The sequence below is a fragment of the Platalea leucorodia genome, assembly GCF_965183815.1.
Source record: "Platalea leucorodia genome assembly, chromosome: Z".
Classification (NCBI taxonomy): domain Eukaryota; kingdom Metazoa; phylum Chordata; class Aves; order Pelecaniformes; family Threskiornithidae; genus Platalea; species Platalea leucorodia.
In genome coordinates, this window is record NC_138858.1 from 63,726,753 (window position 1) to 64,015,110 (window position 288,358).

The following is a 288,358-nucleotide window of genomic DNA, read 5'->3' on the forward strand; positions in this document are numbered from 1 at the left end:
AGATAGTGAAAAAGATATGTAAGAATGTACCTGCTGCATTTTATCTATCAGGTTTCTGATGCTGGACAGCAAACTGGAGGCGAGCAGCTTTTGGTGAATGTGTATAGCACTAGTGCATTCATTGACCTGATCCTGAAAATAACTGACCCAGCCCACCTGCTCTGACTAAGGCAATTGGCTGTAACTCTGTAGGACAGGAGCACACACAGCTTTTAACTCTGCTGCTTCATGCAGAAAATTCATGAAAATTGCTTTTCATCCTCAGAGCGGAGAGTAACATTTATAGCCCAACTGCGTGAGTTTCTGCACCCACGGAGGTGCCTGATGCCCTGGACTGGGGTTGCCCCTGGCTGCCCCTATGACCTGCCCTGGTCCCTGTCTGCCCCAAGGGGAGCCCCGGGGAGCAGCCTGGTACTATCCGTGTGGCCTGTGGAGATGGAAGAATTTGCAGTAGTGACAGACATGAAGAGAAAGAAGAAATAACGGAGAGGCAAAATGGTAAATTCTTGCAGGGTTTTTCATCTGCCGTGTTCAAGATACATTTCAGTTTGATTAGCTTTACCATGCACATTGATATTTATTAGATGAACCCAGAAGACCAGAACACAGATTTGTTGTGGCAGGTGTTTAGAGTCATGTAAACCCAGGTGAAGTCTTCTTTTATAACTTAAGGCACAACTTCACTAAACCATCTGGACTTGTCACATGGTGACCTATCACAGGTTTTGGATATCTGGGAGTGGGCCTGATGAATTGTTTATGAAAATAAGACAAATAGGTAAATGTGTATAGAATGGATCTGCAAGTAGGTTCAGTGCAGAACGCATCGAAACATAACTGTTGGATGTTAATGCATTAGCAGCTTTATATTTTCAAGAAAATAGGGAGAACAATGCTGAGAAAGTACCCTTACAGGTTCATTAGAAACATTAAAAAAAGGGAGCAGATCAGAGACCAATTTTGAAATTCAAAGCGCTTTTAAAATAAAAAAAAATTACATACTTTTCCAAGGTATAGTGTAAGGTTTAGTAGAAAATTGGAAGAATTCAAATTGAATGTTTGGTGCCACTTTCCCACAAAATAATGACAAAATAACAGTAAATAAAAACAATTAGTAGATATCCTTCTCAAATTTGAAAAACAATAACTTATTTGGCTGGTGAAATAGAAAGTTTAATTCCAGTGGATGTTCATTTTGAGGTGACTCATTTTGCTCATTTTCAATTTTATACTTCCTTAAAAACTATTTTATCATAAGATTTAAATAAATATTTGACATTTTAATTTTATTTAATAAACAAATGTTAAAAAATACTAATTTAAACTGGAAAATAAAGGAAAATGGCATAAAAATAATATAAAAGTCAAATTAGAAGTGACAAAACTTCAATAGTGAAGAATGAGTTATTTGGACAGAATACTTGTAGCATGATTAGGCCAACCAGCTGCTGCACACTAAGCCTGGTCTTCTTACACTCGCAATACTTGGCCCAGTTGTATCACATCCCTCAGAAACATGCAGCAGCATGGACCCTAATAAGGTCAGTGTAGGATGGGATGGTCCAAGAAGATCTGAGTATTTCCCAGCACAGGAACTGTTCTAGGCCATGCTTTTTGATTGACATGTGTCTCTTGCATATAGACTCCTGCCAAGACTGTACAGGGATAAGCAGAGAGGCATGGGCAAAGGGATTAGAGAAAGGATGACTGGAGCCATGAGAGGCTCCCTGTGCTCATTTGCTGAGCCTGTTTTGTATGGTCAGTGACTCAAGCATCTAATTGGTGCTGCTAGAGGAAGGCTGCAAAGAGGAACATGGTTTTCAGAAAAACCTAGGTATGCTAGCTTATTAGCTGCATTTTACATCATTCAGCCCGCCTGAAGCTATCACACAGCACATGGTTATTAATCAGCATCACGCAGACTTGCAGAGGGTAGGCAGGACCTGCCATGCTGCTGCCCATCTGGATCCAGGAGTGACTGATATGGTGGGGTGTGCTAACCCAGCTGTGGCTGGGTTGCTCCAATCACTGTAGGCTGCTCCTGTTGCTGGCTTATCTGTTAGACTGCAAAAATATGCCAACACACCTCACCCAAGTTGTGGGGTGCCAGGGTGGCTACCATGAACATGTTCTATTAGAAGACTAGGACCCAGGGAAAGCCTTAATTGCAGTTACTGGAAGAAGTCCTTCCTGGGATGTGTATGTCTACTTCTCATGCATCCAGGTCTTGCCCTAGCTGAGGAGCTACATGGTGGCCACTTTGCTCTACAATACTGGGTCATGCAGGGACCCTCCCTTGCTGGCATGCTGGGCAGTCACAGGCATCAGCAGGCATGGATAGGGCTTTCTGGAAGATGGGGCAGATGTTGGGGATGTGGGAAGAAGCTTTGGGGTGAGGAGAGGAAGGCTGAGAAAGCTGCTGGGTTTGTATGTAGTAGCCTTGAGCCTGGGCTAAGAAAAATGGCATGAACAGTGAAAAGGGGTCACAGTGAGAGAAAACTGCTGCACTGGATACATCTCCACGTGCCATATAAATCAGATCAATTATCTTTTTGTTTTTTTACCTATCAGCTCTGTGTTGCTTTCAGAAATGCATGAAAGAGAAGGATCTTGTGCTATGGATGGAGTATCCAGTGTCACTTTCCAAGAGTCTACCACGTCCTCTGTTGGGAGGGGGCAGAGCAGAGTATGACTGGATCACTTAGTATGTGTGCACACACACAGCCATATAAAAATACTTGCCAGGGTCATTCTTGTTTGGTAGACAAGTATGCTTGGTTGTGTTTACTTTAACTGCACCAGGTGAGATGTGGTGGCAGGACCTTGCAGCGTGGTCTAGCTGGCAGCTAAGGAGGTATCTTTCAGCAGCCAGTGCTTCTGTCTGCTGCAGTTCCTGTGGGAGGCAATGAGCAGAAGAGCTCTCAGACTCTCAATTATGATGACCCAGCTTTCATTATTCAGAGGAGCCCCTGGACTGGAAGGCACCACTGGGTCTGATGGTACTAGCAATGATGGCAGCAACAGTTCCTCCATCCATTGCTGACGTGATCTTACAGGAAGATGGCACCTTGGAGTAGGAGAAGAGACTCCTGAAGTGCAGTCCTTTGATTTCCAGGCTTCGCTTATCATTTGGGAGACTCTGCAGTACCTGCCTCTGAAGATTCAGTTCAGCACAGCTCAGTGTAGATACTTATGCTGAGCTGTGATGGGTGTACAGTCCTGATCTGGACCTTGACACAGGCCATCTTGAGTTTCTTTAGTATGTCTATGAAACTCCACCACTTCCACTCGTCTGGAAACTGTGCAGTAAACAGGGGGAATTAGAGAGAGCTGAACAGCCTTGGTCCTGGCCTAGCTTCTCAGGAATACAACGGATCTGCCTTCCTGTGACCTTCCATGGTCTACAGCTCTTGACATATCTGGCTTTGTCAAAGTAACTGCTTTGCAGTGGACTATAAATACCAAGCTGCTAAAGCACTGCCTGCATGGTGTGAAATGATAGAAGGAATGTGGGGGACAGAAAACAGTGTAGATCAAAAATGCCAAAATGGTACGGTCTCATCTGGAATACTGAAAGGAGACATTCCCTGGAAGCTGTTCAATTATGCCAGTGAATTACTTAGAAAGTGTATTACTAGAAATATGCCAAATCTATGCCAGAAAAAATAATAAAGTTTATTACCATAGACAACAGCATCCAGGTTCTAGGAAATGTTCCTAAAAATACTGGGCATGTCCGGGGGAAAAGGCAAGATAAACCAAATTTGATACTGAATGGTATCAAGGGATACGAAACAGCTCTGTGAATAAACTGAAGGCTAGTAATACAAGAGCCTCAGACTAATACGTTATTTCAGCATACTTTAGGTTGCTATTACATTTATGAAAACAGAGTGGATTAAATAATGCTATGTTAAAATAATCTGAAATTTCACAGTTTTAGAATGAGATCTGCACATAAATGGTGAAAAAGTAAGCACAAAGCATAAATAAAACAAAGGCTAAATCTAAGCACAGGGTTCCGGATGGAGAGGCACCCAGCCTCCAGGGAAGACGAAGAAATAGGCATTCTGCCTCTCCAAGGAACCTTCCCTCCTGCAGACCCTTTTTTCCTCAACTGAATACGAAGCCTCATACTTGAGAGAGTCAGATAATAAGCTTAATCAATTTTTAATAACATATAGGTTATACTGATGTTTTGGTAAGGTTAGGGTGTAAGAAAGGTTTAAGTGTATTTTTTTGTCTTCTCCACATTTCATGGTATTGTAACATTTATGATAACTATAGGTGTAACAACTATTAGGTTTGCTATACCCTGCAGAAACCAGGTTAAGCCACTGATAGATAGAAGAAAGTGTTAAGCATCACCATTCATGCACTCCTAATTGGATCTATCCTAATTGTATGTATCTCTTATTGTTCAATAAGCACTGTTCCATCATTCTTTCACTAGCTTTAAACAGTACTTCTCTTTCCTATTAGGAAAGAATGTGCCTAACCAGAACGCAAACTCTCATTATATACAAGATAGATGTCTGACTTGGTCTATGTAACTCATAGCTTGTTTAGTGCTAAAGTAGGGCGTAGCTAAAGAGAGAAGAGAATTAGGCAACAAATGGAATAAAGGTCTGAAAAAATTTCCTCTGAAAAATTCCCGTGTTCTTGTTTGGATTTTGAATCAGACCCTGAAAAAAATACGTGGTGATGAAGATATGTTTGGCAGAACTGACTTCTAAGAGGGGGAAAAAAAAATCAGAACATTTTATTTTGTCCTTCGTTATGCTAATTTCTGTAGGAGATCTGCACGAGCAAGTTGCCGATCACATCCTCCTAGGACTGCTGTGGAAAAGGACCCTAGGAGTGGTCTGAGTAACTCAAGCTGGCCAAATTACTACAGCCAGTATTGCCAGTAGTGGTATCTATAAGAGACTTAGTCTGGTAAAATTAAAGAATTTCATTCCTTTAGTATCCAGTTTGATGTTCTTGATTATTTCTAAATTATGAGTGTTTAGATTTAATATGTCATGTCACACATTTCAAAAAATGAAATAGTTTATTCTATAAATGCATGAGGTATTAGACAAAATGATGATAATATCATTCATAAAAACAAGACAAAATTTGTACTCCTCTATTTAAACTCATATAATAGGTATTCATTTTTTATGTTACCCATAATAAATTCAGTGCGAAGAAAATATATTTATCATAAGCAATACTACAAGTATTGTTAGCAAGAATGTATTTTAAAGAGAACCATAGATACATCCTTTCTTGTTTTCATTTCATTATTCAGTGGACAAGATCAAAACAGGAGGCAAGTAGCAGTTTTCTCTGTTCGGTGGATCAACTACTCAAACACTAGTATTATTTAGTTCAGACCTATGAAATCTGATGGAAGGTTACCCCTCTCTTTCATGTCTCAGTCTGTGGAAGTCCAGTGTATTTAGAAAGTACTGAATGGGCCTGTCTTTATTATCTACTCTCTTGGTAAATGGTACTTGATAACTGAACAAAAAGGAAAACAGATGGGCAAGATAAAGGCAATTCATTAAGCACAAGCTAGAAAACATACGGAAGTAACACAGGTCAATGCAGTATGCTAAGATATTATTTATCATATTATAAAGTTAGTGCATCTGGATAACATCCAAAAGTCTGAATTGCAAGGCAGTGCCATTTCTGCTGACCTTTCGAAGCACAGCTTAGTTTTCAGAATTCAGAAGTACAAAAGTTTAATATCAATAGTGAATTATTCTGCTGCAGTGGAGGTACAGGCATACTAGATTGTGGTTAGTCTCTGAACGTAAATGTGATACAGTCTTCTATTTCTACAGCCTCTCCAAAACTTAAATACTAGTACATTCTTTCTTGCTATATCTATTTCCTCAAAGGACGTTTTCACTGATTCAAAACACCAACCTTTTAGAAGGATAGTTATGCTAATGCATACCTCCTTAGAAACTTCCTTAGGCCTTGAGTAAATAGATAAACAAGTTTGCTTTTAACAGAAGGATTTTTCTCAAGGTAAACTCACCACCTGTTTAGGTCCATCAGATAGTATGATTTAACTGTCATGCTCCCAGAATGAATGTTGCAAAACAAATGAAAAAATGAAGGAAATTTATCAATATCCTAACAGTCCCATCTTTTCCCTTCTGCCAACTGATTTTTAATGGTGGTGAAAAGTATATTGAAGAATCAAATTCTTTTTCCCTGAGAGGTTCATTTTCCAGTGCTGCTTGGATCATACACTTCAGTCTAAGAAATGCTTGTCTACTGTCTAGAATGTTTTACCAGCAGACACAGTGAAGCCAGTATAGTTCTTCTGATAGGGTGCAATCGGAGCTGGCTGCCTTTCCCAGATTCATCAAGCCCTGATAGAAAAAGACTATAGCAAAAGATATATGGCTTTGGGCAAGAGTCTCCTTGTGTCTCATAGGAGAGCATGTGATGCAGTATCCTGTGGGTTGTCTTTTCTCTGTATTTTACACTTGGTATAATGTATAGCACAGCTCCACAAAATCTGCCAGCGTACTTGGGCAAAATTCCAAGAAATCCGTCTGTTTCCATTCTTTTTAGTGCCATTTATCTTTCTTAACATGTCTTGCTGCTAGTAACATGAATGCTGTATTGATCAGTGGAACTATCTCAGATATATTGAGAGGGTGAGAGGTACTTTTCTATTTGCAGAATGACAGCATCAGGAAAGACAATCAGCATTTTCAGAGTAAGATTTAACTATCACCTGACTGGGCACAGGTTGTGGCGTGTATCTTTGGAAGACAGAAGGAAGCCTAAAAACCTAGGACAGTCATTATTACAGAAAACATCCCTGTTGCAGCACGATTGCTTTTCATAACATTTGTGAGGCCCAGAGGACATTCTAGCTCCAAGGCTGATGGTAAAATGTTCAATTTGCCTGCTGACTTCAAGAAATCTGAGATGTGCCAATATTTTGCCATGTGGCCGAGGTAAAATTTAAAAGGATGGTTTGACTTAACATGAAATTGTACAGTGTGAAAAGGAATAATTGCTTTGGAAAATTTTGACATCTGTGTGTGTCTCAGGACAAAGAAAATACATTCATTTTTTCTTGAACTATAATTGTCTAGAAAATATTACTTAAACAGCGGAAGTATGCAAGATTCTCAGTGTATGCAGTAGATGTTAAAAGATCATAACCAAGGCACGGGTTGTCACATCAATTGCTCTGACTAGGGTAATACAAGGACTGGAAGAAAGGACTGTAATCACAAAACACCAGGGTCAAGAAGTAAAAGCCAAACCAAAGCCAAGGCAGGAGCATGCCCAGCACCCAGTTTGTCTGCCAGTAATCCTACCAGTTTAATACTGCAAGGCAGATCCTGAGACAGCTTGTGGGGCAGACATGAAAAAAGTGAAGGCAGATCTGTTCATCAATGACTGGTCAGCTGGGAGCGCAAACACAGCCCCAGAAAAGGGGCTGCTGCATTTATGGTCCTGGTGCAAAGCAGCGCACTGAGTAACACAGCAGCTGTGGAACTAGCATGGATACCTATCAGTCCTTTAGGCTTAATGGCCAGCCTTTACTTCTTACACAGTTTGGTCAGGTTATCAAGATGTAGGAGACTGACTTCTGCCAGAATGCTGTCTGCCATTTAATAGTCCACACAGAGCATAATTGCAACTGACAGTAAGTTTATTCATAGCAGTTCTTGTTATTTTCTGCCAGAGTGAGATTATAGGCATGCTTCTAGGAAGACTGAAAACCCGGTGAAGGGTTTTACATTACCTGGACAGAAGTAATTTTTTTCTGTATTGTCAAGTGGCTGCTGTGCTGTAAGCCTGCTGATATTTTGATCAATAGTGCACTCTTGACACTTAAGTCTTTTGCGCTGAAAGATGCAAGATCTCTTTGAGTACTAAAGATCAGTCTTTCCTACTCAGTTTTACAGTGTAACATAACTACTTAGCAAACATCTCTGCAAAATATGTCTCATTTTTGACTGCTATCAAGCACCATGTTATAATGAAAATAGATGTCCAAGTTCAAACAAGAAAGTACATACAGCTATCATTTTGAGAAGAAGGAGGAAAAAGGATTTTGGAGAAAATAAGCTGTCTATATTCATGAAGCAGCCACTTCTGCATCACATCTACTCAAATTCCTTTTTTACTGTATCCAGAGACGTTTCCAAGCATTTAACTCTTGCTCTCAACATAATTTGCATTTACAGCTTTAACATTCTCTCCCACAGGCACCATTTTAAGGACGTCTCTCAGTTCAGATCAGATCGCTGTCCATTATTACTAATAGGAAGGTACCAGGGTTCCAATTTAACATGTCAGTGATGAATAACTAAAAAAGCATATCTCAATAGGAATATTCAAGCTTATATTTTTGCTCCTTAATCTTGATAAATCTGGTGCATTTCATTTCTCTTTAGTTGGCATAGACCCTGTCCTGCTGTACCTCTGGGCTTCTCTGCCTCCCATTCCAACAAAAAATCTACACTATTGCTGATAAAATATGTGTATATCAATGTTTTAAGGAAATAGAAGATTTTTCCTAAAGCACATAACAGCATAAAAGTGACGTGGAGCAGGCATCATTCCCAGAAACCTGTGCTGGGATTTGAAAGCCAGGCTTCCAACCACACTTGGCGCCATGAAGCAGAATTAAAACACTGGACCAGTGAAGTTTCTTCCGCAGGAATAGCCATATTGTCAGCTTGCTGGGGGAGAACTGTTTAAACTGCGATATTCTTTGTCTGCTTAGGCACTACATAAATGCAATTATACTAACAGAGCTCTTGGTTTTTTTGAGGAACAGGTGTATATTCACTGGTAAATGCATGAGAATTATTTTGGGAACGGTGTGCGTACAGACAGATTGTGCTAAAAGAAGCCAAGTGTCATTGATAAATCTGTAGTAATGACCAGGCCAATGGTAACACTAGGAAATATAATTTGGATTCCATAACCTTTAATGCTGCTGAGACTTTGAGCAAGTGTGCCAACTGTGATGGGTAAATTGTTTTGTTTTGTTTTGTTTTGTTTTGTTTTGTTTTGTTTTGTTCTGTTCTGTTTTGGTTTGTTTTGTTTTGTTTTGTTTTGTTTTGTTTTGTTTTGTTTTGTTTTAATCATAGACAAACTGTAAGATTACACATTTAAAATAATTCACTGTGGAAATGTAACATAACTGTGACATTTAGTCTAACTGAGCAAAGATGGGTCCAGACTAACTATGATGCAGAAAAAACTCACACAGTAATAATAAAATAATGATTAAAAAAAACCCTACTGATAGTCTTCTTATTTATTCAGACTTTGTTTTTCAATTTGATGTTCCCTAAAATATCTCTCTTCTGCTACAATTGCCATTATCAACATTACAAAAAATGTAATTGTAAAGCTATTCTAAACTGTATGTGAATGCATAGCTTTCTAATTGCTACATAGTTATTGTGGTAAACATTCTTTCACTGACTGTATCTTATATTTGCTAACACTTACAAATATGTATTTAAATATTTCTAGATGCATGAGCAATTCTTTCTGTAACTGAAGAATAATTTTATTTTACAAGACTAAAAATACATCTATTCTTGAACTGTTGTTAAATTAAAAATGTTTCAGTTAGAAAATAGTACAAGAGTAACATGACCTCTGCTTTATTTGTCTAGATTTTAAATCACATCAAAGCATTCCATTATAAAAAAAGAAATCAAGAAGATGATGGAATTTACTAACTTCTATTTATTTACAAGGAATGTAAAGTCATATTTCAGAACTTGGGAGTAATCAAACAATTGAAAATTGCTTTGGTCACAGCTCTATTCCATCTGTAGTCAAATCTGGTTCAGACGTTTTCTCTTTTAATTTTTTTTCTTCCTTTGAAGAAAGACTAATATTTTGGTGACTGTTTATTCATTTGGGTACTAAAGGGAGCCTAAGTAAGGCAGCATGAGGATATGCATAGACTTGTAGATCCTACTTAAGGCTGTGTTTTGACCTGTTATTATCGTACAGCTATTTTTTTTTAATAGAAAGAACTTAATAGGTTATTTCACTCCACAAATTAAAGGTGACTTCTCCATGCACCCAATTCTGTTAAGGTTTTATCTAGTCCCTGACAACAGGTAGCAGTAACACAATTTCAGGATTTTACTCTTTTCTTGACAGATCACTCTGAAAACAGTGACAAAAGAAAAGTTCTCCTAAGATTTGTCAGATTTGTCTCTTTTTATTGCAAGTTGGATAGTTTCAGAACAAATATTGTACATATCTTTTCAGACACCTGGTCCAGGGTCAAAGTTAGGAACTGCCCTTTCAACTGCTAGGTGAAAAGAGACATAATCTGTTTCTGTTTCTTCTACCAGAATTTTGTGTTTTCAAATGTGTTTTGATTAATTAATTCCATTCTAGAACTCAAGCTGTTTTAAGATAGATTATCTAGTTTCACTCAGTTTCACTAAGTCCTATACTTTTTGGATAGTTAGGCAGATGATTTTTAAGCTGCATAAATGCAAAAATCCTGTGTGATCAGAAAAATTCTGTTGTCCAATATGATACTCAGCTTCCTTCAACTTATTATGGATGCTTTCCAATACATTGTATTTCTTTCAAAGAAATAATACAACTCCAGAAATTTAATGCTATGTTCATCCATTATGACATTTTGTATTCAAAATTCACATTGTTTTCTTCTTTGGCCCTAGAAAAGTTGCCCCAAAAGACTTAAGCTGCCTAGAGAGTATCTTAGATCTTCAGAGGCAGGATACATCAGAACAGAATTATTGATACCTTTGCATTAGTCACTAGTAACCAAACAAACCCAGGACTGAAAATGAACTTCAGTCTTGCATTTTTGACTGTTACACACAATCCAGGCACACCCAAAATTCAGATCATTGCATCCCTGGGTTAAAACTGTAATTAAATTTATGCTTATTTGCAAGTTAAACTGCTTTACAATTAAAGGTGGTGTTTAACATTCAGCTTAAACCAATATAAACATATGTTCTCTTAGTTATGCCAGCACAAGTATTTCTGCAATCAAAGGGACAGCTGGATTCAGGAACCCAGCTGGCTCAAAACAAATTATTTTTTTTTCCTTAGGTATCAGCTTCATTGGTTGCCTGATTGCACTGACCAGGCACCATCATGATCCCTAATGCTGCAGCACAAGGCAAGTGATGTGAATTCAGAAATGGGGCAAACAGTAAGACTGACTCTGTTAGCATTAGTGACAACTTAGGTAAACTTAAACTGTACCATTAAAGGCCTGACTTCCCACCCTGTGTGAGCTGTGATTCAGTAAACTTTAATTATCACTCTTTTGAAATTATGTAAAGGTGGATAGGCTAGCCCTTAAATACCAGTTAACCTATTGGTTAGCATTAGCACTGGTAGAAATACACAAAAAGCAAGCAGGATGTCTTAAAAATCAGGGAAATAGAATTGTTCTGTCAAGAAACATATTATCTAGCCAAAGATTTGCTGCCTCATCTTAACTGTGAAATCAATTCTGGAATGAAACTATACTTTCTCATCTAAGAAACTTTTTTGAGACAGTATTCCTAACAGCTGTTTCATGATGACAATAAAAAGAGAGGTTCTTCCTGCTAGGTGGTAATAACTTCAAAACCACTAATTTATTATCATTCCAGATTAAACTTAAAAAAGATTCAGCAAATGCCACAACCCTCCCCCAGAAGACTACTGCTCTATTATTAAGTAAATCATAGTGGCAGATCGTTTATGGTTTCTAAAAACCAAAACTAATGTAACTTGATTTTCTAACTACAGAGCAGTTTTCAAATGTTTACCTTCCACTTTAGTGTTTATGTAACTGAAGTAACAGTTTAAGTACACTTTAAATCCTAATCAAAATCTTGATTTAAAACCAAAGTTAAATTCCAAGATTACCTCTAATTCTATGTCATACGAAATACTCACATTAATAAGTGAATAGTCTGCTGTGTAATTTATATGTAATAAAACATGCTAAGAGGATAAAAAAATATGATAATTATTTATATTGTCATTATGATTTAGAAAATTACATTATCATATACTTTCATTAAGTTATGTGTCCACTTTCTTGGCATCAAAGAATTTCATCAATCGCAAAGAGATGGGAGTTTTTAGTTTATAAAACATCTATAAGTTGCACATCAAATCCAAATCAACAGTCACAGTTCATAATACACACAGTTTTGGTATGACTGGAAGCGCAAAAATACTCCATGGAACTCCATAATTCAGCCTCAGTGTGTTTGCTGTACAGTTTAAATGCATAAGTGTGAATATTATCTTAACAGTTATCTGCAGTTCTATCACAAACGATCAATCCCTTCCAACGTATTCTCATTCAAGCTTGTAAGTGGTGTAAAATCTGTTGAAGGTACATTCTCTCACTATTGTCATAGAGTTAAATTATTTCTTATCCAGTTGACACACATCAAAATAAAGCTTCATCCAAAGGGCAGCAAGGGGTTTTTAGGCTTCCTGAAAGCACAGCAGGCATGAACCACTAGAACCATTGCACCAACTAGAACTTTCTAGCACCCGTCTAATCTAAAGTCTCGTTTGCCAGTATTCACTGAGCAGGGTCTTCAAGACCACTACCATACAAGACATACTCTTGTATGAGCATGCTGTCATTAAAGCACTGAGCAAGCTCCTCATAAAAATGTCTTAATTTATTTTTCTACATGGAAAAGTTCTGAGCCTATGCTTGATCATCTTAAATTTCTGTCATTAAATGGTCCCACCTATTGCTGAGGGCCCAGTTTTTGTAGAGATCTTGTACCTGATCCACATATGCATGCCCATATGCTCCTTTTCAGTTGTTACACTACTATAAAGGACAAGCTTTTGCATCTTCATTTTCTCTGTCCCTTAAGCAAGCTTTGCAATTTCTGCTGTTGCCTTCTAGCAATAAAATGAACAAAGTTATGAAACACAAAATCAACACAAACTCCTCAAAACTGATTTCCCTTCTGAAAAGCAGATCTTGGTCCCAATAATTACAAAGGCAAGGATTCATACCTGCAGCATGTGACTTCAATGAAGTGACATTTGTTGACTTGAACAGTTTCCTTCTATGATGATAAGCACGAGCAGGCAAATTAAATCCTGCTTTTACAAATGCAAGAATAAAATGATACAGCGTGAATTTCTGTATGCAGATCAGACACCTGTATTACTTGTCATCACCACAGAGAGTGCCAATTGAGTCTTGTGTCTTGCTGACATTGGCAATGTGGTCATGGAGCAGACATGGTCATGTTGACAAGCATGTGATTGCTTGTGATGCAGTTAGCATGCCGTGAAGAAAAAGCTATGGAAGTCAATCCTCTCCCTGTTGCTTCCAGCAGAGAGGAGATTGGGAGATAATTTCCTCACCATCATTCATACATTTTTCCTCAGAACAGAAAGAAAGAGATGAAAGAGCTAAGGAGCTAATTAATCATTGACTGAAGAAATGCAACATCGCCAACAGAAAAGCCAAGATTCAGTGTCAGGATGTTATCGTAACTACTTAGTGATTCCTGTTTAGTGCCATTTGATAATGAATGGAGTTGAGGATAGTTGCAGTACTTGATAGCATACATTTCTATTAGGACTTGTTTCCAGTCTTCTATGCTGTGGTGGTGGAGAGCACTACACTTATTATTAAATCTTCACATGACAGAGAACAATATTTTCTCAAAAATCTCAGCACTGTTCCTTATTTAATGAGGAAAAATAAAATTCTGTAATAAGAAGGCTCATTTGTCCTCTCTCTTCTATAATTTTAAAAGCACTAGCAAACATCAACCAAATATTACAGAAAAACAATGATAACAAAGATATTATGGTCTTACAGAATTAATAAAAATGGGCAACCAGGTAGAAGACAGACATCTGATTAATGCTCTTCTGATGGAGAAGTTTCACGGTTAGCTTAGCTCCTATTTAAACACATAAGGTTTCCTAAGGGAAAGATGGGCTAATAAATGGCACCACTGAGGAAAATGGTGCTCGCCCTTTATTAAATTACAGCAAATCAAAGAAGAAGGAGCAAAATTATAGGAAACTAAGTCTTATTTGTTCTGCTGCCAACAGAACAGCCTCTCTTTTGCCTCCTACCTTTCCCTTTTTTCTTTCAAACTAGAACTCTGAAATGCTGTAACTGTAGGATACCATGTTACAAAATTCTTCCTTCGTGCGTCTCCCACAGGAATTGTGGGGCCATCCTCGCCAGAACTGTATAAATAGTGCTAAAATCTTTGTTTTTCTTTCTAAATTGTGACATGAAGTAGTAGAATAATGCAACCAAGTATTGTGCCTCCCTACAATGTAGGTCACGTACCACAAGGGTCATATAAACTTGTTACAACCTGTTAGAGCATGTAAAAAACTCCCTTTTTTCTGTTTGTCTGGGTTTTTTTAAGTTAACATGTCAACATCCTACAGAGATCTTGCACAGGGGTATTGCTGCCCCGTAGCCCTTAGCAGGCCGTCTGTCTCCTTGCTGACAGAGTTGGATATGTGGCAAATCAATCTAAACACAAAAATGGTCTGGTGGGAGGAAGTTGCAAGGTACGTGACAGGGTAATGGGCATTCTTTCTGTTTTCCAATATATAACAATATTCTCATCCTGTTGATGTTCATTTTTTTCTACGTTATTGTTCTTTAAGTGTCCACTGCTTTATACTGCACCCACAAATGCACACACACATTTCCTGCAAAAGTTTCTGTTGAAATCTCAACCAGCTAAGCAACGTTATGGCTGCCACTACCTCCTTGAACCCCCAACAGCCCAGGAGCAGCAGCCAGGGACTGTGGACAGCACTCCCCTTCTGTAGGGGGTGCTGAGGCAGGTGGAGGCATGCTGTCCATCCCTTTGCTTAGTGTAATATTGTTACTTTGTTCAGTTAGAATTAATCTTCAGCACATTTGTGAGATACCTGTGTGGGCAGCATAAAAGGTAGCTATTTTAGGTTTTTTTAGGGAAATTTAGGAAAGCAAAAAGGATTAGTTTTGTCTGAAGAAATGTAACTAGTGAAATCTGTACTCCTGTGATGTTTGTTACTTTTTGTCCATTTTTGTTTGTCTTCTCCTTTTAATGATGTATATGCTTTTTAGAGTTGGGCAGCCTACACAATGTTTTTGGTTGCTTTGTACAGAGCCTCACACATTAAGGATAATTTTTCACAACCTTCTTGCCTATAGTCAACTGCATCAACCAAGACGAAAAGGTATTTCTCAAAAGGTGAAGTTGATTTGTAATATTCTGTTCACAATGTACTTTTCAGTTGAATTGAAAAGAGATCAAAGAAAAAAATAAGAACCAGAATATCATCTGAAAATACACCATACTTTGTTCTTGCAATTCTGAAGCTTTATTTTCAATAGGCAGTAAGCAACAATAGACATATGCAAATTTTGTTCTGTATTGTCAACGTCATTCCAAGAAAAGTAAACTTGTAAATATATGCTGTGATTTAATTAGTTTGTATACCGAATGTTAGAAGCATCTGACATATTGTTAGGGATGTTTGCATTTGAAGTTACAGTGAACTATCTCTTCAAATAAAGATCTAGAACTTCCACAGAAATGAACAGTTATTTTCTATCAAGGTGGGCCACGAAATAAGACACGCATATACTTGCATACACTCCAAGGCATCACTCCGAAGCATAGTAAAATATTCACCACCAGATGTACTTCTGGACCATCATGGCTACTTTGACCATTACTGCATAATGTGAGAGAGAATTGTGGATGTGCTCAGCTCCTTTCTTATAGCACATGGTTTAAAATTTGTGGATTCAAAACATGCTTAAGAGCATTAGTGAGTTTCCGTAATAATTAGCTTTTTTTGCCCCAGGTAAAAGTTCAAAAAGAATGAAACAGATCTCTAATACATTTAATCTTTACATTAATATAGATGACTGATATTTGACCCATTTTTTGTTCTTTAGAGGCTAAGTCAGATGGTCAAGATTATATTTTAAACAAATATATCACAGCAAAACATAAGTTAAGCTTGGTTTACATTTATTTCTGTTACTAAACCTACAATGATAAAACAGACTTTCTGAAGTAGATAGTACTAATTTTACACTTGTAACTGGCCTCTTTAACAAATATAACATTTGCTGCTCTGATGAACATTTTTGTTAGTTTGCTTTTTAATATTCATTAAATATTAGTTAATCAAAAATCTGAACATATTTCTATGTGACTTCTTACAATATATCTGAGACATTGCTCTTTACCTTGATGTTGCTAATGCAGAACTTTATCTCTCCCCATTAGCTGTTGCTTTAGTCCCTTTAAACTATATTTGTGCTTAAAGATTTGCAGTTCCCAGAATGGTTTCCCCGTTGTGGATAATTCTGAGAATAATCAGGATAATACTATATTCTTTATATTTAATTAAATACTGCCTTCCTGTTGTGCTTTCTAGAGATGGTGTTTAGTACATTCAGGATACTTGGAAATGCAGAAAATTGACTATACCTGTTTTGGAGATGTAACCCTAGTATTACATAATAGCTCTGATGACTATTTTTCTTGAGCACTGAATGACACTGGAATAGGCCCCCAAAAGTTCTGTTGTACAATGTTCAGATTTTCTTTCCTTAGCTCAGCCTGTGCTTTACTCTTAAAGCCAATGCTGCACTGTTTACAAGAAAGGCTTCTCTTTCTGTTCTCCATCTTTGCTTTGTGTTGAATACTGAAAGAATCAGCTTTTATTTTGAGAATAAAATATCTGTATAGCACATACATGTTTTGTTTTTTCCTGTGTTTTTATTCTATTTTTTAGAGAATATCCATATCATTAGAGATATGACCCAGTACACAAATAAAAACCAGATATCCAATAGCATTCACCAAAGAAAGAAGGCTTTCTTTCACTTTGTAAAAATACGTTGATACATTGTGTAATGCCTAGATTAATCATGAGTGAACAGGCTTGTCCAGCAACAATTTTTTTTTTGTTATTTAAAATTTTTATTTGAGTGTTCCTTGTTATAGAATGGCATATTATTATTCTGTAATAACTTCAGTAAGCTTTCACGTGGGTTTACACACATTCAGCCAGACTTAATGATATGTGGCTTGTCACGGTTTACTTTCAGATCTTTGAAGCTAACTTTTTGATTTTTGTCATGCCATGCCTGTTAAATTAACATTTGTTGTGAAGCTATCTGCCCCCTAGAATTCAGCTCTTTTGACTCAGCTCATCTAGGATTAAGGCAGGACTGTTCAGTTCAAGGTTCTCCAGCAGAAACAGGCTTTGTTGCAGTTCGTGGGCAAACTGGCCATCCATTAGGAAAAACGAATTCAGTCCTCAAGGCAAACATCCTTTATACAGGTTAAGACATATGGTTCATGAAAAAGCTTGCAAAAGGGTGTCAGACAGAACTTGGTGAGAGGGATCATATAGTTCTAATTTGACGTGTGAGAATAGTCAGCACTGTTGTTTGTAGACAAACATTTTCCTCTCTAAATAATATACTGTTAAATAAAGATGGAAACTGTAAACATATATTTAAAACCATGCGCTCTAAAAGCAGCTGGAGGCAAGTTCTGTAAGGGAATGAAAAAACCAGAGATATATAAGTACCTGATAAAAATCAAATTCCTGCAGCAATTCGCTTCGGAAAATACAAGAGGCTTTGTTAATTGCCTGATGCTCCACTCTGTTATATAGTGTTTCAAGATCTATACTAGGCCAATGCAGCCTAATTCTAAAGCCATCAGCATTTAAATCTATCTCTCTATATATGCACACACTACTGATTTACTTAAAATTTACATGATTCTGGTCCTTGATTCAATCAAGTGATCAAACACATTATTTAAAAGTTATATACCAAAGACAAGCAAAGAAATTCAATGGAGGTGAAAGCAATGCCTTATCTTCCTTCACTAGCTACTAATATTTTAGAGACGAATGACCTGACTGCTTGGAAAGTTGATTGATTTTTGCAGTCTGGAGCCTTACACCTTCAATAAATGCAAAGACTGGCAAGTACTGCTACATGATACTAATAGTGGGCAATGAGGCACTGCTAAACTGTTTCCTGGTTGATTTTTCATTTGTATTTAAATAAAAGTGATTGATCTGACATTGAGGAAAGATCAAATAAAAATATCCTGGCAGGAATGTGAGGCCTTGTTGGTTTAAAAAGGGGAAGGGGAAGAGGAAGTAGAGTGAACAGGAAAGGGGAAAGAAACAGAAAAGGGAGAAGGAAGCTTGCAATAATTCTAACTTGATCAAGTTACTCCATGAACAACTAATGGATTATAGTTTCCTGTAACTGTATCTAAAATACTAAACACCTCCGATCACTATAGTCTCGCTTCCCCTCCATGTTGCCTCTGTTTTTCCTGCATTTCTTCCTTACAATATTTCCAGTTGACTTTCTTCCTTTCTTCCTTCACACAACTTTTTAGCTACCTTTTCCTCCCATGGTGCCTTCATTTTCTCCCTATGCCTTCCAGGGACGTTATTGGCAAAGGCAGTATAAGCTGTGCATGTTCTGAGCAACATGTGTTCTTGGACAGTCAGTATCTGTGTAGCTTTGTCACCTACAGTACCCCAGCCACCATCTCTCATGTGTCTGTGACATTAAGTGTTTTTAAGATTCCAACTTTGTCAAATGCAGCTTACTTCATCCACAGGTTGAAAAGTTACTGAAGCAGGAAAAAAAAAAGGAATGTACGTTCAGGCAAGCTAAGTTTCTTAAGAAAATGAAACTAAGAATTGTCCCTCCTCATGTCAATGTGTACCAAATCTAAATCCTAAGAATACATATGCTAAACATTGGCGGAAAAAAGCGAAGAAGGGCAGGAAGGATCTCAAGTCTTGAGGGCAGATTATGACAAAGGTGAATTCTTCTCACATATGCACTTGTATCTGTACATCAAAATGTACTATCCATAATTATTACACCTTGCAGGTTTTCCCCATTATAGTATCATGTGCTGCTATTACCTCAGTTGGTTTTGTATTATTAAAAAACACTCACAAAAAGCTTAGTATACAAGGGAACCTCAGAAGAAATAAAGATTTCTGAACAACCTCTACTGTTTTCGAATGTATAACAACACTGAGTTCCATTTCCAATAAGAAATATCTTCGGCAAACTAAAAATGTTCTAGCCCTCTGTAACATACTCAGAAATATAACTACCCATCAAACACAGTATGTTATGGATTTAAGAAACTGTCTCCTTTTCTTATATTGAAATTATTGCTACAATGGATGGACGTTAATGTATAAGCATTTAACTCAAGAAGCAAATAAGAAAAATCAGTTTCTTGAAGATGACATGCAAAGTTTGCCAAATTCCTATGTTCCTACAAAATTTCTGAGGCTAGTTACAGTTTTCAAATAAGCAACTATTGATCACTTGTTGTCCAATCCAACAATAATGGTTTTATATCATGATGATACACTTACAATACCCTGACCAAAATAATTTGTCTCTAAGAATATATGGTATATATATATTAGTTATAGAAGTTATAAAAATTTTAAAATAGACATACTGTCTCTTAATCTCATGATTTAATAGTAATTGACTTGGTGCGGAAAAAAACTTTTGTCAGTAAATACTTTCACAGATTTTTTTTACAATACTATTAACAAAAATAATTATATCTTTATCCGCTCCTACGAGTTAGCATGCAGTCAAGAAAGCTGTAAAAGTTATACGTGTATAATGTTTTAATATTTTCTTCCTTGTTTGGATGGTAGATCCCTTCAGGTATGGAGTTTATTTGACTGTACAGTTTCTTAACAGCCAGAGATAAAGTTTCTATAGTCTGTAGTGGAAAATGTAATTGAGATACCATCAGCCTGGTCAGTAAGAAAATAACTATTGAAAAACTAGTTTCCCCCGTCTGCTATTAGAGGCTAGACCCAGAAAAAGAATTTGGCATCTAAGGAAGGGATTAGACAAACTTTAGGTGCTCAAATCCAAAACTGAGATCTAAAAAAAATCCACTCAGCAGCTGCCTATGGCTTAAGACATATCTGTATTTAAGATGAAACTTCTTCATATGACTACAGCTCTGGTCCTGCACTTCTGCATAAGTTTGTCCCAACCTCAGTATCCAGGTTCCCACCTAACCCTAAATGGGTAGAAAAAAACATAGGCATAACTCTGAGGATACAAGAAGAAGATTGTGTCCTTCACAAAATGCAATTCTTGACACATAACTAAAAAAAAAAAAAAGGATGTTGGAAACATTGCTGTGTCCACCTTCTATAGTGTAGCCTAGCACACAGGTCACTGGCATGACAAAAAGGAGACCAAGGTTCAAACAGTGTATTCTTGCCAGTACAGAAATGTTTTGACATGCAAAATGTGGGTGCATGGACATATGGAAAATATTAACATAATATGTGGACCACACACATGTATAAAAATATATATAATATGTATTTATTTATGGCTTCGTACACACAGAGATATGTATATAAAGCCTTAAGTAAACATGGCTAGTTTATAAAAGCGGTCAGCATCACCATTTTCTTCCTTCCACACTTCAAAAGTGGAAATAGTATATCTTTGAAAAATAAACGATTAACATCTATATTCAAGAGAAAATTCAAAATTCCAGAGCCCAAGGAGATGACAATATAAATTTCCAGTCTCTTACTAATATGCCTAAATCCTGGGAAAAGGCTGAGTTTTACACAAATGACTTTCTTTAGTGTTTCCTGTTGACTGCCCAGGAGAGTTCTTTGAACAGCTCTAGGTTTTTGAGCCTTATTTCTGAGGCTAACACTTCTTATCCCCTCTGTATCATAATTCAGGCATCTAACAAAGGAACATGAATTCTACTTGAGAAGAATTTTTTGGGCCTAGCACTACATCTCTAGGAGAATCAGAACTCTGCACAGGTTTTATTACTGCATAGTACTAATATCCATTTCATATTATGTGTGAAAGCAAAAAAAAAACAAAACCAAACCAGAACTGGAAACGTTGTAGTTCTTGTCTTTGATACCACGCATACCAGATTTATTGATGCTAGACTAACAGTTTCAGTCTGAGACCCTGAGTCCCTCATTCTACAGAAGATATATTCTTATTTATCAGCTGTCAAACATTAGAATACTACAGTGTGTCTAACACAACAGAACAGAGCATGTATCTAAACAGGTAATGATATCTAAACTTAAGGGGCACCTAAAAAAAATCTCTGACCACAAGAATAGGAAAAGTTGCAAAATCAAACACAGAGAAAACAACGTCACAATGTTGCCTAGAAAACTTGAATTCATCCATATATACATTATGACACAGTTTTAAAGTAACCTACATTTCCTCCCTCAAACAAATACACATTATGACACAGCTTTAAAGTATAAGACAAGATACTGCTTTCCACTTGACCCCTGGTTTATTCAGACTGCTCTCACTGCAACTATAATGATGCAAAATACGGTTTCACTGTAATCGTAAGTTGTTAGCTCTCGTATTACTCGCCATACACCATCGAAACAGTGAACAGACAGTAGAACAGTTAATTTCCTTACAGTTTGATGATGCTCTACGAAATCATAGTTTATTACAAACATTACAGTTTTACGTGTGGAAGATCCTTCTCAGGAAAGCTCTAAGCTCATTGCTTTCATTGTCCTCAGCTGCAAATGCGAGTTCTGCATATTTCTGCAATTTAGATCACATATGTCTTGAGAAGGAACCCAGAAAGCAAAGAGTCCTTACCAGATCTCTGTAGGTATTTCAGTTTGTTGACTTAATATCACCCAGAAACCCTCTAACAGAGAGGGGAACAGGGTCTGGTCGTCTGTGGCAACATTTGTTCTCTTAGCCACCTGACCACTACTGTCTCTCTGCAGTACTCGTCTCATTCATCAGTTTCTGACTTTTTTAACAAGCGAAACAGAAGGCCTACAGAGGACTGGTTTGTTAACAGTCCTGGTTTTTCCCTCTAGGCACCCCATTACCCTGTTCAATGAATCAACTAAATATTCCATGAGAAAAAGAGGAAAAATATCTATCTGATCATGCACAAGATGAATAAAGGCTTCAGAGTCAACCTTAATAATAGATATCCCAAATCCCGAGGCCATTTTTTAATCTTAGTGTTAGTTTACTGTAGATTTAAATATAATTTCCCTCTTCAGAAAAAGAAATTTGGAAATGACATCTTACATAGATTGTGGCAAAGTCGGGTTTTTGGATTCACAAAGGTATCTGAACTCCGCTAACAAAACAACAAATGGAATAAGAAGCATTGTCTTTTCTGTGGCGATCTGCCACTAGAGGGGGAATAGAGCAAATGTGAAATGGTAAGATCCTTGTGTTTACAGCTTTTTGCTGAACAGCACAGTAACGTCAGGTTTCAAAACTCCTGGGTTTTATTCCAGATTCTGCAGGAGACCCAGCTGCATCTTTCCTCTGTTTTGCCTGACACCAAGTGTTGTGCCCTTCCACGGTCATTCTTTCCCTAACCTGCTTCATCTCTTATTCCTAGCTTTCCTTGGTTGTCAGTCCCTTTCTGTTCTTACACTAGCCCCCATCTTTGTGTCCTTCCTCAGGTTATTCCCTGTATTGTCCCCACTGCCCAGCTGCTTTTCTCTTCAACCTCTCTTTCTCACTCCCCTGCATTAAAAAATCTTAAATGCAGTCAGTATGCACAATAGTGCACCATGTATGAGAGAGGCAGTTTCTCTGCTGTCAGCAATTCCCACCACAGTAGCTCATAATGTCCATACCCAGTAACTGCAGAAGTCCTGTACCACCTTTCAAAGCCAGAATCAAACATATTAACTTTTTGCCCAGTGGGAGGAAAGGGAGGGAGAAGTTATGAATAATTGAGCCCTCAAGTAGGTTCTTTAAGGTATCGGAACAAGTTCCAAACATGGAAAAACTTAGCAATGATTTAAGCTTCTCGGCTCCTGCAAAAGCCTACTGAACTTTACTGGCCAAATTTTTGTGTGTTATTACAGTTTCAACAACTTCAGAAGGATTTTCATGGAAAAAGAAAAGAAAGCAGTGACGCTAACGCATACATCCCGACTTCAAGTCGCAGGGGTATGTCTCAGTGACAGCCCTTAAAAAAGCAGCACACACACACAGTGGTAAAAGATGTTTTCAGCATGTGTCTAGTTCTCAATGGCAGGCAACGCATCCTAAGTAAGTACTTCCCCACAATATTGGTCACAAGCAGACACCGGGCATGAACATTTTCAAACCCGAGCAGATTAAATCTGTGAAAATTAGAAGGAGCTAAAGGCTGCAATGGAGGAGTGGGGCAATCTGAATGGCAGGCCTTCGACCACCCCGTTACAGCTGTGAGCCATTCCTATGGGTACACGCGGGGCTTTTCAAGCAGCTTGCCGCTTATTCGGACATAGAAAAGCCTGACCCATGCTGGCGCTTGACAGCAGCCCACAAACGTGCCTAACGCTGTAGGACTCGTACGGAAAGGTGCGACAGGTCTTTGCTAAACACGGCGGGGTGCTGGGGCTCGTTCGGTGCCGGAGGTCACCCCACACTCCTCCCTCCTCTCCCCGGCCGCCGTTCCCCGCTCCGCAGCGGGGCACGGCAAGGCCCGGGAAGGACGGCGGGGGCCCAAGGCAGCCCTCTCGCTTCCCCCTCCAGCCTCCTCGCTTCCCACGGCGGAGGCCGCCACACACACGCCGCCTGCCGACGGGGCGGCGGCGAACGCGGTGAGACCGACCGTTACGCGGCGCCCCCGGGCGGCCGCCCCCGCGGGGCAGCCGCCGCCGCGCCGCCCGGCGGGAGGCAGCTCGGGGCCGGGCCTGCCGCGCCGAACCGGGGGGGAGCGGCACTCCGCCGCCTCCTCCTCCTCACGGCGCCCCCGCGGGCGAGAGGCAGGGGCGGCGGCCGCGGCCCCCCCCGGCGCCCAAGGCCGGCGCCGTGCCCAGCCGCCGCCGCCCGCGCCCCACCCCCGCGGCGCTGGGGCGGTGCGGGCCGGTGGGGGCGGTGCCGCGCCCGTGACACGCGCGCGGCACCGCCCACCCGCCCGGGCGCGCGGGGGCGGAGCGCGGCGCTCCGGTGGCGGCGGCGGCGGGGGCTCCTTCGGCGCGGAGCGTGTGCGCGGCGGCCCGCGGTGCTCCGGCGGCGGCGGCGCTCCGGCCGCCGGGCGGGGGAGGAGGTGCCAGACTCCGGCGCCGCTTGCCGGCAGCGAGGAGGAGCGGAGCGGCTCGTGAGGCGGCCGGAGGAGGAGGAGGAAGGGAGGGGGAAGCAGCGGCGCTCGGTCGGCCCCGCGGCGCTGCCGCCGCCACTTCCCCGCTGGGCGCCAGCCTGCCCGGGAAGGCGATCCGCTCCCGGAAACTCTCGGCTCGCCTCTCGCCGCGGCGGCGGGGTCTCGGCCGGGCTCTCCGCCCCGGCGCAGCGGGCGTGGGGGGGAGGCAACTTCTCGCACTTCTCCGGAAAAGACTTGGGGCTGCCCCGCGCCGGGGGCGGCGGCGCCTGGCGTCCCCGCCGCCCGCCGCGGCGGGAGAACTTTCCCCTCCGAGCGCGGGGCGGCGAGCGGGGCCCGGGAGCGCCGGCCGCGGCGGGAGGAGCACGGCGGCGGCGGCGGCGGGGCCGGCCGGGCGGCCGCCGAGATGAAGCTGAGCCGGCAGTTCACGGTGTTCGGCAGCGCGGTCTTCTGCGTGGTGATCTTCTCCCTCTACCTGATGCTGGACCGCGGCCACTTCGACCACCCGAAGAGCCCGCGGCGGGAGGGCACCTTCCCCAAGGTGAGCGGGGCGGCGCCCGGGCCGCCGGGGCGGAGGCGGAGGGGAGGGGAGCGCGGCGGTGCCGCCACCGGGCACCCCCCGGCTCTCCCCGCCCGCGGGTGCCGGGGCGCCGAGGCGCTGCTCGCCCCCTCCGGGCCGGCCGGGGCGGCGGCGGGGTGCCGCGGCTGCCGGGGCGGGGGACGAGCGGTGCCGCCTCTGGGCGGCGCTGCTGCCGGCGCGGCGCGGCCCGGCCCGGCCCGGCCCGGAGCGCGGGGCTGCAGCGGGGAGGCGGGCGCTGCCCACCCGCCCGGCGAGGGGGCGGTGCGGAGGGGCGGCCGGCGGGGGGCTCGCCCCGGGCGGGACGGGTGGAGGCTGCGCTGCGGCCTCAGCGGCGGCCGCCCCGCTCGAGAGCGGGGCAGGCAGCAGAAGGGAGAGCGCGGGGCTTGCTCTGCACGGTGGAAGCCGGTGCTGAGGACGGATAGGAGCTGGCAGGGAAAGCTGAGAACGCGAGGGTAGACCTCAGCTGTAGCATCAACAGGTAGGTTTAGAGAAATGCTGACTTCTTGTTACTGCTTTCCTTTTCGCTAAGCCATGCTTTGGAGCCGTGGCTGGCTGATACCTGACTGCACCGCATGGTTATGCAAAGCAGTCCTTTAGCTCCTTATTGTCCCTTGTTGTCTGCGGGGGAGAGAAATTTAAAAGCTGTGTGTCGTGGTAGTGTTCTAATCAGGAGCGTTTAACCATGACAAGGAAAAAGTATTTCAGAGAGCACATGGTATGCTGTGCAGAGTGGCAGAATGCTGCTGTGTATAAATAGCTTTGTTTTCTTACAGTCACAGAAAAAAAAAAAATTACAGAGAGTAAAGTTGTACCTTGTTTATGCTTGCACCGAATCTGTTTTTTGGGAAATAAAACAGATGAAAGTGGTTTTTAGTACAGCAGTGTGGCTTCAAGTGAACAGAAGAGCTCAAAAGGCATATTTAAAAAGTAACAATGATGTCTCTGATAGAATCACTAATTTTTCTTTTAATGCAAAGATAATAGTTGATACCATTTTGTTAAAGATAAAAACCTTGACTTAAATGTAAAGAAGGAGTGCAGATCTGTTCTGCCTTTATTCCTTTGAGTTACAGTTCAGAGGTCAGCCGCTGTTTTTTGCAGGAACTAAGAGAACAGGAAAGAAGCTTAGGAGAAGAAACCAAGATGAGGCTGGTTACAGCAGCTGTGTCTGTTCAATATATAGCTCCAGCAGGAGAGTGATGCCATGTGTGACACTTGTAACAACTAAGTTTGGTGCTATGGTCAGTATCTTATCTTAGGAAATCACTTAATGTATCTTTATACCACCAGTTGAGTTTAATCCAGGTAAAGAATAGAACAGGAAAGCTTGTACATGGGTGGTCAGTTTGGGGTTTTTTTTATAATGTTAGATTTTGGTTTGAAATACTTGGGTGAACAGGGAAGATTTATTAGACATGTTTTTTCTTTCATCGTCATTGTCTTGCAGTTGAAATTGCTGTGTCCTACAGTGTAACGCTGGTCTGCAGTGTAACATGGTCTTGTCTCTTGTGACCAGGGTTTAGTACCTTAATCTGTTGTTAGACCTCTTCCTTCTACGTGATCTAGTCAGCTAGAGACAAACATTTCTCCTTCCGTCTTCCTCCCCCCCTCAGTCTTCTAGAACAGTCTGTCAGTGTTTACTCTTTTTGCCTTTTCCTTATCTAAATTTCTTTGAGGCTGCTGACTCTTACTGGAGCGTCCGCTGCCTGTTACTCTTTTGGCCCTTCCTTTGGGTGAACAGCTACCTTTTGCTTTCTTACTGCTTTATCCTTTGAGGAAGTTACAGATGAAATTGATGTGATTTTTGTCATTTCGTTTTGCTGGCCATCGGGTAGAAATTGTTCACATTGTTAGAACTGGGAAATCTCTTGAAACCTAGCAAATGCTTTCAGAGCCCTATAACACATCAGTTTAAACTAAATGCAAAAGATGAAGAGTGCAATAGAAGCCACCAAAAATATTTGAAAGGAACAGCTGTAATCCTACCTCAGCTGACAAAAAGTTGTTTGTGTCAGTGCAGTGTTGCTAGAACTCAATGTACTGTAAGTGAAACTAGCCACAGATGTAGAAACTTCAAGCTGTTTTTGTTTGTGAAAAGCTGTGACAGCAGTAGATCATCTGTTTGTAGATTTAAGAAGGCATTCTCTTTCATGATGACAAAGGTCACAACTTTTTTTGCTTAGAAAAAGGAATTGAGACTTTTTTCCCCCAAGTTATTGGATTGATTCACTTCATAACTCTTTCTGTTCTGACTGTGTGATTTCCTCCCCCCCCCCACCCCCCCAGCTTTGCTGTTCCTCTGTGCAGTTCTGGTAACAACATATGTCACCTTTTGTGTCCTGGAAGTTGCATATTGATTAATTTGTTCTTCCTGACCTACTGGCTTATGTTAAGCTCAGAGGAGAGCAGTGGGTACCTCTGGGAGCAGTCTCACGTTTACCTTATGAGTGTTTGTGTATCTAGGCTTTTTATTTAATTTCTGCCAGGATTAGAGTTGGAATTTTTCAGCTGGCAGTGCCTGTTCGTCTGCATTTACCTAAAGTGTCATGGTGCCTAATACCAGTAGTAAAATAAATGATTAGGATTGCTGCTCCACTTCCGTTTCCACTTTTTCTTCCAGATAATGCACCTTCTTTTTGCATGGTCTTGGCGTAGTTTACATCAGACTCAGTCTTGGGAACCTGTCTTGTTCCAGGCTTATCTGCCAGTGTAGCCAAGAGTTGTCCTTCCAGAGCTTGCTTTCCAGTTTGAGAGTTCAAGTAGCTGTTCAAGGATGTCAACAGAAATGTTTTGCAGAAATAATTCTTGGACAAGATCTCCCAAGATGGGTGAATATCCATAGTCAGATGCCTTTACATATTTGCTAACCAAATACTTGTAAATGCCTTTCACTGTTGTGCTAAACAGCACCTGTGGTCAGACTTGGGAGGCAGTGGTGAGACTGTGTCTTTTTAGGTTTTGCTTTTGCAAAAGCTGGCATCAGTAGTCGGTTTTACAATGAATATTATCCACAGCTATCCATGGTAAGGTGGCATCATGGCAACTATAATAGAACTTGAGCTAAAGTGATTTATAGCCTTCTCATCATTGGTGGTGCATTTAAATCATAATATTAGAAGATCTGTATGTTGCCATAGAACTGAAGTCCCTGTTAATTTTGGGAAGATTAGGTACCTGTAATACATGGAGATCAAGACTTATTGGCCTCTCCTCTGTAATTCCTGCATATATCTTTATGGATCCTGCCTGGTTGTCAGGTGTACCTTGTTGTTACGACGGCCATGCCACAAGCTCTGTCTTTCTGAGCCTGTTCCTAGCCATGGGATGCTCCTGTCTCAAGACATGTCTTGGGACATGATACATCCTAGTGTCCTGTCTCAGGCTAGGAGCAACATTGCGCAGAGAGGAGCTCAGGGTGGAGGAATAGCCTTATGTGCATTTTTAGATTATTATTGTACCAGTTGTCAGTACAGATCATTGTGGAAGAGTCTTCTAGTGGAATATAGTGGAAAAATGGTTGAGTATATTGTTTCTATCTGTAATAACACAGAAATCTCTGAGAAATCTTGTGTGACTGTACATCAGAGGGAGGTTCAGAGTGGCGATGAGTCTTGTGCTGTCTCTTGTGCAGCAGGTGTCAGGTGCAAGTGATTTGTGGGCTAAATTGGTAACTACTAAATGAAAACTACATTCAAATAAAGTCTAAAATGGAATAGGTCCATAAGCATCTTATCTTAAAGAACCTGTGTTACTGTATACAGCTGAAAACCAAATACTGATAAGCCCATATTAATCTATTCTGTAATTTGGACGCAAATAGAAAAAAGTCATTAGCCTAACACGGCTTATTTTCTCAACTAACTTTACCTTGACTTAGAACAGATCCATAAAAGCTGTTCATTTACAGAAGCTTGTGGAATATTTCTTTGAGTCTAAATTTTGCTAGTTTCACACCTAAGCACACATGGCACATGTTAAAAATCCAATTTAAAAAAAAAATACATACAGCAACTTCCATCCTTGCTGTTTTTTCTAAACAATTGTTATTTGAGTAAGATCTTTCTTCCCCCACTCTGTGTTTTCTTCCCCCTCCCACCTTTGACCACAGTTGTTTGAAGCTCACTCTGATCTTCTCATGCGTGTTAACTGCTTTTATGGGCTCAGTAGTTGCATTGCACTGAACAGAGGTGGTCAAATACAGTTCATCTAAAAGCAGCTGGCTTGTTCTTTTCTTTCCAGTGTCCTTACAGCAAAGCATTAAGTGGCCTGGCTGTTGGTGATACTGCTAAAGCTTCTTTACCTGATTCATGCTTTCAAGGCATCTACACAATGCATCAAATACTTCTGCACAAATGGCACAAGTGGTGATTGTTGCGGTATGGAGTGTTATTTCATCTGAGCTTGCCAGTAATTTGATAGTAGTACCACCTGGCCAAAATACAAATCACGGTAGGGTGGAGCAGTAATAGTAGGAAATTAGGACCAAATACCTGGCAGAAACACCAGCAGTTCTCTGCATCCGTGTGCTGAACAAAGGTGCCTTGTGAACTTTACTCTGGAGTACTGCTGAGGTAGTCCTTCCCTTACTGTAAGGAAGCACTACCTTCAGTTAGCCCCGAGTCTCCATTAGGTGGCTGTAACTACAGCATATCAGCCTCTGCTTGGTAGTTATCATGCCCCGACTCTGTGCAGTGTAAACCTCAGCTCCCACCAGTGCCGGCGAGTCAGTACACTTCCTGTTTTGAAATAGCTCCTGATACCCTATAAACACCTTTTCCAGCTAGAGTTTTGCTAGGTGCTTTGCCATAGTGAAGTGGCTGAAATCAGTGGCTTACATGGACTAGAAATACATGTTGCTGCGTGTTCATAGTAATTGGTGTATTTTTATGAGCTTGTCTGGGAGCTTTCAGATTTCTGTTGTATAACAAGGAACAGGAGTTCTGTATGCAGAATATTGGAAGTTGTGCGATCAGGTATTTAGAAAATGTTTGTTTTACTCTAAAATGTGAATAGTGGCAATTAAGGTTGTACATAATTTTGAAGTTGTCATTTTCTGACTTCTAAGTACTGAAAAATTGTGGGCACAGTGACTTTTAGTAGCATTCTTATGAGTTTCACATCAGAGAGGTTTGAATGTTGAGTGAGGAAATCCACAGAAAGAATCATGATTTTCCTGGATTTGAAACTTGTTGACTAACTTAAAAAACAAACAAACAAAGCCGTATTGACACCACTTAGTAAGTTCACAATCTAAAAACCTTTGAGTGTCATGGGAAGAATCTTGAGTGTAAGAGAATGAAAATTTAGAATTTCTTCTGCTGAGCTTCTAGTACATTGTAAAGGAGGAGGGGCTGTCTTTGTGAGCATAATTACAGGTCAGTAACAATTCTTGATACTTCCTCATGTTCACAGAGTGTATTTGTCTTTGTTGCTTGCACATTTTATGTAAAGTTTTGGCTAAGCAGCAGTCAAGCAGAAGATAATAGCCTCCTTCAATTGCAGTCGTCAAATCTGGTGCAAAATGTTGAGCGAAATGCATTTTTCAGAAAAGCAGTAACACCACCTATAAATGAGCACTTTCTTCTGCTACCTGCAGTCAATGCCTAACTTTATAAACTAAATGGAGAAATTTCACTAGTTTGCTCTTACTTGACTCTTTCTTTGTCTGACACATGGCTTTGTTATTTTAAGTTTTGACTTGTTCAAATAAAAAGAAACGTTATTAAAATGCTCATACTCTTAATGCCACGTAAGCTGTGTTTCAGTTTTGTACTGCTAGCCATTTAAATAAAGATTCAGTGTAGGGCAGGGAGGGGAATGAAAAAGGAAATGAACCTGAAACATTTCCACCAAAGTAGTGGTGAACATTTTTCAGATTAATTGACTTTAAACAGGGAATATTTCTAGATTTGTCTCCATCTCAGTTTTCTTTCTCCTTGCCTTCAGATCACTGATGATGGTTTCAAATTAGTCCCTAACAGCATGCCTTATTTTTATTTCTGTAAATTACATGAAACTTAAGTCTAGCATAATAGTACATTAAACACTCCTGTTATTGCTGCCTCTGGTAAAACAGAATGTGAAAGTCCATCAGCGTTTTGGAATCTATTTGTCAGGCTCCTGCATCTTTGAAATAGAACTTCGTCATTTTTTTAAGAGAACAGACTTTTGCTTTGTAGTTCAGTTAATTCAGAAGAATTCCAGTGCCTTAATAAAGTGAGCTTGTTTTGAATGGTACTTTAAAGGTAGGAAATTATTAACAAGGTTATTTATGTAATTTTCATCATCACAAATGCACATAAGCCTTCTGCCCAGATTAATAAAGGCTTTAAACCTTGACTTGTCCTTTTGACTGATGCGTTGTATGCTTGCTTTTTTATTCTGTCATACCTTGCAATGTGAATACATGCTGAAACAGTGTGTTCAAATATTAAGCTTTGATGCTACATCAGGTTGCATTTTTAAGTTTTACCTGCTTGCTTTTTCTGTACAGGAGGTGACCATTTAATTCTGCATTTAGCATGTTCTGTTCACTGTACAGTGCTCTAACAGTGAACAGAGGATACTTTCTGGCCTTACCATCTTGGTATGCTGGCATCTGATCAGAGGTGTATATCAAGATTTTAGTAAAGTTAGTACGTGCTTTGTGAAGATGTACCTGGAAATAGCTGTTGACAAGACTGGTGCAGGAAATTAGGATGACTGCCATTCAGTGCAGCCAGAAAATGAGACTTTTTGAGTCTGGTTTCCTCACTGCTTACCGCAGTAAATCTGTATACAGGCAACGATCTTGACTTGAATTCCACATCCCCTGGAGAGCTCTGTTCATTGTGGTACTCTGCTTTCTTCACCACAGCTCATCGGTGCACCAGAGCCTCTTATGCAGGACACTGCCAGCTCCTTTGTGGTCTCCTTCTTGTTCATGTGGGTGAGAAGGAGCATGGGCTCTGGCTGGTTTTGAACCAAGTGCTTGGTGGCTGCTGGCTGAGTCTGGATATAAACAATCAAGTTCCAGCTGACCTAACCTCAGAAGTCTCTAATGTGGATTTTTCTTCTGCCTGCCTGTTTCCATGAACTTTCCTAATCTGTGGGCCTGTCATACTCCCCCTTTAATTATTTGAGCTAGCTGTCTTTTTCCTGATGAAATGATTGTTAGTGGCCTGTTGAAAGCGACTGCGTTTAGAGAAGGAGTGAACATTCACTAAGCAAATGAAAGTTGCAACTAATATCCTTTCTCCAATGTACAATGTTTAAATGGGAGAAACTGACCATTCTCTGTTTCCCCAGAATAAAGCAGCTTGATCTTTCATTGTGTTACTGGACTTACCTCCTTGTGCTGAGTGGCAGTATGCTCCCTTCTGGAGTAAGTCCTTGCTACAGATCAAGCCAGCGTCAGATGCAAACAGAGAAGGACAAGCAGAGGGCAGTGGGAAAGCAGGCTGCTTTGGAGTATTTGGGGCGTGAAAACTGCTGAAGGGTTCAGACTGACTGAAGCATAAGGAACTGTTTATGTAGCTGGTTCATGTAGTGGAAGCGGCAGGTTGCTCAGTGCAGCTAGCAGGTATGGACAGTTTTTGTTCCAAATGGGAGGAGGGTGTGCTGACCTGTGCTGTCCTCACATGGGAAGATTTAATTGGTTCAGTCTGACCCCATGTAACCATGGGGATGGTGAACAGATGTGCTGCTCACGTGATGCCATTCTTCTACCAATGCAGCTGTACCTGCTTTTGGTACTGTTGGATTTGCTGGTACTTTGCACTTCTTGTAGAAATAGTTGCTTTGCTGTGGAGTAGCAGCAGGGTTGCCTTTCTTGCTTTTTAGTAAAACGTTTATATGCACAATCTTATCAACATATAAAGCCAGAGAAAAATGAAAGAATGAAGTTTATACCAAAGTTGTTATAAACTTGTTAACTGATTGTATAGGCCAGGTGATTCACATAACTTTACATTGCATTCCCTTATGTTAAAACAAATATGTAGATTAACAGAACATCCTTCAATGATGTTCACTTGGACTAAGACAAACTTATTCAGACAGCATACCTCCAGTTTTCTGTGCTCAAAGTCTTGGATCAGGATTGCTTCTTTTCTGAGAACACTTGATGCTGTAAACTCAGGGGGAAGTCTGCTGACATTGATGAGTTGTGCAGCTAGACAAATTTTGCTATCCAGTATCTACAAAGCCATGTAGATTACAAAATTTCAGGCAGAATTGGTTAAGGTAAAATTGGTACATCTCTGCTTAGATTAAAAAAACCCAAATTCGCCCCCAAATGTGTGGAAAATTTTCAAACTTAGTTTAAGACAAAATAGAGTACCTTTTTAGTAATGGAGAGGTCCTGTGTGTTTTATTTTTTAATTGGACCTTTTTAATGCCCCCTGTAACACGCTTCTAATCTGTTTTACTAGTATATTAACATCTATTACTAGCAATCAATAAGATGAAACAATTTTAGAGTAACTTCACTGTCTTGTACTGTTTGGCCTTGATACTTGAAGTTGGGCAGTGTAAGTCGGTTGCCTTCCTCTAAAAATGTTGAAACTGAATTTCATTTATTTCCACGTGTTAATTTCATTATCTTGTAGAGCTGCAATATTTTCCATGTTTAGCTCATATTTTAAAATAATTTTACTATTGAATACTATGTTTTAGGCATTGTCTACTCCTACCTATTTAAAATGAATAAGGAGAAAAGGTGAACATGCAATGAAAATAGACTTAGCTCTTGTGTAATTTGGATCCACATGAAATTTTCAACTTGAGAATGGATTCCTGACATTAAGTATTTTCATACTGAATGAAAATTGGGATCCATTTCTAGTTTGTGACGCTGTTTCTTAAAATTAACTCTCATGGCTGATGCATTTCACAACAGAAATTGAAAATAATTTTTAAATCTCAAAAGATTTGGTTGCCTGTCACTTTTAACTTGGGTACTGCATGACGTCATAGTTACATGTTTTTAACTGTAGATTTTTATTTCATGTTTTGCATTCAAATTGAGTTAGTGCATGACATGTTTAAATGCTTTAGAAGAGAGGCATGATGCATCTCAGACTCTTCAGAAGAGAAAGCAGGATTGTCTTTATTAATGTCCTCTCCTAAGTTCAACAATGGGAGGTCTTTGTAAGGATTTCTTTCTCCAAATGACAGAATATCTGCCTCCAAAGTTAAAGTAACATACTTTAACATACTTGTAAAAATCACTGCTCTTCAGAGTCCTAGCTAGGCTTGAGCTCTCCACCTTAAAAATAAATTATTGCTGGAAGTATATAGCAACATATAAAATCATTGTTGTTTGAAGATGATCAGGTAACAAATTACTATTTCTTGTGACACAGGAAGCAGGGAACTTAGTTTACAAAGAAAAGTGGTTTTTTCACATAATAAACAGTAAAATGCGAAAAATTGTTATTGTAGATATTTGAAGGTTTAAAGTATAATAAGTTAAATGAAAGGTCCATCTTAGAGATATGAAATATGACATGACCTCTGAATTGGAAGTTTGTATCTGACTACTAGAGTTTGGCGGTATATGCCAACAGAAGGATCAGTCTAAACATGTATTCGGTGGTTTTTTAATGTGTGGGTTTTTTTTCCCTGTGTCTGTTATTGGCCAGTGCTGGAGAGACTATACTTGACTGGATGACATAAGGCAGATTGGTGGTGTAATCTATGACCAGGTAGTTGACAGGCTATTGCTAAGCAATATAAAACTCTTTTCTTGTAGGAAGAGGTAAAATATTTCTAGAACATACGTGAATGAGAGTATAAATTTTAAACAGTTGTCTGATTTTACAGTTGTAGAGGCAACGTATATAGTGGTGAGATAGGTGTGAACAGTGTTTTAGCTGCTTACATGCTTGGTAACTTCGGTGAACTATAGTCATGTGCAGTGAGGCAGGTAATAATTTGTATAGATGGCAGCTATTCTTTAGCTTCTTAGGAATCTAAAAACCAGAAGCTCTGTTGGGCAGCCTGTAAAGCCCTAATCAGTATAATTTTATATATATTACTTTTAAAGTGAGTGGCATAATAGTCTATTACTGTTCCGAGTACAGAAACCTTTTTTTCTTTTAAAATGTCACAGACGTTGAAAGAGAAAATACTAATTTTACACAGAAATGGGTACACACTATCTTTAATGTAGCATTTGAAAGATTTCAGTCTGGTTGCTTCCTTTGTGCCACCAGGGGGCATGGGACTACAGGTTTTTTTTTTCTTTCCAGTATCCCACCATCTGCATAGTGATTTCCTGTGGTTTTCAGTTCATCTGTTTTATAAGTTTCTAGCATTTGTCTTTAAACTGTTGAGATTCTAGGATGTTGGCCCTACATCTCAATTGGCTTAATCCGGATCTGTTGTCAAAATATATTTGTCTTTTGGGAAGCAATAACTGTTTGCCTGTGTTGCATTTTAAAACCTGTTATTGTTTTCAGGATGTATCAATCTAAGAAAAAAACCAAACCAGTGGGTCAGCACTTTATACAGCCCAGAAAATAAGGGGACAAACTTACCAGCAGGTTAAAAAATAACAAAAAGTATCTTCTGCAGAAATACAAAGAACTTCCATAAAGATAGAATTTAGTAGAACCCAAAAGGCTGGTTGGTATCTTTCGGTAAGGGGTGTTTTTTTATTCCTGCAGACTTCTCAAAGTGAACAGAATTTAAAAGAAAGTGCACATCACAATTTAGAAAGAAGGCTTAATCCTTTGCAAACTACAGCCTAACTACAGAAGTTGGAATTAACTTGGCATTTGAGGAAAGCAATTTGTCCCTTAAAAGGAAAATGGAAAGACCTTGAATTATTGTCAAAGGGGAAAAAGTGTGTCATGTACAGATGTTGGTTCTAATATTATTCTATATTACTTAGAAAATAAGGCACTGGCTCTAGGAAAAAGTTTTACTTCTCATTAAAATCATAGGTCACAGACTAGCTGTCTACTGAATCAACGTTATTTGTGTTGAATGCAATGAGTAAAATGAAAATGCCTGAATCTGCAGAGGGTTTTGTTGTAATGACAGCTTCTTGAAAAAACCTTAATCATACATTGTGTATTTTGGGGTCTGACCACAACTTTAATAATAGGAAGTGACTAGCTTTTCATCCTCTATCTTTTCTTATTATTGTTAGAATCATAGAATCATAGAATCATTAAGGTTGGAAAGGACCCTTAAGATCATCAAGTCCAACCGTTAACCTATCACTGCCAAGTCCACCACTAAGCCATGTCCCTAAGCACCACATCTACCCATCTTTTAAATACCTCCAGGGATGGAGACTCAACAACTTCCCTGGGCAGCCTGGTCCAGTGCCTGACTACTCTTTCAGTGAAGAAGTTTTTCCTAATATGCAACCTAAACCTCCCCTGGCACAACTTGAGGCTGTTTCCTCTTGTCCTATCACTCGTTACTAGGGAGAAGAGACCGACCCCCACCTCACTACAACCTCCTTTCAGGTGGTTGTAGAGAGCAATAAGATCTCCCCTCAGCCTCCTCTTCTACACGCTAAACAAGCCCAGTTCCCTCAGCCGCTCCTCGTAAGACTTGTGCTCTAGACCCTTCACCAGCTTCGTTGCCCTCCTCTGGACACGGTCCAGCACCTCGATGTCCTTCTTGTAGTGAGGGGCCCAAAACTGAACACAGGACTTGAGGTGCGGCCTCACCAGTGCCGAGTACAGGGGGCACTATCACCTCCCTGGTCCTGCTGGCCACACTATTCCTGATACAAGCCAGGATGCCATTGGCCCTCTTGGCCACCTGAGCACACTGCTGGCTCATGTTCAGGCGGCTGTCAACCAACACCCCCAGGTCCTTTTCTGCCAGGCAGCTCTCCAGCCACTCCTCCCCCAGCCTGTAGCATTGCATGGGGTTGTTGTGACCCAAGTGCAGGACCCAGCACTGAGCCTGGTTGAATCTCATGCAGTTGGCCCCGGCCCAACGATCCAGCCTGTCCAGGTCCCTCTGTAGGGCCTTCCTACCTTCAAGCAGATTAGCACTTCCACCCAACTTGGTGTCGTCTGGCAAACTTACTGAGGGTGCACTCAATGCCCTCATCCAGATCGTCGGTAAAGATGTTAAACAGTACCGGCCCTGATACTGAGCCCTGGGGAACACCACTCGTGACCGGCCGCCAACTGGATTTGATTCCATTCACCACCACTCTCTGGGCTCGGCCGTCCAGCCAGTTTTTAACCCAGCGCAGAGTGCACTTATCCAAGCCATGAGCAGCCAGCTTCTCCAGGAGAATGTTGTGGGAGACAGTGTCAAAGGCCTTACTGAACTCCACGTAGACAACATCCACAGCCTTTCCCTCATCCACTAAGTGGGTCACCTTGTCATAGAAGAAGATCAGGTTGGTTGAGGTCAGTCTGAGGAAAGAAAAAAAAAGTTACTGTTCAGATGAAATATCCCTAAAAACATGTTAAATAATCTGGCTTCTTGTGATTCTGTAAAAGCTAACACATTCACACCTGAAAAAAAAATCATAACTGTAATTATTTGGAAGGAGTGGCTAGCACATGAGAGGGGAGTAGCATTTACAGGTATCTTGTTCTGCTATGGTCCCTCCTATATTCCAACAATACAGTGATTAGATACTATTAAATTACTTTGTGGTATCTGTCTCTACTTCCAGGTTGCTTTGGGAGATATGTTGACTTCTTTCAATTCACACTGATGTTATCCTATATCCTTCCTCTTGTGGTGCACGCTAGAATCATCTACAAAATTCTGTTGTCTGGCAACTGAATATGACCTTCTGAGTGAAAGTGCTATCAGTTTGAGCTGTCTTTCACAGGATTATCTTGATGCTTGTAATGGTCTAATTATACAGATTGCTACTATGACCAGGCTGTTAAGGGATCTTTTACCCCCATTAAATGCTTCTGTTAATTTGTCTCTAAATTTCCCTGAAAATAAAAAGCTCAATGTTTATTCAAATATTATTTTACATGTACAGGGAAAAACTAAAATATATACATCCTGTTAATCCCCTCATGATGTGACTGCCTTCTAAAAATGGCTTTCCCTTTGATGTTCTGATGTGATGATAAATGGAGAGATCAGATTTTTGCAAATCTATGATAGACATGAAAAAAGTAGAAGTTAGCATAATTGGTGCTTAAAACAGTGTGACCTTTTAAGAATATCTTTATATCACTGACTAAATCTTGTGCTGCGAATTCAAGTTCATAGTGGAAAATGTAACTTCTGTTCTTTTTCCTTATTCTGGAAGGAGAAGGTTTGATATGTTGGTTCAATTTCTTATTAGTTTGTCTTTACATAAAATACAGAATAAAGATTTATTTGATTTTTTTGTGTGATCATATGCTATTGTGAATTTGTTTTTTTAAATTCTGTCAAAAATTGGTCTGAGAAATGATTAAACTTTACTTTTCTTTTTTTACAGGGCCAGATTTCAATATTGCAAGAAAAAATAGATCATTTAGAACGCCTATTGGCAGAAAATAATGAGATTATTTCAAACATACGAGATTCTGTGATTAATCTGAGTGAATCAGTAAAGGATGGTCAAAAAAATCCAGAGGCTATAAACTTCAGTCAAGGATCTCTCTCTGAGCTTTTTCCTTCTGCTTCAGTTTTGCTTGCAGTTGATTCTGAGGATTGTTTGTTTGCTTCAAAAAGTGGAAGCCGTGATTCAGGTGTGCAGGTAAGCAGTATGTCTTTCTCTCTTATTCTGCTGGTGTCCTATCTGTCATTAACTTTTAATTCTGCAAATGTCTAATTACTGGTAAAAGCTTGGTACTAAGCTCCTAATCTAAGACATAATAGAATTATTCAAGTGACTATTGTGTTTAACAGATGTTATGAAACTGCTCCTTTTTACCTTTTTTAAACTGTCTAGAAATTAAATGGTGATTATGAAGAGCCAACATTTCAGAATGCTTAAAAGTTCTTAAAAAAGCCCTAACAAAAACCAGTGATTATACTCAGATTATTGTCCAGTACTATCAGAAGTTCTTTGGAAAGAATTTATTTGAGAGTCTCTTTCAGTTTCCCAAAATTGTTCTAAAATTGATGACAAATAAATTGGAAATAGTGGATAGCCTTGATTTAAACAGCTTTTACATTTTAGGGATATACATGTGTAGATGGGTCTTGAGGGGGAGGCAAAGAATGTTCAAGAACTAACAATTTAAAAAAAATCTTAGGTACTGTGTTGCCTTTTGAATGCCATTTCTGTATTTCAGCATTCCTGTGTGCCTCCAGTTTGTATAGGCACTTTGATCAGGAGTATAATGAGGAATATATACAATGTTGACTGGTTGGCATGAACTGGGGAGGTTGAAGTTTTAAAGTCAAACACTTCTAGTTTAATTTATTTTGCTTTCTGGTGATGCTTGTGAGTTCATGGAGTCTTATATATTCAGTTTTAATGGAGTGTTTCAGGAGTGCTGAGAATACTGTGTGAAGTTTGTGATCTGTACTGTTTTTGGGAGTCTTGTGGGAGTACTATAAATATTCATGGTACTCTAAAGCAAAGATTAAATTTTGAAGTCCAGCTTTCTCATTCTAGAAGTGAAAGCATTCCTATTGTAGGAGAAAGACAGTGGACTTAAGATGAATAAGTACACATATTAGAACAATTGTAACCTCTGATGTATCATTCATAATGCCTTTAAGCTCTTCAGGGATAGGCACCACCTTAATATGTCTTTTACAGAGAAAGTAGGTTTTTTAAAGGCAATATCTGACTGTTCATGTTTCTAATATACATTAAGACTTCTGTGCAGGAAAGTAAAGCATGTGGACCTATGATTACATGTTTTCAAATTACTGGATTGTTAACTTTCCCTCTACAGTCTGTTACCATATTAAGTGATGTGCTTTTTTACGTGCATTAGAAATAAGTAATAGCAAATATGAAGTGTGAATTTTGAGGTAAAATGTGTTGGCTTAAATTCCTGGACATGTTAACCTGTTACAAATGGAAAGTTAAACATGTTTTCTTAAACTGTTGTCATATTTTGCTTCACCTTTGCAGAACACCAGAACATGTACCTTCTATCAACTAATGCACCTACTAGTAGCTAACCTGCTTTTTGATAACTTTCCTTACTTTTAAGGTTATATGCCTGTACTTAAGTAACAAGTATAGCAGGGAATATTCTTAATACTATTCCCTTACTCACACTTTCTTTCCTTGCCTTGCACAGGGAGGGGGGGCTTTAATGTTCTTCGTGTCATTGCATTAGTACCTTATACTCAGCAGGTTATCCACCATCATCCTTAAATCGCTTTAACACTGCATCTGTATACAGTTTCTCATCCTGTGAGTCTGACCCGCATTTCAGTTAGGGAATCTAAGACCTCGACTTTAGCAGAATTCCTGTAACACCACATTAACAAGCTGATATAAATTACTGTATTTGAATATGGTTTTACTATTTAATACTTCGCCAAGCTTGATGCATTCTGCAAGCTCAGTTAGTTTATTTTCTTCTATTTTTTTATAAAGACTGAGAAATTCTGAGATTATTTTGAGCATTATTTTTTTTAATTTTATTTTAAATTCTAAAACAGCTTATAAGTGTTAATTACCTGCTGTTGATAAATGTTAACTTAAACCCACAGATTTGGACCTTACTTTTTCCATGTTTGTCTTTTAAGTGGATGCATGAGAATGAAATGAGAGACTAAAAGAAGTAAGAGCTAATATAGGTGAGACACAGTGTTTGGATAAAAATCACTTTAGAGCATGAAGGCAAAAGGGGCTTCACTGAATAAATTATGGGAGTTCATTGTAGTCTCCCATAATGGAGAAACCATTATAAGAATGGGTTCAAATATGGATTAAAAATCTTCGTGATATTTCGTTGATAAATATTACCAGGAGTTGCTACTCAGAGAGATGTATTTTCTTTCTTTGCATGAATTGGACAAAACAAGTTACTAATAACATGAGACCCAAACGATTCTTGCATAGGATAGCTAGAGGATTTTTTTCATGGAGGATTTGTAAATCAAGACATTGTATACTTTGTTACTTGTGATATTTGTAAGTAGGTAGGAAATTGTAATAGAGCTGGCCACTGAAAATAACACTGAATTGAGAATTCATGTAATTTAAATTAAATAGAAGACTAATGTGTACTTTTTTTTCAAAAGACAAAAATGGAGCTAAGTAATAAAACCAACAAAGTGAAGAACTCTGGATTAAATATGGTTATGACCTGACACTTTTTTAGGTCAGTAGTTCAAGAAGTATCTGGAATTTGTGCTCAAAGAAGATAGAATTCTCAACAGCCATCATGCTGAGCTGGAAGGTCTTTTAACTAATACGGTGAGGTGTCTCCTCTCTTGTCCCTTTCAACTACTGAAGCATCTAACATTGTGCTTAGTAATGTTGCTCCTTTTAAAAATGAGGCATGAATCACTTATTAAGGAGGCGACCTGAAGAGGCATGAACTATGCTTTTATTTCTTCTGTGCAGTGGTTTAGCGTTCACTGGGGTAAATGTTGTGATGTTTGCCCAAGACTTGCATTACTTCAAGAGTTTTAGTCCCTCAGTATAAAGAAAGAATAAGCCTATATAGAAAAGAAGACAACTGATAAATTTTCAAATGTTTTAATTGAAAAGCTTGTAGCAACATGACTGTCTCTTGGAGCATCCATAATAAAGACAGGCAGCATCTTTTCTGAATTTCTGTTTGTCTACTGTTTTTACAAAGCCCTTGCTTACTGTATCAGTGTTTTATACTTAGAAATGAAATTAAAATATGTCCAGGAAATACTTGTCTTTAACCTTTTTTACTTCTTACTGACTATTGGAACTTATTCTTCTCTCGCAGTCATGTAACCTGGTCAAGTGATGATGTAGTTTGTAATTAATCCTTTTCACAGTTCTTACTAAGGATGGTGTTATATGAAAGATAAAAATGGCTTAACATCTGTCTTCTGGATGTCTTGGCATAAGTGCAATGATTTCAGCCTGATCTGGCTTCAGTTTATTCCAGTGGAAGTTTTTGGATCCTGATTTTTTTTTTCTTGGCTTTTTTTTAACTGCTTCTGATTAACATTCAAATCAGAGAATGACTGAATGGTTGAGGTTGGTAAGGACCTCTGTTGGTCATCTGATCCAACCCCATGCTCAAGCAGGTCCACCTAGAGCCAGTTGCCCAGGAGCATGTCCAGATGGCTTTTGAATATCTTCAAGGATGGAGACAGCACAACCTCTCTGGGCAACCTGTGTCAGTGCTCGGTCACTCTCACAGGGAACAAGTGTTTCTTGGTGTTCAGAAGGAACCTCCTGTGTTTTAGTTTGTGCTCATTGCCTCTTGTCTTGTCACTGGGCAGCACTGAAAGGAACTTGGCCTCTCCGGTGCACTCTCCCTTCAGGTATTTATATGCATTGATAAGATCCCCCCAAACCATCTCTAGGCTAAACAGTCCCAGCTCTCTCAGCTTTTCTCATAGGAGAGCTGCTCCAGTCCCTTTATCATATTAGTGGCCATTTGCTGGACTCTCTCCAGTGTGTCCATGTTTCTCTTGTACTGGGGAGCTCAGAACTGGACCCAGCACTCCAGGTGTGGCCTCACCAGTGCTGAGTAGAGGGGAAGGATCACCTCCCTTGTCCTGCTGGCAATGCTCATCCTTAAAGCAGCCCAGAATGCCATTGGCCTTCTTTGCTGCAAGGGCACGTTGCTGTCTCATGTTCAACTTGGTGTCCAGTGGGACCGCCAGGGCCTTTCCTGCCAAGCTGCTTTCTAGCTGGGTGGCCCCCAGTGTGTACTTGTGCCTGGCATTGTTCATCCCCAGGGGCAGGATTTTGCAGTTCCTCTTGTTGAACTGCATCTGGTTCCTGTTGGCCCAGTTCTGCAGCCCATTGAGATCCCTCTGGATGGCAGCACAACCCTCTTGTATCAGCCCCTCCTCCCAGTTTGGTGCCATCTACAAATTTGCTGAGGGTGCACTCTGCCCCATCATCCAAATCATTAATGAAGATGTTAAACAGGATTGGACCTAGTATTGACCTCTGGGTGCACCCCTGGTTACTGGCCTCCAACTAGACTTCATGCCACTGATCACCACCCTCTGGGCATAGCTGTTCAGCTCATTTTTGATTCATCTCACTGTCTGCTCATCCAGCCCATACTTCAACAGCTTCTCTGTGAGGATCTTACAGGAGGCAGTGCTGAAAGCCTTATAGAAGTCAAGGTAGACAATATCCCCTGTTCTCCCCTTATCTACCAGGCCAGTCATTTCATCATAAAAGTTTCTCAGGTTGGTCAAGCATGACTTGCCCTTGGTGAATCCATGCTGACTACTCATGTTGACTTTCTTCTGGTTCCTGTGCCTGGAAATGGTTTCCAGGATTAGCTGCTCCATCACCTTCCCAGGGATCAAGGTGAGGCTGACCAGCCTGCAGTTCCCTGGGTCCTCCTTCTTGTCCTTCTTGAAGATAGGAGTGACATAGCTTTCATTCAGTCCTTGGGCACTTCTCCTAATCACCATGGTTGTTCAAAGGTTCTTGAGAGTGGCCTTGCAGTGACATCAGCCAGCTCCCTCAATACTTGTGGGTGCATCCTACCAGGGCCCATGGATGTAGGTATTTCCATTTTGTTCAAGTATTCCCTGACCTGGCCCTTTTCCACCAAGGGCACATGTTCCTTGCTCCAGACTTTTCCCTGGGTCTCTGGGGCCTGGGATTCCTGAAGGCCAGTCTTGCTAGTGAAGACAGAGGTGAAGAAGATACTCACTACGTCAGCCTTTTGCATGTCTTATGTCACCAGGCCCCCTGTGTCATTCAGTAACAGGCTCTAGCCTTCCTTTTGTCATCTGTGTGCCCTGACATTTTTGCCTGACTTCTGCTTGTTGGGATGGACTGCTTTTGAGCTTGGAGGAGGTGATCCTTGAATATTAACCAGTTTTCTTGAGCCCCTTTTCCCTCCAGGGTCTTATCCTGTGGGACTCTGCCAGGCAAAGAGGCCAAAGTGTGCTCTCCTGAAGTCCAGTGATGTGATCTTGCTTTTTGCCCTCCTCTCAGGATCCTGAACTCTGCTATCTCATGGTCACTGCAGCCAGTGCTGCCTTTGGCCTTCACAGCCCCAACGAGCCCCTACTTGTTGGCAAGTAAGAGGTCCAGCAGAGCACCTCTCCTCACTGGCTCCTCTGTCAATTGGGTTAGGAATTTGTCACTGATGCACTCCAGAAACCTAGATTGTTTATGCCCTGCTCTATTGTCCTTCCAGCACATAACAGGGTGGTAAGTTCTCCATGAGGACCAGGTCTTGCAAATGTGAGGCCGCTCCTATCTGTCTGTTGGAGGGCCTCATCCACTTGTTCCTGGGCAGGCGGTCTATAGCAGACATCCACTACAGTGTCACCCGTACTGGTCTGCTTTTTAATCCGTGCCCATAAACTCTCAGTTGACTTCTCATCCGTCCACAGGCAGAGCTCCATGCACACCAGCTGCCTTTTCACATAAAGGCCAACTCTCCCTCCTCGTCTTTCTGGCCTGTCTTTCCTCAAGAGCTTGTGTCCTTCCATTGCAACTTTACCGTCATTGGAGTCATCCCACCATGTCTCCATTATCCCAAAAAGATCGTAGGCTTGCAACTGCACACAGATCTGTAACTCGTCTTGTTTATTCCTCCTGGTGTGTGCATTAGTGTACTTCAGAGAGGCACTCTGGCATGCTAATTTCCCAGAAGGGTTTATGGGGATTTTTCTGTAATTGCCTGTAGGCACTTCCTTGGTTACATGCAAATGCTGGAGATGACCATGCTTGAGCCCTATTTTGTTGATTTTTTTTTTTAAGATTTTTTTTTTATCCTTTCATGTGACGTCACTCCCTCACAGGGCTGCTCTCCCTACCCCTTTGTTCCTAGCTAAAAGCTCTCCTTAACAGGTCAGCCATCCTCCTGGCAAAGATACCTTTGTCCCACTTAGTGAGTTGGATCTCATCTTTCCTAAGAAGACACTGATCTGCAAACAGGGTCCCAAAACCTGTTCCCAACACCAGCTCGGCAGCCAATTATTGACCTGTACTATCCATGTCCTCCTCTCACACCCCTACCCCTCAATGGTGGGATTGAAGAGGACACCCCCTGGGTCTCCATGACCTTGATCACTACCCCTAGAGCTCTCTAGTCACTTCTGATGCAGTCCAAGTTGCCCCTGGCAGTATCATTGGTGCCCACATGGAAGAACAAGGGGTAGTAGTGGGTTGGACAAGCTTCGACAGGTCCTCTGCCACATCCTAGATCTGGACCCCTGGCAGGCAGCAAACCTCTATAGATGATGGGTCAGGCCATGGTGCCAGTTATTTCAGAGAACTGCTGGTTATGATTCCAAGATCTGTTTCATGAATTGCAGTTTCTAGCTCTTGAGCTCATAATCGTGGGAGCATGATTTGAGATAACTGTAAGGTAATAGATGTTAGGGAAAAATTATGTATGTTATGGACTGTAAAAATTGGTATCTTGCAGATTGTAGAAGGTTACTTGTGAAATTCAGGCTCCATCTGTGAGAAAAACTCACAGGAATGTGGGCAATTCCATGAATTGTTGCTTTTTAAACAAATGTGTTTTCATAGTTGAAATGTCAAAAGAGTATCAGTCTTAAGGTCACTCATTGGTAACTGGCACATTTACAGAGTATGCACTTAACTTGCTTCAGAAGGTTGCATTTCACAGAAGAATTACAGTTCCGCAAAGTCAAATTTTAGAAAAGCAAGAAAATATGGTATTAGAGTAATTTCAATGTAACCGTTATTTGATCCCTTCCAGCTGGCCCTACAGAATGCATATATCGGCAAGTATTGCACCTGTATTTTCCATTAACCAATATTGTCTAAAGGTGGAAGCAATCCTGGTGGAGCTTGGACAAGAAGATTTCATAAAGGCCATGGATATTTAGTGTACAGACATTGTAGGCCCAACTGAGGCTCTACTAGTTCTAGGATTACAGTGGCTTGTATTCCCATTTAACATTACTTACTTCTCTTTGTATCTTAAGCTAAAGGCCTGTGGTGGTTTGACCTTGGCTGGCTGCCAGATGCCAACCCTCTGCAGTCCTTGACACCCAACCTGGGACTTGAGGAATGAGAGATCAGAACAGTAATCGGGAGTGGTACTGGCCAAAATTGGATTGGACATTGCCAGAGTGAAATAACTGGGGATTCTTTTGTTGTTATAATAAGGTGAAAGGACAAGGGGTGGAGTTTTATCATTTGTGTAAATTTTCCACTTTTTCAGTGCTGTTATGTCATTTTGATTTTTGTGTGGGAATTTTTTTCTTGTAGATGTAGATGAAGTTTGTGAAGAGTGTGTGATGAATGTATATTTTTATCAACTGTTCTTAAATATGTGTTTCACAGAGGTGAGGGTGGAATGTACTGGGTGCAGGTGCCCAGGTGTTGACCGCAGGGGGACTCCAGAGGGTGATGTTTGTGTGCAGAGGCCAGTGCTGCCCCATGCTGGACACAGCCATTCCAACCAGCTCTGAAACAGACCCACTGCAGGATACAGCTGAGCCCTCCATCAGCAAGGGTGCTGGCACCTCTGGGAGAAAGTGTTTTAAAAAGGAGGAAAATGTGAGGTATAAAAAAAAAAAAAGGTGGGAGAGACCACCCTGTGAACACCAAGGTCATTAAAGAAGGAAGGGGAGAAGGTGCTTCAGCTAGTGGAGCAGGTTGGGGAGAAGATCACTGTGGAGCAAGTATTTTCTTTCAGCCCATGGAGGACCCCATGCTGGAGCACGTGGATATTTCTAGAAGGGACTGTGGCCCATGGGGGATCCACACTGGAGGAGTTCCTGAAGGACTGTAGCATGGGGAGAGGATCCCATGCTGTAGCAGTTCATGAAGGAATGTAGCTTGTTGAAGGGATCCCATGCTGGAGCAGGCAAAAAATGTGAGGAGGAAGGAGGGACAGAGAGGAACAATTATGGACTGACTGCAACCCCTATACCCCTGCACCACTTGGGGCAGGGGGCCATAGAGGAGTTGGGAATGGAGTGAAGTTGAACTGGGCTAGAAGAGGGGTGGGGAGAAGGTGTTTTAGTTTTGTCTTTGTTTCTCACTATCCAACTCTATTTTAACTGGCAATAAATTAATTTAATGTTCCCCAAGTCAGGTCTGTTTTGTCTGTGATGGTAATTGGTATGTGATCTCCCTGTCTTTATCTTGACCCACGAGCTTTTAATCTTATTTCTACCCCTGTCCTGTTGAGGAGGGGAAGTGAGAGAGCAGCTGGGTGGGGGTTTGGCAGCCACACAGCCAAGGTCAACCCATCTCAAGGCCTTAACTTCTTTAGTCAGATGTTTGTTTCAGATGTCTGTATTTTTCTCAAGTTTCCTAGCAGGACAGAAAACAGCTTACTGCTGGAAAGTTTTAACTCCTGTGGTGGTCATGTAGTAAATGACTCCTGTAGGCTATTTTTGTGGAAGTGAAATGTTTGTTGAAGAAAGTTTGTCAGGTGTACAATTGTATTCTAACATGGGGTTAGAACTAAGCTAAAGTTTAGTTTAAGTTTTTTTGAACTATAGTGGCAGTAAAAGGCTTGTCCGGATGCTAATTCATGTTCATCAAATTTGCCTTCTTTCCTAAAAGCAGAGCAAGAACATTAAAGAAAAAAAAAAAAAGAGAAGTTGGATATGGTAACTTTGGTCTAAACTCACATTAGAAGATTCTCTTTGAAGCTATCTGGTAGTATCTAAATTTCATAGGAACTCGTTAAAGTAACTCTAGAGTTGCTTTAATAACCTGTAACCTTCTTATTTGGATTGACAAATGAAATATGTCCTTCTTTGTATAATTGCTGTACTGGGCAACAGTAAATATATAAAGAGCTTTTTAATAGCAATTGGTTATAGTTCTGAACATTTTTCCTTGATAGTTTCTTTCAGTTTCCTTTTGTGAGTTTGACTTTTAGAATCATAGGATCATTTAGGTTGGAAAAGACCTTTAAGATCATCAAGTCCAACCATTAACCTAGCACTGCCAAGTCCACCACTTTTGCCTCAATCTCTCTCATGTTGTCATCTCTTGTTACTGCTTGCTTAGTTTGTCCACTTCATCTTCTGCATTCCCCTATTTAGTATATTGTGTTATTGTATATAATTCTCTGCCAGCCCTCCTGTCCCAATGCCATTGTGAGCTGTCATAATTTTTGTGACTTAAGACTCTTCTTCCTACCCTTTATCTAATCAATTTCAGTTTCCTCAGAACTGGGCCTGCCAAATGCTCTGCTTCCTGCCAGCTGTGTCTTGGGTGTCCTAGTGTGACTTGAAACTTGTTCTCATTTGTCAGTTTTCTATTCATTTGACACTTCATCTCTCCCTGTGACATAAGCAAGCAGATCCATTTTTGATGAAAACAGCTTTGGTTTTTAATAGCAGAATTGTTTTTGTGAATTCATGTTTTATGTTCCTTTTACCCTTTTTTAGATGTTGGATGTCTATGACATTCTTCCTTTCGATAATCCAGATGGTGGCGTGTGGAAACAAGGATTTGATATCACATACAATGAAAATGAATGGGACAGTGAACCGCTTCAAGTTTTTGTCGTGCCTCACTCACATAATGACCCAGGTAATATTTTAACTGTATTGATTTTGGTATCTAGAGGCTTTTGAATTAAGAAATATATTGCCATTTCTGTTAAGGTTTGGGTTTTTTTGAAGCATCCTACTTAATATGTTAGATTAGGCAGTTGCACATGTATAATTCAAGTGCCATTGACTTCAAGTGACAACTATTATGGTAAAAGTTGTACATGTACTTATTTATTAACTGGAGTAGAACTTCAGTGTTGATATTGGAAGGTAATATGCATTTTCTGTGTTCATTCTGCTAATAACCCAGTCGGTGTATTCATTGCTGCATTAAATATGGCCTGTTCTTATTTTGACTTTTTGGACTGTTATAGATATTTAACCCTCAGCTTGTGCTAAAGAGATGTGGTTTTTGGAAGGTGTGACAATGGCAAATAATTTTTTTGAGGTGTGACAATGGCAAATCATTTTTTTGATGTTTTTGACTGTAACACTTTCTTTACTGTTTTGTACACATCCCCACCCCCAACCTACAGTGGGATAATATGAAGTCTGGATTTAAACTGAAACCTAGGTATGCTTGCATAATTTCACTTCTTCCTCCCAAGTGGATATTTACTGTGTAATAAATGAAATGGGGAAGTGTCACTTCATTTTGAAAGTACTGTAAAATACACCCAAAAGTAGTGAATTATACTGCTGCAGTATAGTCCTGGTACGTGTACACTGACTGGTGAAGTTGCTTGTTCTTGCGGAAAGCCACAGTTTCGGCGATTTTGAACTTTACTACTGTGTATCTCTTAACAGTATAATTTGTTGTTTGAAGTACTGTGGATCTGAGTGAAGTGAGATACAGTAGTTTGAACATAAGTGACTTTTATTTGCACGTCTCTAGCATTTTCAAAGAAAATGAACACTGGAATTTGGAGGGACTGTATTGTCCAGTTATGACAGCTAAAATAACAAAGTATGGATACAGTAAAAATATTCAGAGAAAATAATCACAGTATAAACTTTGATCTGCCTTTTTGTAGAACTGTCTTTAAACCGGTGTCCATTTGTTTCCTCTCTGGTGGTTGTTCTCCTGAAAACTTTCCCAGAGAGAAGCCATGCTCTGTACAGTCATTTAATGAATCTGAAACCATCCTAAAGGAATGTACAGAACTTCTAATTCTCTTGGTTCTTATTAGAATGGGGTATGGAGTTTACTGCTCTCCCTTCTTTCTGCTGAAGCTATAGCAGGATCATATCCTGATTGGGGGAGAACAGTTGTCATCCAGTTGCCTGGTGTCACATCTGTCCTCCTGAGATGAATTTAGCTGGATTGAACAAAGACCTCCTGCACCGTGCAGGCTGAGGTAGCTCTGCAGGAGCACGAGGCTTGGGAGCTGCAGGGGAAACTCCTGAGGGAAGCTGCAAAGAGTTTTGCATAAAACTTCACCGGTGTCCATTCAAGTCATGAGGTTAGGTAGTGGCTCAGTGCTCTGGCACTGATTTTTTTTTTTTTTTTTTTTTCTTTTTTTCCAGATGCAGTCTGTTAGTGGAGGCTAAGAGCCTGCACTTCTAAGCTTCACATTCCTTGCCCCTTTTTCAGTACATCAGTAGAGGAGACTTTTTTTACGTCCTTGATATTAACTTTCAGACCGTTTGTTTTGGTAGACTTTTCCAAATGTAAACAGTCAATCCATTCTAACTCTGTTGCTAAGCTTGCTGTTTCATGACTCTGTCTAGGTTGATAGATCAAAATGAGATCTTCTCTTCCTACTCCAGAATTTATAAAAAAATTCTGTGGTTCCATAACTGCACATCCAAGATGTTTCAGATCTTTTGGCATTGCTGTTAGAGATGGACCTCTGCCCCTTTCTCTAGAGGAGGCTAGTTTTGGCTATCCATATGGGTCCTGTAAAAGAGTTTTGGTTTGTTTTTTTTTTAACACAACCCCTCGTTGTTCTTCTACAGGTTCTAGTAATTTTGATTTGATTTTTTTTATTATTTTATTTGTATTTTATTTACAGTTCTCCTGTAACTGTCTTCCAAAACAGACTATATTGGGCTGACTTCCTCTGTGGTGCCTGGCCTGTCTTGTCAGTACTCCATGCAGAACTGACTAGTTGCTGTTGCCATTCTGGAAGGGCTCTTTGGAGCTAACCTTTAGGTTTCTGACTTCCAGCCTTCTACTTTCTTCTTCACATCTAGATTCCTGTCTTGCCCCCTATAATCAGGCAGAGAGCTGTGCTAGATTTTCACAGCCAACACCTTTTGTATCGGACAGACTTTGGTGTTAGGTGCCTTAATCTAGTGTTTGGTTCATCCTGTAGCACCAGTTCTGCTTACCAAAAGTGGCCCACTGGGCACTCATATGGTAAGGAATTTGAGCATTCAAGTTCATAGAATCATAGCGTGCTTTGGGATGGAAGGGAGCTTTAAAGGTTGTCTATTCCAAACCCCTTGCAATGGGCAGAGACATCTTCAACTAGATTGGGTTGCTCAGAGCCCCATCTATCCTGTCCTTGAATGTTTCCAAGGATAGGGCATCTACCACCTCTCTGGGCAACCCGTTCCAGTGTTTCACCACCCTCATTGTGAAAATTTTTTTTCCTTGTGTTCAATCTAAATCTGCCCTCCTTTAGTTTAAAACCATTACCACTTGTCCTGTCGCAGCAGGCCTTGCTAAAAAGACTATCCCCATCTTTCTTGTAGGCTCCCTTTAGGTATTGAAAGGCTGCAATAAGGTCTCCCCACAGCCTTCTCTTCTGCAGGCTGAACAACTCCAGGTCTTTCAGCCTTTCCTCATAGCAGAGATGTTCCATCCCTCTTATCATTTTTGTGGCCCTCCTCTGGACCCTCTCGAACAGGTCCATGTCTTTCCTGTGCTGAGGACTCCAGAGCTGGACACGGTACTCCAGGTGGGGTCTTACCAGCATGGAGTAGAGGGGCAGAATCACCTCCCTCACCCTGCTGGCCATGCTTCTTTTGATGCAGCCCAGGATACCGTTGGCTTTCTGGGCTGCAAGCGCACATTACTGGCTCATGTCCAGCTTTTCATCCCCCAGTACCCCCCAAGTCCTTCTCCTCAGGGCTGCTCTCAATCCCTTCATCCCCCAGCCTGTACTGATACAGGGGATTGCCCCAACCCAGCTGCAGGACCTTGCACTTGGCCTTGTTGAACCTCATGAGGTTCACACAGGCCCATTTCTCCAGCTTGTCCAGGTCCCTCTGGCTGGCATCCCATCCCTCAGGTGTGTCAACCGCAACACTCAGCTTGGTGTCATCTGCAAACTTGCTGAGGGTGCACTCAATCCCACTATCTGTGTCATTGATGAAAATATTAAACAGCACTGGCCCCAGTACGGACCCCTGAGGGGCACCACTCATTACTGTTCTCCATCTGGACATCAAGCCATTGACCACTACCCTCTGGATGCGACCATCCAGCCAGTTTGCTATCCACCGAACAGTTCGCCCATCAAATCCATATCCTTCCAATTTAGAGAGAAGGATATTGTGGGGCACCATGTCAAAGGCCTTACAGAAGTCCAGATAGATGACATCCCTAGCTCTTCCCTTGTCCACTGATGCAGTCACTCCATCATAGAAGGCCACTTGGTTGGTCAGGCAGGACGTGCCCTTGGTGAAGCCATGCTGGCTGTCTCGAATCACCTCCCTGTCCTCCATATGCCTTAGCGTAGCTTCTAGGAGGATCTATTCCATGATCTTCCCAGGCACAGAGGTGAGGCTGACAGGTCGATAGTTCCCAGAGTCTTCCTTTTTACCCTTCTTAAAAATGGGTGCTGTGTTTCCCCTTTTCCAGTCCCCAGTGACTTCACTTGACTGCCATGACTTTTTAAATACCATGGAGAGTGGCTTGGCAACATCATCAGCCAATTCCTTCAGGACTCTGGAAGGCATCTTGTCAGGACCCATAGACTTACGTACGTTTACGTTCGTCAGGCGGTCATGAACCTGATCTTCACTTACAGTGGGAGGAACTTTGCCCCCCGATCCCTGTCAAATGGTTCATTGACTTGGGAGGTGTGAGGAGAGAGGTTGCCAGCGAAGACTGAGGCAAAGAAGTTGTTGAGTACCTCCAGCCTTTTCCTCATCTGTTGTTACCAGCTTGCCAATTTTGCTCATCAGACGGGGTACGCTTTCTGTAACCTTCCTTTTCTGGTTGACATACCTGTAGAAGCCCTTCTTATTATTTGTGTCCCTCACCAGGTTCAGCTCCAGACGAGCCTTGGCCTTCCTGATCCCATCCTTACACAAGGAGGCAGTGTCCCTGTACTCTTCCCAGGATACCAGTCCCTGCTTCCACTGTCTGTGCATTCTCTCCTTTAGTTTGACCAACAGGTCATGACTCAGCCATGCCAGTCTCTTCCCTTCCTTGCCTCATTTCTTTCACCTGGGGATTGAGAGCTCTTACACTCTATGGAAAGCATCCTTAAAGATCTGCCATCTCTGTTCTGCTCCCTTGTCCCTGACGGCCATTTCACAGGGGGTCCTGTTGATTAACTCCTTGAAGAGCCGGAAGTTTGCTTTCCTAAAACTCAGGATCCTGACTATACTCTTCACCTGACCCTTATCTCTCAGGACTGTGAACTCTCCCAGTGTGTGATCACTGCAGCTGAGGCTGCCTCCAATCCCAACATCACTGATGAGCTCACTTGCATTGGTGACCACCAGATCTAGTATTACATCCCTTCTAGTAGGTCTGTCTGTTACCTGGCTTAAGAAGTTGTCCTTCATGCACTCCAGGAGAGTCTCCTAGATTGCCTACAGCCTGCAGTGTTACTTTCCCAGCAGATGTTGGGGTGGTTGAAATCCCCCAGCAGGACAAGAGCCTGTGAGCATGAAGCTTCCTGTAGTTGGAAGTTACTGGACCTCTTTTCACATCACGATTATTTTGGTAGATACTAATATCTGTCACTACAAATTACATTCTCCTTCACTGTATCCCAAGCAAGGCGTGCAGTCTTGAGGCTGCTGTTGACTTAGCTGGCCAATAGCAAAGGCTGTCAATATCAGGTTATGCTGGAGGAGGCTTTGTCAGAGCCTCCAGATTTTTAGATGTGTCTCTTTTGGGACTAGCAGACTAAATAGCTCTGTATTGCTCCTATGAGAAGGGTTCCAAAAATAGTAGAATTGGTGGGAAGGACACATCTCTTGCTAGCCTCCAAATTAGGATGGGAGGTTACTAAGCTCACTCAGTGAGGAATGCCTTGAGCTTCACTATATATTTGCCATGGCGCTTGAAGTATTACACCTTCTTTTGGAAGCAAGGGTTTTTCTCTACATCCAGAGAAATGGGCAATTCCACTCTATGTATGGCATTCTTCTCTGTCAGGTTTGGGTTCTTGGTCTGTGTTTAAAATACCCAACCAAACAACAAAAAAACCCAGCAAAAATACCAACCCCAAACCCCCAAACAAACACCTCAACAACAAGAAAACAAACAAAAAACCAGAAGCCCCAAATAAAAACCAACCACACCACCAAAAACCAAAAAAAAACCAACCAAAACCCCCCACCCTCCCACCCCCTCCAAAAAAAGTTTTTGAGTCACCAGAATTATTAAACTTCTAAGACAGGTAAGGCATAGTTACTTCTCTACAACCAGAGATAGCCTCACCAACATCTTTTCCTGTTTAACTTTTTGTGTTATCAATCATGGAATTTCCTGTACTTTCCCAGTAGGAATTTTCTACTTACCCAGGAATTATGTTTGTGATGTGTCTGTCTATTCCTTAATTTTACATCTGAATGATATCTCTTGGTACACTTGAGAGCTCCATTTAATGAAGTTTAATTTGATTCTGTTTTGCCCTCTCCACCACTGCTCTGGCCCTCTTCCAAATATGTGTGGGCCATAATGAACTTAGCTTCAGAGATGGATTTTTACTAGTATTCGGATAGTTATCTTGGAGTCACTCGTTAAATCTCTAGCAAGGTATGTGTTCTTCCAGCTCTCTGAAAGAAGTTGTCGCTGTGGCTGCACCTTCAATAATAAGGTTTGAAGAATTCTGTGAAGTTGAGAGCTGTCTGTCTTTCTATTGAAGGATTTTTCCTGCTAGGTTATTCCCAAGGACTTGGTTTAAGTCTTAATGGTGTTGTCATTCACCTTTGATAGCTGACCTTTTTACTGGTGTCCAGTCCTTATTCCTTAGTACCTAAGTTATTCATGCCTTTACTGTAAAATTATATCTGTCCTTTTACCAGCAGCAACTAAAATCAAGAAATCTGCATCTCCTCATGCACACAATCTAAATATCTACTAGCTTGTTCAGGCTCCTCAGTTGATATCAAGCAGAGTTAAACTGAGATATAATCCTGGTAAGTGTGTTGTGTTCCATCACCAAAGGTGATCGTGAAAGACTGGTTGTTGTTTGCTTTCACGAAGAGGGTTATCATAGAAATCTCCTGACTTGGTACTGCTTTTGGTAAGGAAATTTCTGTGGAATTTTCTGTAGTATGAAACTGCATATTAATAAGGACTTGAAAGAAGGAAAATTTATCAGTAACAGAGATCTGAAATCTCTTGTATAGCTAATGGTTGCATTATTCCTTTCCCACAGAAGATTAAAAGGCATGGTGCAAAGGAAATGCCTTCTGGTAAAAAAGTTTAAGGCATAATGAACCTATAGTATAACAATGTCCGTGAAAATATTTACCAAGAAATGGGGTCAGTAAAGATATAACTATATGAGCTGCAGAAGCTTTAAATTCTCATTACATTTTATGTTTTCTCATCTGAAGCTACTTGGTCTTTAACTTTTCATGTAACCAGTTATGCTAATGAGAATCTGTAGCTCAAAGGCAAAGAAACTGCCTTGAAACAGAATCCATAGGGAAAGGGGTAGTCTTAGGTTCCACGTTCTGTTTTGGGGCATGACTTGTGTGCTGATGCTCTGAAACACTTGGTGTTGCTAAGTTCTGCTAAATCTAGGCTAACTGCTTTCTGTGTAAATTCAACCAGGACCTACAGACTTGGCGTCTCTATGCTTCTCTCTTCAGTAGCTAATATAGTTACCCATTATTGGGAAATCAGGTGTGAGATTGAGTCCCCTTCACACTTTGATCAGTGGCAGGCATAATTGTCTTTTAGCTGATGGCAGTCGATGAACATTTGAGCACCTTAGTAGCATGTTTGATCTGGGGGGGAACTCACCCAGTGCAGATTAATCTCAAGCCGCAGAGAGATGTTCAGTTTATAAACAGCTGTGTTGTGTGAGGTTATACTCATCACAGATGGGTGGCATTTCTTTCTGGAGCAGATTAAGGAGTGATGGTATAACCTGCTGTGCTGGCAAAGCCCTTGTGTTAGCTCTCATGTGCTTCAGAAGCAGTTTCATGTGACTGCCTGAAGTGGATTAAGCAGCTGAACTCCAGAGGGGAGAATCCTGCTCAGGGACAGCAATATTGTCAACCAGCACAACTGGACTTAAAAGATGATGTTCAGATATGACCCAAGGGGTTGAAAGACACTACTAGCATTTATTGCTCTGTTGGCAGTGATGATTACGAATTGAGACTTGTGAGCTTTGTAATATACGTGTGTACCAGATCAGGGTATTTTATTGCTGAATGTGCTTGTTACAGACACTTAAGTGAAATTGAGAGAGACTAAAATACATTTTCCCCCCCACTCTGCCTGCCCCCCGTCGCCCCTTCCTACCTAAGTAAAAATGTATGTGAAAGTGTATGTGCACCTATGTCAGGTCTAAATACTACTTTTTTAACACTTCATTAATTATCTATAGTATTGGTAACTTTACCTTACCAGCACTCACATTAACCCCTTTTTATTATTTAAGACAGTCTCCATTTCTCAGGTGGTAATCTGTATAGCCTTATGAAGTTAATTGCAGTGTTAAGATAAAAGAAAACTTAAGAATGAAAGTTTGATGCTCTTAACAGACCATGGAGTTTCAGGTTTGTTTTCTGTTGACCAAATCTGGATATGGTTTTCAGGTGACTTCTTATTTTTCCTGACATGTTTGGAACACAGATTATTTAGACTGTTGACTGACCCACCAAAAGAAAACAACAGGTTAGTATAAAGGTGCAGCACAAAAGAAAAAAGGCTAGTTGAATGACATCTGAAAACTTTGCTTTTAGAAGTTTCAGACTGTAAATTGGAAGTTCACTGATTGATATATTCATGTTGTGTTTTGATAGGAAGACTAAAAAACATCAGTCATCGCTGTTTGTCTAGAACTTGTTTTCCTTTTTGTAAACAGCAACAATATACAGTGTTTTCTAAAAAAAAAAAAGAACTGTGAAGGCTATGTAAAGACTTTAAAATATACATTCAATGGTGAACACCTATTTTTTCTATTGTAGAGGAAGATGAGATCTAGGAATAGAATGGGAAACTGGGCAGCTCACAAGTTTTTCTTGACATGCTGAATTATGGATATCTGAGTTTTATTCCTGGCTCACTTCTCAATATTTCTGTGGTTGCATATGAGGTGGAAGAAGAGTTCTAGGGAGAGAGGGTTTTTTTTCCCTTTGTCTGGGAAAACAAAAAAAAATTCAGGGCAGTTCCACTGAAAATTGACAGGACTTTCACAGAGAGCACACTTTTAATTCCTGATCAGTATAAATTTTCTTTCCATCTTAGTTATGAGGGCAGCAGATTTGATATGTACAAAGCAGAAACAGACCTTGCATTGTGTAACACATAAGAAGCCTAATTACAATTTTTGAAGTACTGCATCGTTCATGACCAATTTGCTTCTGGTGAAATGTGCAATCATTTGAGTTTTTAGCTATGCTTATGGAATTAAATGTGATAAATATGGAATGATTCTTGAGATCCATTGAACAGAAATCTTTTACAAGTTCAAGTATGCCATTGGAAAAGTAAATACACTGTTGTACCTTTTTAATATTGGTGCCTCTGCTCCTACCTAAATTACTTTATTTCAGAGAACATTTTTGGGGAACAAGGGTCTCATCTTCTATTTATCTTCTTATGAATCAGAATGAATGCTTCAACACAGGGATGTTCCAGATGGCTTTTTGTCTTATTCTGGTTTATACTATGCCAAATAGAAAAATGAAGAACAATCTTGGACTGCTTTTAGTTTTAATTTTGAGATAGTAAAGTGCTTTTACTTAATTAGGTCACTTTTTGAACAATGCTAATTTGTCAACCTCTGTTCTGATTTTGTCCTGAAACTTTGCCTGTATCTCTACAACTGTGCCTTAACTGTGCTAAGACACAAGAATACCTTTCTGTGGTGCAAAGAGCTGATAGGGCTTCATGAAGGAAACTGGACTGGAAAGTGTAGATTCTTATGTGATATTAGGGACTGAGATGGGAAATAATAAATTTAATGTGGTAATCTTTAGTAGTAGAGTTATAGCTAGCAACTATAAATTAATTTATTTGTTGTTCTGTTCAGGTTTTGGTAATTTTTTTTTAATCTTTATGGCTCCATATAAAGTTGGACAGCCCCTGTAAGTCATGGGGTTAGGAGCTATCAATGGCATGAAATTTAACAAGCAAATGCCAGATTCTGCACCTAGGACAGAGTGTAAATTGGGAGAGGAGTGGCTGGAGAGCAGCCCTGCAGAAAGGGATCTGGGGGTGCTGGCTGACAGCAGGCTCAACAGGTCTCAGCAGCGTGCCCTGGCAGCCAAGAGGGCAAACAGCATCCTGGGGAGCATCACACACAGCACAGCCAGATGGTCAAAAGAGGTGATTGTCCCGCTGCATTCAGCGTTGGTGCAGCCGCACCTTGAGTACTGTGTGCGTTTCTGGGCCCCACAATTTAAGAAGGATGTGGAGGTTCTTTAATGTGTCCAGAGGAGGGTAACAAAGCTGGTGGAAGGACTGGCAGGCATGTCCTGTTGGGAGTGGCTGAGGACTTTGGGTTTGTCTAGTTTGGAGAAAAGGAGGCTGAGGGGTGACCTCATTGCTCTCTACAGCCTCCTGAGGAGGGGAGTAGAGAGGGAGGTGCTGATCTCTTCTATCTGGTACATCTGGGAAGGGCTCAAAGGTGCACCAGAGGAGGTTCAGACTTGACATTAAGAAGCCTTTCTTTACCAAGAGGGTGGTCAAATGCTGGAACAGGCTTCCTAGAGAGGTGGTCAACGTCCCAGGCCTGTCAGTGTTTAAGAGGTATTTGGACAATGCCCTTCATAACACGCTTTCACTTTTGGTCAACTCTGGTCAGGCAGTTGGATTAGATGATTATTGTAGGTCCCTTCCAACTGGAAATATTATGTTCTGTTCTATTCTGCTCTTTTTAGAAATAAATATATTTCAGTGCAAGATGCCAGGTGCATGGTAATTAAATTTCAGAGAACTTTGTTGGCTTGCAACTAACTTTGTGAATACTTGTAAATATTTCCTAGGACTTTCTGAAGATTCAGTGTGTTAACCATGGTATACCCTTCCTCTATAGCTCAGTAAAATGAATAGATCAAAATAAAACAACCTCTAATCATAACACTGCTCTTCCTAAATCATAATATATTCTTATGCCAGCTGCTTTGTCATTTAGCTCTGTGCTTCTTTATTTAGGTTGTTTTATTAAGTTTTTCAAGAATGTTTAAGAGGACTAATTGAGTGTAAATTTGCTTTTATTGCTACAATATAAGAATCTACTAAAACAGTTTATTATTATGATATATTTCTGTATAGGAAAAGCATAGTATAGTTTTAGTTCATCCACTGTTAGTTGTGTGCTGACATGATATTATCTCTTGCAGAAGAAATTCCTGGTAAGAAGCTATAAATTTGTAGTCTGCTACATGTGGATCTTTTAATGTAAATATTAGTAAAATATTTCTTTGGTTTGTTGAAAAGTAAATGAGCACTGAAAAATATTAATTGGTCATGTGATCACAATTATTTGAGTGAAAGCTTCCATAAAAAAAACTTACTGAAATAGGCAGAGATCACAACAAATTTTGATTAAAAACAGTACAAAAGGAAACTAAATTCAGCTTATTTATTGCTTGTGTTTTCAGTCTTCAAGAAACTAGTATATAATAGTAATTTACTGTCAACTTTTTTGTATTAAGCTGTTTGCATGCCACTAAAGAAAGTATGTTTCAAGTTTAGATTTTAAGCCCTCATATGAATTGTCTTGACAAAATGCATTTTTCCCCTTTAAGGTAGATTAGATTAGATCCTAGTGTTTTATCTGTACAGAAACTTATATGTGATGATTCTTCTAGATGCTAAACATCTGTTGAAAAAAAAAAAATGAGCTAGCACTTTTCCTATGGAATGTTATAGTTTTATTTCCTCATTTGCAAAGTAAAAAAGGGAGTTTTTTGGAAATTTGTGGTGGTTTTGTTTGTTTCTGAATACTTTATTAAAATTTAACCTTTAAAATGTGAGAGTGCAACCTGAAAGTAGTGCCACCAAAGAGTGCACTAGTGTCTAGTGGTTATTCCTAATTACAAGATTCTTCATTTGAAATATAATTAACAAATTGATGTGAACTGGAAAATAATGTGCATATTGTCAAATTACATTAGCTCTGCATTTCTATCTAAGATTAATGTAATTTATTTTTTATTGTTAAAATAATGTAGAACATATCCTTTCTGAATCAATATTCAGACTCTATTCAGTAATAAAGTGGTTTCCTTTTATTGGACTTAAAAATTATTTTTAATACTAAAATTTTGTGCATTTGTATAACTGCCTTGAAACAATATTATCTCATTCAAGAGGAGCCTAATGCTATATCTTCTTATAAGCAGATTGACATTATGCTAGAATGGCAGTGCCTCTGCAGAACAGAACTGGTAAATCAGAGTGGAATCACTAAGGTCATATTTGTCTAGAGTACAATCCTCACATTGTGTGGAAGCTTTCACAAAATCTTAAAGTGTGGATGCATGCTATAGGACCAATTTGTAACCTAGCTTGCATTCTTCAGTAGTTAATCTGCTGTATATGATACTTCCTTAAACCTCTCTGCTGAGTCTCTTTTGGAAGCACTTGAATGAAAATGCTCATGCATGACAAGAGCTGGTGTGAAGAGTAGGAATATGCCACTTGTGTATTAAGTATACAGGCTTATCTGCTTCTTTTTTCCGGTTATAGTTACAGAAAGAACACATCCCTTCCAGGTTCTGGGAAGGAAGATGCATGTACTTTCTCATGCAAGATTTTAGGGAGAGGTTAAAGAATTTCATGGAAGGCTCTGCACTCTGAGGTCTGAATATGTGTTAAAGTTGGTTTTTCCTTTACTCTGCATCTCATTGATATCTTTTCTAATGAGGGGGTGCAGCTACAATGTATTTCTTTTCTCAGTCATTGCTAACAAACCCCTCATTCATAAATGATGCTGAACATGTGCTGCAGGACTTACTGCTGGTTTGTTTGACCCTGTTTTATTTCTTTACCTTCAAAGTCTGTGGGATACCATTAGTGGCTCTTAATTTTCTCTTCAAGCTGTGGGTGTAAGATGCTGCTAGTAAGGATTTTCGTTCAATTGTTTTACATAAAGTAGGGTGATGGGGTGCTTTATGACTTGAAAGAAGACATAAGACATTGAGGGAAGGATTAGGAGATGTTGAAGGTTTGTGTGTAGGGAATAGGGCTTGCGCTGGGAAGGTGATCTGTTAGTAGACGCTACAGTCCTCCTGATGTGAGAGATGAGGAAACGTGTTGGAAGTTATCAAGGAAGATCAGTTTGCAGATACGTACATCTTTCTTTTCAACCACTTAATTTGTGCTTAAATTAAAAAATCCACGATGGTTTAAATCTGTGTATTCTGTTGATCAAAGTAGAAAGCCTAATATTCCATATATTTATACGTTTAGGAAATAAAATGTCTGAACATAGTAAAAAGAAACTCCTGGAGAGTTTAGCACTTTGAACTGTCCATAGTGTGTAAAGTTCAGCTTTTTAAGAAGATGCTTCACTTTTTGTAGGGAGTGGGAAGAAGGCAGGTCTCTAAGACTGTTGAAAGCAACTTACATTTCTTATTTTCTTAGGTTGGCTGAAGACTTTTGATGATTACTTCAGAGATCAAACACAGCATATCTTAAATAATATGGTTATAAAACTGCAAGAAGACAGCCGAAGGAAATTTATGTGGTCTGAGATTTCATACTTTTCAAAATGGTGGGATGGAATAGATAGCCAAAAAAAGGATGCCGTTAAAAGGTTTGAACACTGAACTATTTCTTTTCTTTCATGTGGCATGTTCTGAGACTTTGTGTATTTGACTAAACTGTAAACTTGAGATTTCACTTGTTGTGATGCAGAATTGCTAGAATAATCAGCTACTGAAGTTCTGATTTTTTTGGGCTTGGTTGATTTCCCCCCCCCAGTTAGAAAGTAAAACTCTGTTTAGAGAAGTGAAGCCAAATTACTAAGTTGCTAAAAAAACTGGCTAAAATTTTCCATGTACAACCATGAAGATGTCATTCAAATTGTAATGAAGTTGTGATTATAAACTTTATTTGAAGTCATCTTGAAGTATTGGCAATAGAATAAAAACAGTCTTTCATATTAGCTATTTATGGTAACGTTTTCTTCAGGTATAACACAATTATGAAATGAGTTGTTTTGTTTTTAAATACATGTATTTTTTAGAAACATGCAGCTGCTTAAATGGTAAAGTAGTACATACTCTACACCCTTGTTCTTCTTAATTCTTTTTAAAATTGCAAGTCAAAATGTAATACAGAAGTAAAAGGTTTGCCTGAATTTTGAGACAAGAAAGTGTGTTGCTTGGATAAACTTGAAGTAAGGATCTAGTTTGGAGTTTTCAAAAAGGGTTTGTTTTGTTTTGTTTTGTACTTTGCTTTAAGACAGCATCCAACACTTCTTACCTCATCTCTGTGATGCCCAGCTTCTCATGCTGTGCTTCAAAATGCATGAGTTTCAGTGTAAATTAAGGCTATGAGAGCCTTACAGCTGCAAAGGTTAGGTAATGCTGGAAATCTTAGGAATGACATAGAAAACTATCTATTTAAAAATTCATGTACAATGCATGAGTATTATAGCACAGCTGGGTTTTTTTGAGGTTAGAAAGATCCCTTGGAACACAATAAACAGTAAATGATAGTCACTAGGGAACCGTGCCCTTTCTTCAGGGAATCAGGTATTGGTTAAACTGCTGTAAGACTTACAGAAGCTGCACTGGAGATTATTTTGCTGTATGTTTTTCATTACGCTTAAGGGTATTATCAAAACTTAGAGAAATTATAGATGTTTGCTGTATTTATTTCTTGAATTCATTAAACATTTGTATGCTAGTGTACAATATAAGTGCTGAAATTACATTATTTAACTGTTGGGACCATCTGATGCTGGAAGCATGATCAACTAACAATAGAGAGACTCAGTCATCCTGTGATCTGTTTCAAGAAGGCATTTTGAGTTAGATGGTCTGAAGCTTTTATAGATACAATAAACTTTGAAGCTCTATCAGCTCTCTAAAACAAAAAGAATGGTAGATCAAAGATGGGGAGATACTGGTAGTACTTGAAATGTGCAATGTCTAAGTATCTCATTCAATTGGCTATAGGTACTGTGGCACATACACTTTTATTTTGTAATCTATGCAGGAAATAGCCTTCTTTCTCATTTTAAAAAAAATGAAATACTATGACACGTGCAGTAGAGCTGGTAGTTTTCGTTGCATAGAAGCATTAAAAATTTCACTGTTCATCTATTCATTCTTTCCCTGTTTGGTTAAATAAATGTAGTCCAGTGACAGAAGTAGCACAAGCATTTTAGATTTTGGCATCATGTCCCTGGTGAATACCTATTGGGTATTCAGAAATTGATTTTTAAGAGTGTATTTTCATATGCAAGATTCTGAACATAACTTACATATTTTTCAGGTTAATAAAAGATGGACAATTTGAAATAGTAACAGGAGGATGGGTCATGCCTGATGAAGCCTCTCCTCATTATTTTGCTTTAATTGACCAACTGATAGAAGGACATCAATGGCTAGAAAAGAACCTCGGTATGTAGCTTGATCTAAAATTTAACTGTGTTAATAAAGGAAGTCAATTAGAAAATGCTTTTTTTGTACTTCTGAGATGCTTAGAAGGCTCTCTTTACTCTGCTTTCCTGAAACATTAAAGCAGACCACTTACTGGAAGATATAAGATTGAGTCTAGTATTTGCAATTACTGTTTGCAGATAGAAGTTCCTGGATGAAGTGTATTTAAACAATTTTATGTCATACCATTTTTGTCTTGATCAATGAAAGATGTGCATAGTATATTAGCATAATAAAATATAACACTAGATCATGCTGAATTGTAGATCACGTATCTCTGATATCACAAGCAGTTTCCGATTTGTCATTTCTGTCTTTTGAAAATCATGACAAAGGCCTTAAATGACTTAAAAATTGATATTCCTTTTATGTGCTTGGATGTGTTCTGCAGGCTGTGTATTCATTAGGTTCTCTTATGCAAGGCTTTCATATAAGTAAATGTGAAATTTAGTAGCAGTTGTTGTAGCAGTTGTACTTATAAAACCTAAACCCATTGTAATGTTAGAATTGTTCATATTTAAAAAAAAAAAAGGCCAACTCATTTGCTTTTGAAACTTTGAGGAATTACTAACTGCAATAACATTGGCTGAACTGTTCTGCTGGCTTTGGGAGTTTTCTTTTGTTTGGTTCTACAAGTAGAGATAACCCTTTTTATATAGAATTTTTTTAATATAGAAAATTTGTACGGTGATTTTAATAATAAGTTAACATTACTTCATCCAATTAACTGAAATTATTTTGAAAAGCTGTTTCACTATGTTTTTCTTAGATTGCAATTTCCATAGACACAGCTTGACATAATTAAGAGATGGGGGGAGGGAAGGCCTAATAAAAGGGTAATGCATTCCCTACGTTTTTTTTTTTTGTAATACAGTAAAAGTGTGCCTAAGGAACCATATTGAAGAATCAGTTAAACGAGTTAGATATCATAGAATCATAGAATAGTTTGGGTTGGAAGGAAGCTTAGAGATCATCTGGTTCCAACCCCCCTGCCATGGACAGGCACCTTCCACTAGACCAAGTTGCTCAAAGCCCCATTCAACCTGGCCTTGAACACTTCCAGGGATGGGGCATCCACAGCTTCTCTGGGCAACCTATTTCAGTGCCTCACCACCCTCATAGTGAAGAATTTCTTCCTTATAGCTAATCTAAATCTACCCTCTTTCAGTTTAAAGCCATTACCTCTTGTCCTATCGCTATGTGCCGTTGTAAAAAGTGCCTCTCCAGCTTTCTTGTAGGCCCCCTTCAGGTACTGGAAGGCTGCTATAAGGTCTCCCTGGAGCCTTCTCTTCTCCAGTCTGAACAACCCCAACTCTCTCATCCTGGCCTCATAGGGGAGGTGCTCCAGCCCCCTGATCATCTTCATGGCCCTCCTCTGGACTCACTTCAGCAGGTCCATGCCCTTATGTTGGGGGCCCCAGAGCTGAACACAGTAGTCTAGGTGGAGTCTCACATGAGAGTGGAGTAGAAGGGGAGGACCACCTCTCTCGACCTGCTGGTCATGCTTCTTCTGATGCAGCCCAGGATACGGTTGGCTTTCTGGGCTGCAAGCGCACATTGTTGGGTCATGTTGAGTTTCTCATCAACCAACACCCCCAAGTCCTTCTTCTCAGGACTGCTCTCAATCCATTCTCCACCTAGCCTGTATTTATACTTGGGATTGCCCTGACCCATGTGCAGGACCTTGCACTTGGCCTTGAACTTCATGAGGTTTGCATAGGCCCACCTCTCAAGCTTGTCAAGGTCCCGCTGGATGGCATCCCTTCCCTCCAGCGTGTTGACCACACCACACAGCTTGGTGTCGTTGGTAAATTTGCTGAGGGTGCACTCAGTCCCACTGTCCATGTCGCCAACAAAAATGTTAAACAGTGCCGGTCCCAGTACTGACCCTGAAGGAACACCACTTGTCACTGATCTCTACTTGGACAAGCCACCGACCGCAGCTCTTTGAGCGCAACTATCCAGCCAATTCCTTATGCACTGAGTGGTCTATCCATTGAATCCATGTCTCTCCATTGTGGGACGGTGTCAAATGCTTTGCCTAAGTCCAGGTAGATGACACCTGTTGCTATTGCCTTATCCACCAACACTGTAACCCCGTTGCAGAAAGGCACCAAATTTGTCAGGCACGATTTGCCCTTAGTGAAGCCATGTTGGCTGCCACCAATCACCTCCTTATTTTCTGTGTGCCTTAGCATATTTTCCAGAAGAATCTGCTCCGTGATCTTGCCAGGCACAGAGGTGAGACTGACTAGCCTGTAGTTCCCTGGGTCTTCCTTTTCCCCTTTTTGAAAATGGGGGTTATGTTTCCCCTTTTCCAGTCGGTGAGAACTTCACCGGGCTGCCACGACTTCTCAAATATGATGGATAGTGGCTTAGCAACTTCATCTGCCAGTTCCCTTAGGACCTGTGGATGCATCTCATCAGGTCCCATGGACTTGTGCACCTTCAGGTTCTGTAGATGGTCTTGAACCTGATCTTCCGCTACAGTGGGCAGTTCTTCATTGTCCCATATAGCTTCTTTATTTGCTAGTATGAAGTTCAGTGAAAAGACAGTATTAATCAACATGATTCTAATGATTGCCAGCCAAATAAATCAAAATAAAAGTTAGTTCCAAAGCCAACAACGGTTAATATTATCTAAACTACAGTGAAAATTCAACAAGCTACATCAGTCTTCATTCGTTCATTTTCTTTCAGATTTCCTTTCCTATTGTAACATCTGTAAACTCCTTAAAGTGAAAAAGGAGATGAATTTCATTATGATTCCATGGAAAGATGTTTGAGACACGATTGAAATAGTGTAGCAACGTAGAGTACTAATCTCAGGTTTTTTATGTAGTTAGACAATGCCTCACCTCTAAGACATTTGATTTTTTTTTTTTTGTTAATTGTTTATCTGTTTAATTCTAGCTTGTTAATTCCAGGGTGTGTTCTGCAGGAGGCTTAATACTTAGCTGTGTATTTTAATTTATCTTCTTGGAAATTTTATCTTTACTGCTCTGATTTGAATTATATTGGTATAGCCTTCTTTGAGTAAAAAGTAAAACTTTCTTCCCATTTTACTTTTTTCTTTTGTCAACAGGAGTAAAACCAAAGTCTGGTTGGGCAATTGATCCTTTTGGGCATTCACCAACAATGGCCTACCTTCTGAAACGCGCAGGGTTTTCTAATATGCTTATACAGAGAGTTCATTACTCAGTTAAAAAACATTTTGCAACGCAGAAGACACTAGAATTTTTTTGGAGACAGAACTGGGGTATGTGTTTTTTCTTTATGTCAATTTATTTTGTTAATTTACTCAGGTAAACTATGGAGAGAACGTGAATAAATACTATGGAAATCCTTACAGAACAGGTTATTTACAGAAGTTAGTCTAGACTTTAAAATTTTAGACTTGCAGTTCTGTTAAAGACTTTCATCTAGGTTAATTTTCAAGGATTTTTTTTTTTTTTTTAAATAACAGAAAGGGAATGTGAGTACCTGTGTGGTAGGAAAAGGGGTTAAATATAACAACTGTACTATTGCCATTGTTCCTCTGATCTTCTGTTGCTTCACTTTCATTTGTGCTTTTACTTTCCAATAAGTAAAGTGAAAGTGAATATTTGAAGATGGAGAGATCTGTCTTGTTTATGTTCTTAATAAGGAAAAAACTTGCAAGCAACCAGTTTTCTTCAGCTGGTGTGACAAATTAGTGTCATTAGTTAGAGCAGCTTTCTGTAGACTTGAAATTTGTAGGTTATCTTTAGTCAGAAAAATAGATTAAAAACATTTCACCATTTTAGTTTGCAATGAAATTCTCATCTAAAACTTTATTCTTAGAATAAATATAATTGCTTTTTTAATATTATTTATACAATATAGAGTATGATAGTTTTCTTAGATAGTGTAGTGATTATACCTTAGCGAACTGATGGGTCTGTAAATGAATGTACTTTTCCATATGAATATTTTGGTTTGCTTTGTACTATACCAGCATTCCCATAAGCTGTATGGTGAATGTATGCAATTGAGGTTTTGGTCTTTCTGTTTTTTTAAAGTAAGCTAGTATGTCACTGTTTTATCAATACAGGATCAAACAAATGTATCTAATAATTACTATTGAAAGGTGGTGGTGATTTTGAAGCTTTTTAGTTCCTCTGTGTTGGAAACTGTAGGAAGGAGGGTATTCAGAGACAGCGGTCTGCTGTAAACTTAACTTGAAGAAAACATACCACTGTGAAAGAAGTTGTCAGATACTGACACTTCAGAGATTTTTCTTTGAATGTTGGTATATGCCACTCAGTGTACAGCGTACACTTAATTGACAGTCCTTTTTCCTAAATGGTTGCATCTGTAAATCACATGTATGATATGGTCTAGTGTTTGGGCTTCAAAAGAAGGCTTTTCAAGACAGGTCACATATCAAAGATCACTGCATATTCATCTGGCATAATACGTAGATGTGGTACCTGAGATAAAGAGAACTCCTGTAACTGAAAAGTAAATGCATATATTTATGGAATATTACCTTTTTAGTAATAAGTAAGTAGTAGTAAAGTAGGAGTTTTTAAACAAAGTGTCTGTATTGGAACTATGAAGACTTATGCTGTTAAGGTTTTGAAGAGTATTTTCGTATGTATTGTTGACATACTTAGGAGCCAGGTTTTGTGGCACATCTACAGCATTCATCCCTTTTTTTCAGCATAAAATTGCTTTAAGTAGTTAGTGCTGGAAATAAGTAATCGGCATTTAGGGGTTTTACCAGATGAGTTCTGTGAGAACTTCAGGTTCTCTTGAAAGTTAAATTTTGAAAGACCTTCTTTTGAGACTTGACAAAATGTATGTAGATCTCTGCTCCTGGTGGGTTAAACTTTAGGGAATGTACTGATTAGATGGAAAAGTTAGGATTGCAAAGATGATCTCAGAAGTGCATATAATTGTATGTAATTTTATGTACAAGCACACAGAATCTATTTACAAGTACGTAGAATCGTACTGTTAATGTGTTGAAGTTAGTGTTCAAGAAATTAAGATATTGCCAAAGCAAACCAATTCAAGTGTTGTGCTAATGAGGTAAAGACAGCAAGGTGGTTGGGTTTTGGTTTGTTTTTTGTTTTGTAGGGTTTTTTGTTTGTTTGGGGTTTTGTGGTTGGTTGGTTGGTTTTGATTTACTTAAAGTATACAAGATGTGTTTTGTTCACCTCTAAAACTCTGGAAATAATGAGATTTATCTGGGTAAAAAAAACCCCTAACACTTTGTTCCTGTCTTTCACAATCAGCTGGTGCTTGATTGGAGCATTCCAATCTTTGTGGTATCTCTGTTTTTAGGCTCTTCATATGTAACGTACATACAAAGGTAGACTCCAGGTATGGATATTCAAAGCAAGGAATTGTCTTGATCTGATATTTTTAATACAATTCTTGGATTAAGAACATGGAACTGGTTTAGTTTCAGCAAATCTGAGAAGGTTTATTTTAAAGGTGTGCTCTATGTATTTAATTCCAGATTTGGGATCCAGTACAGATATCCTTTGTCATATGATGCCTTTCTATAGCTATGATGTTCCTCATACTTGTGGCCCAGATCCGAAAATCTGCTGCCAGTTTGATTTCAAACGTCTTCCTGGAGGAAGAGTAAGCTGTCCATGGAGAGTTCCACCAGAAGCCATTCACGCTGGAAATGTTCAGCACAGGTACAGTTTTTACATACTCTGCAAGGGAATAACTTTAAAAAAAAATTATGCCGGTCAAACACGATATCTAGCATAGCTTGGTGACTTTGTATAGGTCTTAAACTTGTCATAGGAAAATAATACCTATTACTTAACCTAGTGTTTGCTCCTAACCTCAGAACATAATTGACAGTGAAATTTGATGATAGGTTATAATTAAGGGAGATGCATTAATTTTTTTTCTTTTCTATTCATGATACATGAATGTAACTATTACTAGCTCTGAATGTTAGGCAGAACTGTTTGGTTATAATCATGTTACTGGTTTACTGTAGTTTTTGTGAATCTTATGAATAGACAGTGATCTATCTCCTGCCAGTGGAAGACTTCAGGAACAGTATGGTGTAGGATGCTGTAACTGCAAATGGTGAAATGTTTTCCATGGTATATCCTTGCAAAACTTGGCAATCTGTGGCCTAGGTTTCTTGAAATGGACACTTTAAATGAATCCGAATCCTATGTCTTACATGTTGGGGTGGAGGGAATCATATTAACCCCAATTTTATTTTTCAAATAGAAACACTGAGTTGTTTTGCCATGGGTAAGAATCAAGTTTTACAGTTATACAAAACTACTTTTCAATTTGCGTGGGGGAGGGGGAGATTTAAAAAAAAAACCACACACAAAAAACAAAAAACAACCCCCCCCCCCCCCCAAAAAAAAAAAAAAAAAAAACCCAACACAACAAGAAAGGGAAGCTAGGACTGCTAAAAGTTTTTCCAGAAAAAGATTGTATTCTACAGTCCTGTTACTATCATCAGGCCTTCAATCCATCCTCACGTTCAAGAGCTAGAAATTTTAGAAATTTAGATAGGTGTTTACAATTGTTGCAAATTGCTGAGTGTAATAAATGTATTAAGGAAACCAGGGTGACTTTTTGGATCTAGTCTTGATGGTGAAGTTTTGAAGTGATGATGTGATGCATTGGTTTTCTATATGTCAAATCTACATGTCCTTTTTCTGAGTATAAGTTTTGCCAAGCATCTTGAAAACTTCACTTTGTCAGTAAAACTCAGTTACAAAATTTTATCGAAGATAAAACCAAAATAAAACAGAATACATCACAGTTGTCATATTTTAAGGTAGAAATTGAAATGATGATAGGAAAAAGTAATTTTCTTTAAAAGTAGAAAAATGAGAGCTGAAGGTAACAGGAGAACAGTAGAGCTAATAGGATAATCATTATGACACATCCAGTGCTTATCAAATGACTGAAAGCTCGTGTGTCTTTAAGTCAAAGTTGTAAAAAGAATAATCTTGAATATGTATCCCAATTAGCTGAGACCAATATTTGTAGAAGAGTAACAGCTTGTTTAAGAAATACTTGGAACATACAGGCTGTAAGTATAATATAGAAAGCCTGCTTGGAATGCTTTTTAACATTTTTCTTTTTTAATTGGATCTTAATTTATCCCTGCACTTCCAAGATGCAACCTTTGCATAACAATCTAAATTAGACCTTGTAAAAGAAATTGTTCTTTCATTACGTCATATGAAATCAAGGAAGAAAAGAAATGGGGCAGGTATATAGTGAATGTATGATCAAGTTGAAGAGATCATCGTTTCAATATGGTCTGTGAAACTTAATCTTTTGCATCAGCTTTTGGTAGATAAAAACAGTTTTGGTGTCCAACAGGGAGTTGAAACAGCAGTATGGTAGATTATACCTAAAGGGAAAAGTAAAACTAACACATGGTCTTTGAGTTGGGAGCCTGTATTATTTACATTTGCAACACTGAAGGAACACAGGAACCATACTTTGAGTGTAGTTTCAAATATATCCACTAAAATATAGAAAGTAGGGTTTTGCTGGACAATGCTAAAAACACTAGTCATATTTTATGAAACAGAAAAAGTTGGAATATTGTAGGCAACCAAAAACTTCCCTGATCTGACGTCTGTAACAACACAAGTTTTACAGTTGTTATGATGAGGAGATGTATGAGATCCAGAAGTAATTGGAAAATCTATATTTACATCATAAGCTTTCCAAGCTTTGTAGCACACTAATTAATCTGTCTCTCATCTGATTGCTTTGTTTTTGAAGATTGGAAAAATACAGGACATCTACACTACATGGATCTGAAAAAAGTATTTGATACACACTTGAGTAATTTAGAGGCAAGGTTTAGATCACTAACCTTTCTTCAATGCTAAAACTGCAACAAAACTGATAAAACACAGATCTTGAATGCTGAGCTGGGACTGTTGCTTTTGATTTCAGTACTATTATGTCCATACATATATACTGAAGAGATATTGAATTGCAAACTTAAGACTAGCAGCTGTTGGATTTATCATTGCCTTGCCACTTTAGTTGTGATTTGGTAGGAAGGAATGAAACAGAAGCCTAATTGAAAGCCTGTACTTGTTTAATTACACTTCATAACAACTCAGGTTATAAAGATTGCTGTTGCACTTGCCCTGTTTTGCAGCTGCATCTTTATCCATATGATTGAATGTTGAAGTTCTAGCTTTTCACACTAGCAAGAAAGAACAGCTGTTTTTTTTTTTTTTTTTTTTTTTTTCTCCTTGAATGGGAATGAGTTGTTTCATTAGAGGAAGCATAGCTTGTTTTGGTGTATGTCTCTCTCCCGTGCATGGCAATAGGAAAGAATCTGTACTTCAAGTTATGTGCTTCAGAGAAGGAGTAGAAAATGGACTCTCCCCTTCACCCCCCTGCTGTTCAAGAGCCCAATTTTACCGTTCAGCTTTTTTCTCTTTATGATTGGTCATGTTGCACTTCATGTAACTGGTGTTCAGAATTACATTGCTGATGTGGCGTTGCTATAGCTGCTGCAAAATTTCTTGTGATTCCCACGGACTCTGGGTGGCTACTGCTCCTCCTCTTTTGACACGGGAAGGGGCAAAGCCAGCCATGATAGTTGTTCTGATATGTTTTAGCTAAATACTTGGAATTTTTGTGTTAAAAGAACACACTTGTGTTTTCACACCTGCTGATTTTCTTCATTTGTGAAAGGTCTTAAGCATTCAATGATAATCTGAAAACTGCAAAGAAAGTTGAAAAATATTCTTGGTACTGTTACTGACAATGTTGATATACTTCAGTGTTGCCAACTAAGAGTGCAGTTAGGGTTGCTCTGAATATCGAAAACTATATAATGCATCTTGTGTACAATTCCAAGAACTTTTGATTGTATAAAAACAAAAACTTGGGCTTGTTTTTTTTTAAAGCCATTAAAATGGAGTTGCTGCTAATATGCTATATCCATAATTACGGTGCTACAAAAAGTTTATCATGACTGTTCCCTCTGGCTTTCAAATTTATTCAGGTAGGCGGGATGAACGTGTATCAGAATGTATCTAATACTGTCTTGCTAGGGAACCGGAAGGGGAAAGCATTGGTGACACTTACTGGAATCTTTTTTTTTTTTTTTTTTTTTCCTCCAGAAGTATTTTTCATCTTCAGCAAATTCTGTCTGTGGTTTTCTGCTGACTCTTTCTCATTCCTGTATGAAATAGTGATTTAGGAAGTTATTTGAGAGAAACTTAAGAGGGTATACCTGACTTGAGGCATTTAATTTTTCTTTGGTGTTTTTGCAATTGGAACTGGTTTGCAATGGAGGGAGACCCTGCTGCCCCCTTAAAAAACTCCTCATAATCCTACAGTTGTGAGTACTTTGAAGAAAGGGAGAACAGCAATACTGATGAATTTTGCAGTAGATGTGGAAAGAAACTAGAGGAGGACTTTGAAGAGAGATGTCAGTCAAATAACTGTTAACTGTAACCTTTCCTGAAGTCCTGTATTTTTCAAGAAACTCTAAAATAAAGCAGGTTCCCAACCATAGGCTGCATGTGAAAAATATGAATTAGGCTGGCTTCTTAGAAGGTAGAATTACAAAGTCCTGTGTGGTGCCAATTGCTCTGTTAGTTGATTGGAGAGGAAGTCTTTATGTTTAAATCAGCAACCTGTTGAAAGTCATGGAAAATATGGATTCAAGCCTAAATACTTGGTAATCTCAGCTGTAGATCAAACTATAGACAGAGAGAGGGGAAAGCCACTAGTTGGGTCTATTCTAGTCTCATCAGAACTATGTAGATCCTTAACTAAAGATGTTGTTGTGCCCCCTTTCTCCCTCCAGAATACAGTCAGACCTTGTGTTTACTCAATACTTTTATCATCTGATAAACAAATAAAACTTGACTTGCTGATCAAAGAAATACGGATTTCTGATATATTGGACTAGATTCAATTCTCACATAAATGTTTATATAACATCTTCAAGAGTGTGACTTGAAAGTAGATTTTGGTAGACCATTGTCCTGGTTTCAGCTGGAGGAGTGTTAATTCTCTTCCTAGTAGCTGGTATAGTGCTGTGCTTTGGATTTAGGATGAGAATAATGTTGGTAACACACTGATGTTTTAGTTGTTGCTAAGTAGCGCTTACAATAGTCAAGGACTTCTCAGCTTCTCGTGCTCTGCCAGGTGCGCAAGAAGCTGGGAGGGGGCACAGCCAGGACAGCTGACCCAGACTGGCCAAAGGGCTATGCCATACCATAGGACGTCATGCTCAGTATATAAACTGGGGGAGTTGGCCAAGAAGGGAGATCATTGCTTGGGGGTGGGTTGGGCATTGTTTGGCAGGTGGGGAGCAATCGTAGTGTGCATCACTTGCTTCGTATATTATTATTATTTGTTATTATTATTACTACTACTACTGTTTTACTTTATTTCAATTTTTAAACTGTTCCTATCTCAACCCATGTGTTTTCTCACTTTTACTCTTCTGATTCTCTCCCCCATCCCACCGGGGGGTGAGTGAGTGAGCGGCTGTGTGGTGCTTGGTTGCTTGCTAGGGTTGAACCACGACACCATCTATTAAAGACTTGTAGAAACAAAAAGCTCCCTGGTATCTGGATTTTGCTGCTATTTTCTCTTTAAAACTTTGTCATTTGTATTCCTGTTTTCTTAAATATGTTACTATGGTTTATACTCCTTACCAAAATTATTTCCATAACTTTAATTAGAGAAGATAGGCATCTGAAGATTTTGACAGTGATTGTGGTTTGGGGGGGCGGCAGGTACACTGGACCTTTTCGGAAACCCAGATGTCAGACTTGTAACTTCTAATACATTGCTGCTTAATGACAGAACATATTTTTGACATATTCTGTCCATCACAGAGTTAGTAGGTGCCAAAGGATAATTTTTGTGCCTTTTTTCTGTGTGTGCATGTGTAAGTTTTTTTTTGTTTTGTTTTGTTTTTGTTTGGGTTTGTTGTTTTTTTTTTTTTTTTTAAGAGGCCAAAAGCAGAAAAACAGTGGGTTTAATTTTTCAGGACATTGCTTAAAGCTTAAGAGGGTTGTCTTTAAGATGGGTAAGAAGCTGGCTGAAGGGGGAACAGTGAATGTTAGTAATGAACTTCCTCCAGATTTTTTTTTTTTTTTTTTTTTTTTCCCAAGGCTGGAGTTCCTCAAAGATTTAATTTATGGGCAGTTTTTCTGTCAAGGACATGAAGATATGAAGCAAAGTGTCCAAGGGAATTACCAGAGGGGATGAGAAGAACTTGCTTATTATTGTAAATAAGGGCTGGAGAGGATTAGGATTGTTATCTAAATATAAAGCAAGTAAACATAATTTGAACTGAAGGTTAGTTTTGGCACAGGAACAAATTGATGCAGACTGACCTACTGTTTGAGATGGAGCTTGATAAGCTTATTGGAGGATTTAATTAGCATAGTGTTTGCAACAGTAGTAGGTTGAATGGGGTGTCCCAGTGGGGGGAATTGTATCCAGCTTTTTGTTATAAAATGAAATACCGGAGTTTTGTGTCTTATTTAGGGTCACCCTAATGCACAACTTGATATCTAAGAATTGTTTTGTCAAATGCTGACCTTTATTCTTCTGTTTGCTAAATTGCTTTTTTTTTTTTCCCCTCAAGGGCTTGGATGATTTTAGATCAATACAGAAAGAAGTCAAAGCTTTTCCGTACTAAAGTTTTATTGGCTCCACTAGGGGATGATTTTCGCTATGCTGAGAGCTCAGAATGGGATCAGCAGTACCAGAATTATCAGAAGCTGTTTGATTATATGAATTCTCATCCTGAGTGGCATGTTAAGGTAAACACAACACTTTTTCTGGTTTGTGGAGAAAACAGTATTTTTCAGTATTTTGAGACTCCTCATGGAAAACAGTTGTGGTTTGCATTTTAAAGCTGTGGAGCTTTATATATAAGCTGTGGAGCTTTATATATTATTTAACAGCAGATTGGTTTGTTGTGGCAGATTACCTTTTTTTGCCTTTACCATCTCCTCTCCCTCCAAAACAAAAAAATTTGCTATTAATAATATCTGCTTGAAAACTATAAATAGCATCCAAACTAGATTATTTTAGAGAACAGCTATTAGGCTTCATTGTTTTCTTAGTACTCTTGTTTTCACAGGCTTCAGGCATTGTTATGTAAGGCTCACAGGCTTTGTTATTTGAAACTATTGTATTTTCCTATATAGAAGTTCAAGCAAATTTTGTTGCTTTACTAGGCTTGTCTTGGTTTTATGTCCCAAGACAAACAAAAAATCCTAAGAGGTGCCATTGCTGGCACATGTTGTTGAAGACAGTAAAATCTAAGAGATTGACTTGGCTACAAAACGAGGAGTGAATACTAACACAGTTATCAGATGAGATAGCACTTTAAATCATTAATTATGTTTGAGTGTTAATATACACATTCATACATTCTAATGTGTAAGCTGAGTACTTTAGAGACTTCTTGTACTATAGATGTTCTCTGTACTCAGATGCCTTTTCATCATCTTTCAGCATGGGAATAAGAAATAGGGGACGACAACCTTGTTTTTTCTTGAGTATCACATGAGTGAGCAGTGTTGCTGCTTTCACATTTAAGCTTTTTAAACCCAGTCTGGTCTCTTTCATATATTGTTTGTGTGTGCATCCTTTTTCCCCCACCTTTTCTGTGACCTCCCCCTATTCCTCTAACTGCAAATTTGAGTAGTGCCTGTAGTGTGTTAGTTCTTCCTGCTGACTTCTGGACTTGTGTTCTGCATAAGAAAGATAATGTCTTGGGATCACAGCTTGTCTGAGAGCTGTATTTTGCATCTATTTCCTGTGGGATGTGGGTGACATGATTTATATGAATACCTGCTACATCTTAGTGGAGGTAGATGGACCTGGAGACTAGTCTTTTAAATCTAAAGCCCAACTTTTAAATCTAAAGCTTGCTGCTATCACCAGCTTTACTCCCCTTAAAGTGGATATAGTGTGCAGGTAGTTACTCTTTGGATACTAACAGCAGTGTACTTTCTGTGGTCTCCATTCCTGCTAACCTGGGCTGGATGATTTCTTCTCCGGGGCAAAACCTGAAGGCTCTAGCTCTGATGTCATTCTTCAAGGACCACTCAAGTTCTGAGGCATCTGAAAGAACCTGCTCAGCCCATTGTCAAGGACTCTAGGAGTCTACTTTATTAGCCCTGGCTTGTCTACCTGGATTAATATCTTGGGAATCACACCAGCCCTTGGGGCCCTCGTAGAAGTATCCAACCCTTTTTCTGGTTCCTAATACCCAGACAAAAAAAATATACAATGCTCTGATTCAGCCACTTCATACCTAGGGTACTTTGCTTAGCTGGAGCACTGTTGGCACTGGAGCGTGCCTTCTCTTTATTTAATTTATTTAATTGGTTTTTTTCTTTCTCTCTCTCTTTTTTTGGGGTGTGAGGTGTTTTTTTTTTTCTTCATTTTAAACTGATGTCATTTATCCTTGGAAATATGAGCTTAGGTGGAGAACTTGCACACGCTGCTGCACTTTCCCCAGTGGACTGTAACTCCACAGGCAAGTTAAGAGGTCAAGCTCAGTTTCCGAAGAACCTAGATTATATAAACGAAGAGTTCACATTTCTTCCTTAAGTGCTGAGATGCCTAGGATATTACTACTTACACAAGGGACTGCCTACTCTGCCTTTCTGATCTTATGAAAGATTTACCCTTTCAGACAAATTTGAGATGTTTATCTCGTGGATATGTCTGTTAGCATTGAGATTCTCATGCCAGCAACTATTCTATAGTCCTAAACGTATGTGGTAGATTACTGTAAAAGATACCTGTTTTGCTGTCAGGGAGTTTAATTTCCCATTTGGAGATCTCCATCTATTATGCGTAATAAAGTTGGTCCCCATCTATCTTAATCTATTATGCATAAATTAAGCTGAGACATTTTATATGCCGATAGAAGAGTCTACCAGGTTATTTCACTGTTTCCACTCACCTGATATTAGAATGAGTTTTCTTCAGTTTGTCACCTATACCTGATTTCTCTTGGTTCATTGATTTTTTTTTTTTAAATTTTTTTTTTCTTTTCTCCTTCCCCCCTTCTGAATTATGTCTTGTAGGTATCTATGATAGTGAGGGAAAAGGCCAAGTGTCCTAGAAGTGACTGATAAGGCAAGGATCACTACTATTGGGATTTCTGTGGTAGTATGTGTCTTTCTCTGCTTTACTGCCATCAAAGTGGCAAGTTATCATACTGTATCCACCTAACAGATACTTGGATTTTCTGAATGATTTTGAAGAGTGAATACTGTTCGTTTTTTTGGATTTTTTTGAATGTTGAAATAGCACATCTTTCTTGTCACAGTAATAGTCCTTAAATTCCAAGTCACTTTTAAAAGATTTTTACTAAAAGCTTGTTTTCCGGTGTTGTAAATTGTAGCATGCTACTCTGTATGCTTGTTGTTAAAAAAAAATGGGAAAAAAACCTCAAACAACAAAAAAGTGACTTAAATTTGAAGAATTATCATTATAGTTTATTATGAGGATACTTGTAGTAATGTGATCTGTGCTGTTCCCGCTTCCATTAATTGTTTTTCCACCCTCGTTCAAAATCCAGATTGCCTTCTATACCTTCTTTAACAACCCCTCTCAATGCTGGCAACATTGACATCAGTCCCTCTCCCTTTTTTATTTTGCCACCTTTTTTGTGCCCCTCAAGCTTGAGAGTACCATCTTTTGACCTACCCTCTAAAGGGTTGTTATTGCCTTATTTGATTGAACATTTTTATAAATGACCACAAGATAATGAATTTTTTGTACTCCCCCATAATACATCTCCAAACACAATTTTTTTGTATTTAGTTTTAAAAAAACAGCTTCTGAAAGCAAATGCTAATTTTTTGATCAACAGTCGTCTTGGGTTAAACGTGTTGGAGATCTGGAGCACAGCAGAGTTAATTTTGAAAATGCAGGATTAAGACAAATATGCTCTTGTTGCATTACATTAAGTTTCTTATTTAGTCCAGATATCTACTTATTGAGATATTACTTATACAACATGAAAGAATGCTTTGTTTATTTGTTGAGGTGTAGCTTGTATTTTAGATACTGATTTATACTTTTAAAAAAATGTATTTCATATTTCATGAGTCATAGAATGGTTTGAGTGGGAAGGAACCTTTAAAGGTCATCTAGTCCAAGCCCCTGCAATGAGCAGGGACACCTTCCACTAGATCAGGTTGTTCAGAGCCCTGTCCAGCCTGACCTTGAATGTTTCCAGGGACTGGGCAACTACAGTCTCTCTGGGCAACCCATTCCAGTGTTTCACCACATCATCGTAAAAAATTTCTTCCTTATATCTAGTCTGAATCTACCCTCTTTTAGTCTAAAACCATTACCCCGTGTCCTGTCACTGCAGGTCCTGCTAAAAAGTTTGTCCCCATCTTTCTTACAAGCTCCCTCTAAGTGTTGAAGGGCCACAGTAAGGTCTTCCTGGTGCCTTCTTTTCTCCAGGCTGAACAACCCCAGCTCTCTCAGCCTTTTGGCACAGCAGAGGTGCTCCAGCCCTCTAATTGTTTTTGTGGCCCTCATCTGGCCGTGCTCCAACAGGTGCATGTCTGTCTTGTACTGAGTTCAAATGAAGTTGAAATGCTTTTGGAAGAGCTATTCACCTTGTTTGGTAAGCATGCAGGGAAACTTTAAAGCTCTTTAGGGTAGGATTTGTGCTATAATTCTGCTGGAAGACTAGCGTATTTATAAAATGTATATGAAACCAAGCATATTCATTCTCTTCATATGTCTAAATAAAGAAAATGGAACTGTGTTACAGTAACTTTAATTTTCATTCAGGCCCAGTTTGGAACTTTATCAGATTACTTTGAAGCTCTGCGCAAAGAAAGCAATTTGGGTGAAAAGAGCAGCAATTCATTTTTCCCTGTTTTAAGTGGAGACTTCTTCACCTATGCAGACAGAGATCATCATTACTGGAGTGGATACTTTACATCGCGACCCTTCTATAAACGACTGGATAGAGTCCTGGAATCCTACTTACGGTAAATACTGCCATCCAGTAAATTCATAACATATGTCTTGGCATGCAGGAGAGATGAATGTATAAGTAATCTAAATCTGTTGGACAGATGGAAGAGTGGTTTTCAAACACACAGTTTAAGTTTACTTACAATAAGGATAGCCTAAATGGCCCCCAAATGTAGTTCTAGCTACAAAGATTAGTCAGTGTATCTGTTTTTTTAGTAAATTCACAGAAATGCAACAATAATTTTTCCATCCAAACAAATTCTTCTAAAATATTGTGCAAGTGATCAGCAAATCCCGCTTCCATGAAAAATACCAGGTACTATGCTTTTTATTTCTGTATCGGATTTGGGTAGCTGTCAGCTCTATCATTATGGCTATACTGTGAACTCTCTTAGAGGGAAATACAAAGGTGCGAATTTTACAAGGGTTGTTAGAGGCAGTTGAGAAGTAGTTAGGAATATTGCGTGCCAAGTGATCTCAGATTATAAGGTACTGCTCTACTAAAAAGTGTTTGCATCTTCTTTAAAGGAAAAATTATTGCTGAATTTTGCTAAAGGGAATTTAAGTGGTTCTCCCTTGTAGCCGCTGTAGAGAAGATGCGTTGTAAAACAATTTAACTGTATTTTAAGGCTCCAGAAAGAAATCTGGGACAGATGCGTATGATGTAAACCGTGGACATTTCATCCATTTCCAAAACCTAGAAACTCAATTTCCAAAAGATTATCCTTCCAAGAATCTTTGGTCAAAGGACACTTCTTGTCTTCTGGAAGGACCCTTTAAAATATACCTATTGTAGTTCTTCTATATGCTGTTCAGACATTTTTGTGCTAGAGAATTCCTGTAATGCTGAGAAATCCTTCCTTAAGGATTTCTCATAATTTTTTTCTGTGTTGTAATGGCTGCTGCAGTAGTGGAGGGAGCAAGAGGGGTGTGGAAAGTAGTGTTTTGAGAGCATGGACAGTAGTGTTTTGGAGGCAGGTACAAGTACCTTTCAGAAGAGAAACCTCTGTATCTAGCAGAATTTGTTTTCCTTCTTCCAGGGAATCAAGTCTTGACTCTGGTTCGCAAACTTGGGACTCAGCTACTCTGTGATCTGTAGTATGTTTTTCTTGTAATGGAAGTGGCTTTTTCCAGATGCCTCTCTCCACTCGAAGAATACAGAGTAAGAGACCTGAGGAAATCAAGAAAATTAGTGAAGAAGAAATGAAAGCAATAGAAAGAATAAGAAATGTGTAAGGAGAAGTGAGATCAAGGGCCTGAGAACAGAAAAGTGTTAGGGAAGAGACAATGTAATGTAACTTTGAAGGCATTGCATTAATCAGGAAGGAGAAAAGTTTCAAATGGGAAACCAGGGAGGAAAGAAGGCAAAGACTGTCAGGAAGGAGAAGAAACATAAGACCAAAGCTGAGAGGAATGACATAAAGCAAGGCGAGGATCCCTTTGGCAGAATAATGTAAAAATAATATAGTAAGGAGAAGTTAGCAGAGGAGTGACTTCTGCAGTGTTTTTAATCAGAACTTTGGAATGTTACAAGTGTTATGCTTAACTTATGTACAAACCCAAGAATGTTAGGATATTACTAAGAGGGCATTTGTAAAGCTAACAGTAATCAGGAAGTTTGACAACTATTCAGAAATAGTTTGCAAATAGAGTATCAAGCATCGCCAGGAATGATTTTCTTGGAAGCATTTTTTTTTACTTACTGTATTGACATTATAAATACTAATTAGCTCTGTTCTCATTAGCTTGTTTATCATAAGAATCTTTGGTTTTCAGTGAAAACAGCCTTCTTAATACTGCTGTTGGAAAAGACAAGATATATAGAAAACAGGACAGATGATGTCCTTATAAATTGAATTCCCTACTTAATTGTATTTCATACTTTTGCCGAAACTCCTTTCTGTTTGTTAAAATGCACCAAGGATTTAATTTTCTTTTAGCTTAATCATAGCCTATTTTCTAAAAATTTTTAAGTGTGTTTACTTTATTGTCGTTCTTCTGCTTTTTATTACTTACGTGGCAGAAAACTTCATATGAATTGCTTTCAGCATTAGTTGTAGTATTTACAAGTTTTCACTGCTAAAAGATTCCTTCATGTAAGAATTTCAGTTCCCTTTAACTTCTGAAAAAGGTGCTAGACTTACAGGTAAAGAGTCTCTGGAAGAAGACTAAACGTTCAGTGTTATGAATTAAAACGAAGCACACTTCTAAAAATATACCTGGGCAGCTTTTCATCCTTTGTTATCCTCTGTGAATAACATGTAAGAACAAAATGTATAGATCTGTTCTTGTCAGTTTAATATCAGGTTTTTTTGGCAGTTGTGCTTTCAGAGACCTGGAGAATCTTCAGGGATGGCATATTAGTTGTGAGAACAGCAGAATTAGGAGTTTTGCCTTTTATTTTTTATTTTCTTTAAAGTCAGAAGAAACACATTATGATCATATTTAATTAATAATACCCTTGCTCCAACCATGTGATTAAGTTTTCCATAGTTCTTTTTGAGCTAACTTATATCTGTCTATCTGGCGTGTGTGTCTATCTGGCGCGCGCGCGCGTGTGTGTGTGTGTGTGTGTGTGTGTGTGTGTGTGTGTGAAAAATTGTGGTAAGTCTGCAAAAAAAATTGTTGAAGTAATTCAGAAGGAGGACAAGAGCTGCGGTGATACTTCTAACTGTACAGATAGATAGAAAAGACCACATCTTGAGAGTTCAGAAACTCTTGGAAAAATTATTTATTAATTTAGGTTACAGATAAAGTGGACCTAAAAGTAACCTAGCGTAGGCTTTGAGCAATCAGTGGAGCAAATTTTGGTCTATTTACACTGTCCCATCAGGTGAGATACAGTGACAAATTACAACAAAGTGGGTAATATGTGGTAACTAGGTAATCTGCAGTAATTTGAAATAGAGGTGAGAAACCAAGGCTTTAATATCTTTCCATAAAAGCTGTATAGAGAGAGGTAAATTCTTACTTATAAGTTGAAGTGTTCTCTAATATAATGTTTCTCGTGGTTTCACTTCTGAGTGTCTTTAATCTTTGACCATTGAACCATTCTAATGTTTAGAATAATACTGACACTTCAAAGGAAAATTCTGCGTCTATTAGGCTGATGTACTGAATGGATCTGTAAAGCAGAATCAGTTATTTTTCTGAAAGGCTAAAGAGTTCCAAGTGTTCCTTATAGATAAAATGGATTTGAAGTGAAGTTCTGGAAGCAGTATGAACTGAAAATGTATTTACTGTACAGCTTCATTTTAATGTTATTTCTTTTGTTTTTAAGGTTGTTACTTTGATTATAAATAATGGACTTCCCTATTTAAAAAAAAAACATGGAGGTGGATTGTGGGGAGAGAAATCTAACCTGTATTTTGAAGAGTAAATTTTTTTTTGTTCTCTTCTTCATAGCTACAGTTGCATCAGTGTTTAGTGACTAAGTCAAATTTGTGAAAAAAGGTAAAACGCTTTCAGACAGGGTTTATCCACTAGATGAATATGCATCTGGTGCCTTTTTAACTACAGTATACTTGTTTTCCTTTCAAATTAAGCTGTAATAAAACAAAGTAGGAGGAATGCGTAGATGTAGGAATTTGCACTAAGCAACACTAAAATCACAGCCATTAAGCTTAAGTGCACTAGTAATAAAAAAAAGGAATTACAACTTTTAACATCTTGATTTTGTGTGTAGCTTCTGAGCAATTATCTTACCTGTAAGAGCAAAATCTCATCCTATTCCTCAAATATTGGCAATATGAAAGTGAATTGAGCTGTTATATGTACAGCGTACCTTTCAGTTTAGTTTGACACATGCTACTTGCTGTTTTTACATAATTGTCACCTATGTGATGCATAAAGACCAAACTGAATCCAAAGGTATTTTTCATGTTAACAGTTAATATCAATGCACAGTCTGACAACCCAAGTTGAGAATGATTTTAAAATTTGTTGTTGCACCTAGTTTAAATTTCAACACATGCACTCGCTGACAACGTGGGTAAATGTAAAAGTTAACGTATTTTCCTTTTTTCTTTTTTTCTTATTTGCATGCTTAGAAGTTAGTTTTACATTTGTTTCAAGAACATATGTTGCTTTCTTTGCTTTTTATAACATTAACCTGTATCCTTGTGATTTCTTCAAACACTTGAGAAACCTTCATTAAGCTCAAATAAAGTTTGAAAAGGAATCTGACACTTCAGACTTACAGAAACAGAACTGTAACATTTTAGGAAAAGAAGATAGGAAAAAAGTCAACAGATGGTTTCCCAGAATTTGTACAGGCATCTTTGTTAGTCAGATATTGATAATGACTGGCAATTATAGCGAGTTTGGGTTTTTTTCTTTTTTGTAAAATAAATGTAGATTCTTATAAAGCAAGTGAGAACTTAACGGTTATATTTTAGTGCTAGGCTTTTGCATAAGAAATAGAAGGGCTCTGCATTCTGTTCACTCTAAGGGTTTTTGAATCCACTGTTCTCACTATTGAGGTGAATGAATAGTGAGCAGGTACATGAACTGCCTAAGTCTTTAGGAGAATTTAGTTTGCTTAAAGTACAAATGGCAGAATAGATATTATATAGAGTGTACAGATTAATTTATTTCTTTAAGATAATTTTATTTGTTTAATAAGTTGTTTTTTGAAACGGGAATTGTATGTCTCCTATAAGGCAGTCTATCCATACTGTATCATTTTAAGATCAGATCTGTATACCTCATACATTTGTGAAAATGGTATACTACTTTGTACTGGCATGTTTTTATTTTAAAGCTCTATTTTCCATCACTGAAGCCTTGCAGGAAGCTTACAAGGTGTAAAACTAGTTGATGAAGTGCAGCAGTGATTTTTAACTGTTTGAAGCTAGAAACGGGCTAAAAAGTAAAAGATTAAGGTTTAAAGAACTTGTGGAACTAGGCATGAGGAAAGATGTAAAAACAACAGTTTATTCTTCAGGTGAAATGTGTGTTGCTTTTTGCTTTTTAAACCTATATAAGTATTTGATTCTTCTCTGCAATTCCAGGGCAGCTGAAATCCTCTACTCCTTGGCTTTGGTACAGTCCAGTAAATCTGAGAAGATGAGTGTCTTTCCTTCAGTGGATAGCTATAAATTGCTGACAGAAGCTAGGAGGAACCTTGGACTCTTTCAGCATCATGATGCTATTACAGGAACATCTAAAGATTGGGTAGTTGTGGATTATGGCACTAGGTAATTTATTGTAAATATATAAACTTAAATCATAATTTCCTTTTGCTTTTTTAAAACAGAAGTATTTATTTCAGAGGTACAGATTTGCTATAGCTAGTGATGTACTCAGTACTGGAAGTGTAGTGGTGCTGTACAAGAGAAGTGGATTGATTACTTGATTATTTGATTTCTTCATTTATGAAATATTTTTTAATCCGCTGACACAAGAATTTGATGTCCAAACAAAATTTCTGGGATTTCAAAAGAAGCTAGGTAGACACAATACCGAGAGTTCTTTAACTAGGTAGGAATATAATGAAATTGAGAATATTTCTGCATTTTGCAGTCTGGTCACCCGTTGCTACTAGCTGGTTTTAATTTCATGTTATAGTGATATTAAAACTTACATTTGTTTTCTGTAAGTCATACTTTTGAGTTCTTTAATCTTTTTACATTTTGATGTTATTGCATTGAATAAAAAAAACCTGAAGACTAACTAAGACTTAATTTTTAACAGGCTTTTCCATTCAATAATGAACTTGAAGAAAGTGATAATTGACTCTGCTCATATTCTTATCCTAAAGGATAAAGGTGCTTATAGTTATGATGTATCGACTCCGTTCCTGAAGATGGTGAGCTGTGTTTCTTGATCTTCTCCAAAAATAAGATGTGAATTATGTCTTTTTGATACAAGTTTGAGTGGCCTGGGAAAAGTCAGAATGAAATTTCCTGCTAATACCTGCTCAAAAATCTGCTACTTATCACTGTTTATATTAATTGAAGATATTGGAAAGTAAAAAGTGAAAGCTTCAGCAGTTAATGCTGAAAAAACCCATATGCATCTAAAGTAAATGGGCTTATTTTGTTCCACTTTGTGAATTACATAGTAAAACCAGGTGTTCTAATTTTCTTGTGGGCATGAATTTGTTCGTGACTTCAGTGAAATACATATGATATGTGAATATATAACGGTATGCAGTCCTGTAATTTGACTTTGCTGATTCCTTAACAAATGGAAGAAGAGGAAAATTTCCATCCTGAACATAAGCCTAAGCTGAATTTGCAAGACCAGGTCTAGACAAGACCTTGTGCTTTTTTTCCTTAGCTGAAAATCAAAATAGGAATCTACCAATGATAAAGTCAGCAACAGATGCCTGCATATCATTTTAAGACCCATTTTGAAGTGAAGAGCACCTTGAAGAAACACACATGCTAATATTGTTTCCTTTCAAAATTCTTAGTTTCTTCACTTTCTGAACAAAAGCTCTCTGCTGTGATAGCTAGGTAGTCTTAGGAAGTCTACCTAAGTCCATATACCTGGAATAGAGAGGAAACAAGATGCTTTAGTTTCTTGTGCATAAACATAGCAGGATTAAAACAGTCTTTATTATATGATTACCTCACACTTCTAATATAACTAAGATGACATATATTCTGCTGACTTAGATGTGCCAGATGAGCCCTACCTTGAATTACTCTTTCAGTCGCATATGTTTAAAGAAACAAAAAATTTGTTAAAATAGTTCCTTATACATTTTATGGCTTTGATACTAACATATATGTGCATGCTGCATTTATGTCCCTGTGGGTGTGTGCTATGTGGATTGGATGTGTGCTGCAAATATGTCATTTTTCTCCTGATTGGAAAGGCTAACAAAATGAATGTGCATCTTCATAAAATAAGAATATTTTGAAGACATTCATGGAATGAAGTTTTCACTTCTATTCTGAATTGTATTGGAGGATTTTTTATTGGAGGATTTTGTGATGTTACCTTTTAGTAAACTTTCATTGTTCCTGTTCTTTGAGTCTGCATTAATACCACTGGATTGTAGAAGTACTAATTGGTCTTTAAACTGTATATTGCCTAGGAGCATACTAAGACAAACCCACTATTACCACTGTGAAAGCATAAATGAAAAAGGAGGTTCTTATTTCAATGAATTTATTGTGTATTTATATATAAAACAGAAAAAAAAAGTGATTACAGAAGTAGATTATGATTTATCTGTATGATACACGGCATAACTTTGGCATATCATACAGTGCTTTGGTTACCACGGCAAAAGGTCTTTAATGTGTGATTTGTAGAATGCTAACAGGAGAACTTCAGGATATTTACAAAAAACCTTTTGCAAATCTCGAGCAAGTAGAAGGTTCAAAGGCACTTGTTTTGAAATACCATCATGGTATTTTGGTGGTTAATGGAAGCTGACATCAAGAATTGCTCAGAGGTGGGCATTCAGAATGAATGTTGAGAGAGTTGAGAAAGTCAAATGATGAATATTTTAAGACTGAAAACGGCTGTTGTCTTTGAGGGGTGAGGAAGGAAAAAAACACACGGGCAATGGAACAGAGCAAGAGACTGTAGCAGCATTCAAATAGATAACAGGTACAATGAGGGGAAAATTGGCCTTCTTGAAGCCAGGAAAAAGGAAGTTGGAAATGAGTCATGATGGAAGGATTCCAGAATGATATTGCGTGCGCCGTGTTTCTGCTATTCTTAATTATTAGTTACACACAAAAGCATCATGGTTTTCTCAGCTGATAACTGAATGCTTTGTACATCACGTGTAAGTTTTATAGACCTTAGATTAGTAAACAAACAAAAACGAAATTGCTTGGAAGACAATACACTGAAAAATAGAAGAAACTTAGAGATCCTTGAATGTTCCAACCAATACGATGAGCTCCAACCTATAAAAGTAAAGCTATGCAAACATTGCACCATTCCTCTGTATTAATCTTATTTCTTTGAGTGCAGAAAGAAAACTTTCATCTAAGTGGCAATAGTTCGATTTGAAAAACATGATTTTGAGGATGTTTTGGAGTATTCTGAGGAACTGGGAGCTTTGCACTTCTGTTGCAAAGTGTATAGTTGTCACTATTATATGAACTAATAGGAATGTAACAGTACATCAACAGTTTGGTTCTCTTATTTGAAGACTAATGCGATAGTGACAGCAATGGGTTGTCACTACCTTTTCTCACTGGAAGTGAGCACTGGGTCATGTTGTATTTAAGAAAAGAGACAAGCTAGTGAAAAATAAGAACTCATCAATATTGTGAAACAATTCTTCAAGTAATTTATATCACATAAAAATCATAAATACAGCCCAAATTATGTTTTTTGAAAATTTTCTTTATGTACAATATAAGGTAACAACGAGATCTGACAGGTGACTAAACTCTAAATCCTTGTGATAAATATACAGGAGTGTAGGGTTTCAGAGAGTAAACTTCTAGCAAGAGAAAGTTAATAAAAATATATGATGAGTATTGCAAAATTTGAAGGAAGTTGGTGATTATGATGCCTTGTATGCAAAAATGAAAACATAGGAGTGACAATTTGATAATGGTATCTAATACGAGGCATTTAATTAAAGCAAAGGTTTCTCAATGAATTGGTCAAAGTGAGCCTTTTTCTTTTGTCAATCTGAAGTACTTAGTTTATAAACTTATGTGGTTCATCGTCCTGTGTAATATGCTAAAACAGGCTTCTGTTTATCATATGGCTAGCATGGTTTTGTACTTCGTAAAGTTCATAAAATAGACTAAGCTTATATATTATATGTTTAAGTGTATTCAAAAGCAAATTCAAAGATGTTCTCTTGCAGGATGATGTTCAGTCTTCCCAAGATTCTTTGCCACGCAAGACGGTGATAAAGCTGTCATTGCAACCAAGGTAAATAATTTACATATTACTTAGTGTCTAAGATTCTTTTAGCAATGTGTGTGTTTTCACTGCCAAGTAGGTTTCTATGTAATTTGATTTTTTTTTTAACTTTCACTCAAAGGTAAATTTTTTTAAAAAATTTAAAAAAAAAAATTAAAAAGATAATAAAGTAGTCTAGCCTATTAAGCTAATACTACTATGTCTAGTTGAAAGAGGACACAGCACTTTAAAACTGTAGATGTTTCTCATATACCACTACTACAGCTGCAGCAAGTAGTCTGTTTAGTATGTACTTTTACAGCATTGTAATCCTTGATAAATTATGATTGAGAGCAGTAGTAGAAAATTCTAATTAAGTATAATTACAGTTGGGTCAATTAACACTGCGAGCAAAACCTTAGTTTTTATAAGGCCTAAAAATCACAATATATAAATGCTGGATTGTCTAAGATTCAAGTAGAACATAAACTAGGACACTAACTTAACTCCAACTTTCCATTGTATTAAGAGGGTTTACTTCTTTATTTATATGTAGTTCTAGAGTATTCAGTTGAAACTGACATCCTGCTATCCCCATGAACATTCAGGATCCAACTTCAAATAACTTAAATGTTCATTAAAAGTCGACTAATCCAAATAAAGAGAATAAGATACGTGGATATGAGAGCTGCTGTGTGTGTAATCAAGTAATGCAAGGTTTTTGCTTACAGAACAGAAGATTTAAGATTCATTTGAAAAGTGGTGAATGCTATTTTTCCTGATGTTAGTATTTAATTTCTCTGCTTCTAACAAGTGGCAAGCTAAAAAAACTTACTTACCTAATTCATGAAGGTGTCAGACTGTTCAGCAGACTAACTGCTACTGTTAAAAAGTTCTAATCAGATTCTTTGAAAAAATGAACAAAGTTTGGTCCTTGTGAGCTTTTGGGGGAAGCTGTCTTCAGTCCTCTAAAGTTAAATGTATATAATGTGTGTGTGTGTGTATATGTAGTTTTAATATAAGCTTGTCTCTAGAGCAGTCATGTAGACATACATACTGTTGTTTTTTTTTAATAGCAGGTTTTTTTCTCTTGGTGGAGTGCGAGATAGGTGCTAATAGGTTATCTTAAATTTGTCAAAAATGATCAAAAACTCAGGTGCCTTTTTCAAAATATCCCCTCAGATATTTTCACTGGGAGAAGATTGTATATATTGTATATAAACCCTTGCCTGGAGGCAAGTTATAATGTAGACTTTCTTCGCCATTTGAGGATGGCTTTAATGCTTTTGCTTTCCTTGCCTGGGTTAGCTGTTGAAATTTACCCCATGCCCCTTCCATCCCCTGATATGCCTTTTGTTTGCATCCACTGTTCCACTTACGTCCCTGCATAGTATGCTAAGTGAGTTTTTCGCTTTTTGGTGTTTATGCATTTCAGGCATTTGCTTTTTTTTTTTTCCTCTTAGTTGTACATTAAGTAGATATACATGTCAAGCTTTTTTATTTTAAATTTAATATTATTGTGGCAGCCTTTTGCTGCTGTTCTCTAAACTTGTCTTAACTTACTAAGAAGATAACGTTGGTAAATAATTGCTAATTTTAACTTGTCTGGTATTGTGAAGATACCATGCAGTCATATAAGATGTGGTTCATGTTCCAAAGACTGTGTAATCAGAATTATGTGAGATAGAATAAAGAGCAAAAAAGTGTGAGGGGCAAGGGGAAGAGAAAGATTACAAGGGAATATTGATAATGCTGCCTGAAAACCTGTTTTTTGTAATGATTTCCTGTTTGGAAACACTTCCAAAGCAATGGTTAAGTGCACACTACTTCTTGTCTCCTTTGTTGTTAAAATTGCCATTTGAATATCTGTATGTTCAATTATTTACTCTTACAAAAATTAGCTTAGTCGTTCTAGGCTTCTAACTTTATCTCTGGTTGTAGTCGGAATCTCCACTAACATTATTACCATTGTGAAAAGTGGTACGTAAGCTGAGACAGTAACTTTTGCTTAAATCTAGTATGTGAATGTTATGACTGTGCATCTGAGTTTTCTAGGTAGCCAGTAAAGATGTGAAATGTTAATTTCAATAAAATATTAGATTCAACTTGATAAATTTATCATTAAGGATTACTGTGCTTAAACTTCACAGTTTGAAGCTTCTAAGACGGAAACTGTTTTTTTCATTGCAAATTTTGAGGCATCAGCAGATTGAAAATACTGATTCTCATTAAAACTTCATTATTTGGTTATCCTCTACTCATAATAGTCTTTATTGTTCATGACTGTAGCATGAAATCTCTAGATTTCTTTCTGTTAATGTGTTCCAATATACCATTATGCGGCGATAGAAATTAAGTCAATGTAACTGGCAAGGTGTTACTTTTCTTTAATTGGCTGAATATTAAGCTTTTTGTAGTTTTGCATTTTCATGTCAAGACTTTTAAAAATAGATGTATTTTAAATTGATTATTCTTAAAAAAGTTTTGTTCATATCACCTATAATTTAGAGGAACACTACTGATGGGAAGCTCATAAGATAATGGGTTTTTTGATCTGATTAGTTAATAGTTTTCCTATTTTTTCTTATTTAACTGAGTTGATACTGTTGATTTCAGATCTAACCTACTTTTCAACAGGAAAGTAGTTGGTAGTATGCTTTTGCCTCTCTCACTGAGCCTTCCTTTTTGATGTTTTTTAGTAAAGTGTTCTCTTCACTGCTTGGAAAGTCATACTCAGTAGTGAAAACTGATCAGACAGACTGTACAGGAGAGCTAGTACAACTTGATTACATGGAGAAAAAGAAAAGAGGAAAAAATCTATCTTTAAGTAGTCATTGTTCTAGTATTAAGTAGCTCCATATTGTTGTGCAGTTGAGAAGTATCTTTCAAACTGTTTCTAAGTAGGTACCACTTTTAATATATTTGGTATCATTTTCCTCCCTATCTATGCATCTCTTACCTGTAGTGCTCTGTTGCCATCTTTTTATGAATCCGTGGTTTTATAAAAAAAAAGAAATGTGTTAATCACAATGAAATAGGTATGTAGAGTATTTTAAATCTTACTGTGACTCTGCCACCTTAGAACAACTAAGTGGTCTTATGATCAGGATTTTGAGTACTGAATTTATGGTGTATTTGATTACGCTGAACCCCTTTTAACTGGTAAATGAAGTTGCATGCTTTTTTCAAAAATTGTTACTTCCAGCTGAAAAACAAAGCTTTCACAAGATAATATCCAACTAGATATGGAACTACTTTTGTCTTGTTCTGAAATGAACAATTATTACAGTGTGTCTTGGAGACAAAGCCCATGAGTGTGCTCATGAATTGGATACTGCATCATACTTCTGTGAGAGGCATGTCCTTTGATATAATCATTGCTTCTTGGGAATAATCTCTCAGAGGTTGTACTTCCCAAATGGCAAAAGACTTGCACTCACTGGACTTGGGGGCGGGGCTTGAACCTCTTGCCATCCAGTTTAAGCTGTTGGCTGTTGATGAAGGGTATGTCAGCAGCTTGAGTGGCAAGATTTCCTAGCTGTTTCTGTCTACAGTGTTTCCTGGAGACAGCGTTGCAGGGGAATGTGATACATTTCCCCATAACTGAATTGGCTGTCTGTACCAACTTGGATTTTGTAGTAGTATTGTTTGGCACAACATGGTGAAACTAGGAGTGAATGAGATCTAACATTATCAGTCATGTTTTTTTTCTGTGTGGTGGTTTTTTTTTTTTTTTTTTTTCCCCTCCACTTCAGAACCTTCATGTAGCTGGCTGGGGAGTTTCAGTACTGAGCTCCACTGCACACTACAAGCATGATGTAAGGCATCCCATCTGAACTGAAGATACTATTGATATTGAAAGATTTTTAAAAATCATTGATTTAGGATTATTTTTAGTGCTAAACCAACAATTCTTGTAATTTGCCCGCAAATTACTTTTGTCAGCTAATCGTAGAGGAATGGTATGACATCCTTCTTATCAGGCTTGTTTAATAGCTCAGCAGACACATTTTCCACCAGTTGAAATATTCAGGTTGCCTAGGGGATTAATTCTAAGTAGGATACACTGTAATCAATGATTTCTTCAAAGATCTATCAAAGCACCAAGCATCTTAGTGACATCCACGTTATAAAATAAAGATTCATTTTTTCACATAGAGGGTACAAAACAATCTGGGCTATTATCCTTGCTTCAATATCTATGAGCAGGTTTTCGCATAAGGTTATAATTAACAAGTTTTGGCATAAGTTGTGTTCGTCCCATTAGGTCAAAAATTGTGATCTTTTTTGACAAAGAAAATTCTGATTTACCCTTAAGATTTTGCAAACTGGTTACCTGCCAAATGAATTTTTGAAAAGGTATACCCACTGCTTTCTTAACACAGCACTATAATGTAGAAATTAAAGCTATGTTATTAAATTTAATGTGTGATAAAGAATAATGTACAAAGGTCAAAAATTCTTGGCAGAGCAGTGTGTCTGTTACTGTATTTGGTTGGAAGATGACAGCAAAGACAGCTCACCTGAGAAGGAAACTTTGTTGGTGTGATATGCCAAAAAGGAAAGCTGTCCTGATTATGTGAAGCAATTGATTAAAGCTTCAGACCAAAGGAACTGTATTTTTCTGAGCTTAGAAGGTGACTGGATTGGAGTAATGTCTTAATATTCTCATTTGGCACCTTTCAATTTTGGTAGTGAGTTTTTTGTTGGTTTTTTTTTTTTTTTTTGACCTGTGTTGCCCACATTGGTACAATCAATCTAAACAATTGTCCGATGTAGTTATAAGGAGAGGATGCTCCGACAGCATCTGACATTTTAATAATATAAATTTTAATTACTTTTCATGCTTGCATGAGTTCTGAGACATATGTATTTCTAGCTATATATGGAAACAGTTTTGAAAAAAAGACAGTTGAAACAAGGGTATTTTCAATTGTCAATGAGGGAAAAAAGTGTTTAAGGAAAACAAGAAAGAATACAGTAACATTTAAAATGAGGCCAAAAATATTTGTGGCAGTTCATACCTTGTTAATAAGCACACTTGTTCCCCAGGGAAAACAAACAAAACAAACCCAAACCCCAAAACAAACAAACAAACAAAACCCCAAAAAAACCACCAACAAAACAAAACCAACAGTTTTAGTTTTTTATTGGATGAAATAGTGACAGCAGTATGCACAACCTTGTTATGCTTTTGTTAAAGTGAAACCTCTGTATTAGTAACTTTAAGAGAGGTGGACAGGATGAATGGCCATTCAATCAAGCCTTAAGACTACTTTCTTTTGTTAAGAAACAACACTTAATTAAGCACTTGTATTCTCAGCACAGTAGGGCAAGTAGTTCAAAAATTAAAAATCCTTTGAAATTATCTGTGAAGAGCTGCACCTGCAGTTTCCAATACCCTGGCTGCTTAAGCCGAATACAGCCTAATGATTTTTTTAAAATTACTTTAAAGTGTTAATCTCAGTGTTCAGCTGCCTGATCAATTTACTATATTTCAGGTGACCTGTAACTGCCATGAACATGTTCTGTTTGTCGTAAACTCAAGGTCATTTTGACTAAATTGAATGGGTATTTAAAAAGCATTCTCCCTCTTGATTTTCATGATGGAAGAGTTGTTGCAAAGGCAATGAAATACTTGGCTGAGACAGGGTAGCTCAGGCATCTGAATCCTGAAACATCAGTTAAAAATCATTCTGGCAAAAGTGGTGACTTCAAAGTGAACAAAACCAAAAGCAGGGTACATTTGTTCTGCTTTATAGGTGGAAGTTAGGTGTGCAACTACCTTTATGACCAAAACCAGCAAATTCTGCATTGACAGTGTCTAATGGGAGAGGAAGTGAGGGGCGTGGAAGAGTTCACAGCACCTTGATCTCTTAATTCCCACCCTTTCTGTAAGGTCACAGCACTTTTTCCAGAGACTTCCATTTTTACTGTGTGAGTTTTCTACTTCTTCTACTCATTACACTGCATGCAGGCTTATCTCAGAACTGACTCCCTGAACTGGCAGTTGACATTTCACCAAAGTTTATCTGGGAACTCTGAAAACAAAACAAAAAATAAGCTAAGGGATGAATGTCTGTTTTGGTGTAAGGGATAGCTCTTTAAAATTGAACTGTGGCTCCTTTTTTTTGAGTAGTTGCTATAAATTTTCATTATAAAGAAGAAAAAAGCAGCTTTGATTTGCAATTAATTGCACTCCAAAGCTTTCTGTGGAATTATTCTTTATTTTTCAAAACTCAGTTTTGACTGTCATGCTTCTGAATTCAAGTTGTTGTAAAAGTTGTTAAATTTCAAACTTATTTAATCATTACTTTTTCAGTGCATAAGAATTCTTATAAATGAAATGTTTTTCAGTTTTTAGTCTGTCTTATTGTTGATAAACCAATGATGGTCTGTTCTAAATATTTTCACTTACTGACTGTCTTTGAAATTGCAGTTGCAAAATTAAACCAATAAATAAGCTGGTACACTTTCTAGTGTTTGTAGAATCTTTGCAGTTTCTCAAGACTGCACAAATTAGGATTTTCAGTTCGATGCACAGAATTTCAACAGTATTTGTTGGGGTTTGCAGTACCAGTGCAATCAGATTATGAAAGTGTTTGGTACTTCAGTTGCTATAAAAAATAATAACATTAAAATGAAAAATCCCACAATTAGGTGTTACAAGAAATTTCTGGGTTCCTCTGAAAACACTGTTTGTAATGGAGGTGTCATATGAAATGCAGAAAGAATGGATTAACTAAACGTGCGTTCGGGGAGGAAAAAAAACCCTGGGTTTGTTTTTCAAAAATCAAAAAGTGATCATTATGATGGATTATGCTAGTAAAGAACTGAATACAACTGGAAGATCTTCATTGTATGCATGTACTTGTTGAAGCAGTTTTGGAAGCAGAAGATACACATTTTCAGTATACTTGTGTATTATTTCTTTTTTTTCCAGGCACTGGCCCCTTCAGCCTTTTTACTGGAGTTGCTTTGAGGCAATACTGTAGTTAGTCCAAGGCTCTCAAGGCACAGACTGAAGTGATATGGCATACTTAAAGTCTTTCTTCTCTTCTGAACCAGATTTTTTTTCCCTTCTAAATGCAGATTTATAAAGCCTGCACTACAAGAGGAACAAGGAAAGGATTTTAGTGAAGGTACTTCCTGATCCTGAAAAAGTCAGGGGGCTTCAAGCCCATCTTGGACTTCAGAACACCTCACAACTTTGTGGTAAAAGAAAAATTTAAAATAGTGCCTTTGGACTTAATCCTTTTATCCTTAATTGGAGAGTAGTTACGTGCTCCAGATTAGGATATGTGTGCCACTAGAATCCATCCAAATCATAGGAAGTATGTGTATCTGGCATATGTAGTAGGTACATAACATTTTAAAAGTCTTGTCTTAGGTTGATGTTGGTTTTTTGTGTTCTCAAAATTTATAGTTCTTCCTGTGCTGTCGTCTGTGTTTATTGTGAATGCTGTTTTCTTGAGGGTGTTCCATGGTTTGTTCTTGAGAAAACCGCACAAAGGTCTTGTTTCCTCTGAGTGTAGAGGGATGGAATATGTGCCTATCATCTACCTAATTCTCTGCCTTTTGCATGAGCAATGGATATTATAAAGATATATCTGCAGAGTTACAAAAAGAGAATTGTTAGGAATGTGTGTGTGAGTTCTCTCACCTTTATTAATGAATCTAAAGTTTGACTTTGGGTTTGTCATTGAGTTTGTCATTAGGAAGGACATTCCTGGAGTGATTCAGAATTCTGAAATCTCAAGCTAAGATGATGGAATTTTTTTTTTAAGCACAGTATCATTGTTTTTAATTATTTTTATGTTAATCAGAACTGTCAGCCATTACTGCTTTTAGAAAGAATGTGTGATTTTAACATTGTAGCTCTATTTCTAAACTAAGCATTTAACTTCCTCTGCAAATGCTGTTACAGCATAATTCTATTTTGTGTTAGTTGAAATTCTGCTGAATTCTTGTGAATTTACTTATTTATTGATAATATCTCTTTTTTATTTCTTAATGTCACCAGTTTGATTTTATAGTGAAAAGCTGATCTGTGGGTAATAGATTCTGTTTCCACCTTTGTTTTTATACCTTATGAAAGCAACACAAATTGATGTTGTGTGCTTGTAGTTTCAAGTTGAGATTAGATTCCTACTAATTCTTCTGCAGGATTTTTTTCATAAACTGGAAAAGATGTCATATTTAGGAAGAGGCAAAAATCTTAATACTTGTTCATATATGGTAATATTTGATTATATATATTCAAGATCAAGATTCTACTCTATAATAAGCAGTTTAATTGGATTATAAGAGTTGCTGCTTAGATGTAAATTGATTTTTTTTTTTTTGTTGTTTTTGTTTTTGTTAGATCTGTGACAGGATTGATAGTCCCAAATTCGGGTTCTTAAATTTACAAGAAGCTTATCTGGATGTGATGTAGAGGATCATATTAGCATTATTTATCTTATCCAGTTAAGTAGGCTGAAAAATCTCCTTAGACTTTATCCAGTCAATGAAAAGCCCATTGGGAAGGTATCGGAATCTCCTTTTGGAGAGAACTTCCTTTTTCCTGACTATATAAAGGAGAACTGTTTGCTTAACTTGAATTTTTATTAAACCACCTATATTTCCACTGCCCCAAATCTCATGTTCACATCTGACAGTATACCTAAGACTGCAGCTCTTTAATCATAAGGTTTTCCTCACAAAGGACTTTCCTATTTAATCAAATGTCTAGGATTGTATAGTTACAAACACTAATGCTTTCAGCATCTACTGTGTGTTGGAGGAGGTGTACATTAAAGCTGTAGCAATTATTGAAACCAAGTGTTGTAATGTAATTAGGTGTGTTGATGCTGTTTAAAGCACACTTTCATTGTAGTTTCATTTGGTGCTTTGAGCTTAACTTGATATAGCTTTTTATGAAAGTTCATTCTTATAATGAGCAGATTAAATTTAAAAAAACAAACAAACAAAAAAACCAAACCAAAACAAAAAACACTAACCCAGACAGGAATATTAAACTAGATCTGATCCCCTTTCTTTAAAACTGGAAAGCAAAAAAGTAGACTTGGCACCATGTTTTCATTTCACACTTTAATTTAATTTCTATTCAGTTTGTTGTAAATGCATTTTCGCCAGTGCTACCTTCACTCCGTTAATAGACAGACTTGCTGGTTGCCTAGCTGTTACTTAAGTGTTCATTGATAAATACTGGATATCACTTATTATTCAACTTATATCCTTGGGTATCTGACTGAGCAAGATGGCACTTTTTGTGCAAAGTGATGCCAAAAACAAGCAAGAAATTCTTTAGTTCAGATCATAAAATCACCAATTATTTTCTATTTGTATCAATCATACTAATAGAGTAGAATGTAAATAGATCATAAAATTTGAAGTCATACTGGGAACAAACATTCTATATGGGGTAAGAATTTAAAACTATACTATCTTAGTAAACTGAAGCCAATATTTCGTAGTCAAAGAATGAAATGAAGCAGGCAAGTGGAAGTATTACACACCACATGGAAAAATAATGTGGGGCCTAACCAAATAGACATTAGTGAAGCAGAAAAAGACTAAGCATTACAGAATATCAGTGAGAGAGTTACTTGTATGTGTCAGAAGCAATTTTGCTTTTGGTTGATTTAAATGGAAATGTTCTGTGTAAAATACAGCTGAAATAATGTGCTACATTCAGAGTGATGAAGGCTTCATCAAAAACATGGTATCTAGTTTTAGAAAAGATACTTTGAGAAGTGAGACTTTGAGAAGGCTTAACAGGAAAACAAGAGTACTGAGTTGAAGAAAGCAACCAAAGAGATGTTGAGAGAGTATCATATTTAGTCTGAAAAAGCTGATAATCTATAAATAAGTACAGGTTTATTACAAAGAGAATCAGTTGTATTATACTTGCAGTGGAAAAAAAGAAGATATAATTGGAAGAAATGTTGTTTAATGTAAAGTAATTAAAAATCTAATTTTATATTAGCTAAATGGGTGCTTAAGTTGCAGAACAGTATAAACAGTTTTGGACATTTTCAAGAATAGTGATTGCAGCATTTGTCAAAAGTTATCCTACTGAATTCTCATTCTGGTTAAGAGGTCAAACTATAGCAACCTTCTAGCCCACTGTTTGTGTTTTTTTTTTTTTTAATCAATATCTAGATTTGCTTTTTTTCTTTTGAATTTAGTCTTTGGACTAAATTTGTTGGATGCAAAAGCAGCATATTTTGCAGTTCCCAGCATGGCCTAAGATTATAGGGTAGTCTGTTTTGTACATACTTTTATTTGACCAACTGGAATAAATGAGAAAAGTAGACTGGTTTAAGGCACACAAGACCTTTCAGTGACCTGAAATGTTACCTGATGCTTGTATAAGAACTAGTTGCTCTAATAAGAGAACAGGTCTGCTAACAGCTGCTGTCCCTAATGCACAAGTGCAGCAATTTATGCTCAGTTTGTCATACAGGCAAAAGGAATTTCCTGTTTAGGATAAATAGCTTTTTTTTCCTCTGACAAATGTTATTTTGGCACTTGGCAGATCTGTTATAAAAGGAAGAGTGTTTCTGTATTGCTTTTGACAAGAGCTGAGTGCTGCGTATTTTAACAGTTTTACATATTAAATGTTTGCAGAGTAATACATTTATTTTAATTTTTTTTTACTATGGGTAGGTAGGTTTCTGATGAGGTGAGAAGTGTTGAGTAGAGTAATAACTGCTTACGTTAGTAGCAACAGATCAGTTCTCTGTAGGAATGCAAAGGTCAAGGTATTTCCTAATACTGGAAAATTCTGGATTTTCCCTCTGCTCACCCCTCCCCCCCCCCCATATGTAGCCTATATAGTATATATATGTGTATGTATCCAGTTATATTTATAAAAGGAATATCCTAAATCCCTAAAACTAGATTTCTGTTGGTATGGTTTGACATGGAAGTCTATTTTTCCCTTCTGGGGGAAAAAAAAAAAATCCGATGCAGAATAATTCCATCTTATGGTTATTACTGTTTTTGCTTCCTTTCTGAATATGAACTAGGAAGAAGATTATTTTTGGATTATTGGACAAGTATCCATGCATATATCTTCAAAAATACATTAATTCCTCAGGGGCTTATGGGCTTTTTAACTCAAAATTATCTGACAAATTGATTTTGATATTCTTTGTTCCCTTATTTTTTGGTAAGGTTTGCCACTATTAAAAGAAAGTTGTGAGCCAAATGTTATTGATAATAGTTCAAGATACACAGAGGCTTAGAGTTCAGTGTTATGAATAACATGTATTAGAAGAAGTATAATTTGGATGAAATCAGGAGAACTTTTTACATTTCAGAAATAAATATTCATGTGGCAGAGGGGGAAATGAGGATGGTTTTTAAAAATACCTGCAGAGTCAAATTTTCTTTAAAACAAGCATGAATCAAACTTGAATACCTTCACAACCTGGATTGGTCACATGATTTTCATGCATGAGATTTTGAATGACTTTGTCCAAAACTTTCTCTGTTACCTGACTTTCTTGCTAAATAAATTCTGAATAGGACTGAAAGGTGTCTTGAAATGCTGTGAAACATATAGTTTCTAAAGCTCAGTTTAGTAACTGATAGAAGAGTTGTAGATAAAAGCATGAATCTTCTGTCAAGGAGAGTGTTATGATCATGAGCCTGCATAGTTGGCTTTTGATTGGTCTTGTTCCTAAAGGAATATTAAGAACATGGCTTGAGATACTAGAAAATGTCTAATTTTTGAAGAACTGGAGGAGCAGCATGACCAGACGATTTCAGATGATATCCTAAATCCCTTTTTTTAAAAAAAAATGAAGTTGATTAAAGGACACTTAAAGTTGCGTATATGGCATTTATATGGCTTTTTTTTTTTTTAAAGCTTCCAACCTATGGCAGAAGTCACATAATTTAGATATTTTTTAATGGTATTTTTGGCAGCTACCATGGCAAGCCGTGCTTTACACAGTTTAAATACTAATCTCCAGTTTGTTTCCACCTCATACACAAAAGTGTTTACTAATTAAACAATGTTACTATCTACTGACTCTTCACACATCTTTCAAAGTAATGTTTTCTTGCATATTTTCAGATATGGAACAGTTTTGATTCTCTCTTGGTCCCCCATTTCATGTCTGGAGAGTTTTTATTGTTTCATCGTCCCAGTGAGATGACTTTGTTCAGGGAATTTCAGTTTTGTTTAGAATTCCAAAATCGTGGTCCATCAAAGTCCGTCCACTGCCAAGATCTCAGAATACCTTTGTAGTTGAATTCTGGTTTCTAACCCGCCAGTCCTTCTGGTGATTTTTAACATGTGTAGAGTTACTTCAATTCCTTTTCCCTAGTGCTTAAAGCATTTTAGTGTGTATTCATGATTTTTCCCTGCCTTTCACTGCCTCCCCACCCCTTTGACATTTCAGGACAACTTAACGTGCTTCTGTGTGTTCTTTTTCGTTATTCAGTGGAAGACCATTGATATAGTATATCATTTGACTTCGTGGCTTGTATCTTTTCTCAATTTCGGATGTTGTTGTGGCAGTTTTACTTTTTTCACCACTTAGCTGTTTTTTAGCTTAGCCTCTATAATAGAAGAGGGAGAGAAATTAACCAGCTTCAAAGGTGCTGTTCATGTAACCTTGCATTGAAATTGTGCATGTATGTGCCCAGAGAACTGGTTCCGATGAGTAACAGCGGGAAATGCTCTAATCTGTCTGTGAAGGTTTGTCAGAGAGATTCTAGTAAAATTGATCAGTCTGAGCTAGAGCGCCTCAAGGAATTGGTTCTCAAAGCAGACTTGAATAAAGGTCCTCCACTGAGCAATGAAGGCTATTCTAAGCTGTCATGAGTCCAAGTGTCTTGAAGAAGTGGTCTTTTGAATAATCCCTTGTCACTGATGATCCTCTGACATTTGCTAGTAATGAGTTCTGATTTCTCACATCAGTTGAATGCTTCCCTCGTGAAAGCAGCATTCAATGAACTTTAAAACAAAAGGGTAATTGTGTTGCAGGTGTTCCCAGTAAATGTGTGTATGTATCAATATATACATATACCCCTATGTTTATGCATATCAGTGAAACAAAAAGAACAGTGGTCTGAAACACTGTAACTTTTCAGTTAAAGAAACAAAATTTGCAATAGCATTTTGCTAGGAGACCAAGATTAAAGTTGCTAGAGATCTGAACTGCTTTTGTTCACATTTTGCCTGTGAATATAGCTACACCGGTTTACATGTGTTCTTGATAATTGAATAAAGAAAGTATTTGAAATAAGAATAGAGGGTGGCTTTTTTCAGTTCTGGCTGAAAATGTTTCACAGGAAGTTAAATCTTTACTGCAGGAAAGACTAGTCAAAATAATCTTTGATGCTTGAATGTATGTGTTTAATAGAAGGGTTTATTAATGGCATATGGTAGGTTATATAGCAAAAATGATCATGCGTGTATGAACACAAGACACTCATTCTGGGTTTCAGAGACCCAGAAGAGTATGGGGTGGAAAAATTCAAGGTATATCTTTCCAAAAGTGTCTGAAAAGGAGGTGGCAGGATTTGTTTTTCTGAAATTGCAAATATTTGCACATCAGACATGCATCCAATTTAGGATTGAGAGCTCAAATCTGCACCTGTTTCTCATTTTTTGAGGGGCAGAGAGCAGTTTATTCCTGCTCCCAGTGTACAGATGGAGTAAGTGGTCTCTGTGTGAGTAAATTGGCCATGGGTTTATCTGTAGAAAGTTATATGATTTCCTTTTGTTTCAGTACAGTTTGTATTAAAATAGTTTCAAAATTCTTTGATTTCTTGAATAAATGAAAGAAATTATGGCTGACACTGGGCCATAATGGTGTTTCTAAAGTAAACTATTTCGGGTAAAACTTTTCATCTGGACTTTACCAGTAGGCATTAAAACCCCTCCCCTTTTATTTGGACAAAAGATGTGAGGTTTTGTAGTTTTCTTGGTGCTGTTGCCAAAGACCAGAGATCTGAATAATAAAAGGAAAAGAATTGCTTGCTGCTTCTGAAGGACAGTAATATTCATGGTCTTGCCTTAAAATCTGGAATAGAAAACCTCTAAATATTGTCAAGTTGCGTCTCTGTGTAATGTAACCACGATACATTAAGCAGTTGTACTCTACATTTGTGGATGACGTTCTTTGTAATGATAAAGCTCAAGTGAAGTGTAGCCCTTTTGTTTCATACAGAATTTAAAATAGTTATAGTGGGATGTTATTTAAAGGTGGGAGTTGAATGGTACTTCGGAAGTAATGTGATTTAATTACATTAGTCAGTGCTTTTGTATATGCATAACAATTATATCTTACTCAGTATAAATACTTCAGTCCTGCTGAAATAAGATTTGAAAACAAAATGCTAGCATCTAGGCAAAATTCCTGCATTTCAGCTGCTGAAAACCTGCCCTGTCATTACTAGCTTCATCTGACTGACTTATTACTTTATATACACATAATGCCCTTAAAATACGTTGATTCAAGAAGGTATAAAACATATGTACCTCAGTGCAACAAGAGCTTTGTTTTATCTGAATATATTAAAAAAAAAACACAATTTGGTGAAATATAATGGTAATATGGCAGTTCCTAAGGTCTTTTGTCATGGGTAAATTTGTCATGTGGCTAATTAAAGTTGTGAAGTGTATTTATGTCAATGGGAAAGTGAACAAAGTTTCTGGAAATATTTTTACATGAATATGTTCTTTGTTTGGCAGATAATTTAAATTTAATAAGGATGTATAGCATTACTAGAAATGAATTGTATGCGTAAGCTAGCATTTTAACTTGGAGGCATAAGAATTGAGGGATTCCACTGCATAGAAAGAATAAATAAAAAATTTTTTGTAATGTTCTGTTGATGGATGAGAATGATGATTTATTCTGAGCTTTGGTGTTGGATCATCTCTTAGATCTGTATTGTTTCTGACACAGTTCTTCCATTCTTCTTCCACAGTGTATGAGGATTTCTTAAATAAGTATTTAACTGATACTATTTTTTGTCTTCCTACTTTTTAAGGGGTCTAGACTGAGAGCAGTGTTGGTTTACTTTGGTTTTGATTCTACAACTGTTATAAAAAAAAAAATGTTAACATTTAAATTAAAATCTTATACAAAAGAAGACATCTTCAGTTAAGCAAAAGTGTCAAATGACCTACCCAAGTCTAGGGGCGGCTCTCACAAAGTCTTGCACAAGTTTCTAAAGACTCTGAAAACTGACCAAGAGTATGGTTAACTATTGTGTTCTCTAGTAATCTAGAAGTCTTCAACACAAAACAGGGCAAAAAAGAGCATCCCAAAGCACTTTTAGTTGTGCTAGAAGGCAACTGACCACAGTTAGATGCACAAATATGGAAGGAAAATAGTTGTTATGCACAGAAGTTGTGATTTAACAGTACTTCAGCACAGGAATCTTCATCTAAGGAGTTAAAAGGAAAACAATTTTTATGGGAAGCTCATTCTATGTATGGCAGGTAATCCAAAGGTTCTGGATAGAAAAAGCTATTAGCTTCTGATTTTAGTTTATTCAACTAATGAGAAGTTGGAGTTGACGTTTCCTACTGAGTGTGAGGCAATAGGGCAGCAATGAAGGGCTATGAAGTTGAACAGCCTAAGTTTGCAGGAAAAAAAAGAGGGAGCCAATGAAAAGATAAGGGGAAAATGGTAGCCTGGTTAGTGTACATAAGGATCCTAAGCATCTGTAGAGCAAAACTGCATTTGTTAAAATTAGTGTTGCAAAAAATTTAAAGGCCAGGATGGAAAGAGAGTAGGTGAGATTTTTCAGCAGTATGGAGAAGGAAGAATTTTCCTTGTGTGTCTGTATTGCATGCGTAGTTTAGTGGTGGATTAACTTAGTCTCCTTGACTTTACGTCAAAATCGTGTAGAAGTCCTTTCTCTCAGAATAAGGAGGAGTTAAATTTGTACTTCCTTATTAACTCTAAGCAGTTTGCTGCTGCTTCTCAGCCCTGAAATTTGGCTGTTTCATTATCTCTAAAGTATCATTTCAGTGGCTTTGTCCACTGCCTGCCAGACTTTATGGTGCCAGGGAGACCTCACTCTCTTCTGGCACATGTGTAGAGGAGGGTTGCCTTCAGTCCATTTAGAGCTAGTGCTGGAAAAGAGAAGAGAGAAGATTAAGGAGTTTAGCTATGTAAGTAACTTGCTAGTAGGACCTTAGTTGTACTGTGGTGCCAGGCTAGTGAATAATGGAGCACAGAGCATCTAAATGTATGGGTGATGAACCTGGAAGACTTACAGTCAGAATGTGAGACTATGGAAAGAGGTTCAAGCTACAGGTGATGTTTAAGTTAAAGACATGAGTGACAGAATGAGATTTCTAGTTTGGGTTGAAGGAGGCAATTCTGATGAAGTGGTTTGAACTGTGAAGGTGGTAATTGAATTGGAAGGTTAAGATGTGAAAGGAAAAGAAAGAAAACCACTGACAAAACCCGGAGGAATCTATATGGAAAACAGAGTAGAGAATGAGGAGAATCTACTTAAAAGAAATCCTGAAGGAGTGATTTGATAAATAAGAAGTGGATATCATGGAAACTGATGAAAGATAAGATTTCATGAAGAAGTAAACTGTGTTTTACAGTGGGAAGGGTCAAGGAGGTTGAAGACAGAATATTGGTTCTGCTGTATATCTAAGAAGTTATTAGAAATTTTGTCAAGAACATTTTTCATTGTTAAAGACAATTTTTTTAAAGGATGAAATGAACAGAGGGAAACTTCAGGGAACAGTTGTAAGTAGTGCATTCTTTGAGCTTGGCAATCTAAAAACAAGAAGTACGATGATAGTCCTACAGATGCACGAGGCACACATGTTCTAGTATAATTTTATTTTTCTATACCATACAATATATAAATGTATAATAAAAAATATATATATAGGCTAATAAAGTTGCTCTGTTCAGTTTCAGGGCTGATTCTTTTGGTTAATGACATAATCTGTGCTCAAATGGAAGAATAGGCATAAGATTATATAAAAATTAGTTATTCCATATGTACCTAATAATAAAAAGATTTCAGTGTATATGCACACAGTTGCCATAGGGAATTTTGGTAGATTATAATTTAAATAATTTTGAACTTTCCCTTATAGCAGAGAGAAACTAGTTGCTTTAAAGAATATATATCAGATACATGTTTGTACAGCAGGTTTTGTTCATTACTTCATTGTTTCTACATTATGTTAAATGGGAGACAATTGTGGATAAGAATTTAATAGTTCAGCCTGAAAAAACATTTAAAATACCCTCAAATATCTCAATTGTGCTTGCAACTGTTAATAGCAATTCTTTCATAGTTAAGATGGGAAATTGATGTATTTTTATTGTAAGGTATTTCCAAAATTGCTTGGAAAAATAATAGCATTAAGAATTTAATGTTAAATATCCATTGTTTCCTGGTTATGTTTTACATATTTATTCGTTGTGGTATGTACCTGTTGTTCTAACATTGTTTTGATGCTCTCTATGTAAAATTTATGTGCAATAATATTAAACCTGAAGGAGGAAACTTGTTTGCCAAAAGATAATTTGGCAAATATGTTTTTGCAGGTACCTTTTGATATATAATCCTACAGAACAAGAGCGAATTTCAGTGGTTTCAGTCAATGTGAATTCACCCAGAGTTAAATTGTTGTCTCCTTTGGGAAAACCCGTTACTGTCCAGATTAGTGCTGTTTGGGATGGAGCAACTACAGTATCACATGAAGCATATCAGGTATGCTACCTTAAGTAAAAAGCATTGAAGTATTTTTTTGACAGTTGTTGTAGCTTCACAGTTGAAGAAAACGGAAAGCAAACTTCAAATATTGGCAATTCTGTCTTCTGCAGGTAATGCCATTAATTCAGACATTTTAAAGAAAAAAGGAATATATTTAGCATTAATGTTTCTTAAACTGATAAGTTTTTAAACTTTTGTGATATGGTGTATTACATTTAAAGGGTCAGTTTCAGCTGCAGGAACAGAAAGTACTGGATGTGTCTTTTTCCCCGACTTTCTGAAGCTGCCTTTTCCTTCAAGTGATAGTCCATACACGCAGTCACACAGCCTGTTTGTGCTCAAGCACTCCAGCTGCAAGGTCTTGTAAGTGCAATGGCTTAAGCAGTTAGAATCTGATTTTTTTTTTTTTTTTTTTTATTGAGATATAGGGGCTGGATAGTAATCTCCATTAGTGTTCTAGTCAAGCTAGATGAATGACTTTTAGTCCACCTCTTGTTTTTGGTTTTAAATGAAGTTTCTGAGAATTTTTGAATCATACATCATCATAGAAGATTGTCCACAATGATCACACATCAGAAACTGTATTTTGTTAAATTCTTAGTGATATAATAGTACTATATAAGCTCTATTTTTTTACTTTCAGGCTTACATTCTTAGTCTGATTCCTTTTGACTTGGGAGCCATGTTGAACTTGTTTCAGGATAACATTCCTGCAAAGATAATTCAATAAGTGTCTCTCAGTTGTCCTCCAAAGGGATAATTACTGATAATTGTTGTGGGTTAACCCCAGTAAGCAGCTCAGCCCCACACAGCTGCTCGCTCACAGGCCCCAGTGGGATGGGGGAGGGAATTGGAAGAGTAGCAGTGAGAAAACTTGAGGACTGAGATGAAGACAGTTTAATAGGTAAAGCAAAAGCTGTGCATGTAAGCAAAGCAAAATAAGGCATTAACTCACTACTTCCCATCGGCAGGCAGGTGTTCAGCCACCCTCAGGAAAGCAGAGCTCTATCATGTGTAACAGTTACTTGGGAAGACAAACGCCATCATTCCCTATGTCCTCCCTGTCCTCCTTCTTCTTCTCCCAGTTTTTATTGCTGAGCACAACGCTGTATGGTCTGGGGTACCCCTTTGGTCAGTTGGGGTCAGCTGTCCCAGCTGTGTTGCCTCCCAGCTTTGTGTGCACCCCCAGCCTACTTGCTGGTGGGGTGGTGTAGGAGGTAGAAAAGGCCTTAGCTCTGTGTAAGCACTGCTGAGCAATAACAATCCCTGTGCTACCAACACTGTTTTCATCACTAATCCAAAATATAACCCCCTACAAGCTACTATGAAGAAATTTAACTCTATCCCAGCAAAAAACAGTACAATAATTAACACTGTTAATTGCCTGAAGAAGAACTAAAATTATGTATCTGTACTTCAAATTCCAAGCAAATTGCTTTGGAGATCTACCTTGTATATTACTCTTCTGTGCAGATTACTTTATAGCTCTTAAATAACCAGAGACTAAAAATGAGGCAGGTGCCTTTTATTTTCCTGTTTAAATTTGTGGATTTTTAAATGCAACTTAAGTGATAAGTAGGGTCTGTGTGCACTTGATACGCTACACACGTATCTTTACTGCATAGCAAATATGCTCAGAACTGCACATCACAGCTAACGTTCTTTTTTTAACAAGATTCAGAATCATTGTTGCATTTATATAACAGTAATCTTGATGCTAAGCAAATCAGTGATTCAGACATTTTTGTTTGCTAATTCTTCTTAACATGCTTCAGCTATTAATTTTGGAATGTCATTTGTAATTTTGTATTCATTTATGGAATATGGGAAAAATTCAGCCATCCTAAAATTATTGAAGCAAAAGGAGTTACTCTGAGCATAAATTTAGTATAAAAAGTTGATACTTTGCTGTTTTTAATAATGGCTTCTTTGCTCCCAACAGATGTCTTTCGTGGCGCATCTACCACCACTGGGGATTGGAGTTTACCAGCTTTTGGAGGTTCAGAGTTCAGAAGCAGTTTTAGCAGACTATAATATATACACGAGGAACAGTAGGCAGGAGAAGCCAGACAGATTTTTCAAGATAAAAGAGATGCAGAATTCTATGGATAATATAATCTTAGAAAATTCTTACATGAAGCTGTGGTTTTCTGGAATGTCTGGATTACTGGAGGTGTGTTGCATTATGTTTCGAAACACTATGTTTTACTTTTTTAAGAACTTCTGTTCTTATTCGTGGAAACCTAAATGTGTCAACTACTTCAAATGGTTCTCTGTCCTTAGAAAATAAATACCAAAGAAGATGGTAAAAATCATCAAATGAAGGTGGAGTTCGCTTGGTATGGAACTACCAGTAACCGGGATAAAAGTGGAGCTTATCTCTTCTTACCAGATGGAGATGCCAAGGTAAATCTTCCATGTGCAGAGAGATGCTAATCTTGAAGTAACTTAAAGCATTCTGCAAATACAGACTGGAAGAGCTAGTTTTCACCAACACTGAAATACAGCTGTGTGGCTAGAAATAATGACATCAGTTATTGAAATGATTGGTAGAACTTCATACTCCATGACCCTCAATTTGGGTAAAAACACAGCATTAATTTGAAAGTGTAAAAAATACACAGAATATTTATGATGCACCAAAAAACTTAAATAAGATGCTGCCCTTGCAGGAAATCCAGTGAGATGTGACCATTCACTATCAATAACATAAGTTCACTTTCACTTCCTATGGTGAAAATGTATAGGACATACTGATTTGTTTCTGCATTTCTTCACTTTTCTGATTCTTAATGTTTCTTTATTGTGAATGAGGACCTTCCAGTTCGGTGTAGTACTATTTTAGCTGATAGTAGCATATGTAGTTTAGTATAGTAATTAAAATACTGAGTCCCGATTGATGAATGTAAAGATGGAGTAGCAAGCAACTGTTCTGATGTAGTTTTCTGGGGTTATCAGTATTTTTAGCTGCGCAATTATTGGAGGACAGTGGTATATTCCTATAAGTTTTCAAACTGGAAATTCAGAAATGACAGTGTTCTTACACTGACTTAATTACCATATGGAATCTACTGTACCACTTTCAGAACTGGAAAGGTGGTATTTCAGAAGGGAAATGATGAGATAATGAACACTTTTAAGAAGCTAGCTAGTTTGCATCATATTTCTTCTGCTAGTTTCTCCTGGGGAAACTTAAGTTGCATGCACAAGGCAAACTGGGAGTTCTAGGTTTACCACTTCAGGAAATAAGCAAGGGTAATCATTCTTCTTGCACACACCCTCCCCCCCCCCCCCCCCCCTTTTCTCCCCCCCCCCCCCCCCCTTTTTTTTTTGTTATATGTGTAAATCAGTCTGGAAATGGACAGAACAGTTTCTTTTCCTTTTAGCACTCTTTCCTAGAAGCACTCATTTTGAGGTCTGTGAGTTGGCAGGTTTAAACCATGTGGTATATTTAGTTCCATAATTGTTTGCATCAGTTATGTTCAACAGAGTTCACTTATTCTTAATTTTTAAACGTCAGTGTTTTTGATCTGTGAATACCTAAACAGTATCACTTACGTTTTTTAATTTTTACCTTTCATCAGCTGCATGATCACACTTTAGTTTTATTTGATGCTACTTCATCTTTTGCTTATAAAACCAATAATCAGTAGATCTAAGAATTACATCATTTTAACTATACTTCTGAATTAATTGCTTTATAAAAATAATTTGGACAAATCTAGATAGCAAAATGCTATGGTTTGAACAGAAAAAGTCTGTCTCATGCCTGCAAGCACCATTAGAAAATAAGGTACATATTGAACTTTCATGAAATACGAAATTAAAGTACATTTTTAGTTAACATTAAGGAGGGTGGTGTGTTCAGCTTTTGTAACCTTTTATACAATAAAAATGAAATCATGATACTTCTAAAAATTCTGCTTCATTAATATACCATAAGGCTCATTTGGCTTGCATTTTAATAACATTAATTAGGTTGTCCCACTGGGAATAATAATGTAATTCTATAGTAGTTTCTAAAACAGTTTGAACTAATGATTTCTGTCTTAAAAGAAATGCCATCTGTTCGGGGTTCTCAGTATGAGGTGGATTGACTAACGTTTTCAAAGTCCTTGTGTGGAGTGGTGATACGATAGATTACAGGCAATTTGATTTTTGGCTAGGTATGTTTTTCCTATCCCCTTCACCCTATGTATTACTGCAAAATTTGAAAAGAATAATTGCATTTGATGTTGGGTCATTTTCCTTTGATATGACTACAGTTATATGTTTTCTTTGCCTTTGTTAACTGGTTGTTTTGTCACTTGATAAGTCTTTTGGTTCCTTTCTTTTCAGTTCTGCAATACTCAGAAATTATTTTTCTTCATCTAGTTTAATTGTCTGTGTTACTATAGTACTTACATAGCCTTTTTGATCGTGAGTTCTTCTGCCAGTTTAATTTGGAAACTTGGCACTGTAACATGATAGGCTTGCAGGTCATGACTTAAAGCCGTGCCAGTTTAGAACACTTAACACATACAGTGCAGCTCTGGTCATCAGTAGACTGTTATGAGTGGATGTCATGTTTTCTGCAGATGATGGTCTGTGTGCTGTAATGTACACAGATCTGAATCTTTCAAGAGGTTCCTTGGATTAATCATCTTTATGGCTGGAGTACTGCAAAGAGTGCATTCTCACTAAGAAGTGGTAAGCCTCTAGTACCAGCACTAAGTTGGACATCAGCAGAGACCTGGGTTAATGACAATGATTTACACAGTATTAAATAGAAGGTACACAGAACACTGATAACTCTTGGTCACTGCTCTGAAAAGAATAGCTGGACTTAAGGCTCTATGATAGCATGGCAAACATTGCCATGGGGCAGCTAGACAGCCCCCATTAAGAACAGTCTCTGGGGTTGTGGCACAGGGTCTTGACCCTGCTGTCTCAGAAGTATGAAAGTAGTTCAGTGGCAGCCTCAGGTCAGGACAACAATGCAAATCCAGGACAATGACACAGAGCAGAGGCTCCATGCTGCAGCTCTAGAGATAAGGCAGTGCTCCTATCATGTCTTTGTATTTTCTGCAAAACAGAAAAAAAGCAAGGTACCAGGGAAAAAGACAAGCAGTATCTTAATTTTTGTCTTAATTTTTTAAAACATCAGTGCTGCTTAACTGGTTGACAGTGTTATCAAGGTTTGGAAGGAAGGGACTTCCTTGGACCTTACAACAAAAATAAACAGCAGCATCCTGCCTGTGAAGGGAAAACACATTTGTATCTCTTGTGATTTTGGAACTATGGTGAACTATGTAAATCTGTTAGATGGCGGGGGGGGGGGGGGGGGGAGGGAATCAGTATTCAATAAACGTAGAAACAGTTAAATGTCTATATTTTCTTCTATGTATTCAAGACAAGTCAATATGTGATGACCTAGTTATTAGCCATGTTCAGTGTCAATAGGGAATAGAACAAAGCATTTTTTTCCAAAGAGTCAGATGCTAAGTGTTTGTGGGATCAATGTGAGTGGTTAATTTTCTTGTTTTACAAATCAATTTTTCAGAATGAAAGTGGACTTTTTGATAGACCCAGACTGGGAAATTGTGATTCTCCTTCAGGCAGCTGTGTCTATGCACCCATGTATGTACTACTTGCTCTAGGTACTTAACGTACCAACAGAATATATAGGAAAAGAGATTTATTTTTTTCCTATCCTGCAGGATCTCTAGTGCTAGAGCTTTTCTCCCCTTTTTACTCTACACATTTTGTCTCCATGGCTGACTTCCTTTACTGATGATGACATCTGACTTCTATAGCTGCAGCTACTGCTACTAGCTTCACGAAACTTTTTTCATGACAGGTCCTTTTTTAATCTGTCAGGATTACCTGTTGCCTCTACTTCTCAGAGAAGAACACATACCTGAGTTATCTAAATGCTTGGCCTTCAAACCTAAGGAAAAGATAATGGTATCTTTCTGTGTTTAAGTGAGAAAGGGATGTTCCACTGACCAAAAGGAGAGAGACTCTTCATTTAGAGTATCCTGCTGTATCCATCTTCAGATCTTCCCTCTCAAAAAGACAGAGGATTCTCATTCAAGCATAGTCTCCTTACTTTTAATACTTCCCCTGTTTTTGCATGCCCGATAACAGGAAAAGACAAGTACCCGAGTGTCATTAAGTGGAGGGTACTCAAAATACTCAAGAATCGGCTGTCTTTGAAGTGTCTGTTCTTTCCTTGGTGCTATGTATTTTCCTCAAGCATCATATCTATCACCTAACAATCTGCCCCACATATTGGTAGGGTTGTTTTTGGAGGCAAAACTATTAAAATGACAACTGTCTCTCTTCTGCCATGTAATTCTTAAAACACAGTTCTCAAGAGTTCATGGTATTTGATTTTTCTCCACCTGCCCCGGCTCTGCCCCAAGCATGGTCTAATCTCAAACCCTGATAAATGAAGGGTAATCTACTGAGAAGCAACTTTTCTTGAAGGCTTTGTCTTGAGTTCTTTTTTAAAATCTCAGGCATATCAAGAGCAATTCAGTCTGTGCTGAAAAACTTTCTTGTGGGCGTAGTTTATTTGACTTCCACACCATTAGTGTACTGCACTGCCAGAAATTTCTAGGCCATGCTAAGGTGGTTAGTAGTGCTTCACTTGACTACAAGGGGAAAGGCTTATTGCCCATGCTTCATGCCTTCAGGCTGCAATATATCATGCCAGCTTCTATGCAAGCCAGTAAACATTTAAATGAAGGCACCTCTCCAGTTATCTCTGCCCCTTGGGCATTTGGGCACCCGATTTGATGCCAAGTATTTTAAGGTATCCTAAGGAGCTGTGGGATATTATTTTGCTCTGAGTATACTCCCTTAAAATTTCTAGCTCACACCACCCACCCACCCACCCCAAGGGGAGGTTGTCATATTTCTCTTGAATATGAGTACTGAAAAATGGTTTCTGGACCCTTTGACCCATAGTTCTGTTATCCTGTTTCTGAAAATACTGCTTTCCAGGCTCAACAAAACCTGCCGCAGCAGGCTGCTGAATCTTATACAACAGAACTCATTCCATATGAGACCCAGATATTTTTATTCCTAATTTAAGGTCTCAGTAATCATAGAATCCTTCACACTGGAAGGTCATTTAGTCCAAGCTCCCACTCAAAGCAGAGTGAATACTGAATTCAGACCAGGCTTTGCCCAATCAATTTGCAAATAGCTTTATCATTGTTTGTTCCTTCCACTTAGAAAGGAAAGTGGTTCATGTCTGAGTAGTAAGAGGCCTATTTCTGCATCTTAGTCAGACTTCCACATCAAAAGTATCTTTATATTTCAGAGTCAGGACCAGGATCATTTCACAGGCCTCTCTGCATCTCACCAAGGATCTTTACAATAATACTAGAATAATTGCACATTCAATGCATAAAGATGTTTTCCTGCTTAAAAGCTTGATTCATTGAAATGTTTTCAGTGTGGCAAACCTGGTCAATTATCTCTTTATGACTATCAAGAAATCACTTTCTAGGATTAGTGCTTTTCTAGGCACTAAATATGAATTAGGATGCTTCCCTCTTCTCTCAATACCATATTTTTTATTTCATTTTTGCTGAAGCCCAACAATCAGGAAGCAATAGGCATCCTTGAGAACTTGAGTATACATCATATCTCCACTCTTTGTATCAGAAAGAACTTGTCTAACCCCCAAAACCACATCATAGCATGTGCTTTTGTAACTCTCCTTCCTCATTTGTGCCTTTTCCCTGCACTGTGTCTGAATTAGAGGCTTGCAAACTCATTTTGATACGTTCCCCTCAATGCATGTGCTAGTGGAATCACAAATTTAAAAAATTCATTAGTTTCAGACAATATCTGCAAAATGATACTTAATTACGTTTCTTCCGTATCACCTCATCTCTCCATGTTGTTCAGAATGGTAAGTATGGTTGCCTTTATCTTCATCTGGGGAACTAATCTGGCTACATGCGCAGCTTAGAGACTCTAGTGTGTGAACTTAGTGTTTGTGGCAATATCCCAGAACCTGAGAGCTGTTAAATGCATCTTGTTTCAGCTTTCTACTTGTATGGGAACAATGTATTTTGGTTGTTGTTTTCAATGTCACAGTCATGTTTTATACTAACAAGCTAGATGGAACAGAGTTCCTGCAAGTATTTCTTTGCTTTTTGTTTTAAAAAAATTACTTCAGGTAATTTTTTTTTTTTTTTAATAAGTGCACGGCCTTTTGCATTCCTTTGTCACTCATCCAGCATCTCTCCATTTTGCTTGTTTGGTCCTTTATAGCTCCAGTGAGAGCCCTAGTGAGAAATGTTCTTACAAACAACAGAAATAAGTCCATAAGATAGGTGTTACTTTGCTAAGAGAATGCATTTGGCAGGCTGCTGTTCACGTAAGTAGTATTCTTGTAGGTAGTAATTGGCAAGGGTATTTGCTTGGCCTGAAGACCTAAGGTTTCTCAGTTCATTTTCTGAGAGTTCCTTTAGCTGCTGTTTGAGTCCTTCATTGCTAACCTGAGGATCTTCATGTTGCCCTACCCTGAAGGTAGGTTTTTGAAGGGTTTGATTATTACGCCTTCCTGACAGTAATCCAGTTCCTCTGTGGGATTTTAATCTAAACATATACTTCTAGGAGCGTGTAGTCACAGGTTAAATGAGTTTTTCTTCTTTACCTGTGTATGATAGATAAGCAGAGAGGTAGTGGTCTCTTCTGCCAGAAGAAAGGGGAAGATTCAGCCTACATTTACTGATCTTGGCAGTTTTTCATGGAAATAAGAGAATCCAAAAGCCAGCTCAAATTCTAACCCAAGATCTGGTCTTCAAATTTCCTTTATCCCAGCATATTAATTCACTTGCTTCCATGCCCTGCTAATACTGTACTCCTCCTGTATTTCTTGGCTGGCAAATGGATTTTGCATTATAGGTAACACCTGTCTGTCTTATGGACAAGATGAGACCCCTTGGAAAATATTCCCTCATTTTTTAATGTCAGCTGGAAAGAGTCTTTTGGACTCCTTAACTCATTTTGGTTTTTGTACTGATTAACTGGATAAAACATTGTTGTAAGATCATCAGTAGAAAAATCCTTCTCTCCCTAAAACAACGAATCTTACTGAAATGTAAGCAACTATGATTCCTCTACAAAACTGTAGAGTACAAAACTGTACAAAGTATTCCTGCAGTTGATAGCTGCAGAGTTGCCTCTTGGAGCTCTGGCAAAACTTTTATTAACAGTGTTCTGTCTGAAGCTTTAAGAATAAATATATGAATAGAAAGGCAGGCTTTTAGTCTTTGAAAGTCTTTCAGTTTCTTCTTTTACACAATACTTCTTGAAATCTTCTCTGTGAATATACCTATAGTTATGTACTCAAAGAAGAAGACTGGATGATATGTACCTGTACTGATTCTTCTCTGACATGTTTTGTCTGTATGTATGTAAACTTGATTTCCTCTCTTCCTCAAGACACATTTGATCTTTGGTTTCCTTGCTTGACAAGAAAGATCACACTCTGTGCTTCTTATGACATTGGTACATACAGGGGGTGGACAGCCACCCTCTAAGAGCTTTCTGCTTAGATCCCTCTGAATAACATGTTTTTCAAGTACTTTGTTGGAGTTTTTTTGAGTGAGGTCTTTATTTGTTGCTATTGCCCTATAGTGGGTAGTTGCATGTGTGGTATTTTAATTTTTGGCTTTGTGCATGCTTAATATTTAACCTATTTTTAGCTTTGTAACCATCCATGTATTTCTATATAGTGTATAGAGTTCAGTTTGGGATCAGCTGTTTTAAAAAAAAGTCATTGTTTGCTTAGCTGAGACTGAAAATACTGTGACTACATGGAAAAATAATTTTCTTCATCTCTTTGGTTTGACTATGGATAGGTGAAATGTCTGCTAGTCTTTGAGAGACATTAGTAAGAGAGACATTAGTAAGAAGCCACTGTCCCTCTTGAGGTTCCTTAATGGTTCCCAGCTCTGCCCTGCATTCCAGGGGGCTTCCCTGGCAACTGTAGCTGCTTTTGATGAAGAAAAAGCTTCCCCTTTCAAAAGGATGTGCAAACTGATCCACAAGACAGTGTAGAGGCAGCTTCCGTCATGCAGTGTGTACCACTGATATAGTAAGCTGTGAGCAAACCAAAGAGACAGTTAAACCTTCTGCCACTGATTATGAAACTACAGTATTTGATTACTGGTTAGCAAGTACAATTTTGCTAGCAAAAAAGCTCAATCCAGATCTTTGCAATATTAATACATTACTGTGTTTGTAGGCCTTGTATCCATTATTCCTCATAAAATACCTGTGAGATATGTAATGAGGGTTATCCTAGTTTTAGCTAAAAGAAAAGTGAGGCTCTGAAGAGAAGTTGCTGAATTGCAGATTAGGAGTCATTTTTTAATTCCCAGTTTTTAGACTAGACTTAGATATAGAATGGTTTAAAAAAAAAATAGACTGTTTAATATTTATTAAATGCTTTGATTTATTGACACTACTTTTATGCAAAATTTTCAAAATAATTATTATAACTATCTGTTTTCTTTTTGTAGCCTTATATTTTTACAGATCCACCTACCATAAGAGTTGCTCATGGAAGGATTTTCTCAGAAGTTGTATGTTTTTTCCACCATGTGACACATACCATGCGACTGTATAAAGTCCAGGGTAAGAGCTGTGAAATTCTGTCTCTGTCAGCAGTTACTTTTCATCACTACAGTCTTGGATCCTACCTGTCTTTTTATTGTTTAAACACACTTCTGAACTAGTGCAGAATTCATCAGAGTGAAGTCTTACTAGGTCCAGTGCACCATGATCCCTTTCTGAGCATCATGCTAGTCATTAGGCGGGCATGCTTAAACTCAACAGATTTGTTGGAGATACCTGTCACTATTAGGAAGTTTCACAGTGTAAATTACCTAGAAGGGGGTCCTGAACTTTACTGGGTCATCTGAATCTGTAGGTGCCTGTAAATTACAAAAATGCGAAAAAAAAATTTTAGAAATATCTTGGAGATGATGTAAAAATGTAGTTTCTTTCCTAGCTTCAAACGTATTGGTGGAGGTACAACAATATCTTTTCTGAAGTCGCGAAGAATGTAAAGTTATCTGTTAGTGGCATTAATGGTGAAGTCTGGTTTATGCCACAACTGTAGGCATGCTTTAGTTACCTGTAAGCTTCCTCTTTATGTCCTTTATCTGCTTGGAAGAGCTTTTGACAGCATCTGCTGTGTCTGAGAGGCACCAGCACTGAACATCAGCTTATTGACTCTTAGCACATAACTTCATATCAGTTTTGCTTGCTTTTCCTTCAATAAGGCTTTAATTTTCTTTTTCTCCACCGTTCAACTACTGATTTCCAAGAAAATTCTAGGAAAACAGTAACTTTGGAAACTCTGTACCCTTCCAAACTTAATGGTTAAATTGGCCAGTGAAAAATGTGAAAGAGGGAGGAAATCATGGTGCAATTGTATAAACTTATTTTCCTGTAGAAACTTGACTTGAAATTCTCACGTGTATCTTTTTGTAATTGAAGTAGGAAACATACATTTTCAGTTGTTCATCTATTTGTATTTAATCTACTGGAATTTTTCTGAATACAGAAGCTTTGGCTAATATTTTCAAAACTTGGAGGAACTTAAACATGTTTTGTATTGGCATTACTTTTACTGGAGGTGTCAAAATTGTCTGCATGGTTTTTAAAATCTTATTTATCATATTTATCATATTTAATTTCTAAACACCTTCTAAACACCTTCAAAAATAAATGATGAAGCTGTAAGTACTTTGAAAGTCTCCCTTGCTCTTTTCCTTATTCCTTTTAGGTTTCAAAAATAGTATTGCCAGCAATACCTAATTTACAGTTGCACAGAACTGATCTGTTTGATTTTTTTTTTTCCAAGTTGTAATATATTTCTCTTTACAACTAAAATTGATTCAGATGCCTCATTTTTATCATGTAAGTATATACTTTGAAGTTGCTATAGTATACCCATATGCCATATACAGATCAGAGTTCAGTTGCCAGCTCGTCTGATACAGTAATTCTAGGTCAAACTCTAGATCACGTTCCTTGTGAATACAAACCAACATCTTGTGTAGTAATTTGTTGTTGAAGATCCTGAAGAAACATGTTTATATTCAAGATTATATTTTTTGGTTTTATATGACCAATATGTAAAATCGGCTTAGATGGAAAAAAAGGTACCTTGAGGTCAAGATGTACTACATTGCCAAAAATGTGAAAAGTTACTTTGCTGTGTGGGTTTCAGTAAATTAAACTACTTAGCAAGGAAGGAACTTATATAAGGGGGATGTTTATTGTAGTGAAGGGGAGGGGAAAAGCCTGGAAAAAACCTTGAAAAGTCTCTTTTGGTTAGAGTGAGGCTGTTTGTTTGGTTTTTTTTTTTTAAATGGATTTCTTTGTAATACTCCCTTTTCTTTAATTCGCTAGTAAGTGCCTATCAGAAGTATTATACTTCCATTTCACAGTTCACAGAAAATGAGTCATCATTGAAAATAACTTGCTTGCCAATTCCTTACACATAAGTTTATCTTTCATTTTGAGTGCACTATTTAGTTCTTTTTCTCTTTTTTAACAATTTTTCATTCATTACACTGTTTCAATACTTATACCGTTACGAATCCAGTCATCATGGTGAAGTCCTGTACCATGTTCCCAGCTTTTACAAGGAAAAATGATGCAATTATTTTATATATTTTCTCTGTTTACTTTTATGGTGTGTTTTTATTTTAATTTCTTCATCTGAAGTGGCCTTTTTCAAAGTTTGAAAATTGATGACTTTGTATCATTGTTTTGCTGAAGTCTGTTTCCTGGGCTTTGTAAGGGAAGTTATTTATATAGCATTACTTCAATTAAAAGAAGGTATCTTGAAGTCTTACTAGATAGGTACAGTAACAAAGCATGTGGAGAGAAATAAATATATGTATGTGTATACATACATTTCACTTTTAAATAAAGACCTTATACTCCTCTGTTGTAACCTACTTGCTTGCCAGTGGGTGGAAAGCCTGATCGTGTGGCTAATTCAACTGTTGGACAGTACTTCTGAGTCCTACAGCTTCTTCAGCAATTTTGATAAAACACTGCTTTTTCCACTTTTGGCTTCAGAATTCTGTTGATTTTGAGCAGAAAATACTCTGGCTTGACAGCTCTGTTCAGTAATTGACCAAGGAGTGATTTTTAACTTTTTCTGCTTACATCTGTATCTGGTTTTGATATCAGCATGATTTTGTTAATCTTTTTATCAGAAGCTTCTTATGTTTCATTATCTTGGTAATTGTATTTTTGTGTTAACTCAAATTATGCAGTAGGAAAGAGGTGAGAGTAGTTCATGCTCTGGTCGTTTTAACATTGTAAACTAAAATATTGTATCCTTGTTCAATATACTTGCGCTGTAGTAGTCTTACTTTAAAATTGTTAGAAAATCTATGACTAAGAGCGTCAAAAGTGAAGCGTATAGATCCAGTTTTTCCAGACTAGGTCTGGGAAAATGGAAGTAATTACCTGAACCAAATGTTTTTCATTTAGCACTGTAGTATAATAGCCATTGGTAAATGTTAACTTTTTAAACAGTTGCTGGTACTGCTGCAGGTGGCATTCAGATTTTAAAAAAGATGAGGAAACAAATACAGAGCTTGACAGTCTCCTCATTCAGGTGACAAAATCACAACCCTGACTGCATTATACATACTAAATTAAATAATAGCATAAAAATTGAAGCAGGTGGACTCTTTCAGCATTCCATTGTGTAAAGGTTCAGAGTGGGTTTTTTTAGAATTTGACAAAGTAGAGACCTTAAGGAAACTATTCCAACATGCTTTTAAACACAACTGCTAAAAAAATTTGAAAACTGCATGTGTAGAAGGAAAAGGAGGTTGTGCTAACCTCTGTTTATGTGCTTAGGAATCTAGGAATTTTATTCAAAGATATTTTGTCCTTCTGCAAAAGATTCCACAGTTCAGGAGCCCAAACGGATAAGCATGCCTCTGGGTCTTGTGAGTTGACATACAGTGAATTGTTGAAGGAAAAAAAAAAAAAAAAATGTATTATCTAAGATTTTTAAATACTGTCTTCAAGTTTTAAGGGACTAAGTTGGTTAATCAGTCCCTCACTTTCTACTGACTTCTATTTACAATCCATCAGACAAGCACAATGTAAATTCATCTCACTACATAGAGAAATTTCATATCTCTGTTCTGCTTGGCAGAATTCTTTTCACAATCGTTAGTCCAATTAGACTACATAAAGGGTAGAAGTGGTCATGCTGAATGATGGTATGATTCCAGTCCAGTTGAAAAGGTCAGGTTACTATTAAAGGTATTTAATTTTCAGTGTGAGGCACTGTAGAAAAAAAATCTCAATGAACATCTGTCTGCATTTTCAAATACTTAATCCTTCTTTTAGTAAATAGACATCTTTCCCCTGTCAACAAAGTCTTGTGTCCTGGTTGTCATCATATTAGTGTGCAGTTTCTTAATTCACTGTCCTTAACCAAAATGGGTAGAATCTTCCTTAAAACAGCTGACCAGTTTCCTGCTTAGTGGAACAGTTGCTGTCAAGAAGCTGGTAACTTCACTCTTGTCTGTGAATGGCTACAGCTGCCTAAGAGTCAAGGGAAGAAGTGAATGGCTAGGTCTTGCTAAAGGCAGCACTTAACAGTTGTGTGTTGTTTCCTACTGATTTACCAGAACGCACATTGGTTCTTATCATTAATTGCTTCTGTTCTACTTCAGTGAAGGTTTCAGACTGTTCAATGAGTACTGAATTAGAAGTACTGCTATATCATATGGTACATAACTGAACTGGCTTCAAATATCTGGGTAGATATAACAGAAAAGGAAAACTAGTAGGGGAAAACTTTATCACTGTGTTCTGGGAGCATACTCATTCTTATATATGTGGCAATCGCTTTTAAAAATTGAGAGATTTTAAATGCATCTTTTTCATGTAGGTTTGGAAGGCCAATCTCTTGAAGTTTCCAATATTGTGGATATTAGAGGAGAATATAATCGTGAGCTTGCAATGAGAATTTCATCTGACATAAACAGTCAAAATAGATTCTATACTGATCTTAATGGATATCAGGTAATTACTGTCTGTTAATTATAAAAGCCTTAGAGTCTCAGTTTTTAACTGTCTTAATACTTCTGATTGTAAAGAGTTTGAGTCATATTAATCAAACTCTCATGTTAAACTCCACTAATCATTTAAAAGGAGAAAAGCTTTAAAAATGTATCCATTATAAAGTTTGATTTAGATCAGATGAAGTAGCAACTGTTTTCTTTCAAGGGGTTTGTTAAATATTTCTTTATATCCTTTTTAACATAAGAATTGTAATACAGCAAGGTATGAAAAGCTACCATGTAGCTGCTTGTATATCCACATGCCTTCTTTCCCCTCTGCTTTGTCTATTTAATTAGAGCCCTTTGGGTAGCACAATGTGAGATGTGCATACGGTCCAGCAACTCAGACCTAGAGAACAACCACTTGCTGCTGTGGTGGAAATAAGTGACGTATTTTTGGAGTGTAAAAACTTGCTCTATTGATAATGCATCTGATGAAATATAATGTGACTATTTTCTTAACTTTGACTCTGCAGCACACAGAAAAGAAAGAAAATTTTCTGTTCCTTACCTTCCTTCCTTGCTAAAAATAGTTTTGCAAATGCATTGAAAACCATACCTGCTGAGTAAGAGACTATTGTTTTTCCAGTTAGTGTGCAGTACTGCATTTTGCTGGAGACAGTAAAGTGAATATTTAAACATGAAAATAATTTTAATACTACTACTACTCATTTTTCATGTACCATTCAAGAATTCCACTAGCACTTTAATAAGTTCTCATTATAAATCAACAATTCCTTTTCTGCTACCTTGAATCTATTCACTGCTTGCTCTCTAGAGGAGAAAAAATTTTCTCTCATTCTATAACTGTGATTATTCCTTTTTTTGCAGGTTCCCTTGATGAATCTTTCAGGTTTTTTTTAAATATTCTTTGATCTAAAAGTACATTGAAGTTATCATTTCCAAAGTGGTAATTTTAGCCATAAATCTCCAAAAAGCTAAATAATACAGTCGAGTGAATGCTTTGGTGCCGGTTGTCAATCAGTGCTTCTAAAGCATATGGGATAAATGTCTGAAAAGGTCTTTGAAATTTAAATGCATAAAAAGAATGTATTTTATTGAAGTTGTGTTCATACTGCAGATCCAGCCCAGACTGACGATGAGCAAATTGCCTCTTCAAGCAAATATCTATCCTATGACTACAATGGCTTATATTCAAGATGTTGGCGTTCGTTTGACACTTCATTCAGCTCAGTCTCTAGGTGTTGCAAGCTTGAAAAATGGTAAGTATGAGATGATAGATATTATAAAGGCCTATCCTTCATGATTGTCTGAAATAGTTCATTCAGAGATTACCATACCTACTAGCGTCTGAAGAAAGGAAATAGGTTTCTCCAACTCTGACAAGTTTTAGAATATGTCCATAAGGGAGGAGGCAGAGGTTGTTCCCGCATGAGATTCTGTCATCTACAACGGAGGATCTGTCTCAAACTAGAGACAGAGGAAAGAGATTACGAAACAGACAAAATGAGCAATAACTTGTCAGAACCAGGTATTTTTCACCCGACAACCCTGATGGAACTCAAGGATGAAACAGCAAAACTAAGTGGTTTGTTCTCTTTTGTACTGCTCTGGTAGCAGAGGGCTTAAGATGGATAATGAGATGCTGATCATGTTTTTTGATTTGTTTGTTTGCTTTAGGGTAGAAAGCACTAGTCTTAAGTATACACAGTATAGGCTAACATCCCTGTCAAGGAAAACAATAGCAGCTTTTTTGAAGACTAGAATTAGTGAATTAAAGGATGAAAATTATCTTGGATAAGAACCAACATACTTTTTTCTGAAGCAAGATCATACCTAATAAATTTAATGAAGTACTTTGAAAGAGCTGATGAATATGTTGACAAGAAAAATCAATTCATATTAAGAATTCCAAAAGGGATGCAGTCTTGTCCGTCACAGCAGAGGAGGCTATGAGGAATGGCCTGGAGGGATGGAAACAGAGGTCAGTTGTTCAGTCTATACTGCTACCAGAATGAGGAGGCATTCAAATAAAGCTAGGAAGTAGTGGGCAACATAAGATGTATAATTCATAACTTACAACGTGTAATTCCTTGCTGTAATATATTGTGAGTTTAAATTTACACCGTTTTGAAAAACAATGGAATGAATATTGAGAAGACGAAAAGCCCATCAGAAAAATGCCAAAACCTACTTCCCAGTTTCTTTTCAGAAAAAAGTCATATTAATTTATATTCTGACAAAAGATGGATATCGTACTAGACTGATGGCAGTATTAGCAAACCTAATTCATTTTAGGGCAAAGAGTTAACACTGGCCTATAGACTGATGCTTTAATAAAGCCACAGCGGAAAATACCATCCTTTTGTTCCAAGGCCACCTGATACAAGACCCAAACCACTTTTTTTTTATGCCTTCCATTGCTAGAAACCAAATTCCCTTTGGCCTGATCTTGTGAGTGAACTTGACACCACCAAATGTTTGTAGGGACTCGTTACATAGGTATTGGAGACTAAATTTGTGTGCAGAGGCTCCAATGCCTTGTAGTAGTGTCTGTATTTGTTCTTTAACAATCCTAGTCTCTGTATCACAGAATAACGCAATATCTAAGTCCACAGGGACCCCCACTCTCTGTCTTCAAGTTAAGGAAGTTAAGGCTAGTGGTGTTTGACAAATTGCAGTTAAGTATCAGAGAGAAATTAGCTTTCTGTGAACATTGGTTTCAACCCAGTTAGAAGACATTAGAGGCTTTTCCCCTACTCCAGTTAAAAGAACAAAAGATGTATCCCATACCTGGTTATGGCATTAATTTCTTAACTATATCACTCTTCGGCAACTCTATGTCACTCAAGGTTAAGAGGTAGTTAGCAACAGCACCTACTGCTCCCACTAAAAGAAAGGAGGAGAACATATTCAGCTGACTTTATCATTTATCATCACTTCTTTTGAAGGCCCTTCAGGATCTCAAAGGGATCCTGGAAGAAAATTCAAAAACATTAGTTTAGGCAAGTACCTTCAGTAGCTGTGTATCTGTTTGTCTGAGACTGTTTGTCTCAAGGGATAACCCACCATCTGAGATTTATATGAACAACTGATTATTTCTGGCTTCTCATTCTAGGATTAGAGACAGGTTCCTTACTATGCAGCAGTTAGTTAACTCTCATGCTGTCAGATGATCTCAGCAGTATGGAGTAGGATTTCTTACTGTATTGTCATCAGTATTCAACATCAACTTCTAAGAGACTTGATCAAAAACTGTGAAGTGCATATGCTACAACTTTATTCCTACTTTCCATCTCTCTTCCCATTTGTGGGATTGGATGCATAATCATTTTTTAATGTTAGATGCTGAACATCCTCCACCTTGTAAATTCCATCCAGTTTGCTCTAATTTACTAGTTAGTGGATTATCTTCCATGCCCCAGGGAAGACCTCCAGATAGATGGGATGGATGCACCACTGTCATTTAGACATGGACTTCCCTGCAGTCTGATGGATATTTAATGGGCTAGCAGGGATCACTTATGTCCTGAAGCCTCATGCAATACACTTACACCATTTTTAAGCCAGAAATTTCCCTAAAACAATCTTTTTTAGTATTTGACCCACTTTTGAAATTGTTTTTATCTCTGACTTTAGCAGCACTGATCATTTTGTTTTTATTTGCTGGTCACAATTGCCTTAAGAATAATAAAGCTTTATTTTGTCAGCCTTCATTATTCTAGCTTCTTAAAGAATATCAGAAATGCGGTTAGGTAGTTTTGGATCTAGATCTACGTTTTGTTTGTAAACTTTGACAAAAGTTTATTATAGGTTTGTCCTTCTTACTGTGGTTCTAGCTTTTTTCACAGACTTACAAATAATAGTTAATAGTAATAACTTTTCATGCTAAACTTCTATTTAGACTCTTATGTTAAAAATTTTCAGGACCTTCTTCTGAAAGGCTTGTGAAATTTTTTTGGAAGGCTATAAAGAGCCAAAGCCCAAAGGTATTAACTGTTTTCATAATCAGTCCTAACAATATTGATTTGCTATTACTTTTCCATATGCAAGAGAAAAATTGTGATTCTTTAAGTTATATTTCATGGTATTTTTCTTTTAATAGAAGCTTTACATATTCTGATTACCAGTATAATTCTTGTATTGCTCTTTCAGGTCAGTTGGAAGTGATCATGGATCGTCGACTTATGCAGGATGACAACCGTGGCCTTGGACAAGGTGTCCAAGATAACAAGATTACAGCTAATATCTTCCGACTTCTGCTGGAAAGAAGACATGGAACAGATGTGGTAGGATTCACTGTCTGGATTTTTCTGGTTAATTAAGATACAAATATTTATTTTTGTTGCAGCAGCAGTGAATTCAGTAAAGAAATCATTCTATGAGCAGCAGAACTAAGGAAACAGCTTCCAAGGGAGTTTTGTCAGCTTGCTTGCATATTCTCATCATAAAGATTTCATGTTTCACTATTCCTCACGCAAATACCTGCAGTGTCTGCTTTCCTCACTCACGCTTCAACATATGACTGGGGTACTGTTGTGGAATTCTCGTCTTTTTTTTTTTTTTTTCTTTTTTTTAATTGAGGAAGCTGTTAAAAAATTGCTAATTAGCAAGGCTTCTGCTTCTTAACAAAGTTAACTGAATTTGGACAAAGGTTGACAAATTATTTCAGATGAATGGGTGGAAGGAGAAAACATCCTATAAATTTAATTTGCTTAGGAAATAAGATTTAAGGGAAATATTTAAATGCCAGACATAGAAGCTTTCTCACTTCATTATGATTCTGGGAAAGTTGAGACTATTTTTCTGTAAGGGTTTTTTTATTTACTTGCACAGATCATCTCAGTTCACCTTTTTCTGTATTAGTTTTTTGAATAATTCTTCAATTTTCTTTCAGTTCTTTGCATTTTCTCTCTTTGCTTTTTTTCCTATCACTTTTGAGAAGGACAAAATAAGAAGTACATCTTCATACTGAGGCAGTAGAATCATGATGACAGCACTGAGTATATTTTAAAATCATCACATAGCTAAAGATGAGAGGTTGTATACTGAGCTGCTAATGAATATGCAGATAAATTGGAATTAATTCTGGTTTATAATGGATATCATTAACCACTGTGAGAGGATGATAATATCAAGCTTAAAGCTAATTTCCACCACTTAATGATTGACAGTGTTTTTTTTCAGGTTGTACATGTCATTATGATTTTCTAGTTCCTCATCCTGTACAACACAGGCAGCATATTAACTGCATTTATCAGTGTGGTGTGCAAATATCTGAGCTAACTTGAAAGAAGCTAACTTGAGTTCTGCAGCAGTCTAGCTTTGACAACAATGAGCATTGCACATATTAATGTACCTTTGCAAGAAGAAACCTGCAGAGAGGTCTATACTGCCACAGAAAATTTCTTTAGTACCCAGCGTAATTTGTGTTGTACTAAATTAGAATGTGAAGCTGCTAAGTAAGAATTATTGGACATGGAAATCTATGTCTACATTAGCAAATAATTTGAAACAACAGGAGTGGATCAAATCAGTTAGTGCCATGGTGCTTGCATTGACATTGTGTGCAGTTTTTGTATTTTCCATAGAACCATAAAATAACTCACTAAAAGGTATCTCTGGAAGTCTTCTAGTCCAGTCGCTGCTCAAAGCAGATCTATTTTTATGTCAGAACAGACTTAAAAAACTGTCCAAAGGATTAGTCATCTGTTCAGACCATAATGGAGATGTGAAGCGTTAGAGCACGTTTGGTGCATACCTCGAGGGGAGCTTCTTGGTTACTTCCTTCTAAAAGAAAACTAGTCCATGCACACTGATACTCCTCTGCAAACTAGCGCAGTGCCTGGTTAAGTGGGGCTGGCCATAAATTTAATTTCAGAACGGCACTGCTGCTTCAAACCAAAACACTCCTTTGGAAAATGGTTTGAGGTTACCTCAATTAGAACAAAGGCAGCCTGAACAACTCTGGGATTATCTGTTTAGTGAAACATTTATATGTGTATTTGCATACATTTACCAGTTTGTTTGGGATACCAGTCAGACATCAGCACAGTAGAATAACAATATATTTCCCTTTTCTTAATAAAATCCTCTTCCTTTTCTCCATTTTTTAAAGACTCTGTGCAAGTTGCTGAAAATCTTTCAAAGGAGAAGGGGCAGTTACCTACTATGATCAAAAATCTTTGAGGTGTTTTGGGTACCTGTGTTCTAGCATCTACCTTCCTTCTCCCGACCCTTCTTGATGAGCTTATAATGGTTTTAAATAGCTGCAGAGTAAGCCTTTAAGGGCAGTTGGTTCTTATACACTCTTGCAGGGACTTGAAAAGAAGGGAGATCAAAGCTATGGGGGAGTGGGCACAGTCAAAGAGGGGCTGTTGGCCCAACTAATAGAGTGTGCACAACCTGCAGGAGCCAAGCAAGATGTTATAAGGAAACATCATCTATCTGGTGTTGTATCTGGAATTCCCCTTTGCTATATTAAGAATGTTCTAGCATTTTGTTTTTCAAAATTTATCTGAACATCAGTAACATTTTCTGATTCATGTAACTGTTTCAGATGTGTTAAAGTAAGGAAGGGTAGTAGTCCCCTTTCTGTTTCATTAAATGTACAAACATATTTTTTAGTGCATTGTTACTCAAAGGTAGTTATTATAATAGTTTAAAAATAGCCCTGACAGAAAAATTATGAAGAAATTATATGCGGCTTATATATGTAATTGGCTGCAGTGTGACTCATACACTGCCCCTAATTTTGTTGTCAAGCCCTATTTTGTTACTGACTTGAGGAACCATAGAAGCTACAGGGGAAGAGAGTTTTGATCACTTGGCATCTTTGCCAGTACAAGCTTCTCCTAAAGTGTATTCCAAAATATTTCATTCTGTCTTTTCTCAAAAACATTCTCTGAAGAACAGGATTTTTTCTGCTCTTTGGGAAACTTCCGCACGAGAGGAGAGTGTGTGAAGTGTAGGATGTGCAATTCTTTAAAATTAAAGTAAACGCGCACCACTTTGGTCTAATTACTGTGGAGTTTTTTAGTTATAACAATATCAACCAAAAGTTTCCTTTAATTTACATCTCCAAAATACTTTTTTCCTTCCCCAACCCCACCCTGAACAGCATATTTTAATGGCAGAATCAAACCACATGAATGTCCTGAAGTGTAAGATTGACCTGTCCAGTGGGTAGGTAGAATTCTTAAGAATTGCTAGCATAAGCATACTCAGCCTATATTCTGCGTCCCTAATCGTAATGTTACCTGGTTTTTGGCTCTTGAATTCCACCTCATCTAGCTCATAGTAAATACTCATGCTGATATTGCCTCTGTGCAAAAGACTTCAGGTTGATTTGTTTTGCTCAAGGATTTTTGTTCTTTTTTTGTTTCCTCTAAGCTGGATACTACAAAAGGTGTATTCAGAATGGCCGTATGGTTCATTAACTAAGCTGTGTATGCGGAAAGAGCTGGGCAAATCTCATTTCTCTTTACTGATTTATTGACTCACTTGCTTTATTGACAACTGTGTCCCTCAGACCTCTGTTGATGATGTTGCTGTGTTTTGATATAACTTCTATATACATCTTCTTTTCCTCCTGCTAGATGTAACTAATTCTGCTTATATGTTCATTTTGTCCTTGCAAGCATTTTTTTGGCTCTGCATATCTTTTTGACTTCTCTCCTAATATTCATTCTTCTTTTTCCTCAGATTGTTAAACAAGAACTGAATGCATTTGATTTTTAAATTGAAAGGATTATTATTTAGCTGAGAATGAAACGGAGTACAGTTATCAATACTTGCTTGTCAGAAGAGTAAATGTTTCTTTATTTTTGAAAATATAGATTCTTTATTTTACATTTATTATAAGTTTTGTTAAAAATAAGCATCGATACCTTTTTACTTTCCAGGCTTTAGTGTGTTATATTAGTATAAGAATATGAATGAAACAGGATTTTTAGGAAATGGTATTATCTTTATTTCATCAACGACATAGCTGGAGAAAAGATGGCATTCCAGGCACACACTTTATTTTTCAGATTCCTACTTCATGCCTTGCCTTGACTTGCTCAATTTATATAACTGGATTTATAACCTGGTCTCAAGCAGAGGGCCAGGATTCAATGGCTTAAATAGCTGCTGTGGTTTGGGGGAGGTTGTTCAGAGAACCAATGATACAGGCAGTTAATAAAATCAAAATATGTGGCAGTCAGATAATCAAACTCCTTTTCTTCCACCACATACAACTACTCTTTTTTTTCTTATTAAATATCTGTCAGTATTCACTTCCTCTGAAAATTCATGCTTGGTGATATATAGCCATTGCTGTCTGATTATTGAGTTGCATTTGCCACTTACTTGGTGTGCATATTTATAATGCATATATACGTTTCACATAATAGCTATATACTATACTGTGCATTGCTATGCTATATGTAGCCACACATTAACAAGCATAATTAACTTGATGTTTCAAAAAAGCAAAAACTCAACATTGGCTTAACTACTACCATTTAGAAGCATTTTCAAGCCTATGTGTGACAACTTCAGATATTCTAATACCAGTTTTACTTACGACTACCATAGTGAACTCGTCAAATATATACAAAATCTTGAACTTTAATGTTTTGGGATTTTATGGTGGCCACAACAGGGGAAAAAAAAAAGACATTTCCCTCTTTTCTCTCACACAGAACACAATGCATTTTCTTGAGAGCCTTGCCACATAGTTTAGTAAGGGAGGTACACCTATTTTTTGTTTCATTTGAAGAGAGACTCAGGTACGTGTTAGTTCTATACAGCTTTGCTTAAAACTCTACATTTAAATTATTATTACTTCTACTAGTACATAGATGATACTGTATTTCTTATGCTGGAAGTTTGCATTTGCTGGTTAAGAACAGTGTTCCTTATTTATCTACATATACTATCTGCTTTCAGGGCAGCACTGTCCTCGTTTTTATACCAGGACACTTTACAGCTTAATTTCTTTCAAATACTCTTTTTTTTTCTTGACACTGTGACAAAGGTGTGTTGCAGAAAGGTTCTAAATAAAGACAGATTTGTCTCCAAGCTCCATTTATGTGATGCTGTCCAAAGCGGTAGGGAGTGAATGTTCTCACCCTACAACAGGGCAGCAGCCACTTGTAGCTGGCTCATGGTGAAGTAAGCAGTACAAAGGACTGCCTTCCTCTGATTTCTGGACTTAGAGCTAGGTCTTCTTTGTGATTTTTTTTTTTTTTTTTGTGTATGTATGTACATCTCTACAGAGAATTACTTTCCTTTGGCTTTTTTTATTTGTCTTCATTTGTGTGCACCTGTCTGCCAGCTCTGCTTAGAAAGAAAGTATTTTACTTCAGTAGCATGCATAGTATTCAAGCTTGGTCTCTCCATTTTTAGCCCATATAATTCACCAAAGTGGGAGAGTAGACCTCTTTAAGGTCTTTTCTGAGTTTATCTGCACTGGTGCAGTTTGAGATCTTAAATTTAAACCTTTCAGTATCACCACTTCTAGGAAGGCCTACTCATTCCTGTTGCAAGCACTGGTGGTAGGGCAGAATCCTTCTTAAAGGAGGGAGAAAGGCTGCAAGTCGAGCTGCTGCTTCTTATATTCTCAAGTGAAATAACTCTCCAGGGATAATCTCCTTGCACATGGAACAAGCAGTTTCCATAAGCAGCAAGAACTTCACATGAGCAGCAGACTTCCAATGCAGATAGCCTCTCAGGAGGACAAAAATTAGCAGATATCTTTGTGTAGTTTCTGTCTTCATCATCAGTTTGGTGACCTACTTCCTCATCAAAGCAGAACTCCAGAAAATTTCTGATTACTGTCTTCTGCCATCATCGGGGACAGGATAAGCCCTTCCCAGTCATCAGGAAACAAAATCTAGCACCATGTCGCTTCCACAACTCTAGCGTGCGTTATTTATGTAGGCATTAAGTCCCTCCTTCTTCCTCCTGCACCATTATTGCACAATATAAACATTGTAAGAAGAATTAGAAAAGAACAAATAAAATTGGTGGGAGAAGCTATAACTAAAGTACAAAATACTTCTATTGTTGAGAAAAGCATGTCATGCTGTCTGTCTGCTTTTGTGATCCCTTTCATCCAGCTATATTGATGGCTGCATATTTGTCAGTCTCACTAATTATGGTGGTGTGCTAATGGTCATGGTGACTGGTTGCTTTCTTTGCTATCTGCACTCTTCTGTAGACCAGCAAGCAGCTGTTCTCCAAATGATCTGCTTATACAACATGATTGCTATTGTGGCATCTGATTAAAGACTGAGTAAATTAAATACAAGGACCTGACAGTCATTGAAGGAACAGTGATAGGTGGAGGAAGCAGAGGAACCTAACCAGGGATGAATGGAGCATGCTGAAATGGCTGCTCCTGACACCATGAAAGGAAGAAGATTAGATTGTTCCTGGTGTGAAACCCAACAAGGCGACTCACCAGAAATCACTTTATGCAGACTAAGGGCATTATTGCCTAAAGGGGTCCAGGACTTACAGGATTTGGAGGAGGGAGAGAATTTTGGATTTGTCTTAAGCCTCTTTTTTTTTTTTTTTTGTTTTTGTTATGGGATGTTCAGCGGAAGGGGCATAGGAAGGGGGAGAGAAGGATCAAGGAGAAGAAAGTGGGGAAAATAGGGGTAAAATAGGCAAAAAGGGTCTGATCAAGTCCAATGTGTGACCACCACAACCTATCCTGTATTCTTAGTAAATCTGGTTTCTGTACGAGTGCACAACCTTTTCTGAATCTGTGTGAACAAACCATTAGCCAACTTCAAGTAAGACGAGGAAGGAAGTAGCATGAGAGGTCTCTGTGTCAGCTATTGGAGAGAGAGATATCGTGGAACTGAGGGACCAGTGTAACTGGCTGCCAGGTGCTAGCAAGACCTATATTTTCTGTGTGTGCATGTAAGCTGCTAGCAAACTTCAAGCTGACATGTATGCGGTCAGCACCTGGAAGTATGTGAAGTCTGAGCTGGTGAATGGTTAAGAGGCCTAAGGTTCAGGCCTGGATATCAGATGCATTTAAAGTGCACAATGATTTTTGAGGAATCGGTGGTTGTTGAGTGCACCTGTGAATCAAGAAAGTGACGTCTTGGACTAGTGAACTTCAGACGTGATCAGCTAGAGGGCACAATCAGGTTTGGACTGTCTGTTCTGCTCGTGTTACCCAAGTGCTGTGTGTTTATGTGGGTGCTGGTAAAGGTGATGCTCTCTGCTCACTCGTATGGCTGGCCGTATGCGTGTGTATGTGCATGCCTGTTGGGAATACATGCTCTGCCTTTCTCCTGCCTGGTCTTGGAGGAGCAGAACCACAGCAGGCTCCCGTCTATTGACCTGGGATGAGAGGAGTCCGCTGGTCTTAGAGGCTACCAAATTTGGCTCTTGCAGATGGGGAAGAATTCCTCCTGTGGGTTCAAATTTCCCTGGATTTGGTTACCTGTAGCAATCCCAGGTTTCCTTACTTCCAGTCTCAGTGCTGGCTAAAAATTCACAGGGAGTACAGAAGCTCTGTGGTGGTTTTAGAGTTGCTTTGAACCAGCTCACAGCCTCATGGATATTTTACAGTGCCTCAGAATTTTCATTTCCTCTGTAATCAGCCTCCAGGGACCCCTTCCACCTAGTGTGGCAGAAATGCATTTCCAGTATAACAGCCTCCAAGTGAATTTGATAGAAAATCTTCCATTCCCAGAGGTAAAGAGGTAATATCAGTTTTTGTCTGCTCAGTTGAGTCCTCCTTTGCTGGTCACTTCAATAGCTATCAAAAAACCCTAAGCATTCCAGATCATGGTTCTCAATAAAGGACTTGCAACATATTGCCAAAAGAATTTACACTTTGATGTGCAAAACTCTAACGTAACTGATGAATATTTCAGTGTTGACAAAAATGTTTATATGAACAATTCAGGCAGATCTAATCCTTATATTTTTCAGGATTTTTGCCCCTCATATTTTTGCAGGATTTCAGGAGAGATTGATGCTCTAGTATAGCAGAAAATAATCTGGCATCAGTATTCTTGTTAATAGTCTTTGTAAGACTTCAGGATCGCTACCTGTTCAGTACTCCCATTTGTGGCTGTTATTTCTGGTTGCAATTTATCCAGGCCTCCCTAAAAGTCTAATTCATTGTAGAGGACCTGCTTTTTTACAGAAATAACATGAAAATTGTTCTGCTGAAGATTCTTGTGCAGCTTTGAGGTCTTAGGTGTTCTTATCCCACTGCTCAGGGAAGATCTTCCTATCACCTTATTTGATTTCTGTATAAAATTTCCTCTGCAACCACTAGTCAGTTTGAAAACTGCTTGAAGTGATGGTCAGTGTTTTCTTTGATATGTGGTTACATCAGCATTGCACTCTTGGACACTGAAAAGGAATTGCTCACCTCAGAAGAATTCATCCAGTTTTCATCAGTGACTAATTGCTATTTGTTGCATTGTGGGTGTGAGCCCTATTATCTAACATCCTTCTCCTTTCCTTCTTAAAAGCACTAGGAGTTTTTAAAGCACACGAAAATCTAGCTCCAGGCATTGACCTCAGAAGAAAAGGAATGATACATCCATATCTGGAGGACTTTCAGAACTTGTTAGACTTCGATTATTCTTTTTGTATTACAGTGTGCAACTTTGGATAAATTTAAAGCAAGTGCATCTGATTTTCACTTGGTGAGGTAACAAACAGGCAGTCTTGCATGTAAAGCCTACATCTAAGTTGAAACCATTTACTGCCTGATGTCAATTTCATTAATTTGAATAGTATGAGTCCCAAATAAAATATGAATTTCTCTTTCAAGTTGGGAGCTTTAGGGCCATGTGTGTGCAAGAATGTTGTGCAATTTTCTCACTCTCTTCCTGTTTACAGACACCTCCTTCCTCAAGTGAGGAGCACTCCACATATATAAGGATTCAAGATGTTTGCATTTGGGGAAGAAAGTATGTAATTTTAAAGCTAAGGCCTCTGTCTTTACCCATCTCTTATTTTTGTCTTGTGTTGTAAAACTGCATATTCACATAGTCAATGATGATGTGTGCTGTTACGTTTCTCACCTATAAGAAGGCTAGCACAGTATTACGCAACCAGTTTCCCATGTAGAAGCAGTATCTCATCAAACATGCAGATGGATTGTCAGTCTTTGGGTTGTACAGAAAGAAACAAATTTTTCTTTCCAAGTTTGTCTTGGGAAGCTTTAGATTCTTTGGCTGACCATCTCAGTTGCTGTCAGTTGCTAGATTACAATTGAGAGGTATTTAATAATATTGTCTCCCTATGTTTTGGGACTAGAGATGCTCTGAAGAGTCTTTTTACTCCACAGATTAGAGTTTCTGGACCAGAAAATCTGCTTCTTCAAAGAGTGCTGCTAGTTGGTTTTCTGAACCTGTGACAGAGAAAGTTGATAAAAATTGTTTCCTCACACATGAGAGAGAGAGAGAGAGACTTTTTCCTTCTAGGAATAGACCAGGTGGTTTGGTATCGGACTATTTTGATCTGCATCCCTTGATTTAGCAGGCCTCGAATTCTGTCTATTTCCAGATTTTGTCTGAACACACTGGCATCCAAAGTCAGCATCCACATTTCAGTATGTTTGATCAGATAGTTTGGATGCTGGTGGGGTTTTGGAGTTATAATTAAATTTCCTTCCTGACTGGAGTTGCTCCAGTCTAGAGGAGGAGTAAACAGTCAAGATTTGTGATTCAATATTCTGTGTGCCTCAGTTTCCTTTCCTTATTTTGGGAAATTTTAGACTACTTGTCTGTGTTGAAAAGTTAATTGTTTCTCTGTTAGCTCAGCAAGTCCAATTATCAACTGTTTGAGCTTTACTTTATTCTCTACAGTATTTTCCATTTCTTTCTTCCATTCAATTACTAAATGATTTCTGAAGAGTCTAATTAGCATTTTTCCCCTCTAATTAAGGACCTCAGTTTCTCTATTTAAACTCTTGCCAGAAAACACTTTGAGTCTTTTCTTAATCTGTTCCGTTCTCCATTTATTGATAAAATAGCTCATTTCTGATATAAGGGCACCTTTTATAGATGAGGCTGTTCTTGTTGCAAATTGTAACCTAAGGTTATACTGGAGTGTGGTTTGTTTGTTTATTTTTCCTCAAACCTAAAGGTTTAGAATTATTCACCTTACTTTTGATGACAAGCAAAGAGCCTGTCGGGGGATTTGTTTACATCTGTTGCACAGTCATTCAAAGGGTTGTATTTCAACACAGACAGTTTCCAATTGGATAACTGTATATGAATGTGCTGTAAGGTAGTTAAAAAAGGCAGTATTTGCTTTGATTAGAGATTGTTAAGCCAGCACTCAGCTGTATCAGTAGCATTCGTCAGAATCTTGCTGGTACATAATGTTTGTAAGGCTGCCAGTGGAGCTCCATTCACACTTTGAGTGCTAAATACTGTCATTGAAGTTGAGGAAATAATGCCACTTTTGAGAGAGCAGTACTTTAATTAGATGGAGATTGTGGGACTACGTCTTCTGACTTAGCATCAGCAGGGTATTGCTGAAAGCCGCCCACATAGTGAATGTGCATATAGAGTAACTATTCTTCCAAATGCGTTCTCTGTATATGCAAACGGTTCCCATCTCTCACTTTCCCCAGAGTCCTGTTTAAATTTTGGATCACTAGATTGAGAGGGGAAAGACGTACTCCAGTCCTTTCGTGATTGTGGTGTACCTAGGGGGCAGTGGGATTTTAAGTGTCTCTTCTGGATCTTCTGTAACAGCGTTGTCTTCACAGTGTTTGTAAAACCCTTTTTCCCTTGGTCTTCTGGCAGCTTTTGACTCCTGCTGTACTCTTCATTCCCATTGCTATTACATAGATTCACTGAATAACTACACGTCTTTTGTTGGTGCAGTCATCCAAAATTGACTGTTGTTCCACATGTGGGAATGCAAGATTCAAGATAAAATCTCCACCTAAGTCTTTGTGCAGCTTTTCAAAGTTTGAATTTTGGATAACGCTTAAGTACAATGGTTATGGCTGTGATAAAACATTTAAACACAGAAGGAGCAAAAATGAGCCAAGTTGAATCAGCTCTGCTTCTAGCATTTGGCAGAGTCCTTCAAGACTCTGTTTCTCTGCAATCCTCAGTTATTTCCACAATCTAGGAATTGAGGAGCCACTCTTTATGGTTCTGCTACGGGTTATCTGAGAATTTTGTCCTGTTGCCCATTAATAGCACATGATTCTCTCCCACACACGTTCTTCTTCAAAGTTTCCAGTGTCTTTCGTTCCATCTTTCCTGGTCTCTCAACTGCAATATACGTTACTGCAGCTTTAACAACTTTTTATTCATATTACTTCTGTTAGCCTTAGAGAAGGCTTTGAAGGATTCAGTCCTAGACAATTGACCTGCCTTATGCTATCTTTTCCTAGACAAGGCCGAGTATTCATCTGATATTTTTACCATGGGTGATTTTTTACTTTCATGTCAGCCAATATACAAACTTGCCTCCCATTTTTCCCCATATTTCTGATCTCTGGGATTTGGGAGAGGTTTTGACCCATGGATGTCATGCTTGTGTTTATGTACACAGTATTTTTCTGTACATGGAACAGAAGGTTTCAGAAAGATCTCATGTCTCTTCATCTCAGATTACCTTGGTGGCATTTTCTGAGGAACATCTGTTTCTGAAATTATAAGGACATCTAAATGAGTTCTGTTTGTTTTCAGCAAGCACTGTACTTCCAGGCATAAAGTTGCACTTAGAATGTTTTTTCAGTGACTCTTCCCTTACCAAACTGTGGCCCCTCTTCAAGTATTTGGGTTGTCTTAGAGTGAGAATTTGCATGTAGATAAAAAATCTAAAAAAAAAAAAAATTGTTTCTGTGAAGGCTCACCCTTCTTTCTCTTTCCAGTTCCTTGGAGTCCCTGAAATCTGAGAAGTCTCGAGCTGAGGGGAGTGGTGTGGGATATGGGGCATGTACTTCTTACTTCAACATGTTTGCAGTGTATGTTAGGCAATGGTTGAAAGTAGAGGAGGGAATGGATGAATGTGAATTCTGTTTAGGCAAAATCTCTGATCTCAAATGCTTTGAGTATGAATGCCCATTGTTTAAAAGCGCATATAAAAAACTGATCTCAAATAACTGTTGTTGCTGGACTGTAGTTTTGTCTTCTGCTCGTTCTCAGGTAACATGCCTAGAACTAGGAACCAGTTGCAAGGGCTTTTGATACATCTTTTGTTTTAAATATTATAGTAGGATAAACACATTATTTGACTGATTCATGTGTAATTTGTAAGATATTCTAGGAGACCTTTTTTAAGTTCTCACATGCAAGCAATCAACTTATTTTACAGAAAAAAATAATTGAATAATAGTAAGAAAACTGACAATAAAATGTTTTGACTGACTTTAGCACATCTATGACAACAGAGTAAATGGTGTTCCATTTGGGGTGAAACAGTGAATTCTTCTTTGAAAGAACATGTATATGCACATTTTCCCTGTGGGCAGAGCGTGCATGCAGTCACTTGAACTGAAGCTTTATCTGTACTTAGAGCAAGCTTGCTCATACGTTAATTGAAAAAGAAGAAAATCATGACAAGGAAGTTTGCCAGTGATGCTGAACTATTCAAAGTAATAAAAAATCAAGGCTAACTGAGGAACTGGAGGACTCAACACTGATTAAGCATGCAGTAAAGTGGCAGATGGACTTAAATGTAAATAAATATAGTGAGGCACATGGAGGAGTAACTATCAACTCTTACCGTTTTTGGAAAGTAATTTGGGGGTCATAATAGATCTATAAAAATACTAGCCTCAATGCTTAGTAGATACCAAAGAGGCAAGCAGTGTTAGTCATTACTGAGAAAAGCACTAAGAATAACACAGAAATTATCATTTTGCATCAGTTCAACTTTGGCATATTTTCAATTGCTACACTGTCAGATGTATTTAATGCTACTGAAGAGATATAAATAAATATGTATACATGCATGCACACCCCAAAACAGGAATGACTGTCATCATTGTCCATTATAAGCTGATAAGTAATCCTCTGCTTTGCTTTAAGTATCTCCCATTTATTTTTTATTTCCATGTCTTCAGCCTATCATAAAATGCAAATTTAAGATATCAATACTTAAGATACTATGTTTTCAGTAAACTTTCTGCCAAGTTCTCACTAAAAATCACCTATTTAATTATAAATAAGCAGGGATTTATCTAATTAATTATGCAAGGAAAAATAAGAGCAAAATAAATTTTCACCCATTTCTACCTTATCTTCACTGACATTCTAAAACAGAAATTGCTTTTTTAAAGTTCCTTTGTTTTGTGGCTTCTATGGAGCTTTAACTAGCTGTTGTGAATAGGTAGGACGTAGTCACCTCGGGTTTGTAACACAGCCTCTGGAGCCATGTAAAAGCACTGCAAAGACAAAACTTGGGAAAGTACAAAACTTGTAAAATCTTGGGAAGGAGTCCCTTCAGTTCCTGCTGGCGTGGCATTGAAATAAAACTGCTTTCTAGAAAGAAACCTTTTGCATTGTGGACCAAGACAAAGATGCTAGTTGCAATTTCTTCCAGAAAACAGTTTTAAGAAGTCAGATGTAAAAAGGAGGAGGGGTATAGGATACAAGTTAGATGAATCTGAAGAAAGTAGAGGAGAAATTTATGCAGTCAAGGAAGCCTGCAAAAGACTAGCTGGCTGTCAATATTCAAGTATATACTGAATAAATAGGAGCAGCTTGCTACAGTAGTACCTAGTCTCTTTCTCTAAACTGCATTGTTTACACATCAAAGGCTAACACAGAAAACTGAGGAATGGTGTAAAATGAGGTATTGTCTAATGATCATTGAAAGATGTACTAATGGTTTGTAAAAATAGGAAGTATACTAGAAAAGAGATGTAGTGGATGATCAGAAATTTCCAAAAGTAATTAAATGGACAGTCTATAAATTAAATTTTTCTGTTAAATTAATGGAATCATATAAGTGGGTTTCAAAATTTAGACATGAAGGTGTATTAACTCAATTTTACAAATGTTTTCCCTTGTATTTTGCAGAATGAAGAGAAGGCATCAGTCAGTTTTCCCTCACTTCTTAGCCATATGACTTCTTCTTTCTTAAATCATCCTGTCATTCTGATGACACCATACACAGATTCAGCTGTCCCAGAGATGCTAAATACTTTTTCTCCACTCATGTCATCCATGCCTTGTGACATGCATATAGTCAATCTGAGGACAATACAATCAAAGGTAAGATCAAACCACTATTTTTATGAGAAAACACGTGATATAGCTTATTGATATAGTCTAATCAAATATTTTATTCTAGGAAAGTAATTTGTAATTTTTTTTTTTAATATGATACGATAAACTGCAGAGTGATGACTAGTTTTTGTTAATTCCGCAAGACCTAGAAACTTGTGTCGGTTTGAGTAATGTGAAATACAGGAATTGTTTTTTCACAACATAATAATATGCATAGTGCATTATTCTGTCTCTGAAGGGGGCACATTTCAATGCGTTCCTAAAGTTTAAGAGCAGAAAGGTTCATATACTTTGGCCTCTTCTGTGTTAAGAATTAAATTTAAGGTCATTAGACTTTGTTCTGAGTACAATAATTTGTGTTTTTAATAAAATGTATAGTTTTAAACCCATCTGATTCCATTTGGAAGACTTAAAGAAAATCTATCACATCTTAACATCCATAAAATAAATTGTTAAAATATTGTTAAGCTGAAATACAAGACCTATTTTAATTATTCTAACATCAGCTTAGAGTCCTTGTTTCCTGTGAAACTGTTCTCTGTTAGGTATAAAAAAAAGCAAAACAAAACAAACAAAAAAAAACCCACAAAAAACCAAAAAAAACCCAAAAAACGGTTCTGTATTCAATATTTTTTTCTTTGCAAAGGAACTAACATAATTGTAACCACTGTATTTCAGTTTTCTGTTTGATAAACTATAGAAGTGAAGCGTTTGTGCATCCTTATTCTGCCAGCTCTTGTGTAAATTCTTCTCAGTTTTTCAACACCTTTTAAAATGTGGTTATATTAACTTTATGCTGTATTGCAGTATCACTCACCAGTGCTGTTACCATAGATTAAATCCCTTTTTAATTCTGCCATGCTTAGATACTTAGAAACTACAGTTGTCCCTTCTCCCTTAGAGTCTCTGTGGTGGCTGAGGTCGAACTGATCTCTATAATCTATAGATTATATATATTATAATCTATATTTCAGATTATATTCAGAATATCTGCAAAACTTGCCATTAGCTGCTGTTTTATAATAGTTCTTCATTTTCAGTCTTAATCCTTATTGTAAAACTCAAAGAATCAGTTTACTTTCTCACACTTTCTCTCTTAGTAGTTCAATCTCATGTACACTCCTTCAGCTGTGACTGTTTCTTATTTTGAATTTCAAAGTGGAATAACTCTTGATTCTGTGGGTCTTATGCCTTTGAAGAGTTAGGGGGAAGCTTTGTATTGAACTAAATCTTCTTGTGAAGTGTATGATGTTCCACAGTTCACTGTAAAATATTTTCATTTACCTCAGCCAGCTCAGCTGCCACCTGTTTGCGTCAGCATGTCAAGTTCAGGGGCAGACCTTCATGAACCTTAACGCCTCTCCCTTTTTGAGGCCTAAACTTCCTCCCCTCGTTTCTATCATGAGGCCATGAAACCTGTGAAATGGAAGGCTGGGTCTGCATCTGCTGTTTTGATAGGTGAATTCTACGATTTTATCTGTGCTATACTGGCCTCACTATCCCAGTTGGTATAAGATTGATTGAGGCTATGATCTCTTCCTTGTCCACAACTATATATTTTGATGATTACTTGATTGACAGCTCTTGAGCTTGCAGCATTACCTTGTGCACTTCAAAGTGAAAGTTATCAGTAGTCATCAGATAGGAGCACTATCGTTATAGGTACAGAATGGTTCTTCCCCACAGCAGAAATGGTGGTATGCCTTGCAAAGAATTTCTTGCATGCCAAAATGACCTTTTAAAATCTCTCCTCACTTTCTGCTTCCTTTCTGCATCTCCCAAGAATTTGAATGACAAGTGTCATAATTCTGGCTAATTGATGCAATGCAAATTTTTTTCCAGAAATGCAGACTACTTCTCCATTGCTTTAGCTGTTGAAGTTGATTTTCAAGAAATTATATCATTACAATTTCACATAAAAGGGTACCAAATTAAAATAAAGTATTATTAAGATTTAAGGTAAAAATCAGAATGCATGAAAATGCATTAAAGCATAAATGAGAAAAAACGTAAGGGAATTCCGAATTTCCCTTTAAACTCTGCTCCTCTCAGTGGGAAGAATATTGCTATTGTTCTAGGATATGTGATCCTGTCATGGAAGAGTCCAGTACCTTAGGAATATGAAATTTAAATTTTTTTTCAATAAAGCTCCAGTTTTTAAGTTGTTTGACACAGATTTTACCTACTGGCTGGGCCTCAGGATTGAAAAACTGAGTACAGTTGTCCCTTTGTACTAAATATAAATACATATTTTTGTCATGTTGCTTGAACTTTCCAGTGCATGTCTGTTAGCTTACAGTAATCAGATTAAAAAAGTGCATAAATCATTTTTCTTTCTCATCAAAATTTTAGCAGCATTGGCCTGGCGTATTGTTTATGAGAAAGCCTAGGAAAATTTTTTTTCTATCTAGAAGCCTGATGTAAGAACCACATTTTACTTCTCAGAGATCAAAATCAAATCAAACTTTGGCAGCTTTTACAAGAAAGGCAGTCAGAAATTTGATAGTACAGTAGTTAGGGAATTTTTGTCATATAACAGTGCTGTGAAGTTTTACAAGATGAAGGATATTTTGTTGCAAAATGAGAAATTTGTTACAGGTTTTCATGCAGTAGCATGCTCATGTTTAGAAAGTGTATTTGTTGTGAATTAGGTTCATCCTTGCTCAGACATTCCTTAGGCTTGCATACGCTTAATCTAATTTACCTGGAGATGATATAAGAAAAGGTAAGTTAAAGTAGATGCAGAGGCTGTGGCAACTTGCTCAGTCTTACATCTGCTTTGATAATAGGTTAGAACAGCTTAATTTATTATACATGGATGCTATGCGCATGATAAAGTCCTGGGAATTCTAAAAAGTTGACTACTATATCACGGATGTTTATACTTATCAAAACTCTTTTTTTGAAGGTGTCATTAATTCTTTATTACCTTTCTGTTTTAAATCTTTTGAATCTTAACTAAGATAATATTTAATTTTAAAAACTTAAGAGGTAAAATGTTCATGCCATCATTTGAAATGCATAAACACATTTGTCATGCAGATGACTACAAGATAATTCCAGTTAACAGAGAAAGGGTTGATACCCATTACTGGCTTGTCATTTTTAACATCAATTTACCCCATAGGAAGTCAGGTTTTTGCAGTATGAATTTTAATATTTCACTAATCTGATGTTTAGGCAGGTGGTATTATTTTGTGTGCATGAAAGTGTCTGCTTTTAAGTGCAAAACTGTCACATCCATGAGAGTGAAAACCAAGTCAGGTATTAGTTGGAGACAGAAAATAATTTTGTTACATCATCATTATTACCTTAGTTAATGTAGAAAGTGGTACTACTGTTCCAATAACAGGATAAGAACTTTTTCAGCCATCAATGATATTAAGTACTGCAAACTTGTTTGAATATGATGACTGTAGACACCATTTATTAATTAAAAACCTGATTTTAGGTGGTTATAAGCTAATGTTGTTCATGAAAATCTTCTCAAATTGAGTTTTACTCGTGATTTGTAAACCATGCAGTTTTCACCAGTCAACGTTTTACTGCCAAGTATCTCATTTCAACTCCAAATACTGTTCAGTGAATTTTTACTATTTTAAATGAGGAACTTACTTAGAAAACACTAACATTAAGTTTATCAGTTTACCACTTTTTATTATCTGAATGAGTACTTAATACTATGAATTTGTTGTACTATCAAGATCTCCTTTATTAGGAGACATTTGATTTGGATCTGAAGCCTGTTAGATTAAGACCTCTCTCATTTATTATACCTTCAAGACCTAAAGCATCACAAAATGCCTAATGCTTGTTGGCATAGGTTTCTCCAAGGCGATAGATACTTACTGAAGTACCAGAAATGAACCTAACTCATGGCAGAGACTTTTGGGAAAAAGCACCAGGACAAAAACAAGTAACCCAGAAATAAATTAGAGAAAAAGACCCCTAAGAGCTGGAATGACTGTGGATAGAACCATCTTTTTTATGCCCTTATTATATATGTAATAAGATGAACAACTGAGCATTGTAAAACAACAACAAAAAAGAAATAAAGTAATCCATCATATAAAATAAATGACTAAGGTGAGTGTAGCGATACAGCAAACAGCTTGCAGCATGAAGGGCATCTTGTCATGTGCCACTCGTGGTGTAAAGATAGCTTGCATGCACATTCATCTATAATGTGAAGAAGAATTTCTTTTCTGTTAGTCTTGCTGTACGATTTCATGGGGTTTTATGTCTTAGCGTACAAAAAAGAAAATGAAGTTTTTGTATAAATTGAAGTTTGCCACCCAGTTCTAGGATATGACTTTGTTTTCTGAAGTACGTATCAAAATAAGATTCTGATTTGAGGCATTTATACACTATTCTTGTGACCATTTGTCCTAAGTGATTTTTAGTGATTTCATCCTGAGTAGGAAGTTGAGATTGTGGGCTCCTCTTGGGTTACTCTTTGATGCCTGTTGAGGCTCAAGAGTACTGTATGTCTTATCTATAAACATAAAATTTAATATTTGTATTTTAGTGTATGGTTTCGTGTGCACCTTAAGCTGAGTTAGATTTTAGAGGGTAGCTTTGCAAGATGAAAACTTGATGGAACATAGTCACAACAAATATTTAAAATGAGCTATTGTAATTAGCATATGATTTCTAGTTTGGTTTTGGTTTTGTCATGAAATTTTTCTGGGAAGCCAATTAATACAGCTGTGATAGCTACACTTAAATTCTGAGTCTGTATGTGTGCATCTGTTGAGCTTTGAACTCCTTGGTTAACAGCTTACATCTATATTCTGTAGTACTTTGTATATCTAAACTCTCTTTGCTGTTTAGTTCTTTCTATGTTTAGTCTTATTAAAAGAAACATGACTGTTCAATCTAGGCTGATTATTTAAGGCATAAGTGGCTCTATCAGTGTAAGGTAATGATAGTTTTATGAGGTCCTAAAATGTCTTCCTAGCTCTGATACTTTCTGAGTAATTTTTTATTTTGTTTATTTGTAGGTAGATATTGAGCCGTCTGATGAAGCTGCTCTGATTCTTCACAGAAAGGGATTTGATTGTAGATTTTCAAACAGAGACATGGGTCTTCTCTGTTCCACTACTCAGGGAAAGGTATACTGACATTTTATGGGTAGTTTATGTTACAAGTATTGCAGAAACACAGATATTTAAATCAATTTGTAGGTGAAGTCTAGGTAGTTATTTCTCAAGAGTTATACTTTCAGGATAAGGGTTAAGTTTATCTTGAAAGCTGCTTTCCATTTGATAAAGATACGGATCTGCTGGTGTGTGGGAATGACCATGTAAGCATCAACAAGTAAAATTCTAGGTCGGTTTTAATCTAAGTAACTTCCTGTAAATGTTGTTTTCTATAACATGGATCAGTATTTCTCAAATAATTTTTCATAGTGTTTTCAAAGTAAAAAGAGTCAAATTCCATCTTCTGAAGTGTATCTTTTGAATAGTATTAACATATCCACAAATTATGTGACTGTTACTTTGAAAACTGTTGCTTATTATAGCATGTCTGTTGTCTACCCATGCTCAGTTACATGACCTACACCGTTGCAAATATCTGAATGTTTTGCAATTGCTATAGAATTGATGCAATACACAAAATTATGAAATATAAATTATACAACTTTGTTCTGAGGATTAAAAATGGACGGGATGGTTATGAATCTGTAGAAATTTTGTAATCAAATTTTGAAATAGGTTTGGGATTTTCTTTGAGCAGAAGAGTAAGTGTTATTTTGTTCAGCAATGAGAAGAGTTTTAAATCCAAATATTTCTGATCAGTTTTTTAATATATTGATTTAACTTACTTGCTTTGAAATATGGCAAGTGAACACTGCCTAAAAAGATCTAATTTAGTCTATAGCATTTGGGACACAGTACTTAAAAATATTCATAATCTTTGGCGTAAGAATTGCTGTGCTAATACCTGTAAGGAGATGTATCATTTGGATCATTGTTAGAGATTAGGTTAAAGTAAATTTTAAGGTATATACTGTATTTTCTAAATATATTTCTTTTTTTTTTTCCAGATAAAGGTGCATAAACTCTTTAACAAATTCAGAGTGGAAAGTCTTACACCTGTGTCTTTATCTTTGATGCATTCACCTCCGGATGCCAGAAATATAAGTGAAATAAATATGAGTTCTATGGAGATAAATACGTTCCGGATTCGGCTAAGATGAAACCTGGCTTTAATACTCAGATAGAGAAGAGGAATCTGCAATTATATCTCCTCTATGTTTCACGTGCAATAAGAAGCACATTATTATTATTCCAGCTTCTGGATACTGTGAGAAAAACATGCATTCTATAATTTTTTTGACCAACACAGTGAAAAGCCATGTTGCAAGCAACGTTTTTGTTTGGCTTTTTTTTTTTTCCCCCCATAAAATAGGAACATCAGTATAAGTTAATGCAACAAGTGAAGAAATTTCTAAGGATGTTAACTTCTCAACAGATTAAATCTCAGGTTAAATGCTAACTAATGATGTTTCTGGTGTTTTAATTTTCATAAAGAGGGGATTGGATTTTAAACAGCCTTCTTTGCTGATCCTTGATGAATTTATGTACAAATAATTCAGTGTAGAAAGTCCTGATGCAGCTTGGAAATAAAATAGAATAAAATGTTCTTGTGTAGTAGCTAATGTCCAAATATTTACAATCATTTATATAAATGACAATAATCTCAATTTATTCCACAATTAATTTCAATGTATTCAACACAAAGGGGATTATTAATTGTGGTAAAATGAAAGCCTGCAGTACTTGTGATAAGCGATGGTAGAAGTTAATACTTCTATCATTCACCTGAATTATGTAAATAGGAAAACATGAACCTACAAAATAATTTTGCAATGGAAATGTTTAATAAAACTCCCATTTTGTTACTTGACACACTGGGATATGTGCAATTATTCCGTTATCATGTATGATGAGAAATGTCCATAATTATCATGAATACAAGATTTTTTATAAAATTCATTTAGATACCGATGTTCTCTGAAATGAGTTTTCTATTTCAAGATTACCATATCAAGATAAATGTGCCTTATTTTTTGATACGTCTTGTTACAATTTTGGTGTCTATGTTAATGTTTTTGGGGGAAAGGTAGTTTATATAATACTTAAGCTGTGTATCTCCAAGTTGACAATGCTGGCCACACTCTGATCTATGTCCTCCTGCACCAAGTTTGTGCTATCTTATTCTGAACGTTTTGACTATTTGAATGTAGTAAAATGATGTCATAACATGAAACACAGACAAAAAAAAAAGAATTACTGTAAAATCTAAATTCAGCTGCTTTCAAGGAAATTGCAACTTGATGCAGAGTTGATAGTAAGCAAGACATAGTTTGCAACACATCAAAACATGTGCTTGCATGTCACAGACTGTGGTGACCTATTAATTCAGAATCATGTGCCTATATTTTAAACAACATTTTTCAAACTTGCAACCTCACTTACATTGCCAGTGTTCACATTACTGAAGAATGGAGTCTTATGTTTTGCTTTGTTTTCACGTATTAAGTAATTCATATTTAGTGCTGAAGCCATTCAAGTGTGACAAATATTTCCCTAAGTAGAGCTGCTGTTTACAGTTAATATATATAAACATGACCTTGAGTATGATCCCACTTCCTAGTCTTCATTTATCTTTGTAACTCTTTTTTCTGTCTCTTGCTTATGCTATACTTTTCCATACATCATTGCTTATCTTTAATACTAATGCATGAAAAGTCATCATAACTGGTAAAAAGATGTGCTATTTTCTAACTCTAATATTGTCTACTGTACTTAATTTCATCATTGTTGTTCCACAGTATATCAAATTATATCATGTAGCTACAGGCAATTTTAAAAGAAAATGAAAGTTGAAACTTTGATTTAATGCATTGTCATAGGTTGGATCTCTGTCGGGATTGTGTAGATTTCCCTACTTAATTCAATCTACCGTGTGTTTTGTAATTAATGGAATACTTAGTAGGATCTGGTACAAGTTATATCAAGACTATAAGAACCACTAACCACAAATGGAAGAATCAGATGGATCCAATAAATGGATATTTTCATGCAATAAACATGTACTGTAAGTCTCCTTAGCTGTAGTATTTGAAAATACTATTTTTGTTGGAACTCAAAGCTTGGTAGACTTCCCAGCAGAAAGTTCTCATAACATTTATTTTGTTGCATCTTCAGAACTAAAATGCTTCAGAGACTTTTATGTGTTCTGTGCAAGAGAGCTTTCAAAATACTATTTCAGTTTTGTTAGGCAGAAAAGTAAAATTTTGATGCAATAAAGTTTTAAAGTATTTTACCTGTTGTAATTGCTTCCAAAAGATATTTCATATAGCATTGGATCTTTTCTTTTATCATCACCTGTACAATCAAGATGCCTGAATCTTAACCAGCAGATTTAATCTTTGTTCCTTTATTTTGCGTTTTCGTGTAACAACAGAACAACCTTCAATTCGTGATCCTTTCCTGAAATCCTTAACTAAGTCAAAACTCTAGTCAAAGTCTGATAATAAATTTTACTTTAATTGGTTCAGAAGGTGACTGTTGATGGGTGTGTTTGTTTTTTTTTTCCCCCCAAATCTTAATGAAGTCTTATGCTGTATTTTTGTTATATTGGATATTTCGATTAAGTTCTTGGTTTTTCTGTGCATTGGCCATCTAATTTAATCATATTATTTTCTTTTTTTCAATTTTTATAGCTGCTGGATTTATAACTACTGGTTAAGAGAACCAAGCATCCTTACCTTCCAGTATGTTTTTAAAGACAATGCTGTGTAAGAAATAGTTTTAAAACGTTGTAATTACTTTCCATACCAGAGTTGTACCTGTACCGAATTTTTTTTTACATTCCTTTATCTTAAATGCCTTTGGTTTACTTGCTCACATTGTCTGAAAAAAAACTGATTTCAACTGAAGGTTTTTGATATTTTCTCTTGAAAGGTTTTATATCTTATGGGGATATGTAATATAAGATCTCTAATAAAAGATAATGTTATTGTGAGATATGGTCAGTGTCATTAATGCCTTAGCCATAGCTAATTTACATTTAAAAAAAAAAAAGAGAAACAAGAAGTGTGCCTTCTTTGAGAAGGTTGGTGTATCGGTAGCTTTTGGGAACGGCAATTATCTGTAGTGAGATGAACACCTGACAAAAGATGCAATGTATTTCACAGGTGCCAAACAGAATAAGATAGATGCTAACTTCAGAGATGTAAACATGTGATTGCACAGTGTGGGAAGAGAATGGGTACCTCTTCTTTCACAAAAGAAACCTTGCACTGACTTAGCAGAAAATAGTAGAAGGTGTAAAATTCTAGAATTTTTTTTTACTTGAATTAATCTCATTTCTCATTTAAGCATTTGAAAGTAATGGAATGGAAGGTGTTCTTGTAAATTAAATTAACAAACACACCATTAGAAAATAAAGTCAAAATAACAGTTCAACTCACTTTTAAGAAAATAATATAATGCTAATATAATATGCTGTAATTACGTATGACAAGTTGAACAGGCATAGGTGTTTTACAGGTTTGCTTCCCAAAGCGCTGATGGAGCTTGAGCATAATGCGTTGCAAAGACAATTAGTATCAATTTCCATCAGTGCCTGAAACTATTTGATGTTGGAGTGGATAGTCTTAGCTATAAATATAAAAGTATACATATACACATACTATGTAATTCCCCATAATTTTAAAGCTGATGTTTCAAGGCAGAAGTATGTAACATCTAACTGCAGCAGGCAGCAACTGGTATGGGTCCAATTTAAAGCACCCCTTCACCTTTTTAAGGTCATCCTACTCTGGAATCTGTGACAATCAGCATGACCATCTGTACAGAACATATTCCACTAATTTCAGTTACCAATAAAGTCTTCTTTTATGTTTTGAGATTAAATTAACTATATTTGATATATACCTGTCAATCATGTTTTAAAATAACAGGTGCTAGATCTCTCTATGCATCTTTACTGATACTGACACTAAAATACATTGCTCAGATTTAACAGGTGATCTGACTTGAGATGAGTTGTCATATATATGACAAAATACAAAATAGAGGTTGAATTTGTTGTCCTCTTTATCTTAGGATAACTACTCTGTCATTAAGAATTTGCAACAACAATCAGCCAAAGGCATTAATTTTGTCTTCTAAACAAGGGAACACACAAAAAAATTTAATACATGATCTAGAATAAGCTCAATGGAGAACTATTGGGATTTTCAGTGTTCTTACTGATAGCAAGTTTCTCTGTCTCTGAACATTTCTGTAAATTATAATATTAAATTGTGGATCTGTCAGTCTTTTAATACACAGATTCTATGAACTAATCAATGTTTGAAGTCTGTATTGCATCACTAGCTTTTGTCTGCTGGAATTTCTATGTAGTAACAATAATGCATTATTTACATTACTCTCCTTCCTTTAGGTAAATTATTCAGTAACACTGAGGGTAATGAGAAAATAATTAAATAAAAAATTTCCATCATGTATGTAAACTTGTGCTATCTGAATTGTAAAGACAGGGATATTTTTAATCATACATTTCAGAGCTTCAGATTCTCAATATAATATATTCTTCCTGCTCTACGGTGCCTGTTAAAGGGATGGGCTTTGACAGTATATAAAGTCATTCATATTATGGGTATGAACAAACCGGAGAGTTTAATCCCAGCAGTGTCTGTCCTGTTTTACCACCACCACTCCCTATGCATCACGCACATCCACCATGCAGGAAGGCGTGTGCCTCTGTTCCTCTCAAATCATGACCTGCAAACTTACTTGTGGTCTCCTCAGATAACTATTTTTACTTCTATCTCTGACTTAGTTATTCCTTTTGTACTACTTTCTCCTTTCTTAGCATGCCAGCTAAATGTGTGGGTATTTGTAGACTCCAGCATGTACACAGCCTTTCAGCTCTGCCCAGTGCATACTACAGACCTTTCTGGAGTCAGACTGCCTGCAGTGTCAGCCAAAGCATGAGACGTGCTGGATGTGAGCACTCAGCCAGCTCTTCAAGAATTACATGGTTTTAATCTACATCAATGAGCATGCGAATGGGGCACATGACCTACTTGCTTGCCACAATTGCCTCACATTGCTAGCCTGCTGTTCAGGAACACACATTTTTCTCTCTCTGAAAATTCACTTGAACAAACTTTGGTGCCATTCTCCTTTTTTCTCCTCCTCCATTGCTTTCCCTAGTTTCCCAAAAGAAATTTATACATTAGTGAGCTGGAATTGTGTGTGACCAAGAATCCAGGAATTCCTGATGCTCATCAAGAGAGACAGGGGAGTGCTGACAAACTCTGTTCTGTCAGTGCTCTGCATAGGTAGTATGATATAACACAATCTCCATTTGAGGACCTGTCAGTCATCCTCAAACTTGCCTGTAACCTACCTTCCAGAAGTCCTAAATATGCTCAGAATTAATTGATCTGTCTTGATCAGGCAATAATAAATCAGAGACTTTTTGGTAATGCCCGCTGTTACGCCTTTGGCTACCGGGGACCATCTAAGACCAACCTATTCACATCAGTGACCAACAAAATCTGTAACTTCTGTGGTTTGGGCTGCTGTCTCTTATGTCAGATGTTTCCTAACTTTCTGTTTTCCAGAAGAAGGTAGGCACAACCCTATAGATATAACTAGGTTGAAAAAAGAAATTTCTAGGTCAAGTAACTTGTGTGTACAAATCTCAGTAAGAATGGGATGCAGCCCAATTCATTCTGAAGAAATTAGGCTTTTTACAGCTTTCTCTTTAGAACTCAAATCTCTTTAAACCTTTGTACTGGAAGAACTTAATGAAAATAGTTTAATCAAAATCATTTGCAAGTTCTCAATTTTTCAGTAAATATTAGCTTCAAGTCAATTCCAAAGACTATCTTGTACTACTGTAAAAAGTGAGAAATAATGTATTGTGAGCAAACCTCTATGATATATATTATACACATATTGTTGTAGGCAAAATATCTGAAACTGCTAGGTTCTGCCATCTTTTAAGACAGTGCAAGTAGTTAAGGTCTTTCTGAAACAAGGACAACTAGAGAATTTCCAGGAAAGATAGTAAAATGACCTGTAAGCACAGATGAAGTCTTTGTTAGAACAAAGGATTTAGGCATATTGAGAAACCCAGCCATAAAACAACTGGACAGTCAAGTCACATTAAAGAGAGAATCAGCAACTGATCAGAAAGTTGTCTAGAAAATAGAGGATATTAAAGTTTTGGCCAACTTTAATTTAATAATGGAAAAGATCTTCAAAGACTCCAGCAGTAAAATGTGCTGATGAAAGAAAGTGAGCAGTTCCAGATGACAGTGAAGGTCAGTTTTTTGATGATACCAGTTAAATGCTATCAGCAATACTGTATATTTACAGCAGTTCTTCTCAAGGTCCACAAAGACTTGAGGAGGAGAAAGCAAATTGTCCCAATCCAATTAATGCAAAAGTCTTATATCTTTGAGAACATTCCTTAGTGACTTACTTGGCTTGATTCAGCATGGTGGCCAAAGGAACAGATGTAAAAAGGAGCAAGAAAATAAAAAAGGGCCTGGCAATGACATTGTGTAGTTCTGTTCTGCTAGGGACTGGAGCTTCTCTCATATGAGGGGGATCTGAAAGAGCTGGGACTGTTCAGCCTGGAGAAGAGAAAGCTTGGGGAAATCTTATCAATATATATAGATATCTGAAGGGAGGGTGTAAAAAAGACAGAGCCAGATTCTTTTCAATGGTGCCCAATGACAGCCCAAGAGGCAATGGGCACAAACTAAAATACAGGAGGCTCTTCCTGTACATCAGGAAACACATCATCTTGTTCCATATGTTTTTGAATTATTTAAAATAGTAACTGATTCCAAGCTAAAATAAATTAAACAATAGGAGTTTAATGGAAGCAATTCAGATATATAGGCAGCGATTGTGTCAAAAGATTGAATACAGCTTACAAATGTGTCAGTTCTGAATGGGACAGGCTAGTAAAAGTCCTTGACCCAGATAAAGAATTAAGGTTTGCACAACAAAAGGAAATAGTCTATTTTGACAGTGCCAGAATCAGTCCCATTGCTTTTGCTTCTATCTTGGTAAATGAACTCTACTGGCTTGGCTATTAGACATGAAAAAGAAATTGTGAAACCTCAAATATAACTGTAAGGCAAACTTATTCAAATGGTTTTAGCACAGAGATCCACAACCTCTTTACCTAATTGGTGTCCAAACAGACAAAATGAGTTGTGAATTTTCATTCATCAAAAACTGGGCCTTTGGAATATGAGCCAAGATGCTAATAATTGGGTTGAGTTGGTTTTTAATATAGCTAATAAATGTGTAATTGCTGCTAGGAAAAGTGTCTTACAAAATTGACTTTGTGAAGGTTCATCTTTAAAGATATGGTCTATGTGGAACTTGTGAATTGTGGGCTGTTAATAGCTTTCCAGTACAGAATACAGGAGGAGTAGCTGAAAAGTGAAACCTATAGTTTGGGAGATTTTAGCAGTTAAAGCTCCTGCAGATATGGATCAGAAATGGATCTCTGTTCATTTTCTGAATGTTTTTGACAACTAGCAACCAGGTAGTAGTTTTTTTTTTTATTTTTAATATATAAAATATGAAACAGTGAATCATATAAGTGCTAGCCAAGAGGAAAAAGCAAATACAGATTCCTTCCTTGATGATGACATACATTTAAGTGGGGAGAACCAAAAACTCTTCCAAGCTAGAATGCAAGAGAAATCTTCTAAATCCAAGAAAAAAAAAATACCTGTGGTTCACTGACCTAACAAGAGTCTGGTATGGGGTAAGTGTGGAACAGACACTACCTATTTAAACATCAGTAGCCCCCAAAAAAGAAGCATTGAGATTTCATTCCTCAGAGCTTTATCAAAATCTATAAGGAGTCTTCCAGCAGCCCTTGTCATCTTCCCCACATTTCAATTAAAAACACAAAGCAAAAAACACCCCCACCCCCAACACATATATTTCATCCAGTTTCTGGGAATGTCATAGCATCTCTGTCATGATTTCTAGAACTCCACAATATAAGGTCTATAAAAGTCCTGTTCACTTTTATATTGCAAAGTGTGGTCAAAATATGGGTTTTACTGAGCTTTCTAGGCACGCTGCTTTCACTTTGGCACTGCCTGAGTCATTAAGCACCCAAAGCCTTGTGACTATGGTGACAGGTAGCATTTCAGATATGCAGGTCACAGAGTAACTGCGTTGGAAAGGTGCTGGCTGTGTTGTGATGGGTGGGGCGGAACTGTGGGTGGTCAGGGTGGGAGTTTACAGTTCCTCTAAAAGTGAGGACAATCACCATTTCAACACCACCTTACATTTTGACCAAGTTGGAAAATGAGTTTAAAAGGATTTTTATCAATTGGTACTGATGCACGGTAACCTGGCACCAGTGTTAGGTTTAATTTTGTATTCTACACTTGGCTTTAGTAGTAGGTGCCAGCAAACGGAAACTAATCCAAAGGGCAAAGGAAAAACATTTTTGTGGTAATGCCAGATCTGTGATAACACAAAGTGATTTCTCTTGTCTTGCATAATGCCTCAAACCATGTTTGGAGGCTATTGCTTGTTTGCTGAAAGATGGTATCTTCGTATGTATTACAGTCTTTGAACAAGAATCAATATAGTTTCAATGGCCTTGTGAAAACACAAGATTGTCGATATGAACAAATGTGAAGAAATGTGAATCAGTTCAAAAGAGATTAATTTATTTTAGCCACACAATCAACAAAGAGAAATTTCCATGAACAAAACCAGAGAATGCTCAAAAGTGGATAATTTCCCAGACAGCCATAGAGGGAAGGGGTTTTGTTGGACTTTGCTCCTATTATATGTCATCTGCTTGTGGATTTGCCAGTTTTTCACAACTCTTTTATGGATTAGATAAGAACCACCAATTTATACTCTAGTGGTCAAAGTTGGGAAGGTTATGGTGACTGTTCATACACTCATCTACCTATATTGTCTTTTACACTGGACACAGGTTTGGCAACATAGAAGTTTTGCAAAGCTGATGTCCATATTACAAAAAAACCCTAAAATCTACTCTAAGAACTTGTTGAGAAAACCAAGTATATAGATATTTTTCTTACTGTTTTTATCACTGTTATTATGGGAGAAAGTCTGCAGTTACTGCAGAGATCTTTGGTCTAATCTAATGGACAAGCAATCACTTGCTAATCAGCAAATCTGAAATTCTGTTATATTAATTTTTAATTCAATCCTTGTTGAATCACTGCTGTTCAGGAAAATAACAATCAATTTGTTGTGGAAAAGCTTTGGTTTTCTCTGGAAGATGAGATTTATGTCTATGCTGTAATGATAAGAAGAAATATAAACATTCCTGTTTCCACTGCTGGGAAATGGGTATAGGATAGCAGGCTTGCACTGAAAGACAGCAGATTTTTTTAAGGTAAAGAGAAAATTAAGTAAATTTATGGAACTGGAAAAACAACAGGCAAGGATCCATCCTAGAAATACAGTTCACCTTCAAGTCCATGACAAATTGTTCCTGATTACAGAAAGCTTAGATTTTAAAGGTTAAGTATTCCAGTGGATGATCAGAGCATGGCTCCACTTGCTTATGCCAGGAAGAGGAAGGTTTTAAGATTATATCATTATTTTAAGCTGTTGAACATTCTGCAGTTCTAAAAACTTCAGTCAAGGTAAGAGAGAATTTATCTGCACAAAAAGGAAATTTGGCAGTGGAAAATGTGCAGAAAATGGGACCGAGCAAGCATCTAGCCCAGACTAGCTCACTGGGAGAACACAGTACATTGCTGTTAACATATCTGGGACTTTGAATTGTATAAGAGGTCTGAAACTTAACAAATAGAAAGAAAAGTTGATAGTGAATGCACATTTTTCATCTATTACAGACCAAGGGAGAAACATCAACCTATAGTTATTTGGCAAGCTGAGATATTTGGAATCTAAAAATTCTTATTATCTTAGGAAACAGACAATCTTCTGTAGGATTTGGAGGGGACAATGGGGATTGGCATGGGGACTTGTGTAAGCTAATGCTATAAAGATGAGATCAGTATACAGCATCTGGTTGCTCAAAAACAGTAACAATCTGGTTGGCACACAGCAGCATATCTCATAGCTGGGCATCAACAGACAATCCTACAAAACTCTTGTCTGGACATCTTGGAAAGCGTAAATGGATTTCTGTCATTTGGACAGTGTATGGATCCTGCCAACTCAAACTGATAATTGTTTCAGTTTGAGTAGAGAAAACGCGATGATAACTTCTGACAAGACAAATGGAGAAGCCCTTTTAAAAAAAATGAATATTTTATTTGTTTCACTTTGAGAATAAACAATACAAGCCCCTATCTGAAAAAGGAAGAGATCCTATTACTATTCTGACCTGTCTAGCAAAACAATGTGCAAGTTGAATGTAGGTCTCAAGGGTTTACCTAAATTTCTCCATTAAAGTCTGCTTAAAGAGTTTCTGTAATAAGGGCAATGCTACTAAAATCCTCAATTTTAAGCTTTTACATGTGGAAATGCTGTAAAAACTTTATGCCTGTGAATTAAAACAGAAAAGACAGAAAAAGCAGATTTTGGAAAAACACAGCATTCCTCAGGTTTACTTTGGAAGATGGCTTACACTAGTGGCTGAAGGCAGAAAGAGCTTGGTCTAGCCTCCATCAGGTGTTTGAACGTTTCATCTTGATTGAAATTCTAAGTTTCTTACAACCATCCTATTTCCATGGAAATAATTTCTTTAGATATTCTGTTTGAACTCATAGGAATCTTGAAAATCAGAACTGAGACCTCGGACATCTCTCTCTATGATATAAGGCACCAGTGCATACAGCAGAGGATGTGTTTTGACATGTTTGTGGTAGACTTTGTCACAAAGCAGAAGTATTAAAAGCATTCAGTAGTTTCACATAGGAGGATACTCTGTGGCAGCAACCATACAGACTAGTGTGGAGAGGTAAACTTAGCCACAGCAAGCTAGTTTCTCTCTTGGTTCTCTGCTTTCAGGAAGAGCAAATAGGTCTTCTGCAGAGTGACTCAGAGATGGAGTCTGCTCTTAGGTGCACTGAAGCATTCCCTGCACAGCCCTCTCTCATGCTTATATACAGGTGCTGATAGGGATAATAATCTTCCAGGGCTCACCTTTATCTTTTGGAATATTTTCTCACATCAAGAGATCAAGCAGCTTGGACACAGCAGTTTTTGAGCCAAAAGGATATCTAAAAAAAAAGGGTAATGAAAAAATGATATAACAGGATATAAAGCCAAAAGGCAAAAAGAGATATTTCTGGAGGTTGTGACATATCAATTTAGTGTCAGTGAAGACTGTAAGATCAATGCTAGAATATAGGCTATATTGACTAATTGTATGTATGTACCTTCTATCACAGAAGGATGGGCTGTGGCTGAAAGTTGCTGCAATGACTTTTTCTTTGCCTGTGAACTCAGTGTCCCTCTTGCAGCTGAACAGAATCACAGTTTTTCATTCAGTGCTTGATTTGATTAAAGCACAGGAGCATTTCACTGATCATGACCCAGGGATAGTAAGTAAAGTGACTGTCAGTTGCGTAACGCTAGAGCTTTGATTTACACCAAAACACCAAGTTTCCTGTAGGGAGCATGTTGGCTAGTACTGCAAGCAAAATGCCCCTGTGAGATTTGGTGGCTGAAAAGCCAGTAGCTCCTGATGCGGGTTTACATCGCTGTGGGGTTTCTTTCTCCAGGAAAGAATTCCAACACAATTGCCTACACACAGTATTTTCCCAGGTGACACAGAAGCGTAGAGGTAGGCATGTCCAACGGTGACCAATGCTACAGAGGAGGTGAAAAGGAAGCCAGCACTCCCATCATTGGCATGCAGTGGAGTGCAAAGCAGTGGTACCAGGCAGGCAGGTGCCGCTCAGGTTCTGGAAAGTAGGCTGCTGGGTTGGGGAGCTCAGTTTGCAGCTACTTCCCACTGACAGGCTGAGGAACCAAAGATTTGGTGTTAGGCAGCAGTTAGAATTAGTACAGTCAGGACGGAAGGCTGATAAGAATGTGTCATGTTGAAAATGGGAGAAAAGATACTTTCCTTTAAACCTAATGTCATACTGTATATAAGTCTTATGAGCAAAGAAACAAATGACTCAAGAGTCCTGGCTTTTAAATTAAAACGTTTTCAGACTTTCTAATATTTCCTGAATATTTATTGTGTTAAATATGCAGTGCATAATGCTTGAAAGTGATTAATGTATTCTGCAAATATTGGTGGATTATAGGACAGGATCATTGGACCTGTGCTCTTCCAAAAGCCTTTTCAAACCTATGTAATCCTCTTTTAAAATAAAAAAGGAAAAGAACACAGTTAAAAAATCATGTACCCATTAGATTATTTAGTGAAGTGATTACAGTGATCTTTTCTTCAATGTATGGTATTAGGTACTATAGTGTGCAGATACATACATTTTTTTGTATTTTGAATTTCAGGAAATAATTTTATTTAGGATATTATTTGGAAAACAAAATATTTTCTGAACATAAAATGCTGAGAAATAACTGTTCAGAATGGATGATGTTTTTAAAAAGGAAATATTTGAAAGATTTGATTTTTATATAGTACCTGTACACTGTTCTACATTCTTGAAAATTACAATATCTTTAGACTAATTAATACACAAATCTCTTTCTCTGAATATTTTTTCTTTGCTATTTATATGAATTAATCTATAATTTAGAGATGCAATCATTAACAAGGAATACTGCACCTCCAGTTTAGACATACATAATTTTCACCTATCTACTAGAATATAGGCAACAGGAGCATTCACATCTGATTCTTGTTGCCATGACAATGGCTTTGGTCCTTTTTTTGTGCTTGGAAGAGCTTTCTTTCTTGCTTTCTCCAAGCCTGATGCTCAGCTTGCTCTTCCTGCTCCAAATTCCTTACATGAAGAAAGATAAGACAAGGTTAATAGAAGACTAACAACAAACAAGATAAGGAAACATGTTTGATTGTAAGTATGCCTTCAAATACAATTGAGGAAAAGTTATGAATGCAGAACTTCTTAAAATGTAGGCCTACGCATGGCCAAGCTTGTCTGACTGTACTTCTCTGCTTTTATAAGAAGGGTAATACAGTTCAGTGGAGGATAGGAGAATTTTGATACAATTTTCACTGTAATTTAGGATGTGATGAGGTTTGTGTCTGAAGCCAACAGGCAAAAATGAAGTGTCATTTACATTCCTGAAGCTCTACTAAATTCGGTGTCCTAGTGTTGACACTTCAGACAACACAGAGCTTTGCTATTCCAGCTCACTTTCTCCATCGTTCACTGTTGAAGCATTCATGTTCAACCACACAAGCAATCAGATAGTGCAGTGGCATCATCACTTCATCTGAAAAAACACATCTCAAATCATTCTCTTACTAGTTATGCCAAGGCTGTAAGTGCAATTGTGAGTTTAGGACAGAAACTGTCAGCATTTCTTCCTCACTGGCTTAAGAGTTTTTACTTCAGTGTCCCCTACCTCTTAGCAGGTAGTGTAATATTTCACTGGCAAAAATCTCTGAGTTTTCTACATAGTACCATTCAGTACATGTGACACCGTTACAGTCCTTTCAGTAGTAAATAACAGTAATTCTCACAGACATGGACCATATGCACATCTTGCTCTTCACCAGTTATTCTACTAGCAGTTGTACTCCTGGTTTTCCAGCTTTTATTATCACTTGGCAAAACTTTCATGAGAAAATTGCACAAAGTAAACAACCTATGTAAAAAATTCTCACCTAATTTAGGTATGAAATGTCCTAGAAAGTGTTTGAGAGTCTAAGAATAATAATCTGTGCTTGGAGCTATCACAACGGGATGTCAGTTGCTGGATTCACTGAGAGGATACATAGTATAAAGGCAACACCATTAACCTTCTGTTCACATTCAACAAAAACAGAAGAATCTAGCTTCCAAATCACTTTAATATTCCTGTATCTGACTTCCTAGCTGTAGAGATACAGCTAAAACCCATAGTTTGCAATAAAAAAGCTGGAAAGGCCTTACGCATTATGATCATAGCCACTTCCATTATAACAAGTCAGTTCTGGTTTGAAGAAAGTTGGAAGCATTTTGCACATCCATTCAGTGTGCTGCAAATATCTCTGTCATTTGGTGTGTTGGAAAAATGGTATGTTAGGACAGCTAGTTGTATTTTTCTTTCCAAAATTAAGTCGAATGTAAGCTCTTATGAACTGTGGAATGCTGCCCCTTAAAGAAGTGAGATGCTGACAGTATTGCCCTTCAGCATGAAGGTGTTCTTGGCTTCTTCTGAGTTTAGACCATATTTGTCATCTCTCACAGATCCCATTCTTTCAAGATGACGTAGCCCTCCATTGCTAGCTTTGCTTCATGCAGCTTAAAACTGCTTGTGTGCTGACTTTGGCAGCTGTGCTGGAGATTTAACTGTGGGTTAGGTCATTATGCCAGTGGCCAGGGGAGAACATGTGTGTCTTATCTTGCCCTAAAGGGCGTGTACTGTGTGTTTTCTGTGAGAAGCCTCAAGTCACTTTCCAGAGGGCTCTACCAATTTGCTATTCAAATCAGGCAGTACTGAGTATAAATTGTAAATATTCAGTTATTTCAACCAGTCCTTTGTGATTCTAGGATTTTCTAGATGCAGATTGACACGACTGTCTGAACTGGTCTTGAAATACATATGGGGTCTTGAATTTCCTCTCTAGATGCCTGCTGGAATTTCTAGGAATTCAGACATGGATGTGCCACTCTTAAGTTTAAGGGCTGTAGCTGTAAGAAAATCATAATTCCCCACAATTCAGTTTAGCTGTCTCATAAAATTAATTCTCTTTATTCATTCTGCTTTTCTAATGTGTGCTTTTCAGTGAGTTGAATTCTGCTAATCTCCTTTATGAATACTACAGAAAATCACATTATAAAAGTGACATAGGGCTCTCTCAAGGAATACGTTCTAGCAAAAAGAAGAGTATATTTCCAGCAAATCATTCTGTTATACATTAGATCCAGAATATTTCTTAGCATTTACAAAGAAGCCATTTTAGATAAAATCAGCAATAGTTGTCTAATAAACATTCTTATGTAGATGTTAATTTGTAGTAAGATAAACGAGGTAACAGGAATGCCACACTTAGAGGTAACTCTCAGGAAGTTTGGTTCCAGTCAGCCACTGGTGTTAGGATGTTAAACTGTGAATTTTAAGAAAGGTTCCTCCTCTACACATGTAAAAAAAATACTGCCCCTTTTCCAGTCTACAAAGCTCTTGCAGCTCTGTCAGCCTGTCTGGTACCAGAAGGCCAACTATATAGAACTTGGAAAGCACTGATGTTTTTGGAGACCAATTCACTCTTTAATTGAATATCTTTTTAAAAGCAGAATAGCTTATGACTCTCCAGAACTAGAAGTATATTGGCACCTATTGGGAACCTTGGTATTTTTACTAATTGCCTTAGTAAATAATATCTATTAATATTAAGCTGTTAGGCAATGGAGCTTTAATTTTTATCAGTGCAAGTTGGAATATTGCTTGTTGTAGACAACAAACCACATCTGTTCCTTAGCTGGGAATACACAGGGTTGGTCTAGAGTTGCAGGGGAAGGAGGATAATATTGTGAAAAAATGTGCATATGCAGCACAACTGTGGGAGGCATTTTGGCTCAAATGGCTAAGTTAGAGATCCAAATCTGCAAATTTTCCTACATCTAGATGAATATTCAAAGGAGATACTTGTTTCATTAATATTTCCCTGGATCAAAGCTTCAAAATATATAAAATTCAAAAATGTATACAAATACCTGGATGCCCTCTTTTCACTTTGTTTTGTGGCTGTTGAATACAACAAAATATGAAAAATGATGTGAGCTGGTTTGGAAATAGCAGCCTGCTGTATGACGCTCAGGAAGGTTTTTATTCAATATTGAGATATTATTAAAAACTGTGTTGTATGATAATTTGTGCTGGCCAGCAGGATTGTGATGGAAGAGCACAGTAAGTAGTATATACATTAGAAAATGAATGTAAGCTAAAATGAAAATGTATGCATGTATTATATTTGTCATTTATCACGAGACCTTGCTCTTCAGCAGCCCAAGCACCCCTTGACTATCACTTAGAATTACTGTAATTTTAGCTGGTGTGTCATGGAATGGTGTAATTCGTGCTTGTTTACCAACTATCCAACTGAGGAAGGTACCCAGTTCCAAAAGGCTGTAGATTAGCCAACTAATGGAGCAAAAATGTTTGTTATAGGTTCCTGAATGTCTGCATCTGGGATGATGACAGAAACCGATAATAGGATATTAAGATATATAATGGATAATTCTCAGTTACCTAAGAATTACCTTCTATTAGGCTGGTGATTTGGGTTTTCCCCAGAGGTAAAAGTGACAGAATATGGCTAATCTCCTGTGCTGAAGGGGTTTCACCCAGAAATACCTAGGGCTCATCCCTTATCTTGCTGTCCGATTTGATAGTCTTCTTGAGATGTGGTGAAAAAGTTAATTCTCTAGTTCGCTAAAAGGTGGATGACCCCTTCAAGTGGCATTCTCTAATGTTGCTACTGAACACATTTGATTCCGACTTGTTGGGACATGACTAACACCCAAAAGTGGGCTGATATGTATCAGCCTGGTATCAGCTCCCCAGATGGCTGATCTGCTTTATTCTACAGAGTATGCATAATTTAAAGTGACATCCTTCAGTTCTCCTTAACTGATTGTTTGAAACTCTCTCTGTCATCAGTTTTAAAACTGATGCCACACTTCCTTTGCTTTCTTCAGGTTTTCCTAATTCTTAATTGCCATTTCTTGACTTTTTTTTTTTTTCACAATTTTATATTTGGCACCAGCCTTTTATAACAGACAAGCCCAACAATAAGACCAAACTTTTGAAGAGATGCTAGAGAGCATGAACAAGTGCTTATTTTTTGCCACAAAAGCTCCCCACATAACAATTTTTTGGGAGACTGAGAGCAAGCCATAACTCCTAACAAATGCATTTTTAAAACAGTAAGTCATGGTTGTTCTACCCAGGAGATTTTGGGAATCTTCCCCAATGTGAATACATCCAGAGATGATCACTCAAAGTAAAAAAAAAAAAAAAAAAAGTAATTTAAGAATAACTGCTGTTTCTTTAGAGATGTTTCCAATATGTACATCCATAACCTACCTTTCTGTCTTTCTCCCTCACAGTCCTGAGTCCAAATTCTTGGACTGAGAGGAAGTGACTAGGAGAGATCTACCCATTTATATTTCTCTATAAATTGAAAATAAGAACAGGAGGCTTGGACTGCTCCAGGATGGATAAGAGTGTAAAAATCTCTGCTTAACAATGTCAGTACACTTGTACCCATAGCACGAATGTATATAAATGGATACAAATACAATGCATGGTTTATTTTAGCACTAAGAACTAAGTATAAAGACTTTAAAAGAGACACCATTATACACACATCTATCCTCCTATTCCCTGGAAGGCTTATCATCTTCAGATGTACCAATAGGTGTCTGTGCATTTGTCTAGTCCGCTATAAAAGCTACCACAGCAGCTAGCCTCCTCTCCTTTAAAAAACAAAAAAGAATTGCAGTAGTCTTTCTGATCTATTATATCATCAGCCTTGTCCTTTCTCTTAGCTCTTTATTGCTAATAAGATGTGAATAAGTTATTTTGATTTCTTTTTCCTTTTTTCCTGCTTCTTCCAACCTCTGTGTCTCTGTCCTATTTGCCATTAGATTAAACCTGTATGTTCAAAAAGAAAATACCCCAGTACCAGATTAATCATAGCCATAAATTATTAGAGGGCAGTTCTATCTCTGTTAGATTCATGACTAGTTTTTTCTGAGTTCATCTTTTTAAACTCATAAATAAGCAATAGTACTTGTCTATGATTGATCTGTAACCTAGCAAATTATAACTGCTAATGTTTTTGTAGGCATCTAGACAGTAATGAGTCTTAGGAAAAGACTTGAAAGGAAAGAGAGGGCAATACCTTATTTACCGTATGAAACATTAATTAGTTTTCCCAAAGGCTTACTACATAATTCATGTCAATATTTGCATCACATGACCGACAGAGAGAATACTCGTTGCTATGATGACACCTTTAGTTCTGTATATGCAAATTTGAAGTTTGATTTCATTGATCTCTTCTGATTCTAATCTGTTTGAAAGATTTTAATTTTCATTTCAACTAGCTTTTGTGATACAAGGAGTTCTCTAAATTGTCTTAAATTTCTATCCATAAAGAAAGGGATTTTTTGTCAATTATAAATTTTACTTCAGGCCTGCCATATCTCTTCACCTATCCATAGTGAGATGAATGTGATGTAATGGGCATGTGCTATCTATTAGAGAGAGAAAAATGTCTTACAGTACTTTTGATTCTAGATACTGTGTTTCTTGGACTGAAAAAAGTTATCAGAAGAAACACATGTTGTGAAGGCTAGTGGAAAACATCCTTTCCTCATTTTTCTGATTTGGTGATATTTCTTTGGTATCAAATCTTTCTGACTTGAATGTTCTCTGCTACTGAAGTAGCTTCAGGCCTGCATGAAGATTAAATTCCTGTTAATATTTTCATAGTCTTTGGATGTCTTTGAGCCTAGAGCCTTTTCTGTGAAATAATTCTGGCATTTGCTATAACACTGTGTGTGTGTAACTAACCTTGCAACAAAGTTAGTAGACTTGATACTTCAGCATCTTCCCTTAAACATATCTTCTCTATTGGCACATAAATACCTTTAATCAGAAACATGTCTTTCATTTTAGACATATATATATCTATTAGAAGTTTTTTTCTATAATTCTTATGCTTTTATGTTCTTTTGGCACCACACTTACTTACTTACTATTCAGGATTAGGCATTGCAATATATATACCAGAGACAGGACAACTGGACTGGGAGATGAATTTCAGAATAGGTAAGTGCATATGGGAAGCTATATATACACAAAATGACAGGCTCTAAATTAGCTGTTACTGAGGAACAAGATCCAGGAGGCACTGTGTACAGTTCTCTGAAAATGTCAGTTCCAGCGCTCAGTGGCAGGCAAGAAGAAAAACAGAACATTGGGCTTTATTGTTAGAAGGAGAGTCAAGGGGGAAAAAAAAGCCACAGAAAATACTGTTGTGAATTTTCACAAATCAACAGTATGTCCCTGTCTTGAATGTTGCCTGCAATTCTAATTATTTTATCTTTAAAAGGATATAGTAGAACCAGAAAAAGTAATGGACGCCTAATAGGGATGATTAGAGTGGCTCCCATGTGAGGAGAGTGTAAAAAGCTGGGACTCCTCAACACCGAATAAAAAAAGGATGAAATGGTAAAACTGAAAGATATTTATAAAATTATGAAACTATAGATGTGTGTGGATACAGTAGATAGATAGGAAATTACTTACTATCTTTTTACCTCATAAGAGCTAGTTAAGACAGAATTAAATTATCGAGTAACAAATTTAAACCAAAAAAGGAAGTAGCATAACTTGTAGAAACCCAATGGGTAAATAGATTCAAAAAGAGGTTCACATCACTACTAAAAATATTTAAATCACTCAGTAGGCGAATCACGAACAAAACTTTGCTGTTTCTTAGAAAGAGAGGCTTATAGACTTTTCTGCTTACATGGTATAGCATGATATTATAGTCTAATACTGTTGGCAAAAGCTTAAGAGAAGTTGTGTAAAGTAACCCACTTCTGTATTTGGAGTATATCATGTCCGTCAAGCTCACCCAACCACCCACTGTTATTTGCCATAAGTACACAGAACAGAGGTATGACTCCAGATACCTCAGAATCTTCAGTGCAAAGAAAATAAAATGCCTGCAAAATGCAGAGAAACAAGATTTGTTGTCATTCTTTAGAGCTTGAAAGGCAAGTTTTATCTACTTATAGAACTGTGTTGGGAAAGAAAAAGCGGTGATTCTTTTTCCCCCCTCCTGTTTTTGACTATTCATAATTTTAAACTTGTTCTCAGCCTGAAAACAAATAATCTGAAAACCTAGCAAATATGTTTTTCTTGGGTCCTCAGAGATCATCCAGGTTTGAACTCCTATGAGTTTAGAAACAGAAATAAGAAAGTTACATTTTCTGTGAGGCTGGAATACTTGAAAAGCACATGAGAGGTATGTAGCCTTAGAACACATTATTGAAGACAGACCCACATATTGTTCTTGTTCTTTGTCAGACTCTTATAGCAAAAGGAAAACCTTATTAAACTATGTACATAGAAAGCTGGCTGACTCAAAAGAAAAGCTGTTCCAATAGAAACTTCAGCTGTATCCTATGCATTTACTTTGTGCTTAAATAAAAGTCAGCAGTAAGACAGTCTAAAAGTTATATTGGTCTAAGGGCATTATTCATACATCAAGAACATTCCTAAGTAGGATATCTGGGTAATTCACATTTTACTTCCCCAAAAGCCTTATTAGGTAGCTTAGCTTAAGTAACTTTTGGCAACAGAAGCAGTTAAGACTGTAACACAGGATTTCTTCCCAATTCTTTGCCTTAGCATGAATGTCTTCCCCTAACCTGTCTATGGGTCATAGGATAGGACACCCATGCTCTTTCTTCCCATGTGGCCTGAAATGCACGCATGCTCCCATTCCCTAACTCGATGTGTGTCTGGTATGTAAACAACGATAACTAAGTAACTGAACTTATTCACATGATACACATATCTGATCATGTCAAGATGGGGACACCAAAATGCCCTTGGAAAAGCAAATGAAAGGGAAGAGGCTGCAGCCTTCCCAGAATATTCACCAGCCTCCCCAAAACAGTCATCAGGTTTGTGTCCTGCCCTCTTTCGACACATGAGGAGACTTGGGAAGAACAGTGCCATAGCGTGGGCCAAAAGCCAAACTGCTTTGGCAGCAGCAGCTTATCATGTAATGAAAAGAAATCCATATGGCCTTTTTTATATTGTAGCTGGAAAGTAGCCATGACCTGATAAAACAAGAATACATGGCACTGGCACATTGCATTAGCTTACTCCTACTCTGTTTGCCAAGGTCATTGACGAAAATATTTAAATACCATCAGTTCTAAAACCAATACTTGAAAAACTCCCTAATTGCCTTTCTCCAGCCCAGTAGTTCTTCTTTTGTCAGAGCTCCATGCCATCTCCCTTTCAGGCAGTTCCTCAACCATTTTTTGAGTTCATATATTAATTCCCAGTCCTCACTAATGTGTACTTTCAGGCTGTTTAATTTCATCAATTATATATGTTTAGATACCTATATTTATTTTTCTGTCTCCAAGTGATGATAAAAGCTTCTTTGTGGTATGCTAAGTCATAAGATTCCTATGATGTTTGAGCATGTATGTCAAGTGTTTTAACTAAACTTAATATGGCCCACTAGTAATTGCTAAGAAAAAACTACCTAGTAAAGTAAAACAGAAAAGTAAAAATGTCACGGCCCTATTATTTAAACAAGAGGAAATTAACTTAACATAGTTCATTATAGTTAATGAAATTATCTGCTTGCCACAATGTAGTCAAGATTAGGGACTGGCAATTCAAAAGCTCAATGCTCAGACCATTTGAATAATTTTGTGGGTGAACTTGAGTGAATGGAATTGAATGCCTTCCATCCTCCTGCTGGCACATGATGCTCTGCTGTGTCTTGGGGCACAAAACAAGGCTGGCACAGGAGAGAGAGGCAGACTCCGTCTTTACTTCATCCAGTGAAACAAACCCATGGCATCTGTGCATGCAAAAAATATGGTACGAATGACTGAAGGGACTCTAGCAGGCTTGAAGGGATTTGGATACTGCACAGCTGGGGAAAAAAAATCCTTGCAAAATTAGTGCAAAAGGTTTGAATTTATGTGATTTCTTAGTCACTGTCTTAGCAGCTATGTTATAGCTCTACAGAAGGTCAGCACTCTACATCTGTGCTGTAGATGAGGATTCACAGCCTCTGTGTAGTTGATTTTGTAGTGAGGATTTGGTGCTATACATCTCATTACTATCACCTTTATCAATTTATTTTGCTTTACAACTCCAGGAGACTTAATAGGAGTTTGGTGTTGGATAACCCTTTTACAAAATGTTTGTTGAAAATCAGTGGAAGGTAAACGCAAAAGCTGCAACTATATTCTGAATGAGAATATAGTTCTCACTAGTGCTTTATAGAGCAAAATTCTGTTGGAGAAATATAAAGCTTGAAATAAGGGACTAACTAAGGGTGAATTTGGTCACGTACTCCCAAAAGGCCTTGAGGTGAGGTTCAGATTCATTTCAAGTAGTTGTATGGCACAGGTATTGTTTTACTTGATTAAAATATAACTGCTGAAGCAAATAAACCTACCACAGACTGTTACGTCTATTCTTTTTGTGTGCCTTATATAGAGAAATAATCCTTTGTTGTTGACTTTCTATATCTCTTTTTGCCAGCAGCTTAGACCTTCCAACCTAAGCAATATTATGTTTTAATCCATGGTAATCATTGAATCATAGAACCATAGAATCATTAAGGTTGGAAAGGACCTCTGAGATCATCGAGTCCAATCTGTTAACCTAACTGCCTGTCCACCTCTAAACCACGTCCCTAAGCACCACATCCACATGTTTTTTGAGTACTTCCAGGGACTGTGATTGCACCACTTCCCTGGGCAGTCTGTTCCAATGCCTAACTGCTCTCTCCATGAAGAAATTTTTCCTAATATCTAATCTAAATCTCCCCTGGCACAACTTGAGGCCATTTCCTCTTGTCCTATCACTTGTTACTTGGGAGAAGACACCAATCCCCACTTCATCATGACCTCCTTTCGGGTAGTTGTAGAGAGCGATAAGGTCTCCCCTCAGCCTCCTCTTCTCCAAACTAAACAACCCCAGTTCCCTCAGCCACTCCTCACAAGACTTTTGCTCCAGACCCTTCACCAGCTTTGTTGCCCTTCTTGGGACATGCTCCAACACCTCAGTGTCCTTGTAGTGAGGGGCCCAAAACTGAACACAGTATTCGAGGTACGGCCTCACCAGTGCTGAGTACAGGGGCACTATCATCTCCCTAGTCCTGCTGGCCACACTATTTCTGCTACAAGCCAGGATGCCATTGGCCTTCTTGGCCACCTGGGTACACTGCTGGCTCATGTTCAGGCAGCTGTCAACCAACACCCCCAGGTCCTTTTCTGCCAAGCCGCTCTCCAGCCACTCCTCCCCCAGCCTGTAGCGTTGCATGGGGTTGTTGTGACCAAAGTGCAGGACCTGGCACTGAGCTTTGTTGAACCTCATACAATTGGCCTCGGCCCATCGATCCAGCCTGTCCAGATCCCTCTGTAGGGCCTTCCCACCCTCCAGCAGATCAACACTGCCAACCAACTCGGTGTCGTCTGCAAAGTTACTGAGGGTGCACTTGATCCCTTCATCCAGATCATTGATAAAGATACTAAACAGAACTGGCCCCAATACTGAGCCCTGGGGAACACCACTCATGACCAGTCACCAACTGGATTTGACTCCATTCACCACCAGCACACAGGAACATAATTCCTGCCACTGCGAGGGAAAAATTCTGTATTGATGGAGAAAATGTTTGTTTGTTTGTTTATTTTCAGGAAACAGGGTAGAGGTCTGCATGTTTATAAATAAAATTGCCTCCTGTGTACCGCTGTGGAGAAACAGAACAGCTGCCATATGGATTTTGAAAATATCACCATTTGATAAATGTGCAACATAAGCATCATGGCTTTAACAAAATTAACTTTAATTTTCCCATCAGCAAGAGAAGAACAAGTTCAAGATTAGTTATGCATTAAACAGTCAATTCATGGAGACTAACTGAAGAAGGGAAGACCTTGAAATGGAAGTAATACAAAAAAGGAAACTGATTAGTCTTTATATTAACGTTTCTGTTCAGTATCATTCACATTTTTGTCATTTATTTAACAAAGAACTGCAAGTCCCAGCCTGAAATTCATGGAATAATGAATGGCTTTCTGCTAGAAACTAACAAAAATTTTCTCTTTGTGTGCACATACATATAAGTACATAGAGATGTAGTTATAAGCAATGCCATGACAGAACCTTCTCAGCTTTGGCTGGTAGTTGTGCTGTTTGTGCTGAAAATAGTGCCTTGAAAGCTGGAGGATTCTTCTGTGCATACATGGCAGTCTTCCGACAGTGCAAGTCATAGGCAAAATCTAAACTGAACATTTTGTAGGAGGCATGTGTAGGAGGATTTCAGGCTATATGGATTGAATCTTAGTTTACAGAAAGAATGATCAGTTTTGATTAAGAGTTAGCCAAACTGTATTACATATAGAGGTCAGTAAAATGTTATACCAGATGCTCTGACTATTATAGCACTCATTCATCTAAAAACATTTTTTTTTTTAAGATTTATAACCCATGTGTTCACATATTCAAAAATTTCTTCTAAGGTTTCAACAGAAAAGCAATTCAGGTTCTGCTCCAGTTCATAGAATGTAATTTTAAAATTAGAATCCTAACTCTTAAAAATTTACCAATATTTTGTGCAAGGAGGTAGAAAATTCTTTTTTAAAGTGGAGATATTTTACATGAAATAGTGTGTTTGCACAAAGAATGTTTTATTAGATACTTGCAGAGAGGAATTTGCTGACAAATCTAAGTACTTCTCACAGACTAAACTATTTTATAAGATCAGATATATTGCCCACTAAGGACATCTGAACCTAATTTTAGCCCTTTTGTGTAAAGTAATTCCTCTAGAAGAGAAATTTCAGTGGCTTTCTAACTCCAAAAATAAGTGTGATTTAAAAAGATATTGTGGTATACTCAATCAAATATCACTGATTTTAGCTTGACATTTAAACAATGATTTGGAAGTTACAGATGAACTTGTCTCATAGCTTTTAAAGGAGAGAATCTTCCCTGGATCTCTGTTAGTATGTGAATGCAATGACTCATTCTAGAGAAGAAATATTAGCTATCTTCTTATTTCCACAAGCGTTTGAAATGATGAGACAGAAATATAGTTAACGAGACTTCTTGAGGAAGAATATTTCTTTACCCGGATTCAGCAATCTAGATAAAATATAATTGTTTTCCTATCTACCAGCTTCCAGTCTGGAATGAAGCAGATAATTTGTTTTTATTTTTATATGATCACATGGTTGTTTTTTAGAAGTGATTTGTTTTTATTAGGTATCCAAAACCAAAGAACAAGAGATCATGACCTGCAGAGAAATGTGTTGGAAGACATGAAGAGATACAAGACATTTTACTGATAAAGATGATAAAGCACGAGCTTGATGCAATCCAGAATCCTGAATTGAACAAATATTCTTTCTGTGAACTCTTTCTGACGAAGGAGAAGGAGACTAACTCTTCCAGTCTCACATTTGCATTGCTCTGAGGAAGGGAATTAGCCAGCTGAAAAGACTGCATCTACTGAGCACAGTGATGCCATACAAGCATTCACTACTTCACCTGAGGGAAATCTTAGAAATGTAGTTGCTCATTAGTGTACTTGCAGGCCACATGTGGCTTGCAAAGCAGTGCTGGTGGCTGATGGAGGTTAATGTAATAACTGGTAATGCTGAAAAATATAGAAAGAGGAGACAGAGATGAAGGTATACCAATTCAGGGAGTCATCAAGCAATGAAACAGATATTGTGGGTTTGGTCTGAAGCTGTGGTTCTGTTATGACTCTTCCACTCTTATGAGCAGTTCACCCCTCCCTCCTAAGCTTGCACTCACTCAGCTGCAAGGATGAAAGTTGGCATTGCTGTAGTTACTTTGCTACTCTGAGGGTCCTGCATGAGGAATTGGGATTCCTCTGGGTCCTCCTTGGGATCCTAGTGACAACGAGTACAAATCATTTTGGGACAGCATCAGACACAGTGAAGGAGCTGTGGGGTTAACAGCCATCAAAGTCAAGTTTGGAGTGCTGCCGGGGTCCTTCTGCTGATGTATTTTCTCCATGTGAATGGGCTTATGTGGGTCGCTGATGTCCCAAGTGAGAAATTTCTATGCTGCACCCAGCAGGGGAGAAGCCTGGGAAATTTCTGAAACTTTTAGGGCACAGCACTAAGGTAGGTGTAGCACTGGTGGCAATCACAGCCTAGAGATGGTAGCTTGTCCTTCACTAACCATTTCAAAGTTACAGAGCTTCTACCACAGCAAGGGAACTGTGTGTATCCATAATTGGGTGCAGTTTGAGTGCAGAATTTTTCATCCTGGCTTCAGACATGAAGCTTAGTCAACAGAGGACAAAGCACTAGAAGCCCTGGGCAGCTGCTGAATCCCACAGGGTAATGAATTAAAAAGGAGCTAAGAAAACTGCCTGAATGGAAGGCTGAAGTGGTCAATGAATGACCAAAAAAATACACGTATGGAGGGAGGGTAGAGAAATTTTACCAGTATTGCACTCTGTATCTGCAAGAATCAAGACAGAAAAAACCTTGCCATATTTCTACCAAATGGCTAATTCTGACACACTCGGTGGGCACAGCAGTTAAATCAAACAGGAAGATAGCTGAAACCACTGAAAAAGTTTGAGGGGTATTTTTGCATTTCACATATAAGTAAAATCTTTGAGGGTATTGTATTTAAGTAGAATGAAACTACAAAAAGCCAGTGACTTTATTTAAGAATGAAAAGATGAACAGTACCCTAGAAAGAGGACTAGACCTTGATTAGGTCTGGAACAAAGGAATTGGGGAAGGAGAAAGGGAGTGAAAGAACAACCAAAAACCTCAGTCTGACTTTTGACAAAGCTATCAGGCAGGTATCAGAAATAGTCTAGACCAGAATGAAGTTTATAAAATGTAGGCACGACTCCAAAGCAACGAGAATGGTTAAAAAAAAAGAGAAAGAAATCTGAAATATCTCATGCAAATAGACCTAATTTAGAATGACAGACCTTAGAACTGAAGAGATCTTACAACAGCTGAGGATGATATTGGAACCAAGACAATGCTCAGCACCCATATAAATGTTGTAAGAAACATAATTCTATCATTTTACAAGAGTTTGTAAGAGCTTGCATAATATGCAAAAATTTGGCAAAGGTGCCAATAACACCACAGTCAAATTCTCCATAAAAGTCTGGCACAAAATGGGTTATTAAATGATTTTAAGCTGGACGCTGATGTACAAAAAGGTGTGTTGCCGGAAGTGGTACTTATGAGTGTTAACAATGAAAACAGGCATGGGTATTACACAGGTAATTCTATAAAAAAGCACACCTGAGACAAAAACCACCCCCAAAAGAAGAAAGCCTATGAGTAGCACAGAGTACAGTTGTTGCCATCAGCAATACTTTTGCTCCAGCAAAGATCCTTTGGAACAATACGCTTCATAAGAAGTGTGCCTAATCTAGCTGCTCAAGACAGTAATCTGCAAATGGTACTCTGGGCTGAAATCCTGTGGATATTAAATGAAAACCTTAACACAAAATAAAAGAAGCTGAAGGAGTTAATTGAGGAAGCAGCAGTGGTCAGGAGCAACACCAGGAAGAACAATTTCAGTTGTCTACAGATGACTCCAAAGGGGGTATTAGCATAATCCTCATTTCAGCAGTGTGAAAACTGCTGCTCAAAACTGAAGACCATTGGTCTGTGTGTGAGGTAAGCAAACAGAAATGAAGTACCATAAATGCAGAGGAACTCCCTGAATACAAAAGGCTTTAAGTCCTTATGGGAGGCAAGCATTACCTGAAATGGAACAAAACTCTCAAATTATTATTGCCAGCAGGGGACTTGGAGACTGGCACTCTTACCCTTCCCTGTTCCTTCCCCCTAAGAGAAAATGGAGAGGATTTTTTTTCCATCTATACAAGCTGACAAGGGTTCTTAAAATCAACAAGAACAAAAACATTCTTTACGTAAGTGGTTCCCACCTACTCCATTTGGAGTCCATTTTCACCTGTGAAAACTATTCCTAGTCCATGGTATGTCATTTTTGTAAATATTTTAATTGAAAACATCAGAAAGGGTGCAAGGCACTTGGGAGCAGCTGCAGCCCTTCTGGCATTTAAGAGTAATATAGTGGAGAAAAGTCCAAATACAATACTGGTTAACTTGCTTAGTAAAAATAAAACAAAATCATAAGCTTGAATTATCACAGACTAAGGTACGGCTTTGTGAGAGACCCTGAAGAAAGCATTATACCTTTTAGCATAGGCACTTGCGAAAGTATATTCCTGGGCTATGTTGCAAGCTGGAGAGGAGAAGAAAGCATGTTTTCATTTTTTAGTATTATTTGGTTCAATACAAGCACAAAGATTCATAAAGTGTTATGGAATAATTCATGTAAAAGGATAAATGAAGGTCTTTAGGGATGGAAAGTCCTGAGAAAGTCTAAGAATGTTTTATTCTAGCCTTAGATGAACAGTGTTGAAGTTTTGAACTTTGCTACAACTAAACAGGCCAGGTCAAGTGAAAGCCCACACTAGTGTCACGGGAAAAAAAATGGTCCTCTGTAGTAAAGCAAATATTACTTTATTTAGATTGTGTTAAAAAATATACGTCATCTAGGGTATTATTTTCATTGCTGTGTGAAAACATTCCCATGCCCAAGACCATACTAGTAACTGGGAGAAGCTGAAGCACAACTCGCTGTCTATAGAGCTCATCACAGCAAAGAGCCAGTTGGTCAGCCCAGCAGTGATTAAGTTCCTACCTATGTCGTGCTCTTGCTTCGAGAAACTGAGAAACATAGGTCATCAGTGAATAGTGTGTAGTATCTGATTTCTTCTGAGAATAGAAAAAAAGCTTCTTTTATCAGCAAATGACATAAGGCTCTTTCAGAAGTATCTGTAGGAACTGGAAGAAACCTTAGCCAATGAAACCATAATCTGGAATCACATTGAAGCAGGGCACAGAGACGAATCCTTCTCTGGGTGAGGAACACAACCATTCTAATGAAATAAGCCACACGTTGTTCTGGGTTAAAAATACACTATATATGAATCTATGCAGCCAGAATTAAGGTGACTGGCATGCTTTGGGATATATATCCATGCTAGATCTAAACCAGGCAATTTTGGAAGCAATGTATGGAAGTAGAGTCACAGATTTCAGGGCAAAGAGTCACATCTTGAGTAGGTCACTCAAATTTCTGGCAGATTTGCACTGAAGGCAATAATCTCATAATACAACCAGGTAGATTAAGGCTAGCATGGGCATGCCTCCATGTGCTTCAATCACATCTTCAAATTTAGTGTAGGCATAGGATAAATGGATGGTGATATAAAGGTGTTAAATGAAAGCACCTAGTTCGAGACAAAGGAAATGGTAAGAAAAGCCTGAACAAACAAAAGCAGTAGGGTGATTGCAAAAAGGGATTAGGGTCTGGATGTAGGCAGGATCACAAAGTGTAGTGATTTAAAAGGAAGGGGAAGGCAGAACAAAATGTTTTGAAGGAAAAAAGCTAGTGCAAGCTTCAAAAAGACATGGTCAAATCAGGTTTTTGCTGTACAAGAGGTGTTTTTTTTTTTTTTTTAATGTGGAATTGAAGGAAAAAAGTGTAGATAACCACATGAGCTCTTAGTAACGGGGCTGTGACCAAGCTGTGTGGTGTGAAAAACTGGCTGTGAACTTTCTTCGGACACAATCTCTACATTTAAAATCCTTCGTCTGAAAGCCTGTGGGTTTCCTCAAAATGAGAAGATTTCTAGGATAAAAATTTTTTACTTTTTACTTTACAAGAATTTCTTCCTTTATCCTAACCCAAAAGACAAGATAGAGTCCAGAGCTTTATTGATCTGTAATAATGAGTAAAAAAGAATAAAGTGCCCATCTCGGGCTTTTACAATACTGTGAAGATGAAGAATTCATAGAGGAATACTATCAAAAGGAGCAAGGTCAGAGGTATAAAGCTTTCAGTAATCTCAAAAGAGATAAAAAAATTTTATCCACGCCTTTTCCTAGTTGCTTGACATTTTGATAGTAAAAAAGCTATATGTAGTTTCCAGGTGCATATTCTAGGGGGAAAAAACTGGCATACTTGTTTGATCACAGTAATAGTAAAGCTTCTGAAGAGCACAGCTTCTTCGTGAATGTACACAATGTTGTACAGAAAAGCCCGGGGAAATAAGAAGAGGCAATTGTATGAATCAAAAGGAAAAGTGGGCCAGGGTATTTCGGTAATAATTACAGTTATCAATACAGGACACAACAATTTGAGGTGAAACCTTCTGGAGGGATCAAAATCTTATTTTAAGCTTTCTTTCAAAAGCTTATGTAGATATAAATGCAACGTGTTTCTTTCCCCATTTGAATGGATGTTAATCAGAAAAGCTTTGAAAAACAAAATTTCTATGAGTAGCTTAAATTCATCCATACTCATTAGATGCTCAATTAGGTGAAACAAACTTTTCATCATATGCCAGAGGCTTAATTTAATTTGCCCAGGATAAGCAGTTAACCATATCTGTAAAGCTCTGAATTTTTTGGAAATTACTTCAGGGTAGTGAAGCAAAAACTATTAAATGCTGGAAAGCTATAGGCAGACTAAAATTCAACATTGTTTAACCTAGATCTGAGGGTATTTACTTGAGGTATTTGTGTAAAAAAACCATTACATTCTGTGCTACACAGTGGCTCATTGAAGTAAACTGTCATCAATATTAGAGTGAAATAAGCTTCCATTTCCATTGCAGGAGTATACTTTGGTTGTTTTATGATGCTTCAGGAAGAATGTTGTCGTAAAGGTGCTGAGTCAGAGGACTTTCCCCAGTAATTTAGAATTAAAGACTAGCCAATAATTTCTTTTCAAAGGGGTAGATAGCCACTCCCCCTCCCTGGAGGCAAGGGGAGATTTTTTTTTTTTAGAAATGTAATGTTTTTAGTGACATCAGTTAGGTTTGCATGCAGTATCAAGACTGACAAATTAAACTAAACTTTGGTGAAGAGGAGAAGCCTTGCTAGACTAAAGCAGGCAACTTTCCTACTCTATGTTTTTTTTCTTTCTTTGAAAACTAAAATCGAGTTAGGAACCAAGTAGCTGCATCTACAGTCAGCATACTGTGCCTACTTGAAAGAAACCTTCAAAATTCAACCATTTCTCATATGACTATAGAGCAATCCTAATTGGATCTTATTTTTATAAAGACTTGGAAAGTTTGGCTACTTTACTTTATGTCCTTTTATGAAAATACTGTATGAAACTGTTATCACTAATAAATGTATATCAGCCAAAAATTTTAGAACAAGAAGCAACAAATCAGTTTCACATACCAGGTCACGGGATAACTACTCTTCTGATGCCAAATAACCAAGCTTACCATCCAGGTTAAAATGGCTGTACACTAGTTTATCTCTCTACCATAAGACCTAGTTAGGGCAATGTCACACATTTTCAGCAACCAATGAAAGCCGCCTGCAGCTGATCAATATCCAGGGTTAGATAATTTAAAACAGTTTTGACAAACTCTTTTTGACAATATAACATACATGACCTCAGAAACAACATGATATTTACAGGTCTAAAGTTACTTCTATTAAAAATGACTTGTTGTTCCTCTAACAGGGTTCTGATGAGGATTCACTGTCTTAAAACTAAACTTTCTCACCAATGAATACACATTACCCAAGTCATTATTATGATCATATTCATTTGCTTGCCCCAGCCACTGAGGTATTTGATGCAGTATAGGCAGCCAAGAAAAAAATTATCTCTTGCTGTTTAATTTCCTTAACTCAGTTCACTAGGTTTGTTTTGAAGCTGTGTCTTGAGTTGGGCTCCACAAGAGAAAAACGTTAATAAATCACAGAATCATAGAACAGTTTTGTTGGAAGGGACCTTTAAAGATTATCTAGTTCCAACCCCCCTGCCATGGGCAGACACACTTTTCACTATATCAGGTTGCTTAAAGACCTGTCCAACCTGACTTTTAACATGTACAATGATTGGGCACCTACAGCTTCTCTGGTCAACCTGCTCCAATGTCTCACCATCCTCATTATAAAAAATTTCTCCTTATATCCAATCTAAATCTATACTCTTTTAGTTCAAAAAACATTACCACTTGTCCTGTCACTACAGGCCCTGGCAAAAAGCCTCTCTACATCTTTCTTATAAACCCCCTTTAAGTACTGAAGGGCCACAATAAGGTCTTCCTGGACCCTTATCTTCTCCAGGCTGAACAACAACAACTCTCTCAGCCCGTTTTAACAAGAGAGGTGTTCAAGCCCTCTGATCATTTTTGTGGCCCTCCTCTGGACCTGCTCCATGTCCTTCCTGTGCTGAGGACCCCAGAGCTGGATGCAGTACTCCAGGTGGGGTCTCACCAGAGTGGAGTAGGGGAGGCAGAATCACCTCCCTCGACCTGGTGGCCACGCTTCTTTTGACGCAGCCCAGGATACAGCTGGCTTTCTGGGCTGCAAGCACACGTTGCTGGCTCGCATCCAATTTTTCATCCATCAGTATCCCCAAGTCCTTTTCCTCAGTGCTGCTCTCAATCAGTTCGTCCCCCTGTCTGTATTGATACTGGGGATTGCACCAATCCAGGTGCAGGACCTTGTACTTATTGAACTTCATCAGGTTCACATGGGCCCACTCCACAAGCCTGTCAAAGTCTCTCTGGATGACATCCCTTCCCTCAAGTATATCAACTGCACCACTCAGCTTGGTGTGATCTGCGAACTTGCTGAGGATGTACTCAATCCCACTATCTATGTCATTCCTGAAGATATTAAATACTGTTGGTCCCACTACAGATCCTTGAGACACACCACTCGTTACTGGTTCCACGTGGACACTGAGCCATTAACTAACTCCTTGGACGCGGCCATCCAGCCTTACCCATCTAGCAGTCCATCCATCAAACCCATATCTCTCCAATTCAGTAGGAAGAATGGTACAGGTGACTGTATCAAAGGCCTTACAGAAGTCCAGGTAGATGACATCCCTAGTTCTTCCTTTGTCCACTGATGTGGTCAATCCATCATAGAAAGGCACTAGAATAGCCAGGCACGATTTGCCCTTGGTGAACCCTATTGGCTGTCTCTAATCACCTCCCTGTCTTCCATATGTTTTGACATATCTTCCAGGAAGATGTGTTCCAACATGTCTTCCAGGAGGATCTGTTCCATGATCTTACCAGGCACAGAGTGGGACTGACTGATTGGTAGTTCCTAGGATCCTCCTTTTTACCCTTTCTAAAAATGGATGCGATGTTTCCCTTTTTCCAGTCACTAGGGACTTTGTCTGACTATCGTGACTTTTCAAATGTGAAGAAGAGTGACTTAGCAACTACATCAGCCAATTATCTCAAGACCCTGGAATGCATCTCATCAGTTCCCAAGAACTTATGTATGTTTGTGTTCCTCAGGTGGTCTCAGACCTGATCTTCTCCTATGATGGGAAGGACTTCATTCCCCAAGTCCCTGTCTTGAGTTTCAGGGGCTTGAGAGATGCGGGAAGAGAGATTATCAATGAGAAATGAAGCAAAAAAATTGCTGAGTGCCTCGGCCTTTTCTATGTCAGTTGTCACTTGTTCTACTGTCTTACCTATCCGGGTGAGGTGTACATTTTCTTTAATCTTCCTTTTCAGACCAACATACCTGTAGAAGACCTTCTTATGAAGAAATTCAGCCCCAGCTGTCCCTTAGCTTTCCTGATCCCATCCCTACCCATCCAAACAGTGTCTCTATATTCTTCCCAGGATACATGTCCCTGGTTCCTCTGCCTGTCCATTTCCTTCTTACACTTTAGTTTGACTTGGAGATCCTTGCTTGGCCATGCTGTTCTCGTGCCTTCCTTTCCTGATTTCTTCCACATGGGAACTGAGAGCTCTTTCTCTCTAAGAAAAATATCCTTACAAAGCTGCCAGCTCTGTTCAGCCCCTTTATTCGTGAGGGCAGTTTCCCCGAGGGTCCCATTCACTAATTCCTTAAAAAACTTTAAGTTTACAGTCCTAAAATTCAGGATCCTGACTCTACTCTTCACCTGACCCATATCCCTCAAGACTGTGAATTCCACCAAGGCTCTCAACTTGTTCATCGCTGTTTTTCAAAGACATAGCTGTGCAATCCATTTTTTACACATAGGGCAACTCCCCTGCCCCTCCTTCCTTGCCTGTCCTGTCTGAACAGTTTATAACCATCAATTGCAGCACTCCAGTTGTGTGATTCATCGCACCATGTTTCAGTGACAGCAATTAGATCATAGATTTCTAGCTGCACAGTGGCTTCCAGATCCTCCTGCTTGTTACCTATGTTGTGTGCATTGGTATAGAGGCACTTCAGCTGGGCTATTGACCATGTCACCTTTCTAGAGGAACACACCCTTATACATTTGAGGCATTTCACAGGTGTTTTTCCCTGTTGGTTCCTAATACATCGACAGCCCCTGTCTTGTTTGAGAAGTTTGATAAGGGTTTTTGGTTGTGTTACTGGTTCAAGCATCTAGATGATGCCCACTGGCATAAAACAGCCTTCTGAGAACTTCAGGTATCTACAAGTTTTGGTAGCTGCTACATTTGTAGAGTCCAGATCTCATGCAGGTGCCTGCATATTGGACTTAAATACACTAGGTGACAGACAGTTTCTTCAGATATGCTTAGATATAGTCTAAGCATTCCCATTACCTAGCTATTGTCACATATCCAGATTTTTCTAATGGCCACTTGCAAACTTGGTCTGAAGTAAGACTTCCACAAAAAGCAGCACTCAGAGGAACCCTCTCTGTTTATGAGGCATTAACATCAGTGAGTGCAGTTATTAGCACAGTGAAATCCATCTTTGATTACCACTAAGTTAGGAATTGGTATACCTACAGTGGCAAAGGTGATTTATCCTCTCTACTTTAAGAAGATGCACTTGCTGATGTCAAACAGCAGTAGATTTTGAACAAAATGCTTTATGCTCCTAAAGGAGAGTAACAAAGTTGGTGAAGGGTCTGGAGAATAAGTCTTATGAGGAGTGGCTGAGGGAACTGGGATTGTTTAGCCTGGAGAAAAGAAGGCTCAGGGGAGATGTTATTGCTCTCTATAGCTACCTGAAAGGAGGCTGTAGCAAGGTGAGTGTCAGTCTCTTCTCCCAAGTAACAAGCGATAAGACTAGAGGAAATGGCCTCAAGTTGTGCCAGGGGAGGTTTAGATTGGATATCAGGAAAAAATACCTTCACTGAAAGCGTTGTCAAGTATTGGCACAGGCTGCCTGAGGAAGTGGTTGAGTCCCCATCCCTGAAGGTATTTAAAAGATATGTAGATGTGGCACTTCAGGACATGGTTTAGTGGTGGATTTGGCAGTGTTAGGTTAACGGTTGTACTTGGTGATCTTAATGGGTTTTTCTAACTGAAATGATTCTATGATTCTGTGATTCTGTGTTGTGTACACTGTAATCAGCCTAGGGAGATCACTGACTTACAATGTTGTCTTTTTTTTTTTTTAAAGGCTCGATAACATTCAGGTCATTAATTACATCTGTAGCCATAGTTAACTTGATTATGTAGGCGTAATCAAGCTTCTTGCTTCAGGGTGTAAACTAATTACCACAAGGGACATCTGCATCTCATGGGCGGCACTGCAAATTTGGAAAGTGCATATAAGGCTCTTCCTCTTCTTTTCAGAGATAGTGCTAATCGCTAATTAGACGAGAAACTGACTTCTATTGTATGAAAAAGCTTTATTGCATGTAAACTACATGGAAGCATGCTCTATTCTATCGCTGAACAAATGAAAATGTACTGTCATCTGTAGAGCTTGAGTCTTTTATTCTAATTCAGGTGTGAAAGAAAGCTTATAAACTGAACAAGTCTAATGGTCTAGTCCTGTATAAACCTGTTATGACAATTTAATTGATGCCTTATCAACTTTAAATCTCTTACGAATGTGGAAATTTGTGGTTTTCCATACTGAACTGGAATGGGCTTTGTCAATGTGAGACAACACTTTTCTGCAGAATAGACTGAATGTTTGTACCCTTGACAGTATAGCATTGCAAAGTTACACACTTTTACTGAGATCAAATAAGGTACTTATAGTGTTTTCTGGTGAAAAAAACCCTGAACTGTTGGATCATATTTTGACTGGGGAAGAGACCTTTTCAGAGTGAATGAAGAACTGTGAGAACTAGGGTATTCTGTAAAGAGGCTATTTCTTGCAGAAGAGTATGAGGAAACCAAAAGGGTGGCTTATCTCTCAAAAATGATGGTGACGATGACCTTTCAGTTGCCTCAAGAGGCTTTCTAGTATCTTGTTCTTTCTCTATGTTCTTCTTTGTTGTCTGACATATCAATTTTTAAGGAATTGACTTCTGAGGAACTGATCAATATTAAACAACATACCCAAGTGTATCTTGTTTTCTGCTAGTCATACAATGTTTCAGAGGGACGAAAATTAAAATGTCATCAAGGAGGTGAATAGCATCTGAAATGGCACAGTGATCACAACTGGGTGGAATGGTTAAAGAGTGAAAAATGGGACTGTGTAGCAAAGTTTGGGAATTTTGTAAAATCATATAGAAATCACTAAACTTCTCTTTATATCACTGTCCTCTACTGCAAACCAAAAAGTTCATATTTATTAAGTTTTATGAGTTTCAATTGATTAGTGTTTATGAGTGCTTTGAGACACATCAGTTGAAAATGTTCTGTATGCAAAAAGATACATATTGTTATAAAAGGACTTCAGAAGTTATTTCAAGATGCATATTACATTTGTAATAAAATACAAAATTATGTGCTCCTCTGAGATGAGACAAGGACTCAGCTTCCAGGATAAGTAATGGAAATTAATAAACTTGACTGCTGCAAGTTACCCAGCAGGAGATATTGTTATAATTATCATTCTCAAACAAGGCACTCAGTAAGATTCAGTATTCTTCCTGTTTGAAAAGTAATCACTAAGATTCTGTCTGTAAAAAGTCATTATATGGTGCCAAAACCTTAATGCATTTGTAGTTTTTAATTGAGCTTTAAGTCTAATTGCCTTGACAAGCTTTACAAAGCAGTCCTAACAAACAGGTTCAAAAAGTTCAACAAAGAGGGATGAAGTCACAGCTTTAGCTCCCGTCACAGAAGACTCAGTGAGAGACACAACCTAAAACAGATACAGGGCTGCATGCCCAGTGCCAATCTTGAACAGGAACCCAGAGTAAGTTTATCAGCAGGACTGATCCTTGATGAGATCTTAGAAACACAGCCCATTAGAACTCATTTAAAGTTACAAGGATAAATATCACAAGCTATACATGGAGAATTTGTATGCCTCTGCTAACAATGTCAAAATAAGAGACGTGAAGATAATCACCTGATTGGTGTTTGAAGCATCTGTTCTTGCAAGCAATTACTCAAGACTAGACAGTCAATGGAATCAATGAGACCCTTATGTCTAAAAAAGACATACTGTTTTAGGTGTGTAGGAGCATCCATTACCTCTAAAAAGTTGAGCTGATTCGTGAAATGGTACTTATGAAAAGGGCAGAAACAACATCCTTTATACTTATCTTCAGAAGAAGAGACTCTCTATCTAGTTGAACTTTGTTCTTCTACCTGGTCATAAACATTCTGCAGACTTGCCCGATCATTCAGCATTTCCATGTTTTCCATCTGAATTACTTTGCTCCTGCTCACACTTGTGGGGATTACAGGAATTCTCCTTCAAAAGTCATTGGGACACTTGCTTTCTCATGTATGAAGACCGGACATTAGATTTAGCCACTATTTCTATTATACCAGAAACTGAGAAACAGAAGCAAGCAAAATGCAGTGTTTTGGTTTGCTTTAATCTTTCATAGAGAATCGCAAACATTGGCCTTGTCTTCTAATGAATGACCCATTGGTCATTCCGACAAAGCTTTCTGAAAGATTCAGCAGCCAGTGAAAATGCTGAATTGAGAGGGCAGAGGTCCTTCTGTACCAAAGTTGCTTTAGATTCTCTGCAGTAAAAATACTGGGACAATTTTCTGGTTGTAAAATCCAGAACTCATGGTCGATGGTTTTGAAAACATTTCATAACACCCTTGGGTTTTGTTCTGTTTATTCCATGGTACCTGTTAAATGATATAACAATAATACAGCTGTAATTCCAAGTTGAAGTCCTATAATTAGGTAAATTCACACAAAGTGTTGTGATCTCACCAAATTGTGGAACTACACCTAGTGACTGCCATCTGTTACTGCGATGCTTTAGAGTCTCAGCTTTTGAGGTTTAGACTATATTAACTGTGTGAAAAATGCTTGGTCAAGCAGTGTGCATTAAATATTGAAGTAGGCATGTAGAAGGAGTCATAAAATCCAGGTCCAGTGTTACTGGTGTACAAAGCAGAGGTTACTATCATGCAATGTGTTGCAAAAGCACATTCAGTGTCCTAGGGAGGTCAGCTGCACATAACAATACATATGGAAACTCCAATATTGCAAAGTATAATCCAATCTACCTCTTTATTGACTTAGACTGTACGACTAAAAAGAACTGTGCAATTTATCCCATCTTACTTTTGGAGGAAAAACTGATAAACTTTGCAAAACCTTCTTAGACTTTTAGGTATCTTTTTAACATGCATTGCACAGAGAAGTTAACAGGGTTGCTGTTGACCCATAATTCTTTCTTCATCAAGGGCTGATCGGAATTTAATACTAGCAATTTTAAAGGGACAAGCTTTTAGGCCTGGAAATGTGAATATAAATAAAACCAGTGCTATTCCACCTCCATTACTAATGAAAGAAAAATGTTCCATGTTCTCTCTAGGGATAACTGAGTCTCACAATATATTCATTTCAAGATTTAGGTGCTATTGGAAATAATAACAAATCACCCAACAACTATTAGTGAGCCTTTGCCCATAGCCAGCAAGCTTATTAACTGCCTGTAACCTTTATTTCTATATCCTGCACAAAAAAAGGAAACCAAAACCAGTTTCTTTGAAAAAAAAAAGTTAAAAAAATTATCAGATGCGCCTTGAAGAGCAAATAATATTACCGAGAGATATTGATTGTAAGAATGCTTTGTTATATTGACTTATTTCCACCTCTTAAGATAATTTTCAGAAATACTATTTTGTGTTCACTGTATGCATTACCGTCTTGCTCAGGAAGCTTGCCCATCATCCAGAAACACAAGTGCTAAGGAGAAACTAAGGAGAGAATGAAGCTGACATAGAGGAAGCTACACTGGTTAAAGGATTTCCACAGCAAGGGCAACGGCAAAGGCAAGGGCAACAGCAGAGGACAGGAAGGGCCTATTAGGTAGTGACCAGTACTATGGATCTTCCAGTGGGCAAGAGATGAATAGGAGTTGTGGACAGAGAAATGTGAAGCACTGAGAGACTCAGTCATTATACTGAAGGAAAAAAAAGAACGAAGAATGGGCTGAAAACAGAAAAATTATGTATGGTGAAAGACAGAAAGTCATAGAAATGCTAAAGGCCAGGGCACAAAATCGATACTAGTAGGAATCGTGGAAAAAAGACTGAAGGATGATTAGAAAGGAGAACTGCAGGAAAAGAGAGGTAAGTTAAAGTAGCACCTGGTGAAGACTGTAATCAAATAATAGCTTTTTGGAACCAAGACTCCTGATTATATTAAAATATAAGGGTGAGGTAATGTGCAGAGCAGGGGGTGGACTGATCATTGACATGAAGGCTGACATCATCACAGATGAGTTTAAGAGACTATCACAAAAGACAAAAATCCAGGAAACCAAAGAGCTTAACTCCAGAAAATAGGTTGATGGCTAGGTGGATTTGATGTGAGAACAAATGAAGGAAAAAGGCTTTGAGGCTGCTGCTCAAAAAAAAGGGGAGAAGCTGTGAAGCCAGAGGTGACAAGGTGTGGAAGGAGACGAAGAAGCCTGGTGCCTAAATTATTCTCTGTGTGATGAAAATTGAGGTCCTTTCCGTGTCAGTGTATGTGACACAAGGATCCAGGAATGGCAGTAGCAGAGAGGAGCAAGCTGAAAGTTCATGAATGTCTCAATTCCTCACAAACGGCAATTAGGAATCATGTTAAAGTCAGAGCATGAACTCCAGAAACTCAGAGAGATGGGTACAGGGCAGCAAGTAAAAGGGAAGAAGGCAATTAAGAAGGGGACTGCATGCAGGAGGGGTAGCAAGTACAGATGGAATAAATGCAGTTTTGGGACAGTGCCACCAGATGCCCAGACGATGAGGAAGGGGCATAGGAAGGTGGTGTCTGGAACCTGCTGATGTTTGAAAAGGGAAACTGGAATACAGGGGAGAAAAGGAACTGTGAGCTTTGAGAGCAGCAAGGATCAAAAATGAAAGAAAAAAATGGAACAAATGGTGAGAAGCATGGGTGAACTGCAGAGAGTGTTTAAATAACCCTCTGAGTAGTATTTAAAAAATGCTATAAAGTCAGCATTTGTGGAAGCTTAATACTCTTCCCCTGTCCTCATCCAGGCAGCTTATGCCTTGTTCCATGCTGTTGAAGTCATCTCTCTTCTTCCAGTGTGACAGTATGTATTCTGCAATTGCTTTTTAATCTTTCTCAGGTTTAGCTTGGAGCACGATGCTTAATGGCATGCATTTATGCAATGTAAAATTTCTTTTTGGTCTGGATTTAAGGATGCAAAAATCCATAAAACACCATAAAGAAAACAAAAACTTAAGTTTCTAATTTTCTGCTTAATTCTTATTTCTAGTAAATCTGTCACTTAAGGTTTTGTGGGGTATTTTTAACAGATAATTTAGAAGACTAATGTGTATTCTTGGGCATTCAGGAAAGATAATCATTATAGCAGGGTGTCTGACATTAACTTGCACATTTAGCCAGCAAACTTTGTTAAAATTTTTTTTGTACAATATATTTTTCTAGAACCCAGTATAAATGTAAGCTTCCGAGCTTTACTTTCAAGGTATGGGTCTAAATTAAGGAGTTCTGTTTTCTTTTCTTCTGAGTTGCTTTTCTTCCCCCCCCCCCCCCCCCCCCCCCATGGTGCATAGGCTTCAGCATTCCTTAGCATGTGAGAAATTGTAGTTGGCTCTTCTGTATACCCTATTCAGATTGACATACTGACATCACACTGTAAATTGCTAAGGTAAAATAAAATAATTAAGATATAAAGCTACATAAAATGTTTTCTGTTAATTGCACCCATTTTTCCTTGTACTCCATTTTTGCAATCATATCCTATTTAGTATTTGCCACAAGTTATTGTAATCAATTGACTGTACAATAAATGTACTATAAGTTGAGCATGGTAATAACACTGATTGGCTTTGAAAACATTGGCAGAATGCTGTGTGTGTAAGTAAGTCAGGTTTTATATCTTCAACTGTAGATGGTTTAAGGCAGTAGATGCCTTTTGGGTGTGTCTACAAAGGACGTTAGTACAGAGCACAGGGCTCCAGCTGCCAGCTCAGTGCATGAAGGACTGCTGACATAGCACAGAACAGTGTTCATGAGCTTTCACACAGTCTTGATGTGAAGGGATTATACAAGGTGTTTCTGAAGCTAGCTTATGCCACACTTGCCCAGGAGTTTCTGTGACATGCTGCTTTCCATGATACAGACATACCCTTAGGTCTATACAGACAAAATATTTCCCTTCCGTTTTTCATTTCTAAATATAGCTGGGGCTGCAAGAAATGAGGCACAAAAACTCCTCCAGGGTGGTGGCTAGACTATGATTTATTTATTTTTGCAACCTTGGAGCAATCTGAGAGTCTTAATTTCAAAGCTCTTCTTTCCTGAGTTATCTTTGTAATTCAGCCTCCAATAATAATAAATCTTGCCACCTGCAATCACAGTTTCTGAAAACGTTCACATTTACAAAGGTCTAGTAACCATCTAGCAATCATAATAGCTGAGCCTGTAAAAGACAGGATCTTAAACCCTAGATGCTCAAAGCGTAGTTTTGCTCCATCTCTTATAGGAAGTTACACTGATGTTTTTTCAGTTAAATTTTACATGCATTTTGGTTTCAGATAGTTTTCAGTCAATGCAGCAGCTCTCCAAAGTATCTTATGTAATTTTGGTTATGTCATACGCTAGTATTTAAGTCTTTTACCAAAAAGAATTGCAACTTGTAAGCAGCCTGGAGCCTTGGAGTTCTCTAGAAGGAAACTGAGTTCATTGACACAGCAGTCAAAGCAAAAAGTCCCTTGTTTTGTACAGCCAGTGCACACGAAAAGCAAGACTATACATAGTATTCATTTCAAACACTGAATTAAGACTCTGGATAGTATGGTTGTTTAATTTCATGGTAGCCCAGAAACCTTTACGAGGGGATGTTCCAATTTTGGTTGTAAATGCACCACTGTACATCTTCCAGTCTACGTTTTACACACACACTTCTGCATTTCTCTGGACTATATTTTAAATGGAGACTGAGAAAAAGGGGGCCTTTTAAATGTACTTTACAGGCTTTCATACCTATTCTGAATATCTCAAAACCACATATTGAGCAGCAGCAAATCTTTAACTGTTCATGTATGAAATAAGTTATTAAAAATGTTAATGAATGGTCCCAGTGTGAAAATTGTGTTATTTTCTCACATTGTGAATGTCATTTTTTGTTATTGAATAAACTGTAAAAGAAGGCTTGAATAGCACGTAGTAGGAAGTCTAAAAAGCCTTATTTTTATATTACAAAGAGTCTGACACAAAGTTTCCTGAGCAGAATGTACCTTTTTTCTGTTTTCAATGAGGTTTAGATGAAGCTTTATGACAACGTTATGTTTTGGTGCTGTGATTGTTTATGCTTTATGATGAATCAGAGATACGTACTAATGAATCACCCTCTTGAATGCTAGTGCTATATTTAAATAGAAGGTAATTACTGCCACCTTTAACAATGGATTCTGTCTCTCTCAAGAGAATTCAAATAAATAGGCTTGTTTTATTACACCAGCCATAGGAAACACAGAATAAAAATATGGTAGTCCTGGTATTATTCTAGTTTCAGTATTTTGGCTTGCTTCATGTGCTCTTAAACATTTTTACTCAGCCTGTGATAAGCCCTTGTACCTCAGGCTATATTTTCTCCACAGAAGATGAAGAAACTTGTGGATTCTGTCTGAAACAAAAATACTTCCTTATGATCAAAACAAGGAAAGGTGCCTTCCCAGGAAGCAAACAGTGCAATCTCAAGGGCATCGTCTAGTAACATCTGTATTCTATTTCTGAAATCTGTTTTGTTGACACTGACAACACTGCATGGTGTCCACCCCTCACTACTCATAAATACGCTGCAGAAGAAGAACACTTGAGTGCCTGGGAAGCCTGGGGCTGACACAATGTGCTCACCGTGTGCTCTCTTCGCCTGCAGTCTCTTTCAGAGGTGCACAAATGTCAGGGTTATTCTGCTGACTGCCTTATAATGCAGGCATATAGGAGTGATGTGGTGAATCAGGTCTGTAACCACTGGTGACTGCAGGGGCAGCCAACCTGTCAAGAAACGGCCTGCTGCACACATAGCTCTTTATTGCCTTCTCTAACAGTTGCCTTCATCAGAGAGCAGGGAGAGTGCATGCAGCAGTGCATGCACTCAGGGGCTCCTTTTCTGGGGAGGGGAAGAAGCAATGTGAACATTTCTTATTTAGCAAGTATGAGATGTGACCGTGCCAGTAGAGAAGGGAAATGCAGCAGCTGCAGTCCCTGCGAGGACTGGGCTGGGGGGCCGTGTATGCAGCTGGGGCAGGTCTAGGTGTGAGGTCTGCTGTCAAGACCTGGGCAGGGGGAAGTTTGTTGTGTGGCTTGCAAGGGGGGATTTGTGTAAGTGTGGGAGGAAGTAACAGACGAAGACAGAGAGGTTTAGCAGCATGGGAGAAATGAGTGGTAGGTAAAGAGAAAATGAAAGAGGATCCGCAGTATGGACAGTTGAGTTTAGATTGCTGGGTATGGCAGCACAGCTGGGCACGTCCTCTCTGGGTCCCTGCTGTGTGCCAGCTGCAAGAAAGGCCATCTGGAGCATCGATTTATACTGTGAGTCACCAACATCAATGACAAAAACAGCTGGCTGCCTCTGAGCTGTGGGTATCACTTTGATAAAGCAATCCAGTGGTCCTCTTTTGGGCAAAGGTAGTTCCACACATATCCTTATAAAAGTTGTAGTAAGAGTTACACTGCTGTCAGTTAAATTTCTATAATCTTTCTAATCTGAATTTGTGTAATTTCTCTTTTAAGCCACTAGGTCATTGAGAGACTTGTGTACTTGCCTACTGAAGTGAGAGCACAGTATCAGGGCCTAAGCTGTATCCTGTACTAACAACCAAACCTGATTACTACCTGCGCAATTTAAGAAGGCCTTAAAGCTACACTTTCTACAGATCTTGCTTCAGAAAAACACCATACAGTAGAATCCATTCAAAAGGCTAACAACTTTTATAAGCTTCTTGCAGGGATGATTTAGCTACATCCAGAGAAAGTGTAAAAGCTATTGAAACAGAGATATTATCTTATCTGCCTCTTTGGTGTCAGAAATTTAACACTGTCTCATGGGATCGTTTCCAGCTTGTCCCTAAGTGAAACTAGCAGCCCAGTTTTGTTCTTGTTGAAGTCAGTGAGAAAAGGAACACTCCCTAAATTTGTTAGTATGCAAGGGGCAGGTTTCAGGATAGTCCAGATCACCTGTCCTTTCAGTTTGTTGTCTTTTGACATCTTCCCTCAGAATATCCTGGCAACAGTGGCACTTCTGACAAACAAAAGCCATACAGACACTGCTGCATCCCATCAGAATGACAATGGCTTTCCATTTCAGTATTTGTTCAAACAGTTGTTTAAATATGTGAAACACTACAGTTGAGATAAAAAAAAATGTGTCACCGAGTAATATTGTATTAGAGCATTTTTAGAACATGCAGCAGAGTAACACGCATGAGGAATGGACTAAACAAGTATAATTTTTCAAATGGCTTGCTGGTGACCTTAATTCAGGGTTTTCTCAAGTAGATAGCTTTGGCTGTGAATTAAAAAATGGAGAAAAGAGTCTTCCACAAAGCACAAAACCCAATTTGCAGAATGAAATTCTTACAAGGTCAAGAAGTTACTACTCTTCAAAAAATGATATTTAAAGAAAAACACTGCTCTCACCTAATGCATTAGCATCTACAGTGACAAAGGCATTCAGCTAACTGAATTTTCTTCAAAAAGTGTTTATACACTCTTTTAAGAACAGTCATATGTAGTTCAATATAAAGGCAAAGCAAAACAGTGAAGTGCCCTATACCACTCAGCATGCTACGGATCTATGAGAGGTGCAAAGGAATGATCTAGGATTTATGTAACTAATTTTTCAACTTAATTTATTTTGTATCTAAACCACTGGCAGCAATAAAAAGAGGAAAGACACATTTCAGACAGATAGCCATTTCTCTAGCACTGAGCAGAATGGGATTTGAGGAGTATATTTACCACAGTCCATAGTAACACGCTCTTGATTGATCTGACTATTACAGAGCATCTTGCGGCACAAGAATACACCAAAATAACCCCCACCAGAAGGACCAAATATGAAATGTGTAATGCCAGCATTGGGCTGCCCACAGTAGCATCATTTTCCTATTTCGAAACATTATTGCTTCAATTTTATCTTCCCTACCAATAGAAAATAGGAAAACTCTAGGCTTTGAAGCCACTCCAGGTACACTCTGGAGCATGCTGACATACAAGCTTGTTGCAGACACTCCTTGTAATACTGGCTGAGCTGCACCAGATCCAGGTTTGCTCAGCCGAAATGCACTGTGCTGCACAGATGTTGCTGGGATGCATTGGCAACCATTTGGGAGACTCCCAATAAAGGGCTCATTTGCCACTTTAACATCCAGGTTAGAATGCAGTGGGCAAGGAAGAAGCACGATGTCTTTATACCTATGACTGCACTACAGGCCCCCTCAAAGAGCCCCAGCCTAAGGGGTGCTGTTGGAAGTCAGCTGTTCATACCTTTACCCAAGGGACAGCAAGGACTGATATCATTCTGTAGGCGAGAAAGAGAATTAGATGGCAACACTGAAAGAATTTTAACTGCAATGTGTGCAGCTTATTCACTAACACAGCAAATCCCTTGTGAATTCTGTGCAAGCTTCTTCAGTTTAAGTCTACCGTACATTCACTCCATTTAAAAAGATTGGTTTTGGTCTTACTTTAAAGTTGTGGTACTTATGCATGACTTGCATATGAATGAAGTGAATGAATTCATTACTGAGAAGCTAGATTAAGTTCTGCAGCTGTTCAGCCTGGGGACCTGGTTCAAAGCATGGCCAGAGTGACTGAAAAATCCTTCACTGATTGAGGCAGTTTTAGGCTGCAGTCTAACATAGCAAGTAGCATTAGAAATCCTAGATTGGAAAAAAAAAATTAAAATGACTTGCTTACACACATTATCTGCAGAATAGAGATTTTTCAGAGGGCTACTCTGCAGGTAAGTAATGATAGTATATGAGTTGTCCCCACAGCTGCCTGACCTTGAGGGTGTTAATTTGTGTCTTGAGTGCAGCTGTGACACTCACAGCAAGTATTCACAACCAAGATGTCAAAGGAGCTTTACAAATGCAGATCAAATACAGGATGTTTGTTGTGGCAGAGAACAAAGTGAGAAGAAGGAGAAGAATATCTCCTTTCTTCATGTTTGACTTTTTTCCCAGTGTTCTCTCACAGATGATCTTTCAGGTATGCTCAGAAATTCTGGGAGACCTTTTTTTCTTTTTAGTAATTTAAGTGCAGACTACATAATACTGTGAATGCAAGCTAAGTGATGGCTACTTTGCTCACATTGTTTAAGCGTGTTTCTGACTGCATGTTAATGGCAATGTTTCATTACTTCTTAGGACACGACAGTGCAGCCATTTCATGTTTATCCCTTCCAGCCTTCAGAGTTCATGGTTTTTTTGTGTTATACGTTCAAAATATAACGGCAGAGGTTATTGTATTGTTACAATACAATATATAGTATGGTCTGCTTGGTAGTTTGGCAGTAGTGGTTATGGATTTGTGTTTTATATACAGCTGACATGCTAAACAACATAGATATGTCTGTTGTTTTCCTTATCAAAGGAAAAAATTGTATGACATAGCAAGAAACACAGTTGTGTGAACAGAGGCCTAGAGGACTAAAACTCCTTGTCATCAGTTTGAAAGCAGTTGTCTATACAGCAGAAATTCTTCTGTATGAGCTGGAAGAAAGTTGAAATTCCAGTTAAAGATTAGCTGAGAGGACAAGCTGTGGGGAGTGGAAGTGATGAGGAAAAAAATAGAGAAAGGAAATCCAAACAGAGGGAAAAAGTAGAGAGGAGAGCAGAAAAGCACTATACAACTGCTGTGCTGCTGACATAGAGGCTCGTACTTTGAGAATGAGAGACCCAAATAAGGTGGTTTCTTTAACTGCAAAGGCTTAGGCTGTTCTAGATACACTGGTTGGAAAATTTCTGCTCACTGAAACTAAGGAGATACATAAGGAACACTGCAATCAGCAAAGGGAACCTCAGTTCTCAGTAAGTGAGAGTTGTACTATTGATGAAGGAATTTCACCAATAACTGCCTTGCTTCTTTCTTGATAGAAAATAGTGACCAAGCAATAAAGCAACTAGTTTACATGAAAGTCTTTTGTACCAAAGCTAGAATTCAAATTCATTTCAGTGTTTGAATTCTGCTAAAAACCAATCTTGTCTTTATTGATCAGTGATCACTTGGCAGTAGATAAGGATCAAATATGAGAAAATCCCAAGAGAAACTGTTGATATCTGTATTTAAGACTCCATGGATATAAATTTAGTATTAGCAACGAAGGATGCTTTTGATTTTGATTTCAAAAGTAAGATAGCATCCAAGAGTGGTTTCTTTCTCTCTACTGAAGAGATTGACTATTTTGCTTGGAGCTGATTCTTACCTGTCCACCAGAAGGTATTCTGGTAACATGGCCTACTTGCAACTGTAAAATGCTTTAAACACTTTATCTAATGTATTAAGTACCTAATTATTCCTGTAGCTCTTGTTCACATACAGTTCTGCACTTTTATGTTGGGTAACTGAATATAGTTGCATGTGACATTTATAGTTTCTTTTGATCTTTGTGTGCTTTTACTGTACTCCTGAGAGTATTAGTCTAGATGCATACAATGTGGCACAGTACTTCTTAGAGTGCCAAGTTACATTGAAATCCACCTCTTTGAATCTATAACAGCAGCAGTCACAGGCTGAACCAAAGCTAGTAAGTATGGCGGTAAGACTTCCAGGTTGTGTTTCCACACAAAATGAACATAAAATATTTTCCTTTAATTTCCAGTGAACTAAAAGCACCCTGGACTTTGTTCTGCTTACTAACGGCAAAAAAAGCAGAAGGAGTATCAACTTCACTGGCTGACTTTTTGGGTTGTCAGCATTGCTTGCAGCCATCCACTCTCTGTACAGACTGCTCTGCTGCCAGGGACCCTACAAAATGCCCTAGGATTTCTATCCTTAGAGTTTCAACCTTGCAGATAAAAGCCTGCGTGCCTTGGCTCTGGGGTTCTTAATATCTTCCTGGTGCTTTTGCTGTTTGGTTACCCTCATGCGTTTGCAGCATTTGACCTGGAGCCACCTACCAGACAAATTTACCTGCTGAGTTGCTGGAGTCTACTTGGGAGGCCTGGCTGGAACCTTGTGGGGCAGGGATTTCTCCACCACCTGGGAAGTGGTGGTTACCAGATACCCAGCTTCAGAATGCGCCTGCCACTGCAGCTACCTGCAAGCCAAAGGTACGAGCCTGGCACCTCCAGTTTCAAGTAGTCTGAAAGGAGTTCCTGTAGCTTCCCTTAGAAGACTCCTTGGACTTGGTGAAAGATAATGGAAATTGTGACACTTCATTGTGAAACAATTAAGGCTCAACAATCATCTTTCAAATAAATTATTTTACGGGAGTATTTTTAACTTCTGCAGTAACCAATGTGTGTTCCCATGTATCTTTGTTCTTAGATAACTTGACTAATTTTATTTTTAAACCAAAATAATTCACAATAAATCCTCATCATGACAGAAGAAGCAGCAGAATTATGAACATCTATATTAATCAATTCCATGTAACATTGCATGCTGGGCCAACAATACTGAGTCATTATTTTTTTTCTAAATTTGATTTCATCTTTGCTAGAATATTCCTGTAGTCTAAGCTATAATATGGTCAAATTCATGTCTCAAAACTATTAGTTGCAGATTTCACAGCTGCAACTTTACAGATAGAACATGCTATCACAAATTGGTAAAAATACTGAAATACATCCTACCTGTGCAATGGGGTGTCAGATGATTCGTGCAACCTAGTGTTTTAAGGCATGACCACATCAGGAGTTCCAGATCTCTTCTGAACCTTTCCACCTTGGAAGTAAGTGTTTGTGTGTGGGTGTGGGTGTGGGTGTGTGTCTGTACACATAATTTCTAGCTGAACTACACAAGATAACATTTGGAAAGGAAATTATAAAAGGAGAGATCATCTAACCATAACTTCCTTTCTTTATACCTTGTTTAGAACCAGAAAAGGCCTCTCTGCTCTGCTTCTTCATGTATAGAAGTAATTAAGAGTGTATTTAAACACTAAACCAGTGCATTTGCAGTGACAGCATGGGAAAGAAACAGTAATGGTCCTAATTTTACATCACTCCAAATACCTACTCAGATCAGAGTTGCAGAGTCATGTTGCTGATCATTTTGTCATTCTAGCCTGAGGTATACAAATATCTCCGGTGGCAGATGTGAAGAAATTTAAATTGGTTCATGTTTCTGGCATGTTCGTTTCTTGTCCCTCAAGGACTAATCTTGAGTTTGCACTAAAATCCGTAGAAAAATCATATGGTTGATCTTTGTTTTTCAAAGTGGACAGCAATGAATACATTGTCTGGTTTGGGACTTCATTAAAAAAAAAATTTAAAATCTACCATCAACAGTGTTCTGAAATACAATTTCTAATTATTTCTGACAATCCCAGCCCTCCTCCCCCACCCACCAAGTGATTAGATCTATGCAAGTTCTTGGCAGGTTCAGCAATAACCTTAATAGACTTTGGAATTCTGTGGGCAGTTGTACAACAAAAAAATACACTGATACTTTATTTTGGTCTTCAAGCTATGTTCGATTCCTCTTCTGTACTGACAATGTCTCTGAACTTTGTTTCAGAAGCACACAACAGCATCTTATGCCAAGATCATCAGCAAAAATATTCAGTCCAGCCTGGCTTCTAAAACTTCTGGGGAGTTCACTAATCACATCCCTACAGGATGCTTTTTGGTTTTGTTACCTTCCCTACAGGCAAACCCTCATACCTTTATTATTCTTGTAGTAATTCCCAGCTTTTCCACTTGAACTAATAACTTACTACATGGCATTGTGTCAAATTCCTCCACTGAATTCCAAAGAGAAGAGACCTGGATCATTTTCCTTGTCCAGAATACTAATTATTTTTATCTGTGAAAAATGCTTGATGACATGACCTGCCTTTCTAACAATGTTGCATGTTTAGTCCATTTTCAACTTACCCACAATTTTTCAAGTAAAGACTAATCTGAGCCTTAACTCTTGCAGAGGCCAAACTCTTGCCTATGTGGTTTCCCAACTCATTTCCCTTATAACTCTTCCTTTTTGAACCTGTATTAATATTCTATTGAACCATGTTCTGTTTTCCAGTTTGATGGTAACTTTCTCTGGGATGAAAGATTAATTGTAAATTCTCACTGCTGGATGTGTGGTTTCATTTCCCAACTCTTTCAGAATTCTGGAATAAAAAATATCCCGTCCCCTAGTGGAAAAACAAATAATTTCTTTTTGCTTTGGTCAATGCACTAAAAGTTATTATGTATCTTAAACTCAGATAAATTGTTCATTTTTTGAGTCATACCTGCTTTATACTCTTACATTTTTCTTGTAATTTCCTATGAAGGGAAAGCACCCTGGACTTTAGTCTTTTTACTAGTAGTAACAAAACCAGAAAGAACATCAACTTCATTGGCTGGCTTCCAAGGTTTCCAGCATTAGTTTCAGCCAGCCCCTCTATACAGTCTGTTCTGAAGACACTGACTCTGCAAACCCTTGAACCTTATAAACTTTATACCTGTCTGTGCATTCTCTTCTCTCCCCCGCTTTTGTTTTTCCTCTTTTTAATTATAGGAATGGGGGATGACAACGAAGAACTCTATTTTAATTTCTTTTGCCAGGTTTAACTCAACTGTCCCTGTAGTCTCCTTCCTTTACCTGAACAGCTGTTCAGTATCTTGTGATATACTTAAAAAAACCAAACAAACAAAAAAAAAAAACCACAAGACCGAAGTACCATTGTCCTCCTCTACAGTAGTAAATCTCTAGGGAAATATGCTTACGGATACAGATTCATTATCATTATTACTACTAACAAGACAGAATTGTGGGTCTTTGTTTAGAGATTAACCACACCCAAACATAAAAAACTATGAAAGAATAATTGAATAGCCACTACAGTTTAAGATACTTGAATCTAAGTATTTCTAGACAACATGAGTTTCTTCACATAGAGGAAAAAAAGAGTAGAAAACATGCCATGACAAAACATTACACTTAACCTATTTCAGTGGTAGTTTCTCAAATAAAAGACAACACACTTTTTCATTTGAATGATTCTCATTAAAGGTGTTATATCAAAGTATAGCTAATGTTCATCACAATACTCTTTTCCAGAAAGAAAACTCCCAGTCATATCTTTCATCTTTGTTTTGAAAAAAGAAAAGATGACAACTATTTGAATATACTCTTTCATGCACCTGTTTTAATGTATTAGTTGACTTAATCTAGGGATATGTAGGAAGGGACCTGTAAGAGACTGAAGTGTTAAGAACAATTGTCTCAAAGCTTGCTTGTGTGTTTATCTGATAAGACCGGACAGTAGACCACTCTTTTGTCTGACAAGACACGAGGGCAGACCACTCTTTGGCTTATCAGGTAGCACTGCCTTGCAAGGAAGCCTGTGCAAACTTGCTGAAGCAGCAGACCATTCTTTGGCTTATCGGGCACCACCAAGAATAGGACACCAACTGGTATCTGGTCAGGTCGCTTGCCCCACCAGTAGATGTGCATGTGTTACCAAACGGAAACGAGAGGGCAAACTCCCTCTCCAACACCAGATAAAAGACAGCACAACGAAACCTGAGTGTGGCCATCCACCACCGAAAAACTGAAGACAGGACCAGCGGGACGCCGCTGGATCCATGGTGGTGACTATCCTTTGCTTCTCTCTCTCTGAATGCTTGCTTATATTTCCTCCTAATATTTCCTGCCTTTCCTATCGCTTTATTCTTTTATATTTACCCAATAAAATGTCTGATTGGCGGCATATGACCTCGTTTGTGTCTTAATTTCGCCCTTGGGATCATTACAAACCTTCCCCGAGCCTGACAATCAGACCGGGACTTAACAGGACCAAAAGCTAAACTAGAGTAAATACATTCTCATCTCTGCTGTTTTGGCAGATTGGCTAGAGCTCTTCTGAAGTCAGTTTTTGTTTGTTTTTCTTGATGAAAACCTCAATTTGAATTAAAACCACAGGCACAAGTGTTCTGGACTTACTACTTCATTTAGCTCCTGAGAACCCAAAAGGACATGGGTTCTATTTTGCAAGGCACCATGGCAGCATATTGAAGGACCTGTCCTTATCACAAAGATATTTCAGATAAAACAGGCATGAGAAATCAGATCAGAGGGCCAGTATAGGCACTGAGAGAAGTTACATCTGATTTTACAGGACCAAACCAGTGCAAAAAACAGGAACAGGATAAAGTTCTTCGAGAATCTGCCCAGCCTTGTACCTGCTGGGCTGGTGGTATTCTTCTGTTGCACACCCTACATAACTACAGGACAGCAGATGTACTCAAGTCATGGTCTTGGTGACTTGTGACAGCAGCTCCAAATTACTTGTGCAGAGGTGTTTCCTGGATCTACAGTCTTGTACATCAGCAGTTACATGCATTCAGCAACCACCAGGTTACAGACTCCTTGTTGATTTTATCATGACTCAAAAATAAGCAACTCAAGACAGCCATTGAGGAGCTCCTTGCACCAGCTCCGGCGTGTTTCCCTGAGTGCAGGTGCTTACCTGAGCCCTGGACCAGCCAGCTCCCCTCCCCACAGGTCTCCAGGATGTGTGTCAGAGGTGCACTGGCAAGGCAGGATAAGACAGAAAGTTCAGAACAACCTGTGCCAGGGTGGGAAAGCAAGGAGATAGGACTAGCAACTGTTTGTGGTGAGTGTGGTGAGGGAAAAGGTAGTGTTGTGAATTTCGGGAAGAAAGAGGATACATAGCAGGGAGTAGATGGACATGCATTCCTTCTTCCTGGCTGGACCTGAGCACACCCAGGTACTGCAGCGCTAGTTTACCAGGACTGATATTGCTATCTTGAAAATTAGGTTTGGGAATTACTGTGTTAAAATAAGCATCATTATAAGCTACTCAAAGTATTCTGGCAGCTGTGGTTTTAGGAAAGTATGAATTTAAGGTAGATGAAACCATTATGCACCAGGCTCCGAGCAGCATCACAGGAAAAGCCACATGCTGTTCAGCACTTTTGCTTCAGATCAATGCTGCCCACTTTTCCAGACAGACTGGCAGATTAGTCACCAGTTTGCAACAGAGGAATCCTACTCTGCGGTATTGAATTCTACCCTGGGAAACAGCCTAGCTCAAGATAGCACACTACGACCATTCTTAGTTATTGTTGTCTCTATGCACCAGTCAAATGTTACTTCTCTGATAGCTAACACCTGCAGCTTCCTTTCAGCTGCTAGAATGGTGGAAATTATTTTGTACTGTGTGTTGTATGAAGTAGAATGCTGCAAAGCAAGCAATGACTGTAGCAATCACATGGTCAAATGGTTTACAGTTCTTTGTTTGAAAGATGGAATTTCCTGACTGGTCAGAAGCTCGCTAGAATTATCAATGTTTCATTGTCTAAATGAAAGGGTGTATTGAGTAGGATTCTGCTAGGGACTATCCTGAGTGATGTACTAGTCAATATTTTCATTATGATCTAGATGATGGAAGCGAAAGCATAGTTATTACATTTGTGAGCAGCACCAAGCCAGGAGGGACAGCAAGAACACTGAAGAATTCAAAATAATCTCATCAAAATGGAGGCACAGCCCCCCTCAACTTCAAAAGCCACAGGATATATGAACACTCCTTAACTTCCCAGTACAATTTCAAGTTCGAATGACTATCTTGGCCTCAGTTATTTAATGAGACCTTCCCACGCATAAAGTTCAAGTCATGGAGGCTTTTAAGGAAGTGTGTTTTAATACTTACAGGGGAATTCAATATGTATCTTAACAAGAGCTTTACAAATGTCTCCTTTTAGGAAAAGAAACAGTCATTTACAAGCTCATCATATTGAGCCTTTAGTTACATAGGGGTGTTCTAATGGGACCTGGAGCATAGCTTAAACTGGATCTGTGCTGTGGCCCTGTGAGACGACGTTTGCAGAAAGAGCCAGAGAGAAATGTTGACTGGGTTATACCTACGAGAATATTCCATCTCTCTGCACTCCCCAAACAGAAATTAAAGCAGTGATAGGACGATACATCTTTAATGCCCTAAAGACAACTGAAAGCTGACCTCTTCTCACTAAATACTGAAGAAGATTTAGTTGTGGCTTAACGGTAAGAAACAGCAGGCAGTCACTTTCTCACAAATGAGGACTAAATTCTTACCACATCCTCAGATTTCCTATTTAGATCTTTTCCTGTCTTGAACAGGAAAACCCTCAAAGCCATTACAAGGTGTCTGAATCTTCTGCAGTATGCCAGAGCACCAGGATCTGTCAGGTCTGCCAGGAAATGGCCATTCCTTTTGCCATTTTGCTATACTTTAGAAGATGCTTCATAGATTAGTTTATACCTTTCAGGTTATTAGAAAGTCCATTTAAGTGCTTCTAACTGCAAAGCAACTTTACTTAATGTTCCAGCTCTGAGGAAGCTGCTTTATCATACCCACAAGAAGCCTGTCCGAGAGCCATGGTTCTGGTACTGCATCCTAGATGTGTAGGTTTTCTGCCAGAAGAAAGGAGATTTTCAGTAGGTTAAGGTAATTTGTTTTCTGCTCTTTGCTAGTAAGCCTGTAGATATGCTACACTCAGATTCTTGACAGGCAGCTGCATATCATCAGGGAGGACCCCTGCGTGGACACTTGGACCAGAAGGTAGCCAGAAGGCAGGAATGGGTGGCCATGGGCTGGGTGGGGAGTGTGGAATGACAGCTTGAGGTTGGGCTAGTTAAACACCTGTGGAGTTGAGGCATTGGTTTGTCTGCTAAACAGAGTAAACCAGGCTCTCGCTGTACAAGGGTCTCATGAAAATAAATAAATGTGCTCACTCAGAAATTTAGGTATTTAGTGCTGATTGCCCTAAAGGAGCCCAAAGGGAAATTAAAATTCTGTCTTCAGAGCAGGGCTTGAATAATGTTATAACTACAAGAGAACAACGAGGAGAAAAATAAAATACTGAACATCTGTTTTTGAAGTAAGTACCATCCATCCTGTGCCGTGAATAAACCAGGGATCCCTGGGAAAAAAATGGTATGTGATCATATGTTTAAATTGTGTCTTACTTTGTATTCATTGTAACATTGTATTAGCTCTGTACAGAAACTTCACTTGTAATCTAACATGCTTTGTGCACTTGGTTGTGTGACTTAAGAAAAGAGTCTATGTGAATTGTGATTGCCTGTTCGCACACACACTTTTTCTTTTAATAATTCTTCCCCCCTCTTTGGTTGGTAGAAGGAGCTGCCACAATGTTGTAGGATGCTTTCAACACCTCTTGGCTAATCAGACTGTGAACATCCCCCCTTGGGACACACTGGACTGCTCTGGAGCTTTGATAAACCCCAGGGTTTTGGGATGCTGCTGTCCCTACAGAATGGGATGAAATCCTGCCTCAGAGGGTGTGCACGCTTTGGAGCACAGCCTGGGAAGGCACCATGCCACCCGCCCACCCACAGGCAGGAGAGTGGTGTGGGGGAAGCCCCGTTTCCTTCTCCACACATGTGTCTATCCCTGATTCACTCATACCACAGGCATGGATTTTCCTGCTGCCATTTCAGGAAGGAAAATGTTGCCTCTGAGCTTGTCTCTTGTGTTTCTTTAGTTCCTAGCATGGCTCTGAAGTGGCAGGTCCCTAGGCAATGGGCACCCAAGGAACTGTGGATGCTGCCCTTGCAGCTGCTGCCCAGCTCCAGCATGGCCCTGCCTGTGGTAATAAGCCCAGCCCATGTCAGCAGTAGCGTGTAGTAGTAGTAGTGTGTCAAATGCATGTATGAAGGACAAATTTCAAGAGCAAAGAAGGAATTGTCAACAGTATTCAAGGAAAAAGAAGGAAACATGGTGGTAAACCAAGGAGGTATAAAAACAATAAATTACACATTTTGCACTGATTAAGAACATTTCTGTACTTCATATTGCAGAATACAGTCTATTGCATCACAGTAATAATCAACATAAAATGACATGCATGTTACAATACCATTATCACTTAATAGATGAAGTGCACAAATGTCATTGCTTATACACGTTTACTGAAACAAACATACCTGGAAATGAATGGAATTAATTAACAGGTCAACCCTATCTCTGCCTTTTAGAGGAAGTCAAGTCAGATACCTTCATGCACCCAGCTGTGGTAAGGGAGTACTGAGCAGGGAGCTTAGTATGAAAGCAGCTACTGCTTCTGCCGAAGTGAGAAAACAGGATGGTTTCAACAAGCTGTTAGTAACTCTGTGTATGTGCTGTGTAATGTACTATGCAAATGCACTCCTTTAAACATTAATTTGAGGTCAGTCTGGAAAAACGCCAATATTCTTGTAGTTAGTTGAGAAACTGCTCTTTGATAAGGTTAGTTGCTACTTTTGTTAATTTATTATTGCAATCCATATTAAGCCATTTGATCTTGTCATTGCAAATACCAATTTTCTTAAGCGTTAATCACTTCAGTATTTATTAAAATTGAATCAGCTTGTTCAGTTAATAATTGACCAAACAAAAGCCTGCACTCAAGTGAACAGCGTTATTTTCTTACTTGTGTAACTGCTACCAGATAGTGGCCAGCTGGGCTCGTTGTGGGGCTGAATGCCCAGAGTTTTCAGGAATGACAGAGCAAAACAATGCTGTATAGGCTGAGGCCAAGCAGTGTTATGAAGACTTGGACTTGAAATGGCACACTACATATTCATATTTGGAAGACAAGAAGCCTGATTATCTCTGTTGACATCTAATTGTGAGTGAACTGGTAGCTAAGGTGAGCTGCTTGTCTGGAAAAGATATAAATTATCTTTGTGGTTTGGCTGCTCATAGTGAAGTGATGAGTGTTGGAAGATTGCATTAAGCAGCTGAAAGTCAAAGGATATACAGATCACAAAGCATCTCAATTGGTTTTCACAGTTATATGACATTGCTCATGACTAGCTCTGCCTGCAGGGCCTGCTTAGTTTGTGGTTAGGGTAGTTAACTCATTAATAAATATATTATCAGTATGTTAGAAGACTAAAACCAGCATGAAAGAGTAATGTGTATTTTTCTACCTTTTTGGGAGCTGCAGCTTATTGGCATTGCTAGACTCTACAATATTGTCACTTGACTGATAGCATACTTGCTATTGGCAGTATATTCTTTGCCATACTGCCTTATGCAGATTAATTAAGACACGAATCCAGTGCCAATCTAATCTTTGTTTAAGGCTAAATTTCCTGGTTTGCGGGGAGGCAGACTAGAGGACCCTGTAAGAACACTGACTATAGGCTGTATTTAGCTTACTGTGCTTAGAGGTCAAAAGCATCAAAGATTTGAGGGCTAAGGTAGTGCTGGTGATTTAACAGGTGTTGAGAAAAGAAAGAGGATATAGTCTCATCTGATACAAATCTTTTGTCAACAAACTTCTGCACGTGAAATGGCCAGTCATATATGCTAGTTATTTACTACCGCAAAAAACATTCATGCAGAGTCTGCTGCTCCACAGAATAACAAAACTATTAAAGCACAGGATTCTGCCATTGAAATGATACATGAGAACATGGCTGAGAGTTGTGCAGTCAGAACAGTTAAGTTTCAATGAAGATCCTCCACAAAGGTCCTGACTCCAATCTGTGTGCACTTATTTCTGGCAGAATAAAGGCTGAACACTTCCAGTTGTGAATACACTCAGAAATTGTGTCTACTTTTAAAAAGAAAGGCTGGCTTTGCAAACTGTACATGCAATTAAGTGGTTCAACTGCATACAAGTTTGCCACAACTATGCACGCAAAATGTATGTGTGTAGAGGGTCAACTATTTGTTACTGTTGTACCTTAACCAAGAGCAAACCCTTATTCTGCAAAACAATAGACAATTCCTGTTCCAACTCTCTAAGTAGGCAAGAAAAAAACAAGGTAGAAAGCAAGTATATCATATATACAGCTATTATACACAGAATGATGCTCTGCAACTATCTTTTTCATTTGGGGTAATTTTTATTTTGAATTTCTTAAAAAAAATTTCCCTTTTCTATGAAACAGAAGAGATAAGGAGAGGAGCATTAATTTAATGGTCTTTTTGGCTGCAGAAGGAGGACTTTGTGTCTCTTTTCTTATGTGCTGGAGGTAAAAGTGCCCAAGCAAATGTACACATTTGCTGTGTGTACCACTGTCAGTTGTCAAGCAAGTAACTGATGGAGATGGTAGCTGTTCCACAGGCAAACTGGCACTGAAGAGTGATGAAATTTGTTTGTTTCTAGTAGGTGTCACAGATACATCTTGACAGCTCTATTAAAGGAGGAGAGGGCTCCCTAATGCTCACAGACCCTACTTCTGCTTCAGTCTGTCTTCTTTCTGTCTCTTCAGGCCAACTATGTGTCCTGTTATTCCAGTCAGCTCTTTCCTGCCTGTTAGACCCTGTCTCCTACCTTGTGCTTTTTCCACATGGGTCTTCACATGACAAAACTTAACTAATGACTCTTCCAGTCTCAATATCTTTCTCCAAACTTTTTAAATTTTTTCTCTGCCCCCCCCCCCCCCCCCCCCCCGACCCACCTCTTTATCCCTTGATGACTCCTCTTCTGCCATTTTTGGTTGTGTTTCTGCTTAGTTAGTTCCAGCACCATATTTTTCTGGCATGTCTTTCTGTACCTCGGTCACTAGCCTCATTCTGAGCAAGAGCGGAACCTGAAATTTTTCAGATTGTTTGACTGAAGGCAGACAACCAGCTTAAAAGCTTTCAGTTTCACTCATTAAATTTGTCACAAAACTAAAGTAATTATAAATGGGTTTTATTGGTTATGTCCCTAGAATCCAGTAATATTTGTACAAAAACATGAAAATTGAAATGCTGTTCTTGGGTACATATGATACAGTCCTTGTTTCAGCATGAAAAAATAAATATACTGAAATTCAATAACAGTTATAATTAATTATTTATTATGAGGAGCTCAGAGATTCTGAATTATGAACAGAAACACTCCTCTGAATTATCCAAAAGTATACAGAACCTTAACGAGGTTAGTTTGAATTGTTCATGATGGGAAACACAAAGGCACTGATCCTTCTGTGTTTATGATCTATGAACATAAAAAATACATGAATGCAAAAACTGGCCAACAGAACAGACGTTTGGACTGATCGCAAGCCCACTATCGTGCTTTGCACTGTATCTCCTTCTTTATTAGATTTGTTCAGAGTTAGTATATCACTTAAATAGGATTATTTAATAACTTTAGCCTTAGGTTTACTGTATCTATTCACTTGCTCTCCTATATTAGTAACACAGTATCTGTCCTTGTGCTGTGGATCTTTTCAATATGAGCTGACTGAAAATTTGAATGTGTGATGTTCATGAACTTCTGATAGGTCAACATTTGTTTCCGTATTGAAATGAGATTAAATGTTTGATGTATCAAAAGTATTCATAACATGTTTTTAAAAAGAAGTGATAATTTTGAAATATCAGTTGTCTTCTAGGGGCTGCAAGGGGAAAAAAAAAACATTTTAAAAGACAATTTTGCACCTGTTCTATTTGTTTCTGCATTCAATTTTGAGAAACAATGAGAGATACCAGCCATCTATGCAGTGCTTTAATAAAAAAACCCACTACTTGTAAATAAAGTCACTTATCTAGATTAAAGAGCTGCAGCCCTTAGGATAGAAATTTTGGAAAAATACAATGCAAAGAACTGTACTGAGAAACTAGTGTTCAGAAAAATTGTGGTTTGGATTACCTCCCAAAAAGTCGTTTGTTTTTTTTTTCTAAAATGAATTAATAAAAAGTAAACAATACATCTGTGTTAAATAAAGTTTCTTTGTAACTTTCTGCTCCTTTCTTAATAAATGAGAATATTTTCCTTTTTTTCCTTAGATGCTTGAGAGAAATACAGACATAATTTTCCTACGTTCATTAAACTTTAATTTTTCAATATATGAGTATACCTCTGGAATAATTTATGTTAATGTTTGTTTACCTCTGTGGAGCAAAAAAATATATATTTGTACATATTTATGATGTGAAGAATAGTCTTTTTGTTTCCAGCTTTGCATATGGAATGTGATGCATGCTGCAAAACTGCTGATCAATATTTGATGAATATTAATTTTCAGTTAAGTCATCCTGGATGTGTAAGAATTTTTTTTGGTTTTCTGTGTTTTTCTAAAGCACCACAACTTCACTAGCACAAATATTCAGGGAAAGGTTAAAAAAATGAATATTACGACAAAATTAATTTCAATCTACACAATTAGTGCTTTTATGTTGAGTATAACATTCAGATGCATAACTTAAAGTTCACACAGGTAATGATTATTGATATAAGTTGTTCTGTAGAAAACAGACAATATAACGTCTTCTATATTAATGAGCAAAATAATACAAATTAAGTGTTCTAAACAATGTGTTAACCAGAAGTTATTAGCTCACTGTGTTTACCAATAATTTCGAATAATGAATGTCTGAGAACATTGCCATTCGTTAGTGGCTGATTTGCAAAGAAACAGGAAAATTTGTCAAATAAATTGTGCATTACGAATCATATGGCCTGTTTTCCTTGGATATGAGGTTGGCTTCAATAAATCTGTCCTTTGAAAATCCCTGAGCTCTTTCAGACTACCAGTCTACTATTACTTCAGAGACTTTAGACTTAACATTTCCTCAATACTGATTTTATAAAAATTGAAGGACGTTTCACCTCCTAATAAAATAAGTATCCAGAAGTTGTGGAATCATTATTTAGCACTATTTTCTAAGGAGCAATATTTATCATCTGATGTTGAACATGATGAAACATTTAACAGAATCATGTGTTGTCATGGCTTACATGATGATCAACTCATTTGAGTTGATACTGGTTTGTCCTGAAGTATTTTAATAAAGTATATAATATATAATTATAATATATAGTAGATATAATAATTATATACTAAAATATGCATAATATGACTTTAAAATATAAAATATATATTATATATATTATAATGTAATATATATATACTAATTTTCTCTTCAGAGTTAGCTTAGAACTTTGTCAGAGTATTTTTCCCATAGCTTATCCTGCTTATACTGGAAAAACTTCTAGCAAGGGTTTGAAAGGTGATCATCTTAACATCTTAACAGACATGCCTAGCCCTATAGGCTTCAGCTTGGTCTATATGCTGGAAATCACATATGCTGGAAATCACATATGCTGGAAATCACATATGCTGGTTCAGTGGCTTTTTTAACATGTAAACTTGAATACCATTTCTGCTGCACTTATATGGGATTTAAACAGAAACATATGCTGTTAGTTCAACACAGGATGCACAATTTATAACTTGAAGAACTATTCCCAGTTTATAGGGTTAGTGGCCTGGAAAGACATAGGATTACATCACTATGGTTTGTGAAGTTATTTTCTTAATGTCTCCTTTCTCAAAGTTCTTGCTGTGTGCTTTCAAAACTATCTGTGTGAATAATTGGAAGGTATGTGTGGAAGTCATCTACATAAAGTATTGCTCTTTTCTCTCTGTCACGGACACCACATCCATGTTAGGGAAGAGAGAATTAATTAAAGAGTTCCCAGCAACTTCATAATTCAATTTATTGTAAATAATGGTTAAAGTAATGGCTTGTTCTGCCTGAAATTCATCCCTTCCCCCATGTCTCCATCTAAAAGACATACATCAGTACTTACTGCTGTTTTTTCATTCAGCTCTACAGTTCAAATTTCTTTGTTTAAAAGAAAAGAAGAAAAAAAACTATGGGTCAATCTTGCAGATTTTTTATCATCTCAGTTCTTTGTCACTTGAATTTTTATTTTGGAATGTTCATTTTCTTTTCTTTGAAAATACAATATTTTAATAGCGCTGCAGGAAATAACTGATTCCTACTCTGTTGTTTCTGACATTTTGGGGAATGGAATAATATAGTAAGTCTAGTTTCTGAGGGCAGCATCTTATAACATTTGACCTAAGTATTATAGAAAAAACTTTGTGGTAAATAAAATATAAATGAGTGTATGTTATTTATTCCCAAAGCAGTTATGATGAAGGTACTGAGAATATTACTTCAAACTGATTTCTCTTGAGTAGCTGCATAGGAAGAAGAGGTTTTATTTCTCAAAACACAGTACATGTTTAACATTCGTTTTCATTCTGAATTGGAACAAAACATTTACTTTTGAAACAGTTTTTTTGTAAAATAGATTGGAGTGAGCCAGTTAGCTTTTACGTAGTAAACCACAATGTAAAGTAAAAATGTGATAAATATAAAATTTCAAAGCAAAGAAGTATAACAGTCTCTCAACAACATTGATATTGGAATATTTTGACCTTTTCAAATTCTTTCAATTAGTTTAAAAAATCATATTATCTCAACTTTAAATATACATATATTATGAATTATACAATTATAAATCAAATTATATATTTTAAATTGTCCATCTGGAAAATATAGTGATAAAAGCTTGAAGTATTATAAAGTTGTTACAAAAACTGTTATGGCAATCTTATTGTATGGGATTATTTGTGTGTGATTGAACAACTTCATTCATCGTATTTCTAATTTTTTAAGACTCAGTAAATGCATTTCTGCTAACCTGTTTATTTTATAGTAAACCTCATAAAGCAAAAGGACTTTCCAGATACAAGTGCAGTATTTGTTACTCAGTAATTTGCTCTATAAAGCATGATGATCATGTTAGAATTAGTATTAGATTAGACACATGAAAAATCCAGTGCTTTTGCTGTCTTCCCCCTAAAGGAAAGTACAATAACTACCTAAAAAACTATGATATCAGGATTTTTCCCAGAAAGTTATACCAGGTCAGTTCTGAATATATTTGCTTTTGTAAATGTTAGCAGCAGTAGGATATCAGGATTCTAATTTGCTGGGGGAAATAGCTACTCAACCATACAGTGCATCTGACGTTGACTTGATCTTGGTATGATTTACGAGGTCATAACTTTGATTCAATAGCTGGTACACTCATTGTAATTCACTGAAAGGTGACTGATTTGATGTACAGTCGTTACACTTAAAAAGTTAATCCTCTTTTGGTTGCTTCCCTAGTTTTGAGAGAGAATCCAAAGAGTTAAAAGGTGGATACCACTGGAACTGATGACTTCTCCAAAGGTGGAATGAACTTTCAAAGTGTGACCTTTGTACAAAATATTTACTTTGATAAATGTATCCAATTCCTATTCTGATAGGAGATGTACCTTAGAATATTTTCATAGAGTTGCCTGGTGTTTGGTACCAGCTGAACCCAGACGGTAAACTTCAAGTGTATCATAGAATTTTACCATTTCTGCTTCAGCAGTAATACAATACTGTAAATTTCTACCTTAAAAGCATTGTGAAACTAGCAATCTGGGATTTTATTTTGTCTATTGTTTCTGTAGCAAGAATACTTACATTATATACTAAATGATGCTGATTTCCAGACTGCCAACACTGCAGGTTCAGTCAGGTTTGTGCATGCCGTATCATATTGGCTGTTTTCCATCTTGAACATCTTTGCTAGTAAGAGGAGGACAAATAGACCTCCACTTGAACCTGTGCTGCCCCATAGACTTTTGCTTTCAATTACAGTCATAGCAAATCCACAGAATTTATCAAAGGGTGTTTTAGGATTTTTTTCATACAATCAAGAAATGTAAACATTTGGGATTTCTTCATGAAGTTGTGCTTAAGCTGCAACCATATAAAAAACCCCTGAAGTTAAACACCTTAAATTTTTATTACTCACAACTCTTAGTTTGCATACCTCATTTGACATGCTTTCTTCGAAGTATAGTTATATGCCTTGACCTTAAATCCAGTATTTGTGAGTGTCACCTAATTTCTGGCAGATTTAGGAAGATAGTTATCAAATTTGGATTTATAAATACCTGATTTTAACAAGGGAGCAGATTTTGATTTTACACTAAGTTAAATCATTTGGCAGAGTGGAGTAAATCACTGAGTAGGGTTATTCTAAATTTATATTTGTTTTACTGAGACGACCACTTATATCTAATTTGTTAAGAAAACATGATGATTTAGTATTGTAGTTTTATGTTTTAGACTTTCTCAAAAAAACACATTCCTTCAGTCATTAGTATTAATAAAAACTAATTTCTTTCTTGCCTTCCCCACCTTTGCTATAACAGATTTTTTTTCCAATATAGAATCTGTTTTCCTCTTGCTGAATAAATGGAGCTATCTGTGTTGGTAGTTCACCATGCATGTATCAAGAGAGACTTTACTCTTCAAATTTAATTTTCTTTGATTTTCACAGCTTTGCATAGAAATCCAGTGTGGAAAGGCTCTTATACTGTCTTTTAAAAAATGAATTTAGTGCCTGTGAATAGATCAATATCCCCAGAGGCTGGAATGTTCTCTTTATTTGCTGAAAACACACACCAAAATGCAGGAAAGGTTTAAACTTTTGGCTCATTTCCTTGTGCAACTAAACGAAGGGCTGAAATGACAATCTCTAAAGAAGAGTATTTTATGTTCATTAAGATGTAAGACTGAGTGTCAAATCTACCAAGGAGAGTATATTTATGTAGCATGGGTGTGTGGTAACTGTGTGTCTAATTAATTTCTATTTAGGCTGCTAAACAGCCTTCTCATGGTAAGAATCTACCAATTACCACTGAGTTGAGCTGAATTTGAAGAAGTAAATGATGATGCAGAGCACCCAGTCTCATGACTCATTCATTTTCTATTAATTAGAGTCTGGACATGTTGATAATCCAGGATTGTCAAAAAGTAGAATTACAAGTAAAGTATTTTCATTATTTTAGTAATGCTTATCTGTTTAGATTAAAAGTTAAGATCCAGGAGCCTTCACATTCATACACTGTACAAACATGTGGGAAAAAACCAAAAGTCCTTATGTGATTTAGTAGTCTGTTCTGTTTTCAAAACTCATTTAGGATCATAAAATGATTTAGTTTGGAAGAGACATCTGTAGGTCCCATCTAGCTAACGCAAAGCAGGGATACCTTCCAATTTAGAGTGTGTTGTTCAAGGCCTTATCCAATTGAATTTTGAAAAGCATCCAAGAATGGAGGTTCCACAGCCTCTCTGATCAATGTGTCCCTGCACTTACCTGCTCTCTCTGAGGAAGATTTTTCTTGGTTGGCATTTGCATTATCACAACTTTTGCATCTTGTCTGTGCACTTCCAAGCAGAGTCTGCCTCTGTAACACCCTATTAGGTAGGTGACAAGATCGATCTCAGATTTTTCTTCTCTAAGTTGAAAAATTGGGCTTCATCAGCCTCTTTGTGCTCCAGATCGACCAAAGGTGCTAGTCATTTAATGCGAAAACCACAAAAATTTGAAGTACCTGGATCTTATTTGGTATCCCAGTAGTTAACTTTTTTCCTTTTTTTTTTTCTTTTTTTTTTCTTTTTTCTTTTTTCTTTTTTTTTTCTTTCTTCTTTTTCCTTTTTTTCTTTTTTCTTTTTCCTTTTTTTCTTTTTTCTTTTTTCTTTTATTCTTGTACTGTAGACAAATGGCTTTGTGGATTTAGCCTGAAAATTGCAGGCTTGCTTTCTAGTTTGAATAATTTCTTAAGCTACTATCCAGCAACATTGTAAATGAGTATGAGGTAAAGTGACAGGGTAGGAGGAGAGAAATAGCTGAAATGTTTCCACAGCTAAAGAAGCTATATGTGCATAAAAGGGGACAGTATTGAATCACTTAAAAGAATTTTCTCTTGTTCCCTGATGTAGATGTCATTTTAAATTATCTTATTTATTGTCTGTGTTTTTTAACGTTCCATTTTAAAAATGAAGGAAAAAAAACAAAAATCAATGTTCACATTTTAAATGAAATCCTGCTTGCACATGCTGTGCAAAAAAAAGCAGCAGATCTGTCATTCTAAAGACCGCATTAATCCTGCCAGTATTTGTAGAGAACTACTATCCATAAATGTGTGTGCAATAGATAGTCTAATTGCTTCATTCAGAGTTGCAAGATATGCATTCTCTTCCTTGGTGACAGCAAACTTCACCTTGTTTCTTATTCACTGTATTTCTTGACGAAGATCAAGGCTGCATATCAATCACAGAAGCGTCTGCTCGCATTAAACATTTCTTGCTCTTTTCCTGTGACAAGTGATTTATTGTCATGTTTGACAGTGCTTGTGTTTGTGTCATGTCAATGCTGTCCAGAATCTTTTTCTTATAATTCAGTAGTGTTTGAGCACTTGTCACTTTTAAATGCATTGCTTAATGCTCACATTACTGGCATTGTCCAAACTGGCAGCCAAACATCTTCTTAGAAGGATTTGAAGTTTTTAAAGCTTTAATTAAACAAATTGTCGGATTGTCTATATGTCCACGTTACTTGTGACTGCTCATGTGGTTTTGTCCATTAGGAAATAATAGATGACATTCCTGATGCAGGAGAGAAAGCAAAAGATGAAATAGACACTCAGAGTGCAGAGATACTTTAAAATAAATATGCATGTACAGCAGTAGCAGGGAAATGTCTGATATTTGGTATATATTTTTATAATATGAAAGTCAAAGCATATGCCATTTAATACAGCTTACCTTTGTAGACTTTGGGGATGACTTTCTCATACATTTTCACTAGTTTTTATTATTTTTTTTTTTAAATTGCAGCCAATTCCCAATCTCAGAGTTTTTTTATTGGTTTAAGTGGGTCTTTTATTCTTGCTTTATTTTTTCCTATACAGTTGCATATTTTCTGTCCAAATTAGGTGCAAATATAGTCATGCCACAAATCCAGATAACAGAATTGTCCACAGAGATGAAAGCTGGAGCATTTCAGTAATAAAAGTATAAACCTCTATCGTCTGAGCTAATGGAGATATCTATTTTTGCTTATTGTAGCACTTTAGCCATAATACTTCTCCTAAAAGTAGCTTTATTGTCCTTGTACTTTTAGTTTTCCTTTCTTTTTCATTTACTTTCTTCATTCTTTTTTCCACCTTCATTCCTCTCACAAATGTGTCTTTCCATTTTCATAGTATTTTTTGCTCTAGGTCATGTTTCTAACTTACTTTCTTCTTTTTTTCTCTTCTCTTTCTCTCCTTGTAAAGTCATATATCCTATGACATTAAAAAAAACCCAAACATACCTTTTTTTTCTTGTACTGCTTTTCCCCGGCATATCATCTGTGTGTTTTTATAGTTTATTTTGTGTACTTGCTCTTTCTTCTCTTTCCCAGTGTGTACTCATCCTCACCTTGTGTAACTGAAGGGACAACACAAGTATTTGTCCTGCTGCCTTTTCTCATGTTCTCACATCACCAGGGAACAAGCAGAAATGAAAGCTAACTTTAAATCTCACATGTTTTGATGCCAACTATTCTCCTACAGAAAACATCGTTGGCATCCACTCCTTTTTTCACTCTCCAGAAAGAGAAGATAAGTTGTGTTTCTTCTGAGCATCTCAGGACACTCAACAGTGCTTTTATTGAGAAGCATGATGTAGCTTCTCTTTTGTGGACTTTTAAAGTTTTGATCTATAGTGTAGGACTGAAGAATGTTACCCACTCATTCCAAGATAGTGCTTATCCTATTGAATTAACCTTTAATTTACTTATTTTTGTGGTTTACCTCATCTGGATTGGGTGTGTATATCCCTCATCAGTGAGTGCAAGGAGACTATGTTGTGGAGAAGAAATTTTTGGAAGCCAGAAAAGGGTTTTCTTCTTCTCTCAAGATGATACTTTTAGGGTTAGTGAGGCTCATTCAGAATTTGTATATTCCTTCTGACTTGTTTTTTTATCATGTGAGGGTTTCCCACTGGTTCAATGTGTGCAAGCAGTTAGCCTAATGATCTCATGAAAAAGTTGTGAAGCAACATCTAATTGCTTGACTGGGAGGCTCATTTCTGTAATTTCTTCCTAGAAGCACAATGTCTACATCACTTACAGCTTGTTAAGAATGGAGTAGCGTGTTTGTTCTTGGTCTGTGCAATTGTGAACACATAATGCTTGACCTGTTTTGTTTTGGCTGGCAGTGGAGGGGCAGATTGGCTTTAAACTGCCTCTCTGAGTTTTAAATGCCTTTTGTGAAGCAAGACGTGGCTGTATTCAAGACTCATTCCTTCCTTGCTGATCGAGACACCACACCATACACCTCTTAAATATGCACCTTTTATGTCAGTGTGTGAGTGAGCCTTTGCTGGATCGTGCCTTAGAATGCAGAGTATAGTCACTGCTACATATAGTTATGAGTCTCTGCCCCCCACTTTGAGAAAAATGACTAAAATACTGTATTTTAACTTGTGCTCAAACAGCCACAGGAAGCTCTGTAGTTTTTGTTTATTCTCCATATGCTTCCTTGAACAGTTTACTATATTTTTACTTAAAATAATATTTTTTTTTTTAAATTGTGGCATTTAGGTGTGTATTTTAGTTTTCTATGGAGCTGAACTGTGCAAGCCGTTTTGTTGAAGTGGAGGCATTGGTCCCTGGGAAAGCAATCCATAACACATTTAATTTTTCATTTGTTTTGTCAGCCTACTACTAATGTACTGTGTTTGCATAAAGACTATTCTCCTAGTAGTCTCCTTCCTGTACTTTCTTTGATCATTTACTAGCCTGTTGCAATCCTCGGTTCTTGATGCTGTGTTACTTTAAATGTGCTGGACTACTGGTTATCTTCTACTTTTATTTATGTACAAGTATTCTGATTACTGCAGTGCATCCCACCAAAATAGCTTCATTATGTCCTCATTATTGTTGAATGGTGACAAAATGAGTATTTTGAAGGCAAGAGGCTGTTATCTGTATAAACGAACACCAAGTCCTACGGAATACCCCTGTGGCCCATACTATCTGTACCACTGTATCATGTTGTGCCCTGCACCACTTTTGAAAGATTAAGGTAAAAGGTTTTGCCTGCTATGGCTGAAGACACTTGTTGACATGAAGGTGCCAGTCATCTGGTGGAAATACAGACTTTTCACCTGTTTGAGCTCCTGCCTGCTTCAGGAATGAAACACCATAAACAGGAGAAAACCAGCAGCCTCCTTCTTCTCATGTTAAAATTCAGATATCTCAGAGTGGCTTATTGTCAGTGTCTATCCATCTTCTCTCTACCACTCAGTATTTTGTAGATTTTTGTCATATTCCCTCAAGGTTCTCTTTTTTTCTAAAAAATCCTAGCCTACTCAACTGCTGCTTAAAAGGAAACTGTTTTATACTTTCAGCTAAAGCAACAAGGAAGTTTGAGTACCTTCGAGTTCTACCATGTCCTTTCTGAGATAAAGAGACCAGAACTGCAGGTAGTATTCACAGTTCATATACAGCATGGATTCACATAGCAAAGCAATTATGTTCTCTTCTTTATTTGCTAATCCTTTCTCTACATTTGATTTGCTTGTTTGTTCTCTTATTTTATCTCTGCTGACCACCAAACTGCTTATCATACTACTCAGGAGCAAGGCCTTGGTGTTAATGGACAACTGAGAACAATTCTAACTTCACATGTGCAAGTCTTCCCCCACACCGCCCCCTGCCTAGTTTTGCATTTAGTCACACTGAATCTTATTTGCCATTTTAGATAGATTCCTTGGTCACGTGAAATACAGTTCATGTCAGTCAGTCCTTATCATTATGATGCTAAATAACGGGGCTGACAGCAAACTTTGCCACCCCCATTGTTCACCCCCTTTTTCAGGATACATATAAAAACGTTGAACAGCCACATATATCTGTGGAACTGGTAACTTCGCTCCATTTCAAGAATTAACCATTTTTTATTGTTTTTCTGTTTCTTGTAATATCTTTTTTTTTTTTTATTTGTCTATGCAAAAACTTTCCCTTTTGTACTGCTGCTTACTTTGCTAAAAAGTATGGTACTGTGATGAGTCCTCCACAACAGAAGATCCTACTCTGGGAATCTTCACAGTTTCTTCTCCTTTGAAAGTAAATGTGAACAATTCCTTTGGACTCAAATCCTATGTGGATGCACTTGGCAAAGTGAGGTAAGTGAATCTAGGGTTCATGCCTATTTTCCAGGACTCTCAATTGCAGTCTCCAGACAGGTACATAAGCCCATGCATGAAACAAGATTTCACATGTACATCAGTCTTTAACATTTCCTCTTGGATTTCTTTGGGGTCCCAGTGCTCAGCATGTTGGCTGTTTGCATTCCTGAACCAGCCTCCTCATTCACCCCTGTGCTATGTGTAAGAATTTTTGTTTACCGTAGTCAGTTTCATATATTCCAGTCCCTAACCTAAATGTCTATTAGGCTTTCCAGTGCTGAACATCACAGTGCCTAAGGCCCTTTATTGATGCCTGTGTTGGGAGTTCATAACAGAAGCTTTTGCCATAGAACAGGGTTTCACAACTGAGGGGAAAAAAAAAGAAAGTTGTGAATAAGCAGCTGGATATTTTGACTGATCACAGAATAACTGTGAACTGTCAGCAAGAAGTAGCCTTGAAAAAGGCAAGTATGATCCTAAGATGACGGGAGAAGAATTCTTAGGAAACAGAAAAGTATAAACAGGTTAATGCTGTTGTTCAGGGCTTGGGTGAGAGGTTTTCCTTGTTCAGTTCTTGTTTCTTATATTAAAAAACAAATAAATAAAAGTTAAGCTGGTGTAGATGAGGGTTCTTTGGATGGCTGGGGTAGTAGGAATTCTGTCTCTTGAGTTTAGAAGAGCTCACTGTTTAGCCTACTGATATCCAAGCATGGATGTAAGGACATCAATGACTTAATCGTAGAGGGGAAAATAACCGTTTATACTAAAAGACAAGCAGGTAAGCAGCCATGAATTAATTTTAGATATTACATGAAGCTGCTCAGTATTTAGATGCCTCCATTTCTAGAGCACCCTTCCACTGCAGACCAGATAAAACCTTTTTTCAAAATGCAGAACAAAAACTAAGTATTTGTGACACAGGGGAGTGCACAGGATGATCCAGGAGGTGTATTCCAGTCATTTGTTCCTAAAGCACAGTGAAGACTTTCAGATATCTTCTCTGTGACAGACATATTCACAAAGGTTATTGGCTGTAATTTTGTTTTCTATTATCAAATGAAAGAATTTAAATGAACTTGCTTTATCTAAGGCAGGTAGAGAAGACTGTATTTTTACATGCTTTCTTGTCCTATTTTGGTTTGCTAAGAGCTGTGAATCTTGATTGGTAGACTTAGGTTAGCACAATGCCTGTAGTAGCTCTAGTGAGGTCTCTCTGATGTGAATCTCTGATAAGGCTGCATCTTGGTATTGCTTTTTCCACATTTTTAGCTAGTTTTGGCCCAGCCTGGGCAACCGTGTTTTGTAAGAGACCTTCTGGGCTGTCAACACAAAGAAAATACGTAAGCCATTTCTACAACACATTCATTCAGTGGTGCTCTTTGGGACTTATTAAGCTAAACTGTGATTGTGTAAAACAGGACAAAGCCCATTTTGATGAAAAATTTAGAAATTGTATTGCCAGTAGTTTCCTTTCTCTATGGAGTATGCAATTACTGCTACAAAGCATTTTGACATTTTACAATGTAAAGTGTGATAATTGAAGCTTGTCAGGTGTTTATAGATAGGGACTGATCTCGTCCAGTCTTTTATACACAGTGTATTTTCATCTTTGTGGTGATATTCAACTTTTATTTGATAAAGAAGCAATTAAAATTTTGGGGCACTTGCCCTTAACAGAATGCAAGACCTCTAAGGCCATTTGTAGCTGATCCTCTTAGGTTTAATTGTCTGAATACCTTGCTCAGACTGACTAATTCTGGGAGGATGCAGCAAAGCAGGTGTCATAAAGGAACTGCCCTTGTTTTTGCTGAGCTCTTGTTCCTTGAAGATATTTGGTGCCTTATAAATATTAACTGAATTGTTGTAATAAAACTGACTTGTTATTTATAGCATGTCTTTATTTTTTGTCGTGCATAATTTAGTATCTTTTAGCATGAATGTAATTGCTAGGCTTTTGCAAATGTAATTTATATTGAGCTTAAAGGATGGGAAGAAACAGCTGTGTTCTAGTCTCTGGATTTCTGTAATGTCTCTGCTGCTGCCATATGGTAAAATTTAAATAAATAAACATGATCACAGTATGAAAGGTAGAGCACCTATTCTATGCTAATCCAGTTTTAGAGTAGTTTGTGAAGATACTCATTATTTAGACATTCTTTGGTTCTGCTAGTCTGTATCTTCTTAAATGAACAGCTTCACATCACAGAAAGGAAAAAGATTTGGAAGGAACAGCTCTCCACACCTACCTATCACTAAATCCCTAAGCCAAACAGATTTTTTTTTTTACAATTGTCAGATATGAAGTATACTTCCTATACAGCTTAATTGAAATTCTCTTTTGTATCTGTCAGACTTACCCACTGTATTATAGCATACAAAACTACTATATTGTCATTTAGCAGGCTATACAGAATCTGCTTGTTCAAACTGGTTGTGATAATCACCTTTTTCCTGGAGCATCTCATGATAGTTGCAGACAACTTTATCCATAGCTTGAAAGTTGTAAAGTCTGGATATGGTCATAATTTTGAAAACAGGAAAATCAGAACTGCAAGAATTTTTTTAATGTACAATAATTATAATTAATTTTGCGTACTTATAACCTGAATTCTACAGAAAATTGGTACCAAAAGAGAATTTTATCAGTAATGTGACATCACTAGAGTGAGCCCTCATGCCAGTAAGATAAATGCTTGTTATATGTGATTGTCCATTATCTTAGAACTTGGCAATTTACTGCATTCAGGTGACAAATGACTGTCCAATTTGGATTGAACCTCAACATAAAGTACTTCTACAGAAATTACCTTTTTTTCCTACAGAATTTATTATAGTGAATTTCAAATTCTATATGAAAGTATAAATCTTAACAAATTGTTTTTGAAACAAAGGAACATTAAAACTGCCTATTTAAAAGTCTTTGATCATAAATTATTAAAAAAATGCATAAAAATTCTCAGAGAATTCTGGGTTTACTCATGCATTATATGATCTAAATATAGGGAATGAAATACTTTATTCTTTTAATCCATAAAATTCTCCACACCTTTCCTTCCAGGCAAAACTGAGCATAGCTGTATTGTAACCTTCTGTTATGTTTGCAATATATTGTAACTTTCTTCATTTAGGAACTGAACAACACCTGCACCTTCTTTGTGACTAATTTTTCTTGAGGAAAGACTTCAAGATTAAGCTACTCATTTCTCACTGATTTAGAACTTTCCAGCTAATCCAAAGGTAAGTAGAACACAAATCTGTTCTATACTCAATACAAGCTAGACTTACAGATTATGTTCCTCAGGCTCATATTATTTTAAAAGACTATATTCTCTGAGTAACTTAAAAAAAACCCAGTCACTGTATTATTGCTGAAGTGTTAAATACAAATAGTTGATACCAAACATTCCAAAATGGGTAATTTGAATTCAAACTATAATTAAAGGATTAAATCCATTCTCTTTATTCAGAGCCACTAAGTTGAGAAGACTTGTAGAAATCTTGTTTCGGATTTACTCAGCCTTACTTTTTCTTTTTCTATGCCTGATATGAACGTGAGTACAATACAAATATATCGAGACAAATTGCCTATGATTAAGCACTCAATCAATTCTATTGCGCTTGCATTATCTTGTTTGCAATTGTTACCTGTAACATGGTATGACAAATAACAATTACTGATCTAATGAATGAGAAGAATTAATATCTATGGAACAGCATTTGATCAAGAAAAAAACAAATTCATAATCAAGTCTGAAGTGTCTTTCTTTTCTTAGAAAATTCATATCCTTTTCTTTCCTTCAGAAATCTAACATAGAAATCAGTTCAGTTCTCTGATCAGAGATCACAGGAGGTGTAGTGTGAGGAGAACACTCTGGAAAAGAGTCAAAGCTAATTCTGCTAGCTCTGTTATTTTATGAATCAAACCTCCCTTCAGTATTGAATAAATGCTTTGCACGCATCATACAGAAGTTGCCTATTACTCTGATTCCCTGTGGACACAGACTTTCTTTAGATCTTTGCCACAGGGAACCCATCTGTGATAGAACATCAACCTGAGGATGGCTAGTTCGTAACAGTATCACTCCACTGAAGAGCTTGCAGCTGGAGATCATTTACAACAACATGTCAATTACCCACTTGCTGCTTTCATGTTAGTAAAGATGTCTTGAAGGGGAAGGTCCTTGCTAGCCATAGATATTTGACAGAAATATTCAGGTGTATATTGTAAGACTTAAACTGCAGCTGACTTCTGCTTGAAGTGGATGACTGAATTCCATAAATAAATGCATTTCATATTGTCACATGTGCTCTTAAGAGAGCACGAAGTAGGGGAGCACTTTTATTTTGGGGGGGGGTTTATTCTTCATACAAAATATGCATTTTGAATGACATTGTGTCTGTGAATACATGGGAGAGTGACTGTTGACTACTTTGAAGCATGTAACATAGTTACATTGATTCGTCTTTTTGGAGGGTGCTGCATTTCCCCATTAGTGATATAGAGCAATTACTTTCCTAGGTTTAGCTCTCTGAACTAGACGAGAGTATGCAGTGTGCTAAATCTCTACAGTGTCATGCAACTCAGTAAATGTAGGTGATCTCCAAAAATCCTACAGTATTTTTCAAACTATATCTATAATGTTGAGAATCATTCAACTATAACCACATAGTAGGCACCTATGGGAGAAATCATAACAGGTATGAAGTACTGTATCTCACCACTATGGAAAAGAATTTAATTTACCCAGAGAATTCAACAGGCGACAAGTAACTTTCCTAATACATAATGAAAGCAGATTCTCAAAAGTAACAATTTTGCCCAAGTTCACTGCATCAGTCTAAGTAATTTCCGAGTAGGATACCTATTCATTCTCTCCATGTCACAGTTTCACTACACAGCTGTTGATGACCGTGATTCTGCTGATCTGTTTCCCTCCCGTTCAGTAAACTGAGTTCTTTGGGTGGTAATTTGATTTATTTCCTTTCCCACAACCAAATGCCTGATTGTTGTGCATCAGGAAGTCTAAAGGTATTTACACATTTTCAAGCAAGCATGCCTTCTTCACAAAACTGGTGTGTTTTGCTAATACCCTAATGTTTTTTTCCATACACAGCAGATACATGCACCTAAAAAATTCTGTGATTTTACTTTTGGGTTATGAGGAACAGCAAAACAAGAAAGAACTAAGTAAGCTCTTCCAGTAATAATTTTTACATATATTACATATTTGCTGATTTTATGTATCAGGCATTTGCATGTGTGCTCAGCTATCCAGGAAACCACAAAAGATGGTGAAGAAAACTAGACACAAGTCTATCAATAAGACAGTATAGATATCTAGCAGGACACAGAGTCTGAAACTGGCAGAAGCTTCTCTTCCTATACTCTTTCTAAAGGCTTAGGAATTTAATCAGCTACCTAAAGACCAGCCTATGAATCTTCAACTCATATTTTATTTGTCTTTGAGCATACGGATTGAAAGCCTTGAATCCATCAAATATACATACACATCTAAATATCTTTGAGTAACTCAGAAAATGCAAATATCCCAAAATATTGCTTTTCATGTGGAATGCATGTATAACTATCAAAAATTATCAGAGTTCAACTGTTTCTGAATTTCTAAATTATCCACATAATAGATCTAGCTACAGTTTGGATTTTAAAAGAATTAGGAATATGCATCATGGAACATATATCTGGAGGAACATGCAAAAAAGTTTCCTAAAGGAATCTCTGAATTGAAGGACATTTGCAGATGAGAAAACTGATGAGATAAAAAACTAAACACGTTAAACGAGAAGAACAAAACACAGAAAATTTTCTCAAAGCTTTATTTGTGTCTTGGTTGTCAGTGTTTGAGAAAAGATTCATACCTTGATATTTTTGTGTTTTATCAAGATCTTGGTAAGGAGGAAGCCAGAAGGCTTATGCAGGGAAGAAACTACTGTTCTTATAAGGAGTGACATATGGTCATGGAATAAATTTACTGAGCTGCCTTGTAGCAAAAAAAATGGTACTAAATGTAAGAGGTATGTGTCTTTGGGTTAAAAATTCTGAAGAAAAAATATTTTTGGTGAAAACAATGAAAGTCCTAAGTTTCTGGTGCTGGGGTAGTTTCCATGACTGGAAGACAGCCTTGCAGCTATGGGATCTGGAGTCACTGGCATCTTCAGCTCATAGCTGGTTGCCTTAAAGGTGTAGATTTTGAAAAAGCAGCTGCCCCAGGAAGCTTGGAGGAAGGTATTTTGCACCAATTTTACACTGGGTTTTTGTGATCCCAGTAAGAAAGGCACTCAGACTCTGTGAAGTATTATTTAGAATGCTATTTATTGGAGCTAACACTATAAGGAAAGACGGGATGATATAGATAACCTTACACCCCTTCAGATGCTGGGAACCCAACATCACAAGGCATTGAACGGGCCTCCATTCAGGGCACAGTATGCTGTGCTGATCCTATCTATGGAAGTTTACCTCATTTTGGTCTTTTAAGCTCTTATATGATTTTCCTAATATGGGCTGGGTTTTTGTGTAGAAATGTGCATTTATAGGGAGACTTTCACAGCAGAAAAAAAAATAGTCGTCTTTCTTTTTTATGGATATGTATGTGAAAATATGATGCTTGTATTTAATTAGATTGCTCCTGAGACTGTAGCCATGATTACATTGGTTTAGTCCCTGTTTGGAGGGAAGAAAAACCCATGTACAGCAATAAAGGTGATTGCTAATGTGTTAGACAATATGATACTGTATCAAGACAAGCTGAAATAAAGCAGAAATAATGGCATAATGAAGATGAGTCACAAGAGATCAGGAACACCATTTTTCTTTTTTCTTTAGGAGAATACCTTAAAAATACGTTTAACTAGTCTTCCTGTTTGTTTGCAAGCTTTTTATTTCCTGCTGAAGAAATGCTGGAAGTCCTGAAATTTCATTGCATTAATCTAGAGCTCTGAGTGAGTATCTTTCTGGCATAGTCCTGGGGATAACTTTTGTTCTTATCTAAAAGTCAAACCCTATGTGTGTAGTTTATTCAACCTGAACTGCACATGAAAATGGTTCAAGGGGCTAGAAAAGGCAAGGGACACACACCCAGGCAGGAAAGCATCTTTGGAAGTGATGTTTTACTAAATGCAGAAAGAGTGTATGCATGCCAGGAATGAGCTTGCTTTTTTCTTTTTTTTTTCTTTTTCTGTTTAAAGGAAGTTTTGTCAAAACGTTAAAAGCCCTCGTTTTTTATTATTCAGAATAAAAAGTCAGAATGTACTTTGTCAGCTTCTTCAATTTTTCATTTGGCAAACATTGCTTTTATACCACCATCCCTCACTACACACTCATCTTTCTGTTTCTCACATGGCTTAAAATTAATGTGGTTGTTTACATTACAACAAGTAGATAGCACAGACAACATCCAGACAATTCTGGGAATAGCCTTCATTTAATCTGCTATTATTGTAAAAAACAGTCAATGTAGTGTCATACTTGTGGTTTTTGCTCATGTTACAGCAAAATCAATATAGGATTGTATTGGCATAGCTGAATTTAGACAAATACAGTTCTATCTTTGTTAGCAGTACACTAGTAGTCTTTAGGTCTGCATCATGTTTCTACTTCAGAGAGCTCAATCTGTTGTACAATGCACTGGCCGCATCAGTATGGCACTGTGGCCAGACAGTGTCCACGTACACAAATTGCCCTTACTTCTCACCTTTCTAAGGACTCATGGTATTCTGAGAGACACATGCCTCATGCATATCCTAAGACCGCCTCGTCACATTTTTTGTTAGGTGCAAGCTACTAAATAACAGCTGTAGCTTTTTGGTTTTCACTCTAAACTTGCTATGGGGCCAAGCTTCTTGCTTCTGCTACCATGACTGAAAAGCCAACGGTTGAACTTGATGATCTTAAAGGTCTTTTCCAACCTAAACAATTCTATGATTCTATGATTCTATGACAAGGTAAGTGTTTCTCAACTTGCAGTCATCCACACTGAGACGCCAGGCACAATGACTGTACTTTCATTTTTCAGCCTTATATCATACATGACCCTAAAGGGGATCAGGACAGCGCTGATGGCTGGGATTGTCCCAGCCTAGGAGATGCCCGTGTCCTGTTCAGCCTGATTGCATACTGGCCTGGGCAGTGGCTCCATATAGTTGATCATTTTTATGCTTAGCTTTGCTTGTTTTTTCCTCTTTATGCTTCAGCAACTGATTAATCACTTACCTGCAAAAGCCAGTCTTTAGTCTAGGTAGTCTCAGTGCCTTGCAAAGCTTTATCCAGGCAGCTCTCAAGTGTAGGTTCCTGCCTACCATGTATATTGCAGTGGACACAAATAATGCTCTTCATTGTTAAGGATCAAAAGAGTTTTTTGAGTTTGGGAGGGGGTTCTTGTTTCCATTTTGTTTTGTTTTGTTTTTAACTCATGAAGCTTCTTGTTCTTTTGGGGGGGTGGTTACACAGTTTTTTTGTACTGCAGCTTTGTCTTAAGCTAGAGACCCTGAGAAAAAGCACTTAAGTTGTTATTTTTAAGTTGAAAGCCTGAAATGAAAGACTGTGCAGAGATGATGCAAAAGTCCTTGAAGGTACAGATCGCAAAGTTCAGAATTGTCAGAGCTTTTTAGTTCTGACAGTGTGAAGTGTGACATTTTGAGTAGATGCATTATTTATTGTAGCTGAAACGTCTGAAAAGTTTAAATTTGGGACCCTAAAAATTACCAGCCTGACTAAGAAACAGCAGCTAAATTGTTTCATTTTGAAGGGCTGATGTCATCACCAAAAACTGCAGATTTTTTCCTGCAGTGTTGCTTCACTGACTCCAAGCAAGACAACTTAAAAAAACCCCAGCCAAACTTACACTCAGGTAATTTTTTGTGTTGCTTCAGTCAGAGCAGGCAGGTGGAAATGTACAGGTACATCCTACAAACATAGCAAAAACCTATGAGCCTTCTTTTCACTTACTAATGGCTTCAGAAGCATAGCAAAGAAGAGGGACGAGAAATCTGAATTCTGCAGTATCCTCCAAGTGGACAGATGAGCAGGTGAGCATTTATCTATATGGCTGGCAGACCTGCTGTACCATTTGAAACTACATAGTTAAGTAAATAGTGCAATAGTTCTACAACTTAAGCTTGTTAAGACATAGCTGAATGTATTTCTTTCTCTGAACAGTTTATTCAAGTTTGGGATTTTTTTAATCTCTATATTAAAATGCTGATTGTCAGAACAAGCAGGTGATGTTTCATGTACAGTAGGTGTTTTTTTTATCTTCATTTTCACATATCTTTAGATACTAAAATAGCAAAATATACTACTTTAAAAACAGGAAGTGATTTGACAGTGATATTTGCTTCTGCTCCTCACCAGCTCCCAATATGTAGGTCTACAGTATCAGTATTGGCATTGCGGCACTTGCAGGCATGCCTTTGGAATTCAAATTTCAGTTTTCACTGAATCTCTTTGCTTTAGTGATAGACACAGAATTTGCATCTCCAGAAACAGTAGGGGATTTTTTAATATCCTTCACTAAACAGTCTGTTCCCTAGGGCATGCCTTTACTACTATGGGGCTATGCATACAATGTAACATGCCAAGGACTCAGGAATAAAGATTGATATATATGAAGGAACTATACGATGACTTGTGCTCTCTAGAGGGAGGTCTCAAGCCAAGTGCATTTGCAGCCTGTCAATGGTTGTTGGCAGCTAGAGATACCCAGGCACACTGAGGTCTCAGAAACACAGATTTTTGAGTGATTACGCACTGCTGCTCCTTTTGTAACTATCCAGAAGATCATTTTCCAGCTGCCTTTTCAAATGCAGGTCTTTCTTCCATTTCTGAACAAAAGCAAACAAATTAACCCTCTGGGACCTGAGAACAAGGCAAACCAGATGTTATTTCTTATAACAAGATTATGTGTTTAATTCCCACATGAACACGTTTTATCACATCATGACTGTAACAACCTAAAAAGGCAAGAAGGGACACTAGGGCTCATTATTTCCCTTGGTTTTTGTGCTGCTTGTTACTTATATTGAGCAAGCCCACTATGTCTGCACTTGGCAGCTGCCTAATATAAAATATCACCATTGCTCCTAATGAAAGACTTGTTCTTCTGAGATTTCACTTTCTACTGTTGAACTGCATCTGCCATGAGAATAAAAACTATGAATACCAGGAAACTGGGGGCACTTATTTTATTAGTACTTCCATTTTGGTTCATACCTCTCACTCTGCTGTATGATGTTTTATAGATGAATGAGGCAGAAGAATTATATCAAAGGGGGACTAGGTTGTTCAATGCTTAAGTGTTAGAAAAAAGATGGGAAACACAGTATGTACCAATGTTCTTTGCCAGGCTCAGCCACTGAAGGCATACTTTGAGGGTGTGCATGCTGTTGCTAGGGAAAAATGGTCATGTGAGTCTTTTACATAATGTCATTAATATTTTGTTTTGAAACATTGCACTCTTGTCATCTTGCAGCTTATGCCTCTAATAGCTAAAGCCCTTACATAAGGAACCTGGTGTGAAACAAAGCAAACAAAAGGTCAATTTAGAAGGAATAATGAAAAAGCTTCAACAGGAGAGAGCAGATTGTAGTGTGATTGAGATTAGCTCGTACTGCCTTGGCTTGTTTTATTCTAAAAAGATGAAAGGAGACTGAATTATTAATTTGAGGAGGTTTTTATTGATAAACCAGAATATGTATCCATTTGACATAGGACATGTGGGACGAGGGGATCAGTAAAAGGAAGTGGAGGGGAAGTTTCTGTGGTACCCAGATGACAGATGAAACTAATTTTATCTTGTGCTTTTCCAAACACATAATTGTTTAGGCATTTTAGATCTGTTCAAAGCTATGTGTGGTAGAAATGTGTAGCCAAACACATGCATATAATCTTCTCAAGATATTCTTTTCCTAGAAATTGAGTGTGTAAGGGAATGCTTTATCATTCTAAGCTTTCACATGGTGCCTGAATTCCTCACTCATACTACATTTTCTGTATTGGAATCAGGAGTCTTGGGATGATCTTTATGAACAAATAGACGTAATTAATTGTAACAAATGAGGTTAAAATACCTTTCAGACGAGAATCAAATTAATTGAGAAAACAACAGGTGAGTGGTCAGCTCCAGTGTGGGTATAGTCTTCTCTTAAAACCTGCCAAGATGTGAGAAAGGTTTAAGATATTATGCTGTTGATTGTAGAAAATTTGTCAAGGTATATTTATAGCCAAACAGGTTCATTTTACACAAACACTATTTTACAATGAAAGCGTACATAAGACTGTCAAGCCATAAAAAGCAGTGGTACATGTTTACAAAACAAAAAGAAAACCTCAACCAAAACTGCCCGACAATAAACCCCCACAGTTTAGAATAAGTTTAGCAATATAACTGATGATTTTTGAACACTGAGATTGCACCTATTGCAGGACTAGTGAAAAGTTTTTGTTACTCTAGTCATGAAAAGAGCTGCAGCCCTCTCTCCTTTAACTCAGTCATGTAGGTGCCACCCCTCAAATTCTGCTGCGTGTGCTGACAGTCTGTGTTGTCTGTACATGGGTACTTGCCATAATTTGACTGATTGTTCTGAAAAGTGGGTACAGGACAATCCTTACCTATCCTTACGCTCCTTGTCCATGTCTAACATTGCTTTTCTAAGTGAAGACTGTTAGAAGATCCGAATTTCAGTAACATATGCAGTCTCACTCATAATGCTGCATAAATGCAATTTGTTATTTCAGTAAAAATGTTCAAGTATATTTATTAGAAATAGGATAATTTTGGATGATAAAGTAATGATTGTTTTCCCTGTAAGGATGGCACTTAATAACCTGATTTCTAGACAAAGTGATAGTAATGAAACTCACTTGCAAGAGGATAGACAAAGATACACTACCATGACTTCAGAATCTATTTTAGAGAACACTGCTGGAAGCTTTAATATTTGTCTTCATGTGAAGCTAGAAAGGATCTCACCCACCTGCAGACTTAGAAAACATTGCTGACTGAAAATAATGCAACTGTATTATATTACTGATATCTATGTAAGAGTTGAGTTAAAAAGATGAACTCTTTATTCATATCTATATTAGAGGACATGGCAGGTAGGATACAGGTGCATAGGACACAAGCTAAATTTTCATGGATAGACAATTCCTTGCACAGTTAAGTTTAACTGTAAACACAACATTTAAATGCAAACAGAGTTAGTTTGTCCCAAAATTATGTAAAAGGCAAACTCTGCCTTTACCATTTGATGAAAACTTGCACAATCTATAAACGCATTCCTGTGTCTGCCCCTAAATTGCCATGTAAACCCAGGTAATTCAGTTAACTTTTCTGTGCCTGAGTTTATCTGCATATAAAAGGGACAATATAAGTTGCTGAGAAAACATTTTAGAACTTACCATACATTCAGGTTTTGAACAGGATGGAAGCCACTACTCCATTCGCTCATGATGGAGATACAAAATTGCATTAGTTCATGTACGTGAATCCTGTCTACTTTTCTTTGGGAAGCTAAGGTTGATCCCTAGAATATTCTGGCCGGAACTGAACCACAACAAATTGATGTTTTACCCATCATCTGAAGTTTTGCAGAGGAAGTAAATCCAAAAGACAGGCAGCTGGTAACTTGCCACTTCACTTACTGTTCAGACAGAGCAGTGGTGGTGGGTTTACCTTTCTATTCCTGGCTTTGAAGTTTACAGCATTATGAGAGGCAGCTGGTGCCCCCTCAAGCCTTGTCTTTATCCACTGCCATGTATCCCAGAGCTATAGGATCGTGAGCAGAGAGGCTGAGAGGTTTCTCAAACTACACTGCAAGGTAGATTGGTCATTAGGTGCTATGTTATTGTACCACCAGGTTCCCAAAGTTCCATAATTTTTATCTGTTTATGCTGCTGTATTGGGAGTGGTTAGACCACATTTTGTCTCAGACAGCATAATTGGATCCATTTAATGTTACTCTTTCTGATTTTCTTATCATTTGTGAAGATTTGGAGAAGAGGCCACTTCATCAGTTATGACCAGGGGATGTGAAATCCACCAAAGATGGGGCTGTATTCCTAGCGAATAAAAAAGATACTGTGAAGTGATGCAACATCAGTTTTTTGGTGCATTTGGGCATATGTTTAATACACTGTTTTGTAACTGTACACTCTCCATAGATTCCTTGCCTTGTTCATTGAATGAAATAATCTATAAACTAACTGAAAGACTTTTTGGTCACTAAACTGTCATTATGTAATGTACACTTTCATGTCTTACTCACTGAAATCTATCTATACTTTTCTATGAGTACAAAAATCGCTAGTTTTTATCATAGGCTATTCTTTGACGTTGAGTATGATAACGTTTGTGGAGACTGGTTTATTTTCATTATACTTAGATGGGGAGAAAATGTTCTTAATGGCATTAACATGTAGGGAGCAGAGGCACAAAAAGTTAAGACCTTTTATTTTGAAATTCCCAGAGGCTGATATTCAGATAGTGATCCGTGGCACTCTGGTAAATTCTCTGCATTGTTCTCACTGACTTTGATTGTGCTAGTATCAGTACATCAGTATGCAAGACTGTAAGATGGGAATCCAAGCACCAAACAGTAGTACACTGTCAGCAACAGTTCATAGACATTTTGAATGAAGTGATTTGCCAACCAGTATCTAGGCATGTTGTGTGGTAGAAGGAGGGCTAAAATCCAATTTTGTGTGGCAATATTTTACAGCCTTACTTTTAGATTGACAGATTTTAAGGCCAGAAGAGACCATTAGATCATCTAGTCACATATGTCCTGTATATTAGAGGACATTATATTTCTTCCAGTGACTCCAGACTAAGTACATTTTCTGGAGAGGTGCCTAGCTTTGATTTGAGAGCACCAAGTAAAGGATAATCTACCATTTCCTTTGGGAGTTTATTCCAGCTGTTAATCACCTACACTGTTAAATTTTTTATCTTATTCCTATTTTGAATTTCCCTGCTTTCCTTTTCTACCCATTGGTTTCTGTCTTTCCCTGCCAGATTGAAGAGTTCTTTAGTTCTTTGTGAGCGTGCTTATACACTGCAATCACGCTACCTGCCAGTCTTTTTTTTTTGTTAAGATAAACAGACTGATATTTTTAAGTCCTCACTCACCTGAATTTTCTGCAGCCTGGAATAATTTTGCAGCTTTTTTTCTATATCATCTCCAATTTTTTCAGTGACATTTTAAAAATGAACTGTATGCAGTATGCAGAACAGGAGGCAGTTTGCCAGTATCAGTCTCACCAGTGCTATCTAGAGGTATAAAATCACCACTGCTTTTCATTACTCCTCCTCCTTGCTTGTTCTTTCAAGGTTTGCATTAACCCACAATTTCTCTATGTTTTCCTGGGAACTAATTTCTATTTGTTTGTCTGTACTGACCCTGAATTTCTTTTTCAGACATGGTGCTATCAGGAAATAGTTTCTCATTGTGCAGTCATGTACTACATTTTGGGGGTAGGAGGCGGAGAAGGAAGGGAATTTTTGTCTCTCTGTAAAAAATGCACTGTGTTTCAATTCCAGAGCTGGTCTCTTTGACCTTACCTTTGTCTGCTAGTTTTGTGTAACTTTCATCGGTTTCTTCTGCACTGATATAATACATACTTCTGTATCATACTTAGAAATATGGGGGTTTATACTACTCTCCCCTAGAAACAACCCCTGTTTAATATTAATTCTCTGTTGCCAGTTGGTTTTGCCACTAATCAATTATCTAATTATTAGTCTTTTTAACATATGCTTTGTTGTACTGTTTATCATTAATTTGTTAATTAGAGGATAATAGATGCTGAGTCAAAAGCCTCATAAAAGTTATAATTATGCAGCAAATTCACCAACCAAAATTCTAATCTTACCAAAGATTGAATCTGGTTTGATTTACAAGAGCTTTTTTTTCCCCTTAGATGGTATCAGTTGACCATGATTATATTATCTTCACTTAATTTTTACTTGATATAATTCCATACTACCTTTTCTATGTTTTTTCCTTGTATAACATAATTACCCACAATTTCCCATTGGAGCATTCTTAATATTTTCTGAATCCTCTGGAGTGTCTTTGGTATGATAGCTAATGTAATACTAGCAAGAAAAGTCCAGAAAATGCTTCAGCCAACTTAATAATAATGTGTGGGTGAAAGTTACACAGGTCTGTTGATTTAAAACTACATAACTCTAAGAGATTCTCTTTAACATTCCCCTTAGTTATTAATAGATTTAATTGTATCCTTGTAAAGTGATGTTAGTAAAGCATTGTGCTTCTTTCCAAATCCTTAGCAGAAGTATTGGTTCTATTTTTTCTGCATCATTATTTACAATTTTATGATATCCTCTGTTAAAATATTCATAGTATTTCTTTATTTCTTGGATTCTTTAAAAGTGCCTTGCTCTTTCCTTAGGTTATATCAGCTGCTTCTTTTCCCCCACCTGTCTTTATCTCTCATATAAGTACATTAGCTATTTATTTTCCTTTTTTTTTGTTTCCACATTTTTCATCTTTGAGTTTTTTATCACTGCTTTAATGAGACCAGTATTTCCCATGCACTGCAGCACAATCTGAATTCTGTAACAGAAGAAACTGGTGCTCTACAGATCAGTTTTGTTCATTATACAGTTGCATTCAGCAACAGGTCTGATCCATCTGTGTGCTGATGTAGGATACAGGTATGTGATGGAAGAGTACCAAAAAATGTATTCACTTTGCACAGATCACAATACATCTGACTTCTATTTCTTGATAGGCACTTCTTTACTAGTCTTTTATTTTTTTATAGTTTTACCTGTCTTTTTTTTTAAGAAAACTAAAATGGAAACAAACCTCCAAAAATGTATTCCTTGAGTTCATAGTGACACAGAAATAAGTCATCAGTAGGATCAGAATTTGTTCAGTCTCGAGAAAGACATGTCAATATACCTGGGGGATACTGGAGTGCAGTATGTATGCTTAGCCCTCCTTGCAGACCATAGGGAGCCTGACCACACTATACAGCTGAGAGATGGGAAATACAACTTGAGTCTTCATTCATCATTTGGGCATGTTTTTCTCAGGTATTACTGACAGCATAGCAATAGTAAACTGTCGGAGTCTAGATGTCTCTTCCAGGACACACTTTTCCTTCAGATCCTGGAAAATGTACTTCAGTGAGCATGAGCCCTTATTGCCCATCCCAGATGAACCTATTTTCCTACTCCATCTGCTTCTTCTCTACACTGTTTTTTGTGTCCTTTCCACCTTCTCACCCTGCCTTTTTCCTTTGAGACTTATACTAATTTCTTTCTCTCCCATTCAAGCTTTTTAACTCACCGTTTTACCTGTTTTCTCCCATTTCTACAATTGCTTGTTGCTTTGGTCTTAGACTTTATCCTTCACTAGCTCCCAAAATGCTACTGTTCCCAAATGCTATTGGTCTTAATCCTTATGTCCTCACTCTGGAGTCAATCTCTGGATTCCCCAGCCAGTCTCTCTCCGCAGAAGCTTCTTGTTTTCTCTAATTTAAACTGTAGATGTTTCTTTTTGCATGCTGGCAGGGTGTCATAGAGAACTTATAGGAGGCACAGTCCCTCAGGACCACTGTAGACTACAGCAGAGGAGAGCAGGAGATTTTCTGCTCAGATGGGGTTCTTGAACATCTGTTTGCTGACAGTCTTTGAAAAATCCTCAGTAGTCTCTGTGGTCTATTTGTCACCCTAGATTTCTTAAGCATTACTAACATTGATTTTTTACTCTGTCAGAGAAAGAGAAAGGGGAAAGCAAAAAGAATAACATTAAAGCAAAAGAATAGCCCTGCTGTATTTCAGATCTTCTCTTCCAACATTGTTCGTGAAAGAACTGTAAGACTCATTAAAATATTAGTGGAGATGACATTTCCATAAAGTGTTACTTTGAAATAGATGGCCTAAACTAGCCAAAGCTTACCCCTTTGTCTGTATAAAATAGACTTGCCATGAGAATATCAATCTTGTTTTAAGTTTGTAAACCACAACTGCAAATAACATGCAGTTACTTTAGCCATTGATATTATTGCCATATAGTTTGATTAAAGTATTCTGATTTTATTCAGAATAGGTGAATACTGTAAAAATTGACCTTAGAGGACAAATGCCTATTATCTCGTTTATACTAATGCCCTCCTAGTAGCTTGTAAATCACTTATTGTATAGCAGTCTGACACCATGTTGACAGGTGTTTTTGTAATAAATAAAGGCAATGTAACCTGTAAGGTTGCTGTTTTTCAAAAAGCTAAAAGTAATAAATTTAAAAATACCTATTTTGGACAAGAAATGAGTATCACAAGATCATGAATTATATATTCATGACCTCTGGACAAGCACTATAGTTATGCTTGCCCTTCAGAAGATTCCTCTTTAAAAAACTAAATTTGGCATTACAAGACTAGATTTCAAAAGCATCTAGCATTACCATAACAGGGCTTACAGAAATTCATAAGCATGGTAGCTGCCTACTTCACAGTTTATGCTTCGATTTTACCTCATGTGTCTAGATACTTTTGAAAACTGTGATACATCTTTATATATTCAAATACTTCTGAGTACCTGGATCACAGACACTTAAAAGCAACAAGCTGAAATGTCAGACTTGATAAGAATATGGCTTTCATGGCTTTAGAAAATCTTTATTTCAGATTTTTAAAAATGAAACAATTAATAAGAGAAAAAATAACTCACAAGCCATTAAAACAGATCATCAAGGAAAATTAGGAACTCTAGTTATGAACTATGACGAAATATTTAACACATTAATGTCTTTTTTAATTAACACTGGTTCTCGGCTGAGACTTTAGATAACAATTTATGAAAAGCATTGGCTTCATTTTATGAAATTATAAAAGTGTTTGTAATGCAAATTGGCATTGGGATATGTAGTAATCATAATGGAGATACATTTGCCAAAGTAGGGAGTGAATGTATATGCATGTGCATGCGTGCACATGGATTTTTGTGAACACATGCATGCACATGTATCATGTTCACTCCCACCATTGGTGAAATTATCTTCATTGGGCATGTGGATGTTGGTGAAGAACAAGAGAAATAATTATTCCTGTGGGAGTCTCTAGTGTCATAGCTGACAATAAATAGCTTGTGGATCAATTGTTATGAATTGGGTGTGTCATGCAAGATAAATTTTAGTATCCTGTTAAGAAGGCTGGGTGAGTGAGGAATCGAATGAAAGGTCTGACAGGTTGAAGGAAAAAAGATTCTTTTTTTTCCATTTCTCTGTCCTTTTAATCTTTCCATCTCAAATCCCAATGTCACCTTTTCCCAAACCCTTTCTTAGTTCCTTTCTGTCATGCAAACTCCCTGTTTCTTCTACTAGTGCTTTTTCTCTGTCTCTTCTACACTGACTTGATAATATAAAGATCAATAAGATTGGAAGGGGTAAAAACCATGAATGGAGACAGAGAGCCTGACATTTTAGTCAAGCTGAAGAGTAGTCAGCACATAGTGCAGCCCTGGTGACAGGTGAAAGAAGTGGTGCCCTTGGAGATGGCACAGGGACTCCCACCACCCCTTCAGGGAATCATAGAGTCATAGAATAGTTTAGGCTGGAAAAGACCTTTAAGATCATTAAGTCCAACTGTTAACCTAACACTGCTGAGTCCATCACTAAACCATGTCTTTAAGCACTACATTTACCCATCTTTTAAATACCTCCAGAGAGGTAACTGATGTTCACTGAAACAAGCCATTAGATTCTCAGTCAGGAAGATAACCCCCCCTCTGAAGCATGTAAGACTGAGATTTATAAATATCATAACTTCCTTGCGCTCAAAATGCTAATTATAAATTTAGAGGCTGTATGGAAGTTACTTTTGCCATTAGTTTACCCAAAACTGTCTTGGTAACTCAGCATTCTCCTATCAAATATTAAGTTAAAATCATCAGATCACAGAATCATAGAACCATATATTTATTTAGGCTGGAAAAGACCCTTAAGATCATCAAGTCCAACCATTGAACCTAGCACTGCCAAGTCCACCACTAAACCATGTCCCTAAGCACGACATCTACCTGTCTTTTAAAAACCTCCAGGGATGGGGACTCAACCGCTTCCCTGGGCAGCCCATTCCAGTGCCTGACTACCCTTTCAGTGAAGAAGTTTTTCCTAATATCCAACCTCAACCTGCCCTGGTGCAACTTGAGGCCATTTCTTCTAGTCTTATCACTTGTTACTTGGGAAAAGAGACTGACCCCCACCTCACTACAACCTCCTTTCAGGCAGTTGTAGAGCGCAATAAGGTCTCCCCTCAGCTTCCTCTTCTCCAGACTAAACAACCCCAGATCCCTCAGTTGGTCCTCATGAGGCCTGTTCTCTAGACCCTTCACCAGCTTCATTGGCCTTCTTTGGACATGCTCCAGCACCTCAATGTCCTTCTGGTAGTGAGGGGTCCAAACAGTATTCGAGGTCTGGCCTCACCAGTACAAGGGGACGATCACTTCCCTAGTCCTGCTGGACGCACTATTTCTGCTACAAGCTGGGATGCCATTGGCCCTCTTGGCCACCTGAGCACACTGCTGGCTCATATTCAGCTGGATGTCGACCAACACCCCCAGGTCCTTTTCCGCCGGGCAGCTCTCCAGCCACTCCTCCCCAAGCCTGTAGAGTTGCATGGGGTTGTTGTGACCCAAGTACAGGACCTGGCACCGAGCCTTGTTGAAACTCATAGAGTTGGCCTTGGCCCATCGATCCAGCCTGTCCAGATCCCACTGTAGAGCCCTCCTGCCTTCAGGCAGATGAACACTCCTGCCCAACTTGGTGTCGTCTGCAAACTTATTGAGGGTGCACTTGATCCCCTCATCCAGGTCATTGATAAAGATATTAAGCAGAACTGGCCCCAGTAGTGAGCCCTGGGGAACACCACTTGTGACGGACCACCCACTGGATTTAACTCCATTTATCACAACTCTTTGGGCCCAGCCATCCAGCCAGTTTTCTACCCAGTGAAGAGTATACTCCAAGCCATGATCAGTCAGTTTCTCCAGGAGAATGCTGTGGGAAACTGTGTCAAAGGCCCTACTAGAGTCCAGGTAGACAACATCCACAGTCTTTCCCTCATCCACTAAGCGGGTCACCTTGTCATAGAAGGAGATCAGGTTAGTCAAGCAGGACCTGCCTTTCAGAAAGCCATGTTGACTGGGCCTGATCCCCTTGTTGTCCTGTATGTGGTGCGTGATGGCATTCAGGATGATCTGCTCCATAACCTTCCCCAGCACTGAGGTCAGGCTGACAGGCCTGTAGTTCGCCAGATCCTCCTTCCGACCTTTCTTGCAGATGGGCATCACATTTGCAAACCTCCAGTCAACTGAGACCTCCCCGGTTAGCCAGCACTGATGACAGATGATGGAAAGTGGCTTGGTGAGCACCTCCACCAGCTCCCTCAGTACCCTTGGGTGGATCCTATCTGGCCCCATACACTTGTGTGTGTCTATGTGGTGTAGCAGGTCGCTAACCATTTCCCCTTGGATTATGGGGGCTTCATTCTGCTCCCCCTCTCTGTCTTACAGCTCAACTGGTCTGAGAACAGCTGGTCTGACTATTAAAGACTGAGGCATAGAAGGCATTAAGCACCTCAGCGTTTCCTTCATCCTTTGTCACTATGTTTCCTCCCATATCCAATAAAGGATGGAGATTCCCCTTAGCTCTCCTTTTGTTGCTAATGTATTTATAGAAACATTTTTTTTGCCTTTTACACCAGTAGCCTGATTAAGTTCCAGCTGGGCTTTGGCCCTTCTAGTCTTCTGCCTCCATAACCTCACAACATCCTTCTAGTCCTCCTGAGTGACCTGCCCCTTCTTCCAAAGGTCATAAACTCTCCTTTTATTCCTGAGTTCCAGCTAAAGCTCTCTGTTCAGCCAGGCTGGTCTTCTGCTCCACCGGCTGGTCTTTCAGCACATGGGGACAGCCTGCTCCTGTGCCTTTAAGATTGCCTTCTTGAAGAATGTCCAGCCTTCCTGGACTCCTTTGCCCTTCAGGACTGCCTCCCAAGGGAATCTGTCAACCAGGCTCCTGAATAGGTCAAATCTGCTCTCTGAAAGTCCAAGATAGCAATTCTGCTGACCCAGCTCCTTACTTCTCCAGAACAGAAAACTCTTATCATTTCATGATCACTGTGCCCAAGATGTCCTCCAACTGTCACATCACCCACCAGGCCTTCTCTGTTCACAAGCAAGAGGTCCAGCAGGTGCCTTCCTTAGTTAGCTCCCTCACCAGCTCTGTCAGGAAATTATCTTCCACACACTCCAGGAACCTCCTAGACTGTTTCCTCTCTGCTGTATTGTATTTCCAGCAGGCATTTGGTAAGTTGAAGTCCTCCACGAGAACAAGGTCTAGCAATTGTGAGACTTCTCCCAGCTGCTCATGGAATACATCATCCACCTCTTCATCCTGGTCGGGTGGTGTATAACAGACTCCCACCATGATATCTGCCTTGTTGGCCTTCCCCCTGATTCTTACCCATAAACACTCATCCCTGTCATCACCATCATTAAGCTCTAGACAATCAAAACAGTCCCTAACATACAAGGCTACCCCACTGCCTCTCCTTCCTTGCCTATCCCTTCTGTAGAGTTTATAGCTGTCCACTGCAGCACTCCAGTTGTGCGAGTCATCCCACCACATTTCTGTGATGGCAACTATGTCATAGTTTTCCTGCTGTACAACGGCTTCCAGCTCCTCCTGTTTGTGCCCATGCTATGTGCATTGGCATAGATGCACTTCAGTTGGGTTATTGATCCTGCCACCTTTTTGGGGGGAGAAGCCCTAGTTCTTATGTGAACATTCTCAGGCACTTCTGTGGTTTCTAACACATACATAGCCCTTGCGTCTTTGCTGCTGCATGGGTCTCCATCCCCTGCCTCCACTGAGACGGCACACTGAAAGACCTTGCTTGCACACCGTCCCTCAAACGTTCATGTGCCGCCCCCAGGCTTATCTCTAGTAAGCCTGGTTTTACCCCTTTCCCCCTTCCAATCTGGTTTAAAGCTCTTTCAATGAGCCCTGCTAACTCCTGTGCTAGGATCCTTTTCCCTCTTTAAGACAGGTATACTCCATCTGTCGCCAGCAGGCCTGGTGTCATGTAAATTGACCCATGATCAAAAAACCCAAAATCTTGTAGGAGACACCAGGCTCGGAGGCAGGTATTGATCTGCTGGCTCTTCCTGCTTCTTCCCTCATCATTCCCTGCAACTGAAAGGATAGAAGAGAACACTACTTGTGCTTCTGATCCCTTAACCAGTTGCCCCAAGGCCCTGAAGTCTCTCTTGATTGCCCTTGGACTTCTAGTTGCAACTTCCTCACTGTCTACCTGAAAAAACAGTAATGGATAGTCTGAGGACCGTACCAGGGTAGGAAGCTTTCTCTTCACATCTTTAACCCTGGTCCCAGGGAGGCAGCAGACTTCCCTAAGAAGTGGGTCTGGTCTGCATATTGAGTCTTCTGTTCCCATCAGGAGAGAGTCTCCTATGACAATGACCCATCTTTTTTTCTTTGCGGAAGCTGTTTTGATGCTGGGTGTAGGCTGACTTAACCTTGGCAACACCTCTCAGCTGGATGTACCATCATCCTCATGATTGCTTGGTTCCACTTGCAGAGCTTCATATCTCTTTTGTAAGGGCTCCTGGGAAGGTGGGACAGTCACAGAGGAGACATGCCTGCTGCGTGGGGAGGGGGTTACAGGGCTCTTTTCAGGTGTGTGGCTGTGCCCCTCTGTGCTGAGAAGTCTCTGCTCTTAGAGCAGCCACAGCAGTTCCATTTATCTGCAGCAGTTCCGTTTATCTTCATTTAAACTCTTTCCCACTGATGTTTTCACTTTTCAAATATTTTAAATATCACTGAATCTCTTGTAACTTTTTACTGGTCTTCTCTGCAACACCAATATCCAGTGTGACTCAGAATTCACTAGGTGCAGAAAATGTCCACAGTTTAGAAAAATGAAGACAGCTTGTGTGTTTGTCACAGTGATAGATTATAAGAAATATTAGAACAATAATGGATAATGGATTTCAGGGTTTGTCTGACCCTTTAAAAAATTGGTCTGCTTATTCATCCAGAATTGCAATATTTTCTATTGTTTATGCTTTGCTTTGTCAATTTCTCTTGTTTTCAACTTAAAACAAAAAAAAACTTGCCACATAATGAATTGAAGCCAAAGAAAGGTTTACAGAAATGTGGATTGCTATTTTTGCCAGGTTTGTAAGTGGGAAGAGTCAGAAGTCTATTTTTATGTTTCCATTAAAAATGTTTGTTTAAGCTGTTGCAAGTACAAGTCATGATGTTTTGGAAAACTTATTTCATATAAACTTTCCTTAATTATTTTTGTATAATGAACTTGCCCAACATTGTAAAGCAGAATACTGCTTCATTCCATTGCATTATTCTGTAAATACTATTTTTGTCCATACATATGTCCAATTTTTATAAAAATTGTCATTAAAATGTATAACTGTATTCAGATAAATATTGGAAATACAGAATTGCATTCTTATTGTTTCTACTGAGTGCCTTTCTTTTAATATGAAACAAAATTGTGCAAGAGAGAGAAAAAAATGCGTATGGTCACAAGTAATCATGACTATGACGGTATGTCAAGGAATAAAAAGAGCATATGGGAGTCAAAAGGAAAAAAAAAGCAAACAAACAGAAAAGAAAGTCTACCTATAAGTATTTTTGTGACTGTGGACCTGAAGGGAATAAAATAAAGAGGAAACCTAATTTTTCTGAATTGAATGCCTGAATGAGACAGTATCTACCTCAATTTTATTTTCTTTCACCCTACATAGCAATATTAACATCATATCAGAGATTAGTGCTGTCTTAAAGGTGCAGGATATCCACCTGATTTCAAAAGAACAGTCATACTGACAGGTGGGCAGAGCAGGCCTCAACATTGCTTCTTTTAAGCCACTAACCCAGTGACTGAGGAAAGTGACTCTCCTGACAATATCTTGGGTCAGAAAAACTACCTCAGGAGTCTCAGGCAGTCAATTCTCATGATGTTTTTTCTATGCATTTGACTGACCTCTCTCTCAGGAAGGCATTATTGCCTCAATATTGATAATCTTATACATATGTATGCAATAATACATAGACCTCCCCAGAATTTTGTGTCTAGAAATTCCAAATGCATATGTTCAAGACTGCAATCAAAATGAGGTACAAAAAATAGGGTTAGCTTTGGTTTATGTGTCTCTTTGTTACCTTTGAATCTAAATTGTAGCCAGACATTATCACTCATTGTCTTTTCAACCTCCTGAAGCATGAGAGGGTGAAGTACTCCCATGAGGAAAATGCAGGACGGAAACTTATTCCGCAATTCATCATTAGGGCAAGAACCTCAAGGCAATTTCTACATTGCTGCGGTGCCCTGGCATTCATGGAGCAGTGGGTTATGGACAATTAATCTATCTATTGTTGATACTTTTTGTTCTGCTACCAGACTGCTCCCATCTTGTGAGGTTCCCTCTGCAGAGTTCAGGAAGGCATATACACTTTATTCTCTTAAAGATTCATGCTTAGGATGTCTTTGGCTTAAATAGCACCAAATGCATTGTGTGAACTCCTTATGTTATCTTATGAATTCTCAACACACACTTTAGCTCTCCCTGTGGATGGTATTTCAAGGTTTTATGTTACAGCTGTGTGATCCTTTGATGGAATAAACAAGTTCACCTATCATTTTAATTGCAAGTTCATCCTGCAAGTTATTATTAATTCTGAATGGGGAACCAGAAGTCAGAGAGGAGGGTAGTGCTTTTGGATTTGATAAGACTGAAGCACAAGCTGAGGGCAATCTGTTGTAAGCAGTGGAGGTGGGAGCCGGGAGGCAAAGGAACCATTTTCCTGTAATCACTAATTAGACTGTTTTGGTTTGTACCTTAGTGCATCAGTTTGTAAAATACTAAGTGGAAGCTGACTGGCTATTTCTATGTCTTTGTAAACTTCACTCATGGCTAGCAAAATTCAAATTTGTAACCCTTTAGCCAAACTCTAGTAACAGTAATGTGGCTTCTGGTGCTTTTAAAAAGCTTGAGAAGAGCTGGTTCTATGTTTGCTCGGTTGACTGAGTTTTGCCACATCACATGTCAATCTTTTGAAAGTGCTTCTTGGTCTGTTAAATCATAATGCACACTACAATGACTAATCTGTAATACATCCCAGAAAGGCAGCTGCAAGCCTACAGCTATGTTTTAAAGGGCATTCCACATCCCCTGTATTATCACAGTTAATTACAGGAAAACTCACCAGTTTGAATTCTGTCTTTAAAGTGAACCCATTTGAAATTCTGATTTGGAAGAGGACCCTTTGAGGAAGACAATCTACAAACTCAGTGCCAAGACTTTCACTGCATATAAAATGAGTCCCTTCAGTGGCTCTGAAGTTTCACTGAGTTAGAAGGAAATGGCAAATATAGAACAAACAGAAAATTTCATGACAATTTAAAGACATCTTGTTATATAGTTTCTTAGAGTATATTTTGGGGTCTTTTTCTAAGGAAAATCCCTACCTTCTTCAATAACATATTAGAGAAATTGGTCCTCTTTTCATTATTCTTACTAATGTATCGGTAATATGTTCCAGACATATTTAAGCATATGCCTAACTAAAAAGCAATGAAAATATAAGCATTTGTATTTCTGCATTGTCTTTCACAGAAAACAGGTGGTAGTTTATGGGTTTGATTACCCTGTTGTTTGGGTTTGCCTTTGTTTGAGCTTTTTTTTTTGCCCCAATGCAGATAAAATGTACTCACCTTGTTTCCTGCCCAGCTTTGTCATAGGAGAGAAAGACTATTGGTAAGACACAGCCAGGGATGGTAACACAATCAAAGACTTTAACTAGACATAAAAAATAGGTTTGACCATAGTTTACACAGATCACCTCCTAGATCATTGTGTCTTTCTCAAAAAAATGTCAATAGTACAACCTGCCTTTAGAAGAATGATTGCTTTGTCACAAAGGAAAGAACTTAGAAAACTAAACACTACACCAGTTGATGGTTTTCTCATTTAACAGTATCCGAAAATGTAGTAGCTGCTGTATAGAAGACAGAAAAGTTCATCTCTCTCCAAATGAGCTGACAGACCAAATACCAGTGAGGTGATGATGTGTGTGGGTGATGAAGAGCAGGGAAATGAAGTAATGAAAGATGAGCTTGTCTGATTCCAGTGCTCTTTCTAAGAACGTAGGATCACTTGGGTGTTGGTTTTGGTTTGTTGTTGGGTTGGGTTTTTTAATACAAGTAAAAATCTGTAAGAAGAATAGATTACACAAACAAAATTAAACTATATAGAAGCCTGGCCAGATTTTGAAGCCGACTTTGAGAGAGCAAAAAAGAGGGGAGTGAGGAAGTGGAAAAGACAGTTCTTTGGGAGTGTGAGTGGAGACAGCAAATAGCTCGATTAGTATCCCCAAGTATACACTGGCTTAAAGTGATGTAAGAAATTGTACCAGACCAAGAGCTTGCCAATGCATTTGGATTATGTATTTCACTAGAGAGTCAAACATCCGGGGCATGAACAATTAATTAATGACTATTTGAAATTCAGCTGGTGTAAAACGCTTACTGGGCGTTACAGTGGGACATGAGGTTGAATCCACTGCTGCTGTAGGCAATAGTGGTGCATTTGCCCAACAGTAGTTGAATCAAGACCCATCCTAAAACCAGTTAGATTTTATATCTTCACTACTCCTAATGTGAAGTTCTTTCACAGCCACACTACAGACTTTTTCTTATACTTTCATTTTAAGAAACAAGAAATTAATCTGAGGAAGAGTTTATAGTGAAAAACGTACCTCAGTTTGGGCAACTTTCAGAAGAAGCTTTACTGGGTAAATTTGTATTTGTCTGAGAAACAAAGGATGTGATACCAATCCATGCAAAGAATGTTTAGGAGAAACCATGAGGTTGCAAAGAAACAAATAGACAAACTAAAGACGTGTAACTTCAGAAGAGAAACTGAAAGCGCTTGAAAGCTTTCATCAGGGTAAATAAAACCAATTGATTCATATATATGTTTATAAAAAGCCACATGTCACAAATAACAAAATGTTGGCCACATTAACTTGACATATAACATGCATAGCCAAAAAATATCTATCTAAGCAAAATATATAATCAGAAAAGAGTGACACAAAAGACTAATGAGAAACACAACAAAAATAACCAATTTAGAAACAGTAATGAATAATAATGAGATTGAAGAAAAACTGGCATGGGAATTAATTCAGAACGCGTCCATAAATCTCCAAGATCAAAATAGCATCCAGAAATTACTATCCACTGGAAACAGCGAACCACTTTGTGTAGTGGAAGTGATCTGGTATGTCAGTACCTCAACAACTGAGAAAAATAACTGAAAGAAGGCTTAAGGAACTGCAGGAGCCCACCAAAGGCTGGACCAGAAATATTCACAGGTCAAAAAGTGACAATAAGTGAAACAAGTAGTAACATGTGTAACTAAAAGAGAAAAAAAAAAAAGGAAATTAATGTCAAGTGAAGTCTAGAGGCCAAGCTTGAGCTGCTTTAACTGAATGCCTCTCTGGTTGATGCTGTAGATAGTTTGTGCCAAGAATAATGGAAGAATGTGGGGATTTTGTAGCAATTAACTTGTCATTTGAAAAGTAACTATTGGGTTCAGCATCACTCAGTGGGAAAAAATGCTATGCTTTCAACATCTCTGTGCTTTGTATCATCTGCTTATGATCCTCCTTTAAATTTGTGGCCTGATTCACAGCCTGTGCTCACTGTGATTTCAAAGACAGGTAAAAGCCTACAAATAACATGCTCTGTTATATAATACCTTATTTTTAAAAAATTCCAAATATTTTGTAGCTGTTCTGTGGATTTTCGTAGGACTTTGTCAGAAACAGCTTTACAGCAGGGCAATACATGCCTATACTTACATACCTGACTGAGAGGAATCAGCTTCCCTCAGGGAAGAAGTAGATGGGCAGGATGAGCAGCTGATTTTATAGCCTCTATCCTGACACCATACAGCAGTGGGGTAACGTGACCTAACAGCTGCTCTGCTCTTCATAAGCTAGCTCCAGGCTTAATAGCTTTTTAGGGAAAACAGCTATCTGTGTGTCCTTTGCTAGTATCAGTCAGCGTGGGGAGCAAGGAGACTCCTAACGCATTTAGTTTGGCTGTGTTTTGCCACCTCTATGAAACCACAACAAAACTGAGCTCCCAGTAAGTGTGCAGTATGGGAGCTGCTATGAATCTCCTTACCCCAGTACCAAACTGTGAGCTGTCAGCTATTACATTCTCTGAAAACTGTGCTCCACCTCATCATGGTTGCTCATGCACTTAATGCTTGATCGTCTGGGTGCCTTGTGTTCATGTTTGCTCAGAACCACAGTACTGTGGTTGCAGCTGTCAGGGTTGGGGTCCATTACGAGCTGTACTGGCTGTAAACTGTTGCTGAAAACCCTCCTCACTCAGTAGGGTGACACCCAGTTCATGTCCGTTTGATTTGTCCATGCATCTCAGTCTGGAAGGCAGACACTCATGAACTGACACTCTTGAGAAAAATCTCATGTGCTGTGATTTGAAATGGCAATAAAAGTTATCAACGCTGAGCCATAAAAAAGTGTAAGAACAGCTTAGGTATACCTAATAATAAATAAATATATAAATAATTAGGTATACCTAATAAATAAATAAATTATTAGGTAAATCTAGCAATGATAAACCTCTGTGACTTTTCATTAATCAGTTGTTCCTTATCTAAGATGTATTTTCTGTTACCCATGAATACTTAACCTGTCCTATCAGATGTGTGACTTTAGGTATAAAATGTTAGGCAGAGACAATAGCAGCATTACCGCAGATGTTTCTCCTTAGAAACACTTTGCTGTCTTCACAACAGAAAACATGCAAGCTGTTCAGTATCTTTAGTGATCTTAAAGCGGTGCATGAAACCTTATTCAAAGCCAGACATCTGGTATGCCTTTTGGTCTGAACACCATTAGTAAGGAGACATGCAGATGCGCTGGAAACCAAGGAACCACATGCTCCAGCATACAAGGCATGTCTCTGTTTTTCTCGCAGTGAGGCTTTAAAGAATTCCAGCAGCTTCTAGCTGTGTAAGATAGCAAAGCAGGTAGCACTAGAAGTTTTACAAACAATTCAAAGAGATATTAGGCAGTTGCAGTAGAGCTCCCACCTGTCTTAGAATGTGGAGTAACTGAATGCCAGGTATTACTACTTTGTGACCAGACATGCACAGAATAATTTAAAGATTAATCTGAAACACAAGTAAGTACATACAAGTCAGCATAAGAAAAACAGAAATGATATGTACTGCATATTAATGCAAACCTCCTAGAGGCTTCATGATTTGAAGCAACCAAAAAAGAATGGTTACTTGGCTGGTATTGGCTGTTTTAGTCTGATCTGGGATTATTAATGAATAAAAAATAGAGCAACATTTATCAGGGAAAAACAAAAAATCATTCATTTGGGTCTAGTTATTCAATTGTATTAATAGTCACCGGATTTTTTTAGTGCTCTAAGGAATGCATTATACCTGAGTTCTGTGTCATTCTTACTTTGACTGTGCTTAGAGAAGAGTGGGGAACAGGAATAAGACTGAAAAGGAAGTTTGCATAAATGATCTCATTTGTGCACCAGGACATTCCTTGAAATAGTCATCATATCCATGACCAGCAGATTATATTTATTTTTGGAAGTTCTTTCTTTGGTGAAAGTTTTTTGAGACTTTGAAGATTCATCACCAGCATAGGCAGGAGTTATCTATAATTTTTCAGTGCCATACAACCAATGTTTTTAAGTTTAAGGCTTAACTTTGTGGTGTATATGTTACCATGTGAATTAATTTCTGCTAATTGACCCTGATGAACACAGAAAAAGTTATGCGATCAATAATGTTTAGATACTTTATCTGCCTACCACAATCTGTGCTCTATTTGAGAAGACAGTATTTTCCAAGATATTTTTTTTACTGGCATGAAAACTGTCAAAGAAGATAAACTATCTTTAAATCAGAAAATAGCTTATTTCCTGCTGTCTTATCAAACAACACCATATAGTCTAGAAATGTGTGCTTGCTGAATTACTAATGGAAAGATTTTTATGTATCGGACTGGAAGTTCTGACACTTGTTTTGGATAAACATGTTTAAAAAAATCTTTGCCTCCTAGGAATAAAGCAAAGCATGTGGGAATGAAATATTTAGTATTAGCTTGTGTCAGATGAATGGGAAAATATAGGAGAAAAATAACTGAAATTCAGGAGTTACCCTAAAAAATTAAGCAGTGAAGTTTAAACAGAAGATAGAACTTGGAAGTGGCGTCTTGGATAGCTGAAGTATCATCAGTGTCATCAGATGCTTAAACAGAGAATTTGAAGCCCAGCTGTAAATATCAGTGAGGCATCTTACAGATTAATCAAACATTTGCAGAAAGTTTCGTCAATATTTCAGTAATGTTAAGCTTCGGATTGTATTGGTATTGGTGATAGCTGGGACACAGTAACATGGAATGCATAGTTAAATGGCTTAATGCATGACACTGGCAATTGAGCAGAGTGCTGCAGGATCCCGGTTCTGGTCTCCAGACAGCTGGAGCTCATCACTGAATGGATGCATTAGATTCAAGGACTGCTAGAGACCAAAGAGCAGAGATCATTGTCTGATCACAAAATCAGCCTGGAAACCACTGCTCGACACCAAAAAAAAAAAAAAAAAAAAAGCCCAAACCCTCCTCTTCAGAGCTTTATGTCTGTGTTGGAATGACCCCTGGCACATCCTAGTCCTGAACTCTGCCCAGGAATCTGATTGCATGATAGCTGATACACATCAAAACTCTGCTGTGGAGAGTCCTAAAGGGTTAACAGTACGAATAAACATGGCTCAGCACTTGGGCCCCCGGCTCTGTTTTATTTACTGGTATAGGTGTCACAAACCCTGTAGAGCACCTTCTGGGTTTCAGCTCTAATTCCTGGATTTTAATCTCATCTGAATTAAAAGGTATCACAATTTTATGAAAACCGATATAAAATCCGAATTGCTATTTTGAATCCTGCTCAGTAGAAGAGAAATGGTTTCCCTGAAATTCTGCCTACAATGCTGGCTAATGTTGTCTCACCATTCACCTTTTACTTTTTTTGTTGTTGTTGTTGTTGAAATAAGTGTTGCAGCTCTTTGAAACAAGTGTGCTCAGCAGTCTTGATCCCTTTGTGCGGTCCTAGGACGCATCCTTGCTGCCCGTCAGGGCAACAGCTGGGTGAGTGCTGTTCCCCATTTCTCAGCCACACTGTTCTCCAAGAAGTCTCCATGGAGCACATTTGCTCGGCAGGCAGGAGCTAGCCCGGACACACACAGAGACTGGGACTGTGAAGCGTATCTTTCTTAAAACAGAGGCAAGCTCTCTAGTCTCAGGTATAGAGAGGACACTTCGAGCAGCTCCTAGCTGTTATGTTCAAAGAAATAATACAATGATGATTCAGTGAGCTACCACTGCTAGTTCCTATGTTTCTAAAAGAAAAAGAAGGAAAAAGATATTTTAAGTACCATATTGATATTTTTGTTTATTTGGAAATAAAGAATATAGAAATTGTTACTGGAGTTAACTCTCTAGGTGTTGTATTTTATCTGAGTTACAAACTAGGCCTGAGATATGACACGAAATTCACAGGAAAGTGCAGAGAAGTGCAAACATCTTAAGCAAGGAATGTTTAAGCAATCAGATGCCATCTGATCAAATGGCAAAGAAGGTAATTTCTCCCATAAGTGTTTTTTAACTTGACTATGGCACAAAAGAACATATTCTCTTTTCCTGTGTTTGTTCACATGTCAATATATAATACATAACGCATAGGTTTTCAAACAGTTGCCTGAATTTGTGTTCCAGAATATATGTATGATAGTTAATTTGGAAACTAAACGAATCGTTTTTATTGACTAAAATTAAAATGAAAAAATTCTCTAGGACAAGGATATATGTTTCTTCTAGTTACAATTTTCTCTTCAAAGAATGTTCCCTTGCTTAGCATAAGAAAACTCGTACCCTCCAAACCTGCATTATTTATTATTCTCCATTTTTCAATGAATTATTTAACTTTCAACAACATACCTGAGGACATAATCCAACAGAACAGTAGCAAAGCAAACCCCTCCTCTCCTGCCTAAAATTCTAAATAGAGTCTACTCATTATTTGGGGTACTTATTTTCAGAAGAATGAGCTGTGAAGAATAGCTTCAGGTAATGAACTGATTTTATTGCTATAAGATTAAAACAAAGCAAAACAAAAGACAGAAAAAATAATACTTCAGCTTTCATCCAGGAATATACTCTGCATGTTCATTGCTCCTGTAGATGGCAAGTAAATTCAAACGGAAGTTTAAGAATATGCCTAAGTATAGAACTGTTTCAAGCCCAATGCAATTTGAAAATCAGTATCAAATCTTTAAAAGCCCATCTTCTGCTGAATATAATACCACCAATTACTACTTTTGATAATGGCAAACAACAGCTGAAGTGAAAAATGAATGCAGCTCTAAAATATATGTTAAATGGAAGAATCAATAATAAATATGCCTAAAGAGCTATATTTAGATCAATGAAAACAATGTATTTTCCACACACAAATTTTGTTTACAGCATAAAATAATTCATATAGTTGTCCAAAACATATATACATACAACTTTATTTTTCAAAATTTTGGTCCCTTTAAGTAAGCAGTTAAGTAAATTGTTAACTAACTTAAAAAGAGAGAATTCACTTACAAGATAATTTGAATTTAAATCGGTAAATAACTCCCACACTTGAAGTTACATCATTGATTTTCGACTATATAAGTACATAAAGCAATAAGTATTTATTTCCCTGTAGGAAAAATAACCCAATTATCTCACAAATGACTGTTATCAGTTTAGCAACTAAAGTAAGTATTTGCTGAAAGTAACCTTGCTCATTTTTTTTCAGAATGTTATCTGAAAGGCATAAATAACTCAGAACAATATGGTTATCACTCAAATTAGTATTTTCCGTATTACACTCAAATTGATATTTTTAGATACATTGATACACTTTTCTTCTTATTTTTCAAAACTGATGTTTACAGTAGACTGAGGAGGGACTCTGGGGGCTTTTAGAACTTTCCTTCCTGTTCCTGTGGTTGTTTGAATATTTTTTCTCACTTAACTACTGATCACATACTTTAATTTATTCAGGGAAGAAATCCCTAAATTTTCATTCAATACGAGTTAATCGTAAGTAGTATTCCACCTGCAAATACCTCAGACTTTAAAGGTAGATAATTTATTTCTGTGTTTCTGCTGAGATTGAAACCAGTGGTGCGATGAAAAGCTCTAAAATTCCTACCGATGAATGAAAAATCAAAAGCACATCAGACTTTTGTGCACGTGCAGAAATTGTTCATGTGTAGCAAACTAAAGACCATTATTACTCCTCTCTGGTACTGATATATTATTATATTTTCTAAATGTAAGTCAAAGGATTAAACAACTGAAGACAGAGTTGTTGATTTTAATGTCAGCTTTACCCTCTGCAGAAGAGAAAATAAAGAGAATTCACTGTGTGTGACCAATCATTACATGGTGCACTAAAGGTTTTTCATAATTGCTGACAGTTTGTAATAGCAGAAATATATCAGTGAGCAGTGGAAAGACTCAGCTTTAAAATTTCTCATACTTTGCTGGATTCAATTGTTTGGTCCCATTAACCATTAAGATTTCTGTTTTCCCATTCATGCCCATAGGATCCAGGCTTTCAGGAGTTAAATCACATATATTTTTCATACATGTGCATGAATACGTACACAGCTATATATGGTATCTTTGAGATACCAGATAACATATAGATGGGGACCAATTCTTGATGATACCTTTCTTTGCCTTCCTTTGTCTTATTTACTGTGTAGTGATGGACCTGACATTCTGCACTGGAAAAGTAGATTAAAAACCACAAGAACAGTGTTATGTTAGTGAATATCATAAAGGCTTATAAGGCAGGCAAGACTTATAAGGAAAAATCTTTTACTAGAAAAAGCAATATATCCAGAAAAAAAGTACAAAGTTTCAGGTGCACAAACCCTTTTTAAGCCTGACACAGAAAAATTCAAATCATCACTGCCACAGTGGTTACTGTTACTGTTACAAAAAAGATTACTACTCCTTCTTGGAAGACGTTGAATTGTACTGTATCTAATGTTTTAATGTATAACCTCTGAGATCATGGTTGTTTTACAAAACAGAGCTTGTATTTTCTTCGTATTTGTTAATAAGCAAAGTCAATTTTCACTGAATAATCAATGCTGTTTCATTTGGGAGGCCCTTAATTATTGATACGCATTAGCAAATTTTTTACCAGCAAGATGAGGAGAGACACTGGTCATTTTACGCAGAGGCAGCATAATAAACAATCTAAGCTAAACTATTTTTTTATGTTATTTTTATTGCATATTTATATTATGATGGCAATTACATGGTCAAGTCAGAATTATTGTCATGCTGAGCCAGATAGATACCAGTCAAACAGAATACCCTGCTCTGCTGAGCTTAGAAGTGTAGCAGTAACTAGACATTCTGAAATAACATTGGGTCATACTGAGCTCAGGTTTCAGTAATGATATGGGAATGGCTTCCTTCCTGTATCAGCATCTTCTTTGCTTCTAGGAGCCTGGGAGGAAACCCAGACCCCACTGAAGTAAAAATATTGGTTAGATGATTACTTGGTTTCATTCTGTTCTATTTATTGAACTGTATAAGTTGCAAGTGAACAATGCTGGATAGAGTTTTCCTGTAAGATTTGAGTATGTTATTTTGCCACGAGTGAAACATCTGTTAGTACCAGAAGAACTGATCATTACATCAATGCTGTGTGGGTTCTGCTATTGGACCTAACAGATCATTATGGGTCTCTGGAATGTCCAGAATAGCATCACTTCTCATTAGTTTTATTTATGTCATTTGTGGCAATAAATGAGATAGTGTTTTACTTTGACGAGATGCAGCTGTGCCCTTGAGGCTTGTTACAAACAGGTTCACAGGAATGCAGCTGTGGCCTTGAGGCTTGTTACAAACAAGTTTGTGAAACTTAGAGGCAGAAAAATAAGGATGAGATTGGATACATCCCTGAAAGAGGAATTCGTGTGCACCAGCTTGAAGAACCAATAAGTAACACTGAAGGGACGCGTGGACGCAAGACAGTAGCCAATGAGATGGGTTTTGCTTGCTCGTGAACACTAGATCATATTATAAAAGGGATAGATTGTAAAAATAAAGTGTCGTCATCTTTGTCGTCGTCATCTTCGCTTGTCTTCACTTGTCTTCTTCGCTTGTCTTCACCTAAACTCATACGTGGAGTCCGTGATTAATTGCCACAGTCATTAATTATTCTGATAATAATTTTAGAAGCTCCATTCCACCATTTCAAAGTAGTTAACGGTAATAAACTAGTTATCATGTAAGAGGTCCATGTACTGCTGTGTTTTGTTTGTCACGCATAACTGCCTGGGAAAAGCTGAATGAAATTAATAAGTGTTCCTTTTGTTTGAAATGATTCTCTGCAGTCATGGGGTGTTCCCACTCTTACTCCTTTCAGAGTACTTAAAGTATAAGTATTAAGTTAGTGGGACATTATGACAGAATCATGCTAATCCATTTAGCAAGGATTAGCAAATATGAAGAGCCATTTGTTTGCTGTTAGCATGAGCACTGCTGGCACTCTGTTGCAGGTGTGCCATTCTGTTCTCTACTTACTCCTGCTCTTGCAATATTGCCAAACAGTTGCAAAGACCTCACCAATATGCTGGGTATTTACTGTGAATGAGTACCTGGGCTGAGGGAAGTATCCATTCATTATGCTAGCTCCATCAAAGCCTAACCTCTCACTCCACAGAGATCTACTCATCTGGCTAACAGCTCAGTCAATATCTTCTCTGATATGCCTCTTCAGATCTTCAAGGCAATATTTTGCTGTAGGCAATGTGGATTGGAAAAAAAGAACTGAAAAAGCTAATTAGAACAAAACATCTCCAGTTTACTTTTGTAAAGTTCAAAATGCCAAGAAAAGTTGTATTTTAATTAAAAAAAAAAGGCAGGTTAGGATTTTTTGAACTGCAACAGGTTTTTTTGTGCTCTTGGACACTTCATGGATTTGCAGATCTGTTTCAAGCATTCACTCTGTGAAACAAGCCACAAAGGTCTTAAAAGTATAGTGAGTGACTAGAAAATCTAAAAGGACAGATGTTTCAGAGAGCCATAACAGCCTGCCCATGTACTCAGGACGGAAACTGACTACACATGTGATATGTGTTTCCTGGAATTTTATTTTCAATTTCAAGGAGGATTCAGAAGAGAAAAATTAGACATCCACCTATTTGAACACAAAAAAGCATCGTACTTTTTACTTTTTGTTTGTACTATAATATCACCTAGGTGAGGAAACCAGATTGGGATCCCTTGTAGCTGCTGGGCATATGTGTTACTAAAGCAAACCTTAAAGTTGTGAAGGACTTAATGTCTTAGCAAAAGTCATCACAATATTATGGATAAACTACTAGCCAGGGAGGACAAATAGAACAGTAATTAGTTATAGGAACAGTTTGCAGCTAAAGTTTTCACTTCACTTAATTCTGTTTTTATCAGTAGCAATAAGCAACAGTTTGAAAAATCACAGGTGAAAAGAAGAGCAACTGGCCCCAGTCAAAACAATAGTCCATCTAGCACGGTATCCTGTTTCAGAGAGTAGCCAGTCACTTGTGAATGGGCAATAGTATAAGGGACAGATGTGAAATACTTTCCCAGAATACTCTCCTAGTCTTCAGCAATTTAACTCAGAGACTTCCTGAAATGCTGTCATGGTTTTAATAGTCTGTCGTGGATTTTTCTGCCATAAAGTTGTCAGGTTGCTTTCTGAACACACATTACCTTGTAGCATCCAAACCATTCTGAAGCAAAGAATTCCACACAGGCATTATCTATCCTGCATAGTGAAAGGAACTGGTGTTACAAAGAGGCTTGAAAGAGGGTGAGGTCGTATTTTGGAGAGAGGCGTGAAGCAGGCAAATGAATGCTGAAGACTGGCCACAGTCTTTAATGGCAATAGCAGCTTCCAGGATCAGTCAGACTGTGAGGAGGTGGTAACAAAACAAACGCTTGCATTGACTGACTGCAAAGCTTTGTAGATCTCTACATTCTGCCAGTGCGGTTGAACTCAAGCCTTTTGTGTTACTTCTGTATGTATATGGCAATGCTACAAAATGAGGAGGAGGTGTAGGAAGAGTACTGCAGTTCCAGTGACTGCTGCTGGTGTTATCTTGGCTACAATGCCTCCCTCTCTGGCATTTGTAATTTCAGATTTAGCTGTGGCTGACTCAGCCACTTTGTTACCCTGCAACTCTTAGGTTGAAAGAATCTGTGAAGAAAATTGTCAGAGGGCAATTTCCTTTTGGCGAATTCAACCTTCTCCTCCCTTCATTCATGCTGTTTTTGTTGTTGAAAAAATTTCTTCCAGGCATGAAGGGCAAAAGAGCAAGTGGAAATACCTCCTAGAGTCAGACTCTTTTCTGTTTACACTGTTCACCAATCCAGAGTGAACACGTTTGCTTTTTCCACAGGTCTGTTTAAAGCATGCAGAATATTTAAAATGGCTGCACAACAATTTAGTGCTACTAAAACTGACAGTCACACAGGGTAAACAGACAGTAAGATGGAGATCTCTCCTGACAGTTGTAGAAACCACCAGCGCTCTCCTTTTGATCAGCTTTACAGCACTATCTGTTATTGTCAGCTTCATTGTCATAGCTGGGATGTGACAACCTTTTTTTTCCTAATGGACTTAATTTCTGATAAAAAAATATTCCTAATAAGCTCAGTGCACATTCTGAGGGATTGGGGGACTGCAGGCTCAATACTGTAAGATGCTTTCCATACACTGTATGAATGGTAAACTCTCAGCACAGTTTAAGATCAAGATTAGTGAATGCAAGTAAACTCGTTAAAGCATTTACGGGGGGGGCTGGATGGATTAGATGCCCTTACTGACACCTGCACTATGCTTTCATTCTTCTGCAGATAAATAAGTAAGAAGTCTGTATTGGAACCATATATTTTCCATGTGAATGTTATTATCAGTATAATTATAGCGTATCTTCATACCTTTGTTCTTATATTTTTTGTGCTTTGTGTCTTGTTTGGAAAACTCACATTTATTGCTTTTGAAAATGTATCTGCAGAATGTATATGCAGTTTTGCACTTCTTGAATCCAATGACACCTATGCTCTAGTTATCTCACCGTTCATTTGAAATATATACAGCAGGAGTTACTTTTATCTATTTTTCTTGAATAAACCCGTGTGTTGGCAGGGGGAAAGGTTTTTCTTTCAGGATTTTTTTTTTTAATTTTGTCTTCTTTCAGTTAATTTTAACTTCATTATTAAGATGAATTGTAATGATGTTTAAAACCCTAGAGGCAAACTGGTTTCATTTGATTTCTTCTGGTAGATGAGAAAAAAATTGTTAGCAGTTGCAATCTTCTGTGAAATGTATCCCATACTCTTGAGCTTACATTTTTAATATGCCTTTCAAAATAAAATTGATTTCTCTCTTTCTTTTAAAATAAAAAACAATGCATATTTTATGAGAAAATGAATACCTTTGATATTTTTTTGAATTGATTGATAAGCATTCACAGCTAGGATGATGAGAGGAACAGTTACCTTCTTAACTATTCATAAAAATCTACATTATTTCACACTTATTTTTATTTCTTTTAAAAAGATTTATCAAGCTAGAATGTAGAAACATTTGTGTTAAAACTTTCAGAGGTAATTATTATTTAAAATCTTGTATTTCTGAGTTACTGTTTGATTAATGTAATGTAAACCACCACTTCTAGGGTAATCCAGCTGCAAGCATTGGTGACATGCACTGAGGTAAATTCAAAGACTCACTTGCAGATGATGGGGAGAAGCACAGATCTTCTGCCTTACATCAGTAAGCATTAAAAATATTTATGGTTATCTCAAATAGTATTGCTGTCTATAATCTCCTATCTGAATCTCTCTATGCATCTATAAACCCTTGGGCTTGTGGCTTTGTATGGTAGTTTGATACACCGACGAGCATAATTGTATATATTTTGCTGTAAGGAAGGGTATGAGTTGTTCCTTTTTCATCTGTATTAAACTGGGACTTGTGAAGTTTGAGCACCTCCTCTTCCCCCCTCTTCGGGTTAAAAACCCCAAGTCTTCTGTTTCTGGTCTAATTATTAGCAAATTGCTCTCACTAGATCAATGGGCACGCTTTCAACTCTAATAAGAATGGGGGAAAAAATGTTCAAAACTGAGGTATTTTTAATCCTACAGTCTGATTGTTGTTTTGTTAGGGTTTTTTTTGTTTGGTTGGTTTTTGGGGGGGGGGGGGAGGTACAAAACTGTGGTATGAACCTTGCTTTACATTCCAATTCAAATTTCAGATTTAAACCCAGCTTTTTTAAAAACCTAGCCCTGTTTCCTGTAAGACATGAGGAAAGGAATACCTCTTGGGAACACCTTTTTGATTTGTCTATTCCTGTCCCCTGTGCCCAATACAACAGTGGAAACCATCCTCAGCTTTTTGGTGTCGGTCATGATTTCCAAAATCTTTTTGCTCTGTGAATAGTTACTCAGTCTGATATTGAAATATACTTGCCCTACTGCAGAACACAAAAGAGTCTTCTTTCAGGCTTTCTACTATGTGTTTTTCATATTAAAGTCTTATTAAGAGTAAAAGGAAAACCATTCCTACAAAGAGATTTCCTGATTAGAGGTGGGCCAAGCAGAAGTAATTTTTGCAGGTAAAAATGAGCATTGAATTTTTTCTGGTGTGGAGTAAAAAGAAAATGGGCCTAAGGCAGTTGCAGCCTGAAAGCTTCCTGGTCAAAACTACATTTTAATCACCAAAGAATGCTGGAGAAGCCAAATCAAATGCTTCTTTAGCATCATGAGTTCACTGGAGAGAGCACTGGGTCTGTTAGGAAGAGGCACTCTGGCACTTTTTACATACCACAGCTCCTCCCTCGGTAGCAAAAGTTACCAAAACTATTGTCAAAGCTGGGAGGGGGGGCAGAGAAACTGAGCAGTCTTCCCCAGCAGAGGCAAAACCTTAAGATTAGTACCCCTGCTTTACGCAGGCAAGTGCTTTTCATATGCCTTGAGCTTACCCAAGATGGTAGAACTCTGAATTGTTTTTCTAGAGGTTTCAAGATACTATCTCCAGAAATGTTTCTGTCTTGGAATTATTTCACTTGTATATTCCCTGTGAAAAAGATATTGCTATGACTATTCAGCAATGACATTTTGAGTTTACTTCAGCTGTAATGCATGTTGCTAAACACACCTAGTTGCCTTAATTCATAGTGACCAAAAAACCCACACGCGTAACAACAGTATGCAGCAAAAGTCACAGATGTGTTCATAGACATCAGACTGCCTCAGGGATCCCTCGTCCGTGGAAACACAGAATTTGAACTGGAAGTTTCAGCCCATTTGAACAGCTATTTTGAGCAATTCCATGTACTTTTGCAATAGTGGGTCGGTATCTTGAACTTAAAGATATTTTTGACTGCTTTTTCTGGGTCTACTGAAAGGCTGACATTATAGCAGCTTTTCAAAAGAGTTTGCAAAGAAAACTTGAATAAACATGTACTTACAAATATGTGCCTACATGAGAACCTTGTTACCTTGTTATTCTTACTGATGACACCTGTAAACCTGGCTTCATTTTTTCCTCCTCTATAAACCTTGTTTTCAGTATGCCTTCCAAGTAGACATTCAACAAGAAGAATTACAGGCTAATTTTTCTGGTGTTTGCTTAAGTTTGTGTATAAATGATAACGGAAAACATATGATAAAGGAAATCCATATTTGTACCTTGCCAATACAGGTCCATCTCCTTCTTCTGCTGAGTTATGTCTTTGGCTAATGAATACACGTATTTTGCACTCTACCTGAAGAACAGGTTCTTAACTTAATTGAAATATCAAAAATTCCCATTTCTGAAATGAGTTTCTGACTTGGATAAAACTGTAATCAAAACAATGCCATTGTTATGGGACAATTGTCATGAACTGGTATTTTGTTGACTGAATAGGAAAATAAAACTGGTTGAACTCTTCATTTGGAATAATACTCATTTACTGTTACCCCATTCTTAGAGATAAAATTCTTCACATATCAGTCACAGCTACTGTGAGTTTAACAGCTATCAGCCAATAAATACCATCCATTAATACTTGTCAGATGTAGTCTCTGAATTGTTTAGCATATACAGGAATAAGTATTTACTGTTCACTTTGCATTACAAGTCATCTAAATCACACTGTTTGGTTTTCTTTGGTAAACATGGACTTTTACAAACAAGACCACAACACACAGATGGTTTAGGTATTCAGATGAATACTTGCTGTGCTAGGATTCAGGTATTTCCATGGTTGTCTACACTTTCACAAATAAAGAGTAACAAGACCCAACAAATCAAATCATTTTACTCCAAGATCTACTATTGTTCAGAGAAATCTTGACAGACTTATTTTTAATCCATGTGACTGAGGTATAGAAAGTAAGGAGATCTCTGTTAATTTGTTTGAGAACAGAACTGAAGAATGATCATTAATGCTACGTTTCAAACGGGGAGACAAGGTCACCTCAGCTCCTGAACTCACGTATGCGTGCAGGCTGTACTTTGATCCTGTGTTACAATTCCTCTTTCCATGCCCCAATTCTGTGCAAAGGAAACTAGGATGTGGAGGCTAAAAAGGAGCTGCAGAGTGGCTTGGCGAGCTCACCACCCTGGGGTGCATACTCAAGACTGTTCAGTACCATGCCCTGCCCTTTGGACAGAGGAAGTTTATCTGCTTAAATTATCTATTTAGAGTACACATGTAGAAGATCTAGTGTGGAAGATACAGTTGCCTCTCATATGACTTCTGTTTAGTAATCAACATGGCTAGCAAAGGGAAATGAATTTGCTTTTTCTCCTCCAGCATACTTTTGGAAGTTACCACAATTGAATGCAAAATCCTAGCTGCCTAGGAGAAGGTAGAGAGGAGTTTTAGATTTCAACCAAGAATATAGCCCTCACTGTAAGGATTCTGTTCAAAGGTCTTTCCTGTGCCTGCTTTACCTCTGTCAAACTTTGTGATAGAGGATTCTCCAACTGGAGATGATCCATGGGACACTCTGTACTGAAGCTGTAAAGAACAATAACAAAGCTAAATAAACTTAGGCAAGGGTCACTGTGTTCAGATACCTTTTAAAATGAATTTAGTACATCTAGCTCAATTGATACAGCCCAGGAAATATTGCGTAGGACTTCTTAGTAAATTGGGGAGAAACCTGGTCCTGGGACACTTGCGATTTTACTGTCTGCACAAACCAAACTGGGAGGAATGTTGAAGGCATAGGAAAAAAACATTTCTGTGTTGCTCATTTGCACTGGCTCGTTGGGAACTGAGTTAATGAAGAGAGACCAAAGTTATCGTGGAGGTTTTTTTTTATTTGTCATTTGCTATTTAATTCTTGCTATGTTTTCCAAGCAGGAGTCACTTTCTCTTTTTGCCACTGAAATTTTCTCTAGGTATCTAACTTGGTGTAGATAAGTGCAAAGGATTCAAAAAAATCTTGATTGCTGCATCTGTGGTTGGGAACTTAGTCTTAAGCTATTTGCTGGACTGTGAACAGATGTACATTTTGTAAACATCTGTAGCAGTTTAAGCTGCTACTGCCTTCCAGCTGCTTGTTACTACCCCTCTGCTATGGGCTCACACAGCTGTGCTAATAGACTGTTTCTTAGTCTACTCCCTGCAATATCAGCAAAGCTAACAAGTTTGACCTGACTTGACTGATATGACCTGAATCAGATAAAAACTCACACAAACTGCCCTGTTGACAGAGCTTTTTGGACAGTAACCTTCAGAAGAAAGGAACCATAAGAAGTAACAGTGTTGTAATGTCATATGTCACTGCAGCTGGATCTGGAAGAAACCGTCTGATTACAGAATTTGCGTTTAAAGAAAACTGAAACCCTTTGAATCTAGTCTTTGATGTAGCTGACACTGTTTGACATAAAGACCACTGATATGAATACTATTTGACCATCCCTAGTAAGCAGACCAAGAAGTAAGTAAACAACACCAGCACTAGCTGACCCCATACGTGGTCTTTCCCAGTAAATGCTCAGGTGTTTTGCCAGGGCACTGTTAAAAAGCTGCATGCAGCAGGCCACGGCCTGCTATGTCACAAGTAACTGTCAGTCACCGGGGTTATAAATCTAGCATTTTTCAAAAGCAGAAATTTGGCTCAGAAGCTGTTTTATTAGAAGACAGTATTCTAGCTTTATCACATGTTCTAACTGCCGTAACAGATTTTTTATTAGAAATTTGCTAGGGAAGAAAAAGAAAGTTCTGTTACTTTCAAACATAATTATTTGTATCTTTCAAGCCACCATATGCTTTCCAAATGATGCTTGCAAGGGTCTCAGCCAGAATAAAGGATATGAAGTGCAAACTTTGGTCATTTCTTCACTCAGGGTATTGCACCTCAAACTCAGAGAACTCCACTGAAGGTGCCCTAATGAAGCCTTTAAGTCATATAGAATTACCTATTTAATACCTGCAGCTGTGTTAGGAGGTTGCCATAGTGTTCATTACTAACCTTTTCTAGGAGAGGGTGTCCTAGAAACTTTTACACAACAAGCTTTAATAAACTAGCTCAAAACAGAAAGTTTCAGTAGAAGAGTGGCATGAGAGACACTAGCCTTTGTTACATGATGGCCATTGTTGGTAAGTCCATGTAATTTTTTATAAATTTTTTTCTTTCTTTTGCTGTTCTCTGGTAGGAGCTAGGAATTTAGATTGCAGTGGTTGGCTGAGAGCAATGGAATTAAAAGTAAGAGAGAGAAAGAGAGAACTATCCCAGATTAGCAACAACTTTTTAGTGAACAGACTTCAACTACACGCACACATACAGTGATATACCTACAGTGGACCTACTGCAAAGAAAGATTTCATTTGTGTAAGGGAATGAGAGTCAGACATTCATAAATACTAGTCAAAGTGTTTACTGGCCAGATTACCCAACCCTTCTATTGGTGAAGCAGGAATAATACAGTTTAGAGGTGTCAGGGAGTTTCAGGAAGATTACGCACTGAAGTTTGTAAAAGTGTACTACACATGCTAAGTGTTTTTACTTTGTAGACTTTCAATCCTCAGTAAAATATTGTATCAGATTATTGTTTCAGTGCATGTTGTCACTACTTTACCAGACCCCAGCTCAAAAAAAAGAGCTAAGTGTCAAATATTTCCAAAATAGAATAAAAAAGGAAAACAAGGGTAAGGAAGGGGTTGTTGTTGGAAGACCCTTACAACTACAATTACAAAGCCAGGTAAAGTGCTTGTCCTACTGCTAACTGGAAGCTAGCCAATGTTATTCCAATTTACAAGAAGGGCAAGAGGGAAGATCCAGGAAACCACAGACCTGTTAGTCTAACCTCAGTTCCTGGAAAAATTATGGAGAAGATCATACTGGGTACTATTGAAAGACATTTAAAGAACAATGCAATCATCAGGCACAGTCAACACGGGTTCACAAAGAGAAAGTCCTGTTTAACTGGTTGGATATCCTTCTATGATAAGGTCACCTGCCTAGGGGATCAAGGGAAGGTGGTGGATGTAGTTATTTTGGATTTTAGTAAGGCTTTTGAAACTGTCCCTCACAGCACCCTTCTGGGCCTATTGTCCAACTGTGAGATGAGCAGGTACACAGTGTGCTGGGTGAAGAACTGGCTGAAGGGCAGAGCTCAATGGAGCTACATCTGGCTGCTGGCTGGTGACTGGTCACCAGCAGTGTTCCTTAGGGCTCAATCCTAGGGTCAATTCTGTTCAGTGTTTTTATCAATGATCTGGATGCAGGGGTTGAATGCACCATTAGCAAGTTTGCTGATGATACCAATTTGGAAGGTGCTGTTGACTCTCTTGATGGACAAGAGGCCTTGCAGAGGGATCTAGATAGATTGGAGCATTCGGCAATGATGAATGGGATGAAATTCAACAAGTCTAAGTGCCAGAATATGCACCTGGGATGGAGTAATGCCGGACACAAGTATAACCTGGGAGAGGAGTGGCTGGAGAGCAGCCCTGCAGAAAGGGACCTGTGGGTGCTAGTTGACAGCAGACCCAGTATGAGTCAGCAGTGTGCCCTGGCAGCCAAGAGGGCAAACCGCATTCTGGGGTGCATCAAACACAGCATAGCCAGCTGGTCAAAAAAGAGTATTATCCTGCTGTATTCAGCATTGGTATTGCCTCACCTTGAGTGCTGTGTGCAGTTCTGGGCCCCACAATTTAAGAAGGATGTTAAGGCACTTGAATGTGTCCAGAGGAGGGTAACAAAGCTGGTGGAAGGGCTGGAAGGCATGTCCTGTGAGGAGCAAGTGAGGACTTTGGGTTTGTCTAGTTTGGAGAAAAGGAGGCTGAGGGGTGACCTCATTGCTCTCTACAGCTTTCTGAGGAGGGAAGTGGAGAGGGAGGTGCTGATCTCCTCTCTCTGGTATCCAGTGACAGGATACAGCTCCTCAGGTTGCTCTGCTGTGCCTTGGAACATCTGGAGGAACAAAGCCAGTACCCCAACCTGTGCTTCTAGTTCAGCTCTGCAGAAAGAGAGCCACAGCAGCTAGCATGGGAGTCATGAGAGAAAATGTGCCTCAGGTGGCAATGCCTTGATGTGTAAAGGTAAACGATGGCATGGCATCAGGGCTCCTAATGAGAAGTAAGAGGGTACAGGAGGCTGGAACATAGACTGGGGCCTTTGTTTGCAGCAGTGGGACATGCAGTAGATGAGTGGAGATAGACAAGGACTTGATTTTGAAGAGCCGGTTTTGGGAGGTGGGAAAGGATGTAGAAGGTAAGAGGAAGGGTAGGAGTATGGTGGAAGTTAGTCCATAGGCCCACCTCTTTCTCCCTCTGTGTGTGTATGTCCATTAAGCCAAGAGCTATTACTGTTCCATATCAAGGGGGATTAACTGTCCAAGATGTTTCCTTGTTCTGCCTTTTCCCTTCCTTCCCCATATATTGACCCTGGAGAAAGTTCACATTCCATGCTCTTACAGAAACTTCAGAATGACTTTTAATCACATTTGTTGTAATGGCTTTTATGCTAGGTAAGAATTATCATAATGCAGCATACCCTAAAAACACTGTCTTCTGGTCTTAGTCTGCCTTCAGTGTAGAGAGAATCCTTTCATCACATTTAAATTACCACCAAACTCCATTTACAATGCTTCAAGCAGAGCAATGTTCAATCTATAACTTTTGATTGGGTTTGTCTTGTCTCTCAAGTGTGCAAAGTTTGGTGCCTCTCCTAAGGACAATTATATAAAATTATTCTGGTTAGAGTTAGGACTTCTGCTAAGTAAGGAAAATCCTTTCACCGTAAGTTTTGTTTTGTTTTGTTCTGATTTCTTACCTCCAACGTAAATCTTAACTGTACAGAGATAGACAGCCCAAAATATGCCAGTCTATCAACTGGGACAACTGATGCTTATTGATGTGGAACTCCGGATATTCAATTGTCCCAGACAAATCAAAAGGTCACAAACCAAAAAGCATTAAATCTTCACATCTTTCATAACAAGGCTGCAACTGGTGAATTTTTGTGTGGGGAACCAAGCTGAATTCAGTATCTGCCTGGATACACTGTTTTCCTTTGATAAAGATGTCATATTTTGTCATTTCAAAAATACATTTCTATTACAAATATTCCCCAGGAACAACTTTAAGCATGTAATAAACATCAAATCACTTCATCACTGACTTTATTTGTGGCTATATATTCTCTATGGCACCTTTAGGACAAATTAAAATTTGCCATCTTTTGAAAAGCAACTTGGTGAAACACATCATCTCTTTGATATACAGTAGGTGAAATGTGCATAAAACCAGCAACCAGAGAGCTTGTTTAGCCTATTACTTCTCTGAATTTTTTCTTATTCTTATTGTTGAGTTTGTAGCCATAGTAGGCTCTTAAGACTTTAAGTTACAACAAACTAATGTGCCAGGTTACCAGTAAAAATAAATGAGTTGGGTTTCTCCCAGAGACAGCAGCTTTTCAAATCTAGCTTTATCATCCATTCTGCTGGTATTTTTATCTGACCGGGGATGACATACCTGTACAGGCTTTTCTTTTTATCCCTTCTTATATTTCAAAGCCTTTTTCTGCCTCAGACCTGACACTGACAATCCTTTTGTGTTTTCTTTGGTGCCTCAGAGGCTTAATGGTCCAGCACAGTAGCTGAACCTTTAGAAATTTCTTCTGTACCTCTGCAGAGACTGCTTCAGTAAGGGCCACAGAGCTGTCACCATGAAAAGTGAGAGGCCCCTGTGGTTAAACATTCCTTAGTGTTTTCATTTCTGAAAGTGACAGCAGAATGGATAAATGGATTTTCTTCAACTACACAGTTGCCTGACAACCGTACATGGTCTTCTTGGGGTCGTCTAACAGGGTGAAGCTGTGCTAGAAAGGTGGCTAATTCCCCTTATTTTATTAAAGGTGATTTCGTTTGATGAAGGGCTTGATAGTTAAAAATTTTAAAAAATCAATTATTTGCAAGCCTATAAATGTTAAATACTTAAACATCTTATACAAGCATGTAATTTAAATGCAATTAAACAGTTATTAAATGCCAAATATCAATTAATGATTGACGGAGTATTCACTAATTGACTAGAAATCTTGGGACTACTGTGATGACCGCAGTGAACTGGAAATTCACTACCAATAAAATGTTTGGGGATTTTGAGGCATTTTAAAAGCAATTTTCCATACAGCTTGCTGTGAGCTAGATAGTCTTATTTTTAAATTATTTTTGGGCCTGCTCCTCCAAATATTGCCATGAACAGCCTGCTGACTGTAACGGGACTATTCAAAAAGATATGTGCTATTTGCAAGAGTAGAAGCTTTGCGAAGTTATGGACATTCATCTTCTTAAAAAGCAACGATGTTTCTATTTTACATGACTATATCTTTCCTTCAGTTTGTGTCCTGTGGCCCTAGCAAATTTCTCACCTCTGAGAAAGATCATTTAAATTTTTTCTTCCTTACAAGATATTAAGTTGAGATGTTTCTTTGGTGATTTTGGAGAAGCCTATTTTGTGTAAGCCTAGCTGTTGATGATTTCACGTCGTTCATGTATAATAATTTCATAAATGCTTTGTTATACTTCACAATTTTAAAACACATCCTCATTACAAATTTGCATTGTACATAACAGATTCAAGGGTTTTTTTTGGTTACAGTATAAAAAAACCCTGCTTCTCAATGCTGTGTTTTTACTGTTTCTTGTCACCCTGCTGACACAGAGGAACTAATACATACGACAGTTTTCTGAGAAACTTAACAGTGGACTTACACATCACAGGTTGTGTTAGATGAGAACAGTCTGCAATCTAGAAAGAAGTGGTATTTTAAGGGTTGTTCAGGTGTAGATCCACTGAATCCTAAATTATCTGGGCTTATCTTTAATTTTCTCCAACTAGAAGAAATGAAGGTGCTGTAGGAGGTGGTTGGAGTAGAGGAGGAAAATTAATTTTTTTTGTAATTCTGAGCTGGGACATGAGAATTTTTCCATCTCAGTACTGACTAGAGATTTCTACCATGTAGCCACACTACTAGAACAGTGAGATGAAGCTATATCGTTGCCCTGATGCTTCTTACCTGATGAGTTCTGCAAGTTGCCCACACAAATTTGCCATATCTATGACAACTTATGTGCATGGAGGGTTTGCAGTATCAGGGCCTCAGTGCTAATAAGGGCTACTTAGTCATCTTTTGTTTTGGCATACAATTTTGAATTAGAAGAACAGCTGCTTCATTAACATGTTATGTATTGTGCTTGGTAGTCCCTTGTGTTGCTTTAAACAGTCAGTAGATAGTTAATGAGTGAATGGCACAGTACTGAGCAATTAAAACTCTTGCAGTAAGTGTTATCAAAAGGAGAAGCTGAATGACTCTTATTTCTGCTGGTGGGCAGATCAAGTGGAAACCTCAGCTCCTGTGCAAAACCTGATGTAATGGATCTCTGCTTAGAAATTATTTCCTGTCCTTTCTTTCCCTCTCTCCCAGCAAATTAAAAAACAGTTTCTAAAATCTTTAGCTCCACCTTTATTCCCTACACCGACCAACTGAAGCTGGAAGGGTTTAGAGAGTAAGGCTGTGTGTGGCAGGAATGAGAGCATCTGAATTCTGTTCTCAGTGGCAGCATTGGGACTACAGAAGTACTGACGGAAAACAATTAGAAATGAATGATTTAAGAATGTTTTCATCACATCTGCAACTTGGGAACATAACCAATAAGAGTGAAGTGTTATTATTTTCAGCAGACTCACAGGCTATGACTGAGTCATGTAGATTAATATTGTGACTATTGAAAACACGCACAGTAACAGGAGTCGGGAGAGACAAACCATGCTTTCAGAGACTTATTTGAATACCAAGAAGTGATCAACATGCTGCATGTAAGGACTGCAAATAACTATCATCTTCACAGAAGCCAGTGAACACTGCAGGATTTGACAGACAAGTAGTTGTATGCACACACAGGTACACAGGGCTGCCAGAAGGGGAAACACAAGATTTTGATAGATTTGGTGAGCATCCTGTACTGATTGCAGCTGGTGTGTCTGGCCCCTAAGATGCCTTTCATGTTTTGTTTGAGCAGCTCAACAAACCTACAACATTGGAGAGGTTTCTTGTTCTTTTATTGTCATTTGAAAATTGCTGTCATACCTTTGGGATCCAGGCCATGTGTTGTAAAGCAGCTGAAGTGTGAAGTTGTGTAAGGGAAGTTGGTGAAGCAGACCGTCTATGTTCTGTCCACTACAAAAGACTGTTACAAGCTTTCAAAAGTGCAAGCAGCTGGCAATACTGTTGAGAGAAGGCTGAATGGTTAAAGTGGCTGATGTAGTTTCTGGCTGGTAGCAAATATATTAGCTATAGACCACTGACTAAACAGACATGTCCTACTGCAGTTACATATCTCTTCATGATGATTAACTGGCATATCACCATGGAAGACGTCATATGACTAGAAAGTTGGCAAGGTTTTACTCAAGCCATTGTTTAGGACATTTCAGACTGGGGAGGAACAAAACACCTAACCCCTGTTTATGCCTCTGATCTAACAAATAATACTAAAGGACATTGTAGGCCAAAATTTTGAAAAGTAGCTCCTTGGTGTTTAGAAATCTGCTTACATTCACATTTCTTGAGCAGTGTTACTGGCAGGCCAATGCAGTTTGACTTTAGCCACACAAAACCCATCACATGCAAATGATACTGCCAGGAAAGTGCATGTGCAATCTTATGCGTTGACAAAATGGGACTGGTTTGAAAACTTTTCAAAATGTAATCCAGAATGACACTTTGATCAAGATAAGTTCATGTGATGTGTTTTTGTGGTTTTGTGTGTTTCCAGTGGCAAAAACATTTTGTTAGCAGCACAGCTTTGAAGACACTTGGACTCAAGGGGATTTTATCAGGAAGCTGTACTTGGGCACTGAAGCATCACAATAATGTTTGACTTCTCCCTGGAAAAAAAAAAAAAAGGTTTTGGGGGGACAAATGGGAAGAAAAAAGCACAAAAACTAATAATAAATCCTTTTTTTTTTTTTTTTTTTTAACACATTGAGAGCAGGAAACAAGCCAGACACTTTGTGTGGCCAAAGGCAGATAAAATATGAGGAAAAGACCAAGCCAGAACAAGAAAGTGAAATGAATGTTTTACACCCCTGTTGCATCTTGAAAGAGCTTGATTCCTGCACCAGAACACTTTTTGGAGATGTACTGGGGGATCAAATGGTTTCAAATTGAATTGGTATAAAAGACAGCATAGAATAAATCACCAAAGAAGTAGCGAAAAATCAGGAAGATTTGTTGAGTGTTTAAGGGAGCTCAAAACCCAAATAGCTGAGCTAGCAAGCTGTAATATGTAGTCTCATGATTAAAGCTGCCTTAGTGTTACAGAATTAGAAGATGGTTAATGCAATGCCAGTTTTTGAGGGAGGTTCCAGGAGACATCATGGTAATGGCAGACTACTTGTACAAAAGATATTGCTAGGCACTCTTCTGAAAAAGGAACTATTGTTCCTACGAATAAATAGTAGATGCTAAGAAAGAGCTAAGCAGATTTTGCCTTGAAAAACTGTTGTAATTCTTTGAAGAAGATTGTAAGCATATACACAGGGGACATGCAGTTGATATGCTCTGCTTGGATTTCTAAAGGGTATTTGACAAGGTCCCTTCTCAAAGGGTCTTAGAGCAATTCAGCTGTTGTGGCAAAAGGGGAAGGCCGTCACATTTTTAAACAACTGACTTAGAAGATGGAAAGCAGAGAGTTGGAATAAATGGGCAGTATTCTCAAAGGGGCAAGACTGGCAGTAGAGTCCCACAGTACATGCATTGGGGCTACTTTGTCCTTAAATGATTAGGGAAAAGGGATGAACAGGAAGGGGACACAGTTTACTGATGACAGTAAATAATTCAGTGGAGTAAATACAAAGGCTGACTGTGAAGATCTGTGCAGGCAGTGGGTAATAAAACAGCAGATTACTTTTTCAAGTGATAAACAGAGGAGGGCAAACAGTGTGTAGGGAATTATTAAGAAAAAAATAGGCAGATCATTGTCACATCAGCTTATAAAGCTGTAGTGCATCCGTGCCTTGAAAACTCTCTTCAGTATTTGTTCCTTTTCTAAGAACTGGTAAAATAAATTAGAAGAGATAGAGAGACAGACTACAGGATACCCAAAGGTATGAAATTACTTGTGTATGAGAAGTGATAAAAATTGAGTAAGGATCTTCCTTTGCCCTATGGAAAAGGATAACTAAGGATGTTTTAAAAAAAAATCCGTCAAATCACAGGTGGAATGGAGGTAAATAGGGATGCATTATGATTTGGGGAGTTTCTTTTTTTATTTTTTGTCCCTTCTAGTACAAGAACATGCCAAAATCAGGTGAGTTTATCATGCACCAGAAAGAGGTGGCTCTCCACAGAGTGTGTAGTTAATCTATGGAAACCATTTCCACAGGATGTTCCAGATGCTGGAATTATACGTGGATCGAAGCAAAACTGGACCAGTTTGTCAAAGAGAAGTTAATAATTCATTATTAGTAGAGAGACACACTTCTAGTTCACAAAGGACCTAACTGTGATTTTCTAGAGTGTTAGGAGAACTGATTTGTGATTGTTCTCTTCTCTAGACATCTGTTGGCTTGTGTTGGAGACAACATCCTGAACTAGATTGGTATATGTTGTTCTCGAATTTGTTAAATTCCTTAGTTCCGGAAGGTAACCGAACAATACAGCCTCAAATACAACAGGAAGGGTAACTGAATTACCCTATTTTGGAAATATTTTGTGGCAGGACATTGAACATATTCAAGAAAGTCATACTGGCGGAATTTTTCCCTTTTTGCTTGTCCTACCATTTAAAAATATAGGAGCCAGTAGATGAAGTTCTACTGTGATAAGTTAATCAGGCTTTTTGTTAAGATAATCTCTCAGTAAAACGTTAGACCTTAAGATGAAATTCCCTTTGAAGCTTGGGAAGAGAAGTAGCACAAGACCTAGGTGAAGCCTTTAAAAGATCTTAATAGAGTATGTCATGTCAAGAGAAAAAAGACAACATTCACGGGAGCCTCTACCAGAGGACCAGAAGCTTCCTAGCTGCCAGAAAGCCAGAAAAGGGCAGCAGTAGCAGTTCAGCTTACTTCTGTGCTGTCCCTTCAATTTTCTAAAGGCATGGCGGTATATACTCTGCAGTTTATATACCTAAAAAAAAATAAATCAAGCACATTAGACATCCACTGGGACTGCTGAGAAAGGAGTCTGGCCCAGTCATCATAGTTATCCATGCAAACAATAGCTGTCATACATGATCAGATTACCTGCCAGAACAATCTGATGAATGAACATCTGACTATGCCTCCATTATTCATATCTTACTCAGAGCACTGTTTACTTATGCATAAATACTGGAAACATACTAGGCCTTGTATATGAAATAGGTATGAATAGAATCATTATCATATAATTACATGTTAAAAATATTTTAAATATATTTTTACATTTTACATCACTTGCTGTTTGGTAACACACAAAAATAACTTTTTAATGGCCATTGAGATTTTCATTACTCAGATACCACATGTGAGTTTATAGTTAGAGCTGACTGGAAAATAGCATATAATTCCTATTCACTTTTTTGAAAGAAAAACTTTCTGATATTTACTATTTATTGGCACAAGTGTTTGGGTATTATTTTCCTTAAAACATGAGAAAAGGATTTTGGGTATTATTTTAATTAAAATGCTAGAAATTTTAAAATGAAGCTGGGCTGAGTGGCATTTTGTAGCTCTAAAAATTTTCAGTACTGTGTTTTTGAACATCACTGCTTACTGCTTATTTCCTGTGAACAAGCATTGATTCAGTCAGTGCCAACTCTGCTGTAACAACGAAATAAGAATTCACAGTGCAGAAAAATATGAACCAGATGGGAAGGACATGTCCCAGTTTTCCTAAAATTAGCATACCTATTGAATATATATATTTATGTGTGTGTGTATGCATGTGATTTCAAGAAAATTAAAAGGAAACTTATGTTTCCCAAATTCTGAACAACATTAAGAGCACGATTTATAGCTTACAGGTATTACAGGACCATTTTACTGGGATACAGTGGATCCTGCAATGTGATTATGCTTCCCATATTTGTTTTATGGAAATGGCATTTGTATGAACAAATTGAAGAATTATTTGTTATCTGATCTCTTTGTACATCCAGGATCCTAATCTGAATGCACAGACATTTGGCTGCAGACAAAAATATCTCATTTGCCGGATTTGTGGATTTAATGCATTTGCATGCAACTTTGTACACAGGAGAAAGACATTTGCCTTATGATAACATCTACTCTGATACACCTGTTGAATGATTAAGGCGGTCACGCTATTGACTCTGTGATGTGTCTGCCTAGGGACAGTACTAGCAGAGAAAGACTGTTTGGAAGGTATGGGAAGTGCTGTGACTTAGAATACTACTGTTGCAACTCGGATGAGGAGGTCTGCCTGTGCCTGTCATGGTGTAACATCGTATTCCCTGAATGCCAGATTTCTGGAAGAGCTCTTCCCAATATCTCTGGAGGATGGCATTTTGAAGCTTGAGATTTCTTTCTCCAGGGAAATTCTAATGATTCTTTGCAGCCTTAAGGACCCAGACATCCCCACAGCCCAATGGCTGAGCTGGCAGAAAGCAGGCATGCATCTTGTGGAAGTTTATTGAAAATTAAATGCCTCTGTGAAACCTTCTGAGTTCAGTGTTTCTACATTTTTCAGTGAAAAACTGTTCACCTGGAAAATTCTTGACCAGCTTTTTCTGGAGGCTGTAATTTGAGTGAATTAGACATGTACCGCGAGAAACGGCAACAGATCATAGGGGTGAAAAGAGGAAAGGAAAACTGCTGTTCGGAGAACAGCTGTAACAAGGAATTCAGATAATGTTTTCTGTGTTTTGTTTTTTTAATGTTGTAGTTTATGTTCTCTTCTGTATTTTCAGGCATGCAGCTCTAAATCACAGATCAGTGCTGCAAAGCAGACAAGCAATGTGAGTTATATTATAGATCACAGCTCGCTTTTTTATTTAGTCAGGCAAGATTTTGGGTTGGATAGTATATATTTACAGAATACTATTGGCAGTTTATATTTTAAAAAAAATGCATTAAAGAAAATCGTATTTCCAAAATAATACCAAATTGCAACCAGGTGTTTATTTATAAATGTAGAAGCACAAGTATGAAAAACATCATGGAAATAATTTTTAGGAGACTATTTAGAGAATCAGCCGCATAACTCCTGTGGGGGCTTGTTGCAGAATTTCCTCTGAAGACATGGGCCTGTATGTTTTTGTATCAGCTGGCCTGAATGCTTTCTGTAACACTATGGTAGGAGTCACAAATGCTCAGCAGAAAAGAGGAATCTGGGTGCCTAGATAGAAACCTCTGTTTGAAAATTAGCAATGTTAGGTAAGTTATCTTCTTAAAAGCTCAAGCTTTGAATGCTTACACACTAATTACAATGATTTTGAGGGAGAAATAACTTTAAGCTGTCTTGCTTGGAAGAGATTTGGAGTAGCTGATAGAGTAATTACCTTTAAATGGTTAATCTATTGCAGGTGTGCATATACTTGAGCATATTTAGTTTACTCTGCAGAGTTCATCTAGCTTTTAAGAACTGTTGGCTCACAGCTTACAGGCTCTAGCTTCAATGTGAGTTAACAGCATGGGTTTTATTATGAGCTTCCTTGGCAGCAAGCAGGTAAAAGCAAAACTTCAAAACCATTTTCCTTTGTTGGGAGAACCCCCTAAAGGAATTCAGAGGAAATGGTGCTGTCTGTCTGACACAGTTACAGTCAGCCAGCAGTCTAGTGTCTCAGCAAGTAGCACTGCGGTCACTCAGTAATTTGTGTGCTTCATGCCTCAAAGGCTCTAAAATAGTCTGTATGATACACACCAACAGTTGAGTTGTTAAACAAAAGGATTGAATGCATGTTAACGCATGCAGGGATTCATCTGGATCATGTCACCTATGCAGTGTATATATGTCACTTATGCAACAGGAAATATAGATCAGCTGCTTCTGTAAGGAGAGGTTTGGATTTTTTTTTCCCTGAAATCTTTCACATTCGCTGTGGTTATAACATATACTGCAATACAGAGTCTGCACTCTTTTAAAACAGGGTTAAGTTCCAAACAATAAAATATATATAAATTGTTATCTAAGTTTAAAAAAAAGGACTCTGTGAGTACATCTCTAGGTGTCATTTGACCTATATATTTTAACAGATTTCAGGGCTGAAAGGAAATAAACTGATTGTTAAAGGCATTATGGCTGGCAGTATGACCAGCCCCAGTTCTACCGCGAGCCCATGAAATAGTGGCATGGCCACCGTGACACAAACTCCTAGCAATGCTGAATCTGCCTTGGGGCTGGACACACCTGGATATCAGCAGAGCAGCCTGAGGAGGAGAGATGAGGAGTCTGCCTTTCTTCTCAGTATTACATAGCTCTGAGCACTTTCACAATCTTTGTATGCAGGCAAGGGCAAGCTTACCCCAGCCTCCAGAGCACTCTGCAGAAGCTGAATGGCAGCAGGTACCAAGCCATCGTGCAGACTCGGTCTCCAGTTCCCATGATCTAGACAGCTCTAATGTAGGTGAGATTGGGAAGGCAAGAGCCCAGTTGGCCAGTACGCACCCTAAGTGCAGCTCTTATATGCAACATAATTCATATGCATAATACGCATTGTACTCAAGCTACAGTCAGAAACGTGAATAGAAATATGGTGGCTGCAAAGTCCATTGTGCTAAAACTGGCATTTACCTTGGTAGTGAAATATAACCTGGGCTGACCAGTGCTGCCTTCAGCAGCCTCTGGTGGCAGGGCTTCTGCAAGAGCTCAATTTACTTTGTAGCTGCTCTTTTCCCAGCAGAGCCTTCAAGAAAGGAAGACAACAGCAGTGCCATTTCTTCAGTAGACAATTCTGTAGGGGGATGACCTTAAACAACAAGAAAAACAAAAAAAAACCAAAACACACTGCTTTTTATGTGTCAGGATTTTCCCCAGATACTGCAAGTGTTTACTGTACTGCATTGTACTGCATTCTGCACCATTATAAAGGGCTTATTTGTAGTTGGCAGTGTCTTTTGTGCAGTGATGCGTTTCTCTGAAAATTCATAACTACATAATTGTTTCTCTAGACTGATTTTTACAAAACATAGTTTTAAAAAATGTAGACTCAAATGTATACCAAAGAAGAAAATATGAAAGTATTATTGGTTGCCTAATAATGCCACAAAAAAATTACATATAGGTTAGAGTCATCCTCATTGTCACTATATTGTAACAAAGGTAACAGCAATGTATAATGAAAATAATGAAGCCTCTGCTTCTCTTTCCATATAGAGTAATGTGCTATCTGCATGCATATAAGAAGTAGTGTATGGCACAACCGTAATAATTTTGTCAGCAGCTAATGTGTGTTAGACATCTCCTCCATGAAAGCATTATATCTGGATCTAAATATTTAAATACAAGGAAGTGATTTGTCCTAGAGGTAAATGAGACCTACTGTTTTTTAAAACTAAGCCTTATTTCAAACATATTTGTCTGATCTTAACTTGCAGCCACTAGCTTTTGCTGTAGCTTTGTAATGACACTACCTGCTTCCACAGATGTGGTCCTGACGTTTGAGTCACATCGAGGAAAGGCAGTGTGGTGTAATTGGCACTACCAGTCTGTGTGCAATCTAAATATAACTCAGGCACTCTCTTCTGCAGAGCTGCCATTCTGGTGCATTTCACAGGAATGGGAATTTGCTTTAAATCTTTATTCAGAAAGAAATCATGGTGCTGGGGCTGCACAAGTGAAAGTGCATCAGAAACATCACCTGTCCTTCACAGTAGTGACTGGAGAAATCGTGCTGCCTCCTACGAGGTGGAGTGTTGAAAACTTTTTGAGAATATCAAAAGCAAAACTACAACACTAGCCCACTTAGTGTTGCAGTTCATATATCACTTCTTGTGTTTCAAATTCATACTAACACTGTTAAAGAGAAACACAGAACATTTTAACTTAAGTGCTTCACAGACTCTGTGTGTGTGTGTGTGTGTATGTATGTGCATGTGTTTCCTATTTCTCCTTGACTTTTTCCCGTAATATAATGCTTGCTTTTCTCTCTTAGTTTCTACTGAATTTCTGAAAAGCCGTTGTAGTCACATACCATTTTCTCTTGTTCATGCAAGACTAGCCCAGAGACACAAGAATTCATGTCTAATTGACAGAATCTAATTGCTTCACCCCGTGCCTTAAGTTCTGTGTAGAGGTCAGAGACTGGAGGTCTTTGCTCATTGTGGAAGTTTACACAGAAGTATACCCATAGAGCTATATCTGGTTCCTTGTAGAGACATCTAGCTTTGTTCCAAACAAAGTGATATCAGAAGATGAATAGTCATATTAGTGGAACGTTCTCCTGCATCTAACTGACTTTACTGAAGCTACAGTGAAGTGCTGAACTAGTGTGATCTTAATGCCTCTGGTACGCAGAGCAGATTGTTCTGAGCTAACCTGGTTATTTCCACACTGTGCCATGTACTCAACCAGACTAACTATAATCTAGCAGTGATTGATGTACAGCTTGGATACAGATTCCCAGCATTTTTGAGCTGATGATTTGCTTGTAAAATGAGAGACATCTTTTGATTTTCCTTACCTTAGATCTCTCTTCCTTCCCTGACTGTAATTGAACAGCTTGCTTACTCTTCTCTGGGTCATACTTAACCGTGAAATTTTTAGAAGTGAATTTTGCAATTTTAAAACTCAAAAATGCAAGATTTTTAGAAGAGGGATAGAAAATGTTCTGTTTCTTACCACCTTCTTCCTTGTGAGTGTAGGATACTTAGGAATTTTGAAAATCTAGCCACTTAGTTACCTAAATATAAACAGCCAAAGTTTTTCACTCATTAAAAAAGAGACTGATCCACCTATATTCACTAGCTAATGTGACAAACAGACCTGTCTTGAAGGTCTTGAACTTCTCACACTTACTTGAACAGGGAAAGTTTACATTTTAACTGAGAAGTTGCATTGATCATTTAATTTGCTGTCAATAAGATCGCAGAAAAAAAAATGTATGTTTTAGAGCCACTAGGAACAAGAACTGGTAGAAAACTTCTAAGATTTCTCCCACTACACCAGATACTGTTCTTTCAAAAGTTATCTAAATCTGCTGAGATGAAAAATCTGGGGAAAAAAAAGTCAGCTATATTTGTGGCAGATTATTAACATCTGTGTCCAGTTCAGCAATGACAGAAGAAATGGATACAGGGCACTTGAAAAGTTATTTCAGTTTGAAAATTCTGAGTCAAAATTTTTAGATGTTTCCAAAAGGAAAATATTTTTTAATCCCTTTTTTTCACAGAACTTTTCTTTTCTTCAAATATAGTGAATGTTCACTTTTTAAATAATTTTCCATGACAACCTGAACTACCCTCCATGAAATGTCAGTTACAGAGCAGTTTCATAAGTGTTATCTATCAAATGCATTTCTGGGCTCAGAAAAGCCCAGATTTTAAAGCAAAGTATTTGAAAGTGTCACCAGAGATCATGTTTTTACAGGGGAAGTAAATTTGGGATGAGCATGTGATGAAATGAATGATATAATGAAATCAATGAAATGAAGTCATCCAAAAAGTGTTAATTTTGCTTTAATTTGTCTTTTTGGCCAAGTAAGTAGAAATAAGTATGTTTTGAATTATTCGATCTAACAAGAAATCTGGATTTTTCCGGGCTACTTAGCACCCAAAATCCCACTTCCAATACTTGCTTAAGTTCTTAGGTAACCCATAGATACATGTATTCATATCCCTTGTACTAGCTATTCTAGAGGCAAAAAAAATCACTGTACTTCTAACTGAATTAAATTGCTTGTTACTGGTATTCATCTACACATTCAAAAAAAAAAAAAGAGAAGATGTGGGGCATGATAAGAAAAAAGTATCATTGCCTGTTTTCAAGGAGAGCAAAATTCCTTAAATCTCTCTTGACAAGGTTTCTTTTCTAAGAACTCACTAAGCTTTATGTCCAATTTTCCTTTCAAAGTTAGATTACGTATCAGGCCAGATTTTCAACTGGTATAATTCTGTTAGTCTATTGACCTCCAGTGCACTCGTGATACTTTAAATCACCAAAGAAGGTTTGATTCTCAATCTTCTGTGAAGTTATGTTTATGCAGTGAAAATCAGAGGACATTGGTCTCATCATTAGGGTATTGTTTATGATGATATAATTTAAAATGCTCAAATATGTCCTAGAGTTTGATAGAAGCAATGGTAATGCGTAGCATCTTCATGAGCCAAGCCTTATTTTGTCCACTACAAAACAGTTCCACGTGTTTTATGGCTTTATGATAGTGTCATCTTTAGGATGCGTAAAAATCACCACTGGGCTTATGTCATCTCTATTACAAGGGTCAAGTTTATTAATAGGGAAGCTAGGACCTGACTTTGAAGGATTTTTTACTAGTTTGTGTTTTGGGTTTTTTATGTCTTCAAGGCCAACGGTTTGCAAGAAGCTGCATGAAGAAATCAGGGTTTAGTTGTTTCATACAGTCTTGTGTGACTTCAAAATTTTTCTGATTAAAAAAATTGTGCCTCCCTTCTTAAGCAAGGAAGAACTTGCCCATATGGATGATATAAATGCATGTGATGAGTATACCTACTTATGCTATGCAATGTGGAGAAAATGCATTTGGATTTGAAGGAAAAAGTGGGGAGAGAAAATAGCTAATAGCAGTTAATTGTGTCACTGGCTATTCCCCTTACACATGATAGAATCAGTTGCAATGAAGATAACTTTTAAAAGCTGGGAGTGCCACCGTAGTGGCCACTGGCAGTTTCATCAGTGTTTCCTGACTTGTTGAAGAGCATTTCTTTCTTCCAGGGCAGGAAGGAAGATATCAGCTTTGTGACCGAGCTGAACATATTACAGTGATTTTTGACTGTGAGCACTTTTTTTTTTTTTTAAGTCCATGGGGGCAGATATCCAATCTGAATGAATATGACATTTTCGGGACTCATGGTGAAATTCGACCTCAGATAAGAGCTAGGGCATAATGCCATAGCACCACCTCACTGCTGTCTCCTCCTAAACCTCTTGGGTGGGATCCAGAGGCATGAGATCAGTGGAATCAGGAACCATGTCCTTATCTGCTGAGGACTATGGAAGCAGTTGGACCATCTTGTTGCACTGAGACCAAATGTAAACAGATGGATTAGAAAAATTGCTAAAACAGTGTGGTAATGGTCAGTCTACAGTCAGCAAACCCAGAAGTAAAGGTAGAGCAAGTAAGAATACTGAGCAGGAGGTACAGGACTTCCAGCTGAACAAGACTCTGAAGGAACCCATGATTAGCATTAAATTCTGAAAATGTAATCCAAGATTTGTCTGCACATTGTTTCTTTTTCCAGGTGTAAAGCAAGAAGAATAGATTTTGCCTCCTTTGAAAAGTATTTTGACAATTGTACTACACAGGTGTTATGTATTATCAACAGTAGAAATAATGCTTTTTCATGAATAATCCTTTATATAAGAGCAAGCACTCCTTACTTTAATTTATAATGAAACAGATTTTTCTATAATGAAACACTGCTAGCTTAGAACTAATGTCAAAGTTTATTGGTCTTGTCTTCAAACATTCCCAGGTACATTGCTATTGTTGGGGAAAAACAAATTCTTAAGTACTTTCTAATTTCTGACTTTGTGTCTGTAATTGACATTGTGTAAATCCCCTCCAACATTCTTTACTTTGGACTACCTGATGTGTATAACAGTAAGAAGTCCCTTTTGACCTTGGAGATATTTTCGCTTTATGCTGAATGCAAATTGCTGCATTCAATCTCAGAGGGAAATATGCTTTTATGAGTACCTTTTGCAGGCCTTGATTCTTTGTTTGGCGTACCATCTAGAAAATGTCATACAAAATGTTTTGAGCTAGATGAGGAGTGTCTGCAGCTCTGAAACAAGGGATGGATATGTGGGTTATAAAGCTTGTACAGCTTCTTAAAATGGACCTGAGCTGATGCTGGCACTTAGGAGCCAACTGCGTCTCCATTATTAAGGCTTACCACATCATCCTAGAAGAGTTTATTATTACAACAGAAAGTCAAAGCTTAACTCTTCTACCCTGTATCTCATCTATTGCAGTGCTTGTATATCCTTTGCTTTCTGTTTTAATTCACAGGTATTTTCCTCTTTTCTTGCCAGTAAGATATTTTGATCATAAATTGTTTTAAGAAAACTATGTTCCTCTGCTGAGTACTGTGTTTTGAAATGTTTCAATAATTATTCAGTTATTCAGCAATGCACAGCCCTTCAAATTCTTATGACTTAAATAATGGGTAGAAAGATTAAAATGAATGGATGAAGACCAGAAATAGAATGAACTTGAAACAGAGAGCCAGATATAAAAAGGAAGTGAGTTTAAAGGAGCCTCCCTTGTAGACAGAATGTGTGGATGTTTTTACAAATATATCTGTAGTGGTATCTCTGTCTTTTTCCCCTTTAAAGCAGCTTGTTAGTGTGGAAAGCTACTCTTTCATTCAGTTTCCCCTGCTACACTGAAGACAGGGGAAGACATTCTGAGAATATTCAAAAAAATGCACAGCCACTCGAGCTGCATTACCCAGTGCATGCTAGTTTCGAGTTAATCATTATTGAAGGGAAAAACATTTTCTTTTCCTATTGTAATTTTAGATTAAAGTTAATTGTTTTTGCCCTATAAGGAAAAGAAGAGTTCAGATGATTTCTTTGCCTGTGGAAAAAACAGAGTTAATTATAAATCTGGTATTGTCACTCAGCAGAAGATAAAACTAAATCTGTCATCTTGTATGACTGCCTTCCTATCATCGCATGAAAGTGAGAGAGACAGAGAAAGAGCTGTCTGTTTGCTCAGCAGTAGTCCATTTGAGAAGAGAAAAGGAGAACTCAGCTTCAGTAAAGGTATGTCAAACAGCAATGCCAGGAGGCATTTTCAAGCATCCCAAATGAAAGAAAAGGGAGACCCCAGACTGATGTAGGCAACATTGCCTATTGCACAATTAGTACAGTGGAATCAATACTAGAGAAATGTACCTTAAGGCCTCAGTTGCTCAAAAGGTCTGAACTCAGAGAAAGGCTGTCTACTGGGAACAAAAGCATGGCTTATCAAAATTCAAGTGTGACAATATAAGTGTTACAGTCAGGACCTTCTATTCATTGTATTTTCAATTATGCTACTCTTACCTAAATGTTTCTTTTACTGAACAATCCAGCTGCAGATCAAAATATATATAGCAATGTCTCCACCTCCCATGGTCCATTTCATTTTTGGCTCACATCTGTCAATGAATAAGAATATCTTTATTTTGTAGTTGATGCATGGTCTACTCACTGTGGCAATGCTTGCCGTAAAAATTAATGCTTCTTTTATATTAGTCATGCTTGTTATTCCAGGGGTTTAGTCGAAGACACCTCTGGGGTTTAAACAGATAAAGGTGCAAAATTTTGTCACTGCTTCCACAAAAAGGTAAAGATTTGGGGAGTTCATGTATTTTCTTTAAACAAAAATTTTTTTTGTTTTTAAAAGCATAAACGGAATAGGTAATACCATGCAACAGACTAATCCGTGCTCATTCAGGATATGTTAGTGCCTTGCTTTTGTGATTTATGTTGCTTGAAGAGACAGTATAGAGCAATATTCATTGCTTACATCTTGAAAGAGAATGAAAGCCTCATGATGGGATCTAGGGGAGAACTCCCCTGCGGAAAGATTTTGAAAACCTGTCTCAGTCTGAGCAATTCTGAAGGCAAAGGCAAAAAATGACCCTGCAAAATGTTTTTGAATCTGGGAATAAAGTTTCCTTTGATGAGGTTACTTAGAACCCTGGCAGAGGTAGACGAATCAGGGAAATTCTGAAGGTTTCAAGTTGAAAATAACTTGTGGAAAATGTGGACTGTATTCAGGGAAGCATTTAATGTATGCTTATGCTGTAAAATGACTTCTATGTGCAGAAAACAATTGCTTTCCTTAGATAAGTAAATATATTTTTAAACATGATAATAGAAGTTAGAAGTGAAAAAGACTTCATTAGATCATTTTCTCTGTCTCCTTCCAATGAAATAATTTTAGAAAGTTGTATATTCTTTGAGCTTTCTGAATAGCTGTCAGCAATTTCATACCCATGTCGAGTGTTTTTCCTTAAAAATTCAATTTTGTATTAGCAAGAGCCCTCTAAGCAGTAGTGCCTTTCTGTGAAACAGTAAGTTTTTTTAATCTTCTTAGGTGATTACCATCGCTAGCCTTTCAATTTTGTATCTTATATCATCACACAAGCTTTGATATTAAATTTCCCCCAAAAGGCACTGCCAAAATTGCTTTGTTTTATTATTTTATTATCACACATTTCTAAAGCAACTATCACTAATGTCTTCATATGCAAACATATCCATTATAGAATTTCTGTTAAAATGGTAAGAGAGCTCTATAATGTTTTTTGTACATCAGATGATTGTCTTAATAAATATGTCAGATATTAGGTGGAGTCCAGAGACCTCAACCCTTGCTAAGAAAATATTTTACTGGGAGATATATGTTATACCTTGCCTTGAAAATGGTAAAATATATAAATGTGAGATAGGAAAGATTAAGCCTTTTAGCTTCAGGAGGAAGCCACAGCTACAGAACATTCCATTATATATATATATATACTTGCTCCTTATGTTTATGTCCTTACGGAGTGAACCATCTGAGCACACTTGCTTTTTTGGACACAGCTGGGAAATTGCAAGTTAGCGGTAAGGTGTCTAGTGCTTCAACTGTTCAGGATTTGGTAAACATAAACTGTAGAAATTCATATAACTATGTAGGCATATAAATGGAGTTTGGGCCTTGGGTTGGGTACAGAACTGAGCAGGCAAACCTGTATTGCGAACACTGACTAAGTATACTTTTTGCTGCAGGGAGCAGCATGATCTGTTGGAATCTGGTGGGCAGTTACTGGGTTGATTTTTCAGATAACTTCAATCACAGTACATTACAGAAATCTACCTTGGCTGTGGCACAGGTAATGTTTGTGCCCTGTGATGGCTCTAGGGTAGACTTCCATTCAGCAGAAAATAGCATGACTGCCATTGGTCTTTTCGGCCTCTGTGACTGTCTGAGAGTCAAATGGACTTTACAGCTAGTACCTATCTGAAAGAGAAAGTGAACACATGAGAAGTCTTATCCCAGTCAGGCAGCCAGTCTGGAACAATGCAAACAGTTTGAAAATACTTCTGTTTATCACCTCTTTTGTATTGCAGCTCCTTGATGTACTTTTCAAGTGGCAAGAATCTGTCTGCTCTAGTGCTACATCATTAGGAAATTTGAATATTATGAAGCATTGAAAATTATTGCATGTGAAATAGGATACTGAACTGGGGAAGCTGCCAACACAATGTAGAGGATAGTCTGAAGTTTGCTGCCTGGCGAGTCACAGGGACTTGAATGTTTCCTTTAGCCTCCACAATAAAAAAGATTTGGCTTTCCTCCTGAGGTCCTCTCAGCCTGTATCACCCAATCATGTCCCTACCTTTGCAGAGGCCTAGGCTATAAATGGCATCTTGGTTTCTCCTGTTCTCATGTTGGAATACACTTGAGGTTTATATTTACTGGGGAATAAAACATAGATCAGGTTTTTGGCCATGCTGCAGATACGTGTGTAACATATGGGAGGCCAGTCTAGAAGTACCATCCAGTACCCTTTCTGCTCCTGACTTCTGTGAATCTTTTTTTTCTGCTGAAATAAACACCAACATATATCTAGAAGCAGAAGGACCCTGTGGTATCTGTGCAGTATTCTCAAAAAATTGTTTGATCAATTTTACCATATAATTATAAATGGTATAGGAAAACTGTTCCTGTCCTTGGTCTCACTGTTGCCAGTGTCAATCAGACGTGACTCCATGTAAAGTCACTGGAGCCCACCCAGAATGAAATCAGAACTGACACTGCAAGTGGTGGTTAGTTAAGGTATGGACAATAAATGTTGACTAGTTTTATGTGGCTTCTCTGTCTGCTCATTCAAAATCAGGCTTGTGATCTTCCACAGTAAACAAGAGACTGAATAGCTTGTACCGGTCTCTGAAAAACCTTTGGTAGTGCCACAAGTATCCATATATCCAATAAAGTAGCAAGGTAAATCTTGTCAGATGCCTGCACTTCTGTGTGTTTGTGCCTGAGTGTACTGCATTTTCAGGAAATTGCTTTCCCAGTGTTTTGCTCTTCCCTCCCCTGTAAGGACGCTTCTATAACGGTGCTCATCACTTGCACTTATTCTGCAGGCAGCCATACTGGGCAAGTAGATAGGTCACTGTGCAATACAGAGAAAAAAAAAAAAAAAAAAAAACAACCAACCAAACAAACCTCCACAACTCTGATAGTCTTCATAAATTGTTAATAAAAGAAGAGGAAGCAAGTGACATTTCCCTTGTTATATGAGCATCACAAAAATAACCCAACACAAAACAAAACGCTCTACTACTCAATCTGTGAAGCAAATTTAAAGCTGCGTAATATTATCTCATTTGTGTCTGAAGGGCTTTCTATTTCTGTTTCCACTTGTGACATCCTCAGCACAGTGTGATATTGTTACTTCTTCTTTGGGAACTTGAGTAGAACAGAGTTAAGGACATTCAGCAAAAGCAGAGTAGGTGCCATAATTTGGGTTGACTTTGTGATACAATTCCTAATCTAAGTATTTAACATGCTGCATAGATTTTTAGAACACATAATCTATCTCTGTCTCCATTTTATACTTCTTTTACTGTAGGGTTTAAGGATTTATTCTAAGAGGGATTATATTCTTGCTTTTGCTGAAAAGTTTGTGTCAAGTTATTTCTCCCCCAGAACCATTGTTTAATGTGTTATTTGTGAAGCATGTAACTATTCAACCTTTACAGTACCATTAAATCAGGTGTGCATGTGGGCTGTGAGCAGTAGCAAGCAATGAAAGAGGAAAAGAACTTTTGTGTGCTATCAAAACATCCTTGTGCATTTAACATCCCACCCCCATTTTAGTGTTGATGATTTTAGTGTTGATGATGAAAATTGTTGATAGGAGAAGAAATAGAAACATGTTGGTAGAATTTCCATCCCTGCACCCCCAGCACAGCTGAACTTCAGAATTTTGGTTACACAGAGACACCTGTGCTGTTTGTGAATGAGCTGGTTTGTCTACAAACACGAATTGGTTCAATCCTAAGATACCAGCTCAGATTCCAGAAGCATTATGGCCCTGTCACCACTATGCTGTGCTCAAGGTACCATGTTCTTTTGAAATCTTTATGTGCCTCTTCTATTTCAATTAGCACATCCAAAATTAGGTAAGAGATCTCCAACAGCTTCAACGCATCATTTATGCATACTTGTAGTATATTTCAGCTCACAGATTTCAGGTTTTTTAAACAAGAAATCAGTTTCTGTGACATATTCTGTGATAAAGCAGAGGTCTAATTCTGACATGCTCAGACCTTGCGTCATCATTCACATCTGAGGAAAGTGCATATTGCCATTCAAACATAATGATGTACAGTTGTACCAGGTATGACTGGCTGTGTAAGGCACATAGCAGGGGGCAGCCAGTCCCAGGGCCCTGTCCTGGCACACATCAGCTTGCATGGTCTCTTTTGACTTCAGTGACATTATTCTAACTTTATACTATTAAAAAGCATGAATAGTCCCTCAGTCTGCACAGAAAGACAAAAGTCCTTATCAAAATCAATTTAAAGGGAGTGCATAATTACTGTAAATTAAGGCCTGAGTAATCTCATAGTTTAACGTTTCTGCTCATGCCACATGATATAGCACAATGATAAAATCCACATCAGAATGAAACACTTGGTTTGATACAGCAGATTTTGTTATTGGAATTACATTGCAGCCAGACCTTTTCTTTCTAGCTTTAAAAGGCAGGAGTTAGACAAAGGTTGACTGCTTTACCTCAATCCAAAATGAAACTAGTTTATCTCATAGAGTAAACAGAATCTAATTTGAAGCTCATTTCTTTGCTTCTTGTTGGAACATAGTAGGTCAGCTTTATGGTCTGAGTAATTTTATTTTGTATTATGAAACTGATGCTATTATAGTCAGCTAGTAGTCACTCAGCAATAGAGACATTTCTCCATGCCATTATGTTTGGATTTAGCTTTTCTGACCTTTATAGGCTATCTAACAGAGAGAGAAAGCTTGAGAGACATATCTTATTGTGCCAGACAATATATACAGTAAAGACAAGCTGCAAAGAGCCACGGTTTCATAGCATAAATCTTTTTTTGCCTTAGCCAGGTTGGAAGTGCTCAGTAATTCACAGGAACAACCCTTAATTTACTGTTTTCCCTGGATACCACTGAGGGCTGGTAGGAGGGAAAAAACTCATTACAAAGAGCATCTTTTCTCTATTGGAGAACAAAGATGGGAGGCAAAGGATGCCAAGGACTGGTTATCGCTTCTCAATTGCTTAGCATCGTGAAAATAGAGCTTAAATCTCTTTGCAAATAATAGTTTAAGGGTATGCTAACAATTTCATTAATTTTGTAGCAGGCAGAAAACAAAATCAGAGACACTCGTTAAATTATTTTAAACAGCTAGTGCTTGTTTTAATATGTCAGTAAGCTCCGAGGATATACTTATTCCCTGCCATGATACAATGTCTCATCCTGCTCAAGTTCTGAGGTACGTCTATAAGCTGCAAATGAAATTTTGCAGGATAAAAGATCATTTGCAAGGTTTTGTCACAAGTCTTGAGAATATTGTTTGTTCTCCTTGCTTGTGCATCAGAACACTTGCTTACATTTCTTAGGTGGGGAGAAGAAGAAAGGGAAAGAGCAAAAATGTCAAATATAGAGAACATGAAAGGCATAGAAACTGCAAAGTCTTTTCTAGTTCAAATAAAAATATTATTTATTTTGTATTTACTTGCTTTCCTGCTATGGTAAGTTTCTTGCTCTTAGTGGCTTCAGGTGCATTTTCATTATTCAGTAGGAGGAGGCATGGTTGCCAGTACCAAAACTGTGTGCTTTTCAATGCCATTAAGCAAGGAAAGTCAGTAGCATTTACAGTTACTTCAGTTACTGTAGGGTCTATAGACTCTATTGAAAGAGACACACAACCACGACAGAGAAATTTGCACAGTATGAAGAAAGACAGCAGCAGTTAAAAGCATACTGCTTTAGACCATGACTTCTGATTTTTCAGAGACTCATTCATAGCACTATGCACTCCTTTGAATAGAAAGTCATGTCTCAGTTCCTAAGAAGAAAGGCTCCTCCTAAACAAATGCTTAGCATGGTGTTTCACGGGCATTTCAGGAGTTCCCAGAGTGTTGCAGGTAACAGACACTTGAAGAAAAGCATCAAATAGTGTATTTGTAATCCCTAAGTCATCTGAAAATTACATTAGAATTGGACTGGAGTGTACAGTACAGAGAGAGGTGAAATAGCAATTAACGTCTAAGACAGTCTTGCCCTAGTTCTCATCTTTCATGTAAGAAGTGTAACCTCAAAATCAACATATTTTTTCTGTTATCAAAGGAGTTCCCTTTGTTAAAAACTATAGAGACAAGTAACTGAACATTTTAGAAGATAAAGTCTTTAGAAAATTACTGGAATCTGAAGATCTGAAATGCGAACTTCTGTAATATCTCTCCTTTAGGTTAGTAGCATGTTAGGATTTCACTAGTACAAATATTGTTCACAGTTAGTAGACTTAACGAAGCTTTTGTTTTATACATTGTTGGTGGTATTTTTATTCCAATATTTGACAATTCCATTTCGTGTTTTGGATATACGTAATCAGTTTTATTTGAATAAAATTTAATTCAGTCTATTTGAATTACATTTAATTTAATTCTAATACCCAGTCTTTCAATTACTGCTTATGTTGGAAGGAGTTGTTCAACACTAGCCTGCTTCTCAGTTCTCTGGCCTTTGTGAAAATTTTACTAATATGGGCTTACTACAACATTTACCACTGATGCATGCAGCAGATCTTATACCACTGGAATATTTGTGTGTATTATAACTTTAATAATAATGTACCTCAGAGTATAGTATCTCCCTCTCCACAATATGCCTGGTAACACCTTTTTCCTCCTTCCATCAGAAGGACATGCTTTATCAGCTTTCACCAGGAGGCAATGCACCCCATCCTCTTTAAACTGATTTCCTCATTATTTATGTTGCACGTGATTTAATACCATCCTGCACTGTATGTGTAACACAAAGTTTTATTGTTAAATATACAGCAGTCACCTGGACAGTATTAGACTGACGTCTCAAAAACTTTAGCCATAACTATCACTAGCTGTACTGACAGGGGATTCAAGTCCAATTTCAGTATATCTTTGTCTTTGAGACTCTGAAGACTCATACAGTAACTTGATTTGTTTATAATCAACTAAAAATGGAAAAGTCCACATGGTGGGAACAATAGCTTGAGGTTATCACCCATGTTTTAACTGACAAATGAGTACTGAGGCAGCATTTTCTAAATTAAGGTGTTTATAATTTTTCTTTTTTATAAACAGAAAGTACAAGATATTTAATTACCAAACCTTAGTTTTTACTGTCTTCCTTATCATTATTGTTGTTGTTGTTGTTGTTGTTGTTGTGATGATGATGATGATATTGATGATTCTTGCACAATGAGTGAAATTACCTGTGGGCTAACATGTGCTACTAATGTTTACCTGGATTTGAACCTTTAGTCTGTGAGGAGTTCCAATGATCTGAGTAACGTGTTTCAGGTCTCAGGTAAGCATTATCTGACTTTTTCAGTGCTTTTTTCCAACTGATTAAAAATTCAGTCTCAGATGCTGCATCACACAAACTCATCTTCCTTCCTCTTCAAAGGACTTGGAAGTGATAATAGCTTATGTTAAGTCATGCTGGGAAAAGCTGCAATGTAAAGTCATCATAGAATCATAGAATCATTTAGATTGGAAAAGACCCTTAAGATCATAGAGTCCAACCATTAACCTAGCACTGCCAAATCCACCACTACACCGTGTCCCTAAGCACCACGTCTACCCTTCTTTTAAATACCTCCAGGGATGGTGACTCAACCACTTCCCTAGGCAGCCTGTTCCAGTGCTTGACAACCCTTTTGGTGAAGAAATTTTTCCTAATATCCAATCTAAACCTCCCCTGTCATGCAGACAGGTCAAATGCACACCCTTCCTCCTGCTGTCACTGGCGTTGGGAGTCAAAGTGGTTACTCCTCTCATGTTGCTGTCCTGAGGAATTGTGGGGAGGCCCTGTAAATTTCATGCGCCTGCTCTTTGAGCTGCCTGTGCAATTTATACCTCACAGTGCTGGGACATGATAAGGTCTCTCTCTTGCACTTGGACTGCGTTACTGGGGTTTTTTCCAGGTTTTTTTCTGACATGTTTTTCTGCTCATTGGCAATGTTATTTGAGCAGGTATCTGAACAGCACATTTCATTTTCCTGGATCATATAGGTTACTAGGCATGTATCAAGTAGTGGTGGACACAGTAGAGGGGATGGTATTGAAGCAATGTGGTTGAGAGAATTGCATCTGTCTGGCAAATGTCAGCTCTAAGCAGGTGTGAATCAGCATGATTGTGCTGGGCTGTGTTAGCACAATGCCATGGTGTCATCCTGTCTTGTACCACGTGACATCTTATTATGTTAATGTATTTATACAAGTGGATAAAATTAGAGTTGCCATTAGTAGCAACTTTGGATTGCCTAGATTTGCATTTTTTAAATCTTTTTTGTATGTATATGTCATGCATTATGTTATTCCTCCTACATATGACAATAAAGGTAATGAATAAAATTTTATTACCAGTAAAGTGATGCTATGCTGCTTTGTTATAATAGCTGTGCTGTTGCAATACTAAGTGAGAATGGTTATTTTAAAAAGTAAAATTCCTTTACTACATTTTAAAATCATAGTAAGTGTATCTATACAAAGAAATGGCATATGAACTAATCTCAGTTCTTGTTTACTTGTATTAGAATAGAGTGCATTACTTTTTTTGTAATAGGGACCAAGCACTGTCCAGATTCCAGAGATTATTACCTTTCACCAAAAACTGTAAATAAAAATAGAGAATATTGACAAATAAAAGTTGCAAAGAAGCCTTGTAAGCACCATTTTTTAACCTGAGAGGGCTGCCTAGCTAGGAAAAGACAAAAACTGTAAATTGGTCAGTAGCCTAAAGTTTGTCCCATGTGCTGGATTCTGTAGTAAGAACTAATTACTGGTGTGTTTAGTGGTATGGCACGCACTCATGTGTGAGCTGTGTCATCAAAGATGTGGCCTCATATTCACTGCACACATGATGGTGGATGCAGATCCATCAGAGTTTCTCTGAGCACCAGCCCCAGTGGAAAATGCTCCCCTCCTGCCCTGGTTCCCTGTGTACCAGACTCAGCTGGCTGGTGGATCTGTGGTCTTTGACTCACTTTCTCTACGCTATTGGGTCCTAGTAGACACAGAGGCTGCCCTGCTGTGAGAAGAATACAGGGAACATAGATACTGCTGCAAAGAAATATGAGAGGGAAACAACTAAACAAGATCCATGCATATTAAGTGAGTTTTGACATATTTGAATCTATGGCAAGGAAAGGAATTGAAGTCATTTCAGTGTAATCCCCATCCAGTTCCTTAGCCAAAAGTCCTTTTTTATTGTTGTTCATTGCTCGTGGGTTTGACGCATGCAGATATTTTAAAAGTGTGCAGGCATATCTGAGCATGGTACATGAGTCTGCAACTAATGACTATGTAGTCTGTGACAGGAATTTTCCATGGAGCATCTGGTTGCATGAATACTATTACATTCATTGTATGTTTCATTTGCTAATGAAAATGTCTGTTTTTATCTGATAATACTTAGTGCTCTTGCCTTATGTTGATGTTGGCTTTAGAGGCTTCAACAAAAATAAATTAAAAAAATTTAAACAAAGGTCCCTATAGACAGCTCACTTTTACCCTAAGAGATCTGACATGAGAGCTTGCGGTGTAAAGTGCGGTCCTCAAAGATTTAGTTATGTACTGCTTCTGATCTTTTCTTAAAATTTAATTTGACTCCCTTGGCGAATTGTATTATATCAGAGATAACTCTTGGCAAAGTTTCAGAACTGTTATAGT

General features: G+C 37.8%; 1 protein-coding gene across 6 annotated transcripts; it reads left to right on the forward strand.

Annotated features, from left to right (window-relative positions):
• The first annotated feature begins 24,541 nt into the window (after positions 1-24,541).
• MAN2A1 (mannosidase alpha class 2A member 1) lies at positions 24,542-145,618 on the forward strand. Of its 6 annotated transcripts, none has more exons than XM_082337327.1 (22): positions 24,542-24,741; positions 38,195-38,455; positions 48,196-48,340; positions 61,271-61,442; positions 63,131-63,258; positions 66,383-66,556; positions 68,786-68,972; positions 74,915-75,092; positions 79,108-79,310; positions 84,309-84,494; positions 84,991-85,105; positions 88,091-88,158; positions 105,693-105,858; positions 107,804-108,034; positions 108,145-108,267; positions 116,394-116,508; positions 120,815-120,948; positions 122,068-122,209; positions 125,103-125,236; positions 138,971-139,165; positions 144,184-144,294; positions 145,230-145,618. In XM_082337327.1, the coding sequence occupies exons 1-22, from the start codon at positions 24,607-24,609 to the stop codon at positions 145,380-145,382; spliced, it is 3,456 nt and encodes a 1,151-aa protein (XP_082193453.1). In that variant the 5' UTR covers positions 24,542-24,606; the 3' UTR covers positions 145,383-145,618. The 6 variants fall into 6 exon arrangements, with proteins under 6 accessions (XP_082193453.1, XP_082193454.1, XP_082193455.1 ...); XM_082337329.1 differs by lacking the exon at positions 24,542-24,741 and adding an exon at positions 40,995-41,089 and having other exon boundaries at positions 38,368-38,455; XM_082337330.1 differs by lacking the exon at positions 24,542-24,741 and adding an exon at positions 45,766-45,949 and having other exon boundaries at positions 38,396-38,455.
• Positions 145,619-288,358: the final 142,740 nt, after the last annotated feature.

Excerpts from the sequence above, each read along its gene's own strand:
- MAN2A1 (XM_082337327.1), top strand. The coding sequence starts at position 24,607 with ATGAAGCTGAGCCGGCAGTTCACGGTGTTCGGCAGCGCGGTCTTCTGC. Across the intron at positions 68,973-74,914 it reads GCTGGAAATGTTCAGCACAG|GGCTTGGATGATTTTAGATC; the intron begins GTACAGTTTTTA and ends TTTCCCCTCAAG. Across the intron at positions 108,268-116,393 it reads TACCAGATGGAGATGCCAAG|CCTTATATTTTTACAGATCC; the intron begins GTAAATCTTCCA and ends TTCTTTTTGTAG.